The sequence below is a fragment of the Amblyraja radiata genome, chromosome 33 (assembly GCF_010909765.2).
Source record: "Amblyraja radiata isolate CabotCenter1 chromosome 33, sAmbRad1.1.pri, whole genome shotgun sequence".
In the NCBI taxonomy this organism is placed as follows: Eukaryota; Metazoa; Chordata; class Chondrichthyes; order Rajiformes; family Rajidae; genus Amblyraja; species Amblyraja radiata.
In genome coordinates, this window is record NC_045988.1 from 27,576,682 (window position 1) to 27,865,039 (window position 288,358).

Below are 288,358 nucleotides of genomic sequence, written 5' to 3' on the forward strand. Positions count from 1 at the left end.
GAGATCAAATAATGAAGATACAAAGAATTCTTCAGCATCTTAAAGCCTGAAGAATAACTAGGGAGAAAATAAGGACATCAACAATAAGCGAGTTCAGTATTCCAAATGCGCATGCCCAGGTCACTCGTGATAAACACTCTCGGCAACCGTGCCGCCACATGCACACAGACCTGCGCCTCATCCGCAGCCAGGATCGAACCCGGGTCTCCGTCCCCTCCCGAGTGCCCCACCCCCATCCGGAGGCGGCCGGAGACCCCGGACCGACGGGGGTCAGACGGGAGCGGTGGCCCAGGCTTACAGCCAGCGATGAGAAGAAGCATTAACTCCAGCTAAACTCTGCCTGTCCCGCTGGGTTAATCAACAGCCCTGGACAGACGGGAGTCTGTGGCTGTCAGTTAACACGGTGGGGCAGGCAGAGTTGAGATGGAGTTAGCGCTTCTTCTCCGTGCTGACTTTAGGCCTGGACCGCCGCTCCCGTCTGACAACGGTCAGTCCGGGGTCGCCCCGGACATCTCCGGCCCCCCTGGACAGGGGTGGGGCACTCGAGAGGGAATGAGGATGGTCCAGTGGCGGTTTGGCAGTGCTTGCGGCGCCGGAGACACGGGTTCGGTCCTGGCTGCGGATGAGGTGCAGGTCTGTGTGCATGCGGCGGCCCGGTTGCCGGGAGTGTTTATCGCGAGTGACCTTTGACAAATCCCATGATTCTTTGCGTATTTCGGAATACCGAACTCGCTTATATTGTCCACGTGTGGAGCCACGGGATACGGGCAAAGTTAAATTGTTTTCCTTGCTATTTACCTGGAGAAAGACCTGGAAGCTCGACAACTCAGGGAACTTACCAGTAATGTCTTGAAGAAAGTTCACATTACAGAAGAGGAGGTGCAGGAAACCTTAAAATATTAACGTAGATACATGCCTGGGACCTGATCAAGTGCATTTGACCTGATCAAGGACTGTGGGAAGCAAGGCCCTGGCGGATTCATTTGCATCAACTGGTAAGATGCTGGAAAATTGGAGGTTAGGTAACGTTGGCCTATATTTCAGAAAGGCTGTAAAGTAACGCCTGGAACTACAGGCTGGTGACCTCAACATTAATGGTGGGTAAGTTATTGGAGGGAATTCTGATAGTATTTATTTGGTTAAGCAAGGACAAATTGAGTAAGAGTTCGGATGTCACGTTTCAGTTTTGGATCAGACATTAAAGTGATTGCAGCTGGAATATCTTGAGCAGTCTGGTTGCCATACTATAGGAAGAATGTGATTCAGCCAAAATGGGTACAGAAAAGATTCACGAGATAATACCAGAACTGGAGTGTTAGAGTTATAAAGAACGACTGGATAGGCAGGGTCTTTATTTCCTGGAGCGTTTGAAGCTGAGGTGAGATTAGTAGATCAGAGATAGGAGCTGTTCTGTTAGAGTGATAATGTCGAAACAGGCCCTTCAGCCCAACGTCCACACCGGCCAACATGTCCCAGTTACACTAGTCCGACCTGCCAGCATTTGGTCCATATCTCTCCAAACCTATCCTATCCAAGTATCTGTCTGTTTCTTAAAAGTTGTGATAGTCCCTGCCTCAACTAGGTCCCCTGGCAGCTTTTTCCTTACATCCACCACCCTTTGTGTGAAAAAATAGGAAGGAGGGGGACAAGGATAGTAAGCTAAGGGGAACTCTTGTTGACCAGAGAGGTTGTAAATTTGTTTTTTAAATGGAAGTGTATGTAATATTTAGGGCATGAAAACAATGATTCCAATAAAACAATCTCAAAATGTAGGTAAAGAGCACCACATTAAAATAAAAAAATATCTTGGTTTAATTTTAAAATAAGAATATTAGTACATCTTAAAACATGAAGCTTCATGAAGGTTCTTTTGAATCTTGGGGTCCAAGCCCATAATTCTTTGAAAGAGGCAACACCTGTAGAAAGAGTGGTAAAAATGCATGTGGTATGCTGGCTTTCATAGGTCAAGCCATTAAGGTTTGGGTCCTATAAAGCTTTCTCATTACTTCCTGACTCTTACACTCAAAGAGTCAGGAAGTCATGATAAAGCACTATCATTACTTGAGGCATCAGAGTTAGTGAGAATTTATGAATTATACAGTACTGTGTTAAGTAGTGAACACACAGAGTGCTAATACAAAATACAATGTAAAGTATAAAAATGAATGGTCACAACAGCGTAGCAGTAGAATAGGTGATGGGCCAAGGTTGTGACGGTTTGAGAAGATCCAGGGTCATTGCCTTGCCTGGCTCTTCTTTTCGTGGGTATATCTCTATTGCAGGAGGTAGTGTCGACCACAATCCTTTTCCTGTTCTCCCAGTCTGGGAGATTCTCTGAAACTTGTTTCACCTCCTTTAGCTTTCTGATCAACACGAACATTTACGCTTAGGTTTCCTTCAGCTTCACCAAAGGTTTAAGGTGAAGGGGAAAAGATTTAATAGGAATCTGAGAGGTAACCTTTTCACACAAAGGGTGGTGGGTGTATGGAACAAGCTGCCAGAGGAGGTAGTTGAGGCTGGGACTATCCCAACATTTAAAAAGCAGTTAGCCCAGGTACATGGATAGCACAGGTTTGGAGGGATATGAACCAAACGCAGGCAAGTGGGACTAGTGTAGCTGGGATGTTGACTGGTGTGGCAAAGTTGGGCCGAAGGGCCAGTTTCCACACTGTATCACTCTATGACTCCATGGAGTCCATGCTGTTTGTATCATCCGCCTTAATGATCACTGTTGATCCAAATAATTTGACCATTAAGGCTGATGATATAAACAGTTGTGTTCAAGAAGGAACTGCAGATGCTGGAAGATCGAAGGTACACAAAAATGCTAGAGAAACTCAGCGGGTGCAGCAGCATCTATGGAGCGAAGGAAATAGGCGACGTTTCGGGCCGAAACCCTTCTTCAGACTGATAGGGGGTGGGGGGGGGAAGAAGGAAGGAAAAAAGGAGGAGGAGGAGCCCGAGGGCGGGGGGATGGGAGGTGACAGCTCGAGGGTTAAGGAAGGGGAGGAGACAGCAAGGGCTAGCAAAACTGGGAGAATTCAACGTTCATGCCATCGGGACGCAAGCAACCCAGGTGGAATATGAGGTGCTGTTCCTCCAATTTCCGGTGTTGCTCACTCTGGCAATGGAGGAGACCCAGGACAAACTCCGTCCCGTTAATATGGATGGGGGTGTGCGTGCCGCCCCTAGACTTCCTGAAGTCTACAATGAGCTCCTTGGTCTTCTTGGAGTTAAGGGCCAGGTTGTTGTCAGCGCACCATGCTGCTAGGAGCTGGACCTCCGCCCTATAGGCTGGACCTCCTCCCTCATAGCGTTTTTGCTGATGAGGCCAATCACCGTTGTATCATCTTCATATTTGATGATGGTGTTAGTACCATGTACAGGTGTGCAGTTGTAGGTGAAGAGGGAGCAGAGAAGGGGGCTCAGCACACAGAGCTGTGGAATGCCGGTGTTCAGGGTGAGGGTTGAAGAGGTGTGCTTGTCTAACCTAACAGACTGGGGTCTGTTGGTTAGAAAGTCCAGTATCCAGTTGCAGAGGGAGGGGTCGATGCCCAGGTCACTGAGTTTGGTGATCAGTTTAGAGGGTATGATGGTGTTGAATGCTGAGCTGTAATCGATGAACAGCATTCTTACGTACAGTGGCTTGCAAAAGTATTCATACCCCTTGAACTTTTCCACATTTTGTCACGTTACAACCACAAACGTAAATGTATTTTATTGGGATGTTATGTGATAGACCAACACAAAGTGGTGCATAATTGTGAAGTGGAAGGAAAATGATACATGGTTTTCAAATTTTTTTACAAATAAAAAACTGAAAAGTGTGGCGTGCAAAAGTATTCAGCCCCCCTGAGTCAATACTTTGTAGAACCACCTTTCGCTGCAATTACAGCTGCAAGTCTTTTGGGGTATGTCTCTACCAGCTTTGCACATCTAGAGACAGAAATTTTTGCCCATTCTTCTTTGCAAAATAGCTCAAGCTCAGTCAGATTGGATGGAGAGCGTCTGTGAACAGCAATTTTCAAGTCTTGCCAGAGATTCTCAATTGGACTTAGGTCTAGACTTTGACTGGGCCATTCTAACACATGGATATGCTTTGATCTAAACCATTTCATTGTAGCTCTGGCTGTATGTTTAGGGTCGTTGTCCTGCTGGAAGGTGAACCTCCGCCCCAGTCTCAAGTCTTTTGCAGACTCTAACAGGTTTTCTTCCAAGATTGCCCTGTATTTGGCTCCATCCATCTTCCCATCAACTCTGACCAGCTTCCCTGTCCCTGCTGAAGAAAAGCATCCCCACAGCATGATGCTGCCACCACCATGTTTCACAGTGGGGATGGTGTGTTCAGGGTGATGTGTTAGTTTTCCGCCACACATAGCGTTTTGCATTTAGGCCAAAAACTTCAATTTTGGTCTCATCTGACCAGAGCACCTTCCTCCACATGTTTGCTGTGTCCCCCACATGGCTTGTGGCAAACTGCAAACGGGACTTCATATGGCTTTTTTTAACAATGGCTTTCTTCTTGCCACTCTTCCATAAAGGCCCGATTTGTGGAGTGCACGACTAATAGTTCTCGAGCGGGAGCATTTTGAAACAGTAATCCATGCCTTTATTACATCTAGGCTGGATTACTGTAACGCACTCTACTCTGGAGTCGCACAAGCTTCATTGGCTCGTCTCCAGCTTGTTCAAAATGCTGCCGCTCGCCTTTTGACTGGAACTCGAAAGAGGGAGCACATTACGCCAATTTTGGCCTCCCTACACTGGCTCCCAGTGCACTTTCGATTTCAAAATTATTTTATTTGTTTTTAAATCGTTGAATGGGCTCGCCCCGCCTTACCTCTCTGAGCTGCTCCACCTATATGCTCCTGCCTGGTGCCTCAGGTCAGCTGATCAGCTGCTCCTTTAGGTACCAAGGTCTAAGCGGAAGCTCAGAGGGGATAGAGCCTTTTCTGTTGCTGCTCCGGCACTCTGGAACACCTTGCCGCTGCACATCAGACAGGCCCCCTCACTGTCCATCTTCAAATCCTCCCTAAAAACACATTTTTATTCTTTGGCTTTCGACACTGGCTGAGGCATTGCTCCTGTTTTTAGTGCTTTTAATGTCTTTTAATTTTTAGTGTGTTTTTTATAGTCCTTCGTTTTACAGTTTTTAATGGTTTTTAATTGTTTGTAATAGCTTTTTGTTCATGCGTTCTCATGTACAGCACTTTGTGGCAACTGTAGTTGTTTAAAGTGCTTTATAAATAAAGTTATTATTATTATTATTATTAATAGTTGTCCTGTGGACAGATTCTCCCACCTGCGCTGTGGATCTCTGCAGCTCCTCCAGAGTTACCATGGGCCTCTTAGCTGCTTCTCTGATCAATGCTCTCCTTGCCCGGCCTGTCAGTTTAGGTGGACGGCCATGTCTTGGTAGGTTTGCAGTTGTGCCATACTCTTTCCATTTTCGGATGATGGATTGAACAATGCTCCGTGAGATGTTCAAAGCTTGGGATATTTTTTTATAACCTAACCCTGCTTTAAACTTCTCCACAACTTTATCCCTGACATGTCTGGTGTGTTCCTTGCGCTTCATGACGCTGTTTGTTCACTAATGTTCTCTAACAAACCTCTGAGGCCTACTTCTTCTTCTTTGGAGTTTTACGGCAGCCGGCATCCACAATGTTGCATTGCTGCCACCTTCTGGCTTCACTCCACAGTCCTCATGTCTTTACATTATATCCTTTTTATAAGGCCAGAGGCCCTCAAGAAATTAAACAACACCTTTACTCCTTTTCCTTCCCCTCCATACGCTAGAATGTTCTTTTCTGATATATCTGTCATTCCAATTTTCTTCATTTCACTGATCAAAACTCTTCTTTCTGTTTCATATCTTCTACATGCAACTAGAGCATGCTGATCTGTTTCCGGCTGATGGCATTCCTCACACAGCCCAGTAGGGTGTTTTCCCAACATTTTTAATGTGCTGTTCAGGTGAGTGTGTCCTATCCTCAATCTTGCTAATACTACCTGTTCTCTCCTGTTCCCCCCTCTTCTTGCTGTAATGCCCACTCTATTTTGTAGCGAATAGAGGTGTCTCCCCTTTGTCTCCTGTTCCCAGTATTGTTGCCATTCCTGATTTATTTTCTTCCACACAATGTGTCTTCCTTCAGATTTGGATAATTGTAGGTTTACCTCTATGTTCTCTTTTTTAACGGCCTCTTTTGCTAATTTATCCACTTTTTCATTTCCTAGCACACCAATGTGTGCTGGGACCCACAACAAAGTCACGTCACTGCCCTTCCTTGTTACTTGGCTTAATAGTAGTAGAATTTCATACACTAGGTCAGGCCGCCTATGGGATGCACCAGACCCAATACTCTGGATTGCAGACAATGAGTCGCTACATATTAATACTTTGCATGGTTGCACCTGTTCTATCCACCGAACTGCCATCAAAATAGCGTACAGTTCCACTGTATACACTGCCAAATAGTTATTTGTTCTTTTGCAAATCTCAACATTCATCCCTTGCACTACCACAGCTGCCCCTGTTGTTTCAGCTACTGGGTCCTTTGATCCATCTGTGAAGATTAAGAGGTGTTCCCTGTATCTATTATATATATGGTTATGGTATTCTGTTTTTAGGTCCGAATTTTTTTCCCTCCTTTTTGCCTCCCATATCTCCAGATCAACTTTTGGGATGTTCAGTAACCATATTGGGACAGATGGCCACAATACTGCAGGGCAGAACTCTTTGTCCTCTACTTCCATGTCCCTTGCCACACCTCCTCCAACCCAGCCGAAGCTTCCAGACTGAGCCACCCCTCTCCCCCAGCACTCCTGTACTACCTGTTTTGTTGGGTGGTTCTCTCCATGACCCTTAAGGCTTAGCCAGTAATTAGCCATTAGTTGTCTGCGGCGCAGTCTCAACAGCATCTCCCCAGTTTCCACCTGTAGTGCACATACAGGTGACGTCCGCACACCTCCTATACAGATTCTTAGAGCTTCAGCTTGGACTTTGTCCAACTCGGACAACACTGACTTAGATGCTGATCCATAAGCTATACTGCCATACTCTAGTCTGGATCTGATCAGTGATACATAGATATGTTTAAGAGATAATATATCTGCTCCCCACTCTAAACCTGCTAAGCATCTCATTACATTGATGGCTTTTTTGCATTTTCCATTTATTTTTGTAATGTGGACCCTCCATGTTAATCTGGAGTCAAAATGGACTCCCAGGAAACGGAAATCTTTTACTCTTTCCAAATTGTTGCCGTATAGTTTTAACTGGACATCCTCTTTAATTTCATTCCTTGTGAAAACCATTGTCTTTGTCTTCTCTATAGAGAATTTAAAACCCCATTTCACTCCCCACTCTTCCACCTGGGCTATCCCTTGCTGCATTTTTTTCACGATAAAATCTATATTCTTCCCCTTTCTCCATAGGCTGCCATCATCTACAAAGAACGATCGCCCCATCTCTGGTTGAATGTTTGCAAATATATCATTGATCATGATTGAGAATAGGATCGGGCTTATCGCACTTCCTTGGGGAGTTCCATTCTCGACTACACATTTACTAGAGATGTCTGATCCTATTTTAACTTGGATACTTCTACCGTTAAGAAAATCCATTATCCAGTTAAAAATATTTCCTCCTACTCCCATTAAATGCAGCTTTATTAGAAGACCTTCTCTCCACAACATATCATAAGCCTTCTCTACATCAAAAAATACAGTAACTACAGATTATTTTTTAACTTGTGCTTTCCTTATATCATCTTCCAAGCACAGAACTGGATCATTAGTACCTCTCCCTTTTCTAAAGCCACTCTGATAATTAGCCACTATACCGTTTTCTTCCATTAGATGCATTAATCTTTCATTTACCATTCTTTCCATCAGTTTACACATGTGTGCTGTTAAAGCTATAGGTCTATAATTTACTGGATTACTTGCATCTTTCCCTGGTTTCCTAATAGGCACAATGATTGCTTCCTTCCACCTCTCCGGTATTCGCCCTTCTTCCCACACCTTGTTATATAGTGCAAGTATCTTTTGGAGTCCCTCCTCACTTAGATGCTTTATCATTATGTAGCAAATATCATCCTTCCCTGGGGCTGAGTTCTTACACTTGGCCAGAGCTCTCTTTAGCTCCCCCAAATTAAATGGAATATTGTACTTGTCCTCTGTGATACCTTTCCTTTGTAAGGCCTCAACATTTTCCTCTCTTGTTCTTTCCCTACCTCTTATTCCTTCATCTGATAAGTTGTGGGAGCTGTGAACCCTACTAAAAGTGTTAACCATTAGTTCTGCCTTGTCTTTATTTGAGACTACAGTTTGATCTCCATTTGTTAGGATAGGATAACTCCACTCCCTTTTATCACCTTCCATTTTTTTAATCATCCCCCATATCTCCCCTACCTGTGTTGTGTTTCCAATTGAATCACAATACTTCCTCCAATATGCTCTTTTTGTTTGTCTTATAGTCCTCCTTACAATTGCCCGAGCCTGTTTGTAATTAATCATGTGTTGGTAGTTATGAGTTCTTTTTAATAATCTGAATGCTCTGTTTCTATTCACCACTGCCTCTTTACATTTATTGTCCCACCATGGCACAGCTTTCCTTTTTGATCTTCCTTTACTTTTAGGTATGGAAATTAATGCTGCTCTTTTGACACCTTCTGACAATTTATTCTCAAAGTTTTCTATATCTGTCTCTTCTTGTATCGGTTTTACATATCTATCACTTTCCTCCTTAAATTTCTCCTAATTAGCCTTTCCAAACACCCATCGTCCACTTCTGTTTTCTTTACTCATAGTTAAAGTAATATTTATTTTGTATAGCACAGGATGATGATCACTTCCTATGGTACCCTTTTCATATACTTCCCAGTTACATTTAGTAGCAATCCTATTAGAAACAAGTGTAAGGTCCAACACAGACTCCTTCCCTGTCCTAAAATCTACCCTGGTCTTCTTTCCATCATTTAGACACACTAGATTACCATCATTTAATAATTCCTCAATTACCTGTCCATTATTATCTGACTTTCCACTGCCCCATAATGTATTATGTGCGTTAAAGTCCCCACACCAAATAACATTAGATTTGCTCTGGCCTTCTACTTCCTGTAACTTATTGACCTCTAATCGCTTACATGGATTATAGTAATTTATTACCACTATTTTCCTCCTCTCAGACCACACTTCTATTACCACATATTCCTGTTCCTGCCCAATTCCTAATACCTTGTATGGTATCCCTTTTTTAATGAAAGTGGCACAACCCCCTCCTCCCCCATTTCCCCTATCACATCTCACTGCAACATAATCATATAGAACAAAATCTAAACTTGGTTTCAACCAGGTTTCCTGGATACATACGACATCTGGTTTTTCCTTCCTACTGTCTATGAATTGCTTAAAGTCTTGCCCATTGGCTAACAAGCTTCTTGCATTCCATTGTAGGATTAACATTAATATTATTAACCCACACATGTTGACTCTTGGCTCGCCTGGATACTGAGACCATCATGTATTTCCTCCCACTTCAATCCTGCCATGCCCAAGTGGTGGACTGCAGCCTTTACAATGATTTGGATCCTTTCTGTTTTGGATTTTACTTCTGCTGTCGCATTTATTACTCCGGCTATAAATATAACCAGGTTTTTCTTTTCTTTCCATATACTCTTTTCTTTTTCTTTTATTGTTTCCATTATGCCCACATCTTGCTCCCTCCTGATCCTTCTTTCATTCATCTGTTTTGTAGGGTCAGCCTTTTTTGCTGCCTCTGCATAGGAGACCTTTTCCTTCACTCTTATGTTTTGTACTTCAGCTTCACGTTTCATCACCTCACAGCCCCAGTAAGCCACACTATGCTCTCCTCCACAATTACAGCACTTTGGTCTGACCCCCTCTCCACACTGACCATATTCATGGTCCCCACTACACCTTGCGCATTTCCTCGCCCCCTTGCACATTTTAGCTATATGCCCAAATTTCTGACATTTGAAGCACCTCATTGGCTTGGGTATGTACTCTCTTACACTATATCGCATGAATCCAAAATGGACCACTTTTGGAATGGATTCTGTCTTGAATTCTACCAGGACCGACTCAGTTTCCTCTTTCTTTGCTCCTTTGGTCATTCTTTTGGCATTCATAATTAATTCACATTTCTTTCTGAGTTCCTGAACCAGTTCACTCATATTGACTTTGAGAGGGATTCCATAGATAACCCCTTTACACCCTGCCCTCCTCCGTTCTCCCACTCTCACTACTTTGATTATTTTGATTTTGTCAATCTTGTTCATTTTCATTGCCTTTTCAACTTGAGCCTCACTGTTGCACCCTATTAGCATGTTTCCATCTTCCAGCACTCTTGCATACTTTACTTCCCCAACCTGGGCTCTGATTATTTTTGTCAGCTTCATTGGCTCGATCTTCTTTACTCCTCCTTCTCCTTCAAACCTCACCACTACATTTAACGAAATTTCCTTTTCTGGTTCCTTTTCTGGTTCCTTGTCTTCACTCTCCGATCCACCAATATTGCTTTTCCTTCTTTTACGGCTGCTCTTCCTGGGACTACCCCGTGTTCCCACGGTTTCCCACTCCTTCTCAACATTTCCTTCATTATCCTCTCCTCCACTGGCCTCCATACCACTAGACCCACTCTCGCCTGTCATTTTGTAACAGCAGGGAATATTGCCAGAGCACCGTTTACCGGACCTATACAGGCCGTCGGCCGATACCCCAATACAATATCTCCCTACTATTACTACTCAGTTCTCCTCTCTCTCTCTCCCAACCTCTGGACCGGCGCGGTCCCTCCCTGCAGCTGCACTCAATCGACAGCCAAACTCCGTGAGCGGCGTTCAACCCGCTCCTCAATCAACACCGTCCCGGCACCAACTCCGGTCCTGGCAATGACTCCTCAAGCCCCTCTCTTGTGTTAACCTCACACAGCTCTCTCTCCTTCCCAATCAATAGCGGCCACCACCTCTGAGGCCTTCATAGAACAGCTGTATTTATACTGAGATTAGATTACACACAAGTGGACTCTATTTACTAATTAGGTGACTTCTGAAGGCAATTGGTTGCACTGGATTTTATTTAGGGGTATCAGAACACCTGGTGTTCTGAGCAAAGTGGATGAACAAGACAAATTAATGTGTATCTCCCAAAATTCTCCAGTTTCTGGAAAGGACCAGGTAGATTGGAAGGAACCAAATAACACAGCTTTTAAAGCAAAGGAGGGGGGAGGGGGGAGAGAAAATATGTGTCTATAGACCAGTTGAGGAGATGAGGAAGAATTTCAGTAGTCAGAGGGTGGTGAATCTTTGCAATGCATTGCCACAAAAGGCGGTGGAGGCCAAGTCAATGGATATTTTGAATGCGGAAAAAAATATATATATTTGACATATATAAATGTTTTTAGTGAATATCAGGGTGGATGTGGAGGCTTGCCGAGTGATGGAAAAATGTATATAACTATTTCCTTGTGTATTCTATCTGTGTCTGCACAAGTTTGTTTACAGAAACTGCCTAGGGCACAAGTAATTGACAGGTCTCGGCCAAGAGATTAAGAATCTATCACAGAACTTGCAGAACGGCTAATCTTGCTCCGGTGTAACTTTCCACAGCTAAATGTTATTTCCTTTGAATTCTGAGTGTCCTTGTTCATTACCATTTGTCTGGATGCTTTTTGTCTAAATCAATGTACAAAAGAGATGGTTTTCAGCATTAGCTCAGAGAGGACTCCCACAGACACTTGTGCTCTGTGTGACTCTCTCTCTCTCACAATAAAGTTCGTTCAGTTTCTACCTCCGTTTTTGTAATAGTCTTTGTTGGAAAATTTCTAACATAATTGGCGCCCAAACGTGGGGCCCCAATACCTCTGTTGCCGGTTTTCAGGGGAACCAAGAGCGCTCATTTTAAGGTTCCTTACGGACACCGGGGCAGAGTGATGGAGCTCAACCGACACGCTGGAGGTAGGACTGAACGTTCCATAGATAGTGGGGCCCCAGCTAAGTAATTTTGACTTTGCCGAGTTGTATTTTGTTACCTTCCTCAGAGACCCGGGATGGCATACAGAATTGTCGGGAACAATTGAAGAGAGTAGTTGGACCACTCCGGCGACTGGGTCGCCAAAGAAGTCTGGGACTTCAGAAGTCAAGTTGGACTTGACAGGAGAAGACTAGTTGGACTACTCGGGTGACGGGGTTACCAAAGAATTGTCGGGGACAATTGAGAAGAGTGGTTGGACTACTCGGGCGACGAACGGGGTCGTCCAAGGTAAGAAGTCTGGGACTTCAGTCAAGTTGGACTTGACGGGGAAAAAGTATAGTCGTAATTCTCGAGGAGGGAATCAGAATGGGCTCGACAAACTCAAAAGGTTATGAAAGTGATGAGAAATGTATGTTTATACAAAGTAAGCGTAATTGTAAGTATTTAAACAATTGGTTTAAATTTGATTTTAGTGGTAAGTTACTTGTTGATGATTGTTGTAAATTAATGTCTGCTATTGCCAAAGATGCAACAAAAAGAAGGAAGGATAAAGACAAGTTGGGCCACCATGAAGCACGTCTGTGGCTTCAGGAAGCCAGATCATGCAGAGACGGAAAGGAAAAAGAGAAGGAACAACTTGCCAAAAGCGAACCATCGACAAACGCTTTCCTCCAGAAGGGGGACAACGAGGTCTCTCACCGGGTATGGCGAGTGCCCCCCCTCCGTACACACCAGAGAAAAAGGGGGTGGCCTTGCCACCGGTGGAAGAAACCGTCGGATCGGACTCAACAAGGGCTCCAACCCCCGTACTGGAACAAAAACCATCCATTAAGGAAAGCGGCCAGCTGCACCCAGGTTTGCAAACTCCGAAAACCACTCGCTCAGGTACCATTTATAATCTTCATGCAGGTCTTATATTTGAGCCTAAATCTACACGGTCAATAAGACCAAGCAGGGCTGAAATGTATCCTATGATTGCAATGCCTAATCCAGATGCCGGTGCAGTGGGGCCAATGTACGTGTACAGGCCATGGAATATGGAGGATATTAAAAAGGCACTGGAGGGCATTCCACATCCTAGAGATCATTTCGCAAAGTGGAAGAGGGACTTTGGAAACCTGGTTGTAAGTTATCGTTTAAATACGGTAGAATATGAACAAGCGTTGCGAAGTCTTATCGGGTGTGATTGGTGTTTAATTGAAGGAGACTGGAATGCTATTGTAAATGGAGCACCCCTTCAGTGGGCACCAGGTCAGAATGATTATCATAGCTGACGAATAGCTATTGAAAATCGAATAAGAGCACACTTCCAGAGAGGAGTCGATTACAATAAAATTAGGGAATGTACACAAAATAAAGACGAGCCTGTGCTACACTATTTCTCCAGACTTAGGGTTGTGTTTGAGGCAAATAGTGAACAAGAAGTACCGATCCCGTGGGTGGATGATGGACCGTTTGCCCAACAGTTTAAAATCGAACTGTTAAACGGATTAAAACCCGAGATTAGTTTATATATAAAAAAAGCACGGTGGGATGGAAAACAAAGGCACTCAATGATGTAAAAGATTGGGTAGTATATGCGGAGGAAAACACCAAACAGAAAAAGATTGTAAAGAACGCTTATCTGGCCGATGTTGAGGAAATAAGCGAAAATACTGTCCCTGTATTCTACCGGGTAAAACAAGGAGATCAGGGGCGGGGAGGCCAGAGAGGTAGAGGTAGAGGCAGAGGTAGAGGGAGTAGGTCCCCAAGGGGGGAGGGATGTTTTGTCTGCGGAAAACTCGACCATTGGGTTCGAGATTGTCCCCAGGCTAAGCATATTACACTAAGAGAAGGCGAGGAGGGTTCAAGGTCCCGAAGCTATGACCGATCCTGACTGACCGAGGCTGAAGGGAGGGACAAATCAACCAGATATACTCCCACTCCCCCAGTCGACAAAGAGCCTCTGCAAATATTGGATCTAGAAGAAATCTTCTATGTCTTACAAGACTACCTAAAGCCTACGATAAGTTTAATAGTGAATGGGGAAAGGATGACATTTTTATGCAATAGCGGAGCATGTAAAACTGTCATAATAAAAGACGAAGAGCCCCCGGGAACACTATACTCCAAAAATTCAATAACTGTAAAGTCTGCCACCGAGCATACTAACGTGGAGTTCTTGACAAAACCACTTAAGTTCCAAGACAAATATCTAATGTGTGTTGCGAGGAACAGTACTGGTCTCAGCGACTTGTCCAGTAAATTTGCTAGGCCGAGATATTATGATGGGATTGTGGATTGGTATAATACCCACCACACAAAGATGACCCAGATGTCAAAGCACAAGTGGATATTTTAACTGCTGCACTGCAAGCTTTGGACCTTGACTTTGAGGAAGAAAAAATCTGTAGATTCATTGTTTAATCAAACACAGTTGCAAACGGAATCTGCTGCAGTTGATCCAAGAAGGGTTGAGCAAGGCAATGTGTATTTAACTGCTGACATTTCAGCCATCGTTGAGGAAGACTGTGTTAATGATACAGTGCATATCGACCAATCACACATTGCACCACCCTTTTCTACAATGGTAACAGATAACAGCAGGCATTGGCGCTTCAGAGCTGATCTTTCCGAACAACTTATTTTGCTGCTGGAACTGTACTACCCCAAAGATGTGTATAACTATCAGCGCCCCTTATCTCTCAGCCTCTGTGCGGATAAGGCATCTTCAGTCCGATGGATTGCCTACAGACTGGTGAGTGAGATGATCAGAAAATGTTATGCAGCTTCAACTCCTGCTTTAGCGGTGGACTTGATCAGTGAACTTGTTGATAAGTTTTGCCACAGTGTGAAGTGGTCAGGTCATCAAGCCTTTGTCTTTGTCTGCCAGGCAGTGATAGAAGATGATTATATCCCAATAGAACAATTTGCTGAGCATTTGATGCCACATTTGCTACAGCTAGCATCTGATCCTGTGCCAAACGTCAGAGTACTGTTAGCAAGAACTTTGAGGCAAACCCTAATGGAAAATGGATGAAGTGGAAAAACAGGAGGATGGACTGTGGAGATTTGACTGTGTTATGAGCCATGGGGTAACCCATGTCTCAACAGGAGGAATGGTGCAACTAGTCGAGAAGGTGTTCAAAACCTATGGGTTTACGAGTTATGTAAAGAAGTTCTGCGAAACGTGCGAGATATGTGCCAGGTACAATCCACAAGGAAACATGAAGAAACAACAAGGGAAGTACCCACAACCAAGTCCATTTCAAAATTTAAATATGGACTTTATTGAATTAACCCCCTCGCAAGGGAAGAAATATTGTTTAGTGATTATTGATGTATTTTCCCGATGGGTTGAAGTTTTTCCCTCTGCCAATGCGGATGCATTGACAATGGCAAAAGCTCTCCTCAGGGACATCATACCAAGGTTCGGGATACCAGAGAAAATATATAGTGACAATGGGAGCCATTTTGTCAATGAGGTAATAGAGAAGCTCACGGTGACCCTAAAGATACAATTAAAACATCACTGCTCTTACCACCCACAGTCTGCAGGGTTAGTAGAAAGGACTAATGGAACTATTAAAAGCAAATTAAGGAAGGCAATGGCGGAAACAGGATTTTCCTGGATAGATTGTCTCCCATTAGTCTTATTAAATATGAGAATGCTGCCAAGTACGAGGGGAATGTCCCCGTACGAAATATTGTATGGTAAACCATTCCAATACCCTGTTCTACAAAGGTTTTCTGAAACAGCAAGTGAAGATAGCACCCTAGCATGAAGAAAATGCTAATAAACAAATCTCGTGTGTTGAAAGGTTTAACAGGTCTTGACCAAGCGGAAGGGGATCTCGTGGAGGAATTAAAGCCAGGAGACTGGGTGTTCGTAAAAATTATCAAAAGAAAAAGGTGGTCAAGCCCTCGGTGGGAAGGTCCATATCAAGTACTACTTACTACTCCCACTGCGGTACGAATTGCCGAAAGGCCAACGTGGGTACATATCACACACTGCAAAAGAGTAAAAATCCCAACTTCAGAGTAGGAGAAAGGGGGACCAACGACGGCTGACGGCCTGTATAGGTCCAGTAACGATCGGAAACCTACACCTCCGAAACCATGAAGTGGGGGCTGATTATTCTGAGTGGAATTGCATTAACCACCACAGCATATGCGAAGTGTACAATATACCTGACCCGAGGAAGTACTAGCACTTTTGAAATCGACCCATGTCAGTATGAAACTGACAGTTGCGAGGACAAAGCATACGTAACGGATGGGGTGTATGTCTGTCTAGCACCCTGCTCAAAATGGCATTATGTTTTCCCACACTCTGAGTCCTCAGGCTATAAAGAGACCGGAATGGAGCAATACCAGCGATGGTCGTTAAAAAGATAGTCCTACACCCATACGAACCCTGGCTGGAGTAACCGGGGAAGATGGGGAAATACACAGCCTACTTGGAAAACGTATATAACCGTGAGGAACATCCAGAAGAAAGATGAAGGGTGGTATTATGTGTGTGTCGAAGTTAGTTGGAAGGATCCCTGTAGCCAGTTGGAAGTGAGAGTAGTCGAACCAGCAGACACTGAAGTTACAGTAAGGCCCCAGGTAGATAAGGAAACTCGGCCACCACCAAAGACAGGAGAACAAGTAATTAAGGTCATCCCAGTAGCAGACCTCCGGAAGAGTCTGGAAATTGAGACTGGATATACGGATGATAATGCATGGCTGGAATGGATGCGTTACACAGCTAAGTCCTTAGACAGGACGGATTGTTATGCTTGTGCATCCGCAAAACCACAACTTATTCCAACACCCTTCCCGTTAAATCTTACCAACTCACCAGGCGGAGTCAAGTGCATGTTATCATTGTACCTTAGTAAACGCAAGCCACAGAATAAGAATTGCACAGATTTGCATTTTCTATTTCCCCCCCATAGTTAAGGACATGATCCCACCTCCATTCACTGTACCAACCGGCGGAAAATGTAATTGTTTCACTAGATGGGATCTTGGAGGTAAGGAGCTGGGAACACTGGAGTTATGCGAGATTATAGTAAACGTCTCCGTTCCTGCCCCTGTACTATCATCTGGTCCCTTGCCAGGGTTGGACACAACTGCTCTGGTTGAACATGAGGTCGGGAGGGCAGATGTTTGGTGGTACTGTGGAGGGAGAATATTGAGGGCAAAGCTACCTAAGAACTGGAAAGGTACCTGTGCATTGATGATGCCGTTTACTCTCGTAACACTGAAATATGTGAAGGAGAAATCCGAGACAGGGAATAGAGTGAAAAGGGAACTTGCTAAAGGTTCTTTTGATGCACACATTTACATAGATGAAATTGGAGTGCCCAGGGGGTTCCAGATGAATTTAAGGCACGCAATCAGATAGCTGCAGGATTTGAGTCTGTCATCTTCTGGTGGTCAACCATTAATAAGAATGTAGATTGGATAAATGACATATTATAATCAGCAGCGATTTATCAATTATACAAGAGATGCTGTGAAAGGGTTAGCCGAACAACTAGATCAGACCAGTCTAATGGCCTGGCAGAATAGAATGGCCTTGGACATGCTACTAGCAGACAAGGGAGGAGTATGTGTAATGTTCGGATAATCTTGTTGTACCTTTATTCCCAATAATACAGCACCTGATGGGTTGGTCTCCAGGGCCCTGGCTGGACTCACTTCACTGGCAGAGGAATTGGCTGAGAATTCAGGAGTCGTCACCTCCTGGACAGGGTTCCTGGACTCATGGTTCGGGAAATGGAAAAATGTTGTTATTTCTGCACTAACAGCTTTCATAGTCATTGCAGGGGTACTGGTCTGCCTGGGCTGCTGCATCATCCCATGTGTGAGAGGACTCGCCCAGCGACTGATTGAAACGGCCCTCACTAAGAAAATGACTATGTTATACGAACTAATACCAACCAAAGCAGAAGAAAGACTTGAAATTGACTTGAGAGAAACATTCCTGACTGATTGAACCCTCACGAATGATCGAACTACAGAAAGTCGAGAGAACATGTGGTTCTGTGAAAAAGCTTGGGGACTTCAACTCGAAGGACATAAATTTGCTTTAGATTATAATTCAGTAAATTTGTATAAAGAGGAGTAAATGATGGAAAAATTTATGTAACTATTTCCTTGTGTATTCTATCTGTGTCTGCACAAGATTGTTTACCGAAACTGCCTAGGGCACAAGTAATTGACAGGTCTCGGTCAAGAGATTAAGAATCTATCACAGAACTTGCAGAACGGCTAATCTTGCTCCGGTGTAACTTTCCACAGCTAAATGTTATTTCCTTTGAATTCTGAGTGTCCTTGTTCATTACCATTTGTCTGGATGCTTTTTGTCTAAATCAATGTATAAAAGAGATGGTTTTCAGCATTAGCTCAGAGAGGACTCCCACAGACACTTGGGCTCTGTGTGACTCTCTCTCTCACAATAAAGTTTGTTCAGTTTCTACCTCCGTTTTTGTAATAGTCTTTGTTGGAAAATTTCTAACACCGAGCCGGGATCGTCATTTTCACTGAACATCGCCTCGTGTATGGGTGAGTGGTGGAAAAGTGCGTTGAGGGACTTGGTCTACTGCAAATGGTGGTTTGGGTGCTTTGGCTTGAAGTTAAAAGGCACTACTCCGATTCAGATTCAGATTCAGATTCAACTTTAATTGTCATTGTCCGTGTACAGTACAGAGACAACGAAATGCATTTAGCATCTCCCTGGAAGAGCGACATAGAATATGATTTCAATAAATGTTTACATTAGCATATATACAGACACAGTGTTTTTCCTGTGGGAGGAGTGTCCGGGGGGGGGGGGGTGATTGGCAGTCACCGAGGTACGTTGTTGAGTAGAGTGACAGCTGCCGGGAAGAAGCTATTCCTGGACCTGTTGGTCCGGCAACGGAGAGACCTGTAGCGCCTCCCGGATGGTAGGAGGGTAAACAGTTCATGGTTGGGGTGAGAGCAGTCCTTGGCGATCCTGAGAGCCCTCCGCAGACAACGCTTGCTTTGGACAGACTCAATGGAGGGGAGCGAGGAACCGGTGATGCGTTGGGCAATTTTCACCACCCTCTGCAATGCCTTCTGGTCGGAGACAGAGCAGTTGCCATACCATACTGTGATACAGTTGGTACGGATGCTCTCGATGGTGCAGCGGTAGAAGTTCACCAGGATCTGAGGAGACAGATGGACCTTCTTCAGTCTCCTCAGGAAGAAGAGACGCTGGTGAGCCTTCTTGATCAGAGTTGAGGTATTGTGGGTCTAAGAGAGGTCATCGGAGATGTTAACACCTAGGAACCTGAAGCTAGAAACACGTTCCACCTCCGTCCCGTTAATGTGGATGGGGGTGTGCGTGCCGCCCCTGGACTTCCTGAAGTCTACAATGAGCTCCTTGGTCTTCTTGGAGTTAAGGGCCAGGTTGTTGTCAGCGCACCATGCTGCTAAGTGCTGGACCTCCTCCCTGTAGGCCGACTCATCATTGTTGCTGATGAGGCCAATCACCGTTGTATCATCTGCATACTTGATGATGGTGTTAGTACCATGTACAGGTGTGCAGTCATAGGTGAAGAGGGAGTAGAGGAGGGGGCTCAGCACACAGCCCTGTGGAACGCCCTCAGGGTGAGGGTTCAGGGTGAGGGTTGAAGAGGTGTGCTTGTCTAACCTAACAGACTGTGGTCTGTTGGTTAGAAAGTCCAGTATCCATTTGCAGAGGGAGGGATCGATGCCCAGGTTACCGAGTTTGGTGATCAGTTTAGATGGTATAATGGTGTTGAATGCTGAGCTGTAATCGATGAACAGCATTCTTACGTACTGCAAATGGTGGTTTGGGTGCTTTGGCTTGAAGTTAAAAGGCACTACTGCAAATGGTGGTTTGGGTGATTTGGGTAGCTTCCTGTTTGCACTGTATTTTGATTTAAGATAAAAAGCTACCACTTACGGCTGTGATTTTTGGCCATCTTACTCAGTCCCCCTCCGCTCAGCAGGTGCAGAGGATTCTTCCCATCAATGAAAAATAAAGGTGTTATTAGTGTTTAAAAAATGTTGAGAATCTCTCTCCTCTCAATCACGCCATGAAGGCCATACCTTTTCCGGTGGGAGGGGGAGGGGTTATAAACCCCATAAGTGCGTGTGTGGCTCAGTCTCTGCATGATGGGGGAGGAAGAGGTCATGACTGAATCAACTGAACACACTGAATGTCTACTGAACTGTGTTTGGTGTTTTGTGTGGTTTTATGGTGGTTTCACCCTGCATGAAATGGTATGAAGCTGCATTTGAATTTGGTGGCCTTGCACCCTGCTTGAAATGGAATGAAACTGCACTTGAATTTGGTGTCCTTGCACCCTGCTTGAAGTGGTATGAAACTGCACTTTAATTTGGTGGCCTTGCACCCTGCAGAAAGTGGTATGAAGCTGCATTTGAATTTGGTGGCCTTGCACCCTGCTTGAAATGGAATGAAACTGCACTTGAATTTGGTGTCCTTGCACCCTGCTTGAAGTGGTATGAAACTGCACTTTAATTTGGTGGCCTTGCACCCTGCTCGAAGTGGTAAGAAACTGCTTGAATTTGGTGGCCTTGCACCCTGCCTGAAATGGTAGGAAAATGGATTTGAATTTTCTGTGCACCTGTGGGAGGGTTGCCGGGCCCACCGACATTTACAGATTGCCCTTTTGACTGGTGTCACAACAGCACCCAATGGGTCCATGGGTCGTTTAGTTTGTTCTATATTTCTCTACATCAGTCTTTATCTCTCATTTCCCTTTTCCCTGACTCTCAATGCGAAGAAGGGTCTCGAAGCAAATCGTCACTTATTCCTTTGGTCCAGCGATGCTGCCTGACCCACTGAGTTACTTCAGCTTTTTGTATCTATTTGAAGAAAAATAAAGGGTTTGTTTGTAGGTAAGTTATCTGAAATTGGAGGTACACAAAAATGCTGGAGAAAAAGGGTTTTGGCCCAAAACGTTGCCTATCTCCTTCGCTCCATAGATGCTGCTGCACCCATTGAGTTTCTCCAGCATTTTTGTGTACCTTTGCTTTTCCGGCACCTGCAGTTAAACATCTGAAATTGGAGAATTCAATATGAGGTTCTGTTCCTCCAGTTTGCATGTGGCCTCACTCTGACAATGGAGGAGACCCAGGACAGAAAAGTTGGTATGGGAATGGGAGTTAAAATGGTTAGCAATCAGGAGATCCTGTAGGCCTTGCAGACCGAGCACAAGTATTTGGTAAAACAGTCGCCAAGTCGACACTTGGCCTGCTGGTGTAAAGGAAGCCACATCGGTAACACCAAATGCAGTAGATGAGGTTAGAGAAGGTGCACGTTTCAGTTTCAGAATAAGGATCATCCAGTCTTATCCAATAAGGATAAGGCAGCCTGCGTCTCGATGGCAACGGGAGCCTCGACGGCGGCGGGAGCCTCAGTGGGAGCCTCGGTAGTGGTGGAACGTGGAACAATGGGGACACGGGGTGGGGGACCGCCGTGAGAGACGATGGGAACAAAGGGGGAGGAGGGGGGGCACCTTAGTTTTAGAATCCCCTGCCCAGGGGATAAGTCTACGTTCGTTTGTTTGTTTGTTGTTCATTCCAGTTCGTTCCGGTTTAGGCGCTGTGCACACGGAAGCCAGCCAACAGTCGCATGTCCTTTCATTTTGTTTTGCACTTTTACTTTTAAGTTTTTGTGTACCTTGTGTGTTGTGACTGTTGGCAGCTCAATTTCCCTAAGGGGATGAATAAAGTTTTATTGTGTCGTATCGTTAAGGTGATGGAGAAGAATCTCTGCTCTTGGAAGCTATTGAATCAGCTGAACCCCCCCACTGAGTGTGATGAAGACAGGGACATAGGAGATACTCACAGTGGAGACTGACTGATATTTAAACTACAAGGGAATTAAGTGCCCGGCAAAAGAACAAGAAAGCTATGGAGCCAAAGAATAGATCAGCTATGATCTTGGTGAATAACAATACAGGCACAAGGGTCCAATTTCCTCTTACAGATTTTAATATTTTACCAGACCAGGTGCGGACCCGTCCCCAGGGCAATATTCCACCACTCACCCATAGCCCCCGACTGTGGCTAAGTTTTCGGCCCGAAACGTTGCCTATTTCCTTCGCTCCATAGATGCTGCTGCACCCGCTGAGTTTCTCCAGCATTTTTTTGTACCTGCGAAGGTGTGGCTGACGTGTACCCGTTGTGACGCCAGAGATCCCCATTGTGACGCGAGTTACGGCAACCCTCCCCAACTGCGCAGACACGGCCGGCAAGTGGGAGCGCGACTGCGTCGTATTTAAAGTTCAAAATGCCAATAACCTGTAAAATGTAAGATCGATGTGAACGCATCTCACTCTCCCTCTTCAGTCCCCTATTCCCGTCCTCAATTATCCTCACTCTCTCCACCCTCCACTGCTTCCTCCCCTCACCCCCTCCCTCTTCACCTCCCTTCTTCCATTACCTCGTCATCCCTCTTCCTACCCCTATCCTCCCCCATTCCCCCTCATCCCCAAGCACTCTCTCCCCCTCTTCTTCACCCTCCCTCTTCTTTCCCCTCTCCCCCTTCTCTATATGGATGTTCTTATCTCGTGTGACCCTTCATCATAATCACTGGTACAGATTGTGAACAGCACGGACCACAGCAACATCGCTATAGCACCCAACCTACAAATGGTAGAAGGTACACAAACTTGCTGGAGGAACTCAGCGGGTGCAGCAGCATCTATGGAGCGAAGGAAATAGGCGACGTTTCGGGCCGAAACCCTTCTTCAGACTGATGGGGGGTGGGGAAAGAAAGAAGGAAAAGGGGGAAGAGGAGGAGCCCGAGGGCGGGCGGATGGGAGGGTGGGAGGAGACAGCTAGAGGGTGAAGGAAGGGGAGGGGACAGCACAGGCTAGCCAAATTGGGGGAATTCAATGTTGATGCCATAGGGGCGCAAGGACCCCAGACGGAATATGAGGTGCTGTTCCTCCAATTTCCGCTGTTGCTCACTCTGGCAATGGAGGAGACCCAGGACAGAGAGGTCGGATTGGGAATGGGAGGGGGAGTTGAAGTGCTGAGCCACCGGGAGGTCATGTAGGTTAAGGCGGACCGAGCGGAGGTGTTCGGCGAAACGGTCGCCCAACCTACGCTTGGTCTCACCGATGTAAATTAGCTGACATCTAGAGCAGCGGATGCAGTAGATGAGGTTGGAGGAGATACAGGTGAACCTTTGTCGCACCTGGAACGACTGCTTGGGACCTTGAATGGAGTCGAGGGGGGAGGTGAAGGGACAGGTGTTGCATTTCTTGCGGTTGCAACGGAAAGTGCCCGGGGAGGGGGTGGTGCGGGAGGGAAGGGAAGAATTGACGAGGGAGTTGCGGAGGGAGCGGTCTTTGCGGAAGGCAGACATGGGGGGAGATGGGAAGATGTGGCGAGTGGTGGGGTCACGTTGGAGGTGGCGGAAATGGCGGAGGATTATGTGTTGTATTTGCCGGCTGGTGGGGTGAAAGGTGAGGACCAGAGGGACTCTGCCCTTGTTGCGTGTGCGGGGATGGGGAGAGAGAGCAGTGTTGCGGGGTATGGATGAGACCCTGGTGTGGGCCTCATCTATGGTTTTGGAGGCTTGGTCAGGTAGGGCGTGGGAATTGATGAAGTCGGTGATGGTGCTAGAAATGGTGGCCTGGTGCTCGTCAGTGGGGTCATGGTCCAAGGGTAAGTAGGAGGAGGTGTCCGAGAGTTGGCGCGTGGCCTCAGCTTTGTAGAGATCGACGCGCCAGACTACCACGGCACCTCCCTTGTCGGCTGGTTTGATGACCCAGTCTGGGTTTTTGCGGAGAGATTCGATGGCAGTGCGTTCAGAGGGGGAAAGATTGGAGTGAGACAGGGGAGTGGAGAAGTTGAGGCGGTTGACGTCGCGGCGGCAGTTCTGAATGAAGAGTTCCAGAGCCGGGACTTTCTGAGGGGGGTTCCACGAGGAGGGGGTGCGTTGGAGACGGGAAAAGGGGTCATCATTAGGGGGCGAGGACTCCTTCCCATGGAAGTGCGCTGTGAGGCGGAGACGACGGTAGAAGCTCTCCAAGTCATGGTGGGCGCGGAACTCATTGAGATGGGGACGGAGGGGGACAAAGGTGAGACCTCTGCTGAGGACAGACCGTTGGGTGGGGGAGAGGGGGAGGTCGGGGGGGATGGTGAACACCCGGCAGGGGTGGGAGTTGGGGCCAGAGGAAGGCAGGTGGGTAGACTGGGTACGGGGTTGTGGGTGTTGGAGGGGTGGTGGGTGGTCAGGGGGTGGGGGGGAGAGAGGGCTGTGAGGTGGGTGGGGAAGAGCGGGTGTGACATGGTTGGGGGGGGATGGGGGAGGGTCAGTGGAGCAGCCACTGAGGTTAGCACGGCTGGGCAGACGGGCGCTAGGACCCGGTGGAATTAAATCGAGGAGAGTGGGAGTAAGCAGCGTGAAGGCTGCAGGCCCAGTGCAGAGTCCAGGCTCCAGGTAAGACGACGGCTGTGGGTTGCTGGAGGGGGGTGGAGTGGCGCGGGTCAACGGACCCGATGGTCGGAGTCCAGCGGCGCGGGTCAACGGACCCGATGGTCGGAGTCCAGCGGCGCGGGTCAACGGACCCGATGGTCGGAGTCCAGTGGTAGTTGAGTCGGGGTGTTTTACTGCAGTTCTGTTTTCTATCTGTTAACCAATTCACATTGGTACATTGCCCCAATAATGATGGTTTATTAATTGTTGGAACAATGTGGCACCTTTTGATAATTGTAATAGCCCACATCCTCTGATCCCAGTGTTTTCACTTTGAAGGAATTTACCCGAAATTCTGGAAATTCTGGTTGTCCAGGTAATTTTAGGGAAATTAAATAATTTCGGGAAATTTCTGCATCTGGCCCGCAGGATGATTTGGGGGTGAAAAAGTATATTTACGACCATCCGCGCCTGCGCAGTTGGGGGAGGGGCCTGTCTGCCGCGTCACAGTTGGAAATGGTGCCGCTGACGCGATAGGGACGCAAGATGACGGTCTCCCCGCGCATGCGCGGTGGGCCCGGGCAGGGTGTCACTACATTGCCTCGTGTCTGGGTGAGTGGGGCCGTGGAATATTGCATTGGTGGAGAGGGAGTCGGACATGCTTGTTTTATATCGGGGGTGTCAATCTACCCGCCAAGGTGTCCAATCCGACCCGTGTGATGATTTGGGAAACAAAAGTAGTGCCCGCTTCCCCAGGCCCGAGGCTGCGGTGTCTGCCCGCCCACCCGGTCCATCTCCTCCCCGCCAGTCAGCCTGGCGTCCACGGAGTGGGTCTGCTGCTGGTGGTCCAGGGAGACCGTTCTCCCACCCACAGACAGGTGGGAGCAGGAACGACTGTCTCTGAACCCAGTCCTGGCTGCGGCCATGACCCCGATATCAGGCGCCGCTACGGCTGGACCCCCGTCGCGGGCCCTCCGACGCTGCAAGGGAGGGAGGGGAGAGTAGTGGAGGGGGTGAGAGAGAGAGGGAGGAGGGGGTGAGTGAGGGGGAGGGAGAGCAGGCCCGTACAAAGCTTTTCAAAAAGGGGGGTGGCATGACAGGATTACAAAAAGTTAATGTGAAATAATGTGCGCGCCGCGCACATCACGTGCGCGAAGTGTGAAGTCCCTCGATGCCAGGGGTTTTAGATGCTCTCTGATGTATTCTGAGCCTTATTTTGCCGTAATTTTGCACCAAATTTATGACCAATATTTCAGAAATTAACAGGAACCTGAGAGGTAGCTTTTTCACACAAAGGGTGCTGGGTGTATGTAACGAGCTGCCAGAGGAGGTAGTTAAGGCTGGGACTATCCTAATGTTTAAGAGACATTTGGACACGTACATGGATAGGACAGATTTAGATCGATATGGGCCAGACGCGTGTGAGTGGGACTAGTTTAGATGGGACATGTCGGTCGGTGTGGACAAGTTGGGCTGAAGGGCCTGTTTCTACACTGCATCATTCTATAACTAAAAAGTGAAGAAGAAAAATACATGTAGATAAGTAGAGCAGATTTGATAGAGGCAGAGATAGGTTTATGGGTGGAAAGGAACATGGGGAGATTGGGCTTGGGCAGATGGGTGAAGGGAAAATAGTCACAAAGTGCTGGAGTAACACAGTGGGTCAGGCAGCATCTGCGGAGAATATGAATAGGCGACGTTTCACAGAATGTTGGAGTAACTCAGCGAGTCAGGCAGCATCTGTGGAGAACATGGATAGGTGACATGTCACAGAGTGCTGGAGTAACTCAGTGAGTCAGGCAGCATCTGTGGAGAACATGGATAGGTGACATGTCACAGAGTGCTGGAGTAACTCAATGGGTCAGGCAGCATCTCTGGAGAAATGGTATAGATTATATTTCGGGTCAAGACCGTTCTTCAGTATTATTCATGATGTGACATGCCTAGACATTCCTGAATGTTCCCCAAACCATCGTGAGCTACTTTGTTACGGTGCTTGCCCTCTCCTATAACATCTCTGCTGCCTTGGGTGATGCAGGACACGACACAAGCTTTGGGACACAGTGTGAAGCTGTTGCCGTCTGTCCCAGGCTGGTAAAAACCTGGATGGAGTGGATGTGGAGAGGATGTTTCCACTAGTGGGAGAGTCTAGGACCAGTGGCCACAGCCTCAGAATTAAGAGACATTCGTTTAGGAAGGAGATGAGCAGGAATTTCTTGTCAGAGGGTGGTGAACTGATGGAATTCATTGCCACAGAGAGCTGTGGAGGTCAAGTCAATGGACATTTTTCAGGAGGAGATTGATAGATTCTTGATTGATACGGGTGTCAGAGGTAATGGGGAGAAGGCAGGAGAAGGGGTTTGAGAGGGAAAGATAGTCAGAGTGATACAGTGTGGAAACAGGCCCTTTGGCCCAGCATGCCCCATCTGCACTAGTCCCACCAGCCCACGTTTGATCCATATCCCTCCGAACCTGTCCTATCCATGTACCTATCTAACTGTTTCTTAAATGTTGCGATAGTGCTCACCTCAACTACTTCCTCTGGCAGCTTGTTCCGTACACCTATGTGTACACCTATGTTCACCCTTTGTGTGAAAAACATACCCCTCAGATTCCTATTAAATCTTTTGCCCTTCACCTTAAACCTATGTCCTCTGCTCCTCGATTCACTTACTCTGGGCAAAAGACTCAACCATATCTATTCAAATCATGATTTTATACACCTCTATTAGATCATCCCTCATCCTCCTGTGCTCCATGAAATAGTCCCAGGCTACTCAACCTCTCCCTATAGCTCTGGCCCTCTAGTCCTGAAAACATCCTCATAAATCTTCACTGTACCCTTTCCAGTTCGATTACATATGTCCTATAACATGGTGCACAGAACTGAACACAATACTCTGAATGCGGCCTCACCAACTTCTTATGCAACTGCAACATGACCTCCCAACTTCTATACTCAGCCTGGCCCGCTGAGTTACTCCAGCACTCTGTGAAACGTCACAGAACAGGGCAAGATTAGCAAGTTTGCTGATGATACAGAAGTGAATGGTTTTGCAGATAGTGAAGATGGTTATGAAAGATTGCAGCAGGATCTGGATCAATTAGCCAGGTGGGCAGAGGAATGGTTGATGGTTGCATGGTTCCTTGAAGGTCGTGTCGCAGGTATATCAGGTGGTCAAAAAGTATTTTGGCACTTTGGCCTTCATCAGTCTTGAGTATAGAAGTTGGGAGGTCATGTTGCAGTTGTATAAGACTTTGGTGAGACTGCATTTAGAATATTGTGTTCAGTTCTGGGCACCATGTTATAGGAAAGATGTCAAACTGAAAAGAGTACAGAAATCCCATCCTGGATCAGTCCAATCAGGGTTGTGTCATCCGCAATTGAGAAGCTTGACAGAGGTGTCTGTGGAGGTGCAGTCATTGGTGTGGCGAGAGTAGAGGAGAGGGGAGAGTACGCATCTTGCGGTGATCCTATGCTGAGCGTTTGCGGGTCCGAGATATGCTTTCCCGCCTCACATGCTGCTTCCTGTCAGTCAGAAAGCTGGTGATCCACTGACAGATAGGCTGTGGGCCGAGGAGCTTTATTCTGCAGTTTCGTGACCCAAGTCACCAAACGACATGAAATTTTCACATATTGTGTAATTTTTAAAATATAAATCAGCCCTGAAACTCGATATGAAGAAGACTTGCACATTTTTTATTAAATTAGAGAAAAAACGGAAAAATGTCGGGAATTTTTTAGTCGAATCAAAGCACGTTTAACATTGAGTTGTCTGCCAGTTGGCTAATCACGCGCTTTGTTTCAGGCTAGCACACAAAATGGCTGAGGGGGCTTCACAGATGCCTGTTTTACTGGAGATTCTGATGTGTTGTTCTGTGGAATAAATGTCGTGGAAACTTGTAGCAGGTAATTGTATTTAGTGGGAAAAGCATTAAAAAGGCTGAAGAAAGTGCTGCGAAATGGATTAAAGTGCAAGAAAGCCTTCAAAGTCCCTGCTGATGTGCTGGAACACAAAGAAGGCCCCCATGAATCAACTCTAACTGAAAGGTAAGACTAAAGTCTGAATTTATGAAAATCTATCTGTATGGACTTTAATTAATTTAATTGCACCATTTTATAATGTGAATAAATTCATTCATTCATTCATTCCTTATTCATTCATTCCTTATTCATTCATTCATTCATTCATTCATTCATTCATTCATTCATTCATTCATTCATTCACTCGCTCACTTACTCATTCACTCATTCATTCATTCATGAAATTGAGGGCCTAAACTATAACACAGTCAATTAAACATTGTCACTAATGCCAGCCTGTTGTAGAGTAATAAGTCTTTAACAACTAATCTCAGAGCTGCCTGCGAAAACTTACCGGGAAAAAGTGTTCCGATCGCGGGGCCTAGGTACTCGCGGTAAAGAGCGATCGATATCCCTCCGTTTTTCTCCCGTTATCGAGGTTTGAAAACGACCGCTGCAGACGGCACTATGTACAGCCTCCCCCCCTGCCCGCCCGCGGAGATGATCCGTGGCTCCGCGATCGCGAATCGGCCGCTTATTAATTGAGACCGCGGCTTCACTTTACCGCGAGTACCTAGGCCCCGCGATCAGAGCACTTTTTCCCGGTAAAATGAATAAGGAATGAGCGAATGGCGGTGCGGGCTCGACGGACCTAGTGGTCTACTCTCGCACCTACTTTCTATGTTTCTATGTAAGGAATGAATGAATGAATGAATTTATTCACATTATAAAATGGTGCAATTAAATTAATTAAAGTCCATACAGATAGATTTTCATAAATTCAGACTTTAATCTTACCTTTTAGTTAGAGTTGGTTCCTGGGGGCCTTCTTTGTGTTCCAGCACATCAGCAGGGACTTTGAAGGCTTTCTTGCACTTTAATCCACTTCGCAGCACTTTCTTCAGCCTTTTTAATGCTTTTCCCACTAAATACAATTACCTGCTGAAAATTCACACAACATTTATTCCACAGAACAACACATCGGAATCTCCAGTAAAACAGGCATCTGTGAAGCCCCCTCAGCCATTTTGTGTGCTAGCCTGAAACAAAGCGCGTGATTGGCCAACTGGCAGACAACTCAATGTTAAATGTGCTTTGATTGGACTAAAAAATTCCCGACATTTTTCCGGTTTTTCTCTAATTTAATAAAAAAATGTGCAAGTCTTCTTCATATCGAGTTTCAGGGGTGATTTATATAAAAACTTTTACACAATATGTGAAAATTTCATGTAGTTTGATGACTTAGGTCACGAAATCCTATTTCTAGACACATATTTGATGCTCGGCCCACAGCCTAAGAGGGGTTCAGGCACAGTCAACTCAGAAAGTTTGGAGCGTAGTAGCTCTGGCACAATGGTGTTGAATGCAGAGCTAAAATCAATAAAACAAAATCCTCGCATAGGTTTCCTGGAGGTCTAGGTGCTGGAGGATGAAGTGCAGGCCCAGATTGACTGCATCATCCACAGATCTATTGGCCCAATATGCAAAATGCAGAGAGTCCAGCAGAGGGATTGTGATATTTTTCAGCTTGGCCAGCACAAGCCTTTCAACGGTCTCCATGACTACAGAGGTCAGTGCGACAGGCCTGTAGTCATAAAAGGCCAGTAATCCTTACCTTTTTGGGTACAAGGACAATAGTGGAGACTTTGAAGCAGGCAGAGACTGGTTAAAAATGAGTAATTGGGTGTGAAGTGGTGATTGGAGTGGGATGGGTGTAGAAGGGCCCAGTCTTTGCAGACTGGGGTCAGGTGTGAAGTGTTGGGTGGGTTGGGAAAGGGTCCACTCTTTTCATACTGGAGTCTTGCCTTAAGTAGGTGTGAAGTGGTGAATGGGAAGGAGACTGTGCAGGGTCCATTCTTTGCAGACTGGAGTCTGGCGGTGTTTGTTGGGGAGAGGATTTCAGGGTTACGTTTCTGATTTTCAAACCTGCAGTAAAACTCATTCAGGTCGTTCGTCAGCTGACGATTGTCCAAAGAGCGGGGGGCTTTCCTCTTATAGCTGGTGATTTCTTGCATGTCCTTCCTTGGCTGCTCTGATTTCTCTTCTCAGCTCTTTATCGATTAGGCTATCTTTTAACTCTTTAACGATAAGACTATCGGCTTGACGCATATTTGACCCCAACCCCCCCCCCCGATCTCGAAATTGAAATGTTACATCTGTATATAATGATCCCATTAAAATGTGTATTTATGTCACAAACGATGGAATTCATATTTTTCAGTATTGTTATCAAGGAAAAGAAAGCAGTTCCAATTGTTTATTTGATATTGTTTAATATTATTCATATGGAGGAGAAAATATAATAGCTCTAAAACCTACCTTAATTTTGCAATCTCACTAAAGATAATCCCCCTTTCCCTCTCCCCTCCCCCTCCCCCTCTCACATCCCCCCCTCTTTCTTGCGGGGGGGGGGCGAAGATGAAGGTGGCGTGAGCCCAGCGGGGGTCAGTGGGGGTGGCGTGGACCCAGCGGGAGTCAGCGAGGGTGGCGTGGACCCAGCGGGGGTGGCGTGGACCCAGCGGAGGTGGCGCGGGTGGCGTGGGCCCAGCGGGGGTGGCGTGGGCCCAGCTGGGGTGGTGTGGGGGGAAGGTGGCTTGGGCCCCGGCGGCGGGGGGAGCGGGCTCCGCCGCAGCGGCGTCTGGTGTTAGGGTTACAGCCGTTGGGTTCAGATTCTGCCACTTTTGCCCGGCGACGGGAGAACAGAGAACTATCTGTTTCCAAAGTGGAAACGTTGATTTTTTCCCCCACAATTTTTTTTTTTTTTTTTTAATTTCATTTAATTTTTTTGGTGATTTTTTCTTAGGGGGAAAAAAAAGGGGGATGCGGTCGCACCCAACGCACCCCCCCTCCGGACGGCCATGGAGAGAGAGAGGGGAGTGATATAGGGGGAAAGAGAGGGGGAGAGAGGGACGGGGAGGTAGAGAGGGAGGGAGAGGAGAGGGAGGGGATAGTGAGGGGGAGGGAGACAGAGAGGGGGAGGGAGACAGAGAAGGGGAGGGAGACGGGGAGGGAGACAGAGAGGGGGAGGGAGACAGAGGGGGACAGAAGAGAGATGGGGAGGGAGAGAGGTGCATAACACTGTACAAGTGAGTAACAGAAGCAGGCGGATACGATGTGGTTACTAGATCAGTTTTACCTTGTTCTTCTTTGTGTTGTTAACGTGTGCCCGCAAAAGAAAAACAACAAATAGCATCAGTAGTTATATCCTCAAATTTCAAGCAGATTTTTCAAATGTGTATTTCCTCTCACAAATCAATGTTGACTGCACTATATAGCAAATTGTATTAAAGTCAAGAATCTCTTACAATGTTTTCATTCCTTGCCAGTTGACTCTGATTCTGTTTCTCCAAAGCTTTAATCATCCTTTGTAAAAAACAAAATGCTGCAGGAAATCAACATTGTGGATGTGGATGTGGAAGCATTTGTGGATGGAATGGACAGACAATGTTTTGGGTTGGAATCCTTCAACTTTAATAATAATAATAACTTTATTTATAGAGCACTTTAAAACAACTACAGTTGCAACAAAGTGCTGTACATGACTGATCCAAAGTAGAGTGCGTTACAGTAATCCAGCCTAGATGTAATAAAGGCATGGATTACTGTTTCAAAATGCTGCCGCTCGAGAATGGGCTTCACCTTTGCCAGCTTCCTTAGGTGAAAGAAGCTGGACTTAACCACCGCGCCTATTTGATGATCTAATTTAAAATCACTGTCCATCCTAAAACCCAGGTTTAAAACTGTTGGCTTCACATACCGTGCCAGTGGACCCAAGTCAACAAGGGGAGGTTCACGGCAGCCATTGGGGCCAAACAATATCACCTCTGTCTTCTTTTCATTAAGTCCTAGAAAGTTTAGGGCCATCCAGGACTTAATGTCCTCAAGACATGACAGAAGTGATTTTACAGAAAAGGCGTCTTCCTTCCTCAGCGGCATATATAATTGGCTATCATCGGCATAACAGTGAAAAGAGATGCCATGCCTTCTAAGAATAGAACCCAGAGGAAGTAGGTATAGTGAGAAAAGCAGGGGCCCTAAAATTGAGCCCTGTGGAACCCCATATGACAGAGGAGTGGAGGAGGATTCAAAACCATAAAGGCTTACACACATAGTTCTGTCTGCCAGATAGGACCTGAACCATCCCAGGGCACTGCCACAAATGCCCACTAGGTGCTGTAATCGGGATTGGGCGGCGCGACTCACCTGTTGCAGCGGCCCCTACAGCCTGTCTGTCTTTTTTTTATTTTTTGTCTCGTTAAATGTAGTGTTTGGTGTTTTTTAATACTGGTTTTAAATGTGTATATGTGGGGGGCGGGGGGTGCAGGGGGAAACTAATTTAAAATCTCTTCCCTGTCCGGGAGACCCGACCTTTTCCCTGTCGGGTCTCCGTTGTCGTTGGGGCCTAGCACCGTGGAGCGGCCTCCAACCTGTACGACCCGGGGGCTCGGGAGACTGCGGAGCTGCGGACTACTCACCATCGTGGGGCTGGCCGGCCTCGGAGCGTGGGGAGCGGTGGTGACTCGCTGCTGCGACTCGACTCCTGGGGCTCGGAGGCTCCAGCAACGCACCCGCAGGTCCGGTGGACTGGGACATCGGGAGCTCGCGGGTCCGGGGGGAGAGAGAGACCGCTTCCCGGGGCTCCCGCAACGCGACTTCTCCAGCCCATGTCGCGGGGTTGGAACGACCCGGAGCGGGGACGTACATCACCTGGCGCGGCTTCATGGCCGTGGGACTCACCATCGTCCGTGGGGGTTCCAACCTTGTACTTTCCGACCGGGAGCAGGGCCGTAAATCGCCCCGCGCGGCCTAAAATGGCCGTGGGATTTATCATCACCCGCCTGGGGCTTGGACATCGGGAGAGAAATTGAGAGCAGGGGAGAGAAAAGACTTTGCCTTCCATCACAGTGGGTTCACTGTGATGGATGTTTGTGTGAATTATATTGTGTGTATGTCTGTAGGACATTGTCTTTGTTTGTATGGCTGTGGAAACGAAATTTCGTTTGAGTCTCACTGAGGCTCAAATGACAATAAATTTGTATTGTATTGTATTAAGATGCCATGGTCCACTGTATCAAAGGCGGCAGATAGGTCCAGCAGGACAAGCACCACATAATTACCAGTCATTTGCCAGGAGGATGTCGTTAAAAACCCTTAGCAAAGCTGACTGTGCTATGCATAGTTTTGAACCCAGACTGGAAAACCTCCCGAATATTATGCTCGTCCAAAAAGAGTTTTAGCTGAGCATAAACAACTTTCTCCATGATTTTAGAGATAAAAGGCAACTTGGAGATCGGTCTAAAATTGGCCAGAACAGTTTGATCCAGGCCAGGTTTCTTAAGTAGTGGTTGCACTACTGCATGTTTAAAACTTACGGGGACAACCCCAGAACACAAGCTGCTGTTTATAATGGCAAGAACCGACTGCCCTATACTGGGGAAAACCTCTTTAAAAAGATGAGGAGGGACAGCATCACAAGGGGAACCCGATGGCTTAATATGGCTAACCACATCCTCTAAACACGACAATGTCACAGGCACAAACTTATCCAATACCACCAGGCATGGGGCCGAAACAGAGGGGTCAGAGGCAGGAGCTGAAATGAGAGCCCTTATGGAAACAACCTTTTTAATAAAAAAGTGCAGGAAGTCATTGCACATTTCAGACGATGCTTCCAGACAGGCAGGCTGTGGGGCATTAAGAACAGAGTCAATGATTTTAAATAGCACACGTGGGTCGTGACGCCTAGACACAATAATATTAGACAGGTATTTTCTTTTGGCCTCTTTAACAGTGTTCTGGTACTGACGCCAACAGTCCTTTAGAATTTGAAGTAACTATAATAATTCTTTGAAGGTTTTCCAGTTCATGGGCATTATAAACCTTGTCTTTCGATCTAACAGGGATGCAGAAACCTAAGGCAATCATCTTCGTCACTAAAAGAAAAATCATGTATTATTTGGAAACATTACAAAGGTGAAATAGAACACGTATGAATCTGAAGAAGCATGTGCTATCACATGCTCACACCTGGATATAAGATACTTGCTCAGAGCTCGTTTTTTTTGTATTAAAAAACATAATCAATATTTAATTCAACTGAAAAGCAGACAAATCATTGTTCATCACATTCATGAAAACAAGTCAAACGATTAATCACTTTTACAGGGCTAAAAGGCATAATTTGCATTGCCATACATATCCGGCCCAGTTGTTACTCAAACCAAAGTAAAACATCTGAAGAAAGGTCCAGACCCCAAATGTCACCGATCCATGTTCTCCAGAGATGCTCCCTGAGCCGCTGTGTTCCTTATCTTTTTATATACTAGCATTTGCAGTTTCTGGCATCACCATAAAACATCTGGTTTTATGCTGATGATATACTTGATCTTCTTCACTACAATGTTACAAAGGATCATTTCACGGTAACAGGAACGCTGGGGCAGGTAACCCAGAACTTTTGGCGTAGATAGGACATTTCTTCAGGGCGCAGGGCCATTCCTTCCATGCATAACGGACAGCAAACACTTTCCCCCGACACTGCTCCAGAGATAAGGACAATGCATTGAAGGAATTGTCAACCATGGGGGAAGGAACCCAATTACAGCTCGAAGTGTTCGACTTTGTGCAGCAATAAACCTGTGGGAGAGAAACACCTGTAATCAGCAACATTAGTCCGCCCCACCACAGCTGCTCACCTGTCTCTACCAGCGTCCTTCATCTCAACTGATGGACAATATTATTCCAACTTAAACTCATTTGGACAGATTGCAAATAAAGATGACGTGATCAACTTTATCCCATCTGATAGTTGTGACTTGGATTTAAACATACACACTGTAATTCCTTGAATGTGCCTTGCAGATGTGGTAGATTCTTCCACAGATTATTAAGTAATTTTGTTTTGAGCAAATAATGCCTTTAATAACTTCAGTCTGAAGAAGGGTCTGGACCCGAAACGTTACCCATTCCTTCTCTCCAGAGATGCTGCCTGAGTTACTCCAGCATTTTGTGTCTACCTGCCGTTAATAACTGCTTGAAATGAGATTATTTGTAGATCCTGATTGCTTCCCAAGAATTGTTTTTGTGGTCATGGAATTGGATTATTCTGGTTACACTTGAGCAAAGTGGCAGGGCTGGTCTTATCTTAATTTCAGAGCAGATGAGCAAAACACTAGGCTTCCCACGCAGATGAGCTGCCTGCTCTACAAGGTGAGTTGGCTAAAGGCTTACAGCGTTTGTTGCTGCTTGTTGCAGACATACATACATCAGTCTGGCAATCAGTATGCATTCCAATGATAGCTGCTGAAGGCTATCGTGGTTACCTTACCAAATCATGACAGCTTTGCATTGCATTTCTGAGGGACAAGTGTTGGCTACGTGGAGATCATCAGGTAGAACCACTAATTTTGATAGTAATTATTTTGAGGAGGATAGTTCTTGATTAGTAAGGGTGTCAGGGGTTATGGGGCAAAGGAAAGATAGATCAGTCATGATTGAATGGCGGAGGAGCCCTGATGAGCCCTGTTTGTACATCAGTGTTGTTGAAGGGTCAAGTCATTAATGGTAACACTCCCAAAGTGCAATACCTCATTCATGCTCGGGCCAAAGGACATCTGCAATTTCACTGCCCATTTCTGCAGCTGATCTTTATACTGCCAGATAGCTTGACAGCCTTACTCACAGTCCATGACCCCACCAATCATGGTGTCATCTGCAAACTTATGAAACAACCCATCTACATTTACGTTGAAGTCATCTCACAAACATCCAAAGTCCCAGCAAGCTCCATGCGGGAACCTACTGGTCACAGACCTCCAGCCTGAATATTGTCCTTCTACCACAATGCCATGTCTTCTATCATTAAGACAGTTCTGAATCTATATTACCAAGTCACTGTTCATCCTATCCATCTTAATCTTCTGGAACACCATCAAATGCTTTACTAAAGTCCATGTTGACAACATCACATACGCTACCCTTATCGATCATCTTTATCAGCTCCTCAAAAAAATCAATCAAATTAGTGAGACACAACCTGCCTGGTACAACTCCTCCGACCACAACCTCCACCCATGTTATGTCTTCACCATCCCCCCCGGCCCCCCCTTTCCATCAGTCCTCAAACCCTCCCCTTCGTTCCCCTCTGCCCCCACCTCAATGAGTTCCAGGTCCGCCACGACAGAGCATTGCTTCCGTCGCCTCTGTCTCTCTGCCCGTTTCTATGGGAAGGGGGTCCTCCCCACCCAGCGATGATCCCTTCTTCCCTTTCCGCCCGCCCCCTCCTCTTGGACCTCGCTGGACGGCCTTGTACCCTCTTTAGCCCTCTTCATCTCAAACTGCCAACATGATATTAATCAACTCAACTTTTACACTACTCCCCCTCTGAACGTACAGCCCTCTGCTCACTCTGCAGCAACCCTGACATTATCATCAAACCCGCCAACTAGGGAGGTGCTGTGGTAGTCTGGCGAGCTGACCTCTACCGCACTGAGGCCAGGCGCCAGACATCTCCTCCTACTTATCCTTGGACCATGACCCCACAGATGAGCACCAGGCCATAATCTCTCAGACCACTTCTGATTTTATCACTTCCGGCTTATCACACCCTCCACAGCTTCCAACCGTACCATTTCCCAGCCCCGCACGGCCCGTTTTTACTTTCTCCCCAAAATCCATAAACACACTCTACACCTCCATCCCCCACCAGGATGGCCTCAGAGCCCTCCGGTTCTTCCTCGACCAGAGGAGCAACCTATACCCAGCCACTGACACTCTCCTCCGCTTAGCGGAGTTGGTCCTCACCCTCAATACCTTTACATTTGACTCCTCCCATTTCCTCCAAACACAAGGCGTAGCTATGGGCACACGCATGGGCCCCAGCTACGCCTGCCTCTTTGTCGGGTACGTTGAACAATCCTTGTTCGAGACGTACCAGGGCCCCATCCCCGACCTCTACCTCCGCTACATTGACAACTGCTTTGGTGCCACCTCCTGCACCCACACACAACTGACTGACTTCATCCACTTCACCACCAACTTCCATCCGGCACTCCAATACACCTGGACGATTTCCGACACTTCCCTACCATTCCTTGACCTCACCATCTCCATCGCAGGGGACAGACTCCTGACCGACATACATTACAAACCCACTGACTCACATGGCTATCTGGACTACACGTCTTCCCACCCTGCCCCCTGTAAAGACTCCATCCCCTACTCCCAATTCCTCCGCCTACGCCGCATCTGTTCCCAGGATGAGACATTTCATACCAGGGCATCGGAAATGTCCTCGTTCTTCAGGGAACGGGGATTCCCCTCCGCCACCATAGATGAGGCTCACACCAGGGTCTCATCCATACCCCGTAACACTGCTCTCTCTCCCCATCCCCGCACACGCAACAAGGGCAGAGTCCCTCTGGTCCTCACCTTTCACCCCACCAGCCGGCAAATACAACACATAATCCTCCGCCATTTCCGCCACCTCCAACGTGACCCCACCACTCGCCACATCTTCCCATCTCCCCCCATGTCTGCCTTCCGCAAAGACCGCTCGCTCCGCAACTCCCTCGTCAATTCTTCCCTTCCCTCCCGCACCACCCCCTCCCCGGGCACTTTCCGTTGCAACCGCAAGAAATGCAACACCTGTCCCTTCACCTCCCCCCTCGACTCCATTCAAGGTCCTAAGCAGTCGTTCCAGGTGCGACAAAGGTTCACCTGCATCTCCTCCAACCTCATCTACTGCATCCGCTGCTCTAGATGTCAGCTGATTTACATCGGTGAGACCAAGCGTAGGTTGGGCGATCGTTTCGCCGAACACCTCCGCTCAGTCCGCAATAACCTACCTGACCTCCAGGTGGCTCAGCACTTCAACTCCCCCTCCCATTCCCAATCCGACCTCTCTGTCCTGGGTCTCCTCCATTGCCAGAGTGAGCAACAGCGGAAATTGGAGGAACAGCACCTCATATTCCGTCTGGGGTCCTTGCGTCCTTATGGCATTAACATTGAATTCTCCCAATTTGGCTAGCCCGTGCTGTATCCTCCCCTTCCTTAACCCTCTAGCTGTCTCCTCCCACCCTCCCATCCGCCCGCCCTCGGGCTCCTCCTCCCTTTTTCCTTCTTTCTTTCCCCACCCCCCATCAGTCTGAAGAAGGGTTTCGGCCCGAAACGTCGCCTATTTCCTTCGCTCCATAGATGCTGCTGCACCCGCTGAGTTTCCCCAGCAATTTTGTGTACCTTCGATATTCCAGCATCTGCAGTTCCCTTTTGAACACGAATGCCCTGGCAGACCCATTGTTTCTGCCTGCTCCTGTCCCACTGAAATGATTTCCACGTACCTCGACTCCATCCTATCCTCCCCCGGTCCAATCTCTCCCGACCTATGTCCAAGATACCTCACATGCCCTTTATCTCTTTAATGACTTCTGCTTACTGAGCCTCTACTCCCTCATCTTAACTTGGAGGTTCAGAAAATCGACACCTCCATACCCCACCTTGAAGGCCTTAAAGCCCTCTGTTTCTTCCTCATAGAAACAGAAAATAGGTGCAGGAGGAGGCCATTCGGCCCTTCCAGCCAGCACCGCCATTTATTGTGATCATGGCTGGTCATCCCCAATCAATAACCCGTGCCTGCCTTCTCCCCATATCCCTTGATTCCACTAGCCCCTAGACCTCTATCTATATCTCTCTAAAATCCATCTAGTGACTTGGCCTCCACTGATGCATGGAATTCCACAATTTCACAACTCTCTGGGGGAAATGGTACGGTTGGAAGCTGTGGAGGGTGTGATAAGCCGGAAGTGATAAAATCAGAAGTGGTCTGAGAGATTATGGCCTGGTGCTCATCTGTGGGGAAGGCTCTGCAGAGGGTAGTGAGGGGAGCAGAGAGGATCATTGGCGTCTCCCTACCCTCGGTACAAGAACTGTTCTAGAGCCGCTGTCTGAGAAAAGCTCTGAGAATAGCTAAGGACAAACTGCACCCCCTCCACACACACCTGGATCTCCTGCCATCAGGCAAGAGATACCGTAGCATCAAAGCCCGGACTACCACACTGCGAAACAGCTTCCTGCCACATGCTGTGAGGCTGCTAAACAGTCACTCCACCTGATTCAAAGGTACACAAAAGTGCTGGAGAAACTCAGCGGGTGCAGCAACATCTATGGAGCGAAGGAAATAGGTGACGTTTCGGGCCGAAACCCTTCTTCAGTCTGAGAAGTCAAGAAAAATGTTCCCACTGTTGGGCGAGTCCAGAACCAGGACCCACAGTCTTAGAATAAAGGGGAGGTCATTTAAGACTGAGGTGAGAAAAAACTTTTTCACCCAGAGAGTTGTGAATTTATGGAATTCCCTGCCACAGAGGGCAGTCGAGGCCAAGTCACTGGATGGATTTAAGAGAGAGTTAGATAGAGCTCTAGGGGCTAGTGGAGTCAAGGGATATGGGGAGAAGGCAGGCACGGGTTATTGATAGGGGACGATCAGCCATGATCACAATGAATGGCGGTGTTGGCTCGAAGGGCCGAATGGCCTCCTCCTGCACCTATTTTCTATGTTTCTATGTCAGGTGTTCATAACCTAGGGAGCATCTGTCAAAAAGGCAGCCCCTGAGGTGACAGCCAACTGCTCATTAATAAGGTAATCAACTAGCTGGAGGCTGCAACCAAGACTATTGATCAACTATTCCCATCTAAAGATAGACACAAAAAGCTGGAGTAACTCAACAGGTCAGGCAGCATCTCTGGTTAGAAGGAATGGGTGACGTTTCGAGTCGAGACCCAAAACGTCACCCATTCTTTCTCTCCCGAGATACTGCCTGTCCCCCTGAGTTACTCCAGCTTTTTGTGTCTATCTTCCGTTTAAACCAGCATCTGCAGCTCTTTCATACACATCTATTTCCATCTGATCCGCTCATAATTCCAAGTACCAGTTAACCCAGCCCACATGAATGCATGAATATGTCTTTAGTGTGTGGAGTTAGAAGTTACAAGTCGAAGGAAGTTGCTTGATTTCAACAAACCTGGTTGTTTTGAGCTATTGATACCAAAAGTAACCCCACGGATCTGGAGTACAAATAGACCAAATGCCCTAGAATAATTGTGAAAGTGTCAAGATCTCTTCTCATTCTTCTGAACTCTGGAGAATAGTCCTGTCCCACTTAGGCAACATATCCTGGAACTTGTGTATGAAACCTAGCTGCATCATGTTAAGTACATCCTTTCTCGGTTGGGGAAATCAACACTGCACACAATACTCAACTGCAGTGACACAAAAGCTCTATCCAACCAGCAAGTCTCTCTTGAGTTAGTCCTCGGTATGAGGGCCAACTTACCATTCATCTCCGATTCACCTACAGCAATTGTACATAACTTGTATATGAACACACTTGGGTTCCAGTGATATACATGCAATCTAGTTTCTCACCATTTAATAGCTATTGCATATGGTGTTCCTGATCTAGGCTCCTCTACATCGACAAGGCCAAATGTAGACTCGGCGGCCGTTTTGCTTAACACTGGCGCTTAGTCCGCCGAAGCCTACAGGTTTTCCCGGTTACCATCTATTTCAACTCCCTTTCCTATATTAACATTTCGGTCCTGGGCCTCTTCCATTGCAAGAATGAGGCCACACTCAAATTTGAGGACCAGCACCCCATTTTGCTTGGCTAGCAGTGGTATGAGCATTGAATTTTCTAATTTTAAGTAACTTCTACAAACACTCCCCTCTCTTTAACCAGTTCAACACATTTCATTCCTTTTAAGATCACACTATCCCTAGCCAACAATGGGCCTACCAAGGCTCCACCCTGCCCAAGCTCATTTGTTGCCAGCCCTAATTGTTCCTGGTCTTCTCCTCGCTTGTAGCTCTTCTCCTCAACCCCCACCCTACTTTCAATCTGAAGGGTCCCAACCCGAAATGTCACATCCTTTGTCTCCTGAGATGCTGGTGAGTTACTCCAGCACTTTGTGTCTATTTTTGGTGTTATTATACAATACTTTGTTTCTACATTCTGCTCTCTGTTATGTTCATTAAAGTGGATAATTTTGTATTTTCCACTTTATATTCTATTTGCCATTTCCTTGCCCACTGACTCAGCTTGTCCATATCCCCTTGATGCTTTAATACATCCTCCTGTGGAATTGCAATCCCACTTAGTTTAGTTTAATAAGTAACATGGAAACATGACACTGGCTCCACTCAGTGGATCCACTGATTATAGTTTGTGAATAATTGTGGTAATTGCACTCATCATACAGTACCCGCTGAGCACAGCCAGCTGACTGGGAGTGAACAACTCATCCCCACTCTTTGCTCTCTGTCACTAACCAATTCTCAATCTATGACAACATCTGACCTGACCCTTATTTCGCCATTCATGGTTTCAACAAGGAAATTTAATGTAACATTTCCAGTGTGTGGATGATACACGGTTGGTACGAGAATAAACCTTGCGGTGGATGCAGAGAAGCTGCAGTTGTTGAACAAGTTGAGGAGTGGGTAGATGTAGTGGAAATGAAGTTAGTGGCAATAACAAGACAGCAGAAAATCTGATAGGTGATAGAATGGAGGGGTGCAGCAAGACCTGGATGTCCTGGCCCATCAGTCCTGGCCCATCAGTGTCTGCAGGTATCGCAGGTGATTATGACAGTCTTCAGAGCGAGAAGGCTCGAGCACAGGAGCAATTGTACAGAGACTGCAGTGAGAATCCATATCCTTACATTCCCTGCATATCCATTTGCCAATCCAAAAGCCTTTTTGGATTATGGTATCTGCCTCCACTATTACCACTGACAGTGCGCTCTAAGCACCCACTACCCACTGGGTATAAAACTTGCCCTGCATCTCCTTTAAATTTTCACCCTCATCTTAGTTATTCCCTTTTTTTCTTTGGGAAAAAGGTTCTGACTGTTAATTCTCATAATTTTATATACTTTTATCAGGCCTCTGACACTCCAGAGAAAACAATCCATCTGTCCAATCTCTTTTTATAGCTAACTTGACCAAGGGGGACCCGTTGGGTCCTATCCCCTCAATGCGCGGGGGAGAGGGGGGAAGAGAGGAGCGGGGGAAAGAGAGGGGTAGGGGGGAGAAAGAGGGATGCTGGGGGAGGAAGAGAAAGGCTGAGGAGAGAGAGGAGGGTGGAGAGAGGAGGGGGAGGGAGAGAGAGGAGGGGGTGGGAGAGGAGGGGGTTGGAGAGAGAGTAGGGGGTGGGAGAGAGAGTAGGGGGTGGGAGAGAGAGTAGGGGTTGGAGAGAGAGAAGGGGGTGGGAGAGAGAGAGGAGGGGGTGGGAGAGAGAGAGGAGGGGGTGGGAGAGAGAGAGGAGGGGGTGGGAGAGAGGAGGGGTGGGAGAGAGAGAGGAGGGGTGGGAGAGAGTAGAGGGGGGGAGAGAGTGGAGGGGGAGAGAGTGGAGGGGAGAGAGAGAGGAGGGGGAGAGAGAGCAGGGGGGGAGAGAGAGGGGGGGAGAGAGAGGGGGGGGGGAGAGAGGAGGGGGGGAGAGAGAGGAGGGAGGAGAGAGAGGAGGGGGAGTGAAAGAGAAGGGAGAGAGAGGAGGGTGCAGAGAGTGGGGGGCGGGAGGGAGAAGCCGGGGGGAGAGAGAGAGAGCTCGGGGGCAGAGGTGGGGGTGGGGGGGGGGAAAGAGAGGCCAGGGGTGGGGAGGGAGTGGCCGGGGGGGGGGGGAGAGAGCCCGGGGAGGGGTGAGAGAAAGCCCGGGGAGGGGGGGGGGGGGGGGAGAGAGAGAGCCCGGGGGGTGAGAGAGCCGGAGGGGGGGGGGAGTGAAGAGGCGACCGAGGAGCCGAAGCCCCAGGAGCCCTGGGAAGCCCTCGGGAGTGCGTGGGAGCTGCAGTACAGAGCCCGCTTGCTCGTTCTTTCTGTGTCTTTTGAAGAATCAGGGGAGAGGGGGAGGAGGTGACGTCCTCGCTGCGCGTGGAACATAGGGCACCAGGCCGCGAGGAGCAGAGCCATTGTGACGCCATCAGCGAGACCATCTCATTTATTTTCCAAGTTACTTGAAATGTTTGAACATTTTCATTAATAACTCAAGAAATAAGGCATGACATTTTCAGATAAGGCAATTTTGACATCACGGCGTAAATCTCACGGCGTAAATCTCTATTGGAATATGTAAAATTTGTGTTTTCGAGGAGATGTGAATCGCACACGAACATCACACAAATAAATACACATCCAAGATCAGAGTTTTATAAGTATAGAGATATCCACTAATCTGCTAAATATCTTTACTAAACCCTCCCGTCATGGGGCAACTAGAACTGCAAATAATACTCCAACCACGGGTGCCCCGTCTGAGATGAGCCAACTAAGACTGTGAACAATTGAAATTTCTTCTCCCAAAGTGGTGAACCTGAATTCACTACCACAAGAAACAGATGAAGCCAAATTATTAAATCTGAATAGTGAATAGTGTAACATGTCTGACGAGTTAAATGCCCAATTCCTGTCTGATTTTGTGTTTCTGTTAATTGAAAGTTTTTCAGAAATCAACATACACCCATTAGTTCCCTCTTAGCTACTCTGCCAGTTACCTACTCAAAGTATTCCAAGAATTTAAACAATTTTATTTCATAAATCCATGTTGACCATGCTCAATCCTATATTTCTATCTTGAGGATCAGAATCCGGAATCTGTATATCTCCAGACCGAAGTTGAAGTGGCAGCCTGTGGAAATCATTCCATCCATTTGAAATATATTACGGTTGAGGAGCTAGAGATCCCCTTGTTTAGTGATCTACAGTTCCCACATTTAGTTCACCCCATTTAATTATATAACTGATTCTATAAGTTATATAACAGGTGTGATTGCCAGATCGCCATCAGGAGCGGACCGCAACTGCACCATACCTCAAATATGTCTTCACTGAGCTCCAGCACAGCAAGTTCCTGAGAGTAGACAATGCTCAATTCCTTGTTCTTTAGCTGGAGATGTTTTGGAAAAGGACCCTGGAAAACAACTCGTGTCTCTCCGTAAGCTATGGCACGAGCACCGAGGTACAATCTGTAGGCCACATCGCGTTTATATCGAGGGTGAATGCTGAAAAATAGGAATGTATTGGTTTGCTGGCGCTTATCTGAAGATCGGATTCAGCAGAATGTGTTTTGTGGATTCCACACCAGCTCCAAATGTTGATCAGAGGAGGCAGGCAGACACTTTGTGCAATACTTCTTATCGAGTCCACATCACAAGATTAGATATTGTTCAGGCAGAAATGAACACACCTCTCAGCATCTTCAATACTGCAAAACATCCTAAGCAAATAGACAGGAGTCCTCTCGAGGTTCCAGTCAATATTCCCATTAAACTGTTGTCAACTGGCATTTTGTGGGACTTGTCATTCATGTTGCATTTTCCATATTCCGTGCCCTCCATAATGTTTGGGACAAAGGCCCATCATTTATTTATTTGCCTCTGTACTCCACAATTTGAGAATTGGTTAAATTGCACATTGTCAGATTTGATTAAAGGCCATTTTTATACATTTTGGTTTCACCATGTAGAAATTACAGCTGTGTTGGCTATGGCGTAGGTGATAACAAGTTATACTGACAGTCAAACTTAACAGGACAACAGTAAAACTAGTCTGATGACAAGGGTGGGGGAGGGACAGAGAGTGCAAGGTTTACTTGGTTAGAAAAATTAGCTAGTCAGCATGGATTTGTGCCTGAGAAATTATGTCACAAGAATCAGTTTTTTGAAAATGGCAACAAAAAGATTAATGAGGACAAACCTGAGGGCATTGTCTATTTACTTTATTGTTGTTTATTGGGGGGTTTTTTTAAACAGGGACAGTGTGCACATTAATAAACATTTACATGTAAATATGCAAGATTACAGCCAATAGCTAATTTCCATCTTTGGTCCCTTTGGCAGGTTGATGTTAAATAAACAACTTAAACACATCACAACACAATCACAATGTTCTCATTCTTTAGGGTATGGGGTTCCCCTCTTCTACTATAGATGAGGCTCTCACCAGGGTTTCTTCTATACCCCGTAACTCTGCTCTCACTCCCCATCCCTCACTTGTAACAAGGGCAGAGTTCCCCTTGTCCTCACCTTCCACCCTACCAGCCGTCACATACAACAAATAATCCTCCGACATTTTCGCCACCTCCAACGGGATCCCACCACTGGCCACATCCTCCCATCTCCTCCCCTTTCTGCTTTCCGCAGAGACCGCAGTACCTCCCTGGTCAATTCATCCCTTCCCACCCAAACCACACCCTCTCCTGGCACTTTCCCTTCCAATCATAGGAAATGCTACACTTGTTGCTTTACCTCCCCCTTGACTCCATCCAAGGACCCAAGCAGTCGTTCCAGATGCAGCAGAGGTTCACCTGCACCTCCTCCAACCTCATCTATTGCATCCACTGCTCTAGGTGTCAGCTGCTCTACATCAGTGTGACCAAGCGTAGGCTTGGCGATTGCTTCGCCCAACACATCCGCTCGGTTCGCAATAACCAACCTGATCTCCCAGTGGCTCACCACTTCAATTCCCCCTCCCATTCCGAATCCGACCTTTCTGTCCTGGGCCTCCTCCATGGCCAGAGTGAGGCCCACAAATTGGAGGAGCAGCACCTCATATTTTGCTTGGGTAGTTTACACCCCAGCGGTATGAACATTGACTTCTCCAATGTCAGGTAGTCCCTGCTTTCTCCTTCTTTCCCCTCCCCTTCCCAGCTCTCCCCACAGCCCACTGTCTCCGCCTCTTCCTTTCTTCTTCCCACCCCCCCACCACCACATCAGTCTGAAGGTCTTGACCCGAAACGTCGCCTATTCCTTCGCTCCATAGATGCTGCCTCACCCGCTGAGTTTCTCCAGCATTTTTGTCCACCAGGAAAGCAGGCACGTGCCGTGAGTAATTAGTCTGGGTAGGCAGTGGCTTTTAAAAATCTTGAAAACTACGCATGCGCAGATTGTTCTCTCCCCAGCGAGCTGTCAGTCAGCTTTTAAAAATCGTGGAAACCGCGCGTGCGCAGATTGTTCTCTCGAGTTTTATCAAGTAATTTGTCTTCAATAGGTCCTATCTCTTAATAAAGTATTTATAGCTTAAAGAAATGTACTTACCTTATTATTTGTACACGTAATCCATTCTTCTCTCTTTGTTTCCTGTTGTACCAAGCTGTTTTAAATGTTCGATTTATTTTTGTTCCTTTGCCCTGTTTAAGTTCTTTAAGTTCCAGCGTTGGTCTGCCATTTTTAATTATTTTGGTCTTTTCCTCGTAAGTTTGTTTCGAGAACCTCTTCAGGTAATCACTATCCATCTTTGAAAAACCCGCCAAGAAACTTGCGCATGCGCAATAGGCTAGTCCGCATGCGCAGAGCAGCACATGCACGCAGTCCACAGTGTAAAGGCAGAGTTTCAGCTGCCTTTACGGACCGTTGCCACTGATGGCTTGAAGCAGCGTCGACGGCATGTGAGTAGCACATACTTTTGCGTTTTAAATGTACTGCGGATGAAAGGCACGGGAGAATTATGCATAATTCTCCCGTGCCCTTACTATTTATGACCATTTTATTTATAACTTGTTTATAAATAATGTTTATAACTTTCCTGACGGCACGTGCCTGCAGGAATGGGAGTTCACAGAGAGTGCAGGAATACCCTGGGGCTGTTCCTCTGCATAGCAGGCATGTTCCTTTGAATAATGTTATGGAGAAGAGCGGCCTGGGAAGAACAGCAACAGCACCAACGGTGTCAGGCCTGGCTCGGAGCCACAGCCAGGAAAGGAAAGGAGGCACAGAACCATTTTGATTGGAGACTTATTGGTTAGGCTACATTTGGAATATTGCGTGCAGTTCTGGTCCCCCATTGCAGGAAGAATACAATGGCTTTGGAAAGGGTACAGAGGTTTACCAGAATGTTCCCTGGATTAGGGCGTTTTAGCTACAGAGAGAGATTGGACAGACTTATATGGTTTTCTCTGGAATGCTGGAGGTTGTGAGAGGCATAGATACGGTAGATAATCAGAACCTTTATCCCCCAAGGTGGAAATGTCAAAGGCTAGAAGGCCTAGCTTTAAGGTTAGAGGGGCAAAGTTGATGAGATGTGCGGGGCAGCCATTTTTTCCTTACTCAGGGAGTGGTGTGTCTGGAACGCCACCTCAACCAACGTTGGTGGTTGAGGGAGATGTGGTAGTGGCATTTAAGAGGTTTTTGGATAGGCATATGGATAGGCAGGGAATGGAGCGCAGGTAGATAAAAAGTTTGTGTCATCATGTTCAGCACAAACATTGTGGGTTCTTGCACAGTACTGTTCTATGTACAAAATCAAGAGGGCCATTGATTAAATTAATGCTCACACGCTTTTCCTCAGGGTAAAGGGTCCTGAAACTATACGGCATAGACTTAAGATGAGATGGGAGAGATTTCAAAGGGACGTCAGGGTCAACCTTTTCACTCAGAGGGTCTTCTCTATCTGGAATGAGCTGTCAAAGGATGGTCTAGAAACGGATACAATTACGACTTACAAAAGACATTGGACAGATATAGGGGTAGGAAGGGTTTAGAGCCATATGGGATGTCTGGAATGCCAACTTGGTCAGCGTGGACATGTTGGTTGGTCAGCGTGGACATGTTGGGCTGAAAGCCCCGTTTCTGTGCTATGCCATATGACTCTGACTCTATGAAGTTGGGGCGACACGGTGGCGCAGCAGCAGAGTTGCTGCCTTACAGCGTCAGAGACCCAGGTTCGATCCTGACTACGGGTGCTGTCTGTATAGTGTTTGTACGTTCTACACGTGACCTGCATGGGTTTTCTCTGGAAGCTCCGGTTTCCTCCTACACTGCAAAGACTTACAGGTTTGTAGGTTAATTGGCTTGGTAAAATTATAAATTGTCCCTAGTGTGCAGGATGGTGTTAGCATGCGTGGATCGCTGGTCGGTACAGACTTGGTGGCTGAAGGGCCTGTTTCTGCGCTGTATCTCTAAACTAAGCTAAACGTTACTTAGCCATGTCTTGAAAATATATATGAAACTTTGTTACGTACATGCCGAAGGGAGAATTCTCATCACCTAGGTCCATTGCAACTGCCATGAATGTTCGTCTCATTTTCGGGTTTGGAGCATAACCAATATCAGCTGTTTGATGCCAGCGGATCCAGGGGAAGGAATCATCTGGGATTACATGACGATAGGCAGATAGCTATAAATAAACAAATACAGTCATGTTTAATACCAGAGCCAAGAAACTTCCTTCCTACTTTTCACTTGTGATAAAAGCTCACTGATTGTTAATATCAGCACACATGTCCCACAGAGATGCTTGCAGCTGTGAGCAGTGGAGTTAGCACTGAAACCATCGCATGTGGCACTTCACAATCTATAGCAGTGATTCAGATGCATCGACTGAGTGCACAGGCACTGGGTGTGATGATGAGACAATGATGATTGAGAATGCGAGTTGTAAGAACAGCACAATGGGATGCAGAGAGGGTAAGCTAGTAACATGTTGGTGGCTGCAGGAGTCAGTACTTTAGAAGCTATCCTAAGAAATCATATGTATAAATTCATTTGCAGGATAAATGACTCTAAAATGTAATTATTGTTGCCTTGTCAAACATAAAGGTTAGCACTACACGCTACAAATCCCAGCTGTGGAGACACTGGTATCGTTGTCTCGTTGTAGGTCATTGATCATTCTTTTAATCTGGATTTTTAATTCATGTATTGTGGGGTTTTTTTAATTTTAAATATATAATTTATGATACTTTTATAAGTGATATACTAAGATTTTATATGTATATTATGATATTTTTTAATATGCAATGCATTTTTATGTAATGTTGCACCTTGTCTGGACCTCGAGTCCATAATAAAGTTTATTATTATTATTATAAGCGAGTGGGCATATAATGCATGGAAATGAGGTGATCCACCATGACAGGAATAGAAAAGCAGCATTTTGTTTAAATGGAAAGAGTGTACAGGACATGACTGAAAGAGTCTGGAGGCTCTCCTGCACGAAACACATATTTAACAAGCACAGCAAGTAGCTGCTGAGGTGGCAATTGGATGCAAGAATAAGGAGAAACTATCCAGTGAAGAACTCAGTTGAGCATCATGTTTGGGGTGGAGGGGAAAAAGATATGCAGCTTGACCCACTGAGTTCCGCCAGAAGATTGTCTGCTGCACCAGATTCCAGCATCTGCAGTCATTTATGTTTCTATAAAGGTACAACCTCCGTAAGTGTAGTCCTCACCCAAATGTGGTCTACAGTGGAAGCAGCTCACAAACAGCTTGCTAGTTTGATTCCTGGGGTGAATGTATGTTTCGTGCAGGATGTTGTTAAATGTATGTTTCGTGCAGGACCTTTACAATCATGTCCTGTACTCTCTTTCCATTTAAACAAAATGGTGCCTTTCTATTCCTGCAATGGTGGATCACCTCATTACATAGAAAATAGGTGCAGGAGGCTATTCGGCCCTTCGAGCCAGCACCTCCATTCATTGTGATCATGGCTGATCGTCCTCAATCAATAACCCGTGCCTGCCTTCTCCCCATATCCCTTGATTCCACTAGCCCCTAGAGCTCTATCTAACTCTCTCTTAAATCCATCCAGTGATTTGGCCTCCACTGCCCTCTGTGGCAGGGAATTCCACAAATTCACAACTCTCTGGGTGAAAACGTTTTTTCCTCACCTCAGTCTTAAATGGCCTCCCCTTTATTCTAAAACTGTGGCCCCTGGTTCTGGACTCGCCCAATACTACATTACATGGCATTATATGCCCTCTGCAATTATTTGCCCACTCACTTACCCTCGACATCCCATTGTGCCATTGTTATCAGGAAAGGTTGAGCAGATAGAGTTTAACATTAGATGATTCCACTTGTAATTTTCTGATTCAGTTTCTTGAGAGCGATGCAACTTCAGGAATGCTTGCTTCAGTGGTGGGATGGGGAGGTGAAGTACTCTTAGGGCTAAGATAAACCAAGGCACAAGGCTTTTGTTGTATTGGGATTTGTGAAGACCCTCTAGGGCCAATGCCGAGGTCTCCCAGCAGAAAGTTGCCAGAAATGTTTTTGGAAGGAGAGTTACTACATGATTTGAGCCGAAGGAAAATAGTGTGTTCCCTCCTTGAGTACAGTGCAAGGTTGACGCAGTTGTGAGCAGAAAACCTTGTGGCATGATCATTGGCAGGAGCCTGGAAGGATCCTGAAATTAAGTTGATTGTGACTCTCATCTCCATCTGATCACCCCAAGGAAGATGTGGAGGCTTTGAAAAGAGTGTAGAAGAGGTTTACCAGAATGTTAACTGGATTAGAGAGGATATGTTATGAGAGGATGAATAAGCTTGGATTGTTTTCTCTGGAGCAACAGAGGTTGAGGGGGAGACCTGATAAAAGTATACCAAAATTATGAAAGCCGTAGATAAGGTTAGAGCCTTTTGCCCAGGGTGGAAATGTCAACGACTAGAGGGTAGAGCTTTAAGGGAGATGTGCATGGTAAATTATTTGATCCAAAGAGGATGGTTGGTGCCTGGATCATCCTAACAAGGGTGGTGGTGGGGGTAGATAAGATAGGGGCATCCAAGAAGCTATTGGATAGGTACATGGATATGCAATAAATGGAGCAATATGGATCATGTGTAGGCAGAGTGTTTAAATTGGCATCATGTTCTTCATGGACGTTGTGGGCTGAAGGGCCTGTTCCTGTGTTGTACCGTTCTGTTTTCCTTGGGCAACACAGCCCAAGCCTGAATTGGAGTGCAGGGGTTACAAATCTCAGCAATGGCAGTCGTGTTGAAGCCGAACCTGTGCAGGCATTGAGCAAGGGTACCTATAAACACCGGGTGGATGAGATCATGGGTGAAGCACCTTTATTGTCCCCCCTTTTGGTCTGCATGTCTGTCTGGGGCATCCAAAGCAGTGATACAGCTCCTTGCCAACCAGTTAGGAGTGGATGAAAACTGATGCATGGAAGCTCCATCGAAGTGTGAACTATGGTAGAGATGTAGAGGAGCCTACAAAGGTCTACAGGGTCTGAAGAAGGGTCCTGACCTGAAACGTCACCTCTCCATGTTCTCCAAAGATGCTACCTGACCTGTTGTGTTACTACAACACTTTGTGTCGTATTTTTACCCTAACAAAGAATACAGTTTTGTAGACCATTTACAAATCAGTTTCAGGGGAAAGGGGATTAATAAAAGCAGATTGTTTTGTGAGTAAACAAGAGCTTTGTTTTTCAGACACTTGATCTTAAAGATCCATTGAGAAGACTATTGAACATTGCATGATTGTTGACATCATATCAGCATAACTTCAGAGGCCTTTGCTGTGTTGGAAGGCATTACCGAGAGGTGCTGCATTGTCTAAATCGTCAAGCATGACCCATTGTGATTCTCTATTATGATGACAAATGCACCAGTATCAAGTTTCACAACACAGAACTTGGATCCAGAGGTCAGCAGGGACACAATGACCACTTTCTATGCTGTAACCATTCAACGATTTACAACAAGGCACGAGCACAAACAATAATATGAAGCTTATAAAATTCTGGCTACAATTTGAGAATTAGAGATAGCATAAATCAGATCAAGGTGTTAAGTTACCTGGACAAACCCAAAAGGAAAGTCAACTTCTGTGGAACGTCCAGATCCTTGATGAAAGACTTGCCTCCAATCCTCAATCATAGCTGGAAAGGTGCAGTTATATTCAGCTTGATGCCAGGCTGTGTTTGCTTCTCCTGCAAGGAAATCACATGAAGCTGTACTCAACATGAGACCACAGAAAATGGCAACATCTGGATTAGTTTAACAGTTCAGCCAAAGTGACAGAACTTCAGGTTTTCTTTTTCCTTATTCTCAAATTTGTTTAGTTATGGCAATGAATTATGAGCATGGATTTCATAGTTGAGAGTTTAGTTTAGAGGTACAGCGTGGGAGCAGGCCCTTCGGCCCACCGAGTCCGCACCGACCTGCGACCCCCCACATTAACAGTATCCTAGATACACTAGGGACAATTAACAATTTTACCAAGCCAATTAGCCTACAAACCTGTCTTTTGGAGTGTGGGAGGAATGAGGAGTATCCGGGGAAAATCCACGTAGGTCTCGGGGAGAGCACACAAATTCCATACAGACAGCACCCGCAGTCAGGATCAAACTTGGGTCTCTGATCCTGACTATTCTCTCAGTTCCTGCCGCTGAGAAAAATCCCCACAGCATGATGCTGCCACCACCATGCTTCACCATAGGTATGGTATTGGCCAGGTGATATGAGCAGTCGCTGGTTTCCTCCAGATGTGATGGTTGACATTCATGTCAAAGAGTTCAATCTTCGTTTCATCAGACCAGAGAGTCTACCAGGTTAACCTACAAACCTGTACGTCTTTGGAGTGTGGGAGGAAACCGAAGATCTCGGAGAAAGCCCACGCAGATCACGGGGAGAACGTACAAACTCCATACAGCCAGCACCCGTAGTCGGGATCGAACCCGGGTCTCTGCATTTTGCTGGAAGGCAGCAACTCTACCACTGTGCCACAGTGACTTTTATGGTGGGGAGGTCAATACCCGTGATGGACTGCGCAATGTCCACCACTTTCTACAGCATTCTGTGTTCTTGGACTTTCGATTTATTGAACTAAATCATCATGAAACCAACACAAGAACCACGTCACCAGAAAGTACATTTCTAGTGCAAGTTCAAACAACTCCAAAATTACCATCACATTTCATTCTGTAAAACAGAGACAGTATTCTGGGGGAACTCAATAGATCAAACACATTTGTGGGGGGAAGCGCGAGACCCCTCATCGGGACAAAGTGTAGGGCAGACAATGAGCATAAAAAGGCAAGGGAGGGGTGAGATGGGGGCCCAGTGGGTGAATGGTGGATCGTGGAGAGGTGAATGATGATGAGTTGATGGAGACAGGTGGCATGGAGATGGGAAGCTGATGATGGGAGGTGGAGGTGGGAACGGTGAAGGTCGAGTCAGCTGCGGGACGGTGATCAGCTGGAAAACAGAGGCTGCCAGTGCTGGAATCTGATAGTAAGGAATGTGATAAAGGAGGGGTAAGGGCAGATGAAGCTAGAACTATCTAGAGCGAGAGTGATAATATCCTAGTTAATAATGGAATATTTTATGTATTTTATTAAGTAAAGATTAATTTGGGTTTTGGGTTCAGAGTAAATGAAAGCTTTGAAATTGGGTTCTGTAGAAGAGCTGGGTAATCGGGAAATTGGAGGCCAGCATTCAAACTGCATCCAAGCTGCTTCCTGTTGTGCCCAAGCAAAAGATATTGACAATGGTGAGAGGGGATGTACTTGCTGAGAACGTTCTGGCTTCTGTAAACACAAGCCTTGGGAGAGCATGAGCTTCCTGAGAAATTGGTATTCTCTACTAGCAGAAACTTACGTGGGCAACTGATAAGGATCCTTACATTGTTTAAGAAGGTATCGCAGATGATAGACCTTTGACTAACTTCCTATTATTTGGGGTTTCGTAACTAAAGTTTGTGATAGATATAACCATAGCATGAGAAGTATTGTATTAATGACAAGCATGCTTTGAATGGGTAGAGCTGAAATTGATATGTTAGACGTCATTGCTGCAATTCTGTATGAACATGTGACTGTTTCCAAAACAGTATAAAAAGATGCTGTATGTCTTCATTCATTAGAGTGATGGCCTGGGGAGGAGTTAAGTATCTGCTGTATGCTTGACTTTGTATCTCCTAGCACTCTCTACCTAAATGATCGTTAAAGATTGTATTGGTTTTACCCAACTTATTGTAAGTTGTCTGTTTTAAGAAAATGAACCTTAACAAGAGTGGGTGGATAAATGTGTGAGAAACAGCTGGATAGAACCAGAAGAGGAGGGAGGGAGCCAAAATGAGAGGAGGATCGGAAGGAGGCAGGGGTGGGAACAATATTCTGAGGTGTTGCTTACCTTCTGTCAGGGAGCTACACAACCCATTGGAACGAATATCGAATTTCCCAATTTCAGGTAACCCTCCTCTTCTATGTTCCACACTTTCTCTCTCTCTCCGTCTAATCCATCTCCAGGCCTCCCATTGTTCCCTTTTCCAAACTCCCCATTTACGTCCCCCTCTCCCTCCCAGTACCATCCACCTACTATTTGTGTGTTTAACCCACCCGTTCCTCTTCCCCTTCAGTTCTGGTTCCAGATGTCCTTCAACCCTCCCCCAAAAGGTTCCCAATTTCACCTTTCTTACTGTCAGATTGCAGCAGTGGCAGCCTGACACCTACATGCCCCCCTCCCCCACCTGACACCTACACCCTGCCCCAACCTACACCCTCCCGTCACTCACTGACACCCTCCCTTCCCCCCACTGACACCATCCCCTCCCCACCTGACACCTACACCCTGCCCCAACCTACAGTGCATTCAGAAAGTATTCAGACCCCTTCACTTTTTCCACATTTTGGTACAGCCTTATTTAAAAATGGATTACATTCATTTTTTTTTTATCATCAATCTACACACAATACCCCAGAATGAAGAAGTGAAAACAGGCGTTCAGAAATGTTTGCAAAGTAATTAAAAAGTAACTGAAATATCACATTTACAGAAGTATTCAGACCCATTGCAATGACACTCAAAATGGAGCTTACATTCATCCTGTTTCCATTGATTATCTTTGAGATAATCAATACAACTTGATTGGAGTCCACCAGTGGTAAATTAAATTGATTGTACATGATTTGGAAAAACACACACCTGTCTACGATAAGGTCCCACAGTTGACAGTGCATGTCAGAGCAAAAACCAAGCCACGAAGACGAAGGAGTTGTCCGTAGACCTCCGAGACAGGATTGTGTCGAGACACAGATCTGGGGAAGGGTATAAAACAATTTCTGCAACATTGCAGGTCCCGAAGAGCACAAGTGGCCTCCGTCATTCTTAAATGGAAGAACTTTGGAACCACCAGGACTCTTCATAGATCTGGCTGCCCGGCCAAACTGAGCAATCGGAGGAGAAGGGTCTTGGTAAGGGAGGTGGCCAAGAACTCGATGGTCACTCTAACAGAGTTCCTCAGAGGAGATGGGAGAACCTTCCAGAAGGACAACTATATCTGCAGCATTCTTTAGGGTAGAGTGGTCAGACAGAAGCCACTCCTCAGTAAAAGGCACATGACAGCCCGCTTGGAGTTTGCCAACAGGCATGAGAAACATGATTCTCTGGTCTGATGAAACAAAGATTGAACTCTTTGGCATGAATGCCAAGCATCACATCTGGAGGAAACCAGGCACCGCTCATATCACCTGGCCAATACAATACCTACGGTGAAGCATGGTGGTGGCAGCATCATGCTGTGGGGATGTTTCTCAGCGGCAGGAACTGAGAGAATAGTCAGGATGGAGGGAAAGATGAACGGAGCAAAGTACAGAGCAATCCTTGATGAAAACCTGCTCCAGAGCGCTCTGGGCCTCAGACTGTGGCAGAGGTTCACCTTCCAACAGGACAATGACCCTAAGCACACAGCCAAGACAATGCAGGAGTGGCTTTGTGACAAGACTGTGAATGTCCTTGAATGGCCCAGCCAGAGCCCAGACTTAAACCCGATCGAACATCTCTGGAGGGACCTGAAAATAGATGTGCTTCGGCGCTCCTCATCCAGCCTGACAGAGCTTGAGAGGATCTGCAGAGAAGAATGGGAGAAGTTACCCAAATACAAGTGTGCCAAGCTTGTAGTGTCATACCCAAGAAGACTTGAGGCTGTAATCGCTGCCTAAGGTGCCTCAACAAAGTTCTAAGTAAAGAGTCTGAATACTTATGTAAATGTGATAATTCAGTTATTTCATTTTAATTACCTTGCAAAAACTTCTAAACACCTGTTTTTCCTTTTTTATTATGGGGTATTGTGTGTAGATTGATTATTTAAAAAAATGAATTTAATCCATTTTAGAATAAGACAATAAGTGGAAAAGGTGAAGGGGTCTGAATACTTTCTGAATGCTCTGTACACCCCCCCCCCCCCACCGACACCTTCCCCTTCTCCCACCGACACCCACCCCTTCCCCACCAACTCCAATCCCTCCCCAATGACACCTACCACTCCCAACGACACCCTCTCCTCCCCCAACGACACCCTCCCCACCTGCACCCTCCCCTCCCCCCACTAACACCCTCCCCCATCCGCGTTCACCCTCCCCCACCTTTACCCTCTCCTTCCCCCCAATCCTCCCAGTCACCACCTTCACCCTCAGAAATCAGCACCTACGAGATACATCATCACACTAGCTCCGCACAATATCTTACCTTGATACCAGATGGTTCCTTTGAACACCATCCTTTTCAGTGGATATATCATTGCATTCCACAGGACAGAGGGTTGATGACGTCCAATTCCTTCCGGCATTCCATAATTATCACTAACACAGAAAAGACACAGAAAAGTAATCAATCATGCACCTTAACTTCAACTGCAGAAGTCCAATGCAGCTCCTCGCACACCACCCAGTTCTCAGAATGCTTTCTCCTCTGCAAAGGATTTCCCACTGCCTTTGCCCCATTGTTGCAGCAATATTGTAATGTTCGCATATCATTTCAGATTTAAAAGTTCATATTGAAAATTCAGCAACTGTAATGTATACCTGTCCATCTAGCATATATTTCTTGCTGATGGCATTTTCTCTTAAAGCTTATTAGATAATTTCCAAGCTTTCCAATCCCAATAATGACAGACTTCAGCTGACAACGATAGAGGGAATAGAAAGTGAGCCATAAATATCTTTCGGCTAGGAAGGCCAGAATATAAGAGATATTGAATCGATTGCCCACAAATCATTCACAATCAGCCACAACAGACAGGCAAAGCAGTTCAAAGTACTGCTAGATAACTGTAGTTGTTATCCAAGGCAGAGACTATTATTTCAGGAAAATTATAGGAACAGGTGAAATGCAAAGTAAGCTTTTGGCCACATTACAGGAAAAATGTTGGGTTAGAAAGTTGTTATTTTGCATAAGAACAGAAAGACAGAACACCACCATCTCCAACCACCAGTCTCATCACATCCCTCCTCTGCCATCCACATTCCCACTCAGTCCCCATACCGCTAAATTCCATAGCAGTTATGACTGCTAATCACTACCCAAGTACATATCTCTCCAGATGCTGCCTGTCCCGCTGAATTACTCCAGCATTTTGTGTCCACCTAAATACATTGTTGCACAGCACAGAAACAGGCCCATGCTAAGCAAGATGCCCATCCAAGCTAGACCCATAAACGGCCCTTAAACCTCCAACTTTTCCTATCGATGTACCAGTCTAAATGTCTTTTATAACCATATAACAATTACAGCACGGACACAGGCCATCTCGGCCCTTCTAGTCCGTGCCGAACACTTACTCTCCCCTAGTCCCATCTACCTGCACTCAGACCATAACCCTCCATTTCTTTCCCGTCCATATAACCTATCCAATTTATTTTTAAATGATAAAATCGAACCTGCCTCCACCACTTCCACTGGAAGCTCATTCCACACAGCTACCACTCTCTGAGTAAAGAAGTTCCCCCTCATGTTACTCCTAAACTTTTGTCCCTTAATTCTCAAATCATGTCCTCTTGTTTGAATCTTCCCTACTCTCAATGAAAAAAGCTTATCCACGTCAACTCTGTCTATCCCTCTCATCATTTTAAAGATCTCTATCAAGTCTCCCCTTAACCTTCTGCGCTCCAAAGACTAAAGACTAAACTTGTTTAACCTTTCTCTGTAACTTAGTTGCTGAAACCCAGGCAACATTCTCGTAAATCTCCTCTGTACTCTCTCTATTTTGTTGACATCATTCCTATAATTTGCCGACCAAAATTGTACACCATGCTCCAGAATTGGCCTCACCAATGCCGTGTACAATTTTAACATTACATCACAACTTCTATACTCAATGCTCTGATTTATAAAGGCCAGCACACCAAAAGTTTTCTTTACCACCCTATCTACATGAGATTCCACCTTCAGGGAACTATGCAGTTATTCCTAGTTCAACTGCATTCCTCAATTCGATACCATTTACCATGTACGTCCTATTTTGATTTGTCCTGCCAAGATATAGCACCTCACACTTATCAGTATTAAACTCCATCTGCTATCTTTCAGCCCACTCTTCCAAATGGCCTAAATCTCTCTGTAGTCTTTGAAAATCTACTTCATTATCCACAACCCCACCTATCTTAGTATCATCTGCATACTTACTAATCCAATTTACCACACCATCATCCAGATCATTGATGTATATGACAAACAACAGTGGACCCAACACAGATCCCTGAGGCACCCCACTCGTCACCGGCCTCCAACCTGACAAACAGCCATCCACCATTACTCTCTGGCATCTCCCATTCAGCCACTGTTGAATCCAATTTGCTATTCCACCATTAATACCCAACAATTGAACCTTCTTAACCAACCTTCCACGTGGAACCTTGTCAAAGGCCTTACTGAAGTCCATAAAGACAACATCCACCGCTTTACCCTCATCAATTTCCCTAGTAACTTCTTCAAACAATTCAAGACGATTAGTCAAACATGACCTTCCAGGCACCAATCCATGGTGACTGTCCCTAATCAGACCCTGTTCATCCAGATGCTTATATATATTATCTCTAAGTATCCTTTCCATTAATTTGCCCACCACTGACGTCAAACCAGGGAGGCAAACTACCATCCGAGTCTCCTGACTGCGTCCACAGAATCGTCTATTTGACCCCCTAACTATAGAGTCCCCTATTACTATTACCCTTCTCTTCTTTTCCCTCCCCTTCTGAGCAACAGGGCAGGTCTCTGTACCGGAGGCCCGGCCGCTGTCGCTACACCCAGGTAGGCTGTCCACCCCAACAGTACTCCAACAGGAGTACTTATTGCCAAGGTGTACAGCCACCGGGGTACTCTCTAGTCCCTGCCTCTGCCCCTTGCCACTCCTAACCGTGATCCACTTTTCTGCCTCCCGTGGTCTTGGAGTGACCACCTCTCTGTAACTCCTCTCTATCACCTCCTCACTCTCCCTGACCAGACAGAGGTCATCGAGCTGCTGCTCCAGGTTCCTAATACGGTCCCTTAGGAGCCCCATCTCGACGCATCTATCGCAGATGTGGATGTCTGGGAGGCTATCAAAATCCATGACTTCCCACATCTGACATCCAGAAGAGTAAACTGCCCTGGCCCTCATTCTCCCCCCTTACCCAGGATACAACACAAAGTGCTGGAAGAAATCAGCAGGGATCTGACTCCCAATCAGCTGCTTCCTCTAGTCCGCTTCCACCAATCAGCGGCTTCCTCAAGCCCACTTTTTTGAAATATGATGGAACGTTACAGAGTGGGTGCTCCTCCCGCTCCTGGGCCTCCGTAAAACAAAGCCCCGCGCTACGTTTTTGAACTCACCGCCCGAACGCTGCTCCTCCCGCTCCAACGGCTCCTGGGCCTCTGTCAAACAAAGCCCCGCGCTCCGTTTTTAAACTCTCCGCCTGGACGCTGCTCCTCCCGCTCCAAGGCCTCGGATGGATCCTGGAATAGATGGATCTGGGAATAAATGGATCTCATTTACATATCCCTCTCTCCCTCCCCCCCCCCCCTTCTCTCTCCCCCCCTCTCTCTCTCCCCTCTATCTCCCCTCTCTCTCCCCCCTCCTTCCCCCCCTCCTTCCCCCCTCTCTCTCCCCCCTCCCTCCCCTCTCACCCCCTGCCCCCACTCACCGCTCCCCTCCCAATCCCCCTCTCTCTCCTCCCCATCCCCAATCTCTCCCCATCTTCTCCCCCTCTCCCTGACTCGTCCACCTCCTCCCCCCTCTCACCCCCCCCTCTCACCTCGCCCCTCTCACCCCACATTCATTATTCCCCTCACCCCTCTCCTCACCCCTCTCCCCATCTACCCCTCTCCTTCACCCTCCCCTCCCCCATCCTCATCCTCCTCTCTCTCCCTTCCCTCCACTCTCCTTCCCCTCCCCACTCTCTCCCCATCTTACCCCTCTCTCTCCTCTCCCTTCCTGCTCCTCCCGTCCCACCCCCTCTCCCTCCATTCCCTATTCCCCGCACCCCTCACTCCTCTCTCCCCCTCTCCTCTCACCTCACCCCTCTCTCCTCACTCTCTCCATCTCCCCCACCTCACCCCTCTCCCCATCTACCCCTCTCCCCCTTCACGCTCCCCACTCTCCTCCCCTCCCCCATCCTCATCTCTCTCCATTCCCCACCCCCCCTCCCCTCCCCCCCTCCCCCCCCTCCCCTCTCATCACCTCCCTCTCCTCCTCCTCTCCATCTCCCCCTCTCCTCAGCCCTCTCCCCATCTACCGCCTGTGACAAAGCGCGTGATCACGAGTGTGGGCATAGAGAGGAGTGGGGGTGATAGGGACTGCCCCTACCCCTTCCCCTCCCACTCTCCCTCCACACTCTTCCCCCTCTCTCCCCAACCCCATCTCCTTCCTCCACTCCCTCCGCCCCTCACCCACCCCTCTCTCCTCCCCCTCTCCCTCTCTTTATCTCTTCCCTCCCACCCTATCTCTCCCCCCTCCCTCCCTCCCCATCTCACCCACCCTTCTCTCCTCCCCCTCCCCCACCCCTCATCCCCCTCCATCTCCCTCTCCTCACCACTCTCCCTCTTCTCCCCCACCCACCCCTCTCTCCCCCTCTCTCTCCCTCCCTCCCTCTCCCCCCTCTCTATCTCTTCCCTCCTCCCTATCTCTCCCCCATCTCCCCCTCCCTCACCCATCTCCCTCTCCCCCCTCTCACTCCCTCCCTTTCCCCTCCTCTCTATCTCTCTCCCCCCTCTCTCTCCCCTTCTCTCTCTCTCTCCCCCCCTCTCTCCCCCTCTCTCTCCCTCTCTCTCTCCACCCCCTCCTCTCTCCCCCCCTCTCTCTCTCTCTCCCGTCTCTCTCTCTCTCTCTCTCTCCCCCCCCCCCCCCCCCCCCCCCCCCCCCCGCCTCCGCCCAACCACGCATTGGGGGAAGAGACCCAGCGGGTCTGCACTTGGTCTAGGATAACATAAAAATCATGTTATATTGTGAATTCTTGTGTGAATGTTTGGATACTTTGGATATTTAAAAATGTAAGGCTTTTCTTAAGAAATGGATAGATGTTTAGATCTAGTAATTGAATTTAGATTAATTTAATTGATTTGATGAAACTGATGAATATGAATTTTTGTTGGGTATTTACTAATTGTTTAAACGTTTAAAAAGCATACTGGTTTTGTAAACGTTTTTTGGAAGCAGATTTGATTCAGATTTTGCAATATAATTGTTAATAAGGAACAATTCTTTAAGAAATATTTCCCAACTATTATACAGAATTTTTTTTTTCTTCACTCAAGTGGACCCCATTTTGTGAGAACGCCCCTTCATGTTTTCCTTTCTAATAACTGTTTAAGATTAATTTTACTTCTTATTTTCAGATTCTAATCTGAGCACGTGTCAAAAATTTGAAAATGATGTGAGCAAGCGCAAGAGAAAGAGACTTGAAAATGATACGGTAAAGAAGTTAAGACCAATCACTGCTTTCTTGGATCAGCCACTGACAGAGGCAACAAGTGCCAGCGGTGAAGCAGATACATTGATACCAACACAAGGAAATTAGTGTGGTGGAGCTATCCAGCCAACTACTAGCAATTACTATCCAGCCAACTACTAGGCGAGAAATAGTATTGGGTAGGCTAATGGGACTGAAGGATGATAAATCCTCTGGACCGGATGGTCTGCATCCCAGGGTCCTCAGGGAGGTGGCTCTAGAAATAGTGGACGCATTGGTGATCATTTTCCAATGTTCAATAGATTGAGGATCAGTTCCTGTGGATTGGAGGATAGCTACTTTCCCACTTTTCAAGAAAGGAGCGAAAGAGAAAACGGGGAATTACAGACCAGTTACCCTGACTTCAGTGGTGGGAAAGATGCTGGAGTCAATTATTAAAGAGGTAATAATGGGGCATTTGGAAAGCAGTAAAAGGATTAGTCCAAGTCAACATGGATTTATGAAAGGGAAATCATGCTTGACTAATCATCTGGAATTTTTTGAGGATGTGACAAGTAAAATGGATGAAGGGGCGCCAGTGGATGTAGTGTATCTAGACTTTCAGAAAGCCCTTGATAAGGTCCCGCATGGGAGACTGGTGACTAAAATTAGAGCACATGGTATTGGGGGTAGGGTGTTGACAAATTAATGGAAAGGATACTTAGAGATAATATATATAAGCATCTGGATAAACAGGGTCTGATTAGGAACAGTCAACATGGATTTGTGCCTGGAAGGTCATGTTTGACTAATCTTCTTGAATTTTTTGAAGAGGTTACTAGGGAAATTGATGAGGGTAAAGCAGTGGATGTTGTCTATATGGACTTCAGTAAGGCCTTTGACAAGGTTCCACATGGAAGGTTTGTTAAGAAGGTTCAATTGTTGGGTTTTAGTGGTGGAGTAGCAAGATGGATTCAACAGTGGCTGAATGAGAGATGTCAGAGCGTAATGGTGGATGGCTGTTTGTCAGGTTGGAGGCCGGTGACTAGTGGGGTGCCTCAAGGATCTGTGTTGGGTCCACTGTTCTTTGTCATATACATCAATGATCTGGATGATGGTGTGGTAAATTGGATTAGTAAGTATGCAGATGATACTAAGATAGGTGGTGTTGTGGATAATGAAGTAGATTTTCAAAGTCTACAGAGAGATTTAGGCCATTTGGAAGAGTGGACTGAAAGATGGCAGATGGAGTTTAATGCTGATAAGTGTGAGGTGCTACATCTTGGCAGGACAAATCAAAATAGGATGTACATGGTAAATGGTAGCGAATTGAGGAATGCAGTTGAACAGAGGGATCTAGGAATAACTGTGCATAGTTCCCTGAAGGTGGAATTTCATGTAGATAGGGTGGTAAAAAAAGCTTTTGGTGTGCTGGCCTTTATAAATCAGAGCATTGAGTATAGAAGTTGGGATGTAATGTTAAAATTGTACAAGGCATTGGGTGAGGCCAATTCTGGAGTATTTATAGCGAAGATGTCAACAAAATAGAGAGTACAGAGAAGATTTACTAGAATGTTGCCTGGGTTACAGCAACTAATAATAATACATTTTATTTATGGGCGCCTTTCAAGAGTCTCAAGGACACCTTACAAAAATTTAGCAGGTAGAGGAAAAACATGTAAGGGGAATGAAATAAATAGTAGAGACATGACTAGTACACAAATTAAAGACAGAATTCAATACAAAACACAATATGAGGCAATTCATGCACAGATGAAAAGGGAGGGGGACGTGGGGCTAAGGATAGGCAGAGGTGAAGAGATGGGTCTTGAGGCGGGACTGGAAGATGGTGAGGGACACGGAATTGCGGATCAGTTGGGGGAGGGAGTTCCAGAGCCTGGGAGCTGCCCTGGAGAAGGCTCTGTCCCCAAAATGTGGATGTGGATCGGAGGGACCATGAGGGTTGGTAGGGGGAGAGGAGGTCAGTGAGATATGGGGGTTACTAAGTTACAGAGAATGGTTGAACAAGTTAGGTCTTTATTCTTTGGAGCGCAGAAGGTTAAGGGCGGACTTGATAGAGGTCTTTACAATGATGAGAGGGATAGACAGAGTTGACGTGGATAAGCTTTTCCCATTGAGAGAAGGGAAGATTCAAACAAGAGGACATGATTTGAGAATTAAGGGACAGAAGTTTAGGGGTACCTTGACGGGGAACTTCTTTACTCAGAGAGTGGTAGCTGTGTGGAATGAGCTCCCAGGGGAAGTGGTGGAGGCAAGTTCGATTTTACATAGAAACATAGAAAATAGGTGCAGGAGTAGGCCATTCGGCCCTTCGAGCCTGCACCGCAATTCAATATGATCATGGCTGATCATCCAACTCAGTAACCTGTACCTGCCTTCTCTCCATACCCCCTGATCCCTTTAGCCACATATAACTCCCTCTTAAATATAGCCAATGAACTGGCCTCAACTACCTTCTGTGGCAGAGAATTCCACAGATTCACCACTCTCTGTGTAAAAAATATTTTTCTCATCTCGGTCCTAAAAGATTTCCCCCTTATCCTTAAACTGTGACCCCTAGTTCTGGACTTCCCCAACATCGGGAACAATCTTCCTGGATCTAGCCTGTCCAACCTCTTAAGAATTTTGTAAGTTTCTATAAGATCCCCCCTCAATCTTCTAAATTCTAGCGAGTACAAGTCGAGTCTATCCAGTCTTCATATGAAAGTCCTGACATCCCAGGAATCAGTCTGGTGAACCTTCTCTGTATTCCCTCTATGGCAAGAATGTCTTTCCTCAGATTAGGAGACCAAAACTGTACGCAATACTCCAGGTGTGGTCTCACCAAGACCCTGTACAACTGCAGTAGAACCTCCCTGCTCCTATACTCAAATCCTTTTGCTATGAATGCTAACATACCATTCGCTTTCTTCACTGCCTGCTGCACCTGCATGCCTACTTTCAATGACTGGTGTACCATGACACCCAGGTCTCGATGCATCTCCCCTTTTCCGAATCGGACTCCATTCAGATAATAGTCTACTTTCCTGTTTTTGGCACCAAAGTGGATAACCTCACATTTATCCACATTATACTGCATCTGCCATGCATTTGCCCACTCACCCAACCTATCCAAGTCACCTTGCAGCCTCCTAGCTCCTCCTCACAGCTAACACTGCCCCCCCAACTTAGTGTCATCCGCAAACTTGGAGATGTTGCATTCAATTCCCTCGTCCCAATCATTAATATATATTGTAAATAGCTGGGGTCCTAGCACTGAACCTTGCGGTACCCCACTAGTCACTGCCTGCCATTCTGAAAAGGACCCGTTTACTCCTGCTCTTTGATTCCTGTCTGCCAGTCAGTTCTCTATCCACATTAATACTGAACCCCCCAATACCGTGTGCTTTAAGTTTGCATACTAATCTCTTAAGCGGGTCTTTGTCGAAAGCCTTCTGAAAGTCTAGATATAACACATCCACTGGTTCTCCCTTATCCACTCTACTAGTTACATCCTCGAAAAATTCTATAAGATTCGTCAGACATGATTTACCTTTCATAAATCCATGCTGACTTTGTCCAATGATTTCACCACTTTCCAAATGTGCTGCTATCTCATCTTTAATAACTGGCTCTAGCAGTTTCCCCACTACCGATGTTAGACTAACTGGTCTGTAATTCCCCGTTTTCTCTCTCCCTCCCTTTTTAAAAAGTGGGGTTACATTAGCTACCCTCCAATCCTCAGGAACTACTTCAGAATCTAAAGAGTTTTGAAAAATTATCACTAATGCATCCACCATTTCTGGGGCTACTTCCTTAAGTACTAGGGGATGCAGCCTATCTGGCCCTGGGGATTTATCGGCCTTTAATCCATTCAATTTACCTAACACCACTTCCCGGCTAACCTGGATTTCACTCAGTTCCTCCATCTCATTTGACCCCCGGTCCCCTGCTATTTCCGGCAGATTATTTATGTCTTCCTTAGTGAAGACAGAACCAAAGTAGTTATTCAATTGGTCTGCCATGTCCTTGTTCCCCATGATCAATTCACCTGTTTCTGACTGCAAGGGACCTACATTTGTTTTAACTAATCTTTTTCGCTTCACATATCTCTAAAAACGTTTGAAGTCAGTTTTTATGTTCCCTGCCAGTTTTCTTTCAGTCTATTTTCCCTTTCCTAATTAAGCCCTTTGCCCTCCTCTGCTGGACTCTGAATTTCTCCCAGTCCTCTGGTAGGCTGCTTTTTCTGGCTAATTTGTATGCTCCATTTTTATTTTGATACTATCCCAGATTTCCCTTGTTATCCACGGATGCACTACCTTTCCTGATTTATTCTTTTGCCAAACTGGGATGAACAGTTGTTGTAGTTGATTCATGCAGTCTTTAAATGCCTTCCATTGCAAATCCACCGTCAACCCTTTAAGAATCAATTGCCAGTCTATCTTGGCCAATTCACGTCTCATACCCTCAAAGTCACCTTTCTTTAAGTTCAGAACCTTTGTTTCTGAATTAATTATGTCACTCTCCATCCTAATGAAGAACTCAACCATATTATGGTCACTCTTGCCCAAGGGGCCACGCACAACAAGACTGCTAACTAACCCTTCCTCATTACCCAGTCTAGAATAGCTTGCTCTCTCTTTGGTTCCTCTACATGTTGGTTTAGAAAACTATCCCGCATACATTCCAAGAAATCCTCTTCCTCAGCACCCCTGCCAATTTGATTCACCCAATCTATATGTAGATTGAAGTCACCCATTATAACTGTTTTACCTTTGTTGCACGCATTTCTAATTTCCTGTTTGATGCCATCCCCAACTCCACTACTACTGTTGGGTGGCCTGTACACAATTCTCACTAGCGTTTTCTGCCCCTTAGTGTTTCGCAGCTCTACCCATATCGATTCCACATGTCAAGTTAATGTCCTTCCTTTCTATTGCGTTAATCTCCTCTCTAACCAGCAACGCTACCCCACCTCCTTTTCCTTTCTGTCTATCCCTCCTGAATATTGAATATCCCTGGATGTTCAGCTCCCAGCCTTGGTCACCCTGGAGCCATGTCTCCATGATCCTAATTATATCATATTCATTAATAACTATCTGCACATACAACTCATCCACCTTATAGTAGAGTGGATAAGGGAGAACCAGTGGATGTGTTATATCTGGACTTTCAGAAGGCTTTCGACAAGGTCCCACATAAGAGATTAGTATACAAACTTAAAGCATACGGTATTGGGGGTTCAGTATTGATGTGGATAGTGAACTGGCTGGCAAACAGGAAGCAAAGAGTAGGAGTAAACGGGTCCTTTTCAGAATGGCAGGCAGTGACTAGTGGGGTACCGCAAGGCTCAGTGCAGGGACCCCAGCTATTTACAATATATATTAATGATTTGGACGAGGGAATTGAATGCAACATCTCCAAGTTTGCGGATGACACTAAGCTGGGGGGCAGTGTTAGCTGTGAGGAGGATGCTAGGAGGATGCAAGGTGACTTGGATAGGCTGGGTGAGTGGGCTAATGCATGGCAGATGCAGTATAATGTGGATAAATGTGAGGTTATCCACTTTGGTGGCAAAAACAGGAAAGTAGACTATTATCTAAATGGTGGCCGATTAGGAAAAGGGGAGATGCAACGAGACCTGGATGTCATGGTACACCAGTCATTGAAAGTAGGAATGCAGGTGCAGCAGGCCATGAAGAAAGCAAATGGTATGTTACCATTCATAGCAAAGGGTTTTGAGTATAAGAGCAGGGAGGTTCTACTGCAGTTGTACAGGGTCTTGGTGAGACCACACCTGGAGTATTGCGTACAGTTTTGGTCTCCCAATCTGAGGAAGGACATTATTGCCATAGAGGGAGTGCAGAGAAGGTTCACCAGACTGATTCCTGGGATGTCAGGACTTTCATATGAGGAAAGACGGGATAGACTCGGCTTGTACTCGCTAGAATTTAGGAGATTGAGGGGGGATCTTATAGAAACTTACAAAATTCTTAAGGGGTTGGACAGGCTAGATGCAGGAAGATTGTTCCCGATGTTGGGGAAGTCCAGGACAAGGGGTCACAGCTTAAGGATAGAGGGTAAATCCTTTAGGACCGAGATTAAAAAAACATTTTTCACACAGAGAGTGGTGAATTTTTGGAACTCTCTGCCACAGAAGGTAGTTGAGGCCAGTTCATTGGCTATATTTAAGAGGGAGTTATATGTGGCCCTTGTGGCTAAAGGGATCAGGGGGTATGGAGAGAAGGCAGGTTAATTTTAACATTTATGCATTTTTTTTCCAATCACTACGGTATTTAACAATAACATTTTATGTCCTGTAGAGAAGGAATTGCGGAATTTTAAACACCCGTCATCATCCTTGGCTTCACTCAAATTATTTAATATTCCTCTCGGTGGGGGTTTGAGGGAGGCTTTACAAGTGGAATAGCCTAGGGCCTCTCTTCATCTAAATCCGGCACTGCTGCTATTTTTTTCCTTCTGATATTGTATGCTATCAGAGATTTGGATCAATTGCCACCCTCATTCCAAATGTAATTATATTTTTGATTATGAAAATAGAGTGAAATGGGAAGCACAGAATGGTCGGCATGGACGAGATGGGCTGAAGAGCCTGTTTCCATGCAGTAGAGCACTATGACTGATTTATTTGAAATTATTTTAGTTTAGTTTAGAGATATCGCGTAGAAACAGGCCCTTCGGCCCACCAAGGCCACGCCGACCAGCGATCATCCCATAGGCTTGTTCTATCCTACACAATTTACAGAAGCCAATTAACCTATAAACCTGCACGGCTTTAGAATGTGGGAGAAAACTGGAGTACGTGGAGGAAATGCTCCAGGTCACATCCAAACTCTGTACAGGTAGCACCCATGGTCAGGATCGAATCTGGGTCTTTTTAAAGCCGTGAAATTGTACAACAGAAATTTTAAACCAAGAATGAATTAAAAAGGCAAATTTTAAACTTACCCATTAAGTCCACATTTTCTGAGGACTCTTTTTGAAGACCAAGCCTCAATGGTAGTGCCCCCCCAGCACGATTCGACCAATCCAATAGGGTACTGCAGCTTTTCATAGAGATAGCGGCCAAACAACCAGCAGACGGCTGAGAATGAGGTGAAATTGCCTTTGCCAAGAATTTCTATGATTCAATAAATAATGACAATCAGCCAGCAAAACTACCTTTCTTAGCAAGATGAGGTGAAAGAAATGATAGAAAAAACTCAGGGAAAGGTCAATGGATGAGCAGTCACAGATATTTCAGCAGCTCCCAGCAGAGGTATATCCCAATTGGAAGAGGGACTCAATGGAAAAGATGAATCATCCAAGGTCACAGGTGGTCAAGAAAAATATTTAAGAACTCGAGAAACTCTTTAAGAACGAAGAGACCAAGCAAGGATTTTTTTCAAAATCTAAAGCAGGAGCTATGGAGGAGGAAGGAAATAAGATGATAATGGGTGGTGCAGCTTGTAGATCTGCCGTCTCACAGTGCCAGAGACCCATGTTTAATCCTAACCTCGGGTACTGTCTATACCGTGGTTTGCACATTCTCCCTGTGACCATGTGGGTTTCCTCCAGGTACTCTGCTTTCCTCCTATATCCCAAAGTCGTGTGATGAATTGGCCTCTGTAAATTTCCCCTAGTGCATGTGGGATAAGTCAAGTCAAGTCAAGTCAAGAATGCATAAGTGGGATAACATTGGACAAGTGTGAACGGGTGATCGATGGTCGCTGGAAATCAGTGGGCGAAAGGGTATGTGTCCAGGCTATATCTGGAAACCAAACTAAAACATGGGAAATGCTGGAAATTCACAGCAGGTCACGCTGCACCTGTGGGAAGAGAAACAGATTTAGCGTTGTAACACTTTGACCTGCAATGTTAACTGTTTCTCTTCCCCACCCATATGGCCTGACCTGCTGAATATTTCCAACATTTTCTGTTCTTATTTTAGATTTCCAGCATCTGCAGTATGGCTTGATTTCACTGTTTATGAGAGCAAACTGGTAACAAATGAAAGACCTACGAGGAAGAGGATAGCTGAGGTGTGTGGGTCTCCTGGGGTGAGGGGCTGGAGACAAGGAAATGGCAGATAATGCAAAGCAACCAGGCATCATGGTAAAGTACACTGCAAACACCCTCAAAGATACAGTAAAAGACAGACTAGTTTTAAATAATATGGAAGAACTGGCAAAAGACGCTATCACGAGGCACAAGGTAAACTGGTCACCAGGACCCAAGGACTTGCATTAAAGGGTCTCAAAGGAAGTGGCTGCAGAGAGAGTAGAGTCATTGAGAACTTTTTGAAAACTCACCAAGTTCCGGAAGACTACCAGTAGATTAAGAAAGTAAAATATGCTAAAATCTAGTTGACCAACCTCCAGTGTGGAACTTTTAAGAAAGCTTTCTGAAAACCCAAATGCACCAGAAATACAAAAAGCAAAAAAATGCAGATGCAAGAAGAGAAAGTGGAAACGATGAGAAACCGTGGACAAGTTAGACTAATAACTGTTGTTGGCAAGATGCCTATAATCATAACTAGACTACAACTAGTCATGTAGAGAAGCTTACTGCAATCACACTAAATCAACGTGGATTCAAGAAAGGAAGTTTCTTGGCAGTTCTCAGAGAATGTGATAAACAGAGTTGATAGCAGGAAACCTGGAGATGCAGGTTATGATTTACAGAAGACATTCAGTAAGGTCTGAATGTCTGAAGAAGGGTCTCAACCCGAAACATCACCCATTCCTTCTCTCCAGAGATGCTGCCTGTCCTGCTGAGTTACTCCAGCATTTTGTGTCTACATTCAGTAAGTGCCAGATAAAGATTGGTGCGTGAGATAAGAGGTCTTGGGTGGAGGTAGTACATTAACATAGATCGTAGACTACTCATTCAAAGCATAGGGTGAATAACCTTTTTTCAGGCTGGAAGGATTATCAAGTGGAGTGCTGCAAGGTTCAGTGCTTGGACTCGGTTACTGATTATACTTTACAGAGGAGGGAGCAGCGTGCAGGACATCACAGATATTCCATTTGTTCCATTCATTGTTCTTACCCCCACCTCTTACCTCAAAGGTAACAGTTTCTCGACTAACATAGGCAACTCTTTCTCCTCCCCAGCTAATCTCTGCTGTGGAGTTCCACAAGGTTCCATCCTCGGCCCCGTTCTCTTCTCCCTGTATATGCTCCCCTTAGGCCAAGTCATTGAAAGGCACGGCATTTCCTTCCATTGCTACGCAGATGATACCCAACTCTATCTCCCCCTGAAGCCCAAAAACCAATCTAATCTGTTTAACCTTACCCACTGCCTCGAGGATATAAAGTGTTGGATGGCCCAAAACTTCCTCCAACTAAACGAGAGTAAGTCTGAGGTCATCCTTCTCGGCCCCTTGGACTCAATCAAAATGATAGCAGGCAGCCTTGGAAGCCTTACCCCACTACTCAAACCTCACGTCAAAAACCTTGGCGTGATATTTGACTCAGCACTGAAATTTGACAAACAAGTCAATACCGTGGTAAAAGCTAGCTTCTTTCAGCTTCGGACGATAGCTAAAATAAAACAATTCCTCCACTTTGATGACCTCGAAAAGATCATCCACACATTTATCTCCTCCCGCCTAGATTACTGCAACTCTCTTTACACTGGCATCAGCCAATCTTCCCTGTCCCGCCTGCAACTGGTCCAAAATGCCGCAACGAGACTCCTGACGGGCACCCGAAAAAGGGGCCACATCACCCCGATCCTGGCCTCTCTCCACTGGCTCCGTGCGGTTCCGTATACATTTCAAGACCCTCCTCTATGTCTACAATGCCCTCAATGGGCTTGCCCCCTCCTACATTAAAAGTCTTCTCACCCACCACTCCACCTCCAGGTCCCTCAGATCGGCCGACTTGGGGCTGCTGAATATCCCGCGGTCTAGGCATAAGCTTAGGGGCGACCACGCCTTTGCGGTTGCAGCTCCTAGACTGTGGAACAGCATCCCCCTTCCCATCAGAACTGCCCCCTCCATCGACTCCTTTAAGTCAAGACTAAAATCTTATCTATACTCCCAAGCCTTTCCTGACGTCCACTGAGCGAGGGCTATATGTATATACTAGACTAAGTGGGACCCGTTGGCTCCCAGCATCACACGGGAGGGCTGGTCACCAACGCAATATTCCACCTCTCCACCAATTCCAATATTGCTCGCCATTGGGGGGGGGGCTTTCTGTTGCGCTAGTGTTGGTTCTTGTGGGCCGAAGGTACTAGTTTCCGGAGGGCTAGTATAGACATTGTGTGTTGAATGGATTCCTGGGCTGGCAGCCAATTGTTGCAACGATTTTAAAAGCCAAGCCAAGGCAAACAATTGGGCAGCAAGCAGCCACCTGACAATCAAAATTCATTTTGTGAACACAAACTTGTTTTTAAACAAAAGGAGAGGCAAACAATTGGGTAGCAAGCAGCCACCTGACAATCAAAATTCATTTTTTGAGCACAAACATTTAAAAAAAAAAGGCGAGGCAAACATTTGGGCAGCAAGCATCCACCTGACAACCAAAATTCAATTTGTGAACACAAACTTTAAAAAAAAGCGAGGCAAACATTTGGGCAGCAAGCAACCACCTGACAACCAAAATTCATTTTGTGAACACACTTTTTTTTAAACAAAAGGCGAGGCAAACAATTGGGCAGCAGCCACCTGACAACCAAAATTCATTTTGTGAACACAAACTTTAAAAAAAAAGTTGAGGCAAACAATTGGGCAGCATGGAGCCACCTGACAACCAAAATTCATTTTGTGAACAAACTTTTTTTTTTAAAAGGTGAGGCAAACAATTGGGCAGCAAGCAACCACCTGACAACCAAAATTCATTTTGTAAACACAAACTTAAAAAAAAAGGCGAGGCAAACAATTGGGCAGCAGTCACTTTACAGCTGCATCGAGGGGACTCACCGTGGAGTATACGTGCGTTCAGTGTTATTCGCAGCTCAGAAAGCCGTGATCCTCTCGCTTCCTGGGTCTGGCAGAGACTGAGTGAGGCACGACACTTCTGGGTTTTATAGTCCCTCCCCCTGCCGCCAGCAGGGGGAAGCAGAGAGATTGGGGAATTTTGTAAAAACATTAATATCTCTCTAATTTTTCATCGATGGGAAAAATTCTCCGCTCCCGGAAGGCGGAGGGGAGCTCTGAGCGAGGTGGCCATAAATGACGGCCGTAGGTGCCGGCGTTCTCTCGGAACTCGCGCCACAGCGGGCCAAAAGCGGTCAAGTTCAGAGTTTTAGTAATATAGATGTATGTAGTTTGTTTGTTTATACTATTCTTATAACAAATGTAAAGCACTTTGGCCAAGAGTTATTTTTAAAATGTGCTATATAAATAAATGTGACTTGACTTGACCTTCACTGTATCTCGGTGAACGCTTTCTCCACTGCTCAGTTCTGATGAATATGCAACCTGAAACATTAATTGTTTCTTTATCCACAGATGCTGCCTGACCTGTTGGGCTTTGCAACATTTAATTTCAGACTTACAGTAACTGCAGGTTTTTTTTTCCATGTACGATAATGAAGTTTCTTAATGACATGAAAATGGGTGGGACAAATTTGTGAGATGACGATATTTGAATTTTGCAACAGTAGAGATAGGCAGTGAATGTGTAAACATTCAATAAATGTAGTTTAATAAGGGAAAGTGCAAGGTACATTTCATAAGAAAAATCCAAGATGGACTATAGGGAGGTTGCACGGCAGTCAAAGTCACGACCCATGACCCGTACTGTTGCCATGCTACGCCTTCTGGAGTACAAGCGGTGAACGTCAGGTAAGCACTTACTATGGCTGCCAACATCCGGACTCCACGCTGACTGGGGGGTGGCTGAATCACCCGGTGTGTGGGTCGGGGGGTGGATCACCCGGTTTGGATGTCGGGGGGTGAATCACCCTGTTTGTGGGTCGGGGTCGGAGGAGTGAATCACCCTGGTGTGGGGTCCGGTGCCAGTGTAGTGTCTCTGGATGTCAGTGACTCTGGGTGGGCGGAGGGACCAGACTGATACCTTTACCCACAAGGGCCACATCTAACGCCCTCTTAAATATAGCCAATGAACTGGCCTCAACTACCTTCTGTGGCAGAGAGTTCCAGAGACCTCGTGTTTATGGCCTCGTGTGTCCGCTGCCCAGAGCCGCGACCCCGCTCCACTCAGCCCCGTGTGTGTGTGGCGCTGCCGACCCACAGCCCGTGACAGTGCGGCCGCACGGGGGGAGGCAGGGCAGAGGGCGGCCGTGGCTGGACAGCGCTGACCCCGGGGGGAGAGTGGGGGCTGTCCCGAGGGATCCGCTCCTTTGGCCGCTTACACCTTGGTGCTCGGGTTCAGAGCACTCAGTCACCCTCCAGCCTCGGGTGGTCGTGGGCTGGGACTTACCGTCAATCCGCTGGCACGCTGCTCTTTCGCAAGTCAGTGAGCAGCAGTGATTTTGGCGGTTTTCTCTCATGGTTACCCCTATTTGCACAATTTATTACGGTGCAAAAATTGACCATTTTGGCGGTTTTTAACAGGTAGGAATGTACGTGTTGCGTGTGTACTGGAAGCTGCCTTGTACTCCAGAAGGATTGAGCTACTCCGTGCGTCACGCCCATTGACCTGATGACCTTATGTGCAACCTCCCTATTATGTAAATAGAGATTGCAAATGAGCGAGTACAGAAGCTGCTGTGTGTATTAAGGGCCTGTCCCATTTACGTGTCCTTGGCACGCAAATTACGCGACCTCGTGGTCGCGTTGAGCCGAGACGGTCGAGCGAAGGTCGTGCGCGATTACATGCATACGCACAGCCGTCTGGAGCGCGTGACGTCATTTGAAGATGGACACAATGCCGGAGTAACTCAGCGGGACCGGCAGCATCTCTGGCGAGAAGGATTGTTGTTGGGTTGGAGCAGTTCACATGAATAAATACTGGAGGGATTGGGTTTGTTCTTTCCCAGAATGAAAGTCGGTGAGGGCAGACATGACTGAGGTTTACAACATTGTGACGGGTAGAGACGGGGTAGACTGCAGGAAACCCTCCCCTCTATCAGTGGTAGATAAGATTAGAGGATGTAGATTTAGTGTAAGATGGAAGCGATTGAGGGGATCTGAAGGGGATCTTCTTTACCCAGAGAGTAGCGAGTAGCTGGAACGTGCTACCTGAGCGAGTGGTGGAAGCTGAGTCACTAGCAACATTTAACATGTGTCCAGAGGAGCACCTCATTCCCTTAGACGAAGGCAGCTGGAGGGTTATCAACCAAGTGCTGGGAAATGAAATTAATATGAAGTCTGCACACTAGTCAGCATGAACTAGTTGGGCTGAATGGCCTGTTTCAATGCTGGACTATGACTCAAAATATGAGGCGATGCATTTTGGGAAGTTAGACCAGGTCAGATCATACGTAGTGAATGACAGGGTGTTCATGATCAAAGCATCCTCAGAGTACAGGCATGTAGTTCCCGGGAAGTGGTATCACAGTTAATAGGGTGGTAGATGGCACAGTTCCCTTCATTGGCTGAACATATTGAGTACAAGAGTTATTTCTGAAGAAGGGTTTAGATCCGAAACGTTGCCTATTTCCTTCGCTCCATAGATGCTGCCTCACCCATTGAGTTTCTACAGCATTTTTGTCTACCTTCGATTTTCCAGCATCTGCAGTTCCTTCTTAAACAAGAGTTGTTTGTCTTGTTGCAATTGTATAAAACATTGGTTAGACTGCATTGGAATATTGTGTGCGGTCTGGTGCAGGAACGATGAATTGAGAAGATGGAGGCACGATTCACAAAGTTGTTGCCTGGATTAGGGGCTTGAGTTATCGGGAGACATTGGATAGGCAGGACTGAATTCCCTGGAGTGAAGGATGCCGAGAGGTGACGTGACAGAGGTATGAAACATTATGAGAGACATAGCCATCAAGCATCAAACAGGCCCTTCGGCCTGCCCTTGTCCATGTTAATTATTTGCATACCGATTTAGTCCCAATTGCCTGCAGTCCTCTAAAAACACTTCCGCTCCATATACTGTCCAACTACCATTTAATTCTATCAACTATTGAGCATTCACTTTATCTACAGCCCTCATCATTCTGTACACCTCAGTAAGCTCTCCCTCAGCCTCCTCCACTCCAAAGCAAAACCACTCCTTCCTCCAAGCCAATTTTGATTCTCTACTGCATGTTTCCAACTTAATGATCCATTCCTTGGGCAGCTTACAACCCAGCAGCTGAATATTGATTTCTCTAATTTCAAGTAACCTTTGCTTTCCCCCTCTCTCTCCATCTCTCGCCCATCCTAGTTCTCCAACCAGTCCGACTGTCCTCCTCATTTAATTTTATCTTGACATGCCTCGTTATCACCTTCCCCTAGCTAACAACAATCTATTCTACATTTTCCTTGATCTATGTCCCCTTTGATCTCCCGGATTCACACCTTACCCTTCCATATCTGTGTGTCTCTCTCCCACCTGATTCTCAGTCTGAAGAAGGGTCCTTACCTGACCAAAGTGTCACCCATTCCTTCTATCTAGAGATGCTGCCTCCCCTGCTGAGTTACTCCACCATTTTGTGCCTATCTTCTGTGTACATCTTTCCTATAGATAGGCGACCAGAACTGCATGACCAGAGTCATTCAAAGATCATAAGATCATGTAATAGGAGCAAAATTAGACCATTCAGCTCATTAAATCTACTCCGTCATTCAATCATGGCTGATCTATCTCTCCCTCCTAATCCCATTCACCTGCCTTCTCCCCAAAACCTCTAACACCTGTACTAATCAAGAATCTATCTATCTCTGCCTTAAATATATCCACTGACCTGGCCTCCAGGTCAGTGGCATATATTCCAGATTCGCCACCCTCTCCCGACAAAAGAAATTCCTCCTCATCTCTCTCCTAAAAGAACGTCCTTTAATTCTGAGGCTATGACCTCTAGTCCTAGACTCTCCCACTCGTGGAAACATCCTCTGCACATCGATTCTATCCAAGCCTTTCACTACTCTGTATGTTTCAATGAAGTCCCCCCTTATTCTTCTAAACTCCAGCGAGTACAGGCCGAGTGTCGTCTAACGCTCGTCATGGGTTAACCTACTCATTCCTGGGATAAAAGACATACAGATAGTCATAGTCATAGAGTGATACAATGTGGAATCAGGCCATTTGGCCCAACTGGTCCCACCTGTCTGCGCTTGGTCCATATCCCTCCAAACTTGTCCTATCCATGTACCTGTCTAACTATTTCTTAAATGTTGGGATAGTCCCAGCCTCAATTAACTATTCTGGCATCTTGTTCCATACACCCACCACCATTTGTGTGAAAAAGTTACACCTCAAATTCCTATTAAATCTTTTCCCCTTCACCTTGAACCTATGAGACACGACCTCCCATATACAAAACCATGCTGACTATCCCTAATCAGCCCTCGCCCATCCAAATGTCTGTATAATCTATCCCTCAGAATACTCTCTAGATGCATCATGATGTCCATTTACTGTGAAAGTGCTGTCCAGGTTTGACATACCAATGTGCACACCTCACACTTGTCAAGAGTTAAATTCCATTTGCCATTCCATGGACCATCCTCCCAATGGATCTCCATCTTATTCTAAACTTAAATATCCTTTCACACTGTTACCTACCTATACCACCAATTTTGCATGTCATCTGCAAATTTATTAACGACATTAACTAAATTGTCAACCAGAAACAACAGTGGAGCCAGCACTGGCCCCTGCAGTACTTCCTTGGTCACAGGCCTCCAATCAGAAATACAACCCTCCACAACTACCTTTGACTCCTTCCTGCAAGGTAATTTTTAATCCAATTGGCCTCACCAATGACCTGTACAACTGCATCATGATGTCCCAACATCTGTACTCAATACCCTTCCCAATGAAAACAAGTCAAACACCTTCTTCACTACCCTGTCTACCTGACTCACCAACTTTTAAACTATTCTTTGCTATTTTGAACCACAATTGACATTGAGGAGGTACATCATTAACAATGTACTTGTGAAATGTCAGGAATCACTTGTTTACTTTGTTTTTAAGGCACTTACGTTTCACCTTGAATTTCTCTGACACTGCACTTTAAAGATTCCAAACACGTGTTCCCTCTGACTGTTGCAGCTGATTCCCTTTGCCCAGTCCATGCACAGATTACAGAGCCCATGAGATTTGTATTCCCTGTGATTCCCATGTCATGCATCATCACCACTGTTTAAATGCCGGAAGGCAACTCGTTTTCTGCTCCTTGCTGCTTAGAAGCTCCACCTAAAGTAATTTCACGTATTTCCTGCAGAGATGACTTCCTCTCTCCTATCTTCATTCCAATCGTTAACAACAAGGCTCCTATTAATAACAGCTTTTCAATTTTGCCCATTTAGAATCATAGAGTTCGAGAGTCAACAGCATAGAAACGGGCCCTTTGGCCCAACTTGCCCAGGCCATCCAAGACTTCTAACCAAACTAATCCCATTTGCCTGTGTTTGGTCTATATTGCTTTAAACCTATTCTATCCCTGTAGCTGTCTGAATGTCTTTTAAACATTGTAATTGTTACTGCGCCAACAGCTTATTCTGGCAGTTTGTACCATATACTCTCTGTTCGGGAAAAAGTGCCTTGGGTCCCTTTTATATCTCTCCTCTCTCACCTTAACTCTGTGCTCTAGTTTAAGACACCCCTACTCTGGGAAAATGACTGTGAACATCCACATTATCTATGCCCATTTTATATACCTCTTTAAGCTCTCACCCTCCTGCGCTCCAGGGAACAGTACAGGTGTCAGGGGTTATAGGGGAAATGTAGGAGAATGGGGTCACAAGGAAAAGATAGATGAGCCATGATTCATGGGGGGGGGGGGGGGAGTGGTTCTGGAGGGGAGGATGCTGCTCAAACTGCAGAGCATCCTGGACAATACAGTTCACCCCCTCCATGACACACTGGTCAACCTGAGGAGCACCTTCAGCAACAGACTGTTCTACTAAAATGTAGTACAGAACGCCACAGTAGATCCTTCACTGTGGTTATCAAACTATACAACTCCTCCCCTTTTGTTGTGTGGTAGACTGATCACCGCGCCCCCCCCCCCCCCCCCCCCCCCCCCATCACAATCTTTGCACATCCACAATCCTTTCCATTCATCACTTTAATTTCATGTTTCATCTATTTTGTGCTTTCTGACTGTTGGCAGATCAATTTCTCTCCTGGGATAAATAAAGTTCTATCATATCATATTGAATGGCGGTGTAGATGTGATGGGCCAAATGGCCTAATTCTGCTCATATAACTTATGAAAACAGTCCTAGTCCATCCAAATCGCTCCTTACAACTCAAACCCTCCAGTCCTGGTAACACCATTGTGAAATCCTTTCTTTACCCTTTCTATTTGTTATATGTATTTTAATGAAAGCAAACCTATTGGAAATAGGTTTTGTGTAACTCGGTGGAGGATATGCATGTGTCCTGCCCTGGGAAATCTGCTGTTACCTGCGGTGGGAGCTGACCACTGCACTGCAATGCTCTTCAGATCAATTAGTTCTTCAGCCGACTCATTTAATCCCGCTTGGAAGAGACGGATGTACGGATAATGGGAAGCCAGAGACAGCTCTTCACTTGCATTCATAATCTGAAAGAGACAGTGTTGCAATGACCACATTTTCAGCATAGTGTAGAACTGGTTTTGGAAAAGTGTAATTCATTCAGTTACAGTGGAACACGGAACTATCTCTCGAGGTGTTGGAGAATCGCTGTGGGGTATCTAATCCAACTACACACAACGTTCACCACATGAATAGCGTTGTCGTCTGAAACTTGAAAATGGGTAACATATTTCCTTCATGGAAGGATATTATTGAACTAAATCAGCGCTGCATAAACATAGGCTGTTCAGCCTTTGTCGAGATCACGGTGGAGCTTCATCCTGAACACAATTCTCTAGTACTCCACACCCTGCATACCAACAGATCTGCATTTTGAATAATTTTAATGGCTGAGAATTCTGCCATGAAATATTTCCCATCATTGTCCAAAAAGCCCTAACCTGTGGCTCTGTCACTGCACCAAGATCATTCAGCCAGGGGCAACATTCTCCCACATCTAGCCTGACAAGTCTTATAATTTGCTAGGTTTCAGTGAAATATGCTTGCACCCTTCAAAATGCTGGAAAGTACATGTCCAATTTATTCAATCACTCTTCATCAACGACCACCTCAACGGCCTTGATGGCAGTGTCTTACAGCGGACTACTGTGCCAGCCCAGCACTGCCCCAATCACAAGGATGTCCTTCCTCAAATTAGGAGACCAAAACTGTACACAATACTCCAGATGTGGTCTCACCACAGCTCTATACAACTGCAGAAAAAACTCTCTACTCCTATACTGAAATCCTCTTGTTATGAAGGCCAATATTCCATTAGCTTTCTTCACTGCCTGCTGTACCTGCACGCCAACTTTCAGTGACCGGTGTACAAGGACACCCAGGTCTCGCTGCACTTCCCCCTTACCTAACCTAACCCCATTGAGATAATAATCTGCCCCCTTGTTTTTGCCACCAAAGTGGATAACCTCACATTTATCTATATTATACTGCATCTGGCACGCATCTGCCCACTCACTCAACCTGTCCAGGTCACCCTGCAACCTCCTAACATCCTCTTCACAGTTCACACTGCCACCCAGTTTTGTGTCATCCGCAAACTTGCTAGTGTTGCTCCTAATTCCCTCTTCCAAATCATGAATATATATGGTAAACAGTTGCGGCCCCAACACCGAGCCTTGTGGCACTTCACACGCCACTGCCTGCCAGTCTGAAAAGGATCTGTTCACTCCTACTCGTTGCTTCCTGTCTGCCAACCAATTTTTTGTCCACGCCAACACCCTACCCCCAATACCATGCGCTCTAATTTTAGTCACCAGTCTCCCGTGCGGAACCTTATCAAAGGCTTCCTGAAAGTCTAGATACACTACATCCGCTGTCTCCCCTTCATCCATTTTACTTGTCACATCCTCAAAAAATCCAGATTAGTCAAGCATGATTTTCCTTTCATAAATCCATGTTGACTTGGACTAATCCTTTTACTGCTATCCAGATGCCCCATTATTACCTCTTTAATAATTGACTCCAGCATCTTTCCCACCACCGAAGTCAGGTTAACTGGTCTGTAATTCCCCAGTTTTTTTTCTCGCTCCTTGCTTGAAAAGTGGGATAACATTAGCTATCCTCCAATCCACAGGAACTGATCCTGAATCTATTGAACATTGGAAAATGATCACCAATGCATCCATTATTTCTAGAGCCACCTCCCTGAGGACCCTGGGATGCAGACCATCAGGCCCATGGGATTTGTCATCCTTCAGTCCCATTAGCCGACCCAATACTATTTCTCGCCTAATGAACATTTCTTTCAGTTCCTCGACCCCCATAGATCCTCTGTCCTCCAGTACTTCTGGGAGATTGTTTGTTAGTGAAGACAGATCCGAAGTACCTGTTCAACTCTTCTGCCATTTCCTTATTCCCCATAATAATTTCACCCGTGTCTGCCTTCAAGGGACCCACATTTGACTTTGCTACTCTTTTTCCCTCAACATATCTAAAGAAGCTTTTACTGTCCTTCTTTATATTCCTGGCTAGCTTCCCTTCGTACTTCATCTTTTCAGCCCGTTATGCCAATTTTGTTTCCTTCTGTTGTCCTATGAAAGTTTCCCAATCCTCTGGCTTCCGGCTACTCTTTGCTGTGTTATACATCTTTTCTTTTAGGTTTATTCTATCCCTAACTTCTCTTGTCAGCCACAGTTGCCTCCTACTCCCCTTAGAATCTTTCTTCCTTTTTGGAATGTAATGATCCTGTGTCTTCCGGATTATGCCCAGAAATTCCTGCCATTGCTGTTCCACCGTCATTCCTGCTAGGATCCCTTTCCAGTCTACCTTGGCCAGCTCCCCTCTCATGCCTTCATAATCCTCTTTAATCAGCTGCATCACTGACACTTCCGATTTAACGTTCTCCTTCTCAAATTGCAGATTAAAACTAATCATATTATGATCACTACCTCCAAGCGGTTCCTTTACCTCGAGTTCTCTTATCATATCTGGTTCATTGGACAACACTAAATCCAGAATTGCCTTTTCTCTGGTCGGCTCCATTACAAGCTGCTCTAAGAATCCATCTCGGAGGCACGCTACAAACTCTCTTTCTTGGGGTCCTGAACCAACCTGATTTTCCCAGTCTACCTGCATATTCAAATCCCCCATTACCACAGTGGCATTACCTTTGTTACATGCCAGTTTTAACACCTGCTGCAACTTACACCCTACATCCGGGCTACTATTTGGGGGTCTGTAGATAACACCAATTAGTGTCTTCTTGCCTTTGCAATTCCTCAACTCAATCCACAGTGACCCCACCTCGTCAGTCCCTATGTCTTCCCTCGCAAAGGACTGAATTCCATTCCTCACCAGCAGAGCTACATTCCCTCCTCTGCCTACCTGCCTGGTTCTTGGTTCTTGGTTTCTTGGTCCTCCAAATGGAATTTAAACTGGAGGTGGTGAAGGGAGGGCTTAAGCCAGAAAGGGTTATTGGGAAGAAAGAGCTACTTTAGTTGCATCTGGTTGGGTAACTATAGTTGGGTGGAGATTATTCCATGCTTTAATTATGCGGGGGAAGAACGAATTGCTGTATACATCTGTCTTTGTAGCTGGGATCATAAATTGGATCGAATGCCCTCGTCTGCTCCTAATTGGTTTGGGTTTGGTGTAGGTCTTGTAGACTATGTCGAGCTGACCATTTAACATTTTGTAAAAACAGGTCAAACGGTGAGCTTCACGTCTGTCTTGGAGAGGGTTCCACCCCAGAGAATTCAGAAGTTTGGTGACACTCACTTCTCTCTCATAGGTGTTAGTAACAAATCGAGCTGCCTGTCTTTGGACACGTTCGATGGAAGAAATGTTTTTATTTGTGTATGAGTTCCATGCTGCAACTGCGTAGTCCAAATGAGGTCTAACGAGGGTGAAGTATAGCTTCTCCTTGACAGAAGTTGAACAATGATGAAAGTTGCGCCTCAGAAAGTTTAGGACACCTGTTGCTTTCACCGTTGCATGATGAGTCTGACCATTCCAACGCAGATCATTCTGCAATTTGATGCCAAGATACTTGGTTTGTTTGGATTCTTCAAGGGTGGCACCACGTATATTGTAAGATGTTTCGCCTGGATTTCTCTTTCTGGTGACACGCATGGTTTCACATTTGGAAGGGTTGAACTGCATGCCCCATTGTTGTGACCACTCAACCATAGTATCGAGATCCTTTTGGAGAGCATCTTCATCATCAGCTGACTTAATTGGACGTAACAGCAAACGATCATCAGCAAAAAGTCGGGTCGTACTTGCGACTTTTTCATGGATGTCATTTATGTAAAGCAAAAATAGGTGTGGGGCAAGTACTGTGCCCTGAGGTGTACCACTCAACACTGGATGCCAATTGGAGCTCTTTCCGTTCACACACACACGCTGAAGACGTTTTGTCAGGAAACTGGAAATCCATCGTTTCGTGTTCCAAATCTCCCATAATTTTTTGTTGGAAATTAGGTCTTCTTTTGCAAATAGGCTTTTCCAAAATTGACTAAAACATGGTAGGTGGTGATAAATTTCACACTGATATTTGCTGGAGGTTCAGGAACAAATACATTCTAACAAATACATTCTAACGGTCTGGTTCTTGATCCAACCCACACAACCATATTCCCACCTCAGAAACGGAACCTTTTGCATTACCATGGAGTAAAAAAAATAAAATGTTTTGCACTTGTCCTGTTTATAGAGTCATCGAGTCATACAGTGTGGAAACGGGCCCTTCAGCCCAACTTGCCCACGCTGAGCAACAAAGAGGCGGGTTGAGGGAGAAGGGGGGGGGGGGGGAGAGAAAAGGGGTGGGGAAAAGAAAAGGAGGGGGAGAGAAAAGGGGGGGGGGGAAGAAAAGGGGGGGAGTGAGAAGGGGGGGGAGGGGGAAGACACTTTTAAGAAGTTTTATAAAGTTTAGCGGGCATTTTACCTAGCGGTAGGTCTTCCTAGATCGTGAAACTCCAATGAGCCAATCAAAATGCCCGGTCAGTGAAGGAGATTGCCGACGGCTGCCCTCGAGTGCCTGTAACTAAATAGCGACCCCACTCCACTGGACTATGAATTGAAAAGACCCATGCCAACCAAATTTTACTCGCGGAAAATTTTTCAACATCCTGAAATGTTTTCCGCGACCTAGCTGAGGCCGTGAGTAGGCGGGAACCTCCCTCGAGCACGAAGGAAAGTTCCAGCCACCTCATACGACCTCCTTGGACCTCGTGTCGACCTTGCTGTGAGTTTGAGTCCAGGGCAAACTCGTCTAAACTCGCAGCTTAGGTCGCTTAAGTGGGACAGGCCCTTTAGCAATGAAGGCAAGCATATCATTACGCCTTGTTTTCCACCCTATCCACGTACTGCCACCTTCAGTGAGCTATGAACCTGGACTCCAATTTCCTTCTGCACATCAATGCTGTTAAGGGTCTTGCTATTAACTGTAAACTTTCCCCTTCCATTCATCCTCCCAATTTCCCTCAACACCTCACACTAGCTCGGGTTAAGGTTCCACCCAGATGCCGCTCGACCTGCAGAGTTTCTGCAGCAGATTGTTGGTTGCTCCAGATTCTAGCACCCACAGTTCTTGTTTCTGGTATATTTGACATGCCTTCAGTCAGTGAATGGTACAGCATTTTCTGTTTTATTTCAGAATTCCACAATTATAGTCATTTGGGCTTGACCAGATACAAAGAGCCAGACTTCAGGCTGAGTCAGCGTAATGCTACCATAAAGTTAGTTTCCTAATCACATCTATTCTAACAGTGGGTGGCTGACCGACAGCAAAAACATGCTCAGCAATGAGAATAGTTTGGGGCCCTCAATCAACAAGATCTTTAACACGTCTTCACAGTGGTCAAGATCATGCAATGTTCTCTATGGATAGTGGAAATACTCCACCCCTAAAACTCTCAGCTTGATGCTGCATTCTCCCTCATTTTCCTGAAGACAGCATACGGAATTCACAAAAGGAAAATTACCTGTAACACTGTCATTTCCATATTACTTTGTCCGCCACACAGCCACACATCTCCAAAATACACATCTTCTAAAGTAATTATGTCCACAGCTGCAGCAATCCTCTGTTCTGCCGTGACACGAAATGGACCACCTGCATGAATGGGATCAAGTAAAATTTTCCAGACACCAGTGATACCTGGAGATGTACCTGAAAATGAGAACAGAGATTTCATCAAAAAGACAATGGTAACTGCAGAGGGAGCTATGCATTCATAGGTACCACAAACTCCACTCTGACCATCTCCTGCCCAGCACAAGTCCAATACCATTGTTGATATCCTCCAACCAATTTAGCAAATACTCAAGTAGTCCCTAGGAAGCCATCTACAAACATAAAGCCTTCAATTAACAGACCCTTGATTTAATATTTCGTTTAAGAGATACAGCATGGAAACAGAAACTTTGTCCCACCGTGTACATGCTCACCCATTCACCAGGGGCAATTTACAAAGACCGATTAACCCACATACCCACGTCATTGGGAAGTGGGAGTGAACTGGAGCATACGGAGGAAACCCATGCAGTCACAGGGAGAACATGCAAACTCCACACAAAAACACCCAAGATCAGAATCGAACCCAGGTCTCTGGTGCTGTGAGGCAGCAGCTCTGCAACTGTGCCGCCCCTCATGTGTGCAAGACAAACTACTAAAGATAGCTGTTGAGTACATGGAACAGTAGTGGGTTGGTTACCGTCTAACTTTGGGACTCAGCAGACAAGTTAGGTTGTGAATTTTAGAGTTTGGACTGAGGAAACTGAAGGCGCACATTTTAGGGATAGCAACATTAAAATCACGAGACTACAAGAACATTTAAATACTGGGATCCGAGAGATTAGTAAGGATGGATGCTGAGAAATTGAGATTAGTCATTGCCCTACGATACGATACGATAGAACTTTATTCATCCCCGGAGGGAAATTGGTCTGCCAACAGTCATAACACAGAAGATACATAAAACCTGAAATTAAAATTAACTTAAAAGCTGCCACGTGCACAGCCCCTTAACCAAAACTAACGATCAAACAAACAAAGGTTTATCCCCTGGGCAGTGGATTCTAAAACTGGAGTGCCCTCCCCTCCATTGTTCTTCACGGCTGACCCCCCACGCCGGGTCTTCCATTGTTCTTCATGGTGGTCCCCCCACGCTGGGTCCCCATTGTCTTCCCCTCCCACCCCACCCTTGCTCATCGACCGCTGATCGCGAGGCCCCACCTCCGCCAAGGCTCCTGCTGCCGAGGCTCCCATCCCCGCCACCGCTGAGGCTCCTTCGGCCCAGACATGCCTCGCCGCCCGCTTCTCCACAGTCCCCTAGGCCTGTGGGACGAGTCGGGCCTACAGGGGTGCGTTCCGGTCTGTGGCGCGGTTGTTTTCCTTGCACCTTTACAAACACACCCCTGTCCTCCACCCATTCCCCTCGTGACTCCTCTCCCCAAATCCCATGCATGTGCTTTCAATTGCTGGAGACATGAGAATCTTGAGCAAAACAAAGTGCTGGGGAAATTCAGCAGGTCAGACAGCATCTGTGGAGGGAATGGACAGATGAAATTTCAGGTCGGGACCCTTCTTCAGAACAAAGACTATGCATGATTACAATCGAGCTGTCCAGTGTAAGATACAGGATGAAGGGTACACCATTTAGTGCAAGATAAAGTCCAATAAAAGATAGTTCAAAAGTCTCCAATAAGGTAGATGGAAGGTCAGGACCACACTCCAGCTGGTGAGAGAATGGTTCAGTCCCTGATAACAGCTGGGAAACCATCCCTGAATCTGGAAGTATGTGTTTTCAAACTTCTGTACCTCTTGCCCAATGGGAGAAGAGGGAATGACCGGGTATAGGCTGATCCTTGATTATGCTGGTGGCCTTGCCAAGGCCAATGAAGTGTAGATGGAGTCAATGGAAGGGTTGTGTGATGTGTCTGGGCTACGTCCACAATTCTCTACGAGTTCTTGTGGTCTTGGATGGAGCTGTTCCCAAACCATGCTGTGATGCATCCCAATAAAATACTTTCCACAGCGCATCTGTAGAAGTTGGTGAGGATTGTGAGAGACATGCCAAACTTCCTAAGCCTTCTATGGTAGTAGAAGCGTTGGTGTGCCTTCTCAGCCATTGCTTCGATGTGGTTGATCCAGGCCAAATTGCTGGTGATATTTATTCCTGAGAATTTGAAGCTTTTGACCTTCGGCGCCATCAATGCACACCCTCCAGCTTTTCCGTGCTTTCCTGAATACCATTCTTTCAATTTGATCAGTCAGAGACCAGACAAACCCATACAATACGATAGAACTTTATTTATCCCAGGAGGGAAATTGATCTGCCCACAATCATAAAAACACAAAATACATGAAACATGAAATTAAAGTGACCAGTGGAAAGGCTTGGGGGAGAGCAAAGATTCGGGGATGGGGTGGTGGGGGTAGGGGAGTCAGTCTCAGTCTACCCCATGACAGAAGGGGGAGAAGTTGTAATGTTTGCTAGCCACAGGGAAGAAGGATCACCTGTGGTATTTTGTCCTGCATTTTAGTAGAACAGTCTGTTGCTGAAGGTACTCCTCAGGTTGACCAGTGTGTCATGGAGGGGGTAAGCTGCATTGTCCAAGATGCTCTGCAGTTTGAGGAGCATCCTCCCCACCAAGACCACCCTTGAATCCAATTTGGCCCCCAGGACGGAGCCAGCCTTCCTGATGAGTTTGTTAATCCTATTGGTGTCTGCAGCCTTCACCCTGCTGACCTAGCACATGGCAGCGTAGAAGATAGCACTGGCTATTATCGATTGGTAGAACATCTGCAGCATCTTATTGCAGACGTTGAAGGAGTGGAGCCTTCTCAAAAAGTACAGCAGGCTCTGTCCTTTCGTGTACAGGACCTCAGCGTTCCTGGACCAGTCCAGTTTACTGTCCAGGTACACGCCAAGGTAATTGTACTCCCTGGTAAACTGCACATCCACACCATTGATGCGGAGACAGGGGACAGGGGTGTTCCTCTCCCCCTAATATCCACCACCAACTCCTTAGTCTTGTCGGTGTGGAACTGCAGCATGACTTGCTAAAGTGTTACAATTTCTCAAGTGGTTTTTGAGAATGCTCTTCTAGAGTTTTTCCACAGTGCTAAATCCAGGATCATCCCATTTCTTAGTGTAGAAACAAATAACTGCTGGTTTATACAAAAGATAGTCACAAAATGCTGGAATAACTCAGCGGGTCAGGCAGCATCTCAGGAGAAAAAAGATAGGTGATGTTTTGAGTCTGGACCCTTCTTCCAGACTTGCTAAGTTACTCCAGCACTTTGTGTCCAACATCCCATATCTTTGTGGGCTTTCCAGATAAAATCGAGGCAGATATGATAGTGGCATTTGAGAGATTTTTGAATAGGCACATGGATATGTAGAGAATGGAGGGATATAGATTTGACATTCACATTGTGGGCCAAAGGGCCTGTACTTGTGCTGTACTGTTCCATGTTTGAATGTTCAGTGCATTTCAAAAACAATGAGCATTTCAAATGTGTTGAAATGCTCATTGTTATTGCCTAGTTATTTTTTGCCTCACATTTCCCATCTCCCATCAAATAATTTGGGAATCAATGGTGAACTACTAAATATGTAAATGCTGCTTTTCTGTTGCTCAGCTTAACCCCAAAACAGCAGCTTGTTCATCACGTAGCTGTAATAGTACGTTGTTACCTTGGCCACAACCCTGTACCCTGGGCATATTCTCCTGTCATTTCTGACAACCTTGTACTTACACATTTATCTTCACCCTTTGTTCATGATCCCGTATATATAAATATAAACAATTAAGGGCTTGCAAAGTTCTCACTCCTTTCAACTAGTTTTAAGTTCATCATTCCTCTATTTTCCAGACTAATTTATCAAACCCCAACATTCCACATGCAGTTTGCCATTCTCCCTTTGAAACCACAATAAGTTCCCATCCCTGTGCCAAACTATTTTAAATCCTTCCCCTCGCCACCATCAAAACTCCCAAGGATACAAGTCCCAGTTCCATGGCAATGCAACTGATCCCAACTACCCCAAAGTCATCGTCAATTCCCTCAATAAACTAGATCGCTCCCTTCTGCACTCCTTAGACATATATTCATCCGTCCTCTTTTTCTTCTGTTCCTTCTGGCACATGGTACTAACGTAATGCAGAAATGATCACCTTTGTGCTTGTGCTATTTAATTTAATCCACAGATCCTTGTAATTTACCCATCAGATATTTCATTAGAGACACGAATATGGACCAAGACCTAATTGTTCACCATCTCAACCACCCCCAAGCCCCCATCCTCCCTTGAAGTATTCCACTGCTGGTTCACACCTGCACCCATAGAAATACCTAAATGGCCCCTATCTGTTCAGCACAGATAATATGGGTCTATTCTTGTGCTGTACTGTTCTATGTTCAATTGAATCCCCAGCATTTTCACTCTGGCCCACTCCATACAGCAGAAACACCCGTGATGGGATGTCTTTGGCTCTCACTGTCCCCCTCAAGAAACCACCAACCTTGGAGTATTTATAGATGGAATGACAGTGAAGGAGCAGAATACATTAATGGGACATCCAATACCCACCAAGATCTGCATTACAGCAGCACAGCATTTTGCACTCCAGAAGTTCAAGTTCAGTCCTGGCTCCATAACAGAAGCATCCATGTTACTGGAAGTATCCTGAGCTAATTCTGCTACCACCATCATCTATTGCATCAAGTGATCGCTCCCACTGATTGTCACCGAAAGCTTGTGTCCTTTTCGGGACGGATGATGACAGCGATGTCAACATTTGAAACATGGAAGATGGACATGAAAGAAGAAGTCCTGACACTGGGTATTGTCTGCATGCTCACTTTCCCAGAGTTTCCTTCCACATCCCATGTGCTGTTGACAGGTTAACTGGCCAGTGTGCATTGCTCCGTGTGGATGAGTAGCCGGAGAATCAGGCTGCAACTCACAGGTTCACAAGCGGGAACTAGACAGATAGAAAAGCAGTGGGTAAGCGTGGAGGTGGCCAGCAGAAAGAGTCATGGCCATAGACCTGCAGTGCAAGTGTCCCTGTGGCCATTCCCTTCTAAAACACATAGTCACCCCAACTTTACGGCTGCTCAGAAGCAGAAATTCATCTTCAGGGAATTCATTACCAAAAAATGGGATCTTGAATAAACATGCACTCTTACAGAATGTGAGACAGAAAAAAGTAAATAAACAATGTTTTTCATGGGGTGATGTTACTGAAAATCACAATACAAAATGTTTTCTAGGGCAGCCCCTCCTTATAGTAGGGATGTACTGAGCATTGTTTAGGATATGTATGGTCATTGGGTGTGGGGGGATGGCCTCTCAAGTTTTGTGGCCTTATAGAAACATAGAACATAGGTGCAGGAGTAGGCCATTCGGCCCTTCGAGCCTGCACCGCCATTCAATATGATCCTGGCTGATCATCCAACTCAGTATCCTGTACCTGCCTTCTCTCCATACCCCCTGATACCTTTAGCCACAAGGGCCAAATCTAACTCCCTCTTAAATATAGCCAATGAACTGGCCTCAACTACCTTCTGTGGCAGAGAAATCCGGAGATTCACCACTCTCTGTGTGAAAAATGTTTTTCTCATCTCGGTCCTAAAAGATTTCCCCCTTATCCTTAAACTGTGACCCCTTGTTCTGGACTTCCCCAACATCAGGAACAATCTTCCTGCATCTAGCCTGTCCAACCCCTTAGAATTTTGTAAGTTTCTATAAGATCCCCCCTCAATCTTCTAAATTCTAGCGAGTACAAGCCGAGTCTATCCAGTCTTTCTTCATATGAAAGTCCTGACATCCCAGGAATCAGTCTGGTGAACCTTCTCTGTACTCCCTCTATGGCAAGAATGTCTTTCCTCAGATTAGGAGACCAAAACTGTACGCAATACTCCAGGTGTGGTCTCACCAAGACCCTGTACAGGGCTCTCGCTTAACTTTTTTTCCCTGTTGCCAGCCGGGCAACCTTGGCAGCTTTTTAGGTTGCCAAATGACAGTTTAGGTGGTCATTTAAGATGGCTTGCATGATGCGTGCGATAATGTGCTCGGACAAAGTGCGTAGTTACCAGTCGGAATTATACTCAATGAAGCATTCACATATTATTTCTGCTTCAAATAAAGTCACAAACTAAACATTCACCAATCAAGACATGATATATCCCACAATGACATGCAGCAAAATTATAAGGCAGTATCTCAACTCTTTTTACACATTGCAATTAATACAATTTCTATTAGTTCTTTCCACTTCCAAACAAAAATGTGGTTGAATTATTCAGCGTATGATCAACCTGTGTCAATAAATCCTGGACCATGGTAACATATATGCGTACGTATAGTTGTGAATGTTGCTCATTAAATAACTGATATTCCATATTAAGAGCATTGATTTGCCGTTAAAAGTAGTTAAAAGCCTCCCCCTCCCTCCCTCCCTCCTCCCGGCCTCGGCGTGCGGGAGGGTTTGTATTGAAAGCGCGGGTTTGCAAACAGCGGCCCTTATCAGGGCGGGCGGGGTGTGGGAGGAGGAGGATATGAAGCCGCTGCTGCCGCTGTTCGGGGCCGTCATTCGCTGCGACCCTTCCTCACCCCGCGCCTAGTATCTTTCCAACACAATACAGCCGTCACCGCCGACACAAAACGTCGCGTTACTTTTCTCCAGAGATGCTGCCTGACCCGCGGAGTTACTCCAGTTTTTGTGTCTATCTTCGGTACAAGCCAGTATCTGGTTGCCAAGCCGGGCAAAATTACTCGGTGTTTAGTGGCCCGGCGGCGCTTTGAGTGGTCAATGGCACCCGGGCAACCGTTAATTTCGAGCCCTGCTGTACAACTGCAGTAGAACCTCCCTGCTCCTATACTAAAATCCTTTTGCTGTGAATGCTAACATACCATTCGCTTTCTTCACTGCCTGCTGTACCTGCATGCCTACTTTCAATGACTGGTATACCATGACACCCAGGTCTCGTTGCATCTCCCCTTTTCCTAATCGGCCACCATTCAGATAATAGTCTACTTTCCTGTTTTTGCACCAAAGTGGATAATCTCACATTTATCCACATTATACTGGATCTGCCATGCATTTGCCCACTAACCCAGCCTATCCAAGTCACCTTGCAGCCTCCTAGCATCCTCCTCACAGCTAACACTGCCCCCCAGCTTAGTGTCATCCGCAAACTTGGAGATGTTGCATTCAATTCCCTCGTCAAAATCATTAATCTATATTACTAAAACTCTGATCTTGACCGCTTTTGGCCCACTGTGCTGCGATTTCCGACAGAACGCCGCCACCTACGGCCGTCATTTTTGGCCACCTCGCTCAGAGCCCCCCACCGCCTTAAAGGAGCAGAGGATTTTTCCCAACGATGACAAATCAGAGAGATATTAATAAATTCACCATTCTCTCTGCTGCCCCTGCTGGAGGGAGGGGGAAGGACTATAAAACCAGGAAGTGGTGTGCCTCACTCAGTCTCTTCAAGATGGATGAAGCCAAGGGTCACGTCTCTCTGAGCTCTGAATAACACTGAACAAATGTCTACATAACTGTGAGTACCCTTAATGTGGTTTGAAAATGAAAGTATTGTTTGTTTGAAGTAAAAAGGCAGTCTGCAAATGATTGTTTGGGTGCTTTGGCTTGAAGTTGAAAGGCATTACTTACTGCAAATGGTGGCTTGGGTGCTTTGGCTTGAAATTGAAATCACTACTTACTGCAAATGGTGGCGTGGGTGCTTTGGCTTGAAGTTGAAAGGCACTACTTACTGCAAATGGTGGCATGGGTGCTTTGGCTTGAAGTTGAAAGGCACTATTTACTGTAAATGGTGGCGGGTGCTTTGGCTTGAAGTTGAAAGGCACTACTTACTGCAAATGGTAGCTTGGGTGCTTTGGCTTGAAGTTTAAAGGCACTACTGCAAATGCACTTACTTCCTGTTTGCACTGTATATTGATTTTAGATAAAACGCTACCACTTACGGCTGTGATTTTTGGCCATCTTACTCAGTCCCCCTCCGCTGAGCAGGTGCAGAGAATTCTTCCCATCAATGAAAAATAAAAGTGTTATGTTTTTTTTTAAATGTTGAGAATCTCTCTCATGTCAATCACGCCATGAAAGCCACACCTTTTCCGGTGGGGGGGGGGGGGGGAGAGGGGTTATAAAACCTAGAAATGTGGGTGTGGCTCAGTCTCTGCATGATGGGGGAGGGAGAGGTCACGACTGTCTGAGCTGTGAATCAACTGAACACACTGAATGTCTACTGAAGTGTGAGTTTGGTGTTTTGTGTGGTTTTATGGTGGTTTCACCCTGCATGAAATGCTATGAAGCTGCATTTGAATTTGGTGGCATTGCACCCTGCTTGAAATGGAATAAAACTGCACTTGAATTTGGTGGACTTGCACCCTGCTTGAAGTGGAATGAAACTGCACTTGAATTTGGCAGCATTGCATCCTGCTTGAAGTGGTATGAAACTGCATTGAATTTGGTGGCCTTGCACCCTGCTTGAAGTGGTAGGAAACTGCACTTGAATTTGGTGGCCTTGCACCCTGCTTGAAATGGTAGGAACATGGATTTGAATTTGGTGGCCTTGCACCCTGCTTGAAATGGAATTTCAAGGAATAGTCATGAGTCAACTGCCAGCCCACCAGCCGTAAGTGAGCTGCCAGCAGATCAGGCTTGAGGGACTGAGCTGCCTCCCCAAGAACCCATACCAGCGCTCCAGAAAGCCCCACCCCCCCCCCACTCGTCACCAATATTGGAATTGGTGGAGAGGTGGAATATTGCGTCGGGGGACCAGCCCTCCCGTGTGAACATGCGACCCAACGGGTCCCACTAAGTCTAGTATATATAGTAAATAGCTGGGGTCCCAGCACTGAGCCTTGCGGTACCCCACTAGTCACTGCCTGCCATTCTGAAAAGGACCCGTTTACTCCTACTCTTTGCTTCCTGTCTGCCAGCCAGTTCTCTATCCACATCAATACTGAACCCCCAATACCATGTGCTTTAACTTTGTATATTCATCTCTTATGTGGGACATTGTCGAAAGCCTTTGAAAATCCAGATATAACAAATCCACTGGTTCTCCCTTATCCACTCTACTAGTTACATCCTCGGAAAATTCTATAAGATTCATCAGACATGATTTACCTTTCATAAATCCATGCTGACTTTGTCCAATGATTTCACCACTTTCCAAATGTGCTGCTATCCCATCTTTAATAACTGACTCTAGCAGTTTCCCTACTACCGATGTTAGACTAACTGGTCTGTAATTCCCCGTTTTCTCTCTCCCTCCCTTTTTAAAAAGTGGGGTTACATTAGCTACCCTCCAATCCTCAGGAACTACTCCAGAATCTAAAGAGTTTTGAAAAATTATCACTAATGCATTCACTATTTCTGGGGCTACTTCCTTAAGTACTCTGGGATGCAGCCTATCTGGCCATGGGGATTTATCGGCCTTTAATCCATTCAATTTACCTAACACCACTTCTCGGCTAACCTGGATTTCACCCAGTTCCTCCATCTCATTTGACCCCTGGTCCCCTGCTATTTCCGACAGATTATTTATGTCTTCCTTAGTGAAGACAGAACCAAAGTAGTTATTCAATTGCTGCCATGTCCTTATTCCCCATGATCAATTCACCTATTTCTGACTGCAAGGGACCTACATTTGTTTTAACTAATCTTATATGCTGCACAGGAGGGGAAAAGGGCCAGGAGAGATAGGGTGACAGGGGGCCAAACTGCAAGAGAAGCCATTCACAAACCCTAATCGGCTGGTGTTGACATGATTCAAACACATCTCACAGTACACTATACGATAGAACTTGATCTGCCAACAGTCATAAAAACACAAAATACATGAAACATGACATGAAAGTGATGAGTGGAAAGGATTGGGGATGTGCAAAGATTAGGGAGGGGGGCGGGGGGGAGGGAGTCAGTCTATCCCCATCACAGAGGTCTGTTGCTGAAGTTGCTCCTCAGGTTGACCGGTGTGTTATGGAGGGGGTGAGCTGGAATGTCCAGGATGCTCCGTAGTTTGAAGAGCATCCTCCCCTCCAAGACCTCCTCACATGAATCCAACCCCACCCCTAAGGATGGATCCAGCCTTCCTAGACTTTAATTCTCCTTCCCATTACCACACAGACCTTTCTGTCCTAGGTCTCCTGCCTTGTGAGAGTGAGGCTAAACACAAATTGGAGAAACAGAATTTCATATTTCGCTTGGGCAGCTTACATCCCAGTGGTATGAATATTGATTTCTCTAACTTCTGGTAGCCCCGGCATTCACTCTCTCCCTCTATTCCTCCCCCACCCATGTCGCACTAGTTTCTAATTTTCACCCAACAACAGCTAACAATGGCCTGTTTCCTTCATCGTCGTTACTTTTTTACATATCTTTCATTCATTGCTCTTTATCTCTCTACATCACCTATATCTCTTGTTTCCCTTATCCCTAACCAGTCTGAAGAAGGGTCTCAAACCAAAACGTCACCCATTTTCTCACCAGATTTGCTGCCTGTCCTGCTGAGTTACTCCAGCTCTGTGTCTAAGAATCTATCTATCTCTACCTTAAAAATACCCACTGACTTTGCCTCCACAGACGTCCGTGGCAATGAATTCTACAGATTCACCACAAAATAAATTCCTCCTCATCTCCTTCCTAAAGGAACGTTCTTTTATTCTGAGGCTATGACCTCTGGTCCTAGACTCTCCCGCTAGTGGAAACAGCTTCTTCAGATCAACTCTATCCGATCCTTTCACTATTCGGTAAGTTTTAATGAGGATCCCCCTCATCCTAAACTCCAGCGAGTAGAGGGGCAATCTGTAGGTCAAGGGCAATGTATAAAGTTAATGTTTTTCATCTATATTTAGCAAGGAAAAAAATAACATTGGACCGGAGATTTTATTTGGGACTGAAATTCCGACCATCATAATAAATGGCGGTGCTGGCTCGAAGGGCCGAATGGCCTCCTCCTGCACCTATTTTCTATGTTTCTATGTTTTCTATGTAATATCAAAAAGGAAGTTATAATGGAGAGATTGACTCATCTTTATAAACTGGTTGGAATGCAGCTTGGAAAACCGCATGCAGTTATGGTCATCACACAGTAGGAAGAACATGATAGCATGGACAAGGTGCAGAGGATGTTGCCTGGATTGAAATATTTAAGATCCAAGGAGAACCAGTTCTTAGAACAAATGAGGCTTAGGGAAGTCCAGATAGAGGATATAAAATTATGAATAATAGGATAATTAGGAAGAGACCTTTCCCTATGGCCAAAATCTCCAAGACCAGAGGGCATAAATTTAACGTGAGGAATAAGCAGTTTAAAGGGGATTAAAGGAAGAACCTTCACCCAGAGGGTGAAGCCTGGAAGACGCCAAGGTGGTGTTCTCTATACGGACTTCAACAAGGCATTTGATAAGATTCCACATGGTAGGCTACAAAGCCCTCCACCATCTGGCCCCCCCATATCTCACTGACCTCCTCTCCCCCTACCAACCCTCACGGTCCCTCAGATCCACATCAGCCGGTCTCCTCTCCATCCACAAGTCCAACCTCCGCAAATTTGGGGACAGAGCCTTCTCCAGGGCAGCTCCCAGGCTCTGGAACTCCCTCCCCCAACTGATCCGCAATTCCGTGTCCCTCACCATCTTCCAGTCCCACCTCAAGACCCATCTCTTCACCTCTGCCTATCCTTAGCCCCACGTCCCCGTCCCTTTTCATCTGTGCATTAATTGCCATACTGTGTTTTGTATTGAATTCTGTCTTTACTTTGTGTACTAGTCATGTCTCTACTATTTATTTCATTCCCCTTACATGTTTTTCCTCTACATGCTCAATTTTTGTAAGGTGTCCTTGAGACTCTTGAAAGGCGCCCATAAATAAAATCTATTATTATTATTATTATTAGGCTGCTCTGGAAGGTTAGATTGCATTGGATCCATGGAGAGCTAGCTAGAGAACTGGCTTCATGGAAGAAAGTGGAGGGTAATGGTGGAAGGTTGATTTTTAGACTGGAGGCCTGTGATGAGTGGTGTGCATTAGGGATTGGGGCTGGACCCATTAGTTTGTGGTATATATCAACAATTTGGATGAGAATATAAAAGGCATGATCAATAAGTTTGCAGATAACATGAAAGTAGGTGGTATCGTAAATAGCTAAGATGATTACCACAAATATTACACAGGGTCTTGATCACTTGGGCAAGTGGACTGAGGAATGGTTAATGGAGTTTAATGCAGATAAGTGAGGCATTGTATTTTGGAAAGTCAAACCAGGAAAGGACCTTCATAGTGAATGGCAGGGCCCTGTGTAGTGTTGTAGAGCAGAGGGATAGAAACATAGAAAATAGGTGCAGGAGTAGGCCATTCGGCTCTTCGAGCCTGATTCAATATGATCATGGCTGATCATCCAACTCAGTATCCTGTACCTGCCTTCTCTCCATACCCCCTGATCCCTTTAGCCACAAGGGCCACATCTAACTCCCTCTTAAATATAGCCAATGAACTGGCCTCAACTACCTTCTGCGGCAGAGAATTCCAGAGATTCACCACTCTCTGTGTGAAAAAAGCTTTCCTCATCTCGGTTCTAAAAGATTTCCCCCTTATCCTTAAACTGTGACCCCTTGTTCTGGACTTCCCCAACATCGGGAACAATCTTCCTGCATCTAGCCTGTCCAACCCCTTAAGAATTTTGTAAGTTTCTATAAGATCCCCCCTCAATCTGCTAAATTCTAGCGAGTACAAACCGAGTCTATCCAGTCTTTCTTCATATGAAAGTCCTGACATCCCAGGAATCAGTCTGGATCTGAGTGTCGGTACATAGTTCCTTGAAAGTGGCATCACAGTTAGATAAGTTGGTCAAGAAGACTTTCAGTACATCAGCCTTCATCAGTCAGCATATTGAATATAACAGTTGGGATGTTATGTTACAGATGTAGAAGATGTTGCTGAGGTCGCATTTGGAGTATTGTGTTCAGTTTTGGTCAACCTGATAGAGGAAGGATGCTGTTAAGTTGGAAACATAGAAATTAGGTGTAGGAGTAGGCCATTCGGCCCTTCAAGCCTGCACCGCCATTCAATATAATCATGGCTGATCATCCAACTCAGTATCCCGTACCTGCCTTCTCTCCATACCCTCTGATCCCCTTAGCCACAAGGGCCACATCTAACTCCCTCTTAAATATAGCCAATGAACTGGCCTCGACTACCCTCTGTGGCAGGGAGTTCCAGAGATTCGCCACTCTCTGTGTGAAAAAAGTTGTTCTCATCTCGGTTTTAAAGGATTTCCCCCTTATCCTTAAGCTGTGACCCCTTGTCCTGGACTTCCCCAACATCGGGAGCAATCTTCCTGCATCTAGCCTGTCCAACCCCTTAAGAATTTTGTAAGTTTCTATAAGATCCCCTCTCAATCTCCTAAATTCTAGAGAGTATAAACCAAGTCTATCCAGTCTTTCTTCATAAGACAGTCCTGACATCCCAGGAATCAGTCTGGTGAACCTTCTCTGCACTCCCTCTATGGCAATAATGTCCTTCCTCAGATTTGGAGACCAAAACTGTACGCAATACTCCAGGTGTGGTCTCACCAAGACCCTGTACAACTGCAGTAGAACCTCCCTGCTCCTATACTCAAATCCTTTTGCTATGAAAGCTAACATACCATTCGCTTTCTTCACTGCCTGCTGCACCTGCATGCCCACTTTCAATGACTGGTGTACCATGACACCCAGGTCTCGCTGCATCTCCCCTTTTCCTAGTCGGCCACCATTTAGATAATAGTCTGCTTTCCTGTTTTTGCCACCAAAATGGATAACCTCACATTTATCCACATTATACTGCATCTGCCAAACATTTGCCCACTCACCCAGCCTATCCAAGTCACCTTGCAGTCTCCTAGCATCCTCCTCACAGCTAACACTGCCCCCCAGCTTAGTGTCATCCGCAAACTTGGAGATATTGCCTTCAATTCCCTCATCCAGATCATTAATATATATTGTAAATAGCTGGGGTCCCAGCACTGAGCCTTGCGGTACCCCACTAGTCACTGCCTGCCATTGTGAAAAGGACCCGTTTACTCCTACTCTTTGCTTCCTGTTTGCCAGCCAGTTCTCTATCCACATCAATACTGAACCCCCAATGCCGTGTGCTTTAAGTTTGTAAACTAATCTCTTATGTGGGACCTTGTCGAAAGCCTTCTGGAAGTCCAGATACACCACATCCACTGGTTCTCCCCTATCCACGCTACTAGTTACATCCTCGAAAAATTCTATAAGATTCGTCAGACATGATTTACCTTTTGTAAATCCATGCTGACTTTGTCCAATGATTTCACCACTTTCCAAATGTGCTGCTATCCCATCTTTAATAACTGACTCTAGCAGTTTCCCCACTACCGATGTTAGACTAACTGGTCTGTAATTCCCCGTTTTCTCTCTCCCTCCCTTCTTAAAAAGTGGGGTTACGTTTGCTACCCGCCAATCTTCAGGAACTACTCCAGAATCTAAAGAGTTTTGAAAGATTATTACTAATGCATCCACTATTTCTGGAGCTACTTCCTTAAGTACTCTGGGATGCAGCCTATCTGGCCCTGGGGATTTATCGGCCTTTAATCCATTTAATTTACCCAACACCACTTCCCGGCTAACCTGGATTTCACTCAATTCCTCCAACTCCTTGACCTGCGGTCCCCTGCTATTTCCGGCAGATTATTTATGTCTTCCTTAGTGAAGACGGAACCAAAGTAGTTATTCAATTGGTCCGCCATATCCTTGTTCCCCATGATCAACTCACCTGTTTCTGACTGCAAGGGACCTACATTTGTTTTAACTAATCTCTTTCTTTTCACATATCTATAAAAACTTTTGCAGTCAGTTTTTATGTTCCCTGCCAGTTTTCTTTCATAATCTATTTTTCCTTTCCTAATTAAGCCCTTTGTCCTCCTCTGCTGGTCTCTGAATTTCTCCCAGTCCTCCGGTATGCTGCCTTTTCTGGCTAATTTGTATGCATCATCCTTCGCTTTGATACTATCCCTGATTTCCCTTGTTATCCACGGATGCACTACCTTCCCTGATTTATTCTTTTGCCAAACTGGGATGAACAATTTTTGTAGTTCATCCATGCAGTCTTTAAATGTCTTCCATTGCATATCCACCGTCAACCCTTTTAGAATTAATTGCCAGTCAATCTTGGCCAATTCACAGTCTCATACCCTCAAAGTTACCTTTCTTTAAGTTCAGAACCATTGTTTCTGAATTAACAATGTCACTCTCCATCCTAATGAAGAACTCAACCATATTATGGTCACTCTTGCCCAAGGGGGCACGTACAACAAGACTGCTAACTAACCCTTCCTCATTACTAAATACCCAGTCTAAAATAGCCTGCTCTCTCGTTGGTTCCTCTACATGTTGATTTAGATAACTATCCCGCATACATTCCAAAAAATCCTCTTCCTCAGCACCCCTGCCAATTTGATTCACCCAACTATATGTAGATTGAAGTCACCCATTATAACGGTTTTGCCTTTGTCGCACGCATTTCTAATTTCCTGTTTGATACCATCTCCAACTTCACTACTACTGTTAGGTGGCCTGTACACAACACCCACCAGCGTTTTCTGCCCCTTAGTGTTTCGCAGCTCTACCCATACCGATTCCACATCCTGCAAACTAATGTCCTTCCTTTCCATTGCGTTAATCTCCTCTCTAATCAGCAACGCTACCCCACCTCCTTTTCCTTTCTCTCTATCCCTCCTGAATATTGAATATCCCTGGATGTTCAGCTCCCAGCCTTGGTCACCCTGGAGCCATGTCTCCGTGATCCCAACTATATCATAGTCATTAATAGCTATCTGCACATTCAACTCATCCACCTTATTACGAATGCTCCTTGCATTGAGACACAAAGCCTTCAGGCTTGTTTTTACAACACTCTTACCCCTTATACAATTTTGTTGAAAAGTGGCACTTTTTGATTTTTGCCCTGGATTTTCCGGCCTGCCACTTTTACTTTTCACCTTGCTACCTATTGCTTCTACCCTCATTTTACACCCCTCTGTCTCTACGCTCACACATTTAAGAAACCCTTTCCCTTTAACTCCATCCTCCACTAGCCCATTCGACACCCCACCCCCCTTATTCAGTTTAAAACCACCCGTGTAGCAGTGGCAAACCTGCCTGCCAGAATGCTGGTCCCACACCTGTTAAGATGCAATCCGTCCCTTTTGTACAGTTCCCCCTTACCCCAAAACAGATCCCAGTGATCTAAGAATCTAAATCCCTGCCCCGTGCACCAGTTCCTCAGCCACACGTTCAGGTCCCGTATCTCCCTGTTCCTGCTCTCGCCAGCACGAGGAACTGGAAGCAAACCGAAGATAACAACCCTGGAGGTCCTGCTTTTCAGCATTTTTCCGAGCTCTCGAAAGTCACGCTGCAGAATATTCATCCCCTTCTTTCCGACATCGTTTGTGCCGACATGCACTACCACTTCCGGATGTTCACCTTCGCCCTTGAGGATTTTTTGCACTCTGTCCGTGACATCCTGGATCCTGGCACCAGGAAGGCAGCACACCATCCTCGCATCCCGTCTGTTGCCGCAGAAACCCCTGTCCGTACCTCTCACAATGGAGTCTCCCACTACAATGGCGTTGCCTGCCTTAGGCCTTTTTGGTTTTGGCTCAACAGCCCTATTCGCATCACAAGCCAGTCCGCCGCCCAGTGTAAACACCTCTTCTGTCCCGACAGCTTCTAAGTGGGTGAACCTGTTCACAAGAGGTACAACACCCGGGGACGTTGGCATTCCATGCTTCCCTCCCGTTCTCACTGTCTCCCACCTTCTCTCTTCCAGTACCTTAGGTGTAACAGTCGTACTGTAGGACTTGTCGAGGAACGACTCCGTTTCTCGGACGAACCGGAGGTCATCCACTTGCTTCTCCAGTTCCCCAACACGGCCCTTCAGGAGCTCTACCTGGATGCACTTCTCGCATTTGTAGCAGCCAGAGGCACCGGCGGTGTCCTTGACCTCCCACATACTGCAAGAGTGCACAGAAGATTTACGAGGATGTTGTCTGGACATGAGGGCCTGAGCTATAGGGAGAAGTTGAGCAGACTAGGACTGTATTCCTTGGAGCGTAGAAGGACGAGTTTTGAATTTAGAGATATATATGATCATGAGGGGAATAGATAGGGAAGATGCACAGTCTTTTACGCAGGGAATCGAGAACCAGCTGTCATAGGTTTAAGGTGAGAGGGAAAATATTTAATAGGAACCAAGGAGTTATGTGATGGATATATGGAACGAGCTGCCAGAGGAGGCAGTTGAGGTAGGTACTACAACAGTATTTAAAAGACATTTGCTTAGGTACATGGATAGGACAGGTTTAGAACAATATGGGCCAAACGCGGGCAGGTGAGACTAGTGTAGATAGGGCATCATGGTCAGCATGGGCAAGTTGGGCCAAAGAGCCCGTTTCCCAGCTGCATGATGACTCTAAGTACTGGAGGCAGGAGACAAACATTTGATTTGCCAAGGCATAGTTGGCCTGAACCATTCTGGTACAGATGAGTATTTGACTGTCTGCATGGACATGGTGGCCCCTGCAACCTGTTTATGTAATCTAACGCTGTGACACAGGAATAGACCGTTTGTTACTTTACTGAGACTATCAAGCACCCTTTACACTAATCCTATTTCGTTCCCCCATTCTAAACCAAAGTACATAGTAAATTTTGATTTCCAACATCTCCCCACCGTTTCTAGACCTCACTGTCTCCATCGCAGGTAACAGACTACTGACCGACATCTACTACAAACGCACTGACTCCCATGACTATCTGGACTACACTTCTTCCCACCCTGCTTCCTGTAAGGACTATCCCCTGCTCCCAATTCCTCCGTCTACGCCGCATCTGAACCCAGGATGAGGTGTTCCAGACTAGGGCATCGGAGATTCTGCCAGGGTCTCTTCAATACCCCGTAGCTCTGCTCTCACTCCCCATCCCACCCATTTGTAACAAGGGCACAGTTCCCCTTGTCCTCACCTTCCACCCTACCAGCCGTCACATACAACACATAATCCTCTGACATTTTCCCCATCTCCAACGGGATCCCACCACTGGCCACATCTTCCCATCTCCTCCCCTTTTGGCATTCTGCAGAGACCACCCTCCATAACTCCTTGGTCAATTCCTCCCTTCCCAAACTACCCCTGGCACTTTTCCTTGCAACCGCAGGAAATGCTACACTTGTCGCTTTACCGCCCCTCTCGACATATTCCAAGGACCCAAGCCGTCTTCCCAGGTGAGGCAGAGGTTCACCTGCACCTCCTCCAACCTCATCTATTGCATCCGCTGTTCCAGGTGTCAGCTGCTCTACATCGGTGAGACCAAGGTTAGGCTTGGTGATCGCTTTGCCCAACACCTCCGCTCAGTTCGCATTAACCAACCTGATCTCTCGGTGGCTCAGCACTTCAATTCCCCCTAGCATTCCATATCCGACCTTTCTGTCCTGTGCCTCCTCCATGGCCAGAGTGAGTCCGATTCAATTTTAATTAGATTCAGATTCAGATTCAATTTTAATTGTCATTGTCAGTGTACAGTACAGAGACAACGAAATGCATTTAGCATCTCCCTGGAAGAGCGACATAGCTCTTGGAGACCGCAAATTGGAGGAGCAGCACCTCATATTTCGCTTGGGTAGTTTACACCCTAGCAGTATGAACATTGACTTTTCCAATTTCAGATAGTCGTTGCTTTCTCCCTCCTTCCCCTCCCCTTCCCAGCTCTCTCACAGCCCACTGTCTCCGCCTCTTCCTTTCTTCATCCCGCCGCCCCCAACCCCCACATCAGTCTGAAGAAGGGTCTCGACCTGAAACGTCACCCATTCCTTCGTTCCATAGATGCTGCCTCACTCGCTGAGATTCTCCAGATTTTATCTACCTAGTAAATTTTGATGGTCACAGGGCAAATGGACGCACGGATAGTATCGCAAGTCAGAAATAAACTCATGTCATTGGATTCACAAAACAGGAACTCTGTTAGTTGCACCACTGGGCCAGGGACGTGGTTCGGCTGCGGTTTCTCTTTCAGTAAGAATAAGGTCAATCTGATCTCAACTCCACTTCCCTGCCAGTTTCCCATAACTGTCTCCTGTGGTCTAAAAATATGTCTCTGCGTTAAATATACATTGACTCAGCATACACAGCACCTCCTTGGTCAATTCCTCCCTTCCCAAACTACCCCTGGCACTTTTCTGAGGGACGTGATTTCTCCTCTAAATTAACATCACTTCATACTGTGACATTACCACTAACTTCATTTCAAAAGGTGTCAAAGCATGGATTTGTTATCTCAATGGGCCCGCTGCCACTCTGGTATATCTACTGGTGATCTAGCTCAGCATACTCTCTACCCCACCAGTAGATCTACTGGTGATCTATCTCAGTGCACACTCTGCCACACCAGCAGATCTACTGATGATCCATCAGAGCGTACTCTCCACCACATCTCAACATACGCTGTGCCCCATGGGTAGATCTACTGGTGATCTATCTCTGCCGCACTGGTAGATCCATTGGTGATCAATCTCAGCACGCTCTGTTACCCACCTGTAATCCCCTGGAGATTTACTGGAGACCCCATCTTTCTTGAACTACTTTAATAATGCTTTTATATTTCCTTTTAAATTCTCCTCAACCACAATCCGTGTCTCTAACTTCTCTTGTCAATTCCTTCCACTGGTTCCGAATGTGATATAATAATTTTTCTGTTATTAATGCAACACTTATTTTAGGCTTCATTTTTCATCTCTCTTCAGTTATTTGTAGATCTCCCATTTTAGAAACATAGAAAATAGGTGCAGGAGTAGACCATTCGGCCCTTCGAGCTAGCACCGCCATTCATTGTGATCATGGCTGATCGTCCCCAATCAATAACCCGTGTCTGCCTTCTCCCCATATCCCTTGATTCCACTAGCCCCTAGAGCTCTATCTATCTCATGACTGCGTAGCTGGTCATGACTGCGTAGCCTATGGTCATAGTGCGAACTCCATCATCAAGTTCGCTGACGACACCACCGTTGTGGGACGTATCACTGATGGGGATGAGTCAGAGTATAGAAGAGAGATCGAGCGACTGTCCATATGGTGCCAGCACAATAACCTGGCCCTCAACACCAGCAAAACCAAGGAACTGATTGTGGACTTTGGAAGGAGTAGGATGGAGACCCACAGTCCCGTTTATATCAACGGATCGATGGTTGAAAGGGTCAAGAGCTTCATATTCCTGGGCGTGCACATCTCTGAAGATCTTTCCTGGTCCGAGAACACGGATGCAATTATTAAGAAAGCACATCAGCGCCTCTACTTCCTGAGAAGATTACGGAGAGTCGGTTTGTCAAGGAGGACTCTCTCTAACTTCTACAGGTGCACAGTAGAGAGCATGCTGACCGGTTGCATTGTGGCTTGGTTCGGCAACTTGATCGCCCTGGAGAGGAAAAGACTACAAAAAGCAGTAAACACTGCCCAGTCCATCATCAGCTCTGACCTCCCTTCCATCGAGGGGATCTATCGCAGTCGCTGTCTCAAAAAGGTTGGCAGTATCATCAAGGACCCACACCATCCTGGCCACACACTCATCTCCCTGCTACCTTCAGGTAGAAGGTACAGGAGCCTGAAGACTGCAACAACCAAGTTCAGGAATAGCTACTTCCCCACAGCCATCAGGCTATTAAACTTGGCTCGGACAAAACTCTGAACATTAATAGCCCATTATCTGTTATTTGCACTTTACCAGTTTATTTATTCATGTGTGTATATATTTATATAACGGTATATGTACACACTGATCTGTTCTGTAGTCATGCCTACTATGTTCTGTGTGCTGAAGCAAAGCAAGAATTTCATTGTCCTATCAGGGACACATGACAATAAACTCCCTTGAACTTGATCTTGAACTTGAACTACCTCTTAAATCGATCCAGTGATTTGGCCTCCACTGCCCTCTGTGGCAGGGAATTCCACAAACTCACAACTCTCCGGGTGAAAAAGATTTTTCTCACGTCTTAAATGGCCTCCCCTTTATTCTAAGACTGTGGCCCCTGGTTCTGGACTCGCCCAACATTGGGAACATTTTTCCTACATCTAGCTTGTCCAGTCCTTTTATAAGTTTCTTTAAGATCCCCCTCATCCTTCTAAACTCCAGTGAATACAAGCCTAGTCTTTTCAATCTTTCCTCATAGGACAGTTGATTTTGAATGTGGCCTCTATCCCCATTGTGATGTTAATCCTTCCCACCTCTATCTCTGTTACAAATCAGCAGTTGGAGGTACATTTCACAAAATAGAGAACTTCTTACCTTCACTGACTGCAGTAATCTGCTGACTGTTGGTGCCATCTTCTGTCCACACACTCACAGCGACTGTTGCTCCCACTACACCGTATCCCCAAACAACGGCTCGCGATGGCTGCTGCTGTAATACCATGTGACTGGCATAGTAAGATCCAAAATAAAATCTTGACTCTGAAAAAAGATAAGACAGCATTAAAACGGAAATCCCTCCTTAACAAAGCTGGGATCCAGGACCTGGATCATCACATTTGATTGGTAATTAGTTTGATTTTCAGAGATAGCTTGGGTCAATGTGAAACAGCTATTAATAATACAAAAGAGCTAATGATAAACATGAGAGAACAAATAAGATTATCCAAATTTATAAAGACAGTGCAGAACTTCATAAATAACAATGCAAGTGTTAGAGCGAGACTGACTTGTTTGGGGACTTTTCTCAGGGGAAATTAGTGGGTCATAAAACATCAATAAATGAGACTTGGAATGGGCACAAGAGGGTCATCAAAGTCATCTGCAAAATCCCTCGTCTCAGGACTCAGCACCCCCTCTGGGCTGGGCGTCAACTTCAGGAAGCAGGGTGGAGTACAAACCCCAGTCTGGATCAATGGAGCTGAAGTGGAGATGGTTGAGATGTTCAAAGAGCTTGGTAACTACCGGCAACTTGACCTAGTCTAATCACACTCAATCTATGGCCAAGAAAGTACATCAATACCTTTATTTAATCAGAAGTAAGACGATTCAGCATGTCTCCAATGACCCTTACCGTTTCTACAGATGCAGCATAGAAAGGTGCCTATCCAGATACACCACAGCTTGGTTTTGCAGCTGCTCTGCCCAAAACATGAGAAACTGCAGAGTTCTGCACACACCCCAGTCATTCACACAAATTAGTTCTCTCTCTCTCTCTCTCTCTCTCTCTCTCCCTCTCCCCCGCCCCTACCAACCACCTTATTGACTCCATCTACACCATGTTGCCTCAAGCCGCCAGCCAACATAATCAAAGAACACTCATCTGCACTTACTCTGTAAATGTAACTATATTCTGCACTCTGATTCCTTTCTCATTTTACACTGCCTGTTGTACTCATAACCATATAACAATTACAGCACGGAAACAGGCCATCTCGGCCCTACAAGTCCGCGCCGAACAATTTTTTTTTTTTCATGTTTATTGTGTGATTACATGTCCACCACCGATTTTCCAGCACCCTTACAGCCTTGCCGTATTATCAGTTTTGCCGGACCAACAGAGGTCCCAGCCTTCGGGGGCCACAAAGTCAGCCGCGGAAGTCGGCTATGGGAGCGGAACTACCGGGATCAGCTGGGCCAGAGATACAGAGCCCCCGCCACAGGGGGCATATTTGACCCACCGATTAGCGCAGAAATCCCAATGAGGTTGAGATCGGCCGCCGTATCCAGCCCAGGCACTACATTTCCGGAGAGACTTCTGGGTGGGATTTCAAATGCACTGGACCATCAATTGCTGTGGTGGACCTCATGCATGATCTGCCTCAATAAGACCCAAATGTTTTTCACTGCATCTCAGTATATGTGACAATAATAAACCAATACCAATAGCATACCCACTGCTGCAACTCCTATGTTGGTGCAACTCTGTGCCTCATTTAGTTATTGGCATTTAAACTCAGAAACCATAGTTTGTCTTCAGAAGCATAGACCACAGATAAAACATCAATAAATGAGACTTGGAATGGGCACAAGAGGGTCATCAAAGCCATCTTCAAAATCCCTCGTCTCAGGACTCTACTGGATCTTAAAGAAACATGTTATCTTTGTTAGTCACCAAAACTTATGTTCCCTCCCAGCTTACTTCATCTATCACACTGGCTATTACCTCAATCTGATCCAGATACGACCTTACTGTCATAGCCTTGATCTGGGATCAGCTTCCAACACGTGTAGCTATTTTTTACTAGTACAGAAACAGGCCCTTCAGCCTACCGAGTCCGTGCCAACTATCGATCCCCATACACAAGCACCATCCTACACATTAGGGACAATTAAATCAAGACAATTAACCTACAAACCTGTACGTCTTTGGAGTATGGGAAGAAACCAGAGCTCCCAGAGAAAACCCACGCAGGTCATGTGGAGAATATATAAACTCTGTACAGACAGCACCCAGCATATAGTTAGGATCAAACCCGGGTCTCTGGTGCTGTAAGACAACTCCACCGTGCCGCCCTTTCATAACACCATCTTTCTCTACTATAACATTGCCCAGAGGGCCCCATTACTCAGTTCATCTATTGCCAAAACCCCATTCATGCCTACGTACTACATAATCTACAACCCTTCCATATCTTGGCTTGCGGTATCTTGCACTATTCAATTCACACACTACTGTGCTAACTGACCACAAATTAACTTTTGGTTAAGTAATGTCTTAATTCTTAAATTCTCAGCCATGTTCTGAAATAACTATAGCCCGCAAACCCTGGACCGTCCTACAGCTCTTCAATCCTCTGATGAGAGTGGCACGGTGTTGTATTTGGTACAATGTGTAGGAGGGAACTGCAGATGCTGGTTTAAAGATGATAAGACACAAAAAGCTGGAGTAACTCAGCGGGACAGGCAGCATCTCAGGTCGTGCCTAAAGAAGGATCTCGACCCAAAACGTCACCCATTCCTTCTCTCCAAAGATGCTGCCTGTCCCAATGAGTTACTCCAGCACTTTGTGTCTATTTGTAGTTGGTACAGCTGCCTCGCTGCTCCAGTGAGCAGGGTTCAATCGCAAACAATGCGTGGATTTTCTAGCATTCGTTCCAGTGCTCAAGATTCCTTGCACATCTGAGACATCCACTGTTAAATGGAGATAGATTTTGGTGGGGGTTGATCGTAGGAAGAATAAGAATGGGCGAAACATCTTTTGAGGCCTGACGGGGCTGTTTAAATTCTGACTAACTCAATTTCTCCACTTTCTGCCCTTTAGAACTTCTGTTTTCTTTGCTTTGCCTCAGGTTTTGAGATTATCTCAAAACCTCTGTTTCAAGTCAAGTCAAGTCAAGTTTATCACTTGATGTACGAGATGTGCAGTGAAATGAAAAGTGGCAATGCTCGCGGACTTTGTGCAAAAAGACAAACAAACAAACAACCAAACAAACTGCAACAGAATGGAACAGAATCACATATTCTTTTACATATTAAATATTGTGGGCGGAAGGAAAAAGGGAAAAAAAAAACAGCAATTTTTTTAAAAGCAGTAGAGTGGTACAGTAAGGTTGGTCCCTGGTGAGATAGGAGTTTACAGTCCTAATGGCCTCTGGGAAGAAACTCCTTCTCAACCTCTCCGTTCTCGCAGCATGGCAACGGAGGCGTTTGCCTGACCGTAGCAGCTGGAACAGTCCGTTGCAGGGGTGGAAGGGGTCTCCCATGATTTTATTGGCTCTGGAGTTGCACCTCCTGATGTATAGTTCCTGCAGGGGGGCGAGTGAAGTTCCCATAGTGCGTTCGGCCGAACGCACTACTCTCTGCAGAGCCTTCTTGTCCTGGGCAGAGCAATTCCCAAACCAGATTGTAATATTTCCGGACAAGATGCTTTCCACAGCCACTGAGTAGAAGCACTGGAGGACCCTCGGAGACACTCTGAATTTCCTCAATTGCCTGAGGTGGTAAAGGCGCTGCCTTGCCTTACTCACGAGTGCTGTGGCGTGTGATGTCCATGTCATATCCTCAGAGATGTGGACTCCCAGACATTTGAAACAGCTCACCCTATCCACAGTATCCCCATTTATCCTCAATGGTGTGTACGTCCTCGGATGATGTGCCCTCCTAAAGTCCACGATCAGCTCCTTAGTTTTTTTGATGTTCAAGAGGAGGCTGTTGTCCTGACACCAGAGTACCAGATCAGCCACCTCCTCCCGGTAGGCCTTCTCATCGTTGTCTGAGATCAGGCCCACCACCACAGTATTCTCCCATTCTTTGCCATAGATTGTCTCCTTCAGTGACTGAATTCACATCTTGTTTAATAACCCTTCAGGGAGATTAGTGAGATCCAGTTCTGGGCATTAAATGCAAACAAGAATGAATACTTGTTGTAAACTACCGATTACTGAAAAGTACATCTAAGTGATTAATCTAAGTGAAACATCTAATGGTTCAGATGATGTAGAATCCTTGTTAGTAGAGTTAAGATACTACAATGGTAAAAACACCCTGATGAGAGTTATCTAAAAGTCTCCGAATAGTAGTCAGGATGTAGGGCACAAATTACATCAGGAAATAGAAAAGGTAATATTACACTGATCATCGAGGTAGACTGGGAAAATCAGGTTGGTACAAGAGAAGGAACTTGTAAAATGTTGATGAACAGCTTGTGGTCGAGCCCACTATAGAAAAGATAATTCTGGATTTGGTGTTGTGCAATGAACCAGACTTGATTATGGAGCTTAAGGTGAAGGAACCCCGAGAAGACAATGATCATAATATGATAAAATTCAATCTGCAGTTTGAGAAGGAGTAGCTGAAATCAGATACTCGGTATTAATGAGGAGTAAAGGTAACTACAGAGGCATGAGGGAGGAGCTGGCTAAGGTTGAATGGAAGGGGACCAGAGAAGGAATGATGGTAGAGCAGCAATGGCAGGAGTTTCTAGGAGTAATCAGAAGATGCAGGTCCTTTACATCCCAAAGAGGAAGAAACATACCACTGGAGAATGAGGCCACCATGGCTGTCAAAGGACATCAAAGACAGCATAAAAGAAAAAGAGAAGACATATATCATGGAAAGATTAGTGGGAAGCTTTTAAAAATCAACAGAAGGCATCTAAAACAAACCAATAAGGGGAGAAAAGATAAAATGTGATGGTCAGCTAGCTATTAATACAAATGATACCAAATGTTTTTTCAGATATATAAAGAGCCCAAGAGATGCAAGAGTGGAAATTGGATCGCTGGAAAATAACACTGGAGAAGTGGTAGTGGGGAACACAGAAAATCTTTTTTTGTCTGTCTTCACAGTGGAAAACACCGGCAACGTGCAAGAAATTCAGGAGGGTCACAGGGCAGAAGTGAGTGCAGTCGCTATTACTGAGGAGAAAGTGCTTGGGAAGCTGAAAGGGCTGAAGGTGCATAAGTCACGTGGACCAGACAGACTACACCCTAGGGGTCAGAATAATTGTTTATGAAGGGAGCGAGGCAAAAGAAAGTAAATTAAAGGCCAGTTAGTTTGACTTCTGTGGTTGGTAATTTTTAGAATCCATTACTAAGGAAGAGGTTTCAGGGTACTTGGAAGCACATGATAAAATAGCATAAAGTCAGCAGGGCTTTAAGGGGAGATCTTGGCTGACAAATGTGACAGAACTTTTAGAGGAATTAACAAGCAGGACAGACAAAGAAGAGTCAGCAGATGCTGTTTACTTAGAGTTTCAGAAGACCTTTATGAGATACCACACGTGAGGGTGCTAAACAGGATAGGGATCCATGGTATTAGAGGCAAGGTACTGACATGGATAGAAGATTGGCTGACTGGCAGAAGCTAAGAGTGGGAATAAAGGGGCCTTTTCTGTTTGGCTGCTGATGACTAGTGGTGTTCCGCAGAGGTTGGTGTTGGGTCCACTACTTTTCACGTTATATGTTAATGATCTGGATGATGGAATTGATGGCTTTGTGGCCAAGTTTGCAGATGATGTGAATGTGGTGGTGCAGGTAGTATTGAGGAAGAGGTTCTTGACTCCTGAGCCTGGAGAGGGTTCCTGAGACAGACAATAGACAATAGGTGCAGAAGTAGGCCATTCGGCCCTTCGAGCCAGCACCTCCATTCACTGTGATCATGGCTGAATATCCACAATCAGTACCCCGTTCCTGCCTTCTCCCCATATCCCTTGACTCCTCTATCTTTAAGCGTTCTATCTAACTCTCTGGCAAGCATCCAGAGAATCGGTTTTCACTGCCTTTTGAGCCACAGATTTGCAACTCTGAGTGAAAAAGTTTCCTCATCTCAATTCTAAATAGCCTGCCCATTATTCCTAAACTGTGGCCCCTGCTTCTGCACTCCCCCAACATGGGGAACATGCAGGGCCGGATTTAGATGAAGAGAAGCCCTAAGCTATTTCACTTGTAGCCATGGTCGTCCCTTTCTCCCCTTGGGATCTTTCTTCCTAGGAATGACCTGATCCTGCACCAACTTTGTGACTTTTAGACCGGGAGCGGGGCCGTAAATCGCCCGGCACGGCCTAAAATGGCCGTGGGACTTATCATCGCCCGCCTGGGGCTTGGATATCGGGAGAGACATGGAGAACAGGGGAGAGAAAAGACTTTGCCTTCCATCACAGTGGGTCCACTGTGATGGATGTTTGTGTGAATTAAATTGTGTGTATGTCTAGGAAATTGTCTTTGTTTGTATGGCTGTGGAAACAGAATTTCGTTTGAGCCTCACTGAGGCTCAAATGACAATAAATTGTATTGTATTGTATTATTAGAGGCCATAAATAGGCCCCGACCTCGGGTGATTCACAGAGGAAGAGGACTTAACTTTTTGTTGCCTTTCCCCACAGTGGAACATTTTGATTCTGTTGTGGGGGGACGTTCACGTTGAATTCTATAATGTATTATGTCATTTTTCTGATTTTTTATTTTTCTATAGATGTACGGAAACTTTATTATTTCTTTTATTATTTCTTTTTTTGTAAAGTACTTTGGTTTCAACGCGAGTTGATTTAAACGTGCTATAAAAATAAAATGTACTTACTTACTTACAAGCTGTTCTAAGAATCCATCACAAAGGCACTCTACAAAGTCCCTTTCTTGGTGTCCAGTACATACCTGATTTTCCCAGTCTACCTGCATGTTGCAATCTCCCATAACAACCACAACATTACTTTTGCTACATGCCAATTTAAACTCCTGATTCAACTTGCTCCCTATGTCCAGGTTACTGTTTGGGGGCCTGTAGATTAGGGTCTTTTTACCCTAACAATTCTATCCATACTGACTCCACATCTCCTGTTCCCGATGTCGTTTGTGCCTACACGCACAACTACTGCCGGCTGTTCACCTTTTCTCTCAAGGATGTTCTGAATTTGGCTCGTGACATCCTGAACCCTGGCACCAGGGAGGCAACAGACCATCCTCGCATCTCGTCTGCCGCCACAGAATCTCTTGTCCGCTCCTCAGACAATGGAGTCATCCACCACTAGGTGCCCGATGTCGGTCTCGACGGTCGAGTCCCATCTCTAGGATTGGAGCCACCGATGTGTCCGCCACTCCGACTGGAATCATCGTCTCCCCGGACAGTTCCCAAGAGGGCGTACCTGTTTTCATTAGGCACAGCTACCTGGGTCTTCTGCACTCAACGGTTTCCACCCTTTCTCTCCGTCACATACCTTGGTTCTTCCCGTATCCTCGGCGTGACTACCTCACTGTAGGTCCTGTCCAGGAAACTCCCATTTTCCCGGATGGCCCCGAGGTCATCCAGCTGCTTCTCCAGTGCCCCAACACGGTCCTTTAGGAGCTGAAGCTGGTCGCACTTGCCACAGTTGTAGCAGCCAGAGGCTCCATCCGTGTCCCTGGGTTCCCACATTCTGTAAGGCTCACACTGTCTCATCTGCCCCGACATGTGTTCACTGCGTTCCGTCCTCTCGAGCTTTATGCGTAGCCTCCTCGCCAAAGACTCTCGAGCCAAAGACTCATACTTTACTCACAAGACTTTCGAGCCAAAGACTCACACTTTACTCACAAGGCCGCTCCCTCACTGCCGTCTTGCTTATATTGACTGATAAATTGCCTAATTTACCAATTTACCAATTTACAAACCAAATTCCTCAGTTTTAAGCTGTTTCCCCCCTCTGACTCACTTCTAACTCTCCTCCCACTCGGGCTAGAGACAATCACTGCTTTTTCCTGCTTCTCTTTGCTGCTGTTTCCTCAAAATCCACGGGAGCTCTGAGTTAAGTCTGTCTGTAAGTCCCCTTTCATCCCCTCACCCATTCCCCTCCCCCTCCACCCCACCTGAGCGCGCACCTATTTTTCGCCTTCCCCGCTATCTACTTTCCCTCCTCTGGCTGCACAATTCACACCTGTTCAATCCTTTTGTCTCACACTTTGTTTTTTTTCATCTATGGCTTTGTCCAACCATTTGCCTATCGAAAATACCCTTTGCCGGTGTTCACCTGCCACTTTGTCCTCATTTCCATCCCTACAATCAGTCTGAAGGTTCCCGACCCAAAACATCACTGATCCATGTTTCCCAAGGATGCTGCCTGATCTGCTGATCAAGCACTATTTTTTTGTAAACTAGCATCTGTAGTTCCTTGTTTATACATCCTCCTTTCAGTTTCCTGGAGTCTTGGGCATAACTATTGCACTTCAATAGGCCTGATGGCTAGCTGCAGCTGGGACTGTAAAATGACGTTAAAACCTGGCAACTTTTGCATATAGATTCAGTGGGCTGATTCTTTACATTATGTGCTGGACAGGTATTGTAAGGTAATAATCTCACTAATCTATATGCAAAAAAATTCCAATCATCTGGGACCTCTCCTGTCTCCAGCAATTCTTGAAATATCATTGTCGATGTCTCAACAATCTCTGAAGCCACCTCTTTCAGAAATCTAGGGTGCAGTGACATCCACCTTTAGCCCTTTCAGCTTCCCAAGCACCTTCTCCCTACTAATAGCTACTCCACTAACTTCCACCCAACAACTCTCAGAAATTTCAGGCACGTTGCTGGTCTCTTCCACTGTGAAGACTGTTGCAAAAAAAGTTATTCTACTCAGCCATTTCTTTATTCCCCATTATCACTTCCCCTGCACATTCTCCAGCGGTCCAACGTCCACTCTTGCCTCTTTCCTATTCTTTATATAACTGAAGAAACTCTTGCTATCCTTTTTTATATTATTGGCCAGCTTACCTTCGTATTTCATCTTTTCTCCCCGTGTTGCCTTTTTAGTTACCTTCTGTTGTTCTTTAAAAGCTTCCCAATCCTCTGGCTTCCCACTAATTTTGCTATGTTATACACCTTCTCTTTTAGTTTTACACTGTCCTTGTCTTACCTTGTCAGCCACGGTTGCCTCTTTATCCCCCTAGAATCTTTCTTCCTCTTCAGAGTTAAAAGATCCTGCATCTTCCAGATTATTCCCAGAAATTCCTGTCATTGCTGTTCCACGGCTCCCCTGCTAGGGTCCCTTTCCAGTCAATTTTGGTCAACTCCTCCCTCATTCCTCTGTAGTTCCCTTTGCTCAGCTACAATACCGACACATCCGATTGCACCTTCTTTCCCCCTCAAATTGCAGATTAAAACTTATCATGTTGTGGTCACTACCTCCTAATGGTTCCTTTATCTTGAGTTCCTTTATCAAATCCGGTTTGTTACACAACACTAAATCTAGAATTGCCTTCTCCCTGGTAGGCTCCACTATGATAATAATAATAAATGTATTTGTATATCACATTTAAAAACTCACGTTGACCAAAGTGCTTCACATCAGTGCAGATACTACTTTGATACATACAACGGTAGACAGACCCAACAATACACACATAACCTGTTTACAGCGCCCCCTCAGAGGGACTCAAAAACGCTAGGGAGTAGAAATAGGTTTTGAGTCGTGACTTAAAGGAGTCGCTGGAGGGGGCAGTTCTGATGAGGAGCGGGATGGTATTCCAGTCTAGGTGCTACAACTGCAAAAGCGAGGTCACCCCTGTGCTTAAACCTAGACCGCGGGATAGTCAGTGGCCCCAAGTCGGCCAACCTGACGGACCTGGAGGTAGAATGGTGGGTTTGAAGATTTTTGATATCGGGGGGGGGGGGGGGGGGGGGGGACAAGCCCGTTAAGGGCTTTGTATACATATAAGAAGAGCTTGAAGTTGATTCTGTACCGTACTGGGAGCCAGTGGAGAGAGGCCAGGATAGGGATGATGTGATCCTTTTTACGGGTACCCGTCAGAAGCCTTGCTGCGGCGTGTTGGACCAATTGCAGGCGGGAGAGGGATGATTGGTTGATGCCAGTGTATAGGGAGTAGCAGTAGTCGAGGCGGGAGAAGATGAATGCGTGGATGATTTTTTTCAACATCGTCGAATTTGAGGAATGATTTGACTTTAGCTATTGTACGAAGCTGGAAGAAACCAGCTTTTACCACAGAGTTGACTTGCTTGTTAAACTTTAATGCGGAGTCAAATATCACGGCAAGGTTTTTGACTTGCGGTTTGACTAAGGAGGTTAGGCTTCCAAGGCTGCCTGCTAACATTTTGATGGTCGGAGGGGCTGAGCAGGATGACCTCAGACCTGCTCTCGTTAAGTTGGAGGAAGTTCTGAGCCATCCAGCATTTTAAATCATCGAGGGAGTACATGAGGCTGTTTAAATTAGACCGGTTGTTGGGTTTCAGGGGGAGATAGAGCTGTGTATCATCTGCATGGCAGTGGAAAGAAATGCCATGCCTTTGGATGACTTGACCGAGGGGGAGCATATACAGAGAGAAGAGAATGGGGCCTGGGATGGAGCCTTGTGGAACCCCGCAGAAAAGGCTAGCTGGGGAAGAGAAAGAATTACCAATGTTAGTAGAGAAACTCCTAATTTTTAGGTAGGAAACGAACCAGCTCAGGGCAGTGCCTTCAACACCACCCCATACCGGATCTTCCGTTTGTGCACGTCGAGTTGATTGCATTAGTCGAAACAGGGCAGACCACGTGAAGGTTGCAATCTTCCACCCCCTTGAAACAGGTTGGAACAGCGCCAGTGGCCAGAGAACTGTTGATGATAGAGAGGATACTGGGACCGACTATTGCAAAGACATTCTTCAGAAGGATAGTGGGAACAACATCAAAGGGGCAGGTTGCAGGTTTCATAGTGGAGACAAGCTTTACAAGGAAAGATAGAGTAAAGGGTTGGAAGCAGTCTAATTTAGAAGAACAGACCAAAGAGACAGCTAGGTCACGGGTGGGAGGGGAAACTTTACTGGTGAATAAAGTAGAGAATTCTTCGCATTTGGCAGGGGACCCAGCTAAGCTGGTACTGGGGATAGGACATATGAGAGAGGTAATAGTAATAGGACCTTGGAATTTTGAGCGTTTTTGGAAATAAGGTCAGACTTTACTGCTTCCTGATATTTGAGAATACAATACAATACAATTCAATTCAATTTATTGTCATTTGGACCCCTTGAGGTCCAAACGAAATGCCGTTTCTGCAGCCATACATTACAACCAAATAGACCCAAGACACAACATAATTTACATAAACATCCATCACATTGCTGTGATGGAAGGCCAAAACAACTTCTCTCTCCACTGCACTCTCCCCCCCCCCCCCCCCATGTCAGAGTCAAAGTCAAAGCCCCCGGCGGGCGATGGCGATTGTCCCGTGGCCATTAAAGCCACGCCGGGTGATGCAAGGTCGCACACCGGGTCTTGGTGTTAGAGCCCCCGGCGTGCGCTCGCAGAGACCCGCCGCCATTCCAAGCCGCGCGGGGCGGTGCTGTAAGGCCCCGCTCCAGGAGCTCTTCAACCCCGCAACTCGGGCGGGAGAAGTCGCCGCTGCAGAAGCCCCGAAAAGCGGTCTCCCTCCAGGGACCCGCGGGCTCCCGGTGCCGCCGTCCGCCAAACCCGCAGTTGCAGCCACCGAATCTCCGGGGGTCGGGTCGCAGCAGCGTCCACCACAGCTCCACCCGCTCTGGACTCGGCCAGCTCCGCGACGGTGAGGTGAGTAGTCGGCACCAGAGCTCCCGGTCTTCCTGTTGGAGGCCGCTCCTCGTTGCAGCCCCAACGACAACGGAGACCCGACAAAGAAAAGGTCGGGTCTCCCGTGCAGGGAGAGATTTAAAAGTTACCCCCAACCCCCCCCCACACACATACCCCAACAAAAATAACAAAAACTACATAAAAACATAGACATAAAATAATAAAAAATGAAGACGGACTGCAGAGGCCGCTGCAGACGAGAGTCGCGCCGCCCACCGGAAGATTGTTTCTCAAAAATTCAAAGGAAATTTTGAAGCATCACATTTATACTTCCGTTCCAAGCTGTTCTAAGATTCCATCTCGGAGGCACTCTACAAATTCCCCTACAAATACCTGCATATTGAAATCTCCCATGACCTTTTTAACATGCCAATTTTATCTCCTGATGTAACTTGCGCCTTATATCCTGGCTACTGTTTGGGGTCCTGTAAATAACTCCTATTCGGGTCCTTTTACCCTTTTAATTTCTCAGCTTTACCCATAATGACTACATCCTTCCTGCACCCCGTCTCACCATCGTTCACGATTCAGTGGTGTTATCTGCAGACCTGTGGATGGAGTAAGACCCGAATGTGTAAAGGGAGTATATTATTTCGGGACACTGGGAGCGGAGCTTTGCGGAGACAACATTGAGTTATCCAGCTCTGCAGCTCTGAGCTCCTCATTTCATCATCTGTCTCATGTCATAAAGCAACAGTCAACACTTCCACACGCTGCCGCCGTGCTCATTCAGAAGGGTCCCGACCCGAGTTGTCGCCTGTCCATGCCCGGCGCCGAGCTCCGCCCTTCCCTCACCCACCGATACCTGCACCATGTCCACCGCAGACCCACAGCATCACTAGGGCGAAGCCCAGGGACCAACGCACAGCCCACACCATGTTCGCCAACCGCCGTCCCCAAGATGCATTCAAAGACACTGGTCTTCTTTCACCTCGAGCATCTTTGGTCACGGCCCAGCCTGTCACTCAGAGCCAGGCCCCGCCCTCAGCGGGCCGCCCCGCCCCCATCGTCCGGCCCCGCCCCCAGCGGTTCGCCCCACCCCTTGACGTCACATACCGCCCAGCCCGAACCCGCCCCACCTCTCAATCACCGCCTAGCCAGGTCCCGCCCCTTCACGTCATAAACCGACAGGCCGCTCCCCTACCCATCACAAACCGCCTCGTCCCGACCCTCCACCGTCACAAATCGCGTGGCGCCGGCCATCCCCGTCACTCACAAACCGGCCTCATCTGCCAGTCTTGCCCCTATCCCGTCACTCACTGCCCCACAGCCACCAGCCCCTCCCCTCACCAGCCAACTCCTCCTCCCGTCAAAAACTGCCTGTCTTACCCGCCCCTTCTAAACGGCCCAGCCCCGCGGCTGTCACTCAGCTAGAAGCCCCGCCCCACACGCGCGGCTCCGCCCATCCACCTGCCCCGGGGCAGATGGGCCTGTGGAGGGAAAGTACACGTCTGGGCCCCTTCACAATGGTTTAGTTCCTTCGGGAGTTTGTGTTTACTCAAGATTAGGTTTAGCTTTATTATTGTCACCTATACTGAACTACAGTGAAAAACTTTATCTTCCATACTATTCAGTCAAGGCAGGTAATACTATACATAAATACAATCATACCAAACTCAAGTTCCTCACTTTCCTAAGATAATTTGATGGATTTTTCCAGAAAAAGGAAGAAGCGGCCCATTTTATTCCTTACCTTTTATATTTTTATCCAAAATGGGCAACCTTCTTAATATATAAAGATACAAAACCACTCGGATATTGCAGTTGTAGACCAGCTACAAAAATCAAGTGCCACAATATAGCAATGTTACAACATTTTGAGATTTTAAAAATCAAGTCTGCAATTTATCCCATCAGATAAAGCATAAAAAGAAGTTTAATTTGACACCTAATTCACTTTCATATCTCAAGTATTTAAAGAGTTATGGCCATTTTCATACTCGGAAATTAGCATCTTGTTCTCTATTGATTTTCTATGGACATAACAAAAAAGCTGTGATCGTGGACAATCAAAAGCCCATAACTTTCTTAAAAATTAAGAGAACTGAATGAAATTTTCAGTTATCATAGATTGAAGCATTCTGAAACAAATATAAAATAATCTTACTTGGATGACCTGAAATTAAAGCATACAAGTTAGTTACCAAATTGTAGCTAATTTCAAACTTCAATTACTAGATCTAAACATCCATCCATTTCTTAATAAATGATTAACATTTTTAAATAGCCTAAGTGTCCAAATAATATTCACAAATAATTCACAATAAAACATGATTTTTAAATCTCATTTACATTAATTTATAGGCCAAATGGAAGGAATTTAGTGTTCAATTGCTGTAAATTAAAGTCCATTTAAATCAGCTTTCTAGTGGGATCCTGTGAACGCGCTGGTTTAGAACGTTCACATTGCGGTAGATTTGTGCCCTCAAATGCCCAGAAAAATACTGCGGGATATAATGGGGCCCAAATTAGCTACTCGCAACATTAAACTTTGTATAAAGGGATCTTAAGAAGCCCTTTTTAATGTAAAAATAAACAGCCTACCTTCTGTTGTCCCCTGTATGAGATCCGGCCGATTGCTGGCGGTCGCGGGTTTAGAGGTTAATTTTTAAACTATAATAACAATTAGATAAAGCCCTTAAAAGTAATAATATCTAAAGCGACGGAATCTTCCAGCGATTTTTCGTTAATAATTAACTAGGCTGAACATCCTCAATTTGAACAGCCTAGGGAAAATCGCGTTTTAAACCCGCCCCTCTCTAAACAGCGCCAAAATCGCGCACACGGGCTGGGACAGATTTTCAGCGACGCTTCAGGTAGGCTTTGCAACATACCTACACAATTGTTTTACATTATGGAAAAAAAATCTATCCTTTCCTTAATTATTATTTGTTGATGTTTATTTTTAACGGCCGCGGGACTTGCCATCGCCCACCGGGGGCTTTAACATCGGGAGAAGAATGGAACACGGGAGAGACAAGACTTTGCCTTCCATCTCAGTGAGGAGGAGATTCACTGTGATGGACGTTTGTGTAAATTGTGTTGGTTGTGAGTCTTGGCGCGTTTCTTGTTGTATGACTGCAGGACACAAATTTCATTTGAGGTTCAAATGACAATAAATAAATTGTATTGTGTATTGTATTGTATTTAATTTCTGTGTTTGTATATACAAGATACATTTATTTGTCACATGTGCCAGATGGCACAGTGAAATGAGATAACCATACAGCCATACAATAAAAATAAAGAACACAACACACGATAGAATTCAACATAAAAACATCCCCACACAGCAGAATCAAAGTTTCCCACTGTGAGGGAAGGCACCAAAGTCAGTCTCTTCCTCCAATGTTCCCCAATGTTCACCCGTGGTCGGGGCATCCCCGAGCCTTCTGCAGTCGCTGCTACGGGCGACCCGATGTTCAGGCTCGCACCACCGGGGTGATGTAAGTCCGACGTCGTGGCTGGGGGACATCCTCAGCGGCCTGGACAACAGAGTTGGCCACCTCCTACCGGAGGCCGCGGCTCCCAAAGTCCGCAAGCTGCGCCGGGCGGAGCCTCATGCTGGCGGCCCTCTGCAAGGAGCCCCAGGACTCCGCGATGATGGTCAGCGCCGCCCACATTGGAAGCTCTCCCAAACCGCAGCTCCATGATGTTGGAGCAGCGGCCCAACGCTCCGGAGCTCCAAACGGCGACCCAGGTAGGCATCGCCCGCTCCGTGGTGAATTCAGCGCTGCGCCGCCGTTGTTGCAGCTCTGGTCCAGCTCCCGGTCCCCGGCAGGAAAGGCTGCTCCAATCCAGCTGGTAGGCCGCGAGGTGGGGGGCGAGGACGCGACTCGGAGAAATAGTGGCGTCCCCGCCAGGAAGCGACTGGGAAACAGTTTCCCCCTTACCCTGCCCCCCTCCCCCACGTAGAAAAGTTAAAGTTTCCCCCCAAAACAGACATTAAACTAATATTAGCTCAAATGCCTTCTTCAAACAATGCTGGTTCAAAAAAAAGTATTTCGAAGAGGATTATGTCAGAGAGGACTTCGTCAAAGAGGACTCCGTCAGAGAGGAATCCGTCAGAGAGGACTACGTCAAGAGTCAAGAGAGTTTTATTATATGCTAGACCAAGTTGGACCTATTGGACCCCGTCCTCCAACACAATAATCCACCACTCGCCCATTCCCCCAACGCAACCCGTTTCTACCACTTGTTCCCCCAACGCAATAATCCAGCACTCACCCATAGCCCCCACGGGAGGCCTGGTCCCCCAACGCAACCCGTTCCCCAATGTAAGATTCCACCACTCACCCATTCCCCGAACGCAATCTGTTCCCCCAATGCAATATTCCACCACTCACCCATAGCCCCCAGCTGTCTTTAAAAAAAAAATGCATTTGCACTAAGATTTAATGTGATGTAGGTGCCACCGACAAGGCCATATTTTGTTATCCAAATCTAATCATTAAACTTTGCTGTACTGGGGGGGGGGGGGGGGGGGGGGGGGGGTTGTGGGGGAGAGGGGGGTTCAGGGGGAGGGGGGTTCTGGGGGGGAGGTGAGGTTGTGGGGTGTGTGGGCGGGGGGGGGGTGTCAGGGGAGAGTTGTGTGGGTGGGGGGTGTGAGATTGTGGAGGGAGCGCGTTGTGGGGGTGTGTGGGCGCGGGGTTGTGGGGGAGGGAGGGAGTGGGGAGGAGGGTGTGTGTGGGCAGGGAGGGGTTGTGGGGGGATATGTGAGGGGGGTTGTGGGGGAGAAGGGTGTGTGGATGGGGGGGTTGTGGGGCAGAGGAATGTGTTGGAGGGGTGTGTGGGAGGGAGGGGTATGTGTGGGCAGGGGGGGTGTGAGGCAGAGGGGTGTGTGGGTGGGGGGGGTTGTGGGGGAGGGGTGTGTGGGAGAGGGGTGTGTGTGGGCAGGGGGAGGGTTGTGAGGGGTGTGTGGATGGAGGGTTGTCTGGGAGGGAGGGTTGTGTGGGAGGGTTGTGTGGGGGGGTTGTGAGGGGTGTGGGGGCGGGGGGACAGATGTGGGGGCGGGAGGTCAGTGGGGAGAGAGCTCGGAGAAAAGACAGGGGAAGAGCCATGGGGGAAGAGTATCACGGAGAGGTGGTCAGGAGCCAGCCGGGAAAGGGTTGGGGTGCGATGGGGACTCACAGCGGGCGTTGGTCATTTCGCTGGTCGCTTCGCTGGTCACTGGTCGCTTCGCGGGTCGCTGGTTGTTCTCCTCCACCAGGATCAGAGTCTCTGCTTTCCGTTTGGCGACATCGGTGCCAACTCTGACTCCTCGCTGGCTGGGCTGGGCTGGGTCAGGCCGGGTCGGGCAGTTTCCGATCCCTCCCTCCGTAAATTGTGTCCGGTTGGAGACCTCCGCCAGCCACCCAGAGCCTCCCACAGCTGCAGTAAAGACGCAATGGCGCAGGAAGGGGTGGACCGTCCCGTGGAGTGACAGTGGAAGGGACCAATCCGCGCTTTGCTGAATGGCAGGAGAAGCAATCAATCTGCAGAGGGTGTGGGTGTTTATGGTCGTCGCAGGCGCAACTCACACTCTGCTCACCCCGCACCTTCAGCTTTCGGCCTCACGCAGCAGATCCCGGTCTCACTATGGCTTCATTGTGGGGGTGGGGGGTGTGTGGGTGGGGGGATGAGGGCGGGGGGGTTGTGGGGGAGTGTGGTGTGCGGGCGGGGGGAGAGATCTCGAAGAAAAGATGGGGGTTTTGGGGGAGAGGGGGGTATCACGGGGAAGGGGGGCAGGAACCAGCGAGGGGGACCAGAGGGGGAAGGGAAGGGGCTGGAGCTTACAGTGCGACAGGGTCGCTGGTCGCTCTCCTCCGCCGGGATCAGATTCCGTTTGACGACATTTTCTGCGCCTGGCTGGGCCGTTTCCGGTCCTTCCAAAAATTGTGTATAGTTGAAAACCTCCGCCGGCCATTCTCAGCTCCAGTAAAAACGCGATGGCGCAGGTTGGGGCGGACCATCCCGTGGAGTGACAGGAGAAAAGACCAATCCACGCTATCGCATACCGTTTTGGCGCAACTAGAATGACCGCGCAAATTGGAAGATAACAATATCAGAGCTATAGTTATGTATAGATGGCAATAGCTGTGGCCCTCCAACCGCTCACGACCCGGGACACGGCCCCTAGGCAGAACCGGGTTGCTGACCCCTGGCCTAGGGTTTTGGCGAAGGTACAAAAAGACAAGAGAGAGAGAGACAGAGAGAGGGAGAGGGAGAGGGAGAGCCCAGATAGAACATAGAAATTCTTACTTAGAGAGGACTCAGTCAGATAGGACTACGCCAGAGAGGACTACATCAGAGAAGCTTCCCTTCCAACACCGGATTCGCTGCATGACCCGAAATTAAGAGACTGTTAACAGCACTGGCTACAAAGAAAAGCATGGGCCTCAGTCAAATAATCCAGACATACAATGATCCCTGGAGAAGTTTCGGGAGCTAAGCAGTAAACTAAAAAAGGAAATCAGAAGGGCAAAAAGGGGCTAGGAGATACCTCTGGCGGGTAGCATTTAGGACAATCCCAAAAGATTTTATAAATACACTAGACTAAGTGGGACCCATTGGGTCCCATGTTAACACGCGAGGGCTGGTCGCCCAACGCAATATTCCACCTCTCCACCAATTCCAATATTGGTGGCCAGTGGGGGGGGGGGGGGGGGGGGTGTTCTGGAGCGCCAGTATGGATGTTGTGGGCTGAAGGGGCTAGTTCCCAGAGGGCTATTATGGACATTGTGGGCTGAATGGATTCTTGAGCTGGCAGCTCAGTCACTCAGGCCTGGTGGGCTGGCAGCTCAGTCACACAGGCCTGGTGGGCTGGCCGCTCATTCACACAGGCCTGGTGGGCTGGCAGCTCAGAAACTGCCAGAAATTCTGCCCAAAACAGATGAGAGACTCTGTGAGAGAGAAAGAGGAGAGGGTGGAGAATCAATTTTAGACATTTTCATCTTTTTCTGCAGATCATAGCTATGAAGGAGGAAAGTCGATCCTGGCCTGGATCGAACAGGGAGCCAATGAAGGGAGGGAGAAAAATACTGGGGTGAGATTTAATACTTGCAGGGGGAAAACTTACAGATGGGCCGAAGGGACTCCTCCTGAGCTAGTACAGGCCTGATGGGCCGAAGGGGCTATTTAAAAAAATAAATCTGAGTGAAATCTCAGTGAAAGGCACTTTTTCTGGACTTTTCCTGGCCTGGCACGGGCCTTTTGGGCTAAAATGCTCCTCCTGGACTAATACGGGCGTTTTGGGCAAAAGGGGCTGGTTTCTCGGCTAATAGGGGCCTTGCGTGCCGAAATTAGTGGTTTCAGTCAGGCCAAATTTCTCATTTCATTTCATTCTCATTTCAATTTCAAGCACAGGCCAGGCAAAACAACTCATTTCATTTCCATTTCAAGCACAGGGCAGACCAAACAACTCATTGCATTTTCATTTCATTTCCATTGCAGTTTCAAGCACAGGGCAGGCCAAACAACTCATTCCATTTTCATTAAGGGCTAACAAATCATTTATTGCAAGTACATTGCAGACTCACAGTTAGTTGATTCACAGCTTCGAATCACAGTCGTGCTCTCTCCCTCACGATCTTCCAGTGACTAACTTACATCCAGGCATCCGGGGTTTTATAGTACTGCCCCCCCGCGGAAGGGGCGTTACCTTCATCATGGTGATTGACAGGCGAGAGGACCAATCATCTGATCTCAAGATTTTTTAAACACTCACAATTTTTTTTATCTTTCATCGATGGGAAAACTCCTCGGGGCTGCCACAGCGGAGGAGGATTGTGAGTAAGATGGCCAAAAATTATAGCGATATAGGGTAGGGTTTTTTCTAAAATCAATATACAGCGCAGACAGAAAGTGGTCAAGATGAGACTTTTAGTTATATAGATAAGGGGGGGAAAGGATAACTAGATAGAGAGTGTGATCTCTCAGGAATCAAAGCGGCACCTCTGTGTGGAGCCACAGGGGATGGGCAAGGTCCTAAATGAGTCCTCTTCTGTAGGATGGAAGAAATTGGGGCATTCAATGGAAGTGTCTTGAGAGCAGTCAGGGTTACTGTTGAAGAAGTACTGAAGGTACTGTCGTGTTTGAAGGTGTACAAATCTCCAGGGCCTGATCTGATGTATCCGAGGACATTGTGGGAAACCAGAGAGGAAATTGTGGGAGCCCTAGTTGATATTTAAGAGTCGTCCTTAAATACAGGAGAGGTGCTGGAAGACTGGAGGGTGGCAAATGTATCTCTTTTCAAGAAGGGCTGCAAGGAAAATGCTGGGAACTATAGGCTGGTGAGCTTAACATCTGTAATTGGTAAGTTACTGGAGAGTATTCTGAGGGATAGGTTATACAGGCATTTGGATGGGTAAGGGCTGATATGGGATAGTCAGAGTTTTGTACGTGGGAAGTCGTGTCTCACAAATCTGATTGATTTCTTTGAAGACGTGACCAAAAAGATCGATGAGGGCAGAGCTCTGGAAAGATACATCGCATGGGATCAAAGGAGAGATAGCTGAATGGATAGCAAATTGGCCCCCTGGAAGGAAGCAGAGGGTAATGGTGGAAGTTTGCATCTCAGACTGAATGCCTGTGAGTAGTGGTTTGCCTCAGGGTTCGGTGCTGGGCCCATTACTGTTTGTCATCTACATCAATGATTTGCATGAGAACATACAGGGCAAGATTAGCAAGTTTGCTGATGATACAAAAGTGAGTGGTTTGGAGTTAGTGAAGATAGTTGTGAAAGATTGCAGCAGGATCAGGATCGATTGGCCAGGTGAGCGGAGGAATGGTTGATGAAATTTAATACAGAAAAGTGTGAGATGTTGCATTTTGGGACGTCGAACAAGGGCAGGACCTACACAGTAAATGGTAGGCCTCTGGGTAGTCTTGTAGAGCAGTGGGATCTAGGAGTACAGGTGCATGGTTCCTTGAAGGTCGAGTCGCAGGTAGATACAGTGGTCAAAAGACTTTTGGCACTTTGGCCTTCATCAGTCAGAGTATTGAGTATAGAAGTTGGGAGGTCATGTTCCAGTCGTATAAGACATTGGTGAGACCACATTTAGAGTATGATGTTCAGTTCTGGGCACCATGTTATAGGAAAGATATTGTCAAGCTTGAAAGGGTTCAGAAACGATTTACGAGGATGTTTCCAGGACTAGAGGGTGTGAGCTCCATGGAGCGCAGGAGGATGAGGGGTGCTCTTATAGAGGCATACAAAATCATGAGAGGATCGGGTAGATGCACGGAGTCTTTTGCCTAGAGTAGGGGAATCAAGGACCAGAGAGCATAGGTTCAAGGTGAAGGTGAAAAGATTTAATAGGAATCTGAGGGGTGGTGGGAGTATGGAACAAGCTGCCAGAGGAGGTAGTTGAGGCTGGGACTATCCCATCGTTTAAAAAACAGTTAGACAGGTGCATGGATAGGACAGGTTTGGAGGGATATGGACTAAATGCAGGGAGGTGGGACATTTATCACTGTATCACTCCATGACTCGATGACGATGTCAAAAAATGGCAAAGCACCAGTCTGCTGTATAGAGTAAACATGGCAACTGCAGAACACAACATGAAGAAGAGAAATATTAATCCACAAGAGAGAGAAGAGGCAGACAAGTGGATGGAAAGGAAGAAACACAACAATGAAGGGTAAACTTCGACAAAGAATGAATGAATGAATTCATTAATTTGTTTATTGGCCAAGTATGTACACATATAAGGAATTTGCCCTGATGCTCCACTCGCAAGTAACAACACGACATACAGTAAACCATTAAGAATATAACATAAACATTAAAACATTAAATAAAATACCAGAGCAAAAGGAGGCTACAAACTTTTGGTTATTGAGTAGAGCTACTGCTCGTGGAAAAATCTGTTTTTATGTCTGGTCGTGGCAGCTTTGACAGTCCGGAGTCGCCTTCCAGAGGGAAGTGCTTCAAAGAGTTTTGAGGGGTTTCCAGGGTGAGAGGGGTCAGAGGTGATCTTACCTGCTCGCTTCCTGGTGGAGATCTGAGAAGAAAAAGAACAAGGATAAACACCAAAAACCATTAACCAGGCAGAAGGCTGATAAGAAGAGTGAATATGAGTGAAACGAGAAAATAAATCAACGTGCAGGCTATTCGAAGGAGAGGCATGAGGAAATTAATGCATGTTGTATATGGAAAAGCAAGAGAAGAAAATTAACAAAATATTTGAAGAACAAAAAAGAAAACTTCAAGAAGCAGGGGAAAGACTAAGGGACATACAGTGCCCTCCATAATGTTTGGGACAAAGACCCATCATTTATTTATTTGCCTCTGTACTCCACAATTTGAGATTTGTAATAGAAGAAAATCATGTCGTTAAAGTGCACATTCCCAGCACCGAGCCTTGTGGCACCCCACTTGTCACTGCCTGCCATTCTGACAAGGACCCGTTAATTCCTACTCTTTGCTTCCTGTCTGCCAACCAGTTCTCTATCCATTTCAATACCTTACGCCAATTACCATGTGCTCTAATTTTACACACTAATCTCTTGTGCGGAACATTGTCAAAGGCTTTTTGAAAGTCCAGATACACCACATCCACTGGCTCTCCCTTATCCACTCTACTTGTTACATCCTCAAAAAAGTCCAGAAGTTCAAGTTCAAATTTATTGTCACATGCACCAATTAAGGTACAGTGGTATTTGAGTTACCATACAGCCATACTAAGTGAAAAGCAACAATACACACAGCCACATAAAATAAAAGTTAAGATAAACATGCATCACAGCGGAATCCACATTCCTCACTGTGATAGAAGGTAACAAAGTTCAATTATCTTCCTGTTTTGTTCACCGTTGATCGGGGCTGATGAACCCTCCGCAGTCGCCGCTGCCGACGATGCGATGTCCAAAGCCCTCCCACGGCTTGAAGCTCTGGGCAGTTCTTCATGATCTTATAGAAGCGCCATTCCACGTTGTTAGGCCGCAGGGGGGACGGAGATGCGACACGGAGGAAAATTGCATCTCCGTCGAGGTAAGTAACTGAAAAAAGTTTCCCCCAATTCCCCTGAAAAAAGTTTCCCCCAATATCCCTCCCCCCCACCACCCCCATAAAACAGACCAAGAATCATAAAAACATACTTTTAAAACATACTTAAAACAATAAAAACAGAGAGGGACGGACTGTTGGCGAGGCAGCCACTGCGGTGAAGTTTGGTCAAGCATGGTTTCCCCTTTGTAAATCCATGCAGTAGTGACAGCCCTCAGCCTCCACAACAGTAAATAACATTCTGTGAAGCATTGACAGTCAGAACCTTTCTTCCAGGGTGGAAATACTAGAGGGCATAGCTTTATAGTAAGAGGGGCAAAGTTTTTTTACAGAGAGGTTGATGAATGTCTGGTGTGCACTGCTCTTGGTGGTTATTGAGGCAGTTATGATAGTGCCATTTAAGAGACTTTCAGATACATATATGATATACAGGGAATGGAGGATAACGGATTATGTGCAGCCAGATAAGAGGTGGTCATGACATGATGTTCAGCACAGACAATGTGGGCTGAAAGGGCCTGTACGTGTTCTGTAATGTTCTATAACCACCAGTCTTGCCTCTTTGCAGTGCAACTGCTTATCCTGTCTGATATCTTTCACAACAGTGTTTTTCCCCAACTTCTCATTTGCCTCCTTTAGACTCTGAGACCCCCCCCCCCGCTAATCTAATTGAAACACTCCCGGGTAGTACCAGTAACTCTCCCTCCTGGGTTAATGATTCCCCTACTTGCTCAGTGCATCCCGTCTCTCTTGGCAAGTCAGCCCTGCCCCAGAAGATGGCCCAAGGTCCAAGATCCGGAGCCCGCTCCTGAACTAGCCACCTGCTTCTATTTCTGCCCTCACTAGCACATGGCACTGGGGGCAATCCAGAGCTGACCTCTCTCTACATCCTGCATTTTCATCAATTTCGTGACTTCCTACATTCACTCCCTACTTGCATCATTTATGCCATTGTCTTCTGCCTGCTTGCCCTTCTGCAGTCAGTCTGAGACATCCTGGATCCTGGCACCATGGAGGCAACACACTATCCTGGAGGCTCGTTTGCTACCACAGAATCTTGCGTCCCCCTCTATCACAATAGATCTGTTTAACTGTCTAAGAAAGGGGGGAGAGAGAGAGGGGGTTAGAGAGAGGGGGGGAGAGAAAGGGGGGGGGGAGAAAGGGGGGGGGAGAAAGGGGGGGAGGGAGAGAAAGGGGGGTAGGGAGAGAAAGGGGGGAGGGGGGGAGAGAAAGGGGGGGAGGGGTGGGAGAGAAAAGGGGGGAGAAAGGATGAGAGGAGGGGGGAGAGAAAGGGGGAGGGAGGAAAGGAAGGGGGGAGAAAGGGAGGGGAGAAAGGGGGGAGGGGGAGTGAAAGGTGGAGGGGGGGAGAAAGTGGGTAGGAGGGGGAGAGATGGGGGGATGGGGGAGAGAAGGGGGGATGGGGGGGGATGGGGAGAGAAGGGGGGATGGGGAGAGAAAGGGTGGTGAGGGGGCAGTGAACAGGGGTGGGAGGTGGGGAGGAGGGAGAGAAAGGGAGTGGGGGGAGCGAAAGGGTGGTGAGGAGGGGGTGAAATGGGGTGGGAGGTGTAGAGGGGGGAGAGAAGGGGGATGGGGGGAGAGAAGAGGGGATGGGGGAGAGAAAGGGGGGGAGAAAGGGAGAGGGGAGAGAAGGGGGGGAGAAAGGGAGAGGGGAGAGAAGGGGGGAGAGAAAGGAGGAAGGGGGGAGAGAAAGGGGGAAGGGGGAGAGAAAGGCGGAGGGGGGATGAGAAGGAGGGGGAGAGAGAGGGGGGAAAGAGGGGCAGAGAAAAAGGGGAGACAGAAAAGGGGGAGAGAGAAAGGGGGGAGAGACGGGGAGAGAAAGAGGGAAAGGGGGAGCAAAAGGGGGGAGGGGGAGTGAAAGGGGGGGGAAGCAAGGTGGGAGGGGAGAGAAAGGTGGAAGGGGGAGAGAAAGGGGGAGGGGTTGAGAAAGGGGGGAGAGAAGGGGGGAGGGGGGGGAGAGAGGAGGAAGGAGGGGAAGGGGGGAGAGAACGGGGGTAGAGAAAGGGGGAGGGAAGGGGGGAGAGAGAAGGGGGAGGGGGAGGGGAGAAGGAGGGGAGGGGAGAAGGAGGGGAGGGGAGAAGGAGGGGAGGGGAGAAGGAGGGGGGAATGAAAGGGGGGAGGGAGGAGTGAAAGAGGGGGAAGGGAAAGAGAGAAACAGGGGGAAGGGTGAGAAGGGGGGGAGGGGAGAGAAAGGGGGGAGAGAAAGGGGGGGAGAGAAAGGGGGGGGAGGAGGGGAGAGAAAGGGGGAGAGAAGGGGGGGGGAGGGGAGAGAAAGGGGGGAGGGAGAGAAAGGGAGGGGGAGGGGAGAAAGGGAGGAATAAGGTGGGACAGGGGGAGAAAGGGGGACGGGGGAGCAAGGTGGGAAAGGGTGGAGAGAGAAAGGGGTGAGGGGGGAGAGGCGGGGGGGGGGAAAGTTGAGGGTCAGCGAGAGGTCACCCGTGGCCCAGCGGCTGAGTGCGGTGAAGATGGCGGCGGCGGCGGCGGCGGCTGCGGGCCGTGTGTGGAGGAGAGTCACGGCTACCCGTGTCCCGGCGCTTGTTGCCCGTGTGCTGACCGCGGGCCCGGCCCGGGCCGTGCACAGCTGCATAGACCGTGAGTCAGTGTCCAGGGGTGAGGGGAGGCTGGGCTGGGCTGCGGGTCCCGGCGCTGTGTGAGGCGGAGGCCGGGCGCGGCCGCTCCCTAATCACTTCATGGTGTGGTCAGTGTAGACTGGCGAATCTGGCCCTTCAGCCCTTCGAGTCCATGCTAACCCTCCAGTCCCCATCCAATGAGGATTGGAGGTGACAGCGGGAACCGCAGGTGCTGGAGGAACAGTGGGTCAGGCAGTGTAAAGGCCCCACTCTTAACGTTGCCGTTTTATTCCCTCCACTGACCATGCCTTGCCCTGAGTTCCTCCAGCACTTTGTGGTTTGCACGTCAGTCAATGAGATATTGTTGCGAATACAACCTGAGTTGGGTTCTTTCTTCAGACTGATAGTAGGGGTCATAAAGCTGAAAGACTAAGCCTGGCGAGTGATGGGGGGGATACAGGTGAGGGGAAGTTCATCAGATGGGTGGAGTAAGTGGCAAAGGCTGGAGGTGAAGCTGGTTGCGGGTTAAGAGACACGTGGGAAGATTTTAAACATGTTAGAGTTCAGGGCCAGCAAGTTCCTGTTGGAGTGAAGGGCAAGGGATTAGAGCACTGGGTGGTGAGAGATATTGAACCACAGGAGCCATAGATTAGATGGGATCAAGTGAATCCTTGATGGATGTAGTTGAAGTCTTGAGAGGGAGATCAGGAGTGTAAAAAGAGAGCATGAGATAGCTTTGGTAGATGAGAAGTCAAAGAGGTTCCAGAATTAGAAACATGGACATAGAAACATAGAAAATAGGTGCAGGAGTAGGCCATTCGACCCTTCGAGCCTGCACCGCCATTCAATATGATCATGGCTGATCATCCAACTCAGTATCCCGTACCTGCCTTCTCTCCATACCCCCTGATCCCTTTAGCCACAAGGGCCACATCTAACTCCCTCTTAAATATAGCCAATGAACTGGCCTCAACTACCTTCTGTGGCAGATAATTCCAGAGATTCACCACTCTCTGTGAAATTTTTTTTTCTCATCTCGGTCCTAAAGGATTTCCCCTCTATCCTTAAGCTGTGACCCCTTGTCCTGGACTTCCCCAACATCGGGAATAATCTTCCTGCATCTAGCCTGTCCAACCCCTTAAGAATTTTGTAAGTTTCTATAAGACCCCCCCTCAATCTCCTAAATTCTAGCAAGTACAAGCCGAATCTATCCAGTATTTCTTCATATGAAAGTCCTGGCATCCCAGGAATCAGTCTGGTGAACCTTCTCTGCACTCCCTCTATGGCAATAATGTCCTTCCTCAGTTTTTCGAGACCAAAACTGAACGCAATACTCCAGGTGTGGTCTCACCAAGACCCTGTACAACTGCAGTAGAACCTCACTGCTCCTATACTCAAATCCTTTTGCTATGAATGCTAACATACCATTCGCTTTCTTCACTGCCTGCTGCACCTGCATGCCTACTTTCAATGACTGGTGTACCATGACACCCAGGTCTCGTTGCATCTCTTCTTTTCCTAATCGGCCACCATTTAGATAATAGTCTGCTTTCCTGTTTTTGCCACCAAAGTGGATAACCTCACATTTATCCACATTATACTGCATCTGCCATGCATTTGCCCACTCACCCAGCCTATCCAAGTCACCTTGCAGCCTCCTAGCATCCTCCTCACAGCTAACACTGCCCCCCAGCTTAGTGTCATCCGCAAACTTGGAGATGTTGCATTCAATTCCCTCGTCCAAATCATTAATATATATTGTAAATAGCTGGGGTCCCAGCACTGAGCCTTGCGGTACCCCACTAGTCACAGCCTGCCATTCTGAAAAGGACACGTTTACTCCTACTCTTTGCTTCCTGTTTGCCAGCCAGTTCTCTATCCACATCAATACTGAACCCCCAATACCGTGTGCTTTAAGTTTGTATACTAATCTCTTATGTGGGACCTTGTCGAAAGCCTTCTGAAAGTCCAGATATAACACATCCACTGGTTCTCCCCTATCCACTCTACTAGTTACACCCTCGAAAAATTCTATAAGATTCGTCAGACATGATTTACCTTTCTTAAATCCATACTGACTTTGTCCAATGATTTCACCACTTTTCAAATGTGCTGCTATCCCATCTTTAATAACTGACTCTAGCAGTTTCCCCACTACCGATGTTAGACTAATTGGTCTGTAATTCCCCGTTTTCTCTCTCCCTCCCTTTTTAAAAAGTGGGGTTACATTAGCTACCCTCCAATCCTCAGGAACTACTCCAGAATCTAAAGAGTTTTGAAAAATTATCACTAATGCATCCACTATTTCTGGAGCTACTTCCTTAAGTACTCTGGGATGCAGCCTATCTGGCCCTTGGGATTTATCGGTCTTTAATCCATTCAATTTACCTAACACCACTTCCCGGCTCACCTGGATTTCACTCAGTTCCTCCATCTCCTTTGACCCTGCTATTTCCGGCAGATTATTTATGTCTTCCTTAGTGAAGACGGAACCAAAGTAGTTATTCAATTGGTCCGCCATGTCCTTGTTCCCCATGATCAATTCACCTGTTTCTGACTGCAAGGGACCTACATTTGTTTTAACTAATCTCTTTCTCTTCACATATCTATAAAAACTTTTGCAGTCAGTTTTAATGTTCCCTGCCAGTTTTCTTTCATAATCTATTTTCCCTTTCCTAATTAAGCCCTTTGTCCTCCTCTGTTGGTCTCTGAATTTCTCCCAGTCCTCTGGTCGGCTGCTTTTTCTGGCTCCCTGATTAGTATCCCTGATTTCCCTTGTTATCCACGGATGCACTACCTTCCCTGATTTATTCTTTTGCCAAACTGGGATGAACAATTTTTGTAGTTCATCCATGCAGTCCTTAAATGCCTTCCATTGCATATCCACTGTCAACCCTTTAAGAATTAATCGCCAGTCAATCTTGGCCAATTCATGTCTCATACCCTCAAAGTTACCTTTCATTAAATTCAGAACCATGTCACTCTCCATCCTAATGAAGAACTCAACCATATTATGGTCACTCTTGCCCAAGGGGCCACGCACGACAAGACTGCTAACTAACCCTTCCTCATTTCTCAATACCCAGTCTAGAATAGCCTGCTCTCTCGTTGGTTCCTCTACATGTTGGCTTAGAATTGTATTAAGGGTAAACGAGTACCTAGGGAGTTTAGGGCCCTTTAAAGATCAATAGAGTTGTTTATATGTTGAGCCAGAGCAGAAGGGCAAGGTGTTAAATGAATATTTCTCATTGTATTTACTGTGGTAAAAGAGATGGATGATAGGGTATTTGGGAAAGTTAATAGTGATGTCTTGCCAAGAGTCCACGTTCTAGGTGCTGGAGGTCTTAAAACGCATAAAGGTAGATAAATCCTCAGGACCTGATCGTGCATCCTAGACATTGTGGAAAGCTTGGGAAGAAACTGTGGGGATATTTGTATCAGCCATATTCACGGGTGACTGGAGGGTGCCTAAGAATGTCCTAACAACAACAACAACAACAACAACAGAGCCTAACCAACATCTTTGGAGAAAAGATCTTCAGAGAAGGTCCAGTCTGAAGAAGAGTCTCAACCTGAAATATCACCTACTCCTTTTCTCCAGAGATGCTGCCTGTCCCACTGATTTACTCCAGCTTTTTGTGTCTTCTGTATATTGAACTCTTTGTTGTTGTTTATTTTGGGATTTACAGAGTACTATGTTTATGTATCTGTTGCGTTGTTGCAAGTAAGAGTCCATTATTCTGTTTCGGGACATGCGACAATAAAAGACTGGACTAACAAAAGAAGATGAGAAAATCCAAATAATTATAGGCTGGAGCAAAGATCTTATAGCGGAGCAAGATAGGCTACTCCTGCGAAATGCAATGGGCTGACGTGTAGTACGCTATGGAGGGGATCCTGGGCATTTTTCCCCGCCCATTTTAGTAACCTGAGCCTACCTGACCCGACCCGACTCGCAGTGTAATCAATGTTGCGGGGCCCACACTCCCTCTCCCCGGGCCGCGCACTCCCTCTCCCGCTGCCCCGGGCCCCACACTCCCGTTGCCCCGGGCCGCGCACTCCCTCTCCCTCTCCCCGGGCCGCGCACTCCCTCTCCCCGGGCCGCGCACTCCTTCTCCCCGCTGCGGAAACAAAGATCCGATCATTGGCCGGAAGCAAGATGGCGGAACAAGATGGCGGAACAAGATGGCGGGGGCTGGTTGCTAAAATGGGTCCTATAATCACCCATGAATCCGCCCATGAGCGTACTACACGTTTGCGTGAGAGTAACCCATCTTGCTCCGCTATAAGATCTTTGGGCTGGAGTGCCTCACATCAGTGGGAGGGAAGCTATTGGAGAGGACACTTTGGGATAGGATTTACTCCCACTTGGAAAAGATTGCACTAATTGGGGTAATTCAGCCTGGCTTTGTACGTAGCTGGGCATTGATTGATTGAGTTTTTTTAGGAGGTGATTGATGATGGTAGAGCAGTGGTTGTTGTCTGCATGGATTTTAGAAAGGTATTTGATCAAGTCCCCTGTGACAGGCTCATCCAGAAAATTAAGATGCACAGATTAACAGTGACTTAGTCGTATGGATTCAAAACTGGCTTACTGAGGGTGGTGGTCGAAGTTCAATATTCAGGCTGAAGTTCTGTGACTAGTGGCGTTCCACAGGGATGTGTGCTGGGACCTCTGTTGTTTGTTATATATTTAAATGATTTAGATATATGTAGATGGGTTGTTGAGTAAGTTTGCAGACACCACCAAAGTTGCTGGGGTCGTGGACTGTGAGGAAGGCTGTCAAAATATGCAGCGGGAAATAGATCCGTACCTAATAGGGGGGAAGAAATTGACGTGTGCATTTTGGGAAGTTGAATGTAGAGGTCTAAGTCTTAACTCCCTGAAAGTGGTGCTTGCCTTCATTGTCATAGAGCTGCACAACAAACAAACCAGCTCTTCGGCCCAACTTTCCCATGCCAACCAAGATGCCCCATTTACACTAGCCTCACCTGCCCGCATTCGGCCCATGTCCCTCTAAACCTTTCCTATCCATGAGCCTATCCTGATGTCTTTTAAATGTTGTTATAGTACCTGCATCAACTAACTCCTCTGGTAACTCGTCCCACACACACACCTCTCACTGTGTGAAAAGATTCCTCCTCGGGTTCTTATTAAATCTTTCCCCTCTCACAAACCTATGTCCCCTGGTTCTTGATGCCCCTTCTCTTTGTAAAAGATTGTGCATTTAACCTATCTATTCCCCTCGTACACCTTTATAAGATCGCCCATCGGCCTCCTCCACTCCAAGGAATAAAGTCCTAGCCTGACCAGCCTACCTTGATAGCTCAGACCCTCAATTCCTGGCAACATTCTCGTAAATCGTCTCTGCACTCTTTCCTGCTTAACAACATCCTTCCTATGGCAATGTGCCTTAAACTGAATACAATACAATAATTGTGGCCTCACTGATGTCTTGTACAACTATAACATAGCATCTCAACTTCTGTACTCAATACCCTAATTAAAGAAGGCCGATTTACCAAAAGCCTCCGCTATCTTTAAGAGCTCTATCTAACTCTCTCTTGAAAGCATCCAGAGAATTGGCCTCCACTGACTTCTGAGGCAGAGAATTCCACAGATTCACAACTCTCTGGGTGAAAAGGTTTTTCCTCATCTCTGTTCAAAATGGCCTACCCCTTATTCTTAAACTGGCCCCTGGTTCTGAATTCCCCCAACATCGGGAACATGTTTCCTGCCTCTAGCATGTCCAATCCCTTAATAATCTTATATCTTTCAATAAGATACCCTCTCATCCTTCAAAATTCCAGAGTATACAAGCCCAGCCGCTCCATTTTATCAACATGACAGTCCCACCATCCCGGGAATTAACTTTGTGAAACTACGCTGCACCCCCTCAATAGCAAGGATGTCCTTCCTCAAATTTGGAGGCCAAAACTGCACACAATACTCCAGGTGTGGTCTAACTAGGGCCCTGTACAACTGCAGGGCCTCTTTGCCCTATACTCAACTCTTCTTGTTCTTCACTGCTTGCTGTACCTGCATGTTTACTGTGAATGTCCTGTCCTAGATTGAATTTCCAAAATGCAACACCTTGCACTTATCTGTACAAAGCTCCATTAACCATTCCTCAGCCTACTTGCCCAACTGATCAAGATACTTCTGTAAATTTTGATAACCATCTTTGCTATCTATGATACCATCTAAGGTACACAAAAATGCTGGAGAAACTCAGCGGGTGCAGCAGCATCTATGGAGCGAAGGAAATAGGCAACGTTGCGGGCTGAAACCCTTCTTCTACTTTAGTATCTTCTGTAAATGTACTAATCATGCCTTCTATATTCTCATCCAAACCACAAACAGCAATGGGCCCAGCACTGATCCTTGAGGCACACCACTACTCACACGCCTCCATTCCGAAAAACTACCTTCCACGTCTCGACCCGAAACGTTGCCAATTCCTTCTCTCCATAGATGTTGCCTCACCCGCTGAGTTTCTCCAGCATTTTATGTCTACCTTCTACCTTCAGTGTCTGCTATCTTCCATGAAGCCAATTCTCTGTCCAGTTGGCTAGTAATCCCATGCGATCTAAACTTCCAGAGCAGCCTACTATGCGGAACCTTATCAAATGCGTTGCTGAAGTCCATATAGACAGCGTCCACAACTTTGCACTTCAAAAAACTCAATTGGATTTGCAAGATACTATCTCCGATGCACCAAACCATGTTGACTACCCCTAATCAGTCCCTGTCTATCCTAATTTCTTATCCATCAGAATACTTTCCAGTAACTTACAGTGGCTTGCAAAAGTTTTCATACCCCTTGAACTTTTCCACATTTTGTCATGTTACAACCACAAACGTAAATGTATTTTATTGGGATTTTATGTGATAGACCAACACAAAGTGGTGCATAATTGTGAAGTGGAAGGAAAATGATACATGGTTTTCAAATTTTTTTAGTAATAAAAAACTGTAAAGTGTGGCGTGCAAAGGTATTCAGCCCCCCTGAGTCAATACTTTGCAGAACCACCTTTCGCTGCAATTACAGCTGAAAGTCTTTTGGGGTATGTCTCTACCAGCTTTGCACATCTAGAGACTGAAATTTTTGCCCATTTCTCAGCTCAAGCTCAGTCAGATTGGATGGAGACCGTCTGTGAAAAGCAATTTTCAAGTCTTGCCAGAGATTCTCAATTGGATTTAGGTCTGGACTTTGACTGGGCCATTCTAACACATGAATATGCTTTGATCTAAACCATTCCATTGTAGCTCTGGCTGTCTGTTTAGGGTCGTTGTCCTGCTGGAAGGTGAACCTCTGCCCCAGTCTCAAGTCTTTTGCAGACTCTAACAGGTTTTCTTCCAAGATTGCCCTGTATTTGGCTCCATCCATCTTCCCATCAACTCTGACCAGCTTCCCTGTCCCTGCTGAAGAAAAGCATCCCCACAGCATGATGCTGCCACCACCATGTTTCACAGTGGGGATGGTGTGTTCAGGGTGATGTGCAGTGTTAGTTTTCCGCCACACATAGCGTTTTGCATTTAGGCCAAAAACTTCAATTTTGGTCACATCTGACCAGAGCACCTTCCTCCACATGTTTGCTGTGTCCCCACATGGCTTGTGGCAAACTGCAAACGGGACTTCTTATGGCTTTTTTTCAACAATGGCTTTCTTCTTGCCACTCTTCCATAAAGGGCCGATTTGTGGAGTGCACGACTAATAGTTGTCCTGTGGACAGATTCTCCCACCTGAGCTGTGGATCTCTGCAGCTCCTCCAGAGTTACCTTGGCTGCTTCTCTGATCAATGCTCTCCTTGCCCGGCCTGTCAGTTTAGGTGGACGGCCATGTCTTGGTAGGCTTGCAGTTGTGCCATACTCTTTCCATTTTCGGATGATGGATTGAACAGTGCTCCGTGAGATGTTCAAAGCTTGGGATATTTTTTTATAACCTAACCCTGCTTTAAACTTCTCCACAACTTTATCCCTGACCTGTCTGGTGTGCTCCTTGGGCTTCATGATGCTGTTTGTTCACTAATGTTCTCTTAACAAACCTCTGAGGCCTTCACAGAACAGCTGTATTTATACTGAAGGTACACAAAATTGCTGGGGAAACTCAGCGGGTGCAGCAGCATCTATGGAGCGAAGGAAATAGGTGACGTTTCGGGCCGAAACCCTTCTTCAGACTGATGGGGGGGTGGGGGAAAGAAAGAAGGAAAAGGGGAGGAGGAGGAGGAGCCCGAGGGCGGGCGGATGGGAGGGTGGGCGGAGACAGCTAGAGGGTTAAGGAAGGGGAGGAGACAGCAAGGGCTAGCCAAATTTATACTGAGATTAGATTACACACAAGTGGACTCTATTTACTAATTAGGTGACTTCTGAAGGCAATTGGTTGCACTGGATTTTATTTAGGGGTATCAGAGTAAAGGGGGCTGAATACTTTTGCACGCCACACTTTTCAGTTTTTTATTTGTAAAAAAATTTGAAAAACCATGTATCATTTTCCTTCCACTTCACAATTATGCGCCACTTTGTGTTGGTCTATCACATAAAATCCCAATAAAATACATTTACGTTTGTGGTTGTAACGTGACAAAATGTGGAAAAGTTCAAGGGGTATGAATACTTTTGCAAGCCACTGTACCTAGTAAAATTCTGTGAATCCATGAATCTGATCTATTTATTGAGCATTGAGTGCCAGAGTCAAGAACTCATGATGCAAATTTGTAGGATTTTGGTTTGGCTGTCTTTGGAGTATTAAGTGCAGTTCTGTTTGCCCCATTACAGGAAAGATGTGGAGGTTTTGGAAATTTTACCACAATGATGCCTGGATTAGCTACATGAAGAAGTTGAACAGACTTGGATTCTTTTCTCTGGAATACTGGAGGCTGTGGATAAACCAGATAAGATTTTACACAATTAGATAGTGTAGATAGTCAGAACCATTTCCCCAGCATGAAAATAACTACTAGAGGGCATAGCTTTAAGGTGAGAGGGGCAAAATATAAAGGATATAGATAGTTAGATAAATACTTTATTAATCCCCTTTTCAGGGAAATTCAGATGTCCTTGCAGCACACTAATAAAAATAGAACATAACATTAAAGAAGAAATGTAACATTAAAACATAACAACATCCCCCCACAATGGTTCCCACTGTGGGGGAAGGCACAAAGCCCAGTCCCCATCCCCTTGTCCACCCATGGTCGGGCCTATTGTGGCCTCCGCAGTTGCCGCTATGGCGGTCTGATGTTTCAAGCCCTCTCGCCGGGTGATGGTGCTCCAGTGTCGGGAGAACCCTCTCAGCAGCATGGGATACCTGCAACAGCCGCTTCCTTACCGGAGACCGCGGCTTCCGAAGCCCACAGGCCGTGCTGGGAGAAGCTCCACCACTGGCTATCTCGGCGGGAGATCACAGGCTCCGCGATGTCAAAGTCAGCGCCGTCGCCCGCGGCTGGCCGCTCCACAGACCCGCAGCTCCGCGATGTTCAATCGGCGGCTCCAGTGCAGCGACCCGGGCAAGGCATCGCCTGCTCCGCAATAGCGCTCCTGCGCTGTGCCACCGTTGAAGCCTTGGTTCTGGCCAGTCCCCTCAGGAAAAGCCGCTCCAGACCCGATGGTAAGCCGCGAGGACGGGTCGAATATGCTGCTCGGAGGAAAGCCGCCTCTCCCACCAGGTAGGGACTGAGAAAAGCAGTCTCACACATAAAGACTAGACCCCCAACAACACACTTTTAACATACTAAAAATTAAAAAAAAGAAGTGGAAAAAATGGACAGCTGCACGAATGTATGGGATATGTTTTTTTTACACAGATTGGGACGAATAGCTGGAATGTACAGTCGGAGTTGGTGGCAGAGGCAGATACAGTAGTGGCATTTTAGAGACTTTTCGATTGGCATATGGATATGTATGGAATTGAGGGATATGGATTATGTGCAGGAAGATAAGAGTTGGTCGTTTCATGTTCGGCACAGACGTGGGCTGAAGCATCTGTTCCAGTGTTGAACTGGTCTATTTTCTAAGACGTTGCTAAGGCCACATTTGGAGTACTGTGTTTAGTTCTGGTTGCCCCACTATCAGAAGAATATTGTTAAACAGTAAAGGACACAAAAAAGATTTACGAGGATGTCACTGGGTTTGAAATGTTTGAGTTATAAGAGGTTGGAGCACAGGGGTGATCTTATAGATGTTTATATAATCACGAGACACATAGATGACGTAAAGACCCACAATCTTTTCCCTATCCTAGAGGAGCTCAAAACTGAAGGGCTGAGGATTAATGTGAGAGGGGAGAGATTAGAAGGGACCTGAAGGGTAACTTTTGTACATAGTCAGTGTGTTTTGCGAGCTGTCAGAAGAAATGATAGAGGTGTGTGCAATTACAACATTTAAAAGACAATTGAACAGGTACATGGATAGGAAAGGTTTGGAGGGATGTGGGACTAGCCCAGTTTGGCAACTTGGTCGGCATGGAAGAGTTGGGCCAGTTTCTGTGCTGTATAGCTCTATGAATCTGCACTTGAAATGTGCTTTCCAACACTTCAATGCTATTTTGAGTCAATCTACAACATGGCTTTTTCTTTTAGTGATAAACTTTCAGATCCTGGCTTTTCAAGACAATTTTCTAAAAGAAACCTGGATTTCTGTCTTTGTGAATAGAGGCAAGGAGTATAAAAGCCTCAAGCTGTGATTGGTCTGCAACAGGAGTAAGTGCAGGCCCACAGTTGAGGGAGAGTGGCTGGACGTACTGGAACAGTATCTGGAGAGCCAGTGGAGGTAGTGTACCTGGACTTTCAGAGAGCCTTTGATAAGACCCCACACAGTAGATTAGTGGACAAAATTAGAGCGCGTGGTTTTGAGGGTAGGTATTGACATGGATAGAGAATTGGTTGGCAAACAGTAAACAAAGAATAGGAATAAACAGGTCCCTATCAGAATGGCAGGCAGTAGCGAGTGGAGTGCCGCAAGGCTCGGTGTTGGGGCCACAACTGTTTACAATATAAATGATTTAGATGATGGAATTAAAAGTAACACTAGCAAATTTGCAGATGACTCAAAGCTGGGTGGCCATGTGAATTGCGAGGATTGTTGCTAGGAGGTTGGAGGGTGACTTGGACGGGTTGAGTGAGTCAGTGACGGTCAATGGCTGGGGAGGCACTGGCTAGTATCAGTGGCCCGGCCCTCCGTCTTGATCATCGCGTCTCCCCAAGGAGAGAGAGGGGTGGAGCCGTGGCTGGGAGGAAGGGAGGGAGGGAGGGAGAGAGAGAGAAGAGAAGGGGGGGAGAGAGAGAGAGAGAGAGAGAGAGAGAGAGAGAGAAGGGAGAGAGAGAGAGAGAGAGAAGAGTGAGAGGAACGGGAGAGAGAGAGAAGGGGGAGAGAGAGGAGGGGAGAGAGGAGGGGAGAGAAGAGGGAGAGAGAGAGAGAGAAGGGAGAGGGAGAGGGAGAGAGAGGGAGAGAGGGAGACGGGGAGAGAGAGAAGGGGGAGAGAGAGAAGGGGGAGAGAGAATGAAAGGAGAGAGAGAGAAGGGAGAGAGGAACGATGGCACGCATTTGATAAGGTCCCACATAGGAGATTAGTGGGCAAAGTTAGGGCACATGGTATTGGGGGTAGAGTGCTGACATGGATAGAGAAGTGCTTGGCAGACAGGAAACAAAGAGTAGGGATTAACGGGTCCCTTTCAGAATGGCAGGCAGTGACTAGTGGGGTACTGCAAGGCTCGGTGCTGGGACCGCAGCTATTTACAATATACATCAATGATTTGGGGATGAAGGGATTCAAAGTAACATTCAGACTATTATCTAAATGGTGGCCGACTAGGAAAAGGGGAGATGCAGCGAGACCTGGGTGTCATGGTACACCAGTCATTGAAAGTGGGCATGCAGGTGCAGCAGGCATTGAAGAAAGCGAATGGTATGTTAGCTTTCATAGCAAAAGGATTTGAGTATAGGAGCAGGGAGGTTCTACTGCAGTTGTACAGGGTCTTGGTGAGACCACACCTGCAGTATTGCGTACAGTTTTGGTCTCCAAATCTGAGGAAGGACATTATTGCCATAGAGGGAGTGCAGAGAAGGTTCACCAGACTGATTCCTGGGATGTCAGGACTGTCTTATGAAGAAAGACTGGATAGACTTGGTTTATACTCTCTAGAATTTAGGAGATTGAGAGGGGATCTTATAGAAACTTATAAAATTCTTAAGGGGTTGGACAGGCTAGATGCAGGAAGATTGCTCCCGATGTTGGGGAAGTCCAGGACAAGGGGTCACAGCTTAAGGATAAGGGGGAAATCCTTTAAAACCGAGATGAGAAGAACTTTTTTCACACAGAGAGTGGTGAATCTCTGGAACTCCCTGCCACAGAGGGTAGTCGAGGCCAGTTCATTGGCTATATTTAAGAGGGAGTTAGATGTGGCCCTTGTGGCTAAGGGGATCAGAAGGTATGGAGAGAAGGCAGGTACGGGATACTGAGTTGGATGATCAGCCATGATCATATTGAATGGCGGTGCAGGCTCGAAGGGCCGAATGGCCTACTCCTGCACCTAATTTCTATGTTTCTATGTTTCTATTAGCAAATTTGCAGATGACACAAAGCTGGGTGACAGTGTGAACTGTGAGGAGGATGCTATGAGAATGCAGGGTGACTTGGACAGGCTGGGGGAGTGGGCAGATGCATGGCAGATGAAGTTTAAAGCGGATAAATGTGAGGTTATCCACTTTGGTAGCAAAACCGGGAAGGCAGATTACTATCTAAATGGCATCGTTGGGAAAATGAGGAGGTACAACGGGATCTGTGGGTCCTTGTGAAAAAGTTACTTTTATAACAACTAAACAGGATCGCTTCTTAATACAGACAAACGTTTGGTAGACCAGTTCAAAACTTTACTTATTATCGGCCGATGGAAGGGAGGGAGACCTCTAGTCAAGTGAACAATACAGACACTTCACTGTCCTCATTCACTTCCCAGAACAACAGAATTACATCGTATTATATAATGTTTTGTTGTCACCTTAGCACATTCCACAAACATTAGCCATGGTCAGAGGTACAGGAAAATAAATGTTTCTACAGAATGCATCACATCAAAGGCATTTTACATATGAAAGACATCAGCCATTTGTCATACACCTTACTGGGATCAATCTAACTTCCTCTCTCGTCATATGGGAGACAAATGTTAGTCATTCATTATCTCAATACACAGCAACCTGAGGCAAACCTAAACTTGCCTTTTTGTATTAATCTACTGGAGAAAAGCCTGATTTGACATTCAATATAAGTTGTAAGCTTTTCTTGTATATTTATCATAATTCAGCCTTATCATTCCATCCTTTTATCAAAATCTTGATAACAACTACAGTCCTTGCCGAGTACATACGAAAGACTATAAGCATCTCATCAGGCAAATTAATAGTACAACTAGTAATACAATCAATCCATAGTGGACAATCGTTCCCCAAATCCCCGGAGCTATAATCATGGAATTCAGCTCCTACCTTCCTTATTTTAGCTACTTCCATTCTGATATGGGCAGCCAAGTTGGTAATGTTGGAGGAAACATTGGGAATAAAAGTACAACATTCTCGACCTATTATTGCACATGTCCCTCAATTTTCTACTAAGATAAAATCTAAGGCCATTCTGTTTTGTAATACTACCGTCCTCATAGCTACCATCTCAGCTGTTACCCCAACCTCCTCCTGGGTTGCACTCAAGGAGACGGCAGTGGCATTAGCAAGTGTCTCTAAAGCAGAGGCCATTCTAATTAGTTCCTGTGACACTATTATACTACCACAGGACAGGAAAAGGATCATAAAAATTGCTCAGCCTTCATTAGGCTTCGCTTGGAACTCCCCGTGTGCTGGTGTAACTGGTTCATGCTTCTCTTGTGTGGCACTGCATATGCAACATAACAATGCCGTGTCACAAACATACTGTTTCTCAAAAATACACCAGTGCCTTGGTTGTGGCAAAAACAGGTAGATTTAACTGGCCTTTGCGGATCTCTTACTGTCAGTAGTCGGGGTATCTTTGCTGCGCTTGTCATGTTCAAGTTCAAGTGAGTTTATTGTCATGTGTCCCTAATAGGACAATGAAAGTCTTGCTTTGCTTCAGCACACAGAACATAGTAGGCATTTACTACAAAACAGATAAGTGTGTCCATATACCATTATATAAATATATACACACATGAATAAATAAACTGATAAAGTGCAAATAACATATAATGGGTTATTAATGTTCAGAGTTTTGTCCGAGCCAGGTTTAATAGCCTGATGGCTGTGGGGAAGTAGCTATTCCTGAACCTGGTTGTTGCAGTCTTCAGGCTCCTGTACCTTCTACCTGAAGGTAGCGGGGAGATGAGTGTGTGGCCAGGATGGTGTGGGTCTTTGATGATACTGCCAGCCTTTTTGAGGCAGCGACTGCGATAAATCCCCTCGTTGGAAGGAAGGTCAGATTGTTTGATTCCAATCTTGTTTAAAAGGAGGTGTGTACGATCCTTTAAATGTGGGTTAGTCCTCAAGTTTGCCATTCTGAAGAAAGTCCAGTCCATGTGGGCCAACCCAGAATAATAGGAGGGTCAATAGCCCATTGTCCTTTCCTTGTTTCCACGAACGGTTCACAGTCAATCAAATGTATCCAACGACGATGATCTAATCTTCAATCTTCACGGCATTGATGTTGTTGACACATTGGTTGTTCCTTTCAACACAGTCTCATTTCTATCGTTGTCCCAGCACAATAGTCATCCGGGTAGCCTGTATGGACGCAGTCCCGGTGCGCACTGTTGTTCAGGCACAGCGCCTCTAACCTGGGGATGGCAGATCTGGCAAGGACATGGGTTAATTGCTGTCCCCATACATAATAGTTAATTGCCAGGGCGGGAGGTGGCTTCCTCCCCCCAAGAAACCCGCAAAAACACCCACAAAAAACGCCACACCTGCACAACACACCCGCACCCACTCCCTACCCCTCCCTCCCCCCCTCCCCCCCTCCTATACTTCATTCTCCACCACATTTTCCTTTCAATCCCCAGTTTTTTTATTAACAATTAGTTGCTTTATCAGAAAAACGATTCCCCCGGAGGTAATTTGTTTTTTTGCGCAATATCTTCCCCCTCTTTTTAAAAAAAAACTTGTCACTTCATTTGGCGACCCAATCCTTTTTTTCTTCTCTTTTCTGTCTGTCCACCAACTGCAACAGTTTCCAACCTCTTCAACTCTATTTCTGCCTTACCATTCCTTCCTTACCAGCATGGGTAAGGAAGTGAATATATGTTAGTAAGACAGGTAAAAATGCATCTGGTACACAAACTTGTCCAAGTGGGGTGAGGCGAATCAATGTCACAGCCCCCTTGTTTCCATAGTTATTTTTAGATATGAGAGGCGTCCCTCTGTAATGTACATACCTCCCTCATGTTTGGCAACCTGAGGCAAGCCTAGACTTGCCTTTCTGTAATAATCTACCGGAGAAAAGCCTGATTTGACACTAAATATAGGCTGTAAGCTTTTCTTATATTTTTAACATAATTCAGCCTTATCACTTGTACATCAGTCTATGAAAGTAAGCATGCAGGTACAGCAGGCAGTGAAGAAAGCGAATGGCAGGTTGGCCTTTATAACAAGAGGAATCGAATATAGGAACAAAGAGGTCCTTCTGCAGTTGTACAGAGCCCTAGTGAGACCACACCTGGAGTACTGTGTGCAGTTTTGGTCCCCTAATTTGAGGATGGACATTCTTGCTATTGAGGGAGTGCAGCGTAGGTTTACAAGGTTAATTCCCGGGATGTCATATGCTGAGAGAATGGAGCAGCTGGGCTTGTACACTCTGGAGCTTAGAAGGATGAGAGGGTATCTCATTGAAACATATAAGGTTGTTAAGGGTTTGGACACGCTAGAGGTAGGAAACATGTTCCCGATGTTGGGGAGTCCAGAACCAGGAGCCACAGTTTAAGAATAAGGAGTAAGCCATTTAGAACGGAGTGAGGAAACACTTTTTCTCACAGAGAGTGGAGAGTCTGTGGAATTCTCTGCCTCAGAGAGTGGTGGAGGCAGGTTTTCTAGATGCTTTCAAGAGAGATCTAGATAGGGCTCTTAAAAATAGCGGAGTCAGCGGATATGGGGAGAAGGCAGGAACGGGGTACTGATTGGGGATTATCAGCCATGATCACATTGAATGGCGGTACTGCCTTGAAGGGCCGAATGGCCTACTCCTGCACATATTGTTTATTGTTTATTGTTATAATCGTTCCATTCTGACCGCCGCCGAACCCCCCACCGCACCATTGCACCCTTCTTCATGGCGGCCCAGTGATGTCTCGGCTCTGACAATTCGAGGGATCTAACCGGTAACAACACTAAGAGCAGCCCCGGGCCGCCGCGTTCCCCGACTCGAATCTGAGCTTGAAAAATCTTGTGATGGGTTGATGTGTCCCAGCGGGCCATATTTTGGAGATTCCTGCCATACAAGAACTACACAAAAATCTACAAAATTTCACTAATTGATGACTTTATTATTGTGACAAGTCGAGATCTATTTAAAAAAATCTAATAACTTTCTAATTTGCCTATAAAGTCTACCTTCCCAATGATCGTTTTTTCGCCGTGTGGTGTATCTTGCTCCGCTCTATGGTCTTTGGTCTGTGCTGCCGCTGCTGAAGCTAGCTAACGTGGAGGGAGAGTGAGGTAGCGTCAATTACGTGGGCTGAGCAGATGTGATCGCTGCCTCCCCTGGTGCTTTTTCATTAGTTTTATGTGAGACCAGCGAGCACAAATTTAATTTATTTATATGTGAAATAAGTTACCTGGACTGTGGAAGGCGAGGACATGTAAGGAAGGGGTTTACAAACATTACATTGGTGACATGTATAGAGATAGTAACAGGCACACGCTTATTGCCCCACGCTCCATGCAGTTTCTGAGGGGTTGCGCTATCAGAGCAAATTTGGCGATTTTGACTATAAAAAATGATTAGATTCATATAGAAATGACATTTATAACACAGATCAGTGGAAAAATCTTTATATTTATTTTATTTTATTGTTATTTTTCTTTACTTTTCTTAACCGCTATTTTCATTGGGAGTATGACAGGTGAGGCTCTGAAAAATAAAAGAGTTTGTAGTGTTTAAAAAATGTTGGGATTCTCTCTCCTGTCAACCATTCCATGAAGGCCACGCCCCTTCTGGTGGGAGGGGGAGGGACTATAAAACCCAGAAGTGTGGGCGTGGCTCAGTTTCTGCAAGATGGACGAGGAAGAGCTCACGACTCGCTGTCTTTAGTGGCCTTGCACCCTGCTTGAAATGGTATGAAACTGCACTTGAATTTGGTGGCCTTGCACCCTGCTTGAAATGGAATTTCAAGGAATAGCCGTGAGTCAACTTCCAGCCCACCAGTCGTGAGTGAGTGAGCTGCCAGCACAACAGGCTTGAGTGACGGAGCCGCCAGCCCAAGAATCCATTCGGCCCACAATGTAGCAATGTTACAAAATTTTGAGAAGATTTAAAAAATCAAGTCTACAATTTATCCCATCAGATAAAGCATAAAAATAAGTTTAATTTGACACCTAATTCACTTTCATATCTCAAGTATTTAAAAAGTTATGGCCATTTTCATACTGGGAAATGAGCATCTTGTTCCCTATTGATTTTCTATGGACATAACAAAAAAGCTGTGATCGTGAACAGTCAAAAGCCCATAACTTTCTTAAAAATTAAGAGAACTGAATGAAATTTTCAGTTATCATAGATTGAAGCATTCTGAAACAAATATAAAATAATCTTACTTGGATGACCTGAAATTAAAGCATATAATTAGTTAGTTACCTAATTGTAGCTAATTTCAGACTTCAATTACTAGATCTAAACATCTATCCATTTCTTAATAAATGATTAACATTTTTAAATAGCCTAAATGTCCAAATAATATTCACAAATAATTCACAATAAAACATGATTTTTAAATCTCATTTACATTAATTTATAGACCAAATGGAAGGAATTTAGTGTTCAATTGCTGTAAATAAATGTCCATTTAAATCAGCTTTCTAGTGGGATCCTGTGAACGCGCTGGTTTAGAACGTTCACATTGCGGTAGATTTGTGCCCTCAAATGCCCAGAAAAATACTGCGGGATATAATAGGCCCAAAATGAGCTACTCGCAATATTAAACTTTGTATAAAGGGATCTTTAGAAGCCCTTTTTAATGTAAAAATATGCAACCTACCTTCAGTTATTTGCTTTATGAGACCCTGCGGTTGCTGGCGGTCGCGGGTTTAGAGATTGATTTTTAAACTACTATAACTATTTTACGAGGCCTTTAAAACTAATAATAGCTTTTGCGACGGGGTCTTCCAGCGATTTTTCATTAATAATTAACTAGGCTGAACATCTTCGATTTGAACAGCCTAGAGAAAATCGCGTTTTAAACCCGCCCCCTCTAAACGGCGCCAACATCGCGCACACCCGCAGCGACAGATTTTCAGCGACGCTTCAGGTACGCTTTGCAACATACCTACACAATGTCCATACAATGTCTGGAAACCAGTCCCTTCAGCCCACAACACCCATACTAGTGCTCCAGAAAGTCCCTCCCCCCACTGGCTACCAATATTGGAATTGGTGGAGAGGTGGAATATTGCGTTGGGGGACCAGCCCTCCCGTGTGATGCTGGGACCCAATGGGTCCCACTTATTCTAGTAGAAACATATAAAACTATAAAAGGACTGGACAAGCTAGATGCAGGAAAAATGTTCCCAATGTTGGGGGAGTCCAGAACTAGGGGCCAGAGTCTAAGAATAAGAGGCCATTTAAAACTGAGATTAGAAAAAAACGTTTTCACCCTGAGAGGTGTGAATTTGTGGAATTCTCTGCCACAGAAGGCAATGTCTCAGCCAATTCACTGGATGAATCTCAAAGTCAAAGTCAATTTTATTCGTCACATACACCCGAAGGTGCAGCGAAATGAATTTGCTAGCAGCGATACACTTAAAAAGAACACATAATACACAATAAGATCAACAGCATGTTTTTTTCTTGATATGATTGGCACTGGCATTGTGGGCCGAAGGGCATGTTCTTGTGCTGTATTTTCTGTGTTCTATTTGCCAGGTGATGAAGTGGCAGGTTGTGGGGTGTACATTTCTGCCCCTCATCAATTGCCAAAAATTAGATCTTGAGTTGTAGAAGGCAGTGAGATGCAGTTTTATTTTCCTTTGAGTACAGGAGAAATAAATATTCAAAACTGAGTAGTTTTAATAAGAACAAACAATTCAAAACTTTTTGCAGTTGCAAAAGAGTTGACATTGAGTGGACACTAATTTAAGATAGTTGGTAGAAAAACGGTGAATTTTGGGGAATTTTTGACATAGAATAATTGTTAACATCTGCAAAACATTTCTTGAAAGGGAGAGTTTGAAAATCATTTTCAGAAAGAAATTAGATAAATTGTTGCAGTCCAGTGGTGTATGTGCAGGAAAACAGCGTTCATTAAACAGGGTGGTGCACCGTAGAGTTGCTGCTTTACAGTGCCAGAGACCCGGGTTCGATTCTGACTATGGGTGCTGTCTGTACGTTTTCCCCGTGACCTGCGTGGGTTTTCTCCGGGTGCTCCGGTTTCCTCCTACACTCCAAAGACATACAGGTTTATAGGTTAATTGGCTTCAGTAAAATTGTAAATTGTCTCTAATGTGTAGGATAGTGCTGCTGTATGGAGTGGTCACTGATCAGCATGGACTCAGTGGGCCGAAGGGCCTGTTTCCGTGCTGTGTCTCTGAAACTAAAAACTAAGCCCATCCAGGCTCGTATGTGATGGGTCGGTTCTCCTGTGGTGCAGGATTCTGTGTCAAGGTATGTTGCTTTACCTGCACTTTTCTTCGGCAGCCTCTGCAGGACTCTCAGAGGACCAGAAAGAGTTCCAGAAAGTTGCCTTTGGATTTGCAGCGAATGAAATGGCTCCACACATGACAGAGTGGGATCAGAAGGTGAGGTGATTTTGTTTCTCGTGTTTTCCTACGGTAGAAGTCTATTGAATCTCTTCCAGCTCTTGGAGCAAACCCTGCTGCCCTGTTCCTACACATTTACTGTGGGAATTGTGGAAAGCAGTTCTTCCATCTTGTCCTTTAATATGGCCAGCACTTCATTCTATGGGAATCAAACGTCAGTGAATGGACCCTACAGAGCTACGTTTAACAGTGCTGGTGGCTCATAGTCAAAAACAAGTCTGCTGAACTCCAGGCTACACCAAGATACCCAAACTCAAATATATAAAGAAGCCTGTTTCTCAGTGGAAAGTTACTGCATACTGGATCACAATAATTAACCTTGCAAACAAGTGTACGTGACTAACCTTGTATTTATGCTACCAAAAATTATATAAAAATACCACATGCTTTGAATCTGCAGAGTATTGCTTGCATATTATAACCATATAACATATAACATATAACAATTACAGCACGGAAAACAGGCCATCTCGGCCCTTCAAGTCCGTGCCGAACACTTATTTTCCCCTAGTCCCTTCTACCTGCACTCAGACCATAACCTTCCATTCCTTTCCCGTCCATATACCTATCCAATTTATTTTTAAATGATAAAATCGAACCTGCCTCCACCACTTCCACTGGAAGCTCATTCCACGCAGCTACCACTCTCTGAGTAAAGATGTTCACCCTCATGTTACCCCTAAACTTCTGTCCCTTAATTCTCGTCATGTCCTCTTGTTTGAATCTTCCCTACTCTCAATGGGAAAAGCTTATCCACGTCAACTCTGTCTATCCCTCTCATCATTTTAAAGATCTCTATCAAGTTCCCCCTTAACCTTCTGCGCTCCAAAGACCTAACGTGTTCAACCTTTCCCTGTAACTTAGTTGCTGAAACCCAGGCAACATTCTAGTAAATCTCCTCTGTACTCTCTCTATTTTGTTGACATCCTTCCTATAATTAGGCATCCAAAATTGTGCACCATACTCCAGAATTGGCCTCACCAATGCCTTGTACAATTTTAACATTATATCCCAACTTCTATACTCAATGCTCTGATTTATAAAGGCCAGCACACCAAAAGCTTTCTTTACCACCCTATCTACATGGGATTCCACCTTCAGAGAACTATGCACCGTTATTCCTAGAACCCTCTGTTCTACTGCATTCCTCAATTCGCTACCATTTACCATGTACGTCATATTTTGATTTGTCCTGCCAAGATGTAGCACCTCACACTTATCAGCATTAAACTCCATCTGCCATCTTTCAGCCCAATCTTCCAAATGGCCTAAATCTCTCTGTAGACTTTGAAAATCTACTTCATTATCCACTACACCACCTATCTTAGTATCATCTGCATACTTACTAATCCAATTTACCACACCATCATCCAGATCATTGATGTACATGACAAACAACAGTGGACCCAACACAGATTCCTGAGGCACCCCACTGGTCACCGGCCTCCAACCTGACAAACAGCCATCCACCATTACTCTCTGGCATCTCCCATTCAGCCACTGTTGAATCCATCTTGCTACTCCACCATTAAAACCTAACAATTGAACCTTCTTAACCAACCTTCCGTGAGGAACCTTGTCATAAGCCTTACTGAAGTCCATATAGACAACATCCACTGCTTTACCCTCATCAATTTCCCTAGTAACCTCTTCAAAAAATTCAAGAAGATTAGTCAAACATGACCTTCCAGGCACAAATCCATGTTGACTGTTCCTAATCAGACCCTGTTTATCCAGATGCTTATATATATTATCTCTAAGTATCCTTTCCATTAATTTGACCACCACTGACGTCAAACTAACAGGTCTATAATTGCTAGGTTTACTCTCAGAACCCTTTTTAAACAATGGAACAACATGCACAGTACGCCAATCCTCCAGCACTATCCCCGTTTCTAATGACATTTAAAATATTTCTGTCATAGCTCCTGCTATTTCTACACTAACTTCCCTCAATGTCCTAGGGAATATCCTGTTAGGACCTGAAGACTTATCCACTTTTATATTTTTCAAAAGTGTCAGTACTTCCTCTTCTTTGAATCTCATAGTTTCCATAGCTATTCTACTTGTTTCCCTTACCTCACATAATTCAATATCCTTCTCCTTGGTGAATACTGAAGAAAATACATTGTTCAATATCTCCCCCATCTCTTTTGGCTCTGCAGATAGCTGTCCACTCTGACTCTCTAATGGACTCATTTTATCCCTCGTTATCCTTTTGCTATTAATATAGCTGTAGAAACCCTTTGGATTTACTTTCACCTTACTTTCCAAAGCAACCATATCTTCTTTTAGTTTTTCTAATTTCTTTCTTAAGATTCTTTTTACATTCTTTATACTCCTCAAGCACCTCATTTCCTCATTTACTCCATGCTGCCTATAATTATTGTAGATCTCTCTCTTTTTCCGAACCAAGTGTCCAATTTCCCTTGAAAATCATGGCTCTTTCCAATAAAGAGCTTAATTGCATGGTTATATGATTAATATGGTTAATTACATGGTTATTATATGATTCAATAAGAACAGCTGCACTGTTATTTTGGTCCTACCAAGTTTCAGTTAAAAACATAAAAGATTGTGCTTAATAATGACATCGTTGATTAAATAAGATTTTCCTGCCAAAGACCTGACATTTAATAAAGATAGTTTTTGTGTGTTAAAAGCATTATCTGTCCCATTTTTGGGGACAGGATGTGGCTGACGAGGAATGGATGCTAAATTTGATAAATTTGTAGTTGAGTGCTTCTTGTCCCTTAGCAGATTCACCATTATTTTTCTATTACCTATCAAAACCGAAATTGAGGAAGCTTTTGGTACACAGGGCCCCGTTTTGTCCTGAAAAGTGTCACGAGTGTCATTAGTGAGTGGTTGTCCAGAGAGTCTATGTAAACTTGAGGAAAAATTACAGTTTTTATCTGAAACATCAGCAGGCTGGGCTGAGAATTTCTGCCAGAGCAGAGGGTGAGGGTGTGTTTGTGGGCGATGGACTGTGGCCGTAGGTATGTCCAGATCATGGCCAGCATGTGGGGACATTAATTAGTCAGTCACGTGGGGTCGTATGTACCGCGTGTAATATATTATTAGACAGCCAAGGGTGTTAAAGTGAATGCCATCTTTCATAAAAAGCACTGGATTTTCCCAGAAAATATTAAAATTGTCAACAAATTGAAATCTGTTTGTGCTGCAATATATCTGCAACCACGTGTGGAAATATAAAATCCTGCTAAAGCTACAACTTCCACAATTAAAAGTCGGAATTGGTCCTGAGACAAAATTAAGTTTCTCTGAGTCCTTCAATGAGTTTAAAATAGAGACAAAATCGCGTTTCAGTTGCTCGGATTGTTCCAGTGATGTGTCATTTGTGCCCACATGGATAATGACATTTTTCACATTTGGATGTTTATCAAGAACACTCGGAATCTGCGCTAAGACGTCCAAGACTTTAGCTCCGGGGAGAGAGTAAGTTACAGCTAAATTCACCCTCACGTTTTCATAATGGATTCACCAATTATTAGCGACATGGGAGGAGGGGGCTAGGGACCCGGGCCCACTGCTGCTGATATTGCCATTGGACAACCCCTCTTCATGGGATATGGCCTTCTCTTGCGTCCTGCTGGGACCACAACCTGAGAGGCACCCCGTGTGGGAGGGGGCGGACGCCTGCGGGCCTTCACCGGAGCTACAACGTGAGAGGCTGAAGCTTGCCCGGGACCGCCACTGTGGCTACAGGTGGGCATCTCCGGACAGGCAGGGCCAGCGAGAAGCACCAGAGCATAATCGGCGGGTGGCGATGCATGCCTTGTCGCAGTTGGCGGATCCAGGAGACATGAGCTCGGAGGAACAGTATGGCTACGCAGTGACGGGAATTCATGCTCATCCAGGATGTTAAATCTATCGCTTAGTCGGAGAGTTTGCGAAGGTATAAGGCGAGAGGGCCGTCTTCAACGTTGCTTTCCTCGATGGACTACACACCACAGCTCTGATGGACAGGGTGCAGAGCTGGTCATAGCCCTGAGTCTGGCTCCATCTGTGTCCAGGGGCAAGGGGCTTTGTTCTGGGACGGTGCAGTAGAACACAGGACTGCTCAGCAACGGTAATAGGTCCAGCAGGAACTAAGGCCACCAGGGAGTCGAAGAATTTTTCATCCTCGCAGATTGTGTGTAGGACGGATAACCTGTCTTCCAACTCGCCATTTTCTTACTCGGGCAGACACAGCTTTCACATCCAGACGTGGAGGTGAGTGGGGGCATGATGAATTAGAGTGCTCCATTGATGTGTGGCTCGGCCTCCACACCGCTCCCTCTCACTCTCTGGGTCCACGGGTTAACCTTGGGCTACGGAGCCTCAACGAACTCCATCCTGTGTGCGCTGGAGGCCCGCAGCTCCTCGGCACCGTCCCCGGCCTGCCCCGTGGGCCCAGCGTCAGGCCCAGGCTGAGCGGCAGGCCCGGGGCTCCTCGGGATGCCCTCACTGGCGGGGGGCGGCTTGCTCCACAAGTCCACTTCGGGCCATCAGGCCCTGCATGTCAGTGGGCTCTGGAACAGGACCGGTGAGGCGGAGGCAGACTCTGCGCTTGCTGCACCTGTTGCCGGGAGCGGAGCCACCTCTTGGCGTTGACTCAGTGGGCCTGCTTGGCTCTTACCGCGACTACACCACACCGCTGCGGACCGGAGGCGGGAGGCAGCGACCAAACAGCACTCTATATTCTGCACACCGGTGGAACCAAGGACATGCCTGTAGTTACTTCACCATGTACACCGGACCACCGGTTGGAGGATCTGAGCTCGTGCAGCTGGACACTTGCATCTGTGCTGAGCATTGACAGCAGGCTGTGCAAGCATTGCTGCTTACTTGACTGCAATATGTCCCTGGCGTCAGTTCTTTTGCCAACTAAATGAAGTCAAGGCTTCAAAGTGCGATGAAACTGAACCCAATTTTACCATTCATTTATGGAAATCCATTGCAGTTATGGCTTATGACAGGATTTACATGCTCTATTTCAGTATACCATTCTATTGCCTTTGAACAATGTGGCTTGGTATCAATGTGTACTGTGTCCGAGACGTTATAGTGCTTATCCCTGTGAGAACACTGCCATGTAATCAAAGTATATCTCGGTACAGGCAGCAAATCCTGGAGCTTCCAGCCTGAAGAAGGGTCCTAACTCCAAACGTCGCCTATCCATGACCTCCAGAGATGCTGCCTGACCCGTTGAACTACGCCAGCATTTTGTGTGTTACTCAAGATTCCAGCATCTGTAGTTCCTTGTATCTTCAATGCTACAAATTGTTCTAATTTGACGAGTGTGTACAATAATTCCACACAAAGGATCTTCACATACAGATTATATGCAAATCAGATTATCTTGCCTATCTGACACTTAGTGGAAAGACGATGATCATAATTCCTGTATTTTAACATTTGACAGGAAATCTTTCCCGTGGAGACGATGAGAAAGGCTGCACAACTTGGCTTTGGCGGGATTTACATCCGGCCGGACGTCGGGGGGTCAGGACTGTCACGAGTGGACACCTCCATCATATTTGAGGCGTTATCAACGGGCTGCGCCAGTACCACCGCGTACATAAGCATTCACAAGTAAGTGACTTGGAAATGACAACCAGGCGACAAGGTTGCTGCTCCTCGTTAGCTACTGTCAGTACGTTCAGCTGTCAAATGACACGGCCCTTCAGGGTGGAGGGAAGAAAAGAACAGCAGAAACTCAGCTGAAAGGGGGCATGAGGGGTGGTTTGTCAAAATGATTTGGAATTGTGTGGATTGAGCAGGTATGTTGCAAAACTTACCTTCAGCGGTGCTGCAGTTCTGCCGCTGCCCGTGTGCGCGACTTTGGCACCTTTGAGAGGGGGGCGGGTTTAAAACGCGATTTTCTCTAGGCTGGTGAAATCGATGTTGTTCAGCCTACTTAGTTGCTGACGAAAAATCGCTGCGAAATTCGTTCGCTGCAGGTATTTTTAAACTAAATTGGGTTATTTAATTGTTATAGTAAATTAAAAATCATCCTCTAAAGCCGCGAACCCCGACAACGGGATGGATCTCATGTAGGGGACAAGGCAAGGTAGGTTGTTTATTTTTACATTAAAAAGGGCTTCTTAAGATCCCTTTATACAAAATGTTATGTTGCGAGTAGCTGACTTGGGGGCCCATTCAATCCCGCAGTATCTTTCATGCCATATGGGCTTCAAATCCACCGCAATGGCAGCGTTCCAAACCAGCGCGTTCCACAGAATCCCACTCGCAAGCTGATTTAACTGGCCATTAATTTACAGCAATTGAACACTAAATCCTTTCAATTTTGGCCTATAAATTAATGTTAATGAGATTAAAAAATCATGTTTTATTGTGAATTCTTGTGTGAATGTTCTTTGGACACTTAGGCTATTTAAAAATGTTAATCTTTCCTTAAGAAATTGATAGATGTTTAGATCTAATAATTGAATTTTGGAATTAGCTACAATTGGGTAACTAACTAATTATATGCTCTAATTTCAGGTCATCCAAGTAAGATTGTTTAATATTTGTTTCAGAATGCTTCAATCTATAATAACTGAAAATTTCTTTCAGTTCTCTTAATTTTTAATAAGGTTATGGGCTTTAGACTGTTCTTGATCACAGCTTTTGTGTTAAGTCAATGGAAAATCAATAGGGAACAAGATGCTAATATCCGAGTATGAAAATGGCCATAACCTTTTTAATACTGAAGATATGAAAGTGAATTAGGTGTCAAATTAAACTTCTTTTAATGCTTTATCTGATGGGATAAATTGCAGACTTGATTTTTAAAATCTCAAAATTTTGTAACATTGCTACATTGAGGGGTTGGAGCATGCAGGTATTGGGAAGAGCTTAGGGCTGCTTACAGCATGAGATGAGGAAAGAGATTTAGGGAAGCTGGAGTGGGCAGGTCATAATTGTACACACCTATAACAGTTCCTCTGGCAGCTCGGTCCATATACCCACACCCGCAATGTGAAATATTGCCCCTCAGATACCGTTAAATCTTACCCTCTCGTCTTAAACTTATGCCCCCTAGTTTTAGAATCCTCTACCCTGGGGAAAAGACTGTTATTCACCTTATCTGTGCCCTCTTGAGTTTATATATCTCTATAATGTCACCCCTCGGCCACTTACTCTTCAGGAAAAAAGATCCAGCCTATCCAGCCTCTTCTTATAACTCAAACTTTCCTAACCTGTTAACATTCTTTGTAAATCATTTTTGAACCCTTTGTAGATTAATGACATCCTTCCCATACATGTTAACCTGCCCTGAACAGTACTCCAAATGTGCCCTTACAATGTCTCCTGCTGCTGGAACATGACATCCCAACTGCTATACGCAGTACATTACTGATGAAACTAAACTTCCCAACCCCCTCATCACGTTCACCTTTGACAACACTTTCATAGAACTATGTACATGCACCACTATGTCAAAGTTCTACAACATCTCCAAGGTCCTATCATTTACTTTGAAGTTTCTGCCCTGGTTTATCTTATTAAAATGCAACACCTCGCATTTATTTGAATTAAACTCCATCTGCAATACCTCGAAATTAACGGTTGCCCGGGTGCCACTGACTACTCAAAGTGCCGCTGGGCAACCTAAACACCGAGTCATTTTGCCCGGCTTGGCAACCAGATACTGGTCTGTACCAAAGATATACACAAAAAACTGGAGTAACTCCGCGGGTCAGACAGCGTCTCTGGAGAAAAGGAACGTGACGTTTTGTGTCGGCGGTGACGGCTGTATTGCGTGGGAAAGATACTAGGTGCGGGGTGATGAAGGGTCGGAGCGAATGACGGGCCCCGAACAGTGGCTCCATCTCCTCCTCCCGCCCCCCGCCCGCCCTGAGAGCGGCCGCTGCTTGCAAATCCGCTAACGGTGCTTTCAATACAAACCCTCCCGCACGCCGAGGCAGGGAGGAGAAAGGGAGGGGGAGGCCTCGGCGTGCGGGAGGATTTGTATTGAAAGCGCCATTAGCGCATTTGCAAGCAGAGACCCTTATCAGGGCGGCGGGAGGAGGTGGAGATGGAGCCGCTATCGCGGCCGCTGCTGCCGCTGTTCGGGTCCCGTCATTCGCTCAGACCCTTCTGAAGCAGCTGCATCAAAGATACTATAGCTATAGGATCTTTGAGCTGCATAGCTCGGCCCCGCACCTTGCTGTTGGCTGGCGGAGGAGGGAGGTGGTGGCGAGGAGTTCCCAACGGCCAAGGCAGCGGGGCGATGTTGTCCGAGGAGCGATGACCCTCCTTCCTCCATACCTCACCCCCCTTCTCTCTCTCTCTCTCTCTCTCTCTCTCTCTCTCTCTCTCTCTCTCGTACTCCCCCTCCACCCCCCCCCCCCTTATCCTGGGACCCCTCCTCTCCATCCCACACTGATCCGTACTATATCTTGATACATACTACTAAGAGACTGTGAAATCGACAGAAGGATGTAGGGCTGGGTGTTTATGCGTGCTATTTTTATGATATTTATTTTAGTTGTTTATCTTTTTTTTAATATTTTACCTTGTATGTATCGTTAGCTTTTAGAAATGTTTGAATGGTGCACTGACTGGCTGACATTTTACAATTTCGTTGTACATGGTTCATGTTACAATGACAATAAAGAAACTATTCTATTCTATTCTTCTATCCCCATTCCCGCCTCCATTCAGTCCTCACTGACATCCCCTGTGCTCCCCTCCCCATCTCCCCCCCCCCCTTCCAATCTATTCATCCTGTGCTGATCACCCTATCCACCTTGCATTGATTCTCCTGCCACCCCCCCCCCCCCCATCCATCCTACACTGGTCCCCCAATTCACCCTGTACTTACCCCTTTCCCATCCATCCTGCACTTCTCCTCCATCCATCCTGTACTGATCGCCCATCCATCCCGTACTGACCCACCCTCCATTTACCCTGCACCTTCCCCTTATTCATCCTGTAGTGATCCCCCATTCATCCTGCACAGACCCTCCGATCCACACTGTACTGACCCCCCCCCTCCCATTTATCCTGCGCCAATCTACCCCCCCCCCTCCATCCATCCTGTACTGATCCTCCCATTCAAGAAGAATGGGGGGAACAGTCTGAAGAAGGGTCTCGACCCGAAACATTGCCTATTTCCTTCGCTCCATAGATGCTGCCTCACCCGCTGAGTTTCTCCAGCATTTTTGTCTACCCCCATCCATTCCGTACTGAACCCCCCCATTCAACACCACTGACATCCCCCGTGCTCTCCCCTCACAATTTTACCTACTCCAACCAACACGTACTAATTCACCTGCCTCAATTCTTCCATTCTGCACCGACTGCCTGATTCACACACACCCACCTCCCTGACCCTATTGTCCTGGAAATGTCTTCAGAGCGAACATTGACTATGTTTGATAACGGAATGCAATCAAATGCGTTTTAATTCCCATTATTTGTTTTAATCCATAAAGATGGATTAATTAAATTGTGAACACGTGAAACATTAAAACCGCAGTGTTCGATTGTCACTGCTGCCGTTGACACGTTATTACAGAATTCATTTTAACGGCAAATCAATGCTCTTAATATGGAGTATCAGTAGTGTAGTTATTTAATGAGCAACATTCACAACTATATGTACGCATATATGTTACCATGGTCCAGGATTTATTGACACAGGTTGATCATACGCTGAATAATCCAACCACATTTTTGTTTGGAAGTGGAAAGAACTAATAGAAATTGCATTAATTGCAATGTGTAAAAAGAGTTGAGATACTGTCATAATTTTGCTGCATGTCATTGTGGGATATATCATGTGGTGAATATGTTTAGTTTGTGACTTTATTTGAAGCAGAAATAATATGTGAATGCTTCATTGAGTATAATTCTGACTGGTAACTACGCACTTCGTCCGAGCACATTATCGCACGCGTCATGCAAGCCATCTTAAATGACCACCTAAACTGTCATTTGGCAACATAAAAAGCTGCAAGGTTGCCCGGCTGGCAACAGGGAAAAAAAGTTAAGCGAGAGCCCTGAATACCCTAGCCCATTTGTCCAGTTGCTTAAGGTCCCATTATAATCTCAGATGACCTTCTTCACTATTTATTATTCCACCAATTTTATTGTCAACTCCAAATTTAGTAACCGCCAGACCAAGTGGGAGGGGGGGGTGGCGTTGGCGTTCACCCCGGGGGGGGGGGGGGCGATGAGAGTTCTCCCCCTCTGCCGATCGTCCCTCCCGCCTTGTGCAAAAACAGCAGGATCGTGGGACCAAAATGCAACCAGAACTTGATGAGCAGCCCCACCAGATATTGGTAGAGGGGCAGCAACCTCGTTACCGTTGGCAACGTCCCATTGTGATGTCATTGTGGCAGTAGGCAGTCAGCTTGAGAGCCCATTTTGATTGGTGCACAGTGAGAGGCATTGTGACATCATCACTGTGAGAAAGCAGGAAGCTGTCCATGAGAAGGCGGTTTTGGTTGTTTTTAAAATTTCAACAATTAATAACCAGAAATATAGGCGGGATTGTGACGGGAAGATATTTATCGCCATGATGGGGAAAATGTGAGTAGAATGTGTGAAAATGGGAAGGCTGTGGCCTAGCGTTTGGAAGAAGATATGAATTAACCAGTCAGATTGACACACCCACACAGAGACGGCCACACACAGAGATCGTGGGCACAAACAAGACAATGCGTTTTAGTTATACATAGACAGACAGACAGACAAATTAACAAAGTAAATGGGCCTAACATCGATTCCTGTGACACAGCACTCGTTACAAGCCTCCAGTCTGAAAAACAATCTACCACCACCCTCCGTATCCTTTCTTCAAGCCAATTTTCTGTCAAATTCACTCTTTCTGAATCCCATGTAATCCAGCCTTGCAAACTAGCCAACCAGGTACCTTTCAACAGAGATAATATCTACCACCCTGCTCTCATCAACCCTCTTGGTCACCTCTTCAAAAAACGAATTCAAATTTGTGAGACATGGTTTCCCAGATAGAAAGCCACACTGACTATCCCTATTAGCCCTTGTCTTTCCAAATGTATAGAGATCCTGTCTCTCAGATTCTCCACCAATAGCTTACCCATCAGTGATGTTAGGCTCTAACTGGACTGTTAGTTTAGTTTATTATCACGTGTATTGTACAGTGAAAAGCTTTTTGTTGCGTGCTATCCGGCCAGCGGATAGATTGTACATGATTACAATCAAACCGCAGTTTGCTGTTCAAGGAGTTTGAAGGCTTTTCCTTGCAGCCTGTCTTAAATAAAGGCACAACATTAGCCATCCTCTGATTGTCCGGCACTCCACCCTTGACTATCGATGATACAAATATCACTGCCAGGAACCACAATTTCTTCCATATCGTCCCACAATCCCCTAGGACACACTTGATCAAGTCTTGGAGATTTAACCATCTTTATGCATTTAACGATGATCAGAACACCTCTTCTGTAATATGGACTCTCTTCAAGACATGACTATTAACCTCCCTGAGTTCCCCAGCATCGATATATTTCTCTAAAATAAATTTAAACGAGAAAAGTATTTTAACACCTATAGCAAAACAAAGGTGTCAGTTGTTGACCTCAGGAAGTGGTATGGTGTACACTACATTAATGGAGCTGAAATGGAGATTGTTGAGTTTCTAGACGTAAATATCATCAACATTTGGTCCTCTTCCTAACATGTTGATGCTGCAGCCAGGAAAGCACTTCAACGTCTCTCTTTCCATAGAATGGAACATTAAGTCGATGGGGGCGCTGCAAGCCGGCAGCCCTGCCAGAGCGTGTTAGTTTTTTCTACTTTTTTTGTTTTTTTAGTGTGTTTTAATGTATGGTTTTGGTGTTTCTCTGTGTGTCTTGTGTGGGGGGTGGTGTGGGGGGGTAAGGGGGAAACCGCTTTGGTCGCATCCTCCACGGAGAGGCGACTTTTTCCATGTCGCCTCCCCCATGGCCTAACATCGAGGATTGGTGCGGCCTTTCCCAGAGACGCGCCCGGGGCTTCAGCTGCAGGCGCAGCGTGGACTCCCGTCGCGGAACGGGCGAGCCCTCGTCGCGGAGCGGGCGAGCCCTCGCCGCGGCTCGCCGGAGGGGTGTGCTCCGTTCGCTGGCCCGCGGCAGCCTGAAGCCGGGGCCTGCAGAGCTCCAGCCGGCGCGGCATCCTGGGCCTGGGATCACTCGTTGGGGACCCGGGAGGAGAAGAGCTCCGACCGCCAGCCTGCAGCGAACTTCTACCACGGGCGCGGCATGGACTTACCATCAGGAGCTGGGTCCCTCGTCGGGAACCCCTAGAGGGGAGCTCTGACCTCCGGCCCTGCGGTCTGCGGTGCTTCTGGCTGCGGCGCGGCGGGAACTTAAAAACTTTAAATCTTCGACCAACGGCCTGCGGCCTACACCAACCTGAAGCCGCGGTCTTCGGTGGGGAGGCACCAATTCAGGACTTACCTGGACTTTTACCATGTCTACTCATCTGGACGCCCGCAGCGGCGGCTGTGGAGGTTTGAGGTCCCGACCACGGGGGAAAATGGAGGAGGTCTGGCCAAATTTTGTGCCTTCCACCACAGTGATGAATGCTGTGGTGGATGTTTACGTTAAATTTTTATTGTGTTTTTGTGTGTTCTTTTTCATTGTACCGCTGCTGGCAAATTCATTTCACTTGCACTTTATGTACAAGTGACGAATAAAACTGATTGTGATTGTGAGAAAACTAAGGAAATTTAGCATGTCACCAATGAAACAATTTCCAGAGATGCACCATAGAAAGCATCCTATCATGGTGCATCATAGTAGGGTATGGCAGCTGTTCTGCTAAAGACTTGTGGATGCAGCCCAGTCCATCAACAGACCAGCCTCCCCTCCATTTACTTTATCTACATGCACACTGTGTCAAGAAAGCAGCCAACATAGTCAAGGACACCCCAATCGGCCCCTTTTCTCCCCTCTCCCATTTGGCAGATTATACAAAAGCTTCAAAGCATGTACCACCAGATTCAAGGACCGCTTCTTCTCTGCTATTATCAGGCTAATGAACAGACCTCTCATAAACTGAGGCTGTATTCCTGCTCCCTCCCAATCTACCTAGTTGCATTTTCTTTTAATCTGCATTTTCTCTACAGCTGTAACACTATTCTGTACCATGTTTCCTCTCTTTTTGCACTACCTATTGTACTCATGTATAGTTTTGATTGTACTCATGAATAGTCCTAACCTGCCCAATCTCTTCCTATAGTTCAGTCCCTCGAGTCCTGGGAACATCCTCAATGTCAAACAGATGTCGACTGGCCACAGGAATATTTCAGGCAATCTATCCACAGTGCAGACTTCCTTCAGGTGGTTCATCCCATTGCTCATTGGCACATGCCTCTCCTAGTACTGAGTGACCAAATGCTTTGATATCAAATGAGGACCTGGCTCAAGACATCCAGAATCATTCAAAACCATCTAATGGTGGACACATTCGTAGGGCAGCATGGTGGCCTAGCTGTACTGCCTCACAGCGCCAGAAACCCGGGCTTGATCCTGACTATGGGCGCTTGTCTGTACTCCCCGTGATCTGTGTGCGTTTTCTCAGAGATCTTCTGTTTCCACTCACACTCCAAAGACGTACAGCTTTGTTGGTTAATTGGCTTGGTATAAAATAAAAAATTGTCCCTAGTATGTGTAGGGTAGTGTTAATGTGCGGGGATTGCTGGTCGGTGCTGATTCGGTTTGCCGAAGGGCCTGTTTCTGTGCTGTATCTCTAAAACTAAAAAAAACATTCATTAACCAGTGACAAAGTTGGAAGTGCAGGTGGAAAAATAGAAATGTGTTGAGAGCTGTTGCTGAAATCTAAACATAAATATGGAGTTTATAGAAATGGACTTTGCAAAGAAAGAACAGATAATGAAGCATGAAAAACATTGGAGCCATTGGTCAGCAAGTAGCAGGAAGGCATGGTCATACAATAATGTTCTTTGGATGACCAAGGAAATAGAACTCTTCCAATCCATATTTCTGTTCAACTGTCCTTGAAAGTTGTAATTGTATCCACTTCTATAGCTTCCTTTGGCTGATTATTCCAGATGCTGACAACCCCACTGTCTGAAATGGCTGCTTCCAAGGTCCCTCTACAATCTCTTCACTCCCACCTTTAGCCTATGCCCTCTGGTTTTAGAATCCTCTACCCTGGGAATAAGCTTGTAAATGTTGACTTTATCCATGCCCCTCATGTTTTTGTACACTTCAGTAAGGTTGAACCAAATTGAAGATGTGGCCAAGAAAGCACACCAATGCTTCTACTCAGGTTCAGCATGCCTTCAGCACTCATACCACTTGCACAGATGCACCTTATAAAGCATCCTATTGTGATGCAACACAGCTTGGTTGGACAACAGCTCTGCCTAAGACCGCAAGAATTACAGAGAGTTATTGATGCAGCAGTCCATTACACAAACCTGTCTCACCCCTGCAACTCTGTCTACGTCTCACACTGCCTTGGAAAAGTAGCCAATGATTCCTAGGCTAACATACCTGGTTCAATTATTTGTAACATATAAATGTTGGCAGAGGTGGCGAAGCGGTAGAGTTGCTGCCTTACAGCGAATGCAGTGCCGGAGACCCGATTTCCATCCCAACTACGGGTGCTGTCTGTACGGAGTTTGTACGTTCTCCCCGTGACCTGCGTGGGTTTTCTCCAAGATCTTCGGTTTCCTCTCACACTCCAAAGCCTTACAGGTATGTAGGTTAATTGGCTTGGTAAATATAAAAATTGGCCCTAGTGGGTGAGGGATAGTGTTAATAGAAACATAGAAAATAGGTGCAGGAAGAGGCCATTCGGCACTTCGAGCCACCACCGCCATTCATTGTGATCAAGGCTGATCGTCCCCTATCAATAACCCGTGCCTGCCTTCTCCCCATATCCCTTGACTCCACTAGCCCCTAGAGCTCTATCTAACTATCTCTTAAATCCATCCAGTGACTGTGGCAGGGAATTCCATAAATTCACAACTCTCTGGGTGAAAAAGTTTTTTCTCACCTCAGTCTTAAATTACCTCCCCTTTATTCTAAGACTGTGGCCCCTGGTTCTGGACTCGCCCAACATTGGGACCATTTTTCCTGCATCTAGCTTGTCCAGTCCTTTTATAATTTTATATGTTTCTATAAGTTCCCCCCTCATCCTTCTAAACTCCAGTGAATACAAGCCTAGTCTTTTCAATCTTTCCTCATAGAACAGTCCCGCCATCCTAGGGATCAATCTCGTGAACCTACGCTGCACTGCCTCAATCACAAGGATGTCCTTCCTCAAATTAGGAGACCAAAACTGTACACAATACTCCAGATGTGGTCTCACCAGAGCCCTATACAACTGCAGAAGAGCCTCTTTACTCCTATACTGAAATTCTCTTGTTATGAAGGCCAACATTCCATTAGCTTTTTCACTGCCTGCTGTACCTGCACGCCAACTTTCAGTGATCGGTGTACAAGGACGCCCAGGACTCGTTTCACCTCCCCCTTACCTAACCTAACCCCATTGAGATAATAATCTGCCCCCTTGTTTTTGCTGCTAAAGTGGATAACCTCACATTTATCTATATTATACTGCATCTGCCACGCATCTGCCCACTCACTCAACCTGTCCAGGTCACCCTGCAGCCTCCTAACATTCTCTACACAGTTCGCACTGCCACCCAGCTTTGTGTCATCCGCAAACTTGCTAGTGTTGCTCCTAATTCCCTCTTCCAAATCATTAATCATATAATGTGCGGGGATTGCTGGTTGGCACGGACCCGATGGGCCGAAGGGCCTGTTTGCGCGCTGTATCTCTAAACTAAACTAAAATATCCCATGAAAATGAGTAGATCATGCAGTGCTGTTGCTATAGAAATGTAATTTGCTGTTGTCTCTAGAGTGCCAGTACTCTGAGCACGTGATTGGTATCACGAGACTGAACAATGTGCACCATTCTATTCTTAGCTGTGCAAACACATTGGTATTAAGAAAGTATTCAGACCCCTTCTCTTTTTCCACATTTTGTTACGTTACTGCCTTCTAAAATTCATTATTTTTCATCATCAATCTACACACAATACCCCAAAATAAAAAAGCGAAAACAGGTGTTTATGAATGTTTGCAAAGTAATTAAAAAGAAATAACTGAAATATCACATTTACATAAGTATTCAGACCCTTTATTCAGTAATTTGTTGAGGGACCTTTGGCAGCGATTACAGCCTCAAGTCTTCTTGGGTATGACATTTCAAGCTTGACACACTTGTATATGAGTAATTTTTCCGATTCTTCTCTGCAGATCCTCTCAAGTTCTGTCAGGTTGGATGAGGAGCGTCGATGCACAGCTATTTTCAGGTCCCTCCAGAGATGTTCGATTGGGTTCAAGTCAACGATGTTCGATTTGGTTCAACTCTGGCTGGGCCACTCAAGGACATTCATAGACTTGTCACAAAGCCACTCCTGCATTGTCTTGGCTGTGTGCTTAGGGTGGTTATCCTGTTGGAAGGTGAACCTCCACCCCATTCTGAGGTCCAGAACGTCTGGAGCATGTTTTCATCAAGGATCTCTCTGTACTTTGCTCCGTTCATCTTCCCCTCGATCCTGACCAGTTCCTGCTGCTGAAAAATATCCCCACAGCATGATGCTCCAACCACCATGCTTCACCGTAGGTATGGTATTGGCCAGTTGATGAGCGGTGCAAGATTTCCTCCAGACATGACGCTTGACATTCACGCCAAAAAGTTAAATCTTGATTTCATCAGACCAGAGCACCAGAGAAAACAACCCTTTTGGCAAACTCCAACTGAGGAGTGACTTTCTTCTTCTTCTATGTGGTGTTTTTTGGCGGTTGGCAAACAACTTTTTGGTGCATTACCGCCACCAACTGGCATGGAGTGTGGATCAAACAACACCATTACATATACTAATAACCTATATCCTTCCGAACAAATTGGTTACCCTAAGAAAATGCAACAGGATTTGATAGCACTTATATGAACTTCCTTGCAAAATATCTACCAAATCAAATTGTATTCTTTCTTTTCTGAACTGCTCACTCATCCGTTCTCTCTCCTCCTCATACCTCTCACAATGTACAATGACATGCTCTATTGTCTCTTCTTGCCCACAGTATTCACATCTACCTGTATTATGCTTGCCTATTATAAAAAGTGTACTGTTCAGACCAGTGTGTCCAAATCTAATTCTTGAGATTACTGTCTCCTCTTTTCTGTTTTTTCCTGCACATCTCATTTCTCCCACTTTCCTCTGGACTCTGTAGAACCACCGTCCTTTCCGCTCTTCATCCCATTGCTTTTGCCATCTTTCCTTCAGTCTTTGCTTAATAATGTCTTTGATTTCAGTTTTACCTATGTTAATACTTAAATCAATTTTACTTCTTTTTGCTACCTCTTTTGCTACCTTATCTGCCATTTCGTTTCCTCTAATGCCAATGTGTGCTGGTACCCATAAAAATATGACTGTAAGCCCCATCATTTGAATTCTGAATAGTGTTTGTTGTATTTCAATCAAAATGTCTGGTCTACTGTCTGAATGGCTGTGCTGTAAACTCTTTATTGCTAAACCTGAATCTGAGCAAATAACTGTCCTTAAAGGCCTAGTATCCTCGACCCACTGTACCGCTAACAATATTGCAATCATTGAGGAGTGACTTCCGTCTGCCCACTCTACCATAAAGGCTTGATTGGTGGAGTGCCGCAGATATAGTTGCCCTTCTGGAAGGTTCTCCCATCTCCACAGAGGAAATCTGGAGATCTGTCAGAGTGACCATCTGGTTCTTGGTCACTTCCCTGACCAAGGCCCTTCTCCCCCAATTGCTTAGATTGGCCGGGCAGCCAGCTCTATGAATAGTCCTGGTGGTTCCAAAGTTCTTCCATTTAAGAATGACGGAGGCCACTGTGCTCTTCGGGACATGCAATGCTGCAGAAATGGTTTTATACCCTTCCCCAGATCTGTGTCTCGACACAATCCTGTCGTGGAGGTCTACGGACAATTATTTCGTCTTCATGACTTGGTTTTTGCTCTGGCATGCACTGTCAACTGTGGGGCCTTACATATACAGGTGTGTGCCTTTCCAAATCATGTACAATCAATTTAATTTACCACTGGTGGACTCCAATCAAGTTGTAGAAACATCTCAAGGATAATCAATGGAAACAGGATGGCACCTAAGCTCAATTTTGTGTCATAGCAAAGGGTCTGAATACTTATGTAAATGTGATATTTCAGTTATTTCTTTTTAATTACTTTGCAAAAATTTCTAAACACCTATTTTCGCTTCTTCATTCTGGGTATTGTGTGTAGATTGATGATAAAAATAAAGAATTTAATCAATTTTAAAATAAGTCTGTAACGTAACAAAATGTTGGAAAAGTGAAGGGGTCTGACTACTTTCTGAAAGCACTATATGTGAGAATAAAAAGTACTATAGACTATTGAGGCTGTCAGTTCTAAATTCCTGGATTCTTACAGTCCAATAGTCACTAATCTGTGCTCGAAATATCTCTGTGTGGGTTATGGCTGAAAATAGCTCATTGATAATTAATGTACTGTAGTTATTCAACATTGTTAAGGCTAGCTCCATTACACTGGAGTTTTTCTCTGGAACGTCGGAGCTCGAGGGGTGACGTGGTAGAAGTATAAAAAAATTATGAGAGGCATAGATAGGGCAATCAGTCCGAACTTTTTCCCAGGTTGGGAATGTCCAACACTGAGTGGGGTAATTAATGGAGATGTATGGACCAATTTTGTACACAGTGAGTTGTGGGACCTGAAACGCACTGACGGGTGGTGGTGGAGATTGATATCATAGTGTTGTTTGAGAGGCTTTTGTACATGGTACATAGGTACATGGAAGTGCAAGGAGTGGCGGGATATGGATCATGTACAGGCAGATTAGATCAGTTTAACCTGGCATTATGTTCAGCACAAACATTGTGGGCCAAAAAGCCTGTTCCCGTGCTGTACTGTTGTATGTTCGATTACTTGTCAATGATCTGGGCTGACAAGTGATGTAGATAGTCCTCGTGGACAGTGGTTCCTTGGGTACAACCTATTGCCTGGCCATCAAAGAACTCACACCACAGGAGGTGGGAATTATCTGCTGTCTCTGCTGATGCAATAGATAGACACACACTCCCCTCCCCACTGCTGTCATCCCTTGCTTTTTATTATTTAGAAACATGGCCTCACATGCCAAGTAAGGGCGTTAGTTAGCTCTACCTCAACCACTCCCATGCTAATTATCTGTCTTCCACATCTCTGTTGGTGACAATAATAATTTAAAATGTTAACCATTGCCTGTCAAGTGAGAATAAAAATCTTTGCCAATTCTATCAAATCTTCAACACTAAAAATAAACCTCTCTTTTATCACATGGGCCTGTTAACATGTAGAAAAGGTCCCATTAACCTTGATGTATTGTCACAGCTCGTGCAACTCCCTTTTATGCGCTCTGGGAATATGACACAATCTGAGTTCTATATTGTTCCACGTGTGACTGTACTTTATCTTTGGCTTTCTCTAAATTCTTCGGTCAGTGTAGACCAACAACGTTTGCAGTCCCAACCGTCCCATTCTACCTCATGCCTATTCAAATTACTTTTGAAGGCAGTGATCGATACCTCTCTGCTGTGAATCCTGGATACAATCTTGCGTTTTTAAAGAATTTCCTCAGACCCTTCCATCACCACCATTGAACATTTGGTCCAGATGTTAAATCTATCCTCCTGCTGGAACATTTACTCTGTGAACAGCATCACTCTATTTCCCCACTCTGAACCTGTCACCATCTTGTACATCTGGTAGATCTCTCAACATTGTGCAACAGCTCTCTAGTCTAATCCTGTAGCTGAAATCTCCCACTAGGACCCTCACATACTTCCCAACGTGTGGTGACAGAACTGATTGCGATGCTCCAGTTGTATTTGAACCAGTGCCTTGTACAACTTCAATGGAATTTCTATGCTTCTTTCTTAATGAATGTCAAAATCCCATTTGTTTTACTAACTGGTCCCCACGTGACAAAATTTGGTGATAGCGAGAAAGGTTTTCTAATTTGGAAATATATATTAGATGGAAAACTGGATAGAGGGTTGGCAGATGGAACTTAATCCCAACAAAGGTGAGGGGACACATTTTGGGAAGTCAAAGAGGAGTAGGGATAAATCGAAGGACACTTAGGAACATTGATGAACAGAGGGAGCTAGGGGTCCAAGTCTATAGCTGCTTGAAAATTGCATCATAGGTGGTAAAGAAAGCATGTAGCATACTTGCTTTTATCGGTCAGGGCACAGAATATATAAGGTGTTCAAGAAGGAACTGCAGATGCTGGAAGATCGAAGGTACACAAAAATGCTGGAGAAACTCAGCGGGTGCAGCAGCATTTATGGAGCGAAGGAAATAGGTGACGTTTCGGGCCAAAACCCTTCTTCAGACTGAAGATGGATTTCGGCCCGAAACGTCACCTATTTCCTTCGCTCCATAGATGCTGCTGCACCCGCTGAGTTTCTCCAGCATTTTTGTGTACCACAGAATATATAAGTTGGGATGTTAAGTTGCTACATTAGAAAACACTGGTCGGACCGCATTTGGAGTATTATGTAATTGTGCTGGAAAGAGTGCAGTGGAAATTCACCAGGATGGTGCCTGGATTGTGGGGAGAGATATGATAGGTTGGGCTTGTTTTTCCTAGAATTAAGGAGGCTAAGGAGTGACCTGATAGAATATGAGAGACATGGACAATTGAACAAAACCTTGTTCGCACAGTAGGGGTATCAAAAGCATGAGGTTTAATGCGAAAGGAAATATTTTTTTAAATAGATTTAGGAGTAAAGTTTCTCACTTAGAAAGTGGGTGATATCAGGAATGCACAGCCTGAGGAGATGGTGGAATCGGGTACAATTACTATAGTTAGTCATTTGGACAAACTTAAATAGGCGTGGGGAAGAAGGTCAGCATGCAATGGTGGGCTGGAGCCCTTCACTGTGCTATTCTGCTAAATAAACGCGTGCGACAGTGCAGCTTATATGCATGGAGTATAATGTCGGAAAGTGCATTGAATTATAGTGTAGCAAGGAACTCCAGATGCTGGTTTAAATATCCTGTAATGCTGTCTGACCAGCTGAGTTACTCCAGCATTTTGTGTCTATCTTCACATTGAATTATAGCATTGTTTTAAGTGTATACTAGTGGTGAGGTTAGTTATCTCTTACCAGGAATGTTGAAAAACTGCACTTTTGTGTTTGCTGTAGAAAGGATTGCATAATGAGTAGGTTTGCAGATGGTTCTAAAGTTGGAGGTATTGCAGACAGTGAAGATGGCTTTTAAGATTTACAATGTGATTTTGATCAGCTGGGCAAGTTTGCCGAGGAATGGCTAATGGATTTGAATTCAGATAAGTGAGAGGTATTACATTTTGTGAAGTCAAACCAGGGTAGGACCTTCACAGTGAATGGTAGGCCCTGGGGAGTATTGTCGAATAGATGGATCAAAGAATACATTTGCATAGATCCATGAAAATGGCACGACTGCTAAATAGGGCAATGAAGAGGCTCTTGCACATTGTTTTTTTATCAATCAGGGAATAGAAATTGTGACATTACATAATAGGTGGTGAGGCCGCATTTGGAGTATTGTGTTCAGTTTTGGCCACCCTGCTATCGGAAAGACGGACATAGTCTTTTCCCATGGTAGGGGAGTCAGGAACTGGAGGGCATGGGTTTCAGGTGAGAGGAAGATGATTTATTGGGAACCTGAGGAGCAACTTTTTCACTCGGAGGGTGGTGGGTATATGGAAAGAGCTGCCAGTGGAAGTAGTGAATACATAAGAGGCACTTCAATAGAATTTATACACAAGCACAGTACCAGGAAAGACCAAAAAAAACACATCAGTCATTATTTAGACTGAACGGAATCTAATAATATTGATAGGAATATAGGTGGAAGATGGGCGGGATGGGGAAAAAATGATGTGAATCTAGGTGGGTTACAAGGAAGAGAAGAGGGGGAAAAAAGAGGTTATTAGTGGGTTAGTTACCTGAAATTGGGGAATTCAATTGTTCATACCCTTGGGTTGTAAGCTAGCTAAGAAGAATATGAGGTTCTGTTCCTACAATTTGCATGTGGTCTCATTCTAGCAATGCAGGAGGCCCAGGACAGAAAGGTCAGTATGGGAATAGGAAACATAGAAAACATCGAAAATAGGTGCAGGAGTAGGCCGTTCGGCCCTTCATGCCAGCACCGCCATTCAATATGATCATGGCTGGTCATCCAAAATCAGTACCCCATTCCTGCTTTTTCTCCATATCCCTTGATTCCTTTAGCCACAAGAGCTATATCTAACTCTCTCTTGAAAACATCTAGTGAATTGGCCTCCACTGCCTTCTGTGGCAGAGAATTCCACAGATTCACAACACTCCGGGTGAAAATGTTTTTCCTCATTTCTGTCCTAAATGGCCTACCCCTTATTCTTAAATGGTGACCCCTGGTTCTGGACTCCCCCAACATCGGGAAATTTTTTCCTGCATCTAGCCTGCCCAATCCTTTTAAGAATTTTATATGTTTCTATAAGATCCCCTCTGATCTTTCTAAATTCCAGTGAATACAAGCCCAGTTGACCCATTCTTTCATCATATGTCAGTCCCGCCACTAACCTGGTGAACCTACCCTGCACTCCCTGAATAGCAATAATGTCTTTCCTCAAATTAGGAGACCAAAACTGCACATAATATTCCAGGTGCGGTCTCACAAGGGCCATGTACAACTGCAGTAGGTCCTCCTTGCTCCAAAACTCAAATCCTCTCACAATGGAGGCCAAATAACCATTAGCTTTCTTCTCTGCCTGCTGTACCTGCATGCTTACTTTCAGGGGAAGGGGAGTTAAAATGGTTTGCAACAGAGAGATTTGGAAGGCCTAGGCAACCGTTTTGCCGAACACGTGCAATGTTCAAGTACATGCTTTAATCAGTGTGGTTAAGCAAACAAGGATATATATACACAAATGCTGTATCACTGGATTGAAAGCAGTATTTTATCTCATTGCCCTCTCTAATTATAAATGTTAAATAAAAATATAGCTTTATAACGGCAAGATCAAGCGCAGATTCAGCAACATTTACACTTGGTCCACCAAGATCTCCCAGTTGCTCCCTTTTCCATCCCAATACTGACATTCCTGTCCTGGGCCTCCTCCATCATCAGGGTGAGGCCACACAAAAACTGGAGGAACAGCTCCTCACATTTTACTTGGGTAGCTTACAATGTAATTGTATGAACATTGAATTCTCCAATTTTTAGGTAACTAAGCAACAAACCACCCTGTTTTTTCACTTCCTCCTCTCTTCCCTGTGCCCCACCTAACTTGCACATATTTCTCCACTCCATATCCCCATGCACCCATATTCCTTCCTCTGGCTTCACAATTTTCACCTCTTCTATCCTTATCTCATACCTTTTGCCTTTTCATCTCTGGTGTGTGTACAACCATCTGCCAATCAACCCCCTTCCCTCACATCTGTATCCATTATCACTTGCCAGGCTTTGTCCTTCCCCTCTTTTCCAACTTTCTCCCCACCACCCCAACCACAATCAGTTTGAAGGATGATCCCGACCCGAAACGTCACCTATTCATGTTCTCCAGAGATCCTGCCTGACCTGCTGAGTTACTCCAACAATTTTTAACAAGTAACCATTCAGTATGGAGCCTTATCCTCTGTAGTTACCAACTAAATGTATTTCAATTCCTCTCAACATCAATATCACTGATGTTTCCTTCCCAGGATCATGTCCTGTGCCTGATGAGGGATACATTGGAGGGGGTAAATGACACCTGAACGCTGTTAAAATACGAATGGAAAAATGAGCAGAGTGTTGTCTGGAATGTAAAATAGTGTTCAAATGAGGTTTCAGCATATTCCAGGGAACTGTTATAGTCAAGTCAAAAGTGTTTAATTGACATTTGTACTAACAACAGAATAATGAAATTCGTGCTTGCAGCAGTAAAATAGACCTGAAAACACATTTATAGTGTTCAGCAGTCTGGTGGTTGTTGAGAAGGACTGGTCCTTAAACCTGGTTATCGTGGTTTTCAGACTCCTATACTTTCTTATCGATGGTAGGAGTGAAATGAGAGTGTGCGTGCATCCTTTTTGAGACAGCACTTCCTATAATCTTTCCTGTAGATGCCTTTGACATTGGGGAGGTCAGTGCCCGTGATGACAATAGACAATAGGTGCAGGAGTAGGCCATTCGACCTTTCGAGCCAGCACCGCCATTCAATGTGATCATGGCTGATCATCCCCAATCAGTACCCCGTTCCTGCCTTCTCCCCATATCCCATGACTCCGCTATCTTTAAGAGCTCTATCTAACTCTCTCTTGAAAGTGTCCAGAGAACCGGCATCCACTGCCCTCTGAGGCAGAGAATTCCACAGACTCACAACTCTCTGTGTGAAAAAGTGTTTTCTCATCTCCGTTCTAAATAGCTTACCCCTTATTCTTAAACTGTGGCGCCTAGTTCTGGACTCCCCCAACATCGGGAACATGTTTCCTGCCTCTACCGTGTCCAAACCCTTTATAATCTTATATATTTCAATAAGATCCTCTCATCCTTCTATATTCCAGAGTATACAAGCCCAGCCGCTCCATTCTCTCAGCATATGACAGTCCCGCCATCCCGGGAATTAATCTTGTAAACCTATGCTGCCCTCAATAGCAAGAATGTCCTTCCTCAAATTAGGGGACCAAAACTGCACACAATACTCCAGGTGTGCTCTCACTAGGGCTCTGTACAACTAATCTCTTTCATTCCTGGGCATTAGAGTTGCTGAACCAGGCCGTGATGCAACTAGATGCATTCTACCGTACATCTGTGGAGAAGTTCCAGAGAGTATTCCTCGACATACTGTATCTTCTCAGGATGTAGAGGCTTTGATGGGCTTTCTTGATGGTAGAATCAATATTCTGTGCCCAGATAGGCGGAGAGGCCCTAAATCTGGCTCCAGAACATCATATCCAGTGTTGTCAGGTCAGATGTGGCTGAATTTGGATCCCACTGCTCAGCATTGAAAATTTGACAGAAATATTACTTTTAATTGAATTGTATTGTAGATGAACTCACTGCATACGTCTGAGGGAAACATAAATCGTTCATGTATGAATAATATGTCATGAATGCCAACAGTGCAGCCTGGGTGTGAGATGGTGTGCTATCTGTTGAGACACCATTTGAGCTGGTGCAACTGAACCAGCTTACATTCAAACCTGTCTCCTTTGCCTTTACAGCATGTGTGCCTGGATGATTGACAAGTTTGGGAATGAGGAGCTGCGCCATACCTACTGTCCACCTCTGTGCAGCATGGAGAGCTTTGCTTCCTACTGTCTCACCGAGCCAGGTCTGAGATCCCTCGTAAATATCCCACACCAAGCATGTCTCCCTTTACCCATGATCAACACTGGCAAAGCCAAGGCTTATCCCTACCTCTAGTTGTTGGTTAAAACTTCTATACTTCTGCTGCATTAACTGGTGTGTTCAATAGTGCCTGCCAATCATTTGCAATTGTCACCCATTTGTGCGAAATTTCAGAGGCCAGAATGGCACTCAATAAATGAGACAACATTTTGGACTTTGGAAATAATGAAATTGGAATTGGGACAAGTTGTCTGTCTTCACAAGTTTTGATTTTCAGAACTGGAAACTAAGTTGGGTGGCACAGTGGCTCAACGGTAGAGTTGCTGACTTACAGTGCCAGAGACTATACTGTATAGACTATAGCGATAAAGAGCGGAAACAGGCCCTTCGGCCCACCAAGTCCGCACCGACTAGCAATCATCCTGTACACTAACACCATCCTACACACCAGGAACAATTTACAATTTTTACCAAAGCCAATTAACCTGCAAACCTGTACGTCTTTGGAGTATGGCAGGAAACTAGAGCATCTGGAGAAACCCCATGAGGTCAAAGGGAGAACGAACAAACTCCGTACAGACAGCACCTGTAGTCAGGATCGAACCCGGGTCTGTGACGCTGTAAGGCAACAACTCTACCGCAGTGCCACTGTGACCCAGGTTCGATCCTGGCTACGGGAGCTGACTATACGGATTTTGTATGTTCTCCCTGTGACCGCGGGGGTTTTTCCCAGGTGCTCCGGTTTTCTCCAAAGACGTAGAGGTTTGTAGGATAACTGGCTTCAGTAATATTATCAATTGTCCCCAGTGTGTGTAGGATAGTGCATGTGTACAGGGATCGCTGGTCGGGGGATGACTCAGTGGGCAAAAGGGCCTGTTTCCACATTGTATCTCTAAAGTCTAAAGTAAAAGACAAGCAAGGAATTGTATATTTGTATTGCATGATGAAAAGAAACAGCTAATTGGTCATAAAAGGAAATGTGAAGAAACCTAGCAGACTATAACTGAGTAAAAGGTCTACCAGAGATACAAGAAGAAAGTATGAAAAGGATGCAAGATATATTAAAACAAATTGTAAATGGGTATAAATATAATAAAGAGAAAAAAGAGTGGAAAGGAGAATGTAGAAACAAGGAACTTCAGATGCTGGTTTGTTCAAAAGGACACAAAGTGCTGGAGCGGGCCAGGCAGCATCTCTGGAGAACATGGATAGGCGATATTTTGGGTCAGGAAACTTTAGACTGTTCCTACTTGTTCAAAAAGCAGTATGTTGCCCATTTGAGCTGTGTGATGGCTTTGATGGACAAAGCACAACCGGAGGGATTGAGTCATAGTCAAACAGTGACAATACGGGCTCATCAGCCCATCACCCTACACTAATCCTATTTGCCCACATTAGGATATATACTTAGATGCCTTGCCTATTTAAGTGTATGTCCACATGTCTCTTACAAGTAGTAAGATCTGATTTCACCACCTCCGGCAGCACATCCTAGATATCAACCAGTCTCGATATGACGAATAATGTCCCCCTCAGAACCCCTTTAAAGCTCCTTCCTCTCACCATCAATCTCTTCCTCTATCATGGGAAATGGGACTCTCCACCCTATCTGTCCCTCTCGTAATCATGTATACTTCTGTCTCTCAGCCTCCTGTGCTCTGGCAAAAACAAGCCTATCTTATCCAATCCCTCTTCGTAACTAAAATCCTCCAGTCCAGGCAACCATTTCCTCTGCCCTCTCTCCCGTACAGTTACATCGTTTAGAACAATCATATCCGATCACATTTTGGGGGGCATTTTTGTAAAATTCATCTTAGATAGTCTTAGACTTGTTATTTTTCCCCTTTATTCCTTCTAACTGATCTGCTTCAAGTTTCATCCAGTTTTTGAATTTTTGGAGTCATGGTGAGACACAGAGTCATACAGTTCAATGATGCTAATGTGGCCATGCCAATAATCATTCCTATCTATACTGATAGACACTTGAGTCATAAATACCAGAGTCATATAGGTACAAGAGCCCAGAGAGATACAGTATGTAAACAAATGCTGCTCAACAGATAATTCGTTCAGATAACAGATACAGCATAATCCTCCGACATTTTCGCCACCTCCAACATGATCCCACCACTGGCCACACCATCCCATCTCCTCCCCTTTTGACTTTCTGCAGAGACCACTCCCTCCATAACTCCCTGGTCAATTCGTCCCTTCCCACCCAAACTACCCCCTCCCCTGGTACTTTCCCTTGCAATCGCAGGAAATGCTACACTTGTCGCTTTACCTCCCCCCTCGATTCCATTTTGTCTACTCACAGTATGTAAACAGGTACTTCGACCCATCAAGTCCATGGTTTACAATCAACCAACTATTTACACAAATCCTACATTAATGTCATTTTTTATTATTACCTTATTCTCATCAACATGCCATACATAAAGGGAAATTTACAGCAGGCAATTAACCTGGCATATGGTATGCTTGCCTTCGGTGGTTCGGACATTTAATATAAGAGTAATTATGTCATTTTAGCTTTATAGCACTTTGGTTAAGCCATATTTGTAGTATTGTGTGCAGTTCTGGTCACCCAATTATGGGAAGGATTTGGAGGTTTCACACCGAAAGAGGTTTAGTAGAAGTCTTTCATTGTAAACCAGCACCTGCAGTTCCTTTTATCTCCTTACCTGCTTAGATTAGAGGGTATTAGCAATAAAGCAAGGTTGCATAAACATTACTTGTTTTCTCTGGATTGTCAGAGACTAAGGGGAGACCAGATAGAAGTATTTAAAATCATGTGGGACATTAATAGGGTAAACAGTCGAGACCTTTTTACCAGAGTAGAATTGTTAAAGACTTGAGGGCATAGTTTGTCTGGGGTGGGGGGGGTGGGGGGGGGGTGATAGTGGCATTGAGAGACTTTTATTTATGCACATAGATATGAAAAGAATGGAGGGATATGGATCATGTGCATGCAGAGGAGATTATTTGAAATTAGTATCATGTTTGGCACAGTTGTGGGTGAAGGGCATGTTCATACATTGTACTGTCGTATGTTTAATGTTTATTATTTAACTGGGTGTACACAACAGAATATTGCCATACAAAGTGTAGATTAACCACATTAATCTCTGCCAATATAACCTTCCTCACATATACTATGCGTGACACAAAGGGATCTGAGTGTTCCCATGCATGAAACACAAAGTTAATTTGAATGTAAAGCAAGTACGAGTACGAGGAAATAGTTTACTGGAAATGCACTGCCGGTTGATAATGAGGTTGATAATGTGCACTTGGAGTATTATGTACAGTTTTGGCCAATCTCCTAGAGGAAAGATGTCATTAAGCTGGAAGGAGTGCCGAGAAGTTTTACAAGGATGTTGCCACGACTTTAGAGGCTGAGCTATAGGTAAAGGTTGGGCATGCTAGGATTTTATTTGGAGCACAGGAGGCTATATAAAATCCTGAGGGAAATAGAGAGTTGAATGCACAGACTCTTTTACCATGGGAGGGGAATCTAGAAGGGATAGGTTTTAGGTAAGAGGTAAGAGGAGACAGGTACATGGATTGGAAAGATTTGGAGGGATAAAAACTCCACATGAGAAATGTGCAAGCTTAGATTGTCATCTTGGTTGGCATGGACGAGTTGCATTGGAATACACAAAAGCGAGAATTGATGGTGTTGATGTGCGCAGTAAGAATCTGTTGGGAGTTGCCCGTGGAAATGCTGAAGAGGATTGATTGGCTGAAAGATCCACATGGAAACAGGCCCTTCAGCTCACCACCAACCATCTATCACCCATTCACTTTAGTCATAAGCAGAAGGTGCAAACTTCACACAGACAACGCCCGAGGTTGGAATCAAACCTGGGTGTCTGGTGCTGTTACTAGCAACTCTAACAGCTGAGGTGCCGCCCCAGGGTATTACCCCTCACGGGAGACCTATGACTGGGGAATGTACTTACCCTATAAGGAATTGTCCATTTAAGTTTGTGATGAGAGGGAATTTCCTCTGAGGGTCATAAACTTGGAATAAAGTTACGTCAGAAAGTTGTAGAGGGCAATTTATCTTGCATCTTTGCCATGAGTACATATGGATTTTTGGACCACAGGCTAGTGAAAAGTTAAGGGCAGCATGAGGTTAGCCGTGATCTTGTGGCAGGGCAGATTTGTGGCCTCCTCCTGTCTATCTGTTCTGTGCAGAACACACAGGGATTGGCTATACCTTGGATGTGTATATCACAAGTTTCTCTGAATCTTACAAGGGCTTAAAAAGTCAGAATATGAGTGGCAGCTGCAATCTGTAACATTAAACACTGCAATGGCGCTTCAATCGCTGCATCTGCAGTCTGGAATGCTCAGACATTGTGGACGTTTACACATGCAAATCTTTTACTTTTTTTAAGAGAATAATGTTACTGTTTGAAGTTTAGAAGTCTGTGGATGATCCAATTGCAGTTTAAAGTGGTTGGATGTTATACTTAGAGGCTATTGCTATGGTCAGAAAATCAAACTTTCATCTTAAATTGGAACTTGAACATTTTGGAGTGAAAATAGGAACTGCTACTTTCAAAGTGAAGTGGAAGTCTGGGATTTTTACCCCAAAAGGCTCTTCAGGCAGTCTGTTGAAATAGTTAGTAATTAATATTGTTGGCATCAAATTATACAGGTCAGAATGTCTAGGAAGGAACTGCAGATGCTAATTTATACCAAAGATAGACACAAAATGCTGGAGTAACTCAGCGGGACAGAATCATCTCTGCCTGACCTGCTGAGTTAATTCAGCACTTTGTGTCTATTGTCCAGGTCAGATTTGGGTATGAGAAATGAGCATGTGCCTGGGATTGTGGGGTGTTGCTGTGAGTGGGTCAGAGGCACTCTGTGTCCTGCCGTGTAACTTTGCCCATTCTCCCATTATGCGGTTTCTCCCATGTCAAACGAGTCATCTCTTATGGGCAGCAGTTCCAGCGACACACATAACCATCAATACCTCACCCATTGGTTAATCATGGTGCCTACGATGCATTTGTCAACCTGACCTTCAATAGTGCATCGTTATTTCTGGGAGTGATAGGGACTGACCATCATTCTGCATTGGGGTGGTGCAGCGGGTAGAGCTGCTGCCTCATGGCACCAGAGACCCACGTTGTATTTTGTGCTCGGGTGCTTTCCACATGGAGTTTGCCTGTTCTTCCTGTGACCACGTTGGTCTCCTCTGAGTTTTCCAGTTTCCCCCCACATCCCAAAGACGTGTGGGTCTGTAGATTTAACTGCCTTCTGTAAATTACCTCCAGTGTTTAAGGAGTGAATGAGAAAGTAGGATAACGTTGAACTGGTGTTTGCATGGACTCGGTGGGCCGAAGGATCTGTTTTCCTGATGTATCTCCACACTAAAAACAAAACTAAAATGTCCTTAGCCCTCTACAGTCATGACTGAAGAAGTGATGGGTGTGAAGGACTGTTTGCACTGGAGTGTATCCATGTTACATTGTCTGATTCCACCCGACAGGAAGTGGCAGCGATGCAGCTTCACTGATTACCACGGCAAGGCGAGAGGGTGATTACTACATCCTCAATGGTGCTAAGGTAATAACACAGAGACGTGTTTGCTCCCTACACTGGTGGTGGTTGTAGTCACGTGCCTCGGTTGTTTTGTTGGTTGATTACCTAATTGAGAATGGAGTATTGTAGACAGATGAGACCTCCCAGAATGACTGATCAATGATTCAGAAACTTACTTTTTCAGGCTTTTATCAGTGGAGGAGGGGAAGCAGACCTGTATGTGCTGATGTGCAGGACTGGAGACAGAGGCCCGAAGGGAATTTCTTGCCTGTTGGTGGAGAAAGGAACAGCTGGACTCAGCTTTGGCAAGAAAGAGAAAAAGGTAAATGCCTGCACTCAATGGGGCAGGCTCTGTATTTTCATCAATGCAACAGCAAAAATCACGGACAAGAAAAGTGCTTCCTGCACACAAGCTTATCCCTCTGATGTTATAACTCTGGAAAAGGCTACTCTGGAGAAAGTTACCACAGCATAATGTTTATGGAAATGCCCCCGGTAGCTTATTGCTTGATTCATTGTGCGAGTCAACTTGCCGAATGGGCTGTATAATACATCAACACGTCACATCATCGTTATAAGCATTAGAAGTACGTGTTGCAGACATTGTCTGCATCCTTACCATTTGTTACTCTTTTGGTGGCATCTATAGAAATGGAATGGAATACTTTATTGTCACATGTGACAAGGCACAGTGAAATTCTTTGCTTGCAAACCCAAGGTATGCAAATACTGACCACAAACGGCATTGACAAAGTTACAAACTACCCCCGCCGGCTCCTCCTATGTCCCCCCCCCCCCCCGGCGGTTACCCCGTGCCGGGATCCTCCATTATTCTTCCTCCTCCCCCACAGCAGGTTGGCTTTTGATTTGCCACAGCAAATGTAACTCAGCACTCAACATCATGCTGCTAGCTGGTAATGATGTGATGGATAGCATGAAAACAAAGCTTTTCACTGTATCTTGGCACCTGTGACCATAATAACCCTGTACCTAATGTCCATTTAAGAGTTAGCTGTAGTCAGGAGATGACACAAAGATAGTGACAGGAAGTCATTGGTAAAATCATGCAATTATGCATTTGCATGATTCATTAGAAACATAGAAACATAGAAATTAGGTGCAGGAGTAGGCCATTCGGCCCTTCGAGCCTGCACCGCCATTCAATATGATCATGGCTGATCATCCAACTCAGTATCCCGTACCTGCCTTCTCTCCATACCCTCTGATGCCCTTAGCCACAAGGGCCACATCTAACTTCCTCTTAAATATAGCCAATGAACTGGCCTCGACTACCCTCTGTGGCAGAGAGTTCCAGAGATTCACCACTCTCTGTGTGAAAAAAGTTCTTCTCATCTCGGTTTTAAAGGATTTCCCCCTTATCCTTAAGCTGTGACCCCTTGTCCTGGACTTCCCCAACATCGGGAGCAATCTTCCTGCATCTAGCCTGTCCAACCCCTTAAGAATTTTATAAGTTTCTATAAGATCCCCTCTCAATCTCCTAAATTCTAGAGAGTATAAACCAAGTCTATCCAGTCTTTCTTCATAAGACAGTCCTGACATCCCAGGAATCAGTCTGGTGAACCTTCTCTGCACTCCCTCTATGGCAATAATGTCCTTCCTCAGATTTGGAGACCAAAACTGCACGCAATACTCCAGGTGTGGTCTCACCAAGACCCTGTACAACTGCAGTAGAACCTCCCTGCTCCTATACTCAAATCCTTTTGCTATGAAAGCTAACATACCATTCGCTTTCTTCACTGCCTGCTGCACCTGCATGCCCACTTTCAATGACTGGTGTACCATGACACCCAGGTCTCGCTGCATCTCCCCTTTTCCTAGTCGGCCACCATTTAGATTAGATTAGATTAGATATCCTTTATTGTCATTCAGACCTTTCGGTCTGAACGAAATGCAGTTGCAGATCAGATATTCTGAAATGCAGATCAGATATTTAAGCCAGTAAAATACATTAAAACTGGTCCAAACTTTAGAGGCTGGAGGCCTTGGAATCCCAGTAGATAAATTAGATTTAAAATTGGCTTGGTACTAGAAGACAGAGGGTGATGATGAAACATTGTTTGTATTTGAAACTGTAACCAGTGGTGTATCACAGGAACAGTAGCTGTAATATACATAAACAATGCAGATGCAAATGTTTAAGAAGGTTCCAAGGTCAGTTTATTGTCACGTGTACCAGTTAAGGTACAGTGAAATTTGAGTTACCATACAGCCATACTAAGTGAAAAGCAACACGACACACACGCACATAAAAGTTAACATGAACAACCACCACAGTGGATTCCACATTCATCACTGTAATGGAAAGCAATAAAGTTCAATCTTCTTCCTATTTGTTCTCCCGTGGTCGGGGCAGTCAAACCATCCGCAGTCGGGGAGATCAAAAGCCCCTCAGCCGACGATCGAAGCCCCCATCGGGGTGATCGAAACTCCTGCGTCGGGGCGGTTGAAACTCTATCCGCAGCATGGAGCTCTCGAGTCGGCCTCTTCTTGCCAGAGACTGCGAGCTTCACGATGTTAATGTCCACAGGCCCCGCGGTTGGAGCTTCGATCCCCGGCAAAGGGATTGCAAGCTCCGCGATGTTAAAGTCCCGTAAACTCCCGCGGCTTGGTGTGCGGGTCGGTCTCCAGGAAAGGCCGCCAACTCCACAATGTTAGGCTGCAGTGGGAACGGAGATACGATACGGAAAAAATCGCATCTCCGTCAAGGTAAGAGATTGAAAAAAAGTTTCCCCCAACCCTCTCCTACACCACCCACATAAAACAAACCAAGGAACACTAAAACATACTTTAAACACACACTAAAAATAACAAAGAAGAAAGGACAGACAGATTGTTGGCGAGGCAGCCACCGCTGGTGGCAGCACTGCAGATGCTGGTTTAAACCGAAGATAGACACATAAATCTGGAGTAACTCAGCAGGTCAGGCAGCATCTCTGGAGAGAAGGAATGGGTGACGTTTCAGGTCAAGACCCGTCATCAGACTGCAGCCACCCATTCCTTTGGCAGTGATGCTGCCTGTCCCTAAAGTCCTGTAAGGACTCTATCCCCTACTCCCAATTCCTCCGTCTACGCCGCATCTGCATCCAGGATGAGGTGTTCCAAACCAGGGCATCGGAGATGTCCGCTTTCTTTAGGGAACGGGGGTTCCCCTCTTCGACTATAGATGAGGCTCTCACCAGGGTCTCTTCGATATCCCCTAGCTCCGCTCTCACTCCCCATCCCCCCACTCGTAACAAGGACAGAATCCCCCTTGTCCTCACCTTCCACCCTACCAGCCGTTGCATACAACACATAATCCTCTGACATTTTCGCCACCTCCAATGGGATCCCACCACTGGCCACATCTTCCCACCTCCTACCCTTTCTGCTTTCCACAGGACCACTCCCTCCGTAGCTCCGTGGTCAATTTGTCCCTTCCCAACCAAACCACCCCCTCGCCTGGTACTTTCCCTTGCAATCGCAGGAAATGCTACACTTGTCGCTTTACCTCCCCTTCGACTCCATTCAAGGACCCAAGCAGCCTTTCCAGGTGAGGTAGAGGTTCACCTGCACCTCCTCCAATGTCATCTATTGCATCCGCTGCTCTAGGTGTCAACTGCTCTACATCGGTGAGACCAAGCGCAGGCTTGACGATCACTTCGCCTCCGCTCAGTTTGCAATAACCAACCTGATCTCCTGGTGGCTCAGCACTTCAACTGCCCCTCCCATTCCAAATCCGACCTTTCTGTCCTGGGCCTCCTCCGTGGCCAGAGTGAGCACCACCGCAATTTGGAGGAGCAGCACCTCATATTTCGTTTGTGTAGTTTACACCCCAGCGGTATGAACATTGATTTCTCCAATTTCAGGTAGTCCTTGCTTTCTCCCTCCTTCCCCTCCCCTTCCTAGCTCTCCCACAGCCTACTGTGTCGGCCTCTTCCTTTCTTCTTCCCGCCCACCCACCCCCACCCCTACATCAGTCTGAAGAAGGGTCTCGACCCGAAACGTCACCTATTCCTTCGCTCCGTAGATGATGCCTCACCCGCTGAGATTCTCCAGCATTTTTGTCCACCTTGGAGGACTAATAAGAACAGGACGTATAGAGAGAATGGTGGGACCCAATGGAATGGTGAGGAACAGAAACCTTGGTGTACTGATCTAAGGATGCTCCAAGTTGGAGCAGAAGATAAGAAGGTGAAGAAGATATGCAGATACATGTCTTCATCAGTCAGGGCATTCACTATAGGAGCGGGGAGTTAGTAGTTTCAACTCCATTAAACATTGCTTAGGCCACTGCAGGAGTACTGTGTGCAGTTCAGGTCCCCACACTATTTTTTTAAATTTAAAAAAAAAAAAAAATTTTTAATATAAATTTATTCAATTATTAAAAAATAATATTACACTACAATAAAACAAGCCAGAACCCACCACCATAATACAATACAAACATGTAATAAACTACTATACAACTATGATACAATCCTTATTGAGGATACATTCAACACCCTGCGGAGCCCAGCGGTCCCGGAACTCCCTCAGGGTGCCCGCAGACAGGGCGTATTCCCTTTCTAATCCCACCCGGGCACGGACGTAACCCCGGAAAAGGGGTTTCCCCCCACACTATTGGAAGGATGTGACTGCACTGGGGAAGTGCAGGGGAGTCTCGCTGGAATGTTGCCTGAGATGATGGGTTTCATTTATGAAGAGAGAGTGGATTTTACCTTTATCAATACCGTCTGCCATTTAAAAACAAAATCAAATTTAATAAAGCAGCCAGCATTGTTTAAAATCTGCTTGCTACCTCTTACCTCCCTCTAACCCAGCCCAAAATCCATGGTCTACTTGGCTACAGTGATTGCTGCTTTTCTGTATGTTTCTGTGAGATTCGGACTGTAGGCATTGGAACCCACCACCATGTCTCCACAATATCCTCCACTTGCACCAGCAGGGTCACTGGTTTTCTCAGCCAACCCCCTCGGCTCTGGCAGCTCTGTTGGGCAGATCACGTTAGTATTCCTGACACCAGATTTCCAAGAAGACACCTGGTTCCGAGTTCTACCCATGGGAAGATATCACCGGGTGGCAGAAAATAGTTTAAATAATGTTCTCAAAGCTTCCTTGAAAAGGTGCAGCATCACTGAACTGAACTGAACTTTATTTATAGAGCACTTTAAAAACAACCACTGTTGCAACAAAGTGCTGTACATGACTAATCATAAACATAAAACAAAACAATAAAAACATTAAAAGATAGTAAAAACAATAAAAAACAATAGAAACACTAAAACAGGGGCAAAGTCTCATGCAGGGTCGAAAGCCAAGGAATAGAAAAGGCTTAAAGACTAGTTTTGAAAATGGACAGTGAAGGGGCCTGTCTAATGTGCAAAGGTAGAGTGTTCCAGAGTGCCGGAGCAGCAACAGAGAAGGCTCTATCCCCTCTGAGCTTCCGCTTAGACCTCGGTACCTCCAGGAGCAGCTGATCAGCTGACCTGAGACACCGAGCAGGAGCGTAGGGATGAAGCAGCTCAGAGAGGTAAGGCGGGGCGAGACCATTTTAAGATTTAAAAACAAATAAAAGAATCTTAAAATGAACTCTAAATTACACAGGCAGCCAGTGGAGGGAGGCCAGAATAGGCGTTATGTGCTCCCTCTTACGTGTTCCAGTTAAAAGGCGAGCAGCAGCATTCTGAACCAACTGGAGACGTGCAAGGGAAGATTGGCTAACTCCAAATAAAGTGCATTACAGTAATCCAGCCGAGACGATTGATTGGTGGAAATTGCTGGTGTGTGATCGCTCAAAGTGGAGGAGGTGTTTGGGGGCAGTGCTGAGAACGTTGAGGCAGGAGCGGGTGGAGGCCCAGCACAGTGCAGGCGGCAGAGAGTTGCTGCCTCACAGCGCCAGAGACCCGGGTTCCATCCTGGCTACGGGTGCTGTCTGTACGGAGTTTGTACGTTATCCCCTTGACCTGTGTGGGTTTTCTCCGAGAACTTCAGTTTTCTCCCACACTCCAAACGTACAGGTTTGTAGGTTAATTGGCTTGGTATCAATGTAAAAATTGTCCTTCGTGTAGGATAGTGTTAACGTGCGGGGATTGCTGGTCGGTGCGGACTCGGTGTGCCGAGAGCCTTTTTCCACACTGTATCTCTAAACGGAACGAAACTAAATAAGCAGCAGACCATCAATCTGTCAGACACTCTCCTATGCTGCCGGTCTCACAGTGGCCTCAGCTGCCACTACAGAACCACATAGCACTGGGATGGAAGTTAGATATCCACAATCCCTAGGGACAGTCTGGAAGTTGAACCAATTATTGATCCATGTCTCTAACTGAAGTTAGTGGAAGCATTGCTTTAATAAATAAACCACAAGGAAGGTTTATTTAGTAAAGCAATGCTTCCCCTACCTTATAAAATGCCCCACCACCCTAAAATACCGAATAATACATCAGACCATTCACTTCATGGAAGAGTCTAGACTAGAGATTCTCATGGACTACTGGCAGCCCCACAGTCAGGGCCGCTAGTGAGCTAAATAGATATTTCATTTATTGAGCTATCATTTCAATATTATTGAAGCTTCACTGACCTCGGTAACCTTAGGTGCCCATATTGAATGAATGAATGAATGAATACGTTTATTGGCCAAGTATGTACACATACAAGGATTTTGCCTTGGTGCTCCGCTCGCAAGTAACAACACGACATACAGTAAACCATTAAGAATAAAACATTAAAACATTAAGAATAAAACATTGTAGTTTAAACATGTGAATGAAATAAAATACCAGAGCAAAAGGAGGCTACGGACTTTTGGTTATTGAGTAGAGCTACTGCTCGTGGAAAAAAGCTGTTTTTATGTCTGTCTGTGGTGGCTTTGATGACAAAGCCTTGGCGGCTATGCGGCTGTGGTGGCTTGGTGTGGACTGGGAACCACTTATTTACATTTCTAACATACAAATGTGGATGCTTGGTATACTTCGCTCACTTCTGGCTTGTTCTTTCAGGTTGGGTGGAACTGCCAGCCGACTCGAGCTGTGATATTGGAGGACTGTGCCGTACCCATCAGTAACTTGATTGGACGTGAGGGTGATGGCTTTTCCATTGCAATGAATGGACTAAACGGAGGAAGAATTAATATTGGTAAGAAACTCTGGGGCAATCAATCAGTTCAGGGACATACCCCTCAGCTCAGTTATGATTCATTTAATGGCATCAAACACTCTTACACACAGTGTGCTGTCTTGATGGGTTCTCCTTTCATCCTGCCACTGAGCTGTGCTGATATCCCACCCTGCACCCCATAGATGTTTATTTAGTTCTGTTTTGAAAGTTACTGTTCAATCACCTTGTATCACCTTTGCAAGAAATAGATCAGAGTCTGATATCAATTGTAGAGAATTTGCTGGACTCTCTTATTTAGGAAGTAATAACGGCATTTTGAAAATAATGGTAGGGCTGATCAGAGTCGCCGTGTATTTCTGAAAGGAAAATCATGTTTGACAGACATGTAGTTTTTATGAGTTGTAAATATTGGAATAAATTAAGAAGACAAACGATATGTTAGTCTTTGCAACGAGGTCAACGATGCGGTGCATTTGGACTTTCAAAAGGCCTCTGGTCATTTGGACAGATTTGTGGATGGGAAAGGTTTAGAAGGAAATCATCCATATGTAGGCAGATTGGACTCGTCTAAGGAAGCACCTTGGTTGGCAAATGGTGCCAAAGACCTTGTGTCTATGTTTTATGATTATGATTAGGAAAGACATTCTTGCCATAGAGGGAGTACAGAGAAGGTTCACCAGACTGATTCCTGGGATGGCAGGACTTTCATATGAAGAAAGACTGGATAGACTCGGCTTGTACTCGCTAGAATTTAGAAGATTGAGGGGGGATCTTATAGAAACTTACAAAATTCTTAAGGGGTTGGACAGGCTAGATGCAGGAAGATTGTTCCCGATGTTGGGGAAGTCCAGAACAAGGGGTCACAGTTTAAGGATAAGGGGGAAGTCTTTTAGGACCGAGATGAGAAAACATTTTTCACACAGAGAGTGGTGAATCTGTGGAATTCTCTGCCACAGAAAGTAGTTGAGGCCAGTTCATTGGCTATATTTAAGAGGGAGTTAGATGTGGCCCTTGTGGCTAAAGGGATCAGTGGGTATGGAGAGAAGGCAGGTACAGGATACTGAGATGGTTGATTTTCCATGATCATATTGAATGGCGGTGCAGGCTCGAAGGGCCGAATGGCCTACTCCTGCACCTATTTTCTATGTTTCTATGTGACTTAAGTGTCATACAGTTCATTAAACTAAATTAGAGTGCATGGTATTGGAGTTTTATTCTAAAGTTGATTGAGAATTGGTTGCTTGACAGGACACAGGGCACAGCAGTAAGTAGGACATCTGAGGTTTGGTGCTTTCTGTGGTTCTGGAGTATACAGAGACAGGCTTGGTTCTGGAGTGTACAGAGACAGTGTTGGTTCTGGAGTGTGCAGAGACAGTGTTGGTTCTGGAGTGTACAGAGACAGGTTTGGTTCTGGAGTGTACAGAGACAGTGTTGGTTCTGGAGTGTACAGAGACCGTGTTGGTTCTGGAGTGTACAGAGACAGGGTTGGTTCTGCAGTGTACAGAGACAGTGTTGGTTCTGGAGTGTACAGAGACCGTGTTGGTTCTGGAGTGTACAGAGACAGTGTTGGTTCTGGAGTGTACAGAGACAGGGTTGGTTCTGCAGTGTACAGAGACAGGGTTGGTTCTGCAGTGCATCCTGACTGATGGCCAATGTACCAAAAGCCTTTTTGACCATCTACCAGTAGCGCCTACTTGAGCCTATCTACCTGTAGCGCAACTTTCAAGGAACAATGTATCTGCACTCCTAGATCCCTCTGCTCTACAACATTCCCCAGAGCCATGCCATTTGCAGTGTAGGTCCTCCCTGGTTTAACTTCCCAAAATGCATCACGTTGCACATATGCATTTAATCCATTAACCATTCCTCAGGCCATTTGCCCAACTAATCAACATCGTGCTGCAAATGGAGATAACCTTCTTTGCTATATACAATACTACCCACTTTAATGTCATCCACTATCTTACTAATGCTGCCTTCCACATTCTTATCCACATCGTTGATATAAACCACATACAGCAATGGGCCCAGCATTGATCCCTTAGACACACCACGAGACACCCAGTCCAAAAAAACAACCTTCCACCAACACCCACTGCTTCCTTCCATGATGCCGATTCTCTGTCCAATCGGCTATCGTTCCCCAGATCCTATGCGATCACCATGCAGAGCTTCCAGAGTAGCCTATCATGCTACTCGGAGGAGACAGCTCGAGGGTTAAGGAAGGGGAGGAGACAGCAAGGGCTAGCAAAACTGGGAGAATTCAACGTTCATGCCATCCGGACGCAAGCAACCCAGGTGGAATATGAGATGCTGTTCCTCCAATTTCCGGTGTTGCTCACTCTGGCAATGGAGGAGCAGCACCTCATATTCCGCCTGGGTTGCTTGCGTCCGGATGGCATGAACGTTGAATTCTCCCAGTTTTGCTAGCCCTTGCTGTCTCCTCCCCTTCCTTAACCCTCGAGCTGTCTCCTCCCATCTCCCCGCACTCGGGCTCCTCCTCCTCCCTTTTTCCTTCCTTCTCCCCCCCACCCCCCATCAGTCTGAAGAAGGGTTTCGGCCCGAAACGTCGCCTATTTCCTTCGCTCCATAGATGCTGCTGCACCCGCTGAGTTTCTCCAGCATTTTTGTGTACCTTCAATCTTCCAGCATCTGCAGTTCCTTCTTGAACAATGAGTTTTGCGGCATTTGTTTGAACTTGAGCAGATAGGATGTGTCTATACACTTCAGAATTCATTATGCTACTACCATCAGCAGTTGTATCATCAATGAAGAAAAGTGAGCCAGTACCTTCAGCAGCCATACATGCCCAGGCCATAACACCCCCACCACTGTGTTTCACAGATGAGGGGATATGCTTTGGATCTTGGGCAGTTCCTTCTCTCCTCCATACTTTGCTCTTGCCATCACTCTAATACAAGTTAAACTTCATCTCATCTGTCCACAAGACCTTTTTCCAGAACTGTGGTTGCTCTTTTAAGCACTTCTTGGCAAACTGTAACCTGGCCATCCTATTTTTGCGGCTAACCAGTGGTTTGCATTTTGCCGTGTAGCCTCTGTATTTCTGTTCATGAAGTCTTCTGCGGACAGTGGTCATTGACAAATCCACACCTGATGCCTGAAGAATGTTTCTGATATGTCTGACAGGTGCTTGGTGATTTTTCTTTATTATAGAGAGAATTCTTGTGCATCAGCTGTGGAGGTCTTCTTTGTCCTGCCAGTCCCTTTACGATTAGTAAGCTCACCTGTGCTCTCTTTCTTCTTAATGATGTTCCAAACCGTTGATTTTGGTAAGCCTATGGTTTGGCTGCTGTAACAGTTTTATTCTTGTTTCTCAGTCTCATAATGGCTTCTTTGACTTTCATTGGCACAACGTTGGTCCTCATGTTGATAAACAGCAATAAAAGTTTCCAAAGGTGATGAAAAGACTGGAGGAAAAATTAGGTGCTGAGAGCTCTCTATTATTAAGGAGGCAATTAAACACACCTGAGCAATTACAAACGCCTGTGAAGCCATGTGTCCCAAACATTATGGTGCCCTGAAATGGGGGGGGCTATGTATAAACACAGCTGTAATTTCTACATGATGAAACCAAAATGTATAAAAATGGTTTTTAATAAAATCTGACAATGTGCACTTTAACCACATGTGATTTTTTTTCTATTACAAATCTCAAATTGTGGAGTACAGAGGCAAATAAATAATTGATGGATTTTTGTCCCAAACATTATGGAGGGCTGTGTATCAGCAAGGAAGCCGACAATTTCTTCACCAGCTGTACTTGGATATATTTGATCAGGACTAGGAGATTTATCTACCTCCAGATGCCTTAGGCCCTTCAGTATCTCGTCGACCTTAATACGGACTATCCTCAAGTATTCTTTATTAAGTCTCCCATTTCCTAGTCTTCCTCCACAGTAAAAACAGATGCGAAATACTCATTGTGGATCTGGCCAATCTCTTGTGGTTCAACACGGAGATGGGGACCCTAATCTCGCCCTAGTCACATTCTTTTCCTTCTGTACATAAAATCTCTTTAGATTTTCCTTAATATTATCTCATAACGTTATATGTGGATTTTCCTTTATATTATCTCTTATCTCCTTTTTGCTCTCCTAATTTCCTTCCTAAGTATACACCTTAGTTTCCAAAACCCCTCCAGGGATACACTTGTTCCCAGCTCCATATACCTGGCCTATGCCTCCTTTTTCCTGACCAGAGCCTCAATTTCATCATAAAAGCTTACTTAGTGTTAACACCTACTTAACTGTGGCTGTTCTCTGCAGTAAAATTAGTTCCAAGGTTGGTTGATTGGACCCTGTAAATTGCCTCTGTTGGACAAAGGACATTTATTGTCACATACACATTGGTATATTGAAATTTGAGTTGTGTAGATGAGTGGCGGAATCTGGGGGGAGGGGAGGGGTTGATGAGAATCTGGGGAGGAATAAAAACATGGGATTCATGTGTGATTTGTAAATAAGTGGTTGATGGTAAGCATGGACTAAAGAGAGACGCAAAAAGTTGGAGTAACTCAGCGGGACAGGCAGCATCTGTGGAGAGAAGGAATGAGTGACGTTTCGGGTCGAGACCTTTTTTCAGACTAGTTAAGAATAAAGGAAATGAGAGATATAGACGATGATGTAGAATGAATGAAAGATATGCAAAAAAGTATGACAAAAAGGATCAGGCCATTGTTAGCTGTTTGTCGGGTGAAAACGAGAAGCTGGTGTGACTTGGGTGGGGGAGGGATAGAGAGTGAGGGAATGCTGGGGTTACTTGATGTTAGTGACATCAATAGTCATACCACTGGGCTGTAAGCTGCCCAAGCGAAATATGAGATGCTGTTCCTCCAATTTGTATTTAACGGACTTGATGGGCCAAAGTACCTGTTTCCACTTTGTGTCTCTCAATGACAGTATCTTTGACTCAAGTGGCGATTATGTTCCCTCCTGAAAAGCCTTATTGATTCCATCCTTATAGACCATCATTTCAAACGGGAGCTGCAAATCTCTATATGTGTGTCTTTGTTTAACATTTGGTTCAACCATTTCTAACACTGCCTTTGTGATCTTTGCAGCTTCATGCTCATTGGGTGCGGCCTATGCTTCTATTCTTCTAGCTCGAGATCACCTAAAAGTCCGCAAGCAATTTGGGGAACCTCTTGCCAACAGTCAGGTATGGAGTCTCTTCCTGTCGGGGTGCATTAGCGAGTTTAGAGCTAGAGCAGGGAAACAAGCTCTTCGTCCCACCTAGTCCACGCCAACCACCGATTACTTATTCACAGTACTTTCATGTTATCCCACAGTCTCATCCTCTCCCTTCTTACCGTGACCAATTAATCTAAAAACTCACACATGTTTGGGATGTGGGAGGAAACCAGAGCACCCAGAGGAAACCCATGTGGTCACAGGGAGAATGTGCAACCTCCACGCAGACAGCGCACAAGGTCAGCACTCTATTGAGGATTAAAGTCTAGATTATTCACATCCAATGGTTCCTTGTCATCTTTTAATCTGGACAAAAGTGCCACCTGTCCTTTTCGCCTCCATAGATGCCAAGGTATGGAGAACCAATGCTTGGAAACGTGTGTGCATTATTCCAGGTGCTAGGGACATCTGTGAGGGTCTGTGATGTTCAGGGTGAACATTTCAGAGATTTTATGGCTTTGGATGGAGGAGTCGCAAGTGTAACAATTGGTTTGAGTCATCAGGAAAGGTAACACAGCACAAAAGGTCGTAATATTATGGAACTGGGGAGGCAGAGTTTGTACCCCATTTCTCTCACTCACAAAAGCATCAAAATTAGGAGGAATAGCCATCAAAATATATAATCTCCCACGACTCATAATGAAGCAGGTTTTACGTGCAGGCAACACAATCACTGTATTTCTATCATGGCATTAATAGTACATAGCTACATTACTCATCCATCCTTGGTGGGGAGAGAGAACATGGAATTGTGCCATTGGGATGTGAGTGTGATCCCACATTAAATCACTATGTGACAGTCTCATGGGGGTCAAAGGACTGGAATTTATTAAATATTAGAAAAAAAATTTTTTACAACAAAGAGAGGTTTTAATTTATAACCTAGCTGATTACTTAGGATTGGGAAGGCCAGTTTTGAGGGTGTCCATCAGGGAGTGCATTCTGATGTCCGAAGAAGGGTCTCGACCCGAAACGTCACCCATTGCTTCTCTCCAGATATGCTGCCTGCCCCGCTGAGTTACTCCAGCATTTTGTGTCTTATCTAGGGTGTGCATTCATCTTGATCATGGCTGATCTGCCCCAGGCCTCTCACCAATTCACGTAGCTCTCAGTTCCCTGATCTTCCTTAAATATCTCTAGCAAAAAAAAAATTTGATTTCTGCAGTCATACAACAAGAAAAGAACCAAGACACACAACCAACACGATTTACACAAACATCCATCACAGTGAATCTCCTCCTCACTGTGATGGAAGGCAAAGTCTTGTCTCTCCCGTGTTCCATTCTTCTCCCGATGTTAAAGCCCCCGGCGGCGATGGCAAGTCCCGCGGCCCTTAAGGCCGCGCCGGGCGATGTAAGGCCCCGCTCCGGGTCTTAATGTTAATGTTGGTGCCCCAGGCGGGCAATGGCAAGTCCCACGCCAGGTGATGTAAGGCCCCGCTCCAGGTCTTAATGTTGGAGCCCCCGGCGGGTGATGGCAAGTCCCGCGGCCGTTAAAGCCGTGCCGGGCGATGTAAGGCCCTGCTCCGGGTCATTTTCAACCCTACAACTCGGGCGGGAGAAGCTGCCGTTGCGGGAGATCCGAAAAGCGGTCTCCCTCCGAGCTCCGGAGTCGGGTCGCAGCCGCGTGCCACCACAGCTCTCCACGCTCCAAAGCTGGCCAGCCCCACGATGTTAAGTCCGCAGGCTCCGCGACTGGAGCCCCCAGGTCGTTCCGGTTGGAGGCCACTCCACGGTGCTAGGCCCCAACGACAACGGAGACCCGACAGGGAAAAGGTCGGGTCCCCGTACAGTGAAGAGATTTTAAAAGTTTCCCCCGCCCCCCACATGTACACAGCTAAAAACAATATAAAAACCACTACAACTATACATTCAACGGTACAAAAATTAAAAAAAGACGGAGAGGCCGCTGCGAACGTAGGTTGCGCTGCCCAACATCAAAAACGCCAAAGAATCCAGGTTCAACTTATTTAGCCATCCTTGACAGGACAACCTACTGGTTTGCAGGTTAATTGTCCTCTGTAAATTGCCGCCAGTCTGTAGGCAGCGGATGAGCAAGTGGGATAACATAGAGCTAGTGGGACCCAGTGGGCTGGAGGGCCTGTTTCCATGCACTATCTGTACACTGAACTAAAGAAAAATCACTTATTGACTGTCACATATGACTAAATCTAAGAGTCTGCTCCCAGGTGGGTTCTGCAAGAACTGCTCTGAGAAATAATCCTGAAGGCACTGCACAAATTCCTCCACCATGGTACCCTTGCCAGTTTGATTCATCCAATAAACATTCAGGAGGAAGTCATCCACATCAGCAACTCCCTTCTTTCAAGCCTTTGAGATTTCCTCATTTATTCTTTGTCCCATCATGACAACACTTAAGCCCACAGTCCAAGTCCACCTATCTTTTTCCTCTCATATTTCTCATTCCACTCGAGTGTTCCACGTAAGCATTGAGACACTGGAACTGCAGATGCTAGAATCTTGATCAAAGCAGAAACGCTCTTGGAGCCATGGTATTTGTGTGGATGATCCCATCAGGTGTGACCCCCCCCCCCCCACCACGGTGTTATTGAGGGTTGTTATTTATCTAGCAGCGTGCTGGCATGTTATTTATCTGGTATTTATGACTCAAGTGCCTATGTATAGATAGGAACAATTATTGGCATGGCCACATTAGCATCATTGAACTGTATGACTCTGGTGGGTGACGGTGAGAAATGGAGGGAAACATGTAATGCAAACGTCCCCGGGTGTTGTACCTCTTGTGAACAGGTTCACCCACTTAGAAGCTGTCGGGACAGAAGACGTTATCACACTGAGCGGCGGACTGGCTTGCGATCATTTCATTCCAAAAAGGAAGAAAGAAAACAGACTGGATAAGCCAGGTTAGGGGAATTTAAAATCAGAAGATATAGAATTTAAGTGAGAAGGGAAAGACTTAAAAAAGACTTGAGAGGCAACATTTTCACCCAGAGAGCGGTGGGCATATGGAAGGGATGCCTGACCTGCTGAGTTACTCCAGCACTTTGTGCTTTGCTCAAGATTTCAACATCTGTAATTTCATGTGTCACTGTATGAAGAATGCCTTTAGAGGCTATTGGCCAAAGGCAGGTAAATATGACTAGCTTAGATGGGACGTCTTGGTCAGTATGGATGAGTTAGGCCGAAGGGCCTGTTTCCATGCTGTATGACCATGACTCTATTAACTAGAAAGAGAGCAGAAAATATACACAAGAATGTTAGTTGGACTGAATGGCTTGGTTACAAGAACAGACTGGATAAGCCAGGTTAGGGGAATTTAAAATCAGAAGATATAGAATTTAGGTGAGAAGGGAAAGACTTAAAAAAGACTTGAGAGGCAACATTTTCACCCAGAGAGCGGTGGGCATATGGAAGGGATGCCAGAGGAAAGGTTTAGTGGGATATGGGCCAAACGTAGGCTGATGGGACGAGCTGAAATAGACATCTTGGCCAGAATGGATGCGTTGGGGTGAAGGGCCTCTATCTTTGCTGCATGACTCTTCACCCTTGGGGACAGAGAATTAGAGAGATTTAAAACCTCTGCAAGTAATTTTTACACACCTCGGTTTTAGATGGCCAGTCCATTATTTTGTCGTCGGCTCCCCTTGTTTGTTAACTATCCCACTAGCGGAAGCATCTGGTTCCAAACACTTAACCCTGTCAACTCCTGAAAGAACCTGTTTAAGAAGGAACTGCATATGCTGGAAAATCGAGGGTAGACAAAAATGCTGGAGAAACCCAGCGGGTGAGGCAGTCTTCAAAGTAGGCATACCTTGAGGTCTGAAGAAGGGTTTCGACCCGAAACGTTGCCTATTTCCTTCGCTCCATAGATGCTGCCTCACCCGCTGAGTTTCTCCAGCATTTTTGTCTATCCTAAAAGAACCTCTTGTTTCAAAGAGATCTAGCTCTTGTAAATTGTAGAGATGAAAGACTTACATTGTTTATTCTTCCCCCACAGGATATTCAGCCATCCCCTCCTCCCATCTCCAAACCACACAGTCAGTCTGTAGTAGCTTCCCCGTACTCCCTCGAGCTGCAGATATCCTTCCCTGCGTATGCGGACCAGGCCTGTGAACAATATTCTAGCCAGTGTCACAGAGACCGCACGCTGTCACCTTTCCTGCTGCACCCGAGCGATGTACAAGCACGTCCAGGTCCCACTGGACATCAACTCTTAACGATCTTTCACCACTTTAAAAAATCTGCTTTTTTATTTTTCTGGCAAAATGACAAGTTCACATCATACTCTTGTTATCTCCTCACTCATTCATCTAGCATGATAGAAACAAATTAACACAGAAGTATGAAAGATGCATTTCGGTAGGAAGAATCAGGAAGGACAAAATAAACCGAACAGCCGGGCAACCCAGGTTCGATCGTGATCGCGGGTGCTGTCCATTGGGGGTTAATTCGTTCTCCCCACGAAATGCAGCAGGGAAACAGGCTCTATGGATATCCAACCAGCGATCACACTGACACTATCCTACACACTAGGGACAATTGTACTGAAGTTAATTAACAGACAAACCTGTATGCCTTTGGACCTTTAAAGTCAAATAGACTCTGGAACGGAATGACCATGGAGAAGCAGGACCCATGGTGATTGTTTAAGAAGGAACTGCAGATGCAGGACAATCGAAGGCAGACAAAAATGCTGGAGAAACTCAGCGGGTGAGGCAGCATCTATGGAGCGAAGGAAATAGGCAAAGATTCGTGTTGAAACCCTTCTTCAGACTAATGTGAGGGTGAAAGAGGTGGGAAGAAGAAAGGAAGAGGAGGAGCCAGTGGGCTGAGGGAGAGCTGAGAAGGGGAGGAGAAAGTGGGGACTATCTGAAATTAGAGAAGTCAATGTTCATACCGCTGGGGTGCAGACTGCCCAAACGAAATATGAGGTGCTGCTCCTCTAATTTACAGTGAGCCTCACTCTGGCCATGGAGGAGGCCCAGGACAGAAAGGTCGGACTCAGAATGGGAGGGGGAGTTGAAGAGGTGAGCCACCGGGAGATCAGGCCGGTTATTGCGAACCGTGCAGAGGTGTTCGGCGAAGCGATCGCCAAGCCTACGCTTGGTCTCACCGATGTAGAGCAACTGACATCTAGAGCAGCGGATGCAATAGATGAGGTTGGTGGAGGTGCAGGTGAACCTCTGCCGCACCTGGAAAGACTGCTTGGGTCCTTGAATGGAGTCAAGGGGGGAGGTAAATTGACAAGTACAGGGTATAGCATTTCTTGCGATTGTAAGGGAAAGTGCCCAGAGAGGGGGTGGTTCAGGTGGGAAGGGACAAATTAACCAGGGAGTTACGGAGGGAGCGGTCTTTGCGGAAAGCAGACAGGGGAGGAGATGGGAAGATGTGGCCAGTGGTGGGATCACGTTGGAGGTGGCGAAAATGTCATTTGTTGTATGTGACGGCGAGTACGGTGGAAGGTGAGGACAAGGGGGACTCTGCCCTTGTTACGAGTGGGGGATGGGGAGTGAGAGCAGAGTTACGGGGTATAGAAGAGATCCTGGTGAGAGCCTCATCTATGGTAGAAGAGAGGAACCCCCCGTTCCCTGAAGAATAAGGACATCTCCGATGCCCTGTTGTGGAACACCTCATCCTAAGTGCTGATCAAACGTAGACGGAGGAATTGGGAGTAGGGAATGGAGTCCTTACAGGAAGCAGGGTGGGAAGAATTGTAGTCCAGATTGCAACACCTCAACTTCCATCCGGCACTCAAATTCACCTGGACCATTTCCGACAACTCCCTACCGTTTCGAGACTTCACCATCTCCATCGCAGGTAACAGACTACTGACCGACATCTACTACAAACCCACTGACTCCCATAGCTATCTGGACTACACTTCCTCCCACCCTGCTTCCTGTAAGGACTCTATCCCCTACTCTCAATTCCTCCGTCTACGCCACATCTGCACCCAGGATGAGATGTTCCAAACAGGGTATCAGAGATGTCCTCATTCTTTAGGGAACGGGGGTTCCCTCTTCTACTATAGATGAGGCTCTCACCGGGGTCTCTTCTATATCCCGTAGCTCCGCTCTCACTCCCCATCCCCCCACTCGTAACAAAGACAGAGTCCCCCTTGTCCTCACCTTCCACCCTATCAGCCGTCACATACAACATATAATCCTGCGACATTTTCGCCATGTCTAACGGGATCCCACCAATGGCCACATCTTCCCATCTCCTCCCCTTTCTGCTTTCCGCAGAGACCATTCCCTCTGTAACTCCCTGGTCAATTTGTCCCTTCCCAACCTAACCACCCTCTCCCCTAGTACTTTCCCTTGCAACCGCAGGAAATGCTACACTGGTCGCTTCACCTCCCCCCTCAACTCCATCCAAGGACCCAAGCAGTCTTTCCAGGTGAGGCAGAGATTCACCTGCACCACCTCCAACCTCATCTATTGCATCCGCTGCTCTAGATGTCAGCTGCTCTACATCGGTGAGACCAAGCGTAGGCTTGCCGATCGCTACGCCCAACACCTCCGCTCAGTTCGCAATAACCAACCTGATCTCCCGGTGGCTCAGCACTTCAACTCCCCCTCCCATTCTGAATCTGACCTTTCTGTCCTGGGCCTCCTCCATGGCAAATTGGAGGAACAGCACCTCATATTTTGCTTGGGCAGTTTACACCCCAGCGGTATGAACATTGACTTCTCCAATTTCAGGTAGTCCTTGCTTTCTCCCTCCTTCCCCTCACCTTCCCAGCTCTCCCACAGCCTACTGTCTCAACCTCTTCTTTTCTTTTTCCCGCCACCCCACCCCCCCGACATCAGTCTGAAGAAGGGTGTCAACCCGAAACGTCGCCTATTTCTTTGCTCCATAGATGCTGCCTCATCCGCTGTGTTTCTCCAGCTTTTTTGTCCACCTGTGTTTACGTCCAGGTCATATATCACAAACAACAGAGGTCCCAGCACAGATCCCTGCGGAACTCAATGGTCACAGACCTCTAGCCTGAATATCATCCTTCCTGCCTTCTAGCAGTAAGCCAGTTCCAAATCCAGACAACCAAGTCACTATTAACCCTGTGCATCTTAATCTTCTGGACCAGCCTGCCATGAGGGACTTTATCAAATGCCTTACTAAAATCCAGGTAGTGGGATCTCGTACAGGACAGAGGCATGTGAGAGGCTAGAAGTTGGTATATGAATTGGGAAGGGTTAGTGGACAGAATAGGCAGGTGAAAGGCAGAGAGTGGGGGAGGAGGGTTGGTTTGAACTCCACCTATTTTAATGCAATGGGCCTGACGGGTAAGGCAGATGAGTTTAGGGCGTGGATAGGTATGAGCGTCTGTGACGTTGTACCCATGACTGAAACATGGTTCAGGGAGGGGCAGGACTGGCAGCTCAATGTTCCGGGGTACAGGAACTTCAGGAGAGACGGGTGAGGAAAAATATAGGGGGGGGGGGTTGCATTGTTGGTTATGGAGGATGTCTCGGCAATGATCAGAGGTGACATTACGAACGGTTCATCTCGTGAGACTACATAGGTGGAGCTGAGGAACAAGAAAGGGATGATCACCTTGTTGGGGGTGTACTACAGACCCCCGAATAGTCAACGGGAATTAGAAGAACAAATATGCCAGGAGATTGCAGACAGCTGCAGGTCAAATAAGGTTGGTGTTGTAGGGGATTTTAATTTCCCCAATATTGACTGGAAAATCATAGTGTGAAGGGTTTAAATGGGGTGCAATTCCTCGAAAGTGTTCAGGAGATTTTTCTTCAGCAGTATGTAGAGGCCCCCACACTTGAGAGGGCAGCACTGGATCTAGTATTGGGAAATTGAGAAGGGCAATTTCATGTATTGTGTGTGGAGTAGTCTTTTGGGATCAGTGACCATAGTTTGATTAGGTTTAAGATAGTTATGGATAGGGACGGAGAACGTCCACGTGTTAAAATGCTCAACTGGGGTAAGGCCGACTTTGAGGGTATGAGAGAAGGTCTCACTCAAGTTGACTGGAGCAGGTTATTTGAGCGGAAAGGAACATCGGGCAAGTGGATGTTTTTAAAATTATGCTGACGAAAGCTCAGGATATGTACGTGCCTGTTCGAGTGAAGGGCAAAGCAGGTAAGGAAGCTTGGATGACGAGGGAAATTGTGGTGTTTGTCAATAGACAATAGGTGCAGGAGGAGGCCATTCGGCCCTTCGAGCCAGCACCGCCATTCAATGTGATCATGGCTGATCATACCCAATCAGTACCCCGTTCCTGCCTTCTTCCCATATCCCCTGACTCCGCTATTTTTAAGAGCCCTATCTAGCTCTCTTGTGAAAGCATCCAGAGAACCGGCCTCCGCCCTCTGAGGCAGAGAATTCCACAGACTCACCACTCTCTGAGAGAAAAAGTGTTTCCTCGTCTCCGTTCTAAATGGCTTACTCCTTATTCTTAAACTGTGGCCCTGGTTCTGGACTCCCCCAACATCGGGAACATGTTTCCTGCCTCTAGCGTATCCAAACCATTAACAATCTAATATGTTTCAATGAGATCCCCTCTCATCCTTCTAAACTCCAGATTGTACAAGCCCAGCTGCTCCATTCTCTCAGCATATGACAGTCCCGCCATCCCGGGAATTAACCTTGTAACCCTACGCTGCACTCCCTCAATAGCAAGAATGTCCTTCCTCAAATTAGGGGACCAAAACTGTACACAATACTCCAGGTGTGCTCTCACTAGGGCTATGTACAACTGCAGAAGGACCTCTTTGCTCCTATATTCGATTCCTCTTGTTATAAAGGCCAACATGCCATTCGCTTTCTTCACTGCCTGCTGTACCTGCATGCTTACTTTCATAGACTGATGTACAAGGACCCCCAGATCCCGTTGTACTTCCCCTTTTCCCAACTTGATGCCATTTAGATAGTAATCTGCCTTCCTGTCAAAAACAAGAAGGATGCATGGGTCAGGTATAGGCAGCAGGGATCAAGTGCATCCCTGGAGGAGTTTCGGGAACTAAGGAGTAAACTGAAAAACGTGATCAGAAGGGAAAAAAGGGGCCAGGTGTTAGCTCTGGCGGGTAGCATGAAGGAAAATCCCAAAAGATTTTATAAATATCTACATATAAAGGGGGAAAAGGGTAACTAGAGGGAGAGTGGGACCGCTCAGGAATCAAAATCTGTGTGGAGCCACAGCAAATGGGCAAGGTCCTCAATGAGTATTTCTCCTCTGTATTTACCGAGGAGAAAGACAGTAGGACGGAGGAACTTGGGGCAGTTAATGGAAGTGTCTTGAGAGCGGTCAGTATTACCGAAGTACTGAAGGGTCTGTCATGTATGGTAGACAAATTTCCTGGGCCTGATCTGATATACCTGAAGACATTGCGGGAAACTAGAGAGGTAATTGCGGGAGCCCTGGTTAAAATTTACTAGTCATCCTTAAATACAGGAGAGGTGCCAGAAGACTGGAGGGTGGCAAATGTTATGTCTCTTTTCAAGAGGGCTGCAGGGAAAATGCTGAGAACTATAGGCCGATGAGCTTAACATCTGAAGTTGGAAAATTACCAGAGAGTGTTCTGAGGGATAGGATATACAGCCATTTGGGCGTGCAAGGGCTGATTAGGGACAGTCAGCATGGTTTTGTACGTTGGTTACGTCTCACAAATCTGATTGATTTTTATGAAGACGTAACCAAAAAGGTCGATGAGGGCAGAGCTGTAGATGTTGTGTACATGGACTTCAGTAAAGCATTCAACAAGGTTCCAATTAGTAGGCTGCTCTGGAAGGTTAGATCGCATGGATCCAAGGAAAGGTAGCTGAATAGATAGCAAAGTGGCTCCATAGAAGGAAGCAGAGGGTGATGGTGAAAGGTTGCTTCTCGAACTGGAGGCCTGTGACTAGTGGTGTGACTCAGGGTTCGGTGCCGGGCCCGTTACTTTGTCATCTACATCAATGATTTGGATGAGAACATATAGGGCAAGATTAGCAAGTTTGCTGATGATACAAAAGTTAGTGGTTTTGCAGATAGTGAAGATGGTTGTGAACGATTGCAGCAGGATCTGGATCGATTGATTAGGTGGGCGGAGGAATGGTTGATGAGTTGTGAGTTGTATTTCGGGACGTCGAACAAGGGCAGGACCTACACAGTAAATGGTAGGCCTCTGGGTAGTGTTGTGGAGCAGAGGGGTCTAGGAGTACAGGTGCATGGTTCTTTGAAAGTTGAGTCACAGGTAGATAAGTTGGTCAAAAAGGCTTTTGGCACTTTGGCCTTCATCAGTCAGAGTATTGAGTATAGAAATTGGGAAGTCATGTTGCAGTTGTATAAGACGTTGGTGAGACCACATTTAGAATATTGCATTCTGTTCTGGGCACTATGCTATAGGAAAGATATTGTCAAGCTTGAAAGGGTTCAGAAAAGATTTACGGGGATGTTGCTAGGACTAGAGGGTGTGAGCTATAGGGAGAGATTGAGTAGGCTAGGTCTCTATTCCATGGAGCGCAAGAAGATCAGGGGGATCTTATAGAGGTGTATAAGATCATGAGAGGAACAGATCGGGTAGATGCACAGAGTCTTTTGTCCAGAGTAGGGGAATCGAGGACCAGAGGACATAGATTGAAGCTGAAGGGGAAAAGATTTAATAGGAATCTGAGGGGTAACTTTTTCACACAAAGGGTGGTGGGGGTGGGTGTATGGAACAAGCTGCCAGAGGAGGTAGTTGAGGCTGTGACTATCCCACTGTTTAAGAAACAGTTAGACAGATACATGGATAGGACATGTTTGGAGGGATATGGGCCAACACAGGCAAGTGGGACTAGTGAAGCTGGGACATTGTTGGCCGGTGTGGGCAAGTTGGGCCGAAGGGCCTGTTTTCACACTGTATCACTCTATGACAATCTCCACCGCCCTACCCTCATCGATTACCTTCAGCACCTCCTCAAAAACCTTGATCAAGTTAGTAAGACACGACGGGCTGTGTACATGCTGTTTACATACTATGCGGACTCTCCATAATTAGCCCATTCTCCTCCAAATGGGAATAAATCCTATCTCAAAGAATTCTCTCCAATAGTTTCCCTACTAATGTCAGGCACGACGGTCTATTGTTTCATGGATTCTTTCTACCTACAGTACGTATCACATTTCTTTGTTTAACTTCTTTAAGCTCTATAAGAATGGTTAAGCTGCAATTTTGGTCACCCAATTACAGGAAAGATGTGGTGACTTTTGAAAGGATGCAGTTTCCCAGAATAACGTCTGGATTAGGGGTATTAGCTATGAGTGGGTTGGACAACTTAGATTGTATTTTCTGGAATGCCTGATGTTGAGGGGAGACCTAATAAAAGTAGATAAAATCAGGGGAGGCATAGGCAGCGTAGATTTCTTTTCCTGGGTGGAAATGTAAAAGACTAGAGGGCATAGCTTTTTACTGAGGGGGCAAGGTTTAATGGAGATAGTGGGACGTTTTTTATACAGAGTGGTCGGTGCCTGGAACACTCGGCCAAGGGTGATGGAGGCAGATACGATGATGGTGTTTAAGAGGCTTTTGGATAGGCACGTGGATAGGGATATGGATTATGTACAGGCAAAGGAGATTAGTTTAGCTTGCTATCATGTTCAGCACAGGCATTGTGGGCCAAAGGGCATGTGCTGTAGGTTTAAGTTCATTAGTAACACAGGTACAGTGAAAACTTTGTTTTGCATGCTATTCAAACATAACAGATATACCATACATAAATATAATCAAGTCAAATTCAAGTACAGTAGTTTAGAGATACAGCGTGGAAACAGGCGTTTCGGCCCACCGAGTCTGCGCAGACCAACAATCACCCATTTAGTTTAGTTCAGAGTACATAGAGCAAAGGAAAAGAAACAGAATGCAGAATATAGTTCTCAGCATTGTAGCACATCAGTTGCATAGATAAAGTTCAATGTCCTCAATGGGGTAGAGACAGTACTTTTCCTATATGTAGAAACAATGAATTGCAGATGCTAATTTATACTAAAGATGGACATAAAGTGCTGGAGTAACTCAGCAGGCCAGGCAGTTGGAGAAAAAAGATCGATGATGTTTCGGGTCCGGACCCTTCTTCAAACTTAAAGTGGGGGGGGGAATAACTGGAGCTGAGAAAAGACCAGAACAAATCAGGGCCAGAAACAGATGATCTCAGGCAGGGTGGTTCCCTTGCAGGCTAATTGTTGGCTAGAGGCGGTGTAATAACAAAAGGAATACACCGTGGTGAACTGTGGAACTAGGTTAAACTACTGGGCTGGGGAAAGGGAGGAGGGGAATCTTAGTACAAGTTACTTAAAATGAGAAAATTCAGTGTTCATACCGCCAGGTAAGCTACGCAAGTGAAATATGTGCTGTTCCTCCAATCTGCGTGTGGCCTCACTCTGCCAATGGAGGAGGCCCAGGACAGAAAGGTCAGTATGGGAAGGGGAGTTAAAATGGTTAGCAACTGGGAGATCCAGTAGGCCCTAGCTGACCGGTTACCAAGTCTATGTTTGGGTTCACCGATGGTCAGGAGCCCACATTGGGAACACCTGATGCTGAAGATGTTAGAGGAAGTATATGTACCTTTCCTATGTTCTACCTTCTTTCAGTACCTGCAGTTCAAGCTGGCTGAAATGGCGACCGGACTGGTGGCATCCCGTTTGATGGTACGCAACGCCGCAGCGGCGCTCCAGGAGGCTCGGCAGGATGCCGTGGCCCTCTGTGCCATGGCCAAACTATTTGCAACGGATGAATGTTTCACAGTGAGTATAGAGTATCCCCACCTCTGATCAAGGATAATGACAAATCAAGCAAAGCAACAACACTCAAGTCCAAGCTTGTATATCATACACTTGAAGAACAGGACTCGAGGATTGTGAATTTGTGCAACTACCCAGTTATTTACCCTTGGGGGTGAGGCTGCAGCTAGAAATCTGGCATTAAAACAGGACACGTGGATTAATAGTCAAGTTGTGTTTATTGTCATGTGCACGTACAGTGATTCACAGATACAATGAGAAACCTTGCCTGCAGCAACAACACAGGCACAGAGACTCAGACAACACATTCAAATATACATAAATTATGTAAGACAGCAAAATGACTGCAAAAAAACTAGAAATTAGTATAACCATACAATTAGAAAAACATCCATTGTGTATTTGCAGAGGTTGTGCAGGTCAGTTCAAGAACCTGATGGGTGCACAGAAGTAGCTGTTCCTGAACCTGGTGCTGTGGGACTTCAGGCCTCTGTACGTCCTGCCCAACAGTAGCAGTGAGAAGGGCGCACGACTGAATGGTGGTGAACCCCAGCCCCAACTATTGATGCGTCTTCACCTTCACTGGCTAAAAACTCCACTGGCACGCACAGTTGTCTTGACTACATCTCCTCCCACCCTGCCTCTTGCAATGATGCTTACTCCTTCCTCACTCAATTGCCCATCTCTGCTCCCTAGATGAGGCTCCACTGTAGCACATCCAAGATGTCCTCTTTCTAAATCTAGTTTCCCCCCCTGTTGTGGATGGAACCCTCACCTGTGTCTTCTCTGTTCTCCACTGTTCTACTCTCACTACCCCAACCCCCAAAGGAAACAAGGATAGAGTTTCCCTGGTCTTCACCTTTCATCTTTCACCCCATCAGCAACGACATTCAACACATCATTCTGTGATATTTCCTCCACTTTCCACTAATCCTGCTGCACGTCACATCTTTTCATCCCCACACCTTTCAGTAGAGACCACTCTCTGCAACTGCTTGGCTCGCTCATCCCTTTCCACCCAACCCGCCCCTCCCCAAGTACTTTACCCTCCAACTGCAAGAGATGTACCTGCGGTTTCTCACTTCCATCCAGGAACCCTAGCAGCCTTTCCAGGTGAGACAGAGGTTGACATGCACCTTCTCTAACGTCATCTACTGCTTCAATGCTCCAATGAGGCCTCCTTTACATCAACGAGATCAAGCATAGACTTAGTGACCATTATGCCAAACACTTGTGCTAGGTCCGCCAAGGGCTGCTGGATCTCCCGGTGGCTAACCATTTTCACTCCCCTTCCTCATCACCTTTCTGTCCTTGGCCTCCTCATCCATTGGCAGAGTGAGGCCACACACACACTGCAGAAACCATGTTCCTGTGTAGTTTACAAACCAAATGTGTGAACATCGAATTCTCCAATTTCAAGTAATACTCCTTTAACGCCTCTTTCCTCCCCCAACCACTCCTCCTCCCCCAACCATCCTGGAGCACCCACATTTTTCCCACCACCCTATCATCCTGCTCTTTTCCCCTCATTCTTACGCTCATCTCCCACCGCTCTCATCTCCAAGTCCCTCATTTCTGTTTTATCCTCCCCCTTTCACCCTTTCCCTTTTCACCCCTATCCCTCCCTCCAGCTTTACATTTCACTCCTCCTCTTCTTTCCTTATCTGGCACCCTTTGCCTCCTTCTCACCCCTCGCTTTGTCACTTACTCCACCCATCTGTCAATCATTCCACTATCGCCTGTATCCACCTATCACTCTCCATGCTTTGTCCCACCCTTGCTTCCCTTTTCCAGGTTTCTCCCTCGATTCCATCAGAAGAAGGGTCCCAACCTGAAACATTGTCTGTCCATTCCCTTCACAGATACTGCCTGACCTGCTGAGTTCCTCCAGCACTTTGTGTTTTTTCTTTTAGTTCCTGTGTCTGATTTAAAAATGCATCGTTAATGTTGAATTGTATTTCTTTGATCTTTATTATAAAAGTGTCCAATTGTACACTTGCATTATTCTTTACCTGCCATTTGTTCATTGATTGGACAAGTGGATGGATAGGAAAGATTGAGAGGGATATTGGCCAAATGTGAACAAATGAGACTAGTGTTGATAGGGCATCTTGGTCAGCATGGACAAGTTAGGCCAATTTGCGCGCTCCATGATTCCATAAAGCTCGAACAGCAGCATAATATCCTCCGACCTTAAAATTCACACACTACACCACACAATATGGACCATCTCCAAAATGCTATACAGATACCTGTCTAAAATATTCTATGAGCACTCTGCAGTCCCTCAATCTTTATCGTCAAGAAGGACATGGGCAACAGATATGTGGGAGTGGGAACGCCTGGCATGTTTCCTTCCTAGCCGTGCACCATCCTGGCTTGTAAATCTGACAACATTCCTTCATCATTGCGGTTGTGACGTTTGGAGCTCTCCAGCCACCAACTCAGTTGCTGTACTTTCGTTAAAAAGACTGGGACCATTCATGAAGATGGACTGCATCTTCGCAAGGGCAAGTTGGAGAATTAAATCCTCGCCTTTTCAGCAATGCCCGTTCCCTGAAGTTAATTAATATTAAAAAAGAATGGGTGTCTTTCAGCTCAGATGTACCGTTCTGATTATTGCCTCTTTGAACACACCATCTCATGCAAATGGTGATAGGAAACTGGCCCTGGAACCAGTTCCCAACTCCTGACAACCTGCTAAATATCAAGGAGATGTGCAGTCTAGAGATCATTGCACTGAGAAACTGAAGTCATTATATCACCAACTATTTAAAATCTTGCAGTGTTTTTTGGTCAGATTTTCAGGTCATTTGTGCCTAATTTCTCTATCACACATTTAGGATTTTTAAGTAACTGAACTAAATAGCTGTTCTGTGTTGCAGTCTCTCAACACTACAACCTGCATGAATGTACATCTTCAGCAAAACCACGTGTTGTTAACGTCCTGTCTCCCACAGATCTGTAACCAGGCGCTGCAGATGCACGGTGGCTACGGCTACCTGAAGGATTATGCGGTTCAGCAGTTTATGCGTGATATCAGGGTACATCAGATCCTAGAGGGTAAGCACCACTGCCCACACCTTGGTTTACTTTTCATTTCATTGAGATATCATGTGCTGTTTGGACAGAATATCAGAGTGAGAAAAGAATGAACATATATGAGCTCTGGCCTGAGCCTGCCTCAGATGATCAATCCCTGACCTGTTTCTTTCCCTAATGCTTGGCCTGCAGTCTGCCTCCGTCATTCCGTTTTCTGGACCGTGACTGCGGCCAGTGCATGGGTTTTCCTGACTGATGACAGTTTTGCCAGCGCTAGAAAGCCATTCTTGGTCAAGTGGTGCCAAGGAGCTGCAGATACTGCAATCTTGAACAAAACATAAAGTGCTGGAGGAACTCAGTGGGTCAGGCAGCATCTAAGGAGGAAATGCATAGATGACATGTTGGGTCAGGTCCCTTCTTTGCCCTTCTTCAAATATTTTGATGCTAAGGGTATTAACACTTCACCTCTGGCATTTTAGGCTAATGTTTACTGTTAGAGTAAGAGCTAAGACTATGATCACACAGGAAAAGTAATACAGATGTGGCGGGATAATGTAGTCAGAGGAACAGATACTGATTTCTGCAACCATAACCACGTCCTGATGACTGTGTTAACATCTCCTTGTGCTGGTAAAATCCTCCATGTCCTCCAGAGATGCTGCCCATCCCGTTGAGTTACACCAGCACTTTGTTTGTTTGTGACGTGTGCGGACACGGCGCCGACAGACAAGAAGCCGAAGCCAAAGAACCGAACAGAAACGAGGCCGAAACGCCAACTAACCGAAAGGCTGCGTCGACTAAAAGCAAACTTACCGAATGGCCACTCAGTCTAAACGCTACCTACCCGAAAAGGCGGCGTCGCCTACAGACCAAAGGACCGACTGCCGCTCAACAGAAAAGTCCAATAACAGACTTGACGTTGCCGGTGGGCGTGACTTGTCATCGATTGGTCCAGACCCCCGCGTCCATCACATCACTGTGAAGGCATGATAATTGTCCCAAACCTCCGCTCCACCCGACCCGCAGAGAGGGTGGCTGTGGGAGAGTGGGGGCTGTGAGGGATGCGCACCTTCGGCCCCTTTCAACTTGGTGCTTGGGTTCAGATTGCCCAGTCACCTATGGCTTGTGTGGGAAAATGACCCTCACGCTCCCGTCTCCCCCTTCTCTCTCCCCTCTTCTCTCTCTCCCCCTCTCTCTCTCCCTTCTCTCTCTCCCTTCTCTTTCCTCCACTCTTTCTCCCTTCTCTCTCTCTCCCTTCTCTCTCTCTCCCTTCTCTCTCTCTCCCTTCTCTCTCCCTTCTCTCTCTCTCTCCCCCTTCTCTTTCTCTCTCTCCCCCTTCTCTTTCTCTCTCTCCCCCTTCTTTCTCTCCCTTTTCTCTCTCTCTCCCCCTTTTCTCTCCCTCTCCCCCTTCTGTCCCCCTTCTCTCTCTCCCCTTCTCTCTCTCTCCCCCCTTCTCTCTCTCACCCTTCTCCCCCTCCCCCTCTCTCCCTTCTCTCTCCCCTTCTCTCCCCCTTCTCTCTCTCCCCCTTCTCTCTCTCCTCCGTCTCCACCCGCGGGAGCGTCCCACAGTCATCGGACCCCAACCTCCACACCAGGGTGATCTCCCCCCCCCCCCCCCCCCCCCCCCTCCAACCCCCGGTCTTTGACACCCACATCAGGGTGATTCACCCCGGCCGCGGGGCAGACGGTTTATTTATTACCGTCTCGGTGTTTGCGGAACGCACCCAAGCTCCCATGCACAAAACAGGCAGCATCTCTGGAGAGAAGGAATGGGTGACGTTTCGTGCCGCGACCATTCTTCAGAGTGCGTCTGAAGGGTCTCGACCCGAAACACCACCCATTTCTTCTCTCCAGAGATGCTGCCTCTTCAGCTGAGTTACTCCAGCATTTTGTGTCCATCTTTGGTGTGACAGTTGTGTCATGTCATCGGCTTTGTGTATTGCGCGCCTAGGAGAGGCGCTGTACATGCCGCTTGCATCTATTCAAACAAGTGCACTCAAATTGAAATCCCACATCTTTGTGAGGGAGGGATGGAATGGATGTAATCACCAGCTAAAACAAAGGCCGTTAGAACAGGGAAATAATGCCACCAGTTAATTAACCATGTTCCCGAATGTAAGAACGATTTATACATGTAATACATGATATCCATTTATACATGGTTAATTAACTGGTGTATATCATGTATTACAAGTATAAATCGTATAAATAGTAACGGCATAAATAATAGTAATGATAGTAATGATAGTAATAAATAATAGTAAAGTATAAATAATAATGAGATGAGGAACAGTCACTACACACGGTTGATCAAGAACGATGGGGATTGATTTTTCTATCATCGTAGCCGTCGCCGCTCCAGCTCGCAAGCAGGCTGGCGTGCCGTTTACTACTGCTGGTTAAGCCATGGAATAATAGGCTACCGGTCTTTCCTTCCCCCCCCCCTCCCCCCAAATGTTCTTGAGCCATGACCCCGGTTGCAAACCCCTTTGATTCATTTACATAGAGTTGAAAGGGCTTTTTATAATTTGGCAATCCCAGAAACAGAGCAGTAACCATAGTTCTTCAGATCTCTAAACGCCTGGTCTCTTTCTGCAGTCCATTCTATTCTGGAGGGTTCAGTCTGCAAGGTGGTTGAACACAATGCTGCATCTAGTTCCCTGTAGTCATGGATCCATTGTCTGCAGTAACCCAGTAAGAAGTAGAGAATGTGCTCCTTTGTCTTCGGGACCGGGATGTTCTCTACTTTTCCAAGTTCTTTCTTTTCCAAGTCTCCTTCTAACTTCCTGCAGCTGGAATCCCAGATACTGTACTCTAGGCAGGCAGAACTGCAATTTTTCCTGGGATACTATATGCCCACTTTTTGCCAAATGTTGCAGCAATTGCAGTCTTCTTTACAATTGGGACCTATTACAGAGGCTACCTAAAGATCATCAGCGTACTGGATCAAAGTAGACCTCTCCGATAATTGGTATGTCTCAAGGTGATTTTTCACTGCTGCTGCATATACAGCCAGCTTTCAGTATACTCCTGGGGTAGCCTAGTCCAGGTGTATTGTTGATCTTTGTAGGTAAAAGCAAACAGGAACTGGCTGTCTTTGTGCAGAGGTATGGAGAAAAAGGCCGAACATAGGTCAACTACTGTAAAGCTTGTATGGATGACAGAATTATATTGGTGTCAGGTACTAGGGTGGCGATAGGGATCACTATTTTGTTAATAGCTCTAAGGCCCTGGACAAAGCGGCATATTAATTTTGACTCCACACTTTCGGGATTGGCTGAATAGAAGTATTACACGGACTTTGCGTTTTCACCAATACTCCTTGTTGTAATAAAGACACGGCAGGGCGACGGCCTTTTTTAAAGTCACTTTATGTTCGGGCTGAACGCACTCGCCCTACATGGTTCTTATGCTTTGTCCATAGGTCAGAGGGTACTTTGATCAGAGCCATTGGTAACCTTGGCAGATCCTCAGTAGGTGGCTGTTGCTTTTCAAAAATAGTACCCCATCCCTTTCTGACCCATGTGATTTTTCCTTCTGCATCATTAAAGAAGTCAATCTGGACCTCTCCTTCTTCCATTGGCAACTTTAAAACATGAATTGAACGTTTGTCCTTCAGCCTCTTTATCATCCCTCCTATTTCCTTCGCTGCTGCTGGAGGTCTAGTAGCTATGGTCAAGTGTGACTCAGAGGTGTCTCCCATCTTAATCACTTTCATTTTGAGAGGGGTGGACCATTATTCCTGATCCCAAAGAACAAATAAGGGGTCACTGTTAATTGTTTGAGTTTATTCAACCAGGGGGAGGCTTTTTCCTGGTACCCGGAATTAGGGAGGCAGGTATATAATGCCATGCAATGTTCGCTTATGCTCTTGGCTGGTTTCGACAAGATACTGTAAATACTGGCCTGTTAGATCCTACACTCTTTGCAGCACACAATGGAGTTGGCTCACCAATAGACTGTACGGATTGCTAAACGTAGCTTGAGCTTACGTTTGTAAAATGCTGGCAGTGACTCTAAGCTGCTGCGATTGCCACAGAGGCAGTGTTTAAGTAAGAACTGCAGATGGTGGAAAAATCGAAGGTAGACAAAAAAGCTGGAGAAACGCACCGGGTGAGGCAGCATCTATGGAACGAAGGAATAGGCAACGTTTCGGGTCGAGACCCTTCTTCAGATTGATGTCGGGGGGGGGGGGGGGGGATGAAAGGAAGAGGCAGAGACAGTAGGCTGTGGGAGAGCTGGGAAGGGGAGGGGAAGGAAGGAGAAAGCAAGGACTACCTGAAATTGGAGAAGTCAATGTTCATACCGTTGGGGTGTGAACTACCCAAGCGAAATATCAGGTGCTGTTCCTCCAATTTGCGATGGGACTCACTCTTGCCATGGAGGAGGCCAAGGACAGAAAGGTCGGATTGGGAATGGGAGGGGGAGGTGAAGTGCTGAACCACCAGGAGATTTGTGGAATTCCCTACCACAGAGGGCTGTGGAGGCCAAATCACTGGATGGATTTAAGAGAGAGTTAGATAGAGCTCTGGGGGCCAGTGGAATCAAGGGATATGGGGAGAAGGCAGGCACGGGTTATTGATTGGGGACGATCAGCCATGATCACAATGAATGGCGGTGCTGTCTCGAAGGGCCGAATGGCCTCCTCCTGCACCTATTTTCTATGTTTCTATGAGATCAGGTTGGTTATTGCAAACTGAGCGGAGGTGTTGGGTTGAAGCGATCGCCAAGCCTCCACTTGGTCTCACCGATGTATAGCAGTTGACACCTGGAACAGCGGATGCAATAGATGAGGTTGGAGGAGGTGCAGGTGAACCTCTGTTTCACCTGGAAAGACTGCTTGGGTCCTTGGATGGAGGCGAGGGGGGAGGTAAAGCGACAAGTGTAGCATTTCCTGCGGTTGAAAGGGAAAGTACAACGGGAGGGGGTGGTTTGGGTGGGAAGGGATGAATTGACCAGGGAGTTACGGAGGTCTCTACGGAAAGCAGAAAGGGGAGGAGATGGGAAGATGTGGCCAATGGTGGGATGGAGGTGGCGAAAACGTCGGAGGATTATATGTTGTATGTGACGGCTGGTAGGGTGGAAGGTGAGAACAAGTGGGACTCAGTCCTTGTTACGAGTGGGGTGATGGGGACCCAGCTTGACACTCCATCTACTATTGTAATCAAGCATCCTGTAACTTTCCACTGAGAAACAGGCTTCCCAGACAAGAGAAAAGCAGGTACAATGTTAATTCTAGAAGGGATAATGCATCTGAAACTTATTTTGCCAAATTCCCATGATCATCTGCACCTGGTCCACGAGAGATGCCATTTGCCACATCCACGCTCCCTTTTGTTACCTTGTTTAATTCCGATCAAAATTAAGTAAGAAAGGATTTTATTTTTTTCTTCTACAAGGGGCAAGCATTAATAGGAACCTGAGGGGCATCTTTTTCCCTCAGAGGGTGGTGGGTGTATGGAATGAGCTCCCAGAGTAATTGAGGCAGTGGTACAGGTACATGGATGGGAAAAGTTCTGAGGGATATGGGCAAAATGCAGGCATATGGGATTAGCTTAGACAAGGCATCTTCGTCGACATGGACATATTAGGCCATAGGGCCTGTTTCTTTGCTGAATGATTCTCTGAATGTTGTACCAAGCCTCATTGTCTTGATGAGTAAAAGTAATATTTTTTTTGCTTCCTGTAGGTACCAATGAAGTGATGCGAATGCTCATCTCTCGAAACCTGTTGCATGACTGATTCCACTGTGAACATGTACAGTTGTGCAAAGTGGAAGCAATTCACTGTCAGTTATCATGTAAAAAGTCAAACACCAGCTGCATACAATATATTTATAGAAGGATTCAACATCAAATATTAATATTACAGAGCTGCATCTCCAAAGAAAACTACTCCTGCTCTCCAGAGAAAGGTACTTGACCAGTTGGATGTAGTCAGTTTCCGTCCTGTTTACTCCTTAGCTGTATCACCACAGTAATGTTCAGCACTTCCAATCCACATACAGACCGGAAAGGTAAAATATAACAGCTCGTGTTGTGTTTGTGAGTGTAGATTGGAGCTGTCATTGTACATTGGACCACTAACAGTTAGCACCATTGGAACTTTTAATTACTTCAGATATTGAATATTTGGAGTGGTCTAATAAAATATTAAAAATCATTTATTTTCCTTTGATTTACTTTTAGTAACATCTACTTTTGCTTTGTTTTTGTTGCTGCTGTGTTTTAATGCACAAATTAAAATTGAATCACTTATGAAATGGATTTACAAAAAAAAAATCATGCTTGACAAATTTCTGAAATAAGGATGTAACCAATGGAATCAATGTGGAGAACAGTATTGAACTTCCACAAGGCTGTCAGCAACGTTTCAGTAAGAAAGCAGTGTGCAATATTAAAGTACATGGGAGGTGCTGACTTGGATGGAGAACTGGTTAGCAGGTGGAAATACTGCTATAAACAGGCCCTATTTGAGACGACAGATGGCACAATGGGCTAAGTGTTCGGCTGGCAACCGGAAGGTAGCCGGTTCGAATCCCGCTTGGAGTGCATACTGTCGTTGTGTCCTTGGGCAAGACACTTCACCCACCTTTGCCTGTGTGTGAATGTGTGTGAATGTGTGTGAGGGATTGGTGGTGGTCGGAGGGGCCGTAGGCGCAGATTGGCAGCCACGCTTCCGTCAGTCTGCCCCAGGGCAGCTGTGGCTACAGAAGTAGCTTACCACCACCGAGTGTGACTGAGGAGTGAATGAATAATGCGATGTAAAGCGCCTTGAGTATTAGAAAGGCGCTATATAAATCCCATCCATTATTATTATTATTATTATTCTGAATGGCAGGCAGTGATATGTGGGGAAAAGCCTGGTTTAGTGCTTGCACTAGGCTATTCACAGCATGCGTTAATGATGTAGACCAGGAAAGTAAATGTAATCTCGAAATTAGTGGATGATTCAAAACTGAGCGGAAGTGGGAGCTGTGAGAAGATGCAGTGAATCCCCAGTGTGATTTGGGCCATTGAGTAAATGGACAGTCAATGCAGTGTAAGAAGAAACTGCAGATGCTGGTTTAAACCAAAGATAGACACAAATAGCTGGAATAACTCAACGGGACAGGCAGCATCTCTGGAGAGAAGGAATGGGTGACGTTCCGGGTCGAGACCTGAAGAAGGGTCTCAACCCGAAATATCGGCCATTCCTTTTCTCCAGAGATGCTGCCTGTCCCGCTGAGTTACTCCAGCTTTATGTGTCTATCTTCGATACAGTGTAATGTGGAGGTGGGAGGTTATCCCCTCCAGTGGCAGTAACAGGAAGGCTGGTTGTTAACTCAATAGGGAAAGGGGGGAGATGCACCTGGTGTCCTTGTGCACCAGTCAGTGAAAGTACAAGCCAGCGCCTGCAGTTACTTTTTATTACAGTGAGAGTAAGCTTGCAGCTGCAAGCAGCAAGCAACAGAGAAGGACAATGATCTGCTGGCTTTCATAGTGAAAGGAATTGCAAACAGGAGAGTGATTTCTTCCTGCAATTATACAGGGTTTTGGTGAGTCTTGAATATCACATACAGTCCTCCCCTTATCCGAAGAAGGACATTCTTGCCCTGGAAGGCAGTGAGGAGTTGCCAAGTTGATCCTGGGGGGCAGGCCTGACGTATGAGGGGAGAATGAGGCAGTTGGTCTTGGACGTCCAGGAGAATTAGAGAACACCTCAATGAAACATAACATCTTCAATGGGCTGGACAGACCAGACAGGAAGGAGGATCCCACTAGTGGCTCAGGATACAGCATGGGTCATTTGGGACTGGATCCAGGAGGTGTCTCTTCAGCCAGAGAGAGGTGAACCTTCAGAGTTCTCCACCTCAGACAACTGTTGAGGCCAAGTCATTAAATAAATGCAAGGAGTTAAATATAGTTCCAATAACTAAAAGGGACCCAAGGATATGGGGGATAAAACTGGAAGAGGATACGGAATTGGTATGATAGGCATGTTCAGGTGTAATGCTGCAGAGGGCACGAGCTGTGGCGGCTGTCCTGAGTTTCACAGAGGGAAGAGTCTGACACCAGGACCGTTCCCCCACACTCTGGCATACCAAACACTCTGGTGTGCTTTTACAAACCAGTTGCTGCCACCTGGTGTTGGGGCGATAAATAAAATGAAGCTATTGTCCAGCCAAACTGAACTGATGCACGGCCCTGATTTTGTGTGAGATGCAGTTATTTTACTGATGAGGTGAAATGGTCTCAGATTCATGTGGAATGATTATTCATTACTGGATGTTTCGACCATCTGAATGAAATGTATCCATTTAGTTTGTTTTTAAGATATGCCAAACAAAATAGATGACCATTTAAAGGACAAAAATGCTGGAAATACACCATCAGGCTGCTTCTCTGGAAGGTCAACAGTTTTAGGCCAAAGACCTTTCATCAGAAGAGTTAAGTCTATTTCCCTATCCACTGATGCGGCCTGACCTGCTGACTGAATCCAGAACTTTATGATTTAATTCTGATTCCCAGCAACTGCAATGTGTTTTATTTTTCATTCCTGGACTTAAAAGCTTAGTTTATCCAGTTAATTTAATTGAATTATATATTGTAGCTGAGATCGACAAAATATCATTTTTGTGATATTGAAAATATCAATGTTCATCATTTATCCTTCCTCAGGCAGTTCAGAAAATCCATTGTGCGTCAGATCTGAGTGCAGCCAGGAACTGGATTAGTGCCATGGCCCTTTCTCACAGCAAGCAGAGAGTAGCAGAGAATGAAGCAGACAGTGCAAGTGGCAGCGTGAGTACAGTTAATGCAAATCAGCAAGGCAAAGCACAAAGCTCAGTTCTGAAGTTTATGAAAGCTTCTGTCTTTAGTCAATAGAGATGAGATTTGTGATGTATCAAAATACATAATCGCATGCATCAAATATGTAGCAGATGTACTCTCTAGTAGTTTTACCTAACTCATGCAAGCAAACATTATCAAGCAAGATGAAAAGTGGAATTACAGTTGTTAATATATGGCCGCATTACTACTAACTACTTTGTTAGTAGTAATGCGGCCATATATTAACAACTGTAATTCCACTTAACACTGAGGTACTAGAGCACCATTAGTGATAATGTTGCTGCACAAAAGTCAAAATGGCAGATGAGGACATTAGTGAACCAAATTGGATTGAATTATATTAGAGCAGGATAGCACAAGACCGGGCCCTTCTGCCTGCCCATCATCAAAACCCTTCCACTCCCTGCATATCCATGTTCCAGTCTAAACGCCTCAAATGCCACAATCATACTCACTCCAGAGAAAATAATCCATGTTTGCCCAGCCTCTGCTTATAACTAATACCCTATAATCTAGGCAGCATTATGATAAACCTCCTTTTGTACCTTTTCCAAAGCTTCCACATTCCTCCTGTAATGGGGTGACCACAACTGTACACAGTACTCCAAATGCAGCCTAACCAATTTCCTATAAAGCTGCAACATAATATTCTCACTCATATTCAATGCCAACTGATGACGGCAAGCATATCATATACCTTCTTTACCACTCTGCCCACTTGCCTTTCTCCACAGGGAGCTACGGAGTTGGACCATAAAATTCCTCTGCACATCAATGCTGATAAGGATGCTGCAATTAACTGTATATTTCCCCCTTACTTTGATCTCCCAGAGTGCTGTGCCTCACACTTGCTCAGATGAAACCTCATCCCATATTTGTGATCACAATCCCACTGCATCCTTTAACAGCCGACCTCACAGTCTGCAACTTCTCCAAGTTTGATGATATCTACAAAGTTATTAACCAACCCATATATATTTATGGAGACACAAGGAACTGCAAACGCTGTTTACAAAATATAAATACAAAGTGTTGGAGTAACTCAGTTGGTCAGGGAGCAATGTTTTGGGTCAGGACCCTTCTTTAGTTTAAGAAGGATCCCTAGGTGAAACATTGCCTATCCATTCTGCCTGACCCACTGAGTTACTCTATCACATTGTGTTGTTTTCCATCTATTTTAATGTACAAGTAATTTACATATATCATAAACAACAGTGGTCCCAGCACAGATTGCTGTGGAACACCACTGGTTCCCCATAGACCTCCATATGAATAACGCCCTTCCACTTCTCCCCACTGTCTTCTATGATAACCTACTTCTGAATCCAAATTACCATCACCCAGGATCCCATGCATCTCAATCTTCTGGCTCAGCCCACCATGAGGAACTTTATCAAATACCTTACCCTTGTAGACAACGTCCACTGCTCCACCCTCCACCTTTGACACCTCCTCAAAAAAAGTTGTCCCTGCCGCAGACATAATCTAATGGTTTTCATGGTTGTCACTACTGACTTTTCTTTTAAATTCTCTGAGAGGTGGTACAGAGCATTCAGAGATCAATAGATTTTTTAGATAAAGGGGTTAATGCAGGAGATTAGCACTCGGTTAACAGATTAGCTATAACCTTAATAACTAGTGGAGAGGTAAAAGGAGGTGAGTGGAAAATTCCTGACTTTATGTGTACCTATTACAATGTTTATATATACAGGCACTCCCCAACCTACGTAAGGGTTGCATTCAGTGAACCACTATATTTACCCAAGTCAGGATCAGCAACTCTCGCTGTTGGGGCACTCTCTGCGCTGTGCGGCCCTCTGGGTAAGCACCGCCACCAATGCTGCCTTGTTTCCGATGTAAACTTGAGTGAATGTACAGTGTTGTGGAAATTACAAACTACCTTGGTTGCACTAGGCACCGAATACAGAATTGTGTACGTACAGTAGGTGCGAGTTTACGTAAGTGTGCTATTGTGTAAATTCAACGAAAACCATGCTTTTGGGAAACTAATCATGAAACTATCAGCTTGACTGTGAAGTCTCTTGTTCTATTTAGATGCCGTGGCATTTTTACTGGTTGTGGTGCATTGGTGATACCGTGAATGCCAGTCTGGCTCGAATCCAAGTTACCTTATGTGGGATGCATGTCTGAAGAAAAATCCCAGACGTGAAACCTCGTCTGAACTTTCCCTCCACAGATGCTGTCTGGCCCGCTGAGTTCTTCCAGCACTTTGTGTTTTACTCATGTAAGATTTTAGTTACTACTAGACCTAGTGGGACCCGTTGGGCCCCGTTCCCCTGATGCAATATTCCACCACTCACCTGTCCCCCCACGCAACCCATTTCCACCACTCACCTGTTCCCCCAATGCAAATTGATCCCCCAACGCAATATTCCACCACTCACCCATAGCTCCCAACTGTCCAGGCATGGCTCATTTGTCCTCATCCCCAACATTCCCTCCCCCTCCTCTTCACCCTCGCTCTTCTCTCTCCTCTCCCCGCTCCCACCTCTCCCCTATCGCACTCTTCCACTAAACACAATGTTTAAATACCATTTCTCCTCCTCCCTTCCCCCACTCCCTCTCCTTCCAACAATGTAACAAATCTCTCATTGCACTGGGTGGAACACTGTTGATGGGAAGGTTATGCAAATGAGATCCATTTTGATGTCATTGTCGGATGGAGCACTGTTCACGGGCAGTTTATGTAAATGAGATCCCATTGTGACGACATAGCTGTAATTGCCAGCAACTGCCACTGCAGTGTTCGAGTGCAGGGGGAACACTAATAACTCTTTTATTTTTCATCGATGGGAAAAATCCTCTTGTCCTGCGCAGCGGAGGAGGACTCTGAGTAAGATGGCCAAAAATCACAGCCGTAAGTGTCAGCGTTTTTTCTAAAATCAACATACAGAACAACATGAAGTGTTCAAGATCAGACTTTTAGTAATATAGATAGATATTATTATTGCAATAAAGCTAACAAGATCATAAATGTACCTTTAACATAAAACAGGTGGGAGTTTTGGGGAAACTTTTTCTATTCTCTTACCTCGACGGAGATGTGATTTTTTTCCGTATTGTATCTCCGTCCGCACTGCATCCTAACCGAGGAGTTGGCAGCCTTTGCTGAAGACCGATTTCGAGAGTTCCACCGCGGAAGCCTGTGGACTTACCATCACGGAGCTCGCAATCCCTTTGCCAGGGATCGACCTCTGGGCTCCAACCGTGGGTGCCTGCGGACTTTAACATCGTGGAGCTTGCGGTCTCTGGTCAGAGACCAACTTCAGGAACTCCAAGCCGTGGGAGCTTCGACCACTGGCTGCATGAGTTGCAATCGCCCCGACTGCGGATGGTTCCACTGCCCCGACCACGGGGAAAAAATGAGGAAGATTGGACTTTATTGCCTTCCATCACAGTGAGGATTGTGGGGAATCTGCTGTGGTGGATGTTTATGTTAACTTTTATGTAGTTGTGTGTCTTGTTGCTTTTTTTTTTAGTATGGCTGTATGGTAATTCGAATTTCACTGTATCTTAATTGGTACACGTAACAATAAACTGACCTTGAAACCTTGAAATTCTCTGATGCAGACAACTGTACATTTTCACGGTACATGGGACATCTGGGCTGCACCCTTTTGAAGGTCTGGCAGGCATGCAACAGGAGGTTTCAAGGTGACTGGTGCAAGTAACGGGATCATTTTTCAGCCCTGTCGTGGTGATTCTAGAAGAGGGGCCACGGTCGTGCAGTGGTAGAGTTGCTGCCTTAGTGCCGGGGACCCAGGTTCGATCCTGACGACGGGTGCTGTCTGTACAGAATTTTGCACCTTCTCCCTGTGACCATGTGGGTTTTCTCCGGTTTCCTTCCACACTCCCAAGACATAGGGGTTTGTAGGTTAATTGGCTTTGGTAAATTTGTAAATTCTACCTTGTGGGTAGGATAGTGCTATTGTAGGGGGTGATCATTGGTCGGCGCAGACTTGGTGGGCTGAAGAGTCTGTTTCTGCACTATCTCTAAAGTCTAAAGGAATTTTTTATGCCTAGAGACAGAAAGAATGCACCTTAGCCTCCTGCACCTCACCATATTTTGGCGCCACTTACAAAGAAAAAGTCCAGTCCACATGCTGGAAGTACTGGAGTGCGCCTGATCCAGGTATGCCCCAGGTTGTTGCAGGCTCGCGACCCGATGTCCCTCTCCTCGCCCGACCGCCTCTGTGTCCCGGGGTGCTGGAGGCAATAACCCTCTCCTACCGCTCACTCCTCCGTCTGTCACTGCCAGCAGCTCTCTCCTAGACTCTCTGGTCTTTGGGACTTCCAAGCTTCCTCCGGGCAATCGTGGTCCAGGCCTGCGCACACATGGCCGCTGGTGGCCCACCGCGTCTTAGTTCTCGGCGGCTGCCGGGTCCATCCCTGCATGGGTCAGTGGTGCCCCGTGGGAACCTCCCTTCTGATGGAGATGTTAGTAGCACGGTGTCAAAACAACAACCTCTTCCTCAGTGTCAGCAAAATGAAGGTGGTGGTTGACTGCAAAGTGAGCTGGTGTACACACCTCAATCAGCATCAATGGGGCAGAGGTGGAGGTGGTCAATGAGTTTCACCTTTCTACAAGTAAATATCGGCACCAACTTGTCCTGCTCCAACCACATTGATGCCTCAGCCAAGAGAGCACACTTCCTGGGAAGGCTACGGAAATTCAACATAATCACAGGTGAAACGTATTCACACTTTGTGGATAACAAATGCGTTTCAGCCACAGACAGTGAAGGCACTCTGCCCTGGGTGTGTGATCCTGATGCAGCAGCACAAAGTACTTTTCCATGTCTGAGGAATGCAAACAGTCAGCAGGCAGGAAGGTACACAAAATTGCTGGGGAAACTCAGCGGGTGCAGCAGCATCTATGGAGCGAAGGAAATAGGCGACGTTTCGGGCCGAAACCCTTCTTCTCCGGAGTCAGCAGGCAGGAGCAGCAAATGGCCAGGAAGCGAACTACATATCCCCCTTCACTGCCAGAGGGTTGGAGTTGGCAATATTGTTAACATTGTACAGGTTATTGATGCACCATGACCAGTGTTGGTTGGGCAAGGTTGTCCCCTTATTTAAGGAAGGAACTACTGGCATTTGAGGCAGTCCAGAAGTGGTTCACTCTGGTAGTTTCTGGGACTAGATGCGTATGCTATTGTGAGCAATTTAAGAATTAAATATATATTCTTTGGGGCTTAGAAAAATGAGGGGATATCTTGCAGAGGGCCACTAGGTGGGCAATGAGATGTTTCGTTCATTGGGTTTCTTAAACAAGGAGCCACAGGTATGTTAGGTAGTAGTTATTTAAAATTGAGGCCTGTAGGAACGACTCACAGAGTGGTGAATGTCTGGAATGCTCTGTTCCAAGGCGTTGTGGAGACCAGGTCAGCGGGCTATTTAAAGTGGATGTGGGTACCTTCTTGAAATATGAGGGAATTGAGGGTCAGGGGGAAATGGTGTAGAAGAGGAAACAAGGCCTGGGTCAGCTAAGCTGTGATAATATTGAATATCAGCTCAGGTTCGAGGGGCCAAGTGGCCTTGTCCTGCTCCTATATCCTTATGTTCTGGTACTCAACTTGAATTTCATGCTGCCAGAAACAGGAACAAGACTCATCAGCCCAACATGTTCATAAATCTAAGGTAAAAACATTTGGCCCATATCCCTCTCAACCTTTCCAATCTATATACCTGGCCTAATGTCTTTTAATTGTTGTTATAATATCTGCCTCAACTACTACCTTGGGCAGTATGTTCCAGAGGCCCACCACCCTCCGTGTAAAATGGTTGCCCCACAGGTTCCTATTAATCTTTCCCCCTCACCTTAAACCTATCATCCACTTGATTCCACTACGCTGGGAAAATACTCTGCATTTATCCCATCTATTCCCCAAATGATTTTATACACCTCTGCAAGACCGCCCCTCAGCTTCCTGCGCTGCAAGGAATAAAGTCACAGTGCCCAACCTCTCCCTATAACTCAGGCCCTCGAGTCCTGGCAACATCCTCGTAAACGTGGACATTTGCTGCTTGACATATAGAACAAATGATCAGGAGGCAGAGGCAGCAGTCCCAGGAGAAGATCCCAGCAGTCCCAGTAGCACCCTGCAGGAGAAGATCCCAGCAATCATGGAGACACAGACAAACACCACTCAAGCTCCCTGTAGCCCTGTAAACTGCAACATGATGTCCCTACTCCTGTACTCAAAACCCTGACCACAAAGGCAAATGTGCTTAACACCTTCACCACTCTGTCTACCTGTGTTGCCACATCATGGAACTATGTACGTGCATCTCTGTTCTGCTACTGTCTCCTGGGCCCTACCATGTGTAGGTCCTGCACTGGTTGTCTTGCCAAAATGCAGCACTTTCCTTCAGGTATTTCTAGGCCAATTGATCAAAGTCCCGTAGTAATCTTAGATAACGTTCTTCACTGTCCACTATATCAGCAATTTGAGTGTCATCCAAAAAACCTACTAGCCACACCAAATACATCCAAATTGTTAATATATTTGACGAGGAACAGTGAACCCAGCACCATTTCCTGTGACACACCATTCATTACAAGCATCCGGTCTGAAAAACAAGTTGTTAGAGAGTCGCCCGAAGCAAGAGGTGGGCAGCACTGGAGCAGTGATACCCGAAGCGTTTATTTCTACTTTAGTGCCAGCATAGTTCACAACACATGAGGATTATGTGTGTCATGTATTCGTGTGAATGAAGCGTGTTGGCGGGCGGGCAGTGTGTAAAGCAAGCAAGATGGATAACAATACCATGGGACAAACTGGAGTCATACACAAACAATAAAGAATAGGACTCGAGAATAGAAAACTCACCACAAACCAAAGCTTCGGGGGTCACCATGTGCATGAACGTATCGAATGGAGCCCTCCACTGAAATGGTTTTAAAACCATTATGTCTATCTCTGCTGATAAATCAGACTCAGTCAGCTTGAATCCAGCTTTGTTTCACCCGTAACCCCTAACGCTATAATAGCCCATGGCATTCCCGAGTGCTCCAAGGACCATGGCAGCCTCGTACCTCTCCATTGTACTGGCTTCCTGAAGCCTGAGAAAGAAGCGGCCGTCCCTCCACTGGGTCGAGTCCCCACACCAGGCTCTCCTGTAGTGTTGAAGCGTGTGGGAAAGAACTGCAGATGCTGGTTTAAACCCACGAGGAGAGAGAAAAAGCCGGAGTAACTCAGCGGGACAAGGACGAGAAAAGGACAAGAAGGGTCTCGACGCAAAACATCACCTATTCCTTCTCTCCAGAGCTGCTGCCTGGTCCGGCCCGCTGAGTTACTCCATCTTATGTTGTCTATCTGCGACTTGGTACTCTGCAGATTATTAAACAAAAACAAAGTTTCAACTTACCCACAGGGAATCGTCGTACATAAATAAAGGCTGTAAATTGGGTTGAAGAATGACATTGTAACGGATAATACTCGTCAAACTCACCCTAACGTATGAGGGAGAAACATTTGGTTCAATTTGAACTTTACACTAAGAGCAGGAAGTTTTTATTACATTTTACCTCTGATTCCGATCGCAACTTAAAACGGCTTCATATTGCAAGCGTGAAACATGGAAGCCACACTATGAGTGCTGGAGTACTTTCTAATAATCGTAACGATGAACAATTTAGGGATATCAAAGCCCAATTACGAACCCTGCAGGGCAATAGACCATCACCAACACTAATTGGAAGATCAGTATCAGTATATCTTTATTGTCATTTTCCTGAGTACTCACATACCCAGAGGAAACAAAAAAACGTTGCTCAACCAGTGTCCATTCAGTGTGCAGTACAAATAACAACAAATAACTAGAAATAAAAAACATATATCATGAACAAATTAAATTAAACACTCTACTCTCTACTAAACATCAACAGGCGTTCCGATCGACAGCTGCTGCAGTGTGTCCAGGTTGATGGTTGGTGCGCGATACTTTGGCAGGGGGCTAAGTACGTTTATCAGTCTTATAGCCTGCGGGAAGAAGCTGAGGAGCATCCTGCTGGTTTTGCAGCTAATGCTCCTGTACCTCTTCCCAGATGGCAGGATGGAGAATATGTGATGCGATGGGTGGTAGGGGTCTTTGATGATGGAGATGGCTCTGTTGATACATCTCTTCCTGTATATGTCCAGCAAGAAAGGGAGTGGAGCACCAATAATCCTGCTGGCGGTATTCACAATCCTGTCAAGTTGGTGCCGTTCGTACGCCTTGCAGCTCCCGAACCAGGAAGTGATGCCGTTGGTTAATGTGCTCTCGATTGTCCCCCTATAAAAAGTTCGTAGATGTGTAGTGGGGAGACCTGCTTTACGTAGTCTTCGGAGAGGGTGTAGTCGCTGCTGGGCTCTCTTGACCAGTGCTGTGGTGTTGGTTGTGGACATCAGGTCATCTGACAGTGGAGTCCTAGGAACTTCACGCTGCTGACCCTTTCCACATCAGCTCCATCGATGTGCAGAGGTGTATGGTGTTGTTTTCCCGCCCTCCTGAAGTCAACCACCATCTCCTTAGTTTTTCCCACGTTGAGAATGAGGTTGTGGGATTTGCACCATCCTGTGAGCAGCTCCATTTCCATCCTGTACGCCGACTCATCATTGTCACTGATGAGACCCACCACTGTTGTGTCATCAGCGAACTTGTTGATGAAGTTGTTATTGAGTCTAGCAGTAGCAAAGATGTAATATATCTTTGACAAACTTTCTGGAAACGTCATCCAAACTTGGCGACGTGTTTTGCTAAACCTCGTCCAAGATTAAAGGATGAAATAGATATATCACAAACTCTTTAGCAAGCTTAGCTTTCTCATTAGGTTTAAGCCTGGTCTTGTCTAACCAGATGGCGAATTGCACTGGGCTCTTGCTAAATCTTCCGATCCGGTCAATCCTCGCAACCAGATATTCTTCAAAAGATTCCACTCTATGAACGCTAATGCTGCCTGCCTGCTGAGTTAGAGTTCCCACGGTAGACTCACGAGACACTAAGGTAAACGCACGGGCCACTACGTTCTTAAAACAAGTTTAAATATTTCAATTTTTAACATCAGCAGTGCATTTTACTCGTGGAAAAGTTTATTTAAACATGTTTGAATTTTTCCAAGAGTTACCAAGTTTCACGGGTACCTGCCGTTAGCGCCACGAGTCGCTAAGTTGCGTCCACGAGTTCCGACGTTACAGCTATGATAATCGTACGTTATTACCACGAGTTAAATTTGTTTTAAACTCGGGGTACCTCGTGGTTCAACTCGCACCGTGAGACAGAGGTAGCTAAATAAAGTTAATAAGTATAACCATCTTGTATTTTTTCTTATATTAGAATAATTCTTTAAATACATGTTATGTGGACTGGCTTTAATAGTTTTATTACAAATCAATTTTTGAGAAGTAATGCTATAGATTGTTGTGTCTGATCCCTGGTTGTCGCTGTTGTTCCCTCAGCAACTTGAGGAGCCCTGTGGCCCAGTGCAGCTCCAGTCTTCTCTTGTGTGAAAGTGGCCTGGAGGAGAATGAGAGACACGGGTTAAAAAATAATGTTTAAATACAATTCATCCGACACCTCTTACATGTGCCATTAAAGTGAGCCAGGCTCTCAGTGTCCAGGGCAGAGACAGGAGAGGGGCAGGAGAGGGGAGAAAGGGGCTGGATATAGAGGTGAAAGGGACTGGATAGAGGAGAGAGGGGCAGGTAGTACTCTATTGGGTAGCCAGTGTGTCAGGTGTGAGTGGTTTAGTTGGGTTACATGTTAGACCAAGAAATCCAAAAAGTCACAGATACTGGTAATTTGAAATAAAAAACACAAAGTGATGGAAATAGGTCAGGCTGTGCTGAGAGAAGCAGAATTGATGCTTTAGTCTCATGACTTTTCAGTTGATGAGGAGACATAGTTCAAGAAAGGAGACAAATGGAATGCAGAAGACAACAGGCCTCTCATCTGTCATTGGGAAATGATGGAGTCCATTATGTTGAAGGTAATAGAAGGGCCTTACGAAAATTATAGAACATAGAACAATGCACAGCACAGAAACAGGCCCTTTGGCCCACAATGTCCACGCCAAACATGATGCCAAACTGATCTCCTCTGCCTGCAGGTGATCCATGTCATTCCATTCCCAGCATATCTTTGTGTCTATCTGAAAGCCCATTTAAAGCCATTATTGTATCTGCCTCCATCACCACCCCTGGCCGCGTGTTCAAGCCCCCACCATCCTCTGTAAAATAACTTGCCCCAGACTTGCCCCTTTAAGTTTTACCCCTCTCTCCATAAAGCTATCCCCTCTAGTCTTTGACATTTCTACCTGGGAAAAGTGATTCTGACTGTCTACCTTTTCACGAGACATTCAACCAGAGGCAACATAGTTTTACAAAAGGGGAATGATGTTTGAAGAATTTATTGAAGCGGTTTGGAAGCATAACGAACACGGTGGACAAAGGGGAATGAATGAGTAGATGTCACTAAAAAGCCCTAGGCACAAAATAGGCTCACATGGGGAATGGGGACATGAACGTGGATGGGGGATTGATCAGCATACACAAAACAGCTGAGTTCAATGTCTTGTTTTCAGATTGGCAATCAGTAACTAGTTGAGTGCCATAGGAATCAATTCTAGGATCACAGTATCTATATTAATGACCTGTTTGAAGGGACCTAGTGTAATGTAGCCAGGTTTGCTGTTACAAAGGTGATGGGTTTTCTCAAGTTGTGAGGAGAATCTAAAAAGCCTACAAAAGGATATTGGTGGGCAGACAGGTACAAGTAATTGTGAATGGTACTGATCTATTTACCTTTATTGTCAGGAGTATAAATGTAGGGACATTTTGATGAATCTTTATAGGGAGCTTATACCTATGTGTACCTACGCTGAGATTAAACCTAGTGTACTGTGTATGGTGTTGGTCTACACATTTAAATAATTATACACACATTGTGGGCAACACAAGGATAGATTTATTATTGAATCAAAGGGGTTGATATACAGTGGCTTGCAAAAGTATTCATACCCCTTGAACTTTTCCACATTTTGTCACGTTACAACCACAAACGTAAATGTATTTTATTGGGATTTTATGTGATAGACCAACACAAAATGGTGCATAATTGTGAAGTGGAAGGAAAATGATACATGGTTTTCAAATTTTTTTACAAATAAAAAACTGAAAAGTGTGGCGTGCAAAAGTATTCAGCCCCCCTGAGTCAATACTTTGTAGAACCACCTTTCGCTGCAATTACAGCTGCAAGTCTTTTGGGGTATGTCTCTACCAGCTTTGCACATCTAGAGACTGACATTTTTGCCCATACTTCTTTGCAAAATAGCTCAAGCTCAGTCAGATTGGATGGAGAGCGTCTGTGAACAGCAATTTTCAAGTCTTGCCAGAGATTCTCAATTGGATTTAGGTCTGGACTTTGACTGGGCCATTAACCATATAACCATATAACAATTACAGCACGGAAACAGGCCATCTCGGCCCCTAAACTTCTGTCCCTTAATTCTGAAGTCATGTCCTCTTGTTTGAATCTTCCCTATTCTCAAAGGGAAAAGCTGATCCACATCAACTCTGTCTATCCCTCTCATCATTTTAAAGACCTCTATCAAGTCCCCCCCTTAACCTTCTGCGCTCCAGAGAATAAAGACCTAACTTATTCAACCTTTCTCTGTAACTTAGTTGTTGAAACCCAGGCAACATTCTAGTAAATCTCCTCTGTGCTCTCTCTATTTTGTGACATCCTTCCTATAATTGGGCGACCAAAATTGTACAACATACTCCAGATTTGGTCTCACCAATGCCTTGTACAATTTTAACATTACATCCCAGCTTCTATACTCAATGCTCTGATTTATAAAGGCTAGCATACCAAAAGCTTTCTTTACCACCCTATCTATATGAGATTCCACCTTCAAGGAACTATGCACGGTTATTCCCAGATCCCTCTGTTCAACTGTATTCTTCAGTTCCCTACCATTTACCATGTACGTCCTATTTTGATTTGTCCTGCCAAGGTGTAGCACCTCACATTTATCAGCATTAAACTCCATCTGCCATCTTTCAGCCCATTCTTCCAAATTCTAACACATGAATATGCTTTGATCTAAACCATTCCATTGTAGCTCTGGCTGTATGTTTAGGGTCGTTGTCCTGCTGGAAGGTGAACCTCCGCCCCAGTCTCAAGTCTTTTGCAGACTCTAACAGGTTTTCTTCCAAGATTGCCCTGTATTTGGCTCCATCCATCTTCCCATCAACTCTGACCAGCTTCCCTGTCCCTGCTGAAGAAAAGCATCCCCACAGTATGATGCTGCCACCACCATGTTTCACAGTGGGGATGGTGTGTTCAGGGTGATGTGCAGTGTTAGTTTTCCACCACACATAGCGTTTTGCATTTAGGCCAAAAACTTCAATTTTGGTCTCATCTGACCAGAGCACCTTCCTCCACATGTTTGCTGTGTCCCCCACATGGCTTGTGGCAAACTGCAAACGGGACTTCTTATGGCTTTTTTTTCAACTATGGCTTTCTTCTTGCCACTCTTCCATAAAGGCCCGATTTGTGGAGTGCACGACTAATAGTTGTCCTGTGGACAGATTCTCCCACCTGAGCTGTGGATCTCTGCAGCTCCTCCAGAGTTACCATGTCAGTTTAGGTGGACGGCCATGTCTTGGTAGGTTTGCAGTTGTGCCATACTCTTTCCATTTTCGGATGATGGATTGAACAGTGCTCCGTGAGATGTTCAAAACTTGGGATATTTTTTTATAACCTAACCCTGGTTTAAACTTCTCCACAACTTTATCCCTGACCTGTCTGCTGTGTTCCTTGGGCTTCATGATGCTGCTTGTTCACTAATGTTCTCTAACAAACCTCTGAGGCCTTCACAGAACAGCTGTATTTATACTGAGATTAGATTACACACAAGTGGACTCTATTTACTAATTAGGTGACTTCTGAAGGCAATTGGTTGCACTGGATTTTATTTAGGAGTATCAGAGTAAAGGGGGCTGAATACTTTTGCACGCCACACTTTTCAGTTTTTTATTTGTAGAAAAATTTGAAAACCATGTATAATTTTCCTTCCACTTCACAATTATGCACCACTTTGTGTTGGTCTATCACATAAAATCCCAATAAAATACATTTACGTTTGTGGTTGTAACGTGACAAAATGTGGAAAAGTTCAAGGGGTATGAATACTTTTGCAAGCCACTGTATGAAGCAAGGTTGTCCCTGTAGTCATTGGAAAACAGAGGAATGAGCGATGATCTTCAAAGGATTGATGTGGTTACCTAAAACTGTAGGCATAGTTCCACAGATTATGGTTTCACCATGGTTGACAGAGATGAGGAGGAATTTATTCTCTGATGGAATTTTTAGTTAAGCTTAGTTTCGAAATACAACATGGAAAGAAACCCTTCAGCCCACCGATTCTGCACCGATCAGTGATCGCCCGTACACTAGCACTATCCTACACACTAGGGGGCAATTTACAGAAGCCAGTTAAACTACAGACCTGCACATCTTAGGAATGTGGGAGGAAACCAGAGCACCCAGAGAAAACCCACGTGGTCACGGAGAGAATGTGGAAACTCCGTACAGAGAGCACCCGCAGATGTGATCCAACCCGGGTGTCTGGCACTGTAAGGCAGCAACTTTATCGCTGAGGCACTGTCCCACCAGAGAACTGTGGAACAGGAGTTGAAGATATTCAAAGCAGAAAGTGGCCAACATTTAAAGCACAGGGGATAAGGGGGAAGAGTCAGGAGTGGATCAGTCATGAACTAGTTAGTTGAGTGTTTTGTTTTTAGTAGTTCTAGCCTTTTTTATGTGGGGGGGGGGGGAGGGGGGAGGGGGGAGGGGAGGGGAGGGGGGAAACTACTTTTCAGGGTCCCTACTTGGTCGGAGAGACAGCTTTTCTCTGGGCTGCACCGTCGACCCGTGGCCTACCAGCGGGCCTGGAGCGGCGTTTCCTGAGGGGACCACCCAGAACCTCGGCTTCGGCGGCGGCACAGCGCTGGAGCACTATTGCGGAGCTGAAGACCGCCGCGCTGGAGCTCCGATGAGCTGAAGACCGCCGAGAAAAACATCGCGGAGCTGCGGGTCTGTGGAGCAGCCAGCTGCGGGTGGCGGCGCTAAACTTAAACATCGTGGAGCCTGGGATCTCTCGCCGAAATCGCCAGTTGTGGAGCTCCGCGGCTTCCAGTACGAAGCGGCTGTTCCAGGTGGCCCAAGCTGCTGTGAGGATTCTCCCGACGCTGGAGCTCCATCACCCGGCGAGAACGGCCTGGAACATCGGGCTTCCGTAGAGGCGACAGCAAAGGCCTCAATAGGCCCGACTATGGGTGAACTGGGGATGGGGACTGGACTTTGTGCCTCCCCCCAATCATTGTGGAGGGATGTTTATTGTTAAATCTCTTTAATGTTATGTCTAATCTTTATCTGTGTGCTGCATGGCAAGACAAATTTCACTACACCATTTGGTGTACGTGACAATAAATGTCCTTTGTCCCTACTTTTTTAAATTGCCAAGTTTAGAAGAGTTCAGATGACTGCATTGAAGGAAAAAAAGGGGTTGGAAGTTTCAATGGATTAGATAATATAGATGGGAATTTTAAAGCAGAAGCATTGAAGGGGGATAACAAAGATCAGCCTGAATAGATAAATTTGATTTGATTTGATTTGATTTGTTCCGAACAAGTAAAGACATAAATAAGAATAAATAACAACAACAAAATCGAAATAGTCAAACAATTGGACATTCCAGGCAATATTTGCAAAGCAATGAAAAACATAAAGCAAAATTTAAATGTCCAACACTTTTTCTTTAAAAGCTCGAAAAGGAGTGAGAAGAAGAATAATTTATTTAATCTCACCCCTTCTCCCTAAACCCTTCTTCCATATTTAATAATTAATTAATAATAATAATACCCCAGACAATTTTTAGAGATGCATACAGACATATATATACATACAACTGATATACACATACAAGTAATATGTATGAAGTAACCAAAAAACATAAATAAATAATAAATAAAATAATAAATAAACATTAACCCCTGTTTGTCAACCATCCCCTTCATCCCTGTACCTTGTGAAAAAAAGTTTTTTGTATGTCATTTTGAACTGGTTAACTCCACATTCAAACTGTTCCACAATCCTACTCCACAGACCGAAATACAAAAAGTTTTTCTGGTTGTGCGGACTCTTTGTACCTTAAAATTAAATATTCTTCTTAAATTATAACCCCCCACTCGCTCATTGAATAATTTTTGTATATTTCCAGGTAAGTTTTTATTTTTGGCCCTAAACATTATCTGTGCTGTTTTAAATGGGACAGACATGCAATTATCATCTAATCATAACAGCAGCATGAATGAGGGATGTAGCAGTTGTTGAGCTGAGGCAGAATCATAGACAATGTTATGGAGGTTGAAGTGTCTTCAGTCATGTGGTTCAACGGTTATCAATGGGTCAGATATGACACCAACATTGCAAATATGATGATTTTCTTTCAGACATTGACCAGGGTGTGTGTAATGTTGCTGGTGTATGGGTGATGTGTGTAACAAACTGAGGGCATTTGTGGGTGGTGGATGAGAATCTCCTATTTAGGAGAATTTCAGATGAAAGGTTTCTATCCAAACTGTACAATGGAGAGAGTGGAGCTGGACAGGGTGCAGAGAAGTTTTACAAGGAGTTTGACAGGACTTGAGGACCTGAGCCTTTGAAAGAGGTTAGGCAGGCTAGGATTTTGTTCCAGAGCATAGGAGGCTAAGGGATGATCTTATAAAGATGTATAAAATTATGTGGGGAATAGATAGAATTAATGTACAGAGTTGTTTTCTCAGGGTAGGGGAATCGAAAACCAGAGGGCGTAGATTTAAAGTGAAAGGAGGAAGATTTGGGGATTCAGGAATAATTTTGGGGAAGATTCAGAGACAGTTTCTTCCCAGCTGTTATCAGACAACTGAACCATCCTACCACAACCAGAGAGCAGTGCTGAACTACTATTTATCTCATTGGTGACCCTCGGACTATCTTTGATTGTACTTTACTGGCTTTACCTGGCACTAAACGTTATTCCCTTATCATGTATCTATACACTGTAAATGGTTTGTTTGTCTTTCCGCTGACTGGTTAGTGTACACAAAAGCTTTTCACTGTTCCTAGTGGCATGTGACAATAAACTAAACTGAACTGATTTATTTGGATCCTGAGGTCAACTTTTCCTGCACAGGTGGATATATGGAACAAGCTGTCCAAGACGGCAATTGAGGCAATAGCAGCATTCTGAAGACACTTGGACATGTGCATGAATAGGAAAGGCTTCATGGGGAAATGGGATTAACGTAGATGGGGCATTTTGGTCTGCATGGACGAGTTTAGCTGAAGGGCCAGTTTCATACTGCATAACTATGAATGTTTCCCCCTCCAATGTTCAAAAGGGCTGTATGTACAGGCACTAAAAATAACCAAGAAGACTGGCAGAACGCTGTCTTTATGTTGGGAGACTTGGAATACAAGGTTGTAGTAATGGTGCTGCATCTCCACAAAGAGCGGTTTACAGGCACCAAGGGCACTGGCAGCTGTTCTGGCCTCTGCACCATTGGCAGCAAATACTAACCTTGGAGAGAGTGCAGTGTAGATTCACAACTGCTCCCTAAATGGCAAACGATAAATTAGATAGATAGATAGATACTTTATTAATCCCCTCAGGGAAATTCAGATTACTTGCAGCACACCAATAAAAGTAAGACACCACATTAAAAAAGAATTGAACATAAAACAAAAACATCCCCCTACAATGGTTCCCACTGTGAGGGAAGGCACAAATTCCAGTCCTCTTCCCCTTGTTCACCCATGGTCAGGTCTATTGAGGCCTCTGCAGTCGCCGCAATGGTGGCCCGATGTACGGGCCCTCTTGCCGGGTGATGGGGCTTCGGCGTCGGTAGAACACTCTTCAGTGGCTAGGAGCGTCTGGAACGGACGCTTGCTGCCAGAGACCGCGGCTCCCGAAGTGCACAGGCCTCACAGGTCGGTGCTACGACACTGGTATTCTCGGCGAGAGATCCCAGGCTCCGTGGTGTTCAGAGTCAGCGCCGCCGTGGCTGGAAGTTCCGCAACCACAGCTCCGCGATGTTGGGAATCGGCGGTCTCAGCACACCGGAGCCCACCGCTCAACGAGGCATCGCCCGCCCCACGATGGCAGCCCAGCGCTCCGCCGAAGCCGAAGTTCTGGCCGGTCCCGGCAGAAAACGCCGCTCCAGTCCCGGTGGTAGGCCGCGAGGAAGGGGCGAAGATAAGACCCGGAGAAAATCCGCATCTCCAACCAGTTAACCAGTTAGGGACTGAGAAAAATCATTTCCCCACACCCGCCCCCCCCCACCCCCACCCCCCACATAAAAAAGATTAGACCTCCAAACGAACTTTTAACATACTAAAAAATAAAAGGGATTCAAGTTTCTGGATCATTGGAACCTCCTTTGGGGAAGGTGTGACCTGTACAAAAAGGACGGGTTGCACTTGAACCCGAGGGGGACCAATATCCTGGCAGGGAGATTTGCAAAGGCTACTGGGAAGACTTTAAACTAGAACGGTTGGGGGGAGGGGCTCAAATAGAGAAAGCTAGTAGATAGTGTGTGAGGCAGGAGGCAGAGAAGGGAAGCACTCAGACCCAACATGTAGGGGCGAAAGAAGAAAAAGATAATAAACATAGAATAAGAGGTGGTCGGTTTCTTAAATGTGTGAGCAGAGAGACAGAGGGGTGTAAAATGAGGGTAGAAGCAATAGGTAGCAAGGTGAAAAGTAAAAGTGGCAGGCAGACAGGGCAAAAATCAAAAAGGGCCATTTTTCAACATAATTGTATAAGGGGTAAGAGTGTTGTAAAAACAAGCCTGAAGGCTTTATGTCTCAATGCAAGGAGCATTCGTAATAAGGTGGATGAGTTGAATGTGCAGATAGCTATTAATGACTATGATGTAGTTGGGATCACGGAGACATGGCTCCAGAGTGACCAAGGCTGGGAGCAGAACATCCAGGGATATTCAATATTCAGGAGGGATAGACAGAAAGGAAAAGGAGGTGGGGTGGCGTTGCTGGTTAGAGAGGAGATTAACGCAATAGAAAGGAAGGACATTAGCTTGGAGGATGTGGAATCGATATGGGTAGAGCTGCGAAACACTAAGGGGCAGAAAACGCTAGTGGGAGTTGTGTACAGGCCACCTAACAGTAGTAGTGGAGTTGGGGATGGCATCAAACAGGAAATTAGAAATGTGTGCAACAAAGGTAAAACAGTTATAATGGGTGAATTCAATCTACATATAGATTGGGTGAATCAAATTGGCAGGGGTGCTGAGGAAGAGGATTTCTGGGAATGTATGCGGGATAGCTTTCTAAACCAACATGTAGAGGAACCAACGAGAGAGCAGGCTATTCTAGACTGGGTATTGAGTAATGAGGAATGGTTAGTTAACAGTCTTGTTGTGCGTGGCCCCTTGGGCAAGAGTGACCTTAATATGGTTGAGTTCTTCATTAGGATGGAGAGTGACATAATTAATTCAGAAACAAGGGTTCTGAACTTAAAGAAAGGTAACTTTGAGGGTATGAGACGTGAATTGGCCAAGATAGACTGGCAATTGATTCTTAAAGGGTTGACGGTGGATATGCAATGGAAGGCATTTAAAGGCTGCATGGATGAACTACAACAATTGTTCATCCCAGTTTGGCAAAAGAATAAATCAGGGAAGGTAGTGCATCCATGGATAACAAGGGAAACAAGGATAGTATCAAAACAAAAGATGAAGCATACAAATTAGCCAGAAAAAGCAGCCTAACAGAGGACTGGGAGAAATTCACAGTCCAATGGAAGAGGAGGACAAAGGGCTTAATTAGGAAAGGGAAAATAGATTATGAAAGAAAACTGGCAGGGAACATAAAAACTGACTGCAAAAGTTTTTATAGATATGCGAAGGGAAAGAGATTAGTAAAAACAAATGTAGGTCCATTGCAGTCAGAAACAGGTGAATTGATCATGGGGAACAAGGACATGGCAGACCAATTGAATAACTACCAGGATTTCGTTGCTTCAGGTGTGATATAATTGGAGGGGCAAGAGGTGGAGGTGTTGCATTGCTTATCAGGGAAGATATCACAGCAGTGCTTTGGCAGGATAGATTAGAGGGCTCGTCTAGGGAGGCAATTTGGGTGGAACTGAGAAATGGGAAAGGGGTAGCAACACTTATAGGGGTGTATTATAGACCGCCAAATGGGGAGCGAGAATTGGAAGAGCAAATAACCATATAACCATATATCAATTACAGCACGGAAACAGGCCATCTCGACCCTTCCAGTCCGTGCCGAACACGTATTCTCCCCTAGTCCCATACACCTGCGTTCAGAACATAACCCTCCATTCCTTTCCCGTCCATATAACTATCCAATTTATTTTTAAATGATAAATAAAACGAACCTGCCTCCACCACCTTCACTGGAAGCTCATTCCACACAGCCACCACTCTCTGAGTAAAGAAGTTCCCCCTCATGTTACCCCTAAACTTCTGTCCCTTAATTCTCAAGTCATGTCAATATGTAAGGAGCTTGCAAATATTAGTAGTAAGCACAAGGTAGTGATTGTGGGAGATTTCAATTTTCCACACATAGACTGGGAAACACATTCTGTAAATGGGCTGGATGGGTTGGAGTTTGTAAAATGTGTGCAGGATAGTTTTTTGCAGCAATACATAGAAGTACCTACTAGAGAAGGGGCGGTGCTGGACCTCCTGTTAGGAAATTAGACGGGTCAGGTGGCAGAGGTATGCGTTGGGGAACAGTTCGGGACCAGTGATCACAATACCATTAGTTTCAATATAATTATGGAGAGGGTCAGAACTGGACCTAGGGTTGAGATTTTTGATTGGAGAAAGGCTAATTTTGAGGAGATGCGAAAGGATTTCAAAGGAGTAAATTGGGACAGTTTGTTTTATGGGAAAGATGTGGAAGAGAAATGGAGGACATTTAAAGGTGACATTTTAAGAGTACAGAATCTTTATGTCCCTGTTCGGTTGAAAGGAAATAGTAAAAATTGGAAAGAGCCATGGTTTTCAAGGGAAATTGGACACTTGGTTCGGAAAAAGAGAGAGATCTACAATAATTACAGGCAGCATGGAGTAAATTAGGTGCTTGAGGAGTATAAAGAATGTAAAAAGAATCTTAAGAAAGAAATTAGAAAAGCTAAAAGAAGATATGAGGTTGCTTTGGCAAGTAAGGTGAAAGTAAATCCAAAGGGTTTCTACAGCTATATTAATAGCAAAAGGTTAACGAGGGATAAAATTGGTCCATTAGAGAGTCAGAGTGGACAGCTATCTGCAGAGCCAAAAGAGATGGGGGAGATATTGAACAATTTATTTTCTTCGGTATTCACCAAGGAGAAGGATATTGAATTATGTGAGGTAAGGGAAACAAGTAGAGTAGCTATGGAAACTGAGATTCAAAGAAGAGGAAGTACTGATACTTTTGAGAAATATAAAAGTGGATAAGTCTCCAGGTCCTGACAGGATATTCCCTAGGACATTGAGGGAAGTTAGTGTAGAAATAGCAGGGGCTATGACAGAAATATTTCAAATGTCATTAGAAACGGGAATAGTGCCCGAGGATTGGCGTACTGCGCATGTTGTTCCATTGTTTAAAAAGGGGTCTAAGAGTAAACCTAGCAATTATAGACCTGTTAGTTTGACGTCAGTGGTGGGCAAATTAATGGAAAGGATACTTAGAGATAATATATATAAGCATCTGGAGGATCAGGAGGAGGAGCCATCTTGGTGAACGGCTGCTGGCCAGCAGCCGTCCGTCTTGAATTCGTTTTTTTTAATAGTTTTTAGTGAGTCCTGTTTTTTTGTTTGTAGGGGATATGGTCTTTTAATGTGGGGGGTAGGTGTTACTTTATTTATAGGTCCCTACCTGGTCGGTGTGGCAGCCTTTTTTCCGGGCTGCCCGTCGACCCGTCCTCGTGGCCTACCAGCGGGCTTGGAGCGCCGTTTCTTGGCGGGAACCACCCAGCACCTCGGCCTGGGTGGCGGCACAGCATTGGAGCGCTGGAGCGGAGCGGAGCGGGCGATGCCTTGCCTGGGTCGCCGCGCTGGAGCTCTGGCGAGCTGGACCGCCATGAGCAACATCTCCGGGCTGCGGGTTTGCGGAGCGGAGAGGCGGCGTGCGGAGAGACGGCGTGCGTAGAGGCGGCAAGGCGGCAGTGCGGAGAGCGGGCGCCGACTTTTTCATCTGGAGCCTGGGAGCTCCAAACCGGCGCGGCCTTGTCGGCTTCGGCAGCCGCGGGCTCCAACCAAGAAGCGGCCGTTCCAAGTGGCCCAGCCGCCGAAAGGACTCTCCCGACGCCGGGGCAAGACCACCCGGTGAGAACGGCCAGGGACATCGGGCCTCCGTAGAGGCAATTGCGGTGGCCTCAATAGGCCTGACTTTGGGGTGAACATGGGGTGGGGACTGGACATTGTGCCTTCCTCCACAGTGCTATCCACTGTGGGGGGATGATTTTTTTTGTCAAATTGTAGTCCTGTAGGTCTGTGTCCAAGATGGCTGCCGTGAAGAGAGAGTGGACGCTGGCGCGCTTTGGCTGCCGCTGCTCTCTTTTCACACTGTGTTTTTGATTTTCTGTTTTTGGATTGAATTCTGTTTTTAATTTGTGTCACTGTGATGTCTTTAATTACTTGTTTAATTCCGATTATATGTTTTTATTCCGATTACTATGTAAGGTGTCCTTGAGATGTATGAAAGGCGCCCATTAAATAAAATTTATTATTATTATTATTATCTGGATAAACAGGGACTGATTAGGAACAGTCAACATGGATTTGTGCCTGGAAGGTCATGTTTGACTAATCTTCTTGAATTTTTTGAAGAGGTTACTAGGGAAATTGACGAGGGTAAAGCAGTGGATGTTGTCTATATGGACTTCAGTAAGGCCTTTGACAAGGTTCCTCATGGAAGGTTGGTTAAGAAGGTTCAATTGTTGGGTATTAATGGTGGAGTAGCAAGATGGATTCAACAGTGGCTGAATGGGAGATGCCAGAGAGTAATGGTGGATGGTTGTTTGTCAGGTTGGAGGCCAGTGACTAGTGGGGTGCCACAGGGATCTGTGTTGGGTCCACTGTTGTTTGTCATGTACATCAATGATCTGGATGATGGTGTGGTAAATTGGATTAGTAAGTATGCAGATGATACTGAGATAGATGGGGTTGTAGATAATGAAGTAGATTTTCAAAGTCTACAGAGAGATTTATGCCAGTTGGAAGAGTGGGCTGAAAGATGGCAGATGTAGTTTAATGCTGATAAGTGTGAGGTGCTACATCTTGGCAGGACAAATCAAAATAGGACGTACATGGTAAATGGTAGGGAATTGAAGAATGCAGGTGAACAGAGGGATCTGGGAATAACTGTGCACAGTTCCCTGAAAGTGGAATCTCATGTAGATAGGGTGGTAAAGAAAGCTTTTGGTGTGCTGGCCTTTATAAATCAGAGCATTGAGTATAGAAGTTGGGATGTAATGTTAAAATTGTACAAGGCATTGGTGAGGCCACTTCTGGAGTATGGTGTACAATTTTGGTCGCCTAATTATAGGAAGGATGTCAACAAAATAGAGAGAGTACAGAGGAGATTTAGTAGAATGTTGCCTGGGTTTCAGCAACTAAGTTACAGAGAAAGGTTGAACAAGTTAGGGCTTTATTCTTTGGAGCGCAGAAGGTTAAGGGGGGACTTGATAGAGGTCTTTAAAATGATGAGAGGGATAGACGTGGATAAGCTTTTCCCACTGAGAGTAGGGAAGATTCAAACAAGGGGACATGACTTGAGAATTAAGGGACAGAAGTTTAGGGGTAACATGAGGGGGAACTTCTTTACTCAGAGAGTGGTGGCTGTGTGGAATGAGCTTCCAGTGAAGATGGTGGAGGCAGGTTCGTTTTTATCATTTAAAAATAAATTGGTTAGTTATATGGACGGGAAAGGAATGGAGGGTTATGGTCTGAGCATAGGTATATGGGACTAGGGGAGAATACGTGTTCGGCACGGACTAGAAGGGTCGAGATGGCCTGTTTCCGTGCTGAAATTGTTATATGGTTATATGGTTCTGTCTTCACTAAGGAAGACTTAAATAGTCTGCCGGAAATAGCAGGGGACCGGGGTCAAATGAGATGGAGGAACTGAGTGAAATCCAGGTTAGCCGGGAAGTGGTGTTAAGTAAATTGAATGGATTAAAGGTCGATAAATTCTCAGGGCCAGATATGCTGCATCCCAGAGTACCTAAGGAAGTAGCCCCAGAAATAGTGGATGCATTAGTGATAATTTTTCAAAACTCTTTAGATTTTGGAGTAGTTCCTGAGGATTGGAGGGTGCCTAACGTAAACCCACTTTTTAAAAAGGGAGGGAGAGAGAAAACGGGGAATTACAGACCAGTTAGTCTATCATCGGTAGTGGGGAAACTGCTAGTCAGTTATTAAAGATGGGATAGGAGCACATTTGGAAAGTGGTGAAATCATTGGACAAAGTCAGCATGCATTTATGAAAGGTAAATCATGTCTGACGAATCTTATAGAATTTTTCGAGGATGTAACTAGTAGAGTGGATCAGGGAGAACCAGTGGATGTTATATCTGCACTTGCAGAAGGCTTTCGACAAGGTCCCATATAAGAGATTAGTATACAAACTTAAAGCACACAGTATTGGGGGTTCAGTATTGATGTGAATAGAGAACTGGCTGGCAGACAGGAAGCAAAGAGTAGGAGCAAATGGGTCCTTTTCACAATGGCAGGCAGTGACTAGTGGGGTACCGCAAGGCTCAGCGCTGGGACCCCAGCTATTTACAATATATATTATTGATTTGGACGAGGGAATTAAATGCAACATCTCCAAGTTTGCGGATGACACGAAGCTGGGGGGCACTGTTAGCTGTGAGGAGGATGCTAGGAGGCTGCAAGATGACTTGGATAGGCTGGGTAAGTGGGCAAATGCATGCCAGATGCAGTATAATGTGGATAAATTAAGAGGAGCCATTGCAAAAAATAGGGTTGTACGCTTTAGAAATTAGAAGGTCACGAGGTGAGATAATTAAAGGCTTTATAGAGGAAATGATTGGGAAGAAAGAAGTAATTTTCACTAATTGTAGATTCCAAGCCTGACATTTAGTGCCAGATCGTTCAGCAGAGGAGTCAGGAAACATTTATACACACAGACTGGGTTCCAGTGGCATCAGGCCACCAACGTTTACTGGCCAAGGAAATTCAGGAGAAAGGTGCTCTGGTGGGTGGCGGTTGCCAAGGTCCTGGTCATTGGAGCTGAGGGTATTGACGGGTCACATCAGCCACGGTTTCATTGTAGACGCAAGGAACTGCAGATGCTGGCTGTCAAAAATAGACACAACATGCTGGAGTAACTCAGCGAGTCAGGCAGCATCTCTGGAGAATATGGCTAATATGTTTTGGGTTCAACCTTTCTTTTAATTGATTGTAATTCTCTGGTTACAGAGAAAGGTTGAACAAGTTAGGGCTTTATTCTTTGGAGCGCAGAAGGTTAAGGGGGGACTTGATAGAGGTTTTTAAAATGATGAGAGGGATAGACAGAGTTGACGTGGAAAAGCTTTTCCCACTGAGAGTAGGGAAGATTCAAACAAGGGGACATGACTTGAGAATTAAGGGACTGAAGTTTAGGGGTAACATGAGGGGGAACTTCTTTACTCAGAGAGTGGTAGCTGTGTGGAATGAGCTTCCAGTGAAGGTGGTGGAGGCAGGTTCGTTTTTATCATTTAAAAATAAATTGGATAGTTATATGGATGGGAAGGGAATGGAGGGTTATGGTCTGAGCGCAGGTATATGGGACTAGGGGAGATTATGTGTTCGGCACGGACTAGAGGGGTCGAGATGGCCTGTTTCTGTGCTGTAATTGTTATATGGTTATTATATGGTAATAGGGGAGAGGAAGCTGGAAGAGAGGTGGGGGCAGGACAAAGCCTGGTAAGTGATAGGTGGACACAGGTGAGAGGGGTTTGATTGGCAGATGCGTGGACAAAGGCCGGAGATGATAAAGAGACGAAAGGCTGTGAGATACAGAGAAGAGTCGTGAAAGGTGAAGCCCGAGGAAGGGATATCGGTGGAAAAGGGGGAGGGGACGGATTGTGGAAGAAATGTGAACATTGTGTGCACAACAGGGTTAACTGATCTGATTCAAAACTCCCAACTGTGTGCACGTTGTAATGTAGAGTGCAGTTCACATGTAAATATTCTGGTAGTGTAACATGGGTGGTGCAGCAGTAGAGTTGCTGCCTTACCGCGAATGCAGTGCCGGTGACCCGGGTTTAATCCCAACTACGGGTACGGTCTGTACGGAGTTTATACGTTCTCCCCGTGAACCAGCGCGGGTTTTCTCCGAGATCTTTGGTTTCCTCTCACACTCCAAAGATGTACGGGTTTGCAGGTTAATTGGCTTGGTATAATTGTAAATTGTCCCCAGTGTGTGTAGAATAGTGTTAATATGATGGGATCGCTGGTCGGCGCGGACACGGTGGGCCTAAGGGCCTGTTTTCATGCTGTATCTCTAAACTACATTAAACTAAACTAAATGTACAAGTATTATTGGCAGATGACTAATACAATTGCTATTAGCTGAGTGTAGCAGGTTAGTTTTGGTAGCGGTATTTTAGTGTGGGAGACAGGTGGGACAGTAACACTTACCCTGAGTATCTAAGTACTTGTGTTGCTGGGCTGCCGTGGACCCACCTGGCCCACCAGCCTGGGTGCAGCCACCATCCTCAGTGGTTTCCAGACCCACAAGGAGGGCCATCATGTCGACCAGCGTCTGGCCCTTGCCTCCTGCCCTCACGTCCTTGCCAACACACAGCACTGACAGGCGACTGAAGGACTGCAGCTGCCCGATGTTTGCACGCAGGAAATGGAGGATGACGTTGAGGTCGTTCAGGGCGCAGCCCAGCATCTTCTTACTGACCAGGTCAAAGGCTGGCAACATCTGGTACACGGCCAGAAACTTCTTGTCCCAGGAACAGAGTTGCAGAAGGTTGTGAATGATCATGGGCACCAAGAGGACGTAAACAGTGCCGTTGACCACACTGATCATCTTGAATATAGTCAGCGAGGTCAGTTTGCACTGAATCACAGCGGGAACATCAGGGTCACTGGTCAGCAGTCCCGATTTAATGGAGCAACTGAACTGGTCCAGGAAAAACACGGGCAGGTGGCAGTAGATGAGGTAGAGGCATGCGGCCGCGATGAACAGCAGCAGGAGCAGCTGCCGCATGTAGTACATGCACACGTAGTAATACGACCCATTCTTGCAGGCGAGGTAACGCTGGAGCAGCGGGAACTGTAGCAACTTCTCCCTGCGAGCCCTTCCAACACAAAATGAACCAAGTAAGACACGGTCCGCTTGAAACTGGGAAGAGCAAGTGAATGAAGTGTTGGTGGAGGAGACCAGTGACCACAGTTCGATTAGGTTTATATAGTTATGGATAGGGACAGAGAGGGCCAACGTGTTAAAATGCTCAATTGAGGCAAGTCCAACTTTGAGGGTATGAGAGAAGGTCTCACTCAAGATGACTGGAACAGGTTATTTGAGGAGAAAGGAACATCAGCCAAGTGGGATGTTTTTAAAAGTGTGCTGACAAAAGCTCAGGGTATGTACGTCCCCGTTAGAGTGAAGGACAAAGCAGGTAAACGTAAGGCGGCTTGGCTGACGAGGGAAATTGAGGCATTGGTCAAAAACAAGAAGGATGCATGGGACAGGTATAGACTGCTGGGTTCAAGTGCATCCCTGGCAGAGTTTCGGGAGCTAAGGAGTAAACTGGAAAAGGAGATCAGAAGGGCAAAAAGGGGCCAGGGGATAGCTCTGGCGGGTTGCATTAAGGATAATCCCAAGAGTTTTTATAAATACATAAGGGCGGAAAGGGTAACTAGAGAGAGAGTGGGACCCTTTAGGAACCAAAGTGGTCACCTCTGTGGAGCCACAGGTCAAGTTCCTCTGTATTTACCGAGGAGAAAGACAGGAGGATGGAGGAACATGGGGCAGTCAATGGAAGTGTCTTGGGAGCAGTCAGTGTTACCGTCAAAGAGGTGCTGAAGGTACTATCATGTACGAAGCTAGACAAATCTCAAATGCCTGATCAGATATATCCGAGGACATTGCGGGAAACCAGGGAGTAAATTGTGGGAGCCCTGGTTAAAATTTACGAAACGTCTTTAACTACAGGAGAGGTGCCAGAAGACTGCAGGGTGGCAAATGTTGTACCTTTATTCAAGAAGGGCTGCAAGGAAAATGCTGGGAACTACTGTATAAGCCAGTGAACTTAACATCTGTAGTTGGAAAGTTATTTGAGAGTATTCTGAGGGATAGGTTATACAGGCATTTAGACAGACTAGGGCTGATTAGTTTAGTTTAGTTTAGGAGTACCAAGGCACAGTGAAAATCTTTTATTGCGTGCTATCCAGTTAGAAGAAAGACAATACATGATTACAATCAAGCCATTTGTATTAGCGAATAATGTTTAGTGCAAGGTAAAGTCAGCAAAGTCCGATCAAGGATAGTCCGAGAATCACCAAAAGGTAGATAGTAGTTCAGCACTGCTCTCTGGTTGTGGTAGGATGATTCAGTTGCCTGATAACAGCCAGCATGACTTTGTACGTGGGAGGTCGTGTCTCACAAATCTGATTGAGTTTTTTGAAGACTTGACCAAAAAGGTTCCCCATGAAGACAGAGCTGTAGATGTTGTGTACATGGACTTTAGCAAAGCATTAGACAAGGTTCTGCATGGTAGATTGCTCTGGAAGGTTAGATCACATGGGATTCAAGGAGAGATAGCTGAATAGATAGAAAATTGGCTTCATGAAAGGAAGCATAGGGTGATGGTGGAAGGTTGCTTGTTGGGCTGGAGGCCTGTGACAAGTGGTGTGCCTCAGGGTTCGATGCTGGGCCCGTTATTGTTTGGCATCTCATTTTGTACACGGCAAGATCTGCAAATTTGCAGATGATACAAAAGTAAGTGGTTTTGCAGATAGTGAAGAAATATTTACAGCAGGGTCTTGATCGATTGGCCAGGTGGGCTGAGGAATGGTCGATGGAATTTAATACAGAGAAATGTGAGGCATTGTATTTTGTGAAGTCTAACATGGGCAGGACCTACACACTGAATGGTCGGGCTCTGGGTACAAAACTCCACTGTGCAGTTCCACTTCAGCTGGTTACAAGCCTGGGTCACGCAGACTGTGGAGTTTTGGGGATTAGTGTTGGAAAGCAAAAAATCATTGGTATATCTGGGAAAAGCCACCGCTTCTCTATAATTACATGAATCATCTCGATATTCTAGCGCTCCAGTCTGTCCATGAAAAACATTGCAAAAGTAAACGATCTGTCTCCACTGAGGAGGCACAGAGAGAAGGGTAGAGGTACCGTGAGGTCCTGCATACCTTGATAGAACCATTTTGGTTCTCTAACCTTTTAGAACGATGACACAGACTGACAAACATGCCCCATTACCAGAAACCCCACTGTCTCTATGGCACAGTCATTCATCACAGACATGTCCTTCAGCCCACCCTGTTTCTGCCAACCATTAGGTGTCCATCTGTACTAATTTTAGTTTTAGAGATGCAGTGTGGAAACGGGCCGTTCGGCCCACCGAGTCCACGCGGACCAGTGATTCCCGCACATTAACACTCGGGATACACACAAGGAACAATTTACACTTTAGCCTAGCCAATTAACCTACAAACCTGTACGCCTTTGGAGTGTGGGAGGAAACCGAACAACTCGGACCCACAGTCACGGGGAGAACGTACAAACTCCGTACAGCAGCACCTGTAGTCGGAATCTGGTCTCTGGCACTGCAAGCGCTGTAAGGCGGCAACTACCGCTGCGCAGCAGTAGAGTTGCTGCCGTACAGCGTTAGAGACACGGGTTCGATCCTGACTACAGGTGCTGTCTGTACAGAGTATGTATGTTCTCCCTGTGACTGCATGGGTTTTCTCCAGGATCTCCATTTTCCTCCCACACTCCAAAGACGTACAGGTTGCAGGCTGTTGTAGGAAGGAACTGCAGATGCTGGTTTAAACCCAAGATAGACACAAAATGCTGGAGTAACTCAGCAAGACAGGCAACATCTCCGGATAGAAGGAATGGGTGACGTTTCAGGTCGAGACCCTTCTTCAGACTGAATCAGGGAAGAGGGAGATACAGAGATAAGGAAATGTAAGGTGTGAAAATGAGACAAAGGGGATGGAGGTCAAAGAACATGTAGAATAGATCATTGTTAGCTAGGAAAATGTAACAGTACAGTCGATGCCACCTGTTTCTCTCGGTGTTCAAATATTTTTGATTAAAAAACAAAAAAAAGCTGGTTACCAACCTCACAGAACTGTGCATCCTTTTGCAACTGGATGTTCAACAGAGTACTACCAATTGACAGCAACACTTCCTCTTTGATAACCATCAGCACCTCAAGGCTGTGTGTTCACCCCCTGCTCTACCCATGACTGTGCAGCTGGACACAGCTTCAACTCCACCTTCAAATTTGCTGTTGGACAAATGACGGGTGTTGATCAGTCAGAGTGCAGGAGAGAGGTCTGATTGAATGGTGCCAGAACAACACCCTTGCTCTCAATGTCAGCAAGATGATGATACTGATTCTCGACTTTAGAAGAGGGAAGCCGAGGATCCGCAAACATTTCTTCTCCACAAGGTCGGCGGTGGAGAGAATCAACTAGATCCTGGGTGTGCCTATCTTTGAAGATCTGCCCTGGACCCAGCACTTTGATGCAATCATAAACAAGGCCCATCAACACCTCTACTTCCTGGGGAGATTTGGTGTGTCAATGAATACTCTCTTGATCTTCTACAGGTGCACAGTAGAGGGCATACAGACTGGTTGCATCATGGCCTGGTTTGGTAACTCGATCAGCCAAGAATAAAGGAGATTACAAGTGTGGTCCATCACAGGCACTGACCATCGAAATGATCTACAGGAGGCTCTGCCTCAAACAGGCAGCCGGCATCATCAGAGACCCACACTACCCTGGCCACACTCGCATTTCACTCCTGCCATCAGGAAGAAGGTAGAGGAGTCTGAAACAGATAGTGTCTTTCTAAAGAATTCTTCAATCAGGCCCTTGAACAGTACAAACTAAATAAACTATGAAGTATAGACTGTCTTTGGTTGTACTAAGGACAGGATGTTTTTGCACTAGCATTGGGTTATTCATTTATAGAAATATTTTTTTATTATATGTTATCTATGAGTACTGTGTTTACAGGCCTGTAATGCTGCTGCCAGTAAGAATGTCATTGTTCTGTCGACGTTACATATGATCATTAACCACTTGACTGTATCCGTGATCTGCTGCTCCGTAACTTTCAATCAACAACTCTTGCATTTATTCTCCATCAGTAACAAGTTTTCCATTCACTCCCTTTATCAATGATTCTGTATTTTATACACTCTCTGTATCATTAATTTGCTGTTATATTCTCTGTCCCAATGATCAAATGTTTAATTTAGTTTAGTTTGTGATACGTCATGGAAACAGGCCCTTCGGCCCACCGAGTCCACGCCGATCCCTGGATTCTAGCACTCTCCTACACGCTGGGGACAATTTACAATTTTGCCGATGCTAATTAACTTACAAACCTGTATTTTTTTGGAAAATGGGAGAAATTCGAAACACACGGTGAAATCTCCCGCTGTCACGGGGAGAACGTACAAACTCCGTACAGACAGCATCTGTAGTCAAGATCCAACCTGGATGTCTGGTGCTGTAGGGCAGCAACTCTACCGCTGCGCCACCATGAAGCCCAAATGTGCTTTATATTCTCAATGTGAAGTACAGCTGTTCCCCAAACTATACCTGTGCTTAATTGTCATATTCATTCCCTTCGGATACACCGCCAATCACTTCAGTAATTGCATCATTGAAGCTGTTCCTTTCAATCTCTGTCCATAATCTCATATCTCATACGCCCACTGTTTCACCACTATCTGATCCCTTTTATCTACATATCAACGATCAGCTCTTCATTAGAGGCCATCGGCTTAAAGTGAGAAGGGAGAGATTTCAGAGGGTCCTCAGGGGCTAAAAGGGTAGGTAGTCTGTATCTGGAAAGAGCTGCGAGAGGAAGTGGATACAACTACCAATTTGGTGTTGCATCTTCTGCAGTTGCAGGGGAATGTACCTGTGGAGGGGGTGGTTTGGGTGGGAAGGGATGACTTAACCAGGGAGTTGCGGAAGGTGGAAAGGGGTGGAGATGGGAAAATGTGGCTAGTGGTTGGATCCCGTTGGAGGTGGCGGAAATTTCGGAGGATTGTGTGTTGTGTGCGATGGCTGATGGGGTGGAACGAAAGGACTAGGGGGACTCTGTTGCGGCTAGGGGGAGGGGGAGCATGGGGCGGAGCTGTGATATACCAAAGAGACACGAGTGAGGGCCCCATCTATGATGGGAGAGGGGAACCCCTAAAGAATGAGGACATCTCGGATGTCCCGGTATGGAACACCTCATCCTGCGCGCAGATGCAGCGAAGACGGAGGAAATGGGAGTAGGAGACAGAGTCTGTGCAGGACCAGGGTGGGAAGAATATTTCATAAATTGTTCTTTGTCTCTCAACATCATCACCTATATCTCTCGTTTCCCTTATCCCTAACCAGTCTGAAGAAGGGTCTCGTCCCAAAAGGTCACCCATTCCTTCTCTCCAGAGATGTTGCCTGTCCAGCTGAGTTACTCCAGCGTTTAGGCCTGTTTCCGTGCTGTACAGTTCTATGATTGTGACCTGAGTGGATTCTGAGGGACAAGATATGCTTGCATTGGGAAAGATGGGTTGAGTAGGGATAGTCAGCACGGCTTTGTGTGTGTGGAGATCCTGTCTCAGGAATTTGATTGAGTTTTTGAAGAAGTAACCAACAAGGTTAATAAGGGGACGGCCATAAACCAAGTCTAATAGTCTTCAGCAAGGCCTTTGATAAAGGTCTGCATGGTGGGCTGCACTGGAAGTTAGTTTGCATGGGATCCAGAGAGAGTTAGCTGACTGGATGGAGAATTCTGTTGGAAAGAACTGCAGATGCTAGTTTAAATCGAAGGTAGACTCAAAATGCTGGAGCAACAGCGGGTCAGGCAGCATCTTTGGAGAGAAGGAACAGGCAACGTTTTGGGTTGAGGCCCTTCTTGAGGATGGAGAATTGGCTTCATGGAAGGAAGATTGTAGTGCAAGATTGTTTTTCATACTGGAGGCCTGTAACTAGTGGTGTACCTCAGGGATCAGTGCTGGCACATTGCTGTTTGTCATCTCTATCACCAATTTGAATGAAAACATACAAGGCATGATTAGCAAGTTTGCAGATGATAAAATAGGTGGTATTGTAGACGATAATTATCAAGAAATACAGTGGATTTTGATCAGCTGGGTAAGTGGGCTGAGGAATGGCAATGGAGTTTTTCATTCAGATAAGAATGAGGTGTTACAATTTGGGAAGTTAAACCAGGGCAGGATTTCCACAGTGAATGGCCAGGCTCTGGGAAGTGTCATGATCAGAGAGATCTGGGAGTACAGGTACATAGTGGCACAAGGTCTGAAGAAAGCTTTGGGCATATTGTCCTTCATCAGTCATGAAATCGAGTGCAGAAGTTGGAACAGTATGTACAGTTGTACAAGATGTTTGTGAGGCTACACTTGGAATATTACGTCCAGTTTTGGTCACCCTGCAATAGGAAAGATGCCATTAAGCTGAAAAGAATGCAGAGAAGATTTACAAAGATGCTGGCAGGATTTGAGGCCTGACTAATGAGGAGAGGTTGGGCAGGACTTTATATTTTGGAGTGCAGGAGGCTGAAGGATGATCTTCAGGTCCATAAAATCATGAGGCTTTAATAGATAAAATAGATAGTTTTGCCCAAACATTCAAGGGCCAGGTTTAAGATGAGAGGGGAACGGTTTAATCGGAAGCTGAAGGGCAACATTTACCCATTTTCTTTGCCCAAGGCAGGGGAATAAAGAACTAGAGGGCATAGGTTTAGTTGAGAGGGAGACAGTGTGGGAGTAAGCACACAGTGGAAATGAAACCTCTTTCTAAGTTCTGAGACGGTTCCAATCTCTCCTTTGATCAGTGCTGCACGATTCCCTTCTTTCTCACAGGTTGCACTGACATTGCTGCCTTCTCCCCCTGTGCAGTGATCAGTGTTCCCCTCCCCTCAGTCTCTGCAGCAAAGACCCATTGTTTCCTTTTTCTCATTCTATCATCGATCATCCTTTTCCATTCATTGTCCACATTTCCCAATGACATAAAATAGGCCATTCAGCCCATTGGGTCTAAACTGGCTCACAGAGCAATCCCATATCCCTTACATTTTCCCAATAACCTATTCTCCCCATAATCCCATTTGATCTCACCTGATCTCACACTAACCCACACACAAGGTGTAATTAAAGCGACCAATTAACCCACACGTTTGGAAGGTGCGAGGGAACCAGAGTACCTGGAAATCCATGCAGTCACAGGGAGGACGTGCAAACTCCGCAGAGGCAGACACAAACAACAGGATTGCCCCCTGGTCTCCAGAGCTGTGATGGGCCAATGTGCCACGCACTGTGTCCACATTTACAGACTCATCACCTGGGTTTTCCTTCAGTAAGCTGAACGGTGTGAGAGGTAAATGAGATTTATCTTGTGTACCTGTCTAGTTCCTCCTGGATGAGTGCCTTGGCATTGGGGTTGTTCTCGTATTTCTTCAGGATCAGTTGAGCCACTTTAATGGACCGATTGTAAGCTTTATCCAACTCGTCGATGATAAAAAGTAGGTCGGCAGTGAGAAGTGGAGTAACAAAGACTTTCCAGATTAAGCTGGGTAGGTACATGGTCATCCCAATAGCCAGCAGTGAGTAGGGGAATACCTGCACAAGGCAAGGAGCCACAGTTAGACACTCTCAGTGTGGGATTGGATCACCTCTGACTATTGACTGACAGTCAAAGCAGACACAAGTACAACAGGTAGTGCAGAGAGAAAATAAACAGAAGGCAGAATATCATGTTACAGTTACTGGGAAAGTGCACGTAAAAAAAGTGTAAGGGCTAAGGTAGATTGGGAGATCGGAATTACATAGCATACTCGGTCCTAACAGACGTCTGATACCATTAACGATGAAACTGGTGGTACATGCTTTCAGGTTTTTGTATCTTCTGCTGACGGGCAAGGAGAAAGAGTGAATGACAGGGATGTGAGTTGTCCTTGCTTATGTTGGTTGCTTTCCCGAGGCAGTGTAAGGTGCAGATGGAGTCGATGGTGGAGAGGTTGGTCAGTGTAATGGACTGGGTTACATCCACAACTCTCTGTAATTTCTTGTGGTCTTGGGCAGAGCTTCTCTCAAACCGAGCAGTGAATCTTCTGCACAGGGACTGATATACCAGGGAAGAGTTGATAACAGGCCTGAAATTCTGTTGGGAGAACTGTGGATGAGATCTGGGATTAGCCTGGGAGAAACACAGGAGCAGGACTGGGAAAGTTGTGCGAGCAGGTCAGAGAATGTTCCGGAGAAGCCGTGAAATGGTGAAACTGTTACCAAAGGACCAAGTGAATGGGACTGGGAACATTCTGGAAGAGCCTTGGGAGTGGGCCTGAGATACTCTGTGGAGAAGCGGGGAAAACAAATCAAAGATGAGAGAACTTTGAGAGGTGATTCTTCCAATAGAACCACGAGAGTGGATCTGTGATTGTGTCAGGAGTCTCGGGGTGGGGCTGTGACCGGGGTACGGGTGGGGAGGGGTGGGGGCGGGGAGTAGGGTTGACAACTAGAAACATAGAAAATAGGTGCAGGAGGAGGTCATTCGGCCCTTCAAGCCAGCACCGCCATTCATTATGATCATGGCTGATCGTCCCCTATCAATAACCCGTGCCTGCCTTCTCCCCATATCACTTGACTCCACTAGCCCTTAACTGTCCCATATTAGCTCGTATTTTGGGCTAAACTGGTTTGTCCCATACGGGACCGCCCTTGTCCCGTATTTGACTGCTACTACTCAGGTCGAGGGGACTGTCGGGTCGGAGCGCCCGTCCTGACGTAGTGCAGCCCATGGAGTGGAGCAGCAGTGCCTCGCCCGTGGCCCCCTCGGTCGGCAGCCCGGCCAGCTGTCCGAACTTCGGACCTTCGTTTACTGCCAACACCACCACCCCTCCTTCTCATGGCCAATCATCGGTTCACAAGTTGGATGGGGTGCCGGACGTTGTGCATGATGTCGCGGGTGGGCCAAAACTCCTCTGCTGACCCGCCGGCTGGGCTTTGTGTGCAGTCCAGCACCCGAGCCAACTCATCATTCACCCAGCCACGGCCGAGTCGGTCTATGAATTGCCGTAATTGTGTCAGGAGTCTGGGGGTTGGGCTGTGACCATGGTGAGGGCGGAGAGGGTTGGGGGCAGGGGGTGGGGGGGGGGTGAGGGGGGGGGGGGTAGTGTGGCTGTGATTGTGTCAGGAGTCTGGGGATGGGGCTGTGACCACCGAGGGGGTCGGGAGGGGAGGGGTGGGGTGGAGGGGTGAAGTGGGGCTGAGATTGTCAGGAGACCAGGAGGATGGGGGGGTGGGGTGTTGAGGATGCCCCAGTCGAGGATGTTTCAGTCGAACAGTGAGAGCGGGCAAGACATTGGTTTAGAAGAAGTAGTAAGATGCCTGTGATGGTTCTAGGGGGTTTGAATGAAAGGTTGATGATCACATTGTGGGCAGCCAGGCAGGGATTGGACTGTGTGAAGACTGAGCTCAATTGCACCTCAGCGGAGCAAGGATACAATGCATGTTTAAAACTTAGACAAGGTTATCCCTGTTCATCCCTGTCTGGCGATAAAATACAATGGGGAAGGCGACTCAACCGTGCCTAACGAGGGAAATCAAGAATAGAGTAAAATCCAAGGAAGAGGTATATAAATTGGCCAGAGGAAGCAACAAACTGGGGGAAATTTAGAACTCAACAGAGGAAGTCAAAGGGGTTAATTAAGAGGGAGATAAAAGAGCATGAAAGAAAGCTTGCGGGGAATATACAAACTGATTGTAAAAGCTTCTTTATATATGTAAAAATGAAAAGATTAGTGAAGATTAATGTAGGTCACTTACAGTCAGAGACATGTACATTTATAATGGGAAACAAGGAAACAGACCAGTTAAACGAATATTTTGGTTCTGTTTTCACTAAGGAAGGCACAAACAATCTCCCAGAAATACTAGGGGACCGAGGACCTAGTGGGAGGGAGAAACTGAAGGGAATCCACATTAGTCAGGAAGTGGTGAAAGATAATTGAAGGCAGATAAATCCCCAGGGCCTGATGGTCTGCATCCCAGAGTACTCAATGATGTGGCCCTAGAAATCGTGGATGCATTGGTGATCATTTTCCTATGTTCTATCGATTCTGGATCAGTTCCTATGGTCTCCACTTTTGCAACTGCATTTTTTAAGGGCCTGTCCCACTTATGCGATTTTTTTCAGTGAATGCCGGCACCCGTCATAGTCGCTGCAGGTCGCCAAACACGTTGAAAATCCAGCGGTGACCAGAAAAAGGTACGAATCTTTGGACGACTATTCACGATCATACACTCCACGACATGTCGCCTGTAAGGTTGTGAGTAGTCGCCCAAAGAGTCGTACCTTTGTCCCACAGAAAAGATTAGTGTGTAAAATTAGAGCACATGGTATTGGAGTTCGGGTATTGACATGGATAGAGAACTGGTTGGCAGACATAAAGCAAAGAGTAGGAATTAACGGGTCCTTTTCAGAATGGTAGGCAGTGACTAGTGGGGTGCCACAAGGCTCGGTGCTGGGACCCCAGTTATATGCATATAGAGCTAATAGGTCAACGGAGGATGCCATCAACATAGCTCTACATTCTGCACTGACACATCTGGAGCGTCCTGGCTCATATGTGAGGATGTTATTTGTAGATTTTAGTTCTGCATTTAATTCAATCATCCCCAGCAGAATGGTGGACAAACTGTCTGATCTGGGTGTTAATGCAAACACATGCGGATGGATTAAGGACTTTCTAACAGATCGCCCACAGACTGTCAGGATGGGGTCCAATTACTCCCCAGTCCTGACGCTCAGCACAGGAGCGCCACAAGGTTGTGTGCTGAGTCCCATCTTGTATACAATATACACTTATGACTGTATACCAACACACAGTACAAACAGGATCATCAAGTTTGCAGACGACACGACTGGTGGGACTGATAAACAACAACGACGAGTCTGCCTACAGGGATGAAGTCCAAAAACTGACTGTCTGGTGTACCAAAAACAACCTGGTACTCAATCCATCAAAGACAAAAGAGCTGGTCGTTGACTTCAGAAGGAAGAGGAGCGAGGAACCTGCTCCCTTATACATCAAAGGAGACATGGTGGAGAGAGTCACTGGCTTTAACTTCCTGGGAATAAACATCTCCCAGGACCTCAAATGGCAAATGAACACCGTCACTCTCGTGAAGAAGTCACATCAGCGGCTGTATTTCCTGAGGTCTCTGCGGAGAGCAAACGTCTCACAGCCGCTGCTGTTGTCCTTCTACCGATGCGCCGTGGAGAGTATCCTCTCCTATGGAATCCTGGTGTGGTTTGCTAGCTGTACTGTGGCTGAGAGGAGGGCGCTGCAGGGAATTATAAAAACTGCGCAGAACATTACAAACGCCCAACTGCCCTCCTTGGATGACATATATAGGGCCCGATGCTTGCGCCGGGCCACAAATATCAAGCAGGACACATCCCACCTTGCCAACCACCTTTTTACTCTGCTACCCTCTGGGAGGCGATTCAGGACTCTGAAGGCTCGCACCGGTAGACTAAAGAATAGTTTCTACCCATGTGCGATAAAAGAGCTAAATTCCAACAGAGAATGCTGGGGAAGCAAAATGTAATTCCAAGAAATGCCGCCAAATTCTTTTAAATTCTTTTAAATTCTTTTAAAATATCTATTTATTTTTTACTAATAAGTGTACATATGTGTTAATGGTTGTCGTGTTTGTATTTTTTTTAACCGGAGGAGATGTAATGGAATTTCGTTGCACAGTATTGTGCAATGACAATAAACGTATTCATTCATTCATTCATATTAACATTTTAGAAGATGGAATTAAATGTAACATCTCCAAGTTTGTGGATGACACAAAGCTGGGTGGCAGTGTGTGCTGCGAGGAAGATGTTATGAGGCTGCAGGGTGACTTGGAAGGTTGGGTGAGTGGGGAGATGCATGGCAGATGCAGTATAATGTGGATAAATGTGAGGTTATCCACTTTGGTGGCAATAACTGGAAGACAGATTATTATCAGAATGGTGTCAGATTAGGAAAAGGGGAGGAGCAACGAGACATGGGAGTGCTTGTAGATCAATCACTGAACGTAAGCATGCAGGTACAGCAGGCAGTGAAGAAAGCTAATGGCATGTTGGCCTTCATTGCGAGAGGATTTGAGTTTAGGAACATGGAGGACCTACTGCAGTTGGGCCCTGGTGAGACTGCACCTGGATTATTGTGTGCAATTTGGTCTCCTAATTTGAGAAAGGACATTATTGCTATTGAGCGAGAGCAGCGTAGGTTCACCAGGTTAATTCCCAGGATGACGGGACTGACATATGAAAAATGGGTCGACTGGGCTTGTATTCACTGGAATATAGGATAAGAGGGGATCTTATCTATCTATTTATCTTCTATCTATCTATACTATTATTAAAATTCTCAACTTGTCCTCTTCTGGTTTGCGTTGTTTTTAAATTTGCGCAAACACGGTACCCTATATCGCTAGGGATTTTTCGCCACCTTATTCACCATTCTCCTCTGCTCCAAGGTTTGTTCCGATCGGTGGAATATTACAAAAGTTATGAAAGTTTAAAAATCGTGAGATCAGCAAATTGGTCTTCTCGCCAATTCTGGCACCCGCTGTCAATCACCGGGGCGAGGAGAATAATGCCCCGGAGGCCAGGCTGTCCATGAGCCTTCCAGAAGCCGTTCGCCAACCGTCCGCCAGTCATCCGCCCTGAAGCCGTGAGTGAGTGAACTGTGAGTCCAGAAGCTGTGAGTGATTGAACTGTGAGTCCAGAAGATGTGAGTGAGTGAACTGTGAGTCCAGAAGCCGTGTGAACTGTGAGTCCAGAAGCCGTGTGAACTGTGAGTCCAGAAGCCGTGAGTGAGTGCTTTGGCAGGATAGATTGGAGGGCTCATCTAGGGAGGCTATTTGGGTGGAACTGAGAAGTGGGAAAGGTGTAGCAACACTTATAGGGGTGTATTATAGACCGCCAAATGGGGAACGAGAATTGGAAGAGCAAATATGTAAGGAGATAGCAGATATTAGTAGTAAGCACAAGGTAGTGATTGTGGGAGATTTCAATTGTCCACACATAAACTGGGAAACACATTCTGTAAAAGGGCTGGATGGTTTGGAGTTTGTAAAATGTGTGCAGGATAGTTTTTTGCAGCAATACATTGAGGTACCCACTAGAGAACGGGCAGTGCTGGACCTCCTGTTAGGAAATGAGACAGGTCAGGTGGCGGAGGTATGCGTTGGGGAGCACTTCTGGTCCAGTGATCACAATACCATTAGTTTCAATATAATTATGGAGAGGGTCAGAACTGGACCTAGGGTTGAGATTTTTGATTGGAGAAAGGCTAACTTTGAGGAGATGCGAAAGGATTTTAAAGGAGTGAATTGGGACATTTTGTTTTATGGGAAGGATGTAGAAGAGAAATGGAGGACATTTAAAGGGGAAATTTTAAGAGTACAGAATCTTTATGTCCCTGTTTGGCTGAAAGGATATAGTAAAAATTGGAAAGAGCCATGGTTTTCAAGGGAAATTGGACACTTGGTTTGGAAAAAGAGAGAGATCTACAATAATTATAGGCAGCATGGAGTGAATGAGGTGCTTGAGGAGTATAAAGAATGTAAAAAGAATCTTAAGAAAGAAATTAGAAAAGCTAAAAGAAGATATGAGGTTGCTTTGGCAAGTAAGGTGAAAGTAAATCCAAAGGGTTTCTACAGCTACATTAATAGCAAAAGGATAACGAGGGATAAAATTGGTCCATTAGAGAGACAGAGTGGACAGCTATCTGCAGAGCCAAAAGAGATGGGGGAGATATTGAACAATTTCTTTTCTTCGGTATTCACCAAGGAGAAGGATATTGAATTATGTGAGGTAAGGGAAACAAGTAGAGTAGCTATGGATACTATGAGATTCGAAAAAAAAGAAGTACTGACACTTTTGAAAAATATAAAAGTGGATAAGTCTCCAGGTCCTGACAGGATATTCCCTAGGACATTGAGGGAAGTTAGTGTAGAAATAGCAGGGGCTATGACAGAAATATTTCAAATGTCATTAGAAACGGGAATAGTGCCCGAGGATTGGCGTACTGCGCATGTTGTTCCATTGTTTAAAATGGGTTCTAGGAGTAAACCTAGCAATTATAGACCTGTTAGTTTGACTTCAGTGGTGGGCAAATTAATGGAAAAGATACTTAGAGATAATATATATAAGCATCTGGATAAACAGGGTCTGATTAGGAACAGTCAACATGGATTTGTGCCTGGAAGGTCATGTTTGACTAATCTTCTTGAATTTTTTGAAGAGGTTACTAGGGAAATTGATGAGGGTAAAGCAGTGGATGTTGTCTATATGGACTTTAGTAAGGCCCTTGACAAGGTTCCTCATGGAAGGTTGGTTAAGAAGGTTCAATTGTTGGGTATAAATGCAGGAGTAGCAAGATGGATTCAACAGTGGTTGAATGGGAGTCGCCAGAGGGTAATGGTGGATGGCTGTTTGTCAGGTTGGAGGCAGGTGGGGTGCCTCAGGGATCTGTGTTGGGTCCACTGTTGTTTGTCATGTACATGATAGGTATATGGATGGGAAGGGAATGGAGGGTTATGGTCTGAGTGCGGGTAGATGGGACTAGGGGAAAATAATTGTTCGGCACGGACTTGCAGGGCCGAGATGGCCTGTTTCCCTGCTGTAATTGTTATATGGTTATATGGTTATATGGAAATGTGAGAACTGAGTCCAGAAGCCGTGAGTCAGTGAACTGCGAGCCCAGAAACCGCGAGTCAGTGAACTGCGAGTCAAGAAGCTGCCCGGTGCACAGAGGCGGCCTGGAGCACGGAACCTGCCTGACTGCTGCAATCTCGAGATCGTGGGGAAGGGAGGAGTGAGAGTGGGGGGATCGAAGGAGCCGAGCGCTACCGGGGCTGGGTGCTGGCGGGGCTCACCACGCCCGCCCACACACCCCCATCACCCTCCCCTCGCACACCCCCCCCCAGCGGCACGCCACAGCAGCGCCAGGCCACGGCAGCAGTAGGCCACGGCAGCAGTAGGCCACAGCAGCGCTCCCCCCACCGGCCCCTGGCTGAAGCCGTCCCCTATCCCGGCTACAGAACTTTCCTGCCAGCCCCCACTTGAAGCCTCGCCGTTCCCAGCTGCAGGACCAGCCCAGGAGTCCATTCGGCCCACAATGTCTGTACTAGCCCTCTGAAAACCAGTCCGTTCAGCCCACAACACCCATACTACCCCTTCAGAAAGCCCCCCCCTCCCCCCTCCCCCTCCCTCCACTGGCCACCGTCTGAAGCCGTCCCTCTCCCCTGGCTGCAGGACGTAATTAGAGACATAACAAGAAAGAATGGATTGAATAAATCTCATCTTTAACGTTTAAATTGTTGTCACAATTTAAGCTAAAATAAATCACTTTTCCACTTGCTGTGCCAGTCAGCTGTACCTGCGCAGTAATACCTGCGTGCTCTACGTCCCAATGAGAACCCAATGGGAGGGAATGGCTGTGCCACCGAAGAGCCGCTAGGAGGTGATGGGGGAGTTTGAGGGGGGGGGGGATGGAGAGGGTGCGTGGGGGGCGGAAGGGCAAGGGGCGGAGTGGGGGAGTGAGCGGAGGAGGGGGGGATCAGGGGCGTCACAACGGGAACCCGTCAGCCGCAGTTGGGGGCTATGCGTGAGTGGCGGAATATTGCGTTCGGGGACCAGGCCTCCCTTGTGAGAATGGGACCTAACGGGTCCCACTTAGTCTAGTAGAAACATTAAATTCTCAAAGGACTGGACAGGCTAGATACAGAAAAAATGTTCCCGATGTTGGGGGAGTCCAGAACCAGGGGTCACAGGTTAAGAATAAGGGGTAGGCCATTCAGAACTGAGATGAGGAAAAGCTTTTTCACCCAGAGAGTTGTGAATCTGTGGAATTATCTGCCACAGAGGCAGTGAAGGCCAATTCACTGGATATTTTCAAGAGAGAGATAGATTTAGCTCTTAGGGCTAAAGGAATCAAAGGAAAAAGCAGTAGGGCTACTGATTTTAGATGATCGGTCATGGCCGCCTCGCCAACAGTCTGTCTGTCTGTCTGTCCCTTCCTTCCTTGTTTTTTTAGTATATGTTATATTCTTCATGTTCTTTAGCTTGTTTTATGTGGAGGATGAGGGGGGGAGGGCGGAAACTTTTTTTAATCTATTACCTGGACGGAGATGCGATTGATTTACGTATCGTATCTCCATCCGCACTGCAGCCTAACATTGAGGAGTTGACGGCCTTTGGAGATAAATGTAACCAGTGGTGTATCACAGGGATCAAGCTGGGCGTACTAGTGTGTGGTATTTATATTAACCATGTAAGTGTGAATGTAGGTGTTGAGGTTAGTGAGTCTGCGGGTGGACAGTGAATTAGACTATAAGATTACAACAGAATCTTGATCAATTAGGACGATAGAATAGACGGAGTTTAATTCAGATACATATGAAGTGTTACATTTTGGTAGGAAAACCCAGAGCAGGATTTAGGCAGTAAATGGCAGATGGTAAATGGGAATGTTTTAGAATTGCGAGACCGAGGGTGCAGCTGCACACCTCTATGCAGGTGAAAGTGCAGGTAGGCAGTGTAATGAACATGGCCTTTGACACATTTGCCTTCATCGAACAGGGTAATGAGAACAGGTTGGGTTGTCATTTTACAGCAGTACAAGACATTGGTAAGGCCACATTTGGAGGATTGTGTACAGTTCTATTTGTCCTGCTAAATAAGGATGTCATTAAATTGGAAAGGATACAAATAAGATTTACGAGGATGGTATCAAGTCTGGAGGGTTTGAGTTATAAGGAGAGGCTGGACAAGCTGTGTCTGTTTTCCCTGGAATGTAAGAGACAGAAGAGTCATACAACACGGAAACAGGCCCTTCGGCCAAACTTGCCCATCTACACTCAGTCCCACCTGTGAATGTTTGTCCATTTATTTCAAATCTTTTCTTATCCAAATTCCTTTAAATGTTGTTATGGTACCTGCCTCAACTACCACCTCTGGCAGCTCGATCCATATACCCATCACTCTCTGTGTGAAAAAGTTGCCCCTAATGTTCCGAATAAATCTTTCCCCTCTGACCTTAAACCTATGTCCGTTGATTCTCCATTCCCAAATTCTGTACAAAAAACTGGAATTTACCCAAGCTATTCCCCTCATGATTTCTACACCTCTATAAGATCAACCCTCATTCTCCTGCACTCCAAAGAATAAAGTCCTAGCCTGCCCAACCTCTCCCTATAGCTCAGGCCCTCAAGCTGTGGCAACATCCATATAACTCTTCTCCACAACGTATTGTACAATTGTAACATAATATCCAACTTCTTTGTGTAATAAGGAACTACAGATGCTGGTTTAAACCAAAGATAGACTCAAAAAGCAGAAGTAACTCAGCGGGTCAGGCGGCATCTTTGGAGAAAAGGAATTATTTTTTGAGTTACTCCAGCTTTTTGTGTCTATCCCAACTTCTATACTCAATATCCTGACTGAAGAAGCCCAAATGTGACAAAAAAACTTCTTGAGCTTATCTACTTCTCTACCTGGAACTATATACCTGCATCTTAGATCCCTCTGCTCTACAACACTCCCCAGGCCCTGCCATTCACTGTGAATGTCCTATCCTGGTCTGACTTCCCAAAATGTAACAACTCACACATCTACATTAAACTCATTGCGAATTCTCGATGGATTTTCCTTAATGTTATCTCCTCCAGGGAGAGACATGACCCTACACCTCCTCTTTTGCCTGACCTGATTCACAATTTCTCTCATCATCCAAACTTTTATACTCCTACCAGCCTTGCCCTTCACTCTAACAGAATCATGTATGCCTCAACTCTTGTCATCACACTTTTAAAAGCATTCCACTTTCCGGATGTTCCTTTGCCTACAAATAACCTACTCCATCCAACTTTAGCAAGTTTCTGTCTAATACCATTAAACTTGGCCTTACTGAAAATCAGAATTTTAACTTGTGAGCCTGCCCTGTCTTTATCCGTAACTAATTTAACGCTAATGGAACAGTGCTCACTGCTCCTAAAGACTCATGCACTGACACGTCACTTACTTGCCATTGTCAATTTCCCAAGACTAGGTCAAGCTTGGCCCTCTCCTGTGTTGGGTCCTCTACAAACTCCTCGAAGTTTGCATGAGAAAACTTTCCTGAACACATATGACAAATTCCATCCCACCCCTGGCACTATGATACTCCATCTATATTGGGAAAGTGAAAATCCCTAACTATGGCAATCTTATGAGTCTCGCAGCTGCCTGCAATCTCCTGGCATTATTGCTCTTCTAATTCCCGTTGACTATTTGGGATTCTGTAGAACTCCCCCAACTAGGGTTTCTCAGCTCCACCCATACAGTCTTCTAGATGTTCATAAAATGATGAGTGGACTAAATAATATAAATACCCAAAGTCCTTTCCTCAGGGGAGGGGAGCCTAAAACTAGAGGACATAGGTTTGAAGAGAGAGGGGAAAGATTTAAGACAACTGAGGGGCAACTTACTTTCACACAGAGGGTGGTGCCGACGTTGAACGATCTGTCAGAGCAAATAGTGGAGGGTGGGGTGGTGGGTAGCAATGGTCAAGGAAGCACACCAATGTCTCAACTTCCTTAGAAGTCTTGGGAAGTTCAGCAAGTGCCCAACAACCCTCCCCAACCTCTAACAGATGTCCCTTACAAAGCATTTTATCGGGATGCATCACATCATGGTTTGGCAACAGCTCCATCCAAGACTGCAACAAATTGCAGAGAATTGTGCAGGGGGAGGGGGGCCAGAGCGGAGCGGTATACCGAGGAGACACATGTGAGGGCCTCATCTATGATGGGAGTGTGGAACACCTCATCTTGGGCGCTGATGTGGCATAGATGGAGGAATTGGGAGTAGGGGATATAGTCTTTACAGGAAGCAGGGTGGGAAGAAGTGTAGATAGCTATGGGAGTCAGAGGGTTTGTAATAGACTAGACTAAGTGGGATCCGTTGGGTCCCAGTCACACGGGATGCCTGGTCCCCCAAAGCAAGGGGTGGGGGGTTATGGGGTTGGGGGGGGGGGGTTGTGGGGGCAGGGTTGTAGGGCCGGAAGGGGTTTGTGGGGGGGTTATGGGGCGGGGAGAGGGTTTTGGGGCCAGGGGGTCGGTTGTGTGGGCAGCGAAGAGCTGTGGGGGAGAGGGGGGAGTTGTGGGGGGGAGAGGGGTGTATGGGCGGGGGGTAGTGAGCTCAGAGAAAGGATGGGTAAGAGCCATGGGGAGAGGGGGCATCATGGGGGAGTGTGGAGGAGCCAGCGAGGGGGACCAGAGGGGTAGTGGCTGGAATTGGAGGCATGATGGGGACTCACAGCGGGCGCTGGTCGTTAATTTCTGCCAGGATCAGAGTCTCTGCTTTCCGTTTGACGACATCTTCGACTCCGGGCTGGGCTGGGTCTCCCACGCTGAGCTGGGTCGGGTCTCCAGGGCTGGGCTGCTTAGGGCTGGGTCGCTTCGGGTCCGAAAACCTCCGCCGGCCATCCTCAGCTCCAGTAAAGACGCGATGGCACAGGAAGCGGCAGTCCGTCCCAGGGAGTGACATGAGAAAAGACCAATCCACACGGCGCCAACTGGCAGAAGAGATCGATCTGCACACGCGCGGTTTTTAAGATTTTTAAACCTCGCTAACTTTTACGACATTCAACCGATCGGAACGAAACTTGGTGGACTCACAGCACAGGAGAACGGTGAGTGAACTGGCGAAAAATCGTAGCGCTATCGCGAACCATTTTTGCGCAAATAGAAAGACCGCCAAACCGGAAGATAACAAGATCAGAGTATTAGTTATGTATAGATGTCCATCGATAGTCCATGTCCTGTGATGACGACGGTGAGATCAAGAAACGGAAGGGAGAATGGAAATTAGTAGTGAAGTTAATTAAGTCTGTGGGTTCTGTATGGGTGCAGAAGGTAGCACCGATGTAACGGAGATAAAGTTCAAGGATAGAGCCAGTGTATGCCTGGAACAGTGTTTAACCAATCTCGACCCGAAACATCACCAATTCCTTCTCTCCAGAGATGCTGCCTGACCCGCTGAGTTACTCCAGCATTTTGTGTCTATCTTTGGTGTAAACCGGAATCTGCAATTCCATCCTACACATTCTGTCCCTCACATTGATTCCAGTTACACTTCAGGCTGCCTCGGCAAGACTAACAGCATAAGGACCAGTCTCACCCACCCCGTCACTCCCTCTTCTCCCCTACCATCAGGCAAGAGGTACAGAAGTGTGAAAATGCATATTTCCAAATTCAGGAATAGTTTCTTCTCAGCTGTTATCAGTCAACTGAACCATTCTCTGACCAACTAGATAGCAGTCCTAAGCTCCCATCTACCTCATTGGAGACCTTCAAACTATTTTTAATTGGACTTTACTGGACCTTATCTTGCACTAAACATTATATCCTTTATCCTGTATCTGTACACTGTAGGTGGCTCAAATGTAGTATTTTTGCTGACTGGATATCACGCAACAAAAAACCTTTTCATTGTACCTAGGTACACATGACACTAATAGTAGTCTAGTTTAGAGTTACAATGCGAAAACAGGCCCTTCGTCCCATTGAATCCATGCCGACCAGCGATCCCGTACATTAGCACTATCCTACACACTTGGGATAACCTGCAAACCTGTACGTGTTTGGAGTGCGGGAGGAAACCGGAGCACCTGGAGAAAACCCACACGGAGGGAGAACGTACAAACTCCGTACAGACAGCGCCCATGGTTAGGATCAAACCTGGGTCTCTGGCGCTGTAAGGCAGCAACTCTACCGCTGTGCCACCCAATAAACTAAACTAAACTGAATTATAGCATTTATAAGACACTTGGACAGGTACACAGATAGGAAAGGTTTAGAGGAATATTGGTCAGGTGCAGGCAGGTGGACATGCTTGGTTGACAACTTGGATGAGTTTGGCTGAAGGGCCTGTTTGCAGATGGCGTAGAGCTCTGAATGTGACTCAAGATGCTGGAAAGGGTCACACTCACTCACTGCCACAACCGCTTGGTGCCAGGTTTCATCACAGTCTTGGTTCAAACATGGATTCAAGAGCTGAATTCCAGAGACACCACGGCACCATTTGGCCGTGCGGCATCAAACACCCAGTAGAACTGAGGTCAGCGGGCAGCAAAGGGAAAACCCTCCCGCCATTGACGTCCAATCTCACATAGTTTGGGATAGGAAACATACCTTACACAGTAGGGCTGTAGGGAGGATTGAAAGCAAAGGGACCCTGCATACATCCACAGATGGCAGCACAGGTGAAGAGGGCAAAAGGGTTGGGTGCACCATTAGCTGGGACATCATGTAAGAGAGGAGGGAGGTCTTGGGACAACTTTCTGAAAAGTTGGTTAGGCCACAGTTGGAGTATTGTGCATGGTTCTGGTCACCGCACTGATGGAAACAATGTGGTTACACTGGCCAAGGGAGTGTCATGGAGTCATACGGCACCAACACAAGCCCCTTGATGTCCATGCCGACCAAGGTGTCCCATCCAAGCTACTCTTATTTACCTGCATTTAGCCCACATCCCTCTCAACCTTAGATAGACACCAAAAGTTGGAGTAACTCAGTGGGACAGGCAGCATCTCTGGGGAGAAGGAATAGGTGACGTTTCAGGTCGAGACCCTTCTTCAGACCTATCCTGTCCCTGTACCTGCCTGAGTGTCTGAGAAAGGGTTATTTCCACCATGAGGTGGTTGCAATTTGGAGCGCACTACATTTAATTTAGAGATACAGCACGGCACAGGCCCTTCGGCCCACCGAGTCCATGCCAACCAGCGATCCCTGCACATTAACACTATTCTACACACACTCAGGACAATTTACATTTTTACCAAGCCAATTAACTTACAAACATGTACATCTTTGGAGTGTGGGAGAAAACTGGAGATCCCGGGGAAAACCCACGCATATCATGGGGAGACGTACAAACTCCATACAGACAGCACCCGTAGTCGGGATCAAACCCTGGTCTCCAGGTCTGTGAGGCAGCATTGTGCCACCGTGTCAACCATACCTGTGATGGCGTTGGAGGCAGAGACTCACAACACTGAGGATACATCTGGGCAAGCGGCTAAAATGCCCGGGCTTTTCGAAGAAAGTATCATGGTACGTCAATTCGTATGCAAAAATCACCAGGCTACAGAGAATGGTGGACTCAGCCTGGTCCATCACGTCCACAGCCCTCCCCACCCTCTAAAGCCTCCACACCAGGTGCTGCCTCAGGAAGCTGGCATCTAGCATCAATGATCCCCACCATAGGGCCCATGCCCTTCTCACTGCCTCCATCGGGCAGTAGGTACAGAAACCTGAAGTCCCACACGACAAGGTTCAGGAACAGATACTTTCCTGCTACCATCTTGGACCGATCGGCTCAGCCCTAATCCTACGATGGCCACAGAGGGACGAGCGGTAGACGCTGGCATTGCTGGCAAGATGGAGACCCCACAAATAATAATAATAATGGATGGGATTTATATAGCGCCTTTCTAATACTCAAGGCGCTTTACATCGCATTATTCATTCACTCCTCAGTCACACTCGGTGGTGGTAAGCTACTTCTGTAGCCACAGCTGCCCTGGGGCAGACTGACGGAAGCGTGGCTGCCAATCTGCGCCTACGGCCCCTCCGACCACCACCAATCACTCACACACATTCACACACATTCACACACAGGCAAAGGTGGGTGAAGTGTCTTGCCCAAGGACACAATGACAGTATGCACTCCAAGCGGGATTCGAACCGGCTACCTTCCGGCTGCCAGCCGAACACTTAGCCCATTGTGCCATCTGTCGTCACAAATGACTAGGAGGGACAGCTGACTGCACCTCATGTGCTTCATTGATTGTATTAACACCACATCGTGGTTTCACCAAACCATGTGCATGTACAAGAGTCCACTATTATTTTGTCTGCATATTAAATTTGCTTAATAACGCTACACACACCAGGATTGTAACCTCAGTGCCAGCCAGTATCAAGCCAGACCCTCCAACACCTTGCCCACTTTTCTTGCTGGGGAGACACAGGATCAAGAAGAAGCATGGATGCTTCTTAACCCTGGTTTGACAATGAGTAAGACCATGTCTGATCTAGTCTGGACCACCGCAGCATTCCACTGCTCTCTCCCAAACCTTCCCCTCGTCCCTTATAGTTAAATAGGGAGTCCTCGCCATTCCTGAGCAACAGGAGGAGATGCAGGCCTCACAGTGTCACGTACCCTGGTGTCCCTGTGTCCATACCTTGTGAATCCAGAGTGACGTCTGCATGTTGTTGTGGGGGTGAAGCTGATAATGGAGCAGGGTCTCCCAACAGTACAAGTCTACATAGTTGGCCTGCTTCAGCGAGAAGTTTCTGGGCGGGAAACACGTTATTTGTGATCCTGAAACACAGACAGTGATAATATCAAAAAACAGACTGCTGCAGAAACTCACCAACGGTGAAGGGAAATGGCCAGGTGATGGTTGGGATGTGACCCATCTTCAGACTGTTGGAGCAGGGTGGAGAGAGGTGAGGGGCAGGAGCTGGCAAGTGATAGGTGGATCCAGGTGAGGATGTCAGATGGGGAGAGATAGTAACAAGGCTGGAGCTGGAGAAGACAGATGAATGAGGATGGTGGAATCTGATAAGGAATGAAGGTGGGGAGTTTAATGTCCACTCAGATATAGTGACAGTGGAAAGAAGGGAACAGGGTGAGCAAAGACAAATGTGTGGCCTGGGGTTAGGAGGAGTGGGAGATGAGCCGATGGAGGAGGGTAAAATAATCAAGCGGTAGAGTTGCTGCCCTACAGCACCAGAGACCCGGGGCCCGTTCTTGACTACAGGTGCTGTCTGTACAGAGTTTGTATGTTCTCCCCATGACCTGCTTGGGTTTTCTCCGAGATCTCCGGTTTCCACCCACACTCCAAAGACGTAGAGGTTTGTAGGTTAATTGCCTTGGTATAAATGTAAATTGTCCCTAGTGTGTATAGGATGGTGTTAATGTGCAGGGATCGTCGGTCGGCACTGACTCGGTGGGCCGAAGGACCTGTTTCCGCACTGTATCTCCAAACTAAAGATGTGTGTACGCAGGGTAGAGTGGGAGGATGGGGGTGAGGCGGTTTCCTGAAATTGTTACCTGAAATGACCATAAATTCAATGTTCATGCCACTGGGTTGTAAGATGCCCAAGTGGAATATGAGGTGTTCTTCCTCCAGTGTGCGTGTGATCTCACTCTGACAGTGGAGGAGGCCCAGGACACAAAGGTCAGTTAAAGTGATTAGCAACCACGAGATCCAACTGGGCTGCCAGGCAGGTGTTTGGCGAAACGGTCACCTAGTTACACAGTCCATTTTTATACCACACTTACTCCATCAATACCGTGCAAACAATACAGCTGGAGGAACTCAGCACGTCAGTCAGCAATCCACTGAGTTCCTCCAGCGCTTTGTTGGTATTTGTGGATGGACATCATTTGTCACTCAAGCCCAAAGGTAGGAAGCCCACTGCTGGGGTATGGTCACCACACGCATGGAAAGAAAATATGTTTATTTTCATATCAATGTATAAAAGTCTGGAATTCTCTTCCCAAAAGCAGCATGGAAGCTGAGATGATAGATAGGGATATTGGCAGATACATTCAGGAAAATGGTGATGATGATATACAGATCTGGACAGATCCAGTTGTGATATGGCCAGATATCCAAGAGTGAGGCTAATTGCAAATTGGAGGAACAGCATCTCATTTGTTGCTTGGCCAGTTTACAACCCAGTGGTATGAATATTGATTTATCTAACTTCAAGTAGCTCCCTCTTTCTCTGACCGTCTCCCACCCAAGTCGCACCAGGTTCCTGTTCGGACCTAGCAAAAAGCTAACAATGGCCTGTTTCCCTCATCATCATTATTTTTTGAAAATCTTTCATTCATTTTGTTCTCTCTCTCTCTCTCTCTCTCTCTCTCTCTTTACATCACTGTCTACATCTCCCGTTTCCGTTTACCCAACTCTCAGCCTGAAGAAGGATCTCAACCTGAAACGTCACCCATTCTTTCTCCCTAGAGATGCTGCTTGGTCTGCTGAGTTACTCCAGCATGTTGTGCCTATCTTCGGTTTAAACCAGCATCTGCAGTTCCTTCCTACACTTATCCAATTAAATTTCCGAGCAGGTTTGAGGCAGGGAAAAGCCTCGAGCTGTTTACATAAGGGCTCCTTCATAACTGTTTTCATGTGGGCTCCTTCATAAGCTCACCATGTCCCAGCTGAGGGAATGTGGGAATCATTCAATAACATGCCCCCTCAAAGCAGAGTGGTGAAGGGCTTGGAATAGACTGACGATTTATCAGGGAAACTCCTTTGCTTCTCGAGTCTGTGCCACGTAATCTCTTACGGCCAGTGAATAAGGCCAGAGTTTAATTTCTCATCAGGAAAGAGCACTCCAGCCCCATCAATAGCGAGTCAAATCTTAACAGCCAGTCCATGAGAGTGGGATTTGAACATTGGCCATCAGGTTCGGGGTGAAAATGTTATCATCAGATTCACAGATCACAGGGTGTCTAATGTAAACTTGGGGCTGGGATAAATCACACGAAAATCTCTGGGAATAAACTAATTAGTAAACATTGTTTGAGCAGCTAGAATAACCATAAAATGGACCCGCTCAGCAAACTAAACAAACACCACGAGTCAGCTTCCCCGCCACTGAAATTCCTATTCATCTATCTTATTAATTAGCTCTTGCAAGTAACCATCAAACCATATTAGCTGATAATGAAGTATTGATTAAACATACATGAAGCATCAGAACAGATAATCAGCATTTACCAAAGCATAAACTATGACAACGCGGCTCGATCCAAAACATCACCTATTCCTTCTCTCCAGAGATGCTGCCTGTCCCGCTGAGTTACATACAGTAAGGGATTGCAGATGCTGGTTTACACCGAAGATATGACACAAAATGCTGGAGTAACTCAGTAGGTCAGGCAGCATCCCTGGATAAAAGGGAATGGGTGAGGTTTTGCGTCGAGACCCTTCTTCAAACTGAGCATCAAGGGAGAGGGAGACACGGAGGTCAAGAAGTGTAAGAGATCAAAACACATGAGATCAAGGAAAAAGATCATTGGTAGCTATGAGATGGTGACAACAAAAGAAACAGAGATAGAATGTAATGGGAAGCCAGTGAAGTTGTTTGAGGACTGGAGTGATGTGATGCCAGGATTTGGTGTGGGTGATGAGTCGGGCGGCTGCGTTCTGGACCAGTTGGAGTCGGTTGATGTAGGTGGAGCTGATGCCAAGGAGAAGTGAGTTGCAGTAGTCCAGTCAGGAGGAGATGAAGGCATGGATGAGTCTTTCAGCAGCGGGAGGTGTGAGAGAGGGTCTGAGTTTGGCGATGTTGCGGAGATGAAAGAAGGAGGTTTTAATGACATGGCGGATGTGAGGCTCAAGGGAGAGGGTAGAATCAAAGATCACGCCAAGGTTGCGGGCCTGGGGAGATGGGGAGACAGTGGTGCCGTCGATGGTGAGAGTGGGGTTATTGATTTTGCTGAGTGTGGCTTTGGAGCCTATGAGGAGGAATTCTGTCTTATCGCTGTTGAGTTTGAGGAAGTTATGTTGCATCCAGGTTTTTATAGCTGACAAACAGGAGTTGATATGGGAGAGGGGGGGGGGGTTGTGGGGGGATTTGGTGCCGAGGTAGATCTGGGTGTCATCGGCGTAACAGTGGAAGTCCAGGTTGAAGTGGCGGAGTATCTGACCAAGGGGGAGGATGTAGATGATGAAGAGGAGGGGGCCGAGTACGGAGTCTTGGGGAACGCCTTGAGTGACTGTGGCAGTAGCAGAGGTGTGGTTGTGGAGAGAGATGAAGTGGGATCTGTTGGAAAGGTAGGAACGGAGCCAGCTGAGTGCAGAGCCTTCAATGCCGAGTTCTTTGAGTCTGGTGAGCAGGATGTTCTGGTTCACTGTATCGAAGGCTGCGCTCAGGTTGAGGAGGATGAGGATGTTGAGGGAACCAGTGTCAGCAGAGGTGAGGAGGTCGTTGAGAACTTTGAGGAGGGCAGTTTCTGTGTTATGGAGGGGGCGAAAGCCAGAGTTAAAGTGCCCAACAAGCGGGAGATCAGTTAGGTTAAGGCGGACTGAGCGGAGGTGTTCAGCGAAACGATCGCCGAGCCTGCGCTTGGTCTCACCGATATATAACCCACACCTGGAACAGCGGTTAAAGAAGATGCTCTTGCACCCATGCACAACTCGTGGACATCATTAACTTCTCCACCAATTTCTATCCTGCACTCAAATACACTTGGACCATTTCCAACACTTCCCTCCCCTTCTTTGTGATCACATCTCCATCACAGGAAATAGACTGACTGACATCTATTGACCCACTGACTCCCACAGCTATCTAGACTACACTTTTTCCCACCCTGCTTTCCTGCAAAGACTCTGTCCCCGACTCCAAATTCCTTCGTCTCCGCTGCATCTGCGCCAAAGATGAGGTGTTCCATACCAGGACATCCGAGATGTCCTCCTTCTTTAGGGACTGGGGGTGCCCCTCACCCATCATAGATGAGGCCCTCACTCGTGAATCCTCGGTATCTCGCAGCTCCTCCCTTGCTCCCCCTCCCTGTAGTTGCAACAGAGACAGAGTACCCCTAGTCCTTATCTTTCACCTCATCAGCCGTTGCATACAGCACATAATCCTCCGACATTTTCACCACCTCCAAAGGGATCACACCACTGGCCACATTTTCCCATCTCCACTCCTTTCTGCAGGGACCGTTCCCTCCGCAACTCCCTGGTTAACTCCCTTCCCACCCTCTCCCCTGGTACCTTCCCCTGCAAAAGATGCAACACCTGTCACTATACCTTCTCCCTCGACTCTGTCCAGGGACCCCGACAGTCCTTTCTGGTTAGACAGAGGTTCACGCACCTCCTCCAACCTCATCTATTGTATCCGTTGTTCGAGATGTGAACTATACATAGGGGAGACCAAACACAGACTGGGCAATCGTTTCGCTGAACACCTTCACTCAGCCCTCTTGAACCAACCTGATCTTCCTGTTGCTAAACACTTTAATTCTCCTTCCCAATCCCACACAGAGGCTAAACGCAAATTGGAGGAATAGCATCTCATATTTCACTTGGGCAGCTTACAGCCCAGTGCTATGAGTATTGATTTATCTAACTTCAAGTTACCCCGACATTCCCTCTCTCTCTATCTCTCCCCCACACAAATCACACCAGCTTCTCGTTTTCACCCAACAGCTAACAATGGCCTTTATCGTCTTTACTTTGTTGCATATCGTTAATTCATTGTTCTTTATCTCTCTGCACCGTGGTCTATATCTCTCGTTTCCCTCTTCCCTGACTTATCTGAAGAAGGGTCTCGACCCGAAACGTTATCCCTTCTCTCCAGAGACGCTGCCTGAGCCGCTGAAGTACTCCAGCGGCAGTTCATTGTGTCTTGATAGACTATTATGTACATTTAGCAGCAATACATAACATTACATAATTTAATCATTAATTAAACACTATTTACTAGACGTGAACTATTAACCTCCAGCTGGCCATTAGTGAGCCATGGACCGTGAGTTAATAATGGATCAATGATCCACTCCGTGTGGCACCGGGCAGATTGAGACTCACTCAGAGAGATTTCCTTGGCCAACGCCGCTGAGACGAGGAGCAGCGGAAGTCCCACGGAGATAAACTTGATCATTCGGTCGGTGGGCAGTTCCAGGCGCAGACCCTTGGCCCGTGAGTCGTGCTCTTCCCTGATCAGAGAGTCTGAGAGGATGAACTCGGTGGCGATACCGGCGACGGACATGGTGCGGGGAGGCTCGGGGGCTGAAAGATCCACCAGCAGACACTCTCAGCGCCTTTATCCCGCTCTGTTTAAAGAAAGCGCAACATAAACGATTCCCAGCAACAGGGAGCAAAATATAGGAGCGGTCTGACCTGGGGATTATAGAGGAAGAAGGGCTGGGCGAGAGGTAATTACAGGCTGGTGGCGCCAAGTTTGTTGGGGCCGAGTACAGAAGGAGAGACCGATGCTACATTCCTTCCCACTCAGAGAATATGTCATCTGAAGCAGACCAGCCCGAGCCTAAACACAGAGGAGCGGAGGCAGATTAGAGAGTACAGTACCAGACCGCTGAGACTATCTGGAGCGAGGCAGCTATTTATGGAACCACCTCGCACACACAGCCCAGGATAAATGCACTTTCCACACAACTGCGCCAAGTTGCCCTGCCCATTGGCTGCACGTTTCACCACATCAAACACAAGTGGTTCTTGGTTCACCACGTCTTGTACCGAGCACCAGCCAAGCGGGGAGCGCTGGAACTAGCAATAACATTAAAGTGGAGGACAAGGCGGGGGTAGTATGGAGGACAAAGGGGTAGAGTGGAGGACAAGGGGGTAGAGTGGAGGACAAGGCGGGGGTAGAGTGGAGGACAAGGCGGGGGTAGAGTGGAGGGGAAGGCGGGGGTAGAGTGGAGGACAAGGCGGGGGTAGAGTGGAGGACAAGACGGGGTATAGTGGAGGACAAGGGGGTAGAGTGGAGGACAAGGAGGTAGAGTGGAGGACAAGGCGGGGGTAGAGTGGAGGGGAAGGCGGGGGTAGAGTGGAGGACAAGGTGGGGGTAGAGTGGAGGGGAAGGCGGGGGTAGAGTGGAGGACAAGGCGGGGGTAGAGTGGAGGACAAGACGGGGGATATAGTGGAGGACAAGGGGGTAGAGTGGAGGACAAGGGGGTAGAGTGGAGGACAAGGCGGGGGTATAGTGGAGGACAAGGTGGGGGTATAGTGGAGGACAAGGGGGTAGAGTGGAGGACAAGGGGGTAGAGTGGAGGACAAGGCGGGGGTAGAGTGGAGGACAAGGCGGGGGTAGAGTGGAGGACAAGGCGGGGGTAGAGTGGAGGGGAAGGCGGGGGTAGAGTGGAGGACAAGGCGGGGGTAGAGTGGAGGACAAGACGGGGGATATAGTGGAGGACAAGGGGGTAGAGTGGAGGACAAGGCGGGGGTAGAGTGGAGGCCAAGGCGGGGGTAGAGTGGAGGACAAGGCGGGAGATATAGTGGAGGACAAGGGGGTAGAGTGGAGGACAAGGGGGTAGAGTGGAGGACAAGGCCGTGGTAGAGTGGAGGCCAAGGCGGGGGATATAGTGGAGGACAAGGGGGTAGAGTGGAGGACAAGGGGGTAGAGTGGAGGACAAGGCGGGGGTAGAGTGGAGGCCAAGGCGGGGGTAGAGTGGAGGACAAGGCGGGGGATATAGTGGAGGACAAGGGGGTAGAGTGGAGGACAAGGGGGTAAAGTGGAGGACAAGGCGGGGGTAATGGAGGACAAGGCGGGGTAGAGTGGAGGACAAGGGGGTAGAGTGGAGGACAAGGGGGTAGAGTGGAGGACAAGGCGGGGGTAGAGTGGAGGCCAAGGCGGGGGTAGAGTGGAGGACAAGGTGGGGGTATAGTGGAGGACAAGGGGGTAGAGTGGAGGACAAGGCGGGGGTAGAGTGGAGGACAAGGCGGGGGTAGAGTGGAGGACAAGGCGGGGGGTAGAGTGGAGGACAAGGTGGGGATATAGTGGAGGACAAAGGGGTAGAGTGGAGGACAAGGCGGGGGTAGAGTGGAGGACAAGGCGGGGGTAGAGTGGAGGACAAGACGGGGGATATAGTGGAGGACAAGAGGGTAGAGTGGAGGACAAGGCGGGGGTAGAGTGGAGGCCAAGGCGGGGGTAGAGTGGAGGACAAGGCGGGGGATATAGTGGAGGACAAGGGGGTAGAGTGGAGGACAAGGGGGTAGAGTGGAGGACAAGGCGGGGGTAGAGTGGAGGCCAAGACGGGGGATATAGTGGAGGACAAGGGGGTAGAGTGGAGGACAAGGGGGTAGAGTGGAGGACAAGGCGGGGGTAGAGTGGAGGCCAAGGCGGGGGTAGAGTGGAGGACAAGGCGGGAGATATAGTGGAGGACAAGGGGGTAGAGTGGAGGACAAGGGGGTAAAGTGGAGGACAAGGCGGGGTAGTGGAGGACAAGGCGGGGTAGAGTGGAGGACAAGGGGGTAGAGTGGAGGACAAGGGGGTAGAGTGGAGGACAAGGCGGGGGTAGAGTGGAGGCCAAGGCGGGGGTAGAGTGGAGGACAAGGCGGGGGATATAGTGGAGGAGAAGGGGGTAGAGTGGAGGACAAGGGGGTAGAGTTGAGGACAAGGCGGGGGTAGAGTGGAGGACAAGGCGGGGGTAGAGTGGAGGACAAGGTGGGGGTATAGTGGAGGACAAGGGGGTAGAGTGGAGGACAAGGCGGGGGTAGAGTGGAGGACAAGGCGGGGGTAGAGTGGAGGACAAGGCGGGGGGAGAGTGGAGGACAAGGCGGGGGGTAGAGTGGAGGACAAGGCGGGGATATAGTGGAGGACAAAGGGGTAGAGTGGAGGACAAGGCGGGGGTAGAGTGGAGGACAAGGTGGGGGTATAGTGGAGGACAAGGCGGGGGTAGAGTGGAGGACAAGTCGGGGGTAGAGTGGAGGACAAGGCGGGGGTAGAGTGGAGGACAAGGTGGGGGTATAGTGGAGGACAAGGGGGTAGAGTGGAGGATAAGGCGGGGGTAGAGTGGAGGACAAGGCGGGGGTAGAGTGGAGGACAAGGCGGGGGTAGAGTGGAGGACAAGGCGGGGGGTAGAGTGGAGGACAAGGCGGGGCAGAGTGGAGGACAAGGCGGGGGGGGGGTAGAGTGGAGGGGAAGGCAGGGTTGGAGTGCAAGGAGTAAGGAACCCTGGGTGATGGGAAGCTGCTCTGGCCAGGAGAAAGAAGGAGACATGGGCCAGGTAAAGGCAGATAGGATTAAGTGAATACCTGGAGGAGTTTAGGGGAATGATCATAAGATCATAGATCATGAGATAGAAGAATTAGGCCATTCGGCCCATCAAGTCTACCCCGTCATTCAATCATGGCTGATCTATCTCTCCCTCCTAACCCCATTCTCCTGCCATCGCCCCAGCTCCATTGACACCCATACTGATCAAGAATTTATCTGTCTCTGCCTTAAATATATTCACTGACTTTGCCACCACAGCCTTCTGAGGCAAAGAATTCCACAGATTCTCCACCCTCCAATCTAAAGAAATTCCTCCTCATCTCCATCCTAAAAGAAGTCCCTTAATTCTGAGGCTATGACGTCTAGTCCTAGACTCTTCCACTTGTGGAAACATCCTCTGCACATCCACTCTATCCAAGCCTTTCACTATTATGTACGTTTCAATGAGGTCCCTCCTCATTCTTCTAAACTCCAGCAAGTGCAGGCCCAGTGCCGACAAACGCTCATCATATGTTAACCCACTCATTCCTGGGATCATTCTTGTAAATCTCCTCTGGACCCTCTCCAGAGCCAGTACATCCTTCCTCAGATATGGTGACCAAAATTGCTCACAATATTCCAAATGCGGCCTGACCAGCGCCTTGTAGAGGCCTCAGCATTACATCCCTGGTTTTGTAAATAAGCCCTCTAAATAAATGCTAGCATTGCGTATATTATCTTTACTAGTGATTTGACTTGTAGATTAACTTTCTGGGAATCCTGCACCAGCACTTCCGCTAGTCACTGGCAGCCAACCAGAAAAAGCCTCCTTTATTGCCTCTCTTTGCCTTTGCCATACAGCTAACATGCTATCAATGCTAGTATCTGCCCTTTAATACCATGGGCTCTCATCTTCATTTGCAGACTCCCTAGTGGCACCTTACCAAAGGCTTTCTGAAAACCTTGGTAAACAACATCCATTAACTCCTTTGTCTGTCCTGCTATTTACTTCTTTAAAGAATTCCAGCAATTTTGTCAGGCAAGACCTCCCCCTCACAAACTCATGCTGACTTTGGCCTATTTTATCATGAACTTCTAAGTACTCCGTAACCTCATCCTTTATAATCCGCAAACGAGACTCCAGGATGGTATGTTGCCTCCCTGGTGCAAGGGTCAGGATATTTTCTATGTTTCTATGTCACTGAGCGGCTGCAGAACATTATTGAGGGGGAGGGTGAACAGCTAGTTGTCGTGGTGCACATTGGCACCAATTATATCGGTAAAAAACGGGATGAGGTCCTACAAGGTGAATTTAGGGAGCTAGGAAATAAACTTAAAAGTAGGACCTCAAAGGTAATAATCTCTGGATTACTACCAGTAATCTGCTAGTCAGTAGAAATAGGAGGATATTGCAGATGAATACGTGGCTTGAAAAATGGTGCAAGGGGGAGGGATTCAAGTTTCTAGGGCATTGGAACCGGTTCTGGGGAGGTGGGACCAGTAAAAACAGGACGGTCTGCACCTGGGCTGGAATGGAACCAATGTCCTTGGGGGAGTGTTTGCTAGTGCTGTCGGGGAGGATTTAAACTAATGTGGCAGGGGGATGGGAGCATGAGCAGAGAGACAGAGGGGTGTAAAATGAGGGTAGAAGCAATAGGTAGCAAGGTGAAAAGTAAAAGTGGCAGGCAGACAAATCCAGGGCAAAAATCAAAAAGGGTCACTTTTCAACATAATTGTATATGGGGTAAGAGTGTAAAAATAAGCCTGAAGGCTTTGTGTCTCAATGCAAGAAGCATTCGTAATAAGGTGGATGAGTTGAATGTGCAGATAGTTATTAATGAATATGATATAGTTGGAATCACGGAGACATGGCTCCAGGGTGACCAAGGCTGGGAGCTGAACGTCCAGGGATATTTAATATTCAGGAGGGATAGACAGAAAGGAAAAGGAGGTGGGGTAGCGTTGCTGGTTAGAGAGGAGATTAACGCAATAGAAAGGAAGGACATTAGATTGGAGGATGTGGAATCGATATGGGTAGAGCGAAACACTAAGGGGCAGAAAACGCTTGTGGAAGTTGTGTACAGGCCACCTAACAGTAGTAGTGGAGTTGGGGATGGCATCAAACAGGAAATTAGAAATGCGTGCAACAAAGGTAAAACAGTTATAATGGGTGACTTCAATCTACATATAGATTGGGTGAATCAAATTGGCAGGGATGCTGAGGAAGAGGATTTCTTGGAATGTATGCGGGATAGTTTTCTAAACCAACATGTAGAGGAACCAACGAGAGAGCAGGCTATTCTAGACTGGGTATTGAGTAATGAGGAATGGTTAGTTAACAGTCTTGTTGTGCGTGGCCCCTTGGGCAAGAGTGACCTTAATATGGTTGAGTTCTTCATTAGGATGGAGAGTGACATAATTAATTCAGAAACAAGGGTTCTGAACTTAAAGAAAGGTAACTTTGAGGGTATGAGACGTGAATTGGCCAAGATAGACTGGCTATTGATTCTTAAAGGGTTGACGGTGGATGGGCAATGGAAGGCATTTAAAGACTGCATGGATGAACTACAAAAATTGTTCATGTCTGATGAATCTTATAGAATTTTTCGAGGATGTAACTAGTAGAGTGGATAAGGGAGAACCAGTGGATGTGTTATATCTGGACTTTCAGAAGGCTTTCGACAAGGTCCCACATAAGAGATTAGTATGCAAACTTAAAGCACATGGTATTGGGGGTTCAGTCTTGATGTGGATAGAGAACTGGCTGGCAGACAGGAAGCAAAGAGTAGGAATAAACGGGTCCTTTTCAGAATGGCAGGCAGTGACTAGTGGGGTACCGCAAGGCTTAGTGCTGGGACCTCAGCTATTTACAATATATATTAATGATTTGGACGAGGGAATTGAATGGGGAGATGCATCGAGACCTGGGTGTCATGGTATGCCAGTCATTGAAAGTAGGCATGCAGGTGCAGCAGGCAGTGAAGAAAGCGAATGGTATCTTCGCATTCATAGCAAAAGGATTTGAGTATAGGAGCAGGGAGGTTCTACTGCAGTTGTACAGGGTACAACATTTTAACTTCGGCATTCACTTCCTCTCGCACACCGGTCACTATTGGCCCTGACCTTACTCTCTTATCCCTTCTCGAACTTTCTTTCCCATTAATTCGGGAGTCTTTCGTAACTTTTCCTGTACTCACTTCCCCTTTAAGTTCTACTGCAGTTGTACAGGGTCTTGGTGAAACCACACCTGGAGTATTACGTGCAGTTTTGGTCTCCTAATCTGAGGAAAGACATTCTTGCCATAGAGGGAGTACAGAGAAGGTTCACCAGACTGATTCCTGGGATGTTAGGACTTTCATATGAAGAAAGACTGGACAAGGGGTCACAGTTTAAGGATAAGGGGGCAGTCTTTTCGGACCGAGATGAGAAAAACATTTTTCACACAGAGAGTGGTGAATCTCTGGAATTCCTTGCCACAGAAGGTAGTTGAGGCCAGTTCATTGGCTATATTTGTTACGACTCCCGAATGCAGGTACTTCAGAGCCGCGTAACATAATTCAAAAACCAGGTTCAAGTTCAAAAATCTTTTAATTATTCAATGGAACACAAAACCCAAACCTGATTTAAACAACCCAGTCAGGGATATGGATGGACTAACAAACAATTAAACAGTGCTCCAGCCAGCCATGAATTGGACCGTCGAACCGGAGACTCTAAAACCTGCCTAAAGAAATATAACCCTGAAACAAAATACACGAAAACACTAAGGTCAGCCCTTATCCGTCCCAATTCAATATTTGTTAACAAGTAATGTTGAAAGTACACAAAGTCCGCAGCTCACACCAGCAGTCTGCTCACAAGTCAGGGTCTACGAAGAAGAGAAGAGAATCCTGGGAAACTCTGGTATTTAAGCTTCAGATGAGTCACCCGTCCCCTGACGCAGCTTGGCCAATCGGGTACAGGAGCCTTTAACCCCTTGATTCCGGACTCACAGCCACGAGGCCTGTACTCGGGAGAGAAACAGAGAAAGGTAAGTACATAGCATTCACCAGGGGGGGGGGGGGGGGGGGGGGAGCGCCTAACACCCCCACCCAAAGATACTGAATAAGTTTCGGAAGAAGAGAAAAAAAACACCACCAAATCCCAGAAACTATTCAGGAGCTAAAACACTACTGGCGCGACAAGGCGTCAGCCAAGACATTATCCTTGCCACGGATATGCCTGACCTCCAGGTTGTAGTCTTGCAGCTGCAAACTCCAGCTCATTAACCTCCGGTTCTTATTCTTCATACTCTGCAAAAATACCAAAGGATTATGATCCGTGAGTACGATGACAGGGACATTCGAGGAGCCAACATAAACCTCGAAATGATTCAAAGACATTAAAATAGCAAGGGCTTCTTTCTCAATGGTGGAGTACCACTTCTGATGACGATTAAACTTCTTAGAGAAGTACGAAACTGGATGCTCCACCCCATCTGAATCATCCTGTAGAAGAACTCCACCAACCCCACGATCACTAGCATCCACTGCCAGCTTAAATGGACACTCAAAATCAGGTGCCGCAAGCACAGGTGCGCGCACCAGAAGACTTTTAGTATGATCAAAGGCTTGTTGACACTCTGCGGACCACACAAAAGCTACCTTCGGACTCAGCAAATCCGTCAAAGGGGCAGCCACCGCAGAGAAGTTTGGACAGAATCCTCTATAGTACCCAACCATAGCCAGATACCTACGGAGTTCAGTCCTACAGGTTGGAGCAGGAAATGCAACAATATGCCCCCACCTTTTCCTCGAGAGTTTTGAACCTGACCCCGGCCCACCACCTTACCCAGATACGTTACCGTGGCCTGGCCAAACTCACACTTCCCCAGATTGATCGTTAGGTTTGCCTCCGCTAGACGATGAAATACCTCCTTCAGATGACCGATGTGTTCGATCCACGACCTGGAGCACACAACCAAATCATCAAGATATGCCTCACAGAAGGACAAACCAGACAATACAATGTTCACCAACCGTTGGAAGGTTGCCGGCGCATTGCGCATCCCAAATGCCATTACCGTGTACTGAAGAAAGTCATCAGGCGTAACAAACACAGAGATCTCCCTCACCCGCCTAGTCAAAGGGACTTGCCAATAGCCTTTTAACAAGTCCAACTTAGACACAAAAGATGCACTTCCCACACGATCCACGCAATCCTCCATCCGTGGAAGTGGATAGCAATCCGGCTTAGTTACACCATTCACTTTCCGAAAGTCCGTGCAAAACCTGTCCTACCCATTAGCCTTCGTAGCCAGTAGACAAGGAGAACTCCACGGACTACAACTAGGTTCGGCAATGCCATGCCGCCGCATATAGTCAACCTGATTCTTTAGACGATGACGCTTGTCAGGGTTGACCCGATACGGATGCTGTTTAATTGGCGCAGCACCGGCCACGTCAATGTCATGCTGCAGCACAGACGTCTGAGAAGGCACATACGAGAACAGTGACCCATTTGACTCCACCAAAGCAAGCAGATCACCCCGCTGACTTTCAGTCAAATGAGACATCCGCAAGGGAAGCGACACCATTGGCTATATTTAAGAGGGAGTTAGATGTGGCCCTTGTGGCTAAAGGGATCAGGGGGTATGGAGAGAAGGCAGGTACAGGATACTGAGTTGGATGATCAGCCATGATCATATTGAATGGTGGTGCAGGCTTGAAGGGCCGAATGGCCTACTCCTGCATCTATTTTCTATGTTTTTTAGTTTCTATGCTGTCTTTAGTGGCCTTGTATCCTGCTTGAAATTGTATGAAACTGCACTTGAATTTGGACCAGCATCACACGGCCCTACAAGCCCTCCCGTGTGATGCTGGGACCCAACATATATATATCTATATTACTAAATCTCTGATCTTGACCGCATTTGGCCCACTGTGCTGCGATTTCCGACAGAATGCCGCCGCCTACGGCCGTCATTTTTGGCTACCTCGCTCAGAGCCCCCCTCCGCCTTACGGGTGCGGAGGATTTTTCCCATCGATGACAAATCAGAGAGGTATTAATGTTTTTTTTAAATTCACCATTCTCTCTGCTGCCCCTGCTGGAGAGAGGGCGGAGGGACTATAAAACCAGGAAGTGGTGTGCCTCACTCAGTCTCTGCAAGGTGTATGAAGCCAAGGGCCACGTCTCTCTGAGCTCTGAATAACACTGAACAAATGTCTACACAACTGTGAGTACCCTTAATGTGGTTTGAAAATGAAAATATGGTTTGTTTTAAGTAAAAAGGCACTGCCTGCAAATGGTTGTTTGGGTGCTTTGGCTTGAAGTTGAAAGGCACTACTTACTGCAAATGGTGGCTTGGGTGCTGTGACCTGAAGTTGAAAGGCACTACTTACTGTAAATGGTGGCTTGGGAGCTTTGGTTTAAAGTTGAAAGGCACACATTACTGCAAATGGTGGCTTGGGTGCTATGGCTTGAAGTTGAAAGGCATTACTTCATGCAAATGGTGGCTTGGGTGCTTTTGCTTGAAGTTGAAAGGCACTACTTACTGCAAATGGTGGCTTGGGTGCTTTGACCTGAAGTTGAAAGGCACTACTTACTGCAAATGGTGGTTTGGGAGCTTTGGTTTAAAGTTGAAAGCGCTACTTACAGCAAATGGTGGCTTGGGAGCTTTGGCTTGAAGTTGAAAGGCACTACTTACTGCAAATGGTGGCTTGGGAGCTTTGGCTTGAAGTTGAAAGGCACTACTTACTGCAAATGGTGGTTTGGGTGCTTTGGCTTGAAGTTGAAAGGCACTACTTACTGCAAATGGTGGCTTGGGAGCTTTGGTTTAAAGTTGAAAGGCACTACTTACTGCAAATGGTGGCTTGGGAGCTTTGGTTTAAAGTTGAAAGGCACTACTTCCTGCAAATTGTGGCTTGGGTGCTTTGGCTTGAAGTTGAAATGCACTATTTACTGCAAATGGTGGCTTGGGAGCTTTGGTTGAAAGTTGAAAGGCACTACTTACTGCAAATGGTGGCTTGGGAGCTTTGGCTTGAAGTTTTTAAAAAATCACCATTCTCTCTGCTGCCCCTGCTGGAGGGAGGGGGAGGGACTATAAAACCAGGAAGTGGTGTGCATCACTCAGTCTCTGCAATATGGATGAAGTCAAGGGTCACATCTCTCTGAGCTCTGAATAACAATGAACAAATGTCTACACAACTGTGAGTACCCTTAATGTGGTTTGAAAATGAAAATATGGTTTGTTTGAAGTAAAAAGACACTGCCTGCAAATGGTGGCTTGGGAGCTTTGGTTTAAAGTTGAAAGGCACTACTTACTGCAAATTGTGGCTTGGGTGCTTTGGCTTGAAGTTGAAATGCACTATTTACTGCAAATGGTGGCTTGGGAGCTTTGGTTGAAAGTTGAAAGGCACTACTTACTGCAAATCGTGGCTTGGGAGCTTTGGCTTGAAGTTTAAAAAAAATCACCATTCTCTCTGCTGCCCCTGCTGGAGGGAGGGGGAGGGACTATAAAACCAGGAAGTGGTGTGCATCACTCGGTCTCTGCAATATGGATGAAGTCAAGGGTCACATCTCTCTGAGCTCTGAATAACAATGAACAAATGTCTACACAACTATGAGTACCCTTAATGTGGTTTGAAAATGAAAATATGGTTTGTTTGAAGTTAAAAGGCACTGCCTGCAAATGGTTGTTTAGGTGCTTTGGCTTGAAGTTGAATGGCACTACTTACTGCAAATGGTGGTTTGGGTGCTTTGGCTTGAAGTTGAAAGGCTCTTCTTACTGCAAATGGTGGCTTGGGTGCTTTGGCATGAAGTTGAAAGGCACTACTTACTGCAAATGGTGGCTTGGGTGCTTCGGCTTGAAGTTGAAAGGCACTACCTACTGCAAATGGTGGCTTGGGTTCTTTGGCTTGAAGTTGAAAGGCACTACATACTGCAAATGGTGGCTTGGGTGCTTTGGCTTGAAGTTGAAAGGCACTTCTTACTGCAAATGGTGGCTTGGGAGTTTGGCTTGAAGTTGAAAGGTACTACTTACTGCAAATGTGGCATGAGATTGAAAGGCACTACTTACTGCAAATGGTGGCATTGAATTGAATTGAATTGAATTTATTAGGGACAGTGCATATTAATAAACATTTGCATGTAATATGCAAGATTGTAGCCAGTAGCTAATTTCCATCTTTAGTCCCACACAAGGTAAACACATCCCAAACAAGGTAAAAACAAAAGACAAAAACAAAAACAAAACAAACAATATGGTTTAGCCTGCAGTCATAACATAGAATAAATAACAAACACTCAACACAGTTTAAAGTCCCAAAGTCATTGTCTCTTCCCTCCTTGCTTTCCCTCTGCGCTGAGGCAATCCAAGCCTCCGATGTTGTGACCCCGCCGGGTGATGGTAGGTAAGTCCCGCGGCTGAATCCGTGCTCCGCAAACGGGCCGGTTCAAACTCCGCGGCCCGGGGCGGTCGAAGCTGCCGAAGCTGCCGTCCTCCAGTCCAGCGGACGCAGCTGTAGTTGCGGGAGCTCCGGAAAACAGAACTCGAGCTCCCGATGATGTCGTCCACTGGCCCGCGGTCGAGCCTCCGAGGCTCCAAAGTCAGGTTGGAAGTTGTGCCGCACCGCAACCACAGCCCCGAAGTCGCCCAGGCTCGCGTTGGTGAAGTTGAAAGGCACTACTTACTGCAAATGGTGGCTTGGGTGCTTTGGCTTGAAGTTGAAAGGCACTACTTACTGCAAATGGTGGCGTGGGTGCATTGGATTGAAGTTGAAAGGCACTACTTACTGCAAATGGTGGCATGAGGTTGAAAGGCACTGCTTACTGCAAATGGTGGTTTGGGTGCTTTGGCTTGAAGTTGAAAGGCACTACTTACTGCAAATGGCGGCTTGGGTGCTTTGGCTTGAAGTTAAAAGGCACTACTGCAAATGCACTTACTTCCTGTTTGCACTGTATATTGATTTTAGATAAAATGCTACCACTTACGGCTGTCACTTTTGGCCATCTTACTCAGTCCCCCTCCGCTGAGCAAGTGTAGAGAATTCTTCCCATCAATTAAAAATAAAAGTGTTATTAGTGTTTAGAAAATGTTGAGAATCTCTCTCCTGTCAATCACGCCCTGAAAGCCACACCTTTTCCGGTGGGAGGGGGAGGGGTTATAAAACCCGGAAGTGTGGGTGTGGCTCAGTCTCTGCATGATGGGCGAGGGAGAGGTCATGACTCTGTCTGAGCTGTGAATCAACTGAACACACTGAATGTCTACTGAACTGTGAGTTTGGTGTTATGGTGGTTTCACCCTGCATGAAATGGTATGAAGCTGCATTTGAATTTGGTGGCCTTGGACCCTGCTTGAAGTGGAATGAAACTGCACTGAATTTGGTGGCCTTGCACCCTGCTGAAAGTGGTATGAAACTGCACTTGAATTTGGTGGCCTTGGATCCAGCATGAAGTGGTATGAAACGGCACTTGAATTCGGTGGCCTTGCACCCTGCTTGAAGTGGTTGTAAACTGCACTTGAATTCGGTGGCCTTGCATCCTGCTCATAGTGGTAAGAAACTGCACTTGAATTTGGTGGCCTTGCACCCTGCTTGAAATGGTAGGAACATGGATTTGAATTTGGTGGCCTTGCACCCTGCTTGAAATGGAATTTCAAGGAATAGTCATGAGTCAACTGCCAGCCCACCAGCCGTGAGTGAGCTGCCAGCAGATCAGGCTTGAGGGACTGAGCTGCCACCCCAAGAGCCCATACCAGCACTCCAGAAAGCCCCCCCGCTAGCTACCAATATTGGAATTGGTGGCGAGGTGGAATATTGCGTCGGGGGACCAGCCCTCCCGTGTGAACATGGGACCCAACGGGTCCCACTTAGTCTAGTATATATATATATGTGTAAACTGAACTTTTCTTTTCTCTTTAATTATATTGTTTACAAAGTAGTTTACATATTCTGAAGATAGATATAAAAAGCTGGAGTAACTGCGGGACAGTCTGCATCTCTGGATAGATGGAATAGGTGACTTTGGGTCGAGACCCTTCTTCAGACTGGTTAGGGATAAGGGAAACGAGATAAATAGACTGTGATGTGGAGAGATGAACAATGAATGAAAGATATGCAAAAGAGTAACAATGATAAAGGAAACAGGCCATTGTTAGCTGTTTGTTGGGTGAAAATGAGAAGCTGGTGCGGTTTGGGTGGGGGAGGGATAGCAAGAGAGGGAATGCCAGGGCTACCTGAAGTTAGATAAATCAATATTCATACCACTGGGCTGTAAGCTGCCCAGGCGAAATATGAAATGCTGTTCCTCCAATTTGCGTTTAGCCTCACTCTGACAATGGAGGAGACCTAGGACAGAATACATATTCTGTTGTGCTGCTGCAAGTAAGAATGCCATTGTTCTGCCTGGGACATATGACAATAAAACACTCTTGACAATATTGGTCAGTGCAGCACTGCTATAGCTAAAATGTTATTGCTGTGTCTACCTGCCATCTTTAAACGGCAGCACAGTGGCACAGCTGGTAAAACTGCTGCCTCACAGCGCCAGAGGATTTGATCCTGACCTCGGGTGCTGTCGGTGTTTGCACATTCCCACTGTGACCACGTGGGTTTCCTGCAGGTGCTCCAGTTTCCTCCCACATTCCAAAGATGTGCAGGTTATCAGGTTAATTGGCCTCTGTAAATTGTTCCTAGTTTGTAGGTAGTGAATGTGAAAGTGGGATAACATAGAACTAGCGTGAAGAGGTGATGAATGGTCGGTGTGGGCTCGGTGGGGTAAAAGGCATGCTTCCATGCTG

The 288,358-nt window shown here is 46.2% G+C and overlaps 3 protein-coding genes across 4 annotated transcripts; 1 reads left to right on the forward strand and 2 right to left on the reverse strand.

Moving 5' to 3' along the window:
• Positions 1 to 34,501: 34,501 nt before the first annotated feature.
• Positions 34,502 to 118,962, reverse strand: siae (sialic acid acetylesterase). The gene is made up of 10 exons (XM_033049848.1): positions 118,827 to 118,962; positions 106,333 to 106,497; positions 84,934 to 85,121; positions 79,338 to 79,476; positions 68,824 to 68,995; positions 56,681 to 56,799; positions 52,010 to 52,143; positions 48,446 to 48,600; positions 44,300 to 44,489; positions 34,502 to 35,081 (listed from the first exon to the last, which is right to left on the reverse strand). Exons 1-10 carry the CDS (start codon positions 118,897 to 118,899, stop codon positions 34,863 to 34,865), a joined length of 1,554 nt encoding a protein of 517 aa, XP_032905739.1. The 5' UTR covers positions 118,900 to 118,962; the 3' UTR covers positions 34,502 to 34,862.
• Positions 118,963 to 131,461: 12,499 nt separating this feature from the next.
• Positions 131,462 to 216,793, forward strand: acad8 (acyl-CoA dehydrogenase family member 8). Of its 2 annotated transcripts, XM_033049849.1 has the most exons (11): positions 131,462 to 131,621; positions 151,468 to 151,568; positions 157,018 to 157,187; positions 176,868 to 176,977; positions 182,504 to 182,580; positions 182,741 to 182,878; positions 189,558 to 189,693; positions 194,756 to 194,853; positions 207,438 to 207,590; positions 210,548 to 210,650; positions 216,319 to 216,793. In XM_033049849.1, the coding sequence occupies exons 1-11, from the start codon at positions 131,495 to 131,497 to the stop codon at positions 216,369 to 216,371; spliced, it is 1,266 nt and encodes a 421-aa protein (XP_032905740.1). In that variant the 5' UTR covers positions 131,462 to 131,494; the 3' UTR covers positions 216,372 to 216,793. The 2 variants fall into 2 exon arrangements, with proteins under 2 accessions (XP_032905740.1, XP_032905741.1); XM_033049850.1 differs by lacking the exon at positions 207,438 to 207,590.
• A 12,034-nt stretch (positions 216,794 to 228,827) lies between these two features.
• Positions 228,828 to 275,002, reverse strand: panx3 (pannexin 3). Its single transcript, XM_033049690.1, has 5 exons — positions 274,454 to 275,002; positions 269,078 to 269,217; positions 253,186 to 253,403; positions 245,197 to 245,867; positions 228,828 to 228,982 (listed from the first exon to the last, which is right to left on the reverse strand). Exons 1-5 carry the CDS (start codon positions 274,632 to 274,634, stop codon positions 228,921 to 228,923), a joined length of 1,272 nt encoding a protein of 423 aa, XP_032905581.1. The 5' UTR covers positions 274,635 to 275,002; the 3' UTR covers positions 228,828 to 228,920.
• Positions 275,003 to 288,358: the final 13,356 nt, after the last annotated feature.

Coding starts and splice junctions, on each gene's coding strand:
- siae (XM_033049848.1), bottom strand. CDS start 118,899: ATGGTGTGGGCTGTGCGTTGGTCCCTGGGCTTCGCCCTAGTGATGCTG. Junction 79,477..84,933: donor TGGAAATGACAGTGTTACAG/GTAATTTTCCTT, acceptor TGTCTCTTTCAG/ATTATGAATGCAAGTGAAGA. Junction 52,144..56,680: donor AGGAACCATCTGGTATCAAG/GTAAGATATTGT, acceptor ATTTCCTTGCAG/GAGAAGCAAACACAGCCTGG.
- acad8 (XM_033049849.1), top strand. CDS start 131,495: ATGGCGGCGGCGGCGGCGGCGGCTGCGGGCCGTGTGTGGAGGAGAGTC. Junction 182,879..189,557: donor TTGGCAAGAAAGAGAAAAAG/GTAAATGCCTGC, acceptor TTGTTCTTTCAG/GTTGGGTGGAACTGCCAGCC. Junction 207,591..210,547: donor CAACGGATGAATGTTTCACA/GTGAGTATAGAG, acceptor TGTCTCCCACAG/ATCTGTAACCAGGCGCTGCA.
- panx3 (XM_033049690.1), bottom strand. CDS start 274,634: ATGTCCGTCGCCGGTATCGCCACCGAGTTCATCCTCTCAGACTCTCTG. Junction 269,218..274,453: donor GGCCAAGGAAATCTCTCTGA/GTGAGTCTCAAT, acceptor TCTGTGTTTCAG/GATCACAAATAACGTGTTTC. Junction 245,868..253,185: donor ATCCAGGAGGAACTAGACAG/GTACACAAGATA, acceptor TTGTGTTGGAAG/GGCTCGCAGGGAGAAGTTGC.